The sequence below is a fragment of the Pantherophis guttatus genome, chromosome 1 (assembly GCF_059756535.1).
Source record: "Pantherophis guttatus breed Tessera chromosome 1, ASM5975653v1, whole genome shotgun sequence".
In the NCBI taxonomy this organism is placed as follows: domain Eukaryota; kingdom Metazoa; phylum Chordata; class Lepidosauria; order Squamata; family Colubridae; genus Pantherophis; species Pantherophis guttatus.
In genome coordinates, this window is record NC_142063.1 from 318,329,468 (window position 1) to 318,617,825 (window position 288,358).

At 38.9% G+C, this 288,358-nt stretch overlaps 4 protein-coding genes, 7 long non-coding RNA genes and 1 other non-coding gene across 19 annotated transcripts; 5 read left to right on the forward strand and 7 right to left on the reverse strand.

Moving 5' to 3' along the window:
• Positions 1-2,102: 2,102 nt before the first annotated feature.
• Positions 2,103-77,071, reverse strand: GATA4 (GATA binding protein 4). Of its 2 annotated transcripts, none has more exons than XM_060693082.2 (7): positions 76,910-77,071; positions 50,062-50,850; positions 14,401-14,567; positions 13,784-13,909; positions 8,394-8,481; positions 6,863-7,011; positions 2,103-3,334 (listed from the first exon to the last, which is right to left on the reverse strand). In XM_060693082.2, exons 2-7 carry the CDS (start codon positions 50,585-50,587, stop codon positions 3,152-3,154), a joined length of 1,239 nt encoding a protein of 412 aa, XP_060549065.2. In that variant the 5' UTR covers positions 50,588-50,850; positions 76,910-77,071; the 3' UTR covers positions 2,103-3,151. The 2 variants fall into 2 exon arrangements, with proteins under 2 accessions (XP_060549065.2, XP_034277218.2); XM_034421327.3 differs by lacking the exon at positions 76,910-77,071 and adding an exon at positions 56,411-56,575.
• LOC117667725 (uncharacterized) lies at positions 42,164-54,480 on the forward strand. Its single transcript, XR_004592113.3, has 3 exons — positions 42,164-42,225; positions 48,655-48,880; positions 54,056-54,480. It is a non-coding gene; the product is annotated as an uncharacterized LOC117667725 (long non-coding RNA).
• LOC148116955 (uncharacterized) lies at positions 61,319-63,141 on the forward strand. Its single transcript, XR_015731592.1, has 2 exons — positions 61,319-61,436; positions 62,728-63,141. It is a non-coding gene; the product is annotated as an uncharacterized LOC148116955 (long non-coding RNA).
• On the forward strand, positions 72,055-124,330 carry LOC117667723 (uncharacterized). 2 transcript variants are annotated; one of them, XR_015731591.1, is made up of 5 exons: positions 72,055-72,194; positions 111,063-111,233; positions 112,867-113,029; positions 115,987-116,126; positions 122,940-124,330. It is a non-coding gene; the product is annotated as an uncharacterized LOC117667723 (long non-coding RNA). The 2 variants fall into 2 exon arrangements; XR_004592112.3 differs by lacking the exons at positions 115,987-116,126; positions 122,940-124,330 and adding an exon at positions 113,596-113,917.
• Positions 124,331-135,185: 10,855 nt separating this feature from the next.
• Positions 135,186-160,117, reverse strand: BLK (BLK proto-oncogene, Src family tyrosine kinase). Its single transcript, XM_034421326.3, has 12 exons — positions 159,430-160,117; positions 157,934-157,976; positions 154,911-155,004; positions 154,046-154,144; positions 152,493-152,596; positions 149,211-149,357; positions 147,830-147,982; positions 145,172-145,351; positions 143,216-143,292; positions 141,113-141,263; positions 138,579-138,710; positions 135,186-137,538 (listed from the first exon to the last, which is right to left on the reverse strand). Exons 1-12 carry the CDS (start codon positions 159,583-159,585, stop codon positions 137,327-137,329), a joined length of 1,548 nt encoding a protein of 515 aa, XP_034277217.2. The 5' UTR covers positions 159,586-160,117; the 3' UTR covers positions 135,186-137,326.
• LOC117667790 (U5 spliceosomal RNA) lies at positions 154,648-154,758 on the reverse strand. The gene has a single exon (XR_004592144.1). It is a non-coding gene; the product is annotated as a U5 spliceosomal RNA (small nuclear RNA).
• Positions 160,118-165,292: 5,175 nt separating the features above from the next.
• On the forward strand, positions 165,293-194,903 carry FAM167A (family with sequence similarity 167 member A). 4 transcript variants are annotated; one of them, XM_034421321.3, is made up of 4 exons: positions 169,566-169,828; positions 176,046-176,158; positions 183,900-184,433; positions 191,557-194,903. In XM_034421321.3, the coding sequence occupies exons 3-4, from the start codon at positions 184,056-184,058 to the stop codon at positions 191,818-191,820; spliced, it is 642 nt and encodes a 213-aa protein (XP_034277212.1). In that variant the 5' UTR covers positions 169,566-169,828; positions 176,046-176,158; positions 183,900-184,055; the 3' UTR covers positions 191,821-194,903. The 4 variants fall into 4 exon arrangements, with proteins under 4 accessions (XP_034277216.1, XP_034277212.1, XP_034277208.1 ...); XM_034421325.3 differs by lacking the exons at positions 169,566-169,828; positions 176,046-176,158 and adding an exon at positions 165,293-165,361; XM_034421317.3 differs by lacking the exon at positions 176,046-176,158.
• LOC117667721 (uncharacterized) lies at positions 176,195-188,621 on the reverse strand. Its single transcript, XR_004592110.3, has 2 exons — positions 188,258-188,621; positions 176,195-186,888 (listed from the first exon to the last, which is right to left on the reverse strand). It is a non-coding gene; the product is annotated as an uncharacterized LOC117667721 (long non-coding RNA).
• A 50,555-nt stretch (positions 194,904-245,458) lies between the features above and the next one.
• LOC148116956 (uncharacterized) lies at positions 245,459-252,224 on the reverse strand. 3 transcript variants are annotated; one of them, XR_015731595.1, is made up of 5 exons: positions 252,152-252,224; positions 248,880-248,938; positions 246,417-246,444; positions 245,961-246,014; positions 245,459-245,624 (listed from the first exon to the last, which is right to left on the reverse strand). It is a non-coding gene; the product is annotated as an uncharacterized LOC148116956 (long non-coding RNA). The 3 variants fall into 3 exon arrangements; XR_015731594.1 differs by having other exon boundaries at positions 252,108-252,218; XR_015731596.1 differs by lacking the exons at positions 245,459-245,624; positions 245,961-246,014 and adding an exon at positions 246,042-246,124 and having other exon boundaries at positions 252,108-252,218.
• On the reverse strand, positions 247,555-248,285 carry LOC148116957 (uncharacterized). Its single transcript, XR_015731597.1, has 2 exons — positions 248,225-248,285; positions 247,555-247,614 (listed from the first exon to the last, which is right to left on the reverse strand). It is a non-coding gene; the product is annotated as an uncharacterized LOC148116957 (long non-coding RNA).
• Positions 252,225-256,092: 3,868 nt separating the features above from the next.
• LOC117667717 (L-threonine 3-dehydrogenase, mitochondrial-like) lies at positions 256,093-279,637 on the reverse strand. Its single transcript, XM_034421314.3, has 9 exons — positions 279,305-279,637; positions 265,903-266,098; positions 265,025-265,067; positions 264,565-264,635; positions 263,113-263,262; positions 262,821-262,993; positions 261,482-261,572; positions 260,017-260,286; positions 256,093-259,348 (listed from the first exon to the last, which is right to left on the reverse strand). Exons 2-9 carry the CDS (start codon positions 266,084-266,086, stop codon positions 259,200-259,202), a joined length of 1,131 nt encoding a protein of 376 aa, XP_034277205.2. The 5' UTR covers positions 266,087-266,098; positions 279,305-279,637; the 3' UTR covers positions 256,093-259,199.
• On the forward strand, positions 279,529-283,128 carry LOC117667719 (uncharacterized). Its single transcript, XR_004592109.3, has 3 exons — positions 279,529-279,667; positions 280,219-280,333; positions 282,446-283,128. It is a non-coding gene; the product is annotated as an uncharacterized LOC117667719 (long non-coding RNA).
• The last annotated feature ends 5,230 nt before the right edge of the window (positions 283,129-288,358 follow it).

Genomic DNA, 288,358 nt, shown 5'->3' on the forward strand with positions numbered 1-288,358 from the left:
TTTCAAATGGGTTTCACATGAGTGAAGTGTCTGCATTTCCTGCAAATCAGATTCTCTCTTTAGACTAGTCCCTGAATGAACTAGGATTCTATATTTGTTCATGCTCAGATTTATAAGAGGCATGTACGACATTCTAGACAAGTTTTGGTATACAAGCAATGCAATCTGAACAAAATAAAATGAATACCCAAAATCTAAATCAAGCCAGGGCTTCCATATCTAGGCTTAAGGATTTAAACATCTAACAGATAGTAGCAAACAGATTTTCAAGAAAATCTCAGAACTGAAGAAGCTTCTTGGATGAGAAGCAAAATGTCTTCAAGGAAAAACAAAGTCCAGTTACCTTTTGAAAAAGCACTTTTGGCACAACCATTATCTGGATGATTGAGAATCTCCATAGATATTCAAGAAAGGTTTTAGCAAACCCCTATCCATAATTTTTCCCTCATCCCCTTATCTTCTAAACTTGAAATATTTGGAATAAAATCAGGGACCTTCTACATGTAATTTGATTGCTTCTTGTTCTAAACACTTTGAAACTATCGCAAATGTTCTGAGGGTGAATATTACCATTTTACTGATGATTACACACAAAGCTTTGTTTCTGTTAAATCAGAACAAAAGCTTCAGAATTCTGTATTTTGCAATGGTTTGATTTATTTCATCACAGGAGATAATGTCTTTCAACACCAATATTTACTAAAGAAAATCTAAATGTCAAAAAACATGGATTATGTTACATATTGGTTCTGTTAATAGCGGCCTCTAGTGGCCGGGCTGGTTGCCGTGTTAATTGCTGATTGGTTGAAGCGATGACAGCTCAGGGTATAAAAGGAGCTGTCAAGCGCGGGAGTTGTTGCTATGCATGTTTCAAGTAATAAATACAGGGTTCTTGTTACTGACGCCTCGCCTCAGTTCTGTCGGTGATCTCAGAACATATCAATGGCGACGAAGGTGGGATGTCCGATGGTGGTCATCTGTCAGGAACAGTAAGAGTGCGAGTTGCTGGATCGTTGTGAGGCAACAGGTTGAGTGAAGCACTGATTGCCAGTGAGGGGGAGAGTGGGAAATGGCTTCCTCACAGAACTTCGCCCCGTTCAACCCAGTGACAGAGTCCTGGGAGGCATTTGTGGCCAGATTCAATTGTTTTTTAATAGCTAACGACTATCGGGAGTTGTCTAGCGAACGGAAGAGGGTGTATTTTTTAAGTTTCTGTGGCCCTGAAATGTTCGAGACTGCGATGACCCTTATGGCCCCACAGTCCATTCATGTGGGGACATGGGAAGACTTCATGCTCAAATTAAAAAGGCTGGTTGCCGTGTTAATTGCTGATTGGTTGAAGCGATGACAGCTCAGGGTATAAAAGGAGCTGTCAAGCGCGGGAGTTGTTGCTATGCATGTTTCAAGTAATAAATACAGGGTTCATGTTACTGACGCCTCGCCTCAGTTCTGTCGGTGATCTCAGAACATATCAGATTACTACTCTTTTTTTCCCTTTGCATTGGGGTGGAGTCGAGGCGACTGAATGGAGCTTAGCATTACTGGCCAGATGCCCTTCCTGACACACACAAGTTTGCACCAGATATTTGCACCAGATATTTGCACCAGAGAGAGAAATATTTGCGGCTACCTAGGATCGAACTCACAGCCTTCTGATTGTGAGGCAAGATTACCACCTCTAAGCCACCACATGTACCTTAATAGTGCTTTTATCTATCATTTTTTCCAGGCATTGTGAAGATGAGCATTAGCAGCATCTGGATTCAAAGCAGCTATTAAAAGTAAAAATGACTATTAAAAGAATGAGATTGAATGAAAACAAGTGTCAATCCTGCCACTGGGTCATGTTCACCTTGATCATAAGTATAAAATATATTAAGTTTTATTTAGTACTGGCACCATGCTTAATATTAGAGAAAAAGCAGACCTTCAATTCAAATTATTTGCATACCCACTATCCCTGCCATATTCTGAAATGGGTGCCTGCTAGTCTACAGTCACTCATTCTAGCTGTGGCTGACCTTTATCTGTAAGATTGTATATAAATCATAGAGAATCCTTCTTGTACCTGGAAAACACATAGGTAAGACACTATGAGTTGATTGCTTTGAAAGGAAAAATAGATTTATTAATAGCAAAGGAAGAGTTAATCAAGTTGACAGAAAAGCAATTAAATTAACACCAGTGCTCTGCTGGCAGTCATAAAATTGCTGGATCCACAAAATTCCTGCTGGAATCCACCAGTCATAGTGGATTGCAGCTATGTTTGAAGACAAAACTGTTGCTTCTGTTCCACACTTTCAAAAAAAACCCCATGAATCTTCAGTTCACCATTGATTGCAGAATTTGCCAACCACAGCACTTCCATTTCCTTCTGGATTCTTGTGGGCCACCGTCCTTGAACATTCATTTGAGTTTCTTACTATCAAAGATAATGAATTTTGGTCTGCAGTCTCTTTGGGGAAGAATAATTTTTATAAATCAAAATGGGAAATAGAGAACCAAAACCCAAGCCTATGCTCGCAACTAGCCTGTTTTTCATTCTTCTCTGCATATGCTGCTAGTTCTTCTCTTTAGCCTTTGAATTAGCAACGGGATGGATAATTATCATGTCCCAGATCAGGAAATCAGATCTTTCATAAAGGTCATTAGCCACTGATCTCCATAATAAAAAGTTTGGGGATATTGCTGGCTCATACACTGTTTTTTGTTTTATCTTTTCTTAACCTCCATTCTATTTTTATGGGCTGGATTATACATTCCTTCGTTTTTCAAAAGATGACTGAAGACTGAACATGTGGAAAGCTGCAGTTACAAATTTCCATTCTAGGTCATACATACCCCTCACATGTACACACACATATATAAACATACCACTTGATATTACATTTCCGTATATCAGTTATGTATAAACATGTAATATTGGTGTCCAAGTTATCTGGAGGATTTTTTTAAAAATAGAACTTGGCAGTTTTGATTCAACAGACCAAAGCCATTTGGAATGGTTCTTCTAAGACCAGAACTAGACAAAAACAAAAGGATGGGAGGGAGAAACAAGAAAAAAAAAATAGTATTGCTTGACAGTTGCCCATCGCCTTTGAGTCCCAAGCTTGGTAACTCCCTTAGAAGGAGGTGAGGAAGCAGAAGATTGTTAAGCTGTGATGATGTCTCCATGTGTTTCCCCTAAGACTAGGCTGTTCCAGGAATCTTGCTTGGAGCTAGGTTGGGGAGATTGGTTGATGGCTGCTTGGTAAGCCTGTGGGGAAAGTTTGAGAGTAGACATAGTGGAGTGAAGAGCAGGTCCGTGCCCAGACATTGCCGCAACAGAGAATGCCTAGTGGGGAGAGGAAAAAGAGGGGGGGGGGGAAATGTAAATAATGGGGAAGGAAAAGAGAAAATAATGCCATATCATTTGCCTGCAGCAGTCTCTTAAAAACTGAACCATGTGATGGGTGGCAAATACATTCTATAAAACAAATAAATAAAAAAATGGTATCTTCCAGAATGTATTGTGGCTACAATTTTACTGCATCGGAGAACTAAATTAAAAAACAACACTCCAGAAATTGGTGATTACTTTGCTTCAAAATCTCTGAAATGTTGAGTAAGATACACAGCTGAAGTATGGAGCAAATAGCAAACCAAATTTCTTAGTAGGGATAGCTGGGCTGTTCCAGGTCGATAGCATGGAATAAGTGGCAGAGTTGCTCTTCAATCCATTCTCTGAGTGAGGATTATTGGATGGACTAGAACGTAGGTCCCCAATCCCCTCAAAACCAGGCCACGCAAGTGGCAGGCGAGCGTGCGTGTGCAGGCCTACTTGTATGAGCAGTGGACGCTCACGTGCAAAGCTCCATTTGGGCAAGTGGGCGGAATGTCTGCCTCTTGTGCAAATGGAGATGCTCATGCACTCATCTGCCATTTGCATAGAACCATCCCCTCTTATCACCACCCCTTCCTGGTCCACCAAGCCGGAAAGGTTGAGGACTGCTGGACTAGAGCAAATGCTTTTTAGAGTGATGGGTACCACTCACTTTTGTACAGGTGGACTGGGTGGATAAATGGTCTGGGTTTAGTGAGATACTGAGGTGACTGGAGTTTGGTTTTTAAAATTATAAATAAATTATAAATAGTTTCCTCCCCTATTTTGTTTGTTAGTTTGATTTTTTTAATGTGGCTCTGTTTCTCCCGTTTCCCTTCACAATGGTCAGAATATAAGCCTTAGGACCAAACTACCACATACACCTATACAGTTTGCCCTAAATTATTAAATTATCAAAAGAGCATCTTACGATATTTCATTGCAGGTGTGTTTGTGATCTATGGTTAATTCTGCCTTCTTCATAGCAGACTCTGCTGCTAAAAAAATTGCCACTGGAACTGAAGCTTTATAATTTAAGAGGCTGAAGTATACTTGTTTATTGAGGCCTATTAACAATTTCAACTGTCACACTTCTTTTACCTGTTGCAAAATGTGATAATATTTTATCTAAAGTAAATCTAAAATAATGATACTTTTATATTTATCTTAATTATATTTCTATTGTTGCAGCTACATTTTTGTAACAGTCTTGAGCCGTCAGCAGCACATAAATAGTTTAAATAAAATGAAAATTCAGTAAACTTTCAAAATTCCCAGCCACACTGCCATTCAGTTGGAGATAGCTGTTCTACAATCTGTTTTTTTCTACTCCACTCAGCTTACCAACTATGACAGAGTGGAACCTCCCCCAGCCCAGCAACCTATGGATTCCTGTGCTGGATGCACATAATAGGAACGATGATCTGCCACATATGGAAGACAGACAGTTGGGAATGGAAAAGGCTGCCATAGTGGTTACCTGAATTCCCTTAAGCTTCAGAAGCAGAATAACGGAGTCGGAAGGGATGTTGGAGGTTCTCTGGCCAACAATCTGATGAAGCAGAAGACTCTATACTATTTCAGACTATCTATACTATTTCAGACGAATAGTTGTCTATGTCCAATCTCTTCTTAAAAGACTCCAGTGTTGGAGCACCTGTTGTGGTCCGCCAGCAACCTGTGGAGCTAGCAGCGGAGTCGGACAGCGATGAGGCTGAGGAATAACATGGGCCAGTCCTGGAGGCTGGGGAAGGCCTGGATGAGGGCCCTGCGTCGGAGGTAGAGATGGGGCCGGGGCCATCGGGGAGTGATGTGCGGACTTCGGAGCCTCCAGAGGCTGACAGTAGAGAGGCAGAGGAACAGGAGAAGCCTGTTCCTAGTGCACATATGAGAAGAGCTGCCAGAAAGCAGGAGCAGATAAAGCAGAGAGGACGACACAGGAGTAGGGCCAAGAGATGATTGGCCCCTCCCATAAGGCTTAAAAGACCAGCAACGGCTCTTGGCCTTTTTGCCGGAAAATAACATTGAGAGAATTGCTTCTTGTTTCACTGTATTCATTTCTTGTCGGCGTCTTCTGCTTCTGAACTTTTGCCAAGAAAAGCCTTTGGCAGTTTGCCTAATTATCCCAAGGTCAGTGATAAACTGAAGAATGGTGTTTTGAAGAATTTGCTTTCATTTAGTTTGGACTACGCTGAGAATGAGTTAATTTTCAGCTGTTCTAATAAAATCAGTTTGTTATCAAACTGTTTGTATTTAATACTAACTACTTGGGCCTGGGTCACAACAGTACCCACAACTTCTGGAGGCAAGTTGTTTCATTGATTAATTATTCTAATTGTCAGGAAATTTCTCCTTAGTTCTAGGGTGATTCTATCCTTGATTAGTTTCCATCCATTGCTTCTTGTTCTGCCTTTAGGTGCTTTGGAGAATAGGCTGACTTATGGTGGCAGCCCCTTAGATATTGGAACACTGCTGTGATGTCACCCAAGCTTACTAGAATTCCACCATAGATGGACTCTATATGGTTGTCTGCTGCCTTCTCTTTTCCACCTTCTGTATTCAGATCTGGAATGCTGGTTTTTTGCAATGTGGGGGGAGTGTTAGATGAGGGAAATGGATCAAGGTGGGAAAAAATACAAATATGTTTTTTTTCCTTTCCATCAGGAAATCAAAAGTTATACAGCATATCAGATCCAGTATATGGCAGAGTATTTAAGGTATTGGACTGGGGTGCCCCAGGTTCAAGTTCAAGTGCAGGTAAAGGTAAAGGTTCCCCTCGCACGTATGTGCTAGTCGTTCCTGATTCTAGGGGGCGGTGCTCATCTCTGTTTCAAAGCCAAAGAGCCAGCGCTGTCCGAAGACATCTCTGTGGTCATGTGGCTGGCATGACTAAATGCCAAAGACGCACGGAACGTTGTTACCTTCCTACCAAAGGTGGTCCCTATTTTTCTACTTGCATTTTTTACATGCTTTCGAACTGCTAGGTTGGCAGAAGCTGGGGCAAGTAACTGGAGCTCACCTCGTTACGCGGCACACTGAACTGGAATCGCTGAACTGCTGACCTTTCGATCAACAAGCTCAGCATCTTAGCCACTGAACCACCGCATCCCTGTTGTAACTTTGAACAGTCACTAAGTGCACTGTTGTAAGTCGAGGACTACCTGTATATAAATCATATGGTCACAGTCTTCTCCATTAGAGAGAAATGTCTTACATCTGGAGAGATCCAGAATATGAAACCTTATTTTGCAACCTTTACTTTACAAGCTTAAGGTATGCAGGTGGGTGCAGGAATTTTATTAACAAGCTTGTCATGGAATGCTGAAGCTTTAACTCAGCTCTGTTCTGTTAAATTCAATACAGGATTGTTAAGAAATTAAAATACAGAGAAAGCCGTCTGTGTCTGAATTTGAACTGCTTGACAGAAAGGCAGAATACAAATGCAGAGTCAATAAGCAATGAGAAGATATGACTATTCTTTTGCATAATAAAGAGCTTCACCTGAGGAATAGGGCTCGGGTGTCCATAATGAGATGAGATCCCTGGTTCTGTCTTGATGGGGCGCATTTCTTCAGCAGTAGTGGTGGTGGTTGTGCTGGTGCAGGGGGCTGAGCTAATGGCAGTGGGGAGGCTTTCATTGGTGGCTGATCCTAGGGTGGGAGGTGGAAAAAGGAGAGATAAATTGTTAAACCAGATCTGCCCTGAGACTTTAGCCAAAAATTAAAGTATTGGCTACTGTTGCTGCTGTAATAAGAATAATTGAATTGTTTCAACTCCTACCCACAAAACGACACTGCACACAAAGACAACTAGATACAAGAACAGTTTTTTCCTGAATGCCATCACTCTGCTAAACAAATAATTCCCTCAACACTGTCAAACTATTCACATTAGGCTGCATTACTATTGCTATTGGTCTTCTCATTGTTCCTGTTGCCCATCTCCTCCCACTCGTGACTGCATGACTGTAACTTTGTTGCTTGTATCCTTGTGATTTATATTGATATTATTTCCTAGTATGATTTGATTGCTTATTGTACCATATGACTGTCACAGCGTGTTGTGCCTTGTGATTCTTGACGAGTGTATCTTGTCTTTTTATGTACACTGAGAGCATATGCACCAAAGATAAATTCCTTGTGTGTCCAATCACACTTAGCCAATAAAGAATTCTGTTGTATTCTGTTGTGTTCTGTTCTGTTCTATTCTATTCTATTCTATTCTATTCTATTCTATTCTATTCTATTCTATTCTATTCTATTCTATTCTATTCTATAAATGTTTAATAAAAAAAAGGCCAAATGGATCTTCATCAGGAAGGCTTTCAGAAAAAAATCACAAGAATCTTGCTATAGCATGCCAGAATGTATTGACATTCAGCTCCTAGGTAATTACATGAGTTGATGCCCAAATATCTGCAAGATCCCCTTCTCCTATCTGAACTGGCCCATCCAACATGCCCATCTTAATGGCAGCAGCTTTGGTCAAACTCCACCAATGACATGGAGGGAAAGGAGGTGCTGTCTGCTCAGCCTTGGGGAATACCTTCACCTTAAAATGCAGGCTAGGTTCTTTCTAAGGTTCTTACAAGATGAAATTATTCCAAAGAACACTTGATGAAATACTTGGTTCTCACCAAATTTATTTCACTTTGGATTACTTATTTTTTTCTATGTAGAAGGTTTTGTTGATTGTTTTATAAACTGTCACAAAGTCTATTTTGAATTGGTGGTACCCAAGGAGAATGCATGGATGAATGGATGGATGGATGGAAGGAAGGAAGGAAGGAAGGAAGGAAGGAAGGAAGGAAGGAAGGAAGAAAGAAAGAAAGAAAGAAAGAAAGAAAGAAAGAAAGAAAGAAAGAAAGAAAGAAAGAAAGAAAGAAAGAAAGATGATGTGTTTTATTTGAAGGACCATAGAATGCCCATGTTTGATTTTGGTGTACTTTTTCCAGCTTTGGCAGATGTTAAGCTTAAATTGTAATTACCACTGAGTCATATTAGATAAGATAGTTTTTTCTAACTCTACTCACCTGCTGATGTCTTGGATTTGCTCAAGTTCTTTGGTTTACGCTTCCTGGTTTGGATCCCTTCTTTTCTCATAGCTAAAGGCCTTGGAACCTATGAAGATGCATTAGAGATCAACATTAATCCCCTAGAAAAATCTGCAGTTTTTGAATGTACAAAATCGTGCGAGTAGCTCATTGTTTTCTTAACTGTGATTTGTGTTGTGCTTCCACATGTTGACACAACAAATGCAAGAAGGCTGTGTGCTGCCCAAGAGATTTTCTTGGAGGCAATTTACAAAAAGACAAGAAATTGGCAAACTGTATTTTTATTACCTTTTGACAGGCAAGTCAGATTCATAATGTGAGGTGTGCAATGCACTCGGGTATTAGGAAGAAGCCTCTTTCAGGCTATAAATAGAAGTATATTTTTGGTTACTGTTGTTCATGGGCTGTTTGTTATAGCTTTTGATTCTTAATGGGCTCACTGAGGCCATTGTGCTGCCAAAGCTTATAGTCTCCCTTGACTGATTCAAATACAAATTTAAAACATTTTTTTAAAGAATTATTTCTTTTGGAAATTGTTCTGCAGGTTGGAAAATACATAGTGTTTAGCATATTCTATTTCTTCACCCATTTTTGCAGCAGTAAGGCAAAAGCTGTTTTCACATCTGCCAACCCACTTTGGACCAGCTTGGCAGTTTATGTTCTCTTCCTTCCACATGCCAATACAAAAATGGCCCTCATTCCCCAGAGGCTCTAGGGCAGTGATGGCTAACCTTTTTGCCATCTTGTGCCAGGAGTTGGGTCGGGGGGTGGGGTCGCGCACACACATACCCACACCCATAATTCTATGCACCCCACACATACGTGCATGCTCCCCCCATGCTCCCCACGCTCCTGGCATGTGATGGCCTGGTAGGCTCATTTCTCTCTCTCACCTGGCTCCAGAGCCTTTCTAGGAGTCTAGGGAGGGTGAAAACCACCTTCCCCACCCACCCCCAGAGGCCAGAAACAGCCTGTTTGCCAACTTCCGGTGGGACTGGAAGGCCCATTTTTTCTCTCACCTGGCTCCAGAGCCTCTCTAGGAGTCTGGGGAGAGCGAAAACGGCCTTCCCCATCCCCCCAGAGGCCTTCCAGAGGCCAAAAATAGTCCTTTTGCCAACTTCCAGTGGGACCTGAGCTGAGCTCATGTGCCCACTGATATGGCTACGCATGCCACCTGTAGCATGCCTGCCATAGGTTCGCTATCATGGCTCTAGGGCAACTACTCATGGCAGTGGCAACTACCTGCTAAGAATCACTGGGTTAAATCAGGCTGACTTTGGACATAGGAATGGTCAACATTAGAACAATGAAAACAGGTTTTTGACCAGAAGAATTGCTGATTGAACTTAACAATATGCATTGAGATATCTTTGGATTATGTGAAATACAACAAAAAGGCAAAAATTTAGTTGAACTTGATAAGACTGGGCATTTACTCTATGCTAAAGGTACAGAAGATGGATGATGTGACATGGAGTTGGTTTTCTAATCAACCAAAAGCTGAAAGACTTTGTAGTAAAATTTGAAAGTATATCAGACAGAGTAGCCCAATGCATCATTCAATTGAACAAACAAGCTTCAAATCATTCAAGTTTACACTTTAACAATAGGCTATATAGTGATGATAAGGTCGAAAAGTTTTACAATGTTGTGGCCCACCTTCAAGACAAAGAAAAAAGCTGATACAAAACACTAATGGGTGACTTTAATGCAAGAATAGGAAGAACAATGACTGGAGAAAAAACAACTGATCCGTATAGAAGTGGTGAACAAGATTATTATCTTGTTCTATTGAGGTGACAGACTAGTAGATTTTGCTGAAGGACAGGAACTTTACATCATGAACTCATTTTACAATAAAAAAGCTAGCAGAAAATGGACATGGAAGTGTCCATCTGGTCCACCAGTAAAATTGACTACATCATATCAAATGATAAAACCATATTCCGCAATTGTACTGTCATCAATTGTTTTAATGTTGGAAGTGATCATAGAATGGTATGAGCTAAAGTGAAGATAGACTGTTGAAAAAGGCATATGAAAATGATAAAGACATCATGAAAAACAAAAAGTGATTAGGTGTTAGAGGAGACTAGCAATTTTGAAATTAATCGGTCAAATCGCTTTGCTCTATTGCAAGATTTGGAAGAGATGAACATTACAGATCAAAATGAACAAATACATCAAAAACATCCTTGAATCTGCTACATTTATAGCACTGCTGGGAAAACACTTGGTGCAGTCAAAAATCTCTGATGAAACTATTGATTTAACAATGGACAATGGACAATGAAGAATACCAGAAGTTTCACTAATAAACTGGAGTACACTGAACTTTGCAAGACCATAAGAAAATGTATCCAAAAAGAAACGTGTCAGTTTAACATGAAACTTGTGAAAAAGGCAATTGAAGTAAACAAAGGGATTAATAGAGCAAAATGCAAACATATATATACAAGAAAGAAGATTTTTGCATTCAAACATGAAGATGGTTTCTGTATAGAACAAGATAGGAAATGTTAGAAATAATTGGAAAATTCCAGCAGCAACACTCATGAAAGAGAAAATGCCAGATATCCTAGTTGTATCAAGTGCCATAAAATCAATGAAAAATGGCAAAGTTTCAGGAAATGACTGTTATAGATGAAATGTTGAAAGCTGGTATTCACAGTTTATACAGGATACTAGCAAACTATACTCGAGATGCCTCAGAGAAGAACTAATACCTGATGCATGGAAAAATGCTGATTCTTATATACAAGATGATTTAAAGAACTGTCACCCAATAATCTTTGTTTCTATCATCTACAAGGTTTTCACCAAGATAATAGCAAAAAGACTATCAAGAATGTTAAATGATGATGACAGCCAAAGGAGCAGGCATGGTTCAGAAGTGGCTACAGCACAATGGATCACATCCAGGTTGTTCAGCAAGGCACGAGTACACCATACCTCTGTGCATGGCTTTCATTGACTACAAAAAGGTGTTTGCAGTGGTGGGTTCCTTCTGGTTCAGCCCGGTTCCGCTGAGCCGGTAGCGGTGACGATATGATGTCACCGAACCAGTTCTGGCCCTCCCGCCCCACCCTGTCCCACCCACCCACCCCCATGTTATTCTTACCTTTTATTTGGTCCCACCCCCAATCTATTGCTGCCTCCTGAGTCCCAGCTGATGGCTAGAGGGAAAAAAACTGTTTAAACTCTTGCCGCGGGGCTTCAAAGGGCCGCCCTACACCTGATCAGTATTAAAAGAAAACAAATGAGTAGACCAGTGCCTGCAAAAATAAATGGGTAGATCGGTACAGCCTGGTAGACCAGTACCTCTGCTAAATCCTAAATAATTGTCACATGACCATCAAGCCACGCCCACAAAATAAGCCACACCCACAGAACAAGTAGTAAAAAAAATTAGAACCCACCCCTGGGTGTTTGATTCAGTATTCTAGCAAGCAATAATGAATGCATTGCTCAACCAAGGTATAGACACTGCTTACATAAACTTACTACAATCAATATATGAAAAAAGAATGGTGACAATTTGCCTTAAGGATCTTAAAGTGGAAATCAACATACAGTAGAATGAGGTGTATGACAAGGTAATACAATATCACCTATCCTTTTCTCAGTCTGCCTTGGAAGAAGTATTTTGCAAACTAGACTGGGCAAAAGATGGAATAAAAATCAATGGCGCCTATTTAAATCACTTAAGATTACAGATGATGTTGTTCTCTTCTCATAAAATCTGGAACAGCTACAAAGACACATATAAGAACTGCACAAAGCAGGAGAACCATTTGGCTTAAAAATAAATCTAAAAAAGAGCCAGATTATGTTTAATAAATTCACCAAAGAAAGAATTTTTTTTTATATATCTGGAGAAGAACTAGACATAGTAGACCACTACATATACCTTGGCCAATGGATCTCAATGGAAGGTGATACAATAAAGGAAATTGAATGGTTTGTTAAGTGTGGTTGGCAGGTTAAGCGTAATTTTCAAGAACAACCTCTCCCTATGCCTGAAGAAAAACGTTTTCGGTCAATGTGTGCTACCTGTTCTAACATATGCCAGTGAAACATGGACACTAACCTCACAATCGATACAAAATCTACGAGTGGTGCAAAGAGCCATGGAAAGATGCATACTTGGCATCACAAGACAAGATAGAAAGACCCATACAGTAGAACCTCTGGTCACAACCATAATTCGTTCCATAACTTTGGTCGCAACCCAATTTGGTTGTGACCCGAATTAATGGAGCGGTCACACATCGGTCACTGTTGTTTGTAAACAAACAACAGGAAATTTGGCGCTTACAAAAAAAAATGGCGCAGAAATGGAAATCGGCCACGGCGGTGTTTGATCACCAGCCGAGTATGTGTTCGTGACCAGATTCAAAAATTTTGTGAATTTTTTGGTCGGAACCCTATTTGGTTGTAGTCAGAAGTGTTCGTGACCAGAAGTTCTACTGTACATGGATTAGAGAACAAACTGAAAGTATATGATATTATCAAGGGAGTAAAAGAATTGAAATGGAAATGGGCTGGTCACATAGCAAGAAGAATTAATGGCAGGTGGACCAAGGCAATCATCGAATGGATCCCACTTGATAAAGCTCAAGACTGTATTGGTTAGAAACATGCGGAAGAGGCCTTCATCCTGCAGTGGATAAACAATGGCTAAAATGACGATGACAATGCTGGCAAAAGCTTTGTTCAGTTCCCATTGTTTCCCATAGCAGAATTTAATGTTCTTGTTCTTTTGAAAATGAGTTGTTGTTTCAGCAACCAAATCAAAACTCTCTGGTTGAAGAGTCTTAGAAGGACATCTCTACTACTTATGTACACTGAGAGCATATGCACCAAGACAAGTTCCTTGTGTGTCCAATCACACTTGGCCAATAAATATTCTATTCTATTCTATTCTATTCTATTCTATTCTATTCTATTCTATTCTATTCTATTCTATTCTATTCTATTCTATTCTATTCTATTCTATTCTATTCTATTCTATTCTATTGACCAAATCCAGCCCTCCCCCCAAAACACCCTCCAGATTTATGAGAGCAACACTATAAACCTCCAGCCAGGATGATTGGATTTTTTTCACCATTTTGCTCCTCTGCCCTCCCATCTTTGGCTTCAAAGTAATGCCCAGAAGGGGAAGTTTCTCTGCACTCTTTATTAATAGGAAGCCATACACAGGGACAAATGTCCTGATGCCACCTTCTTGATCTGTTTCTTACAAAACCGCCTTCCCAAACTGGTGCCCTCCAGATGTTTTTGCATTCTCAGACTTCCCATCCAGCATGACTTTCAAACTGGGGGAAACTGCCATAGATAGGTTATGCTTTGTTTTCTCCTCTCACCCCGTGGAGCTTCATGTATAAACCACAAGCATTGCAGACTGGCTCTCCTTCGGCGTTCCGGCGCCACAGTGTGGTTGTAGATGTATGGCAGTTTGCACATGACAATCCAATCCGACGGGAGGCTGACTGTGAGGACAAGAGTTCAAAGCAAGAACAACATTAATTCACTAAGATTGATCTTACCTAACAATCTTTTTGACTAATTATCATAATTTGCTATAAAATATGCCAAAACAACTAGACACAAAAACAGTTTTTCCCCCATGCCATCACTTTGCTAAATACCTAATTCCCACAGCACTGTCTTATACCTAAGGACATTTACCCATGTAAGTAGGGCTGTATTACTATTATCCTTCTCATCTCTCCTATTACCTTCTCCTATGGTATCTTATTTATCATTTTGTTGTTCGTATGTACATTGCGAGCTTATGCACCTGAGGCAAATTCCTTGTGTGACAGAGCAGGAGAACTAAGCTTCAGAGCCATATCGAAACTGTATTATAATATACAACCTTATAAATGGTGTAAATCTAATTTGCTTTTTACAGGTCAAGGTTAATCCTGGACAGGTAGAAATTCTCACAGCCTGTGAGGGTTTGCATCACATTCCTTACCAGCCTCCTCTGGGGCTTGATCAGTGGCCGGTTAATGCCATTCATCTTGTGGTAGAGTCCACATGCATTACAAAGATAGTGGCCAGTGCCATCTCTTCGCCACAGTGGGGTGGACATAGCACCACAGTTGACACATTCTCGACCTTCGGAGTAATCATCAAAAAACTCTGTAGGCAACAAGACGGCAAAATGAAGTAAGTCATTGAAGTATTTTTTTTCATGTAGCCATTTCACAAGTCTTTAGTATAAACTCTTGAGCGGCTTGAATACCCTTCCTTAGTATACCAGGCTGATGCAAAAAGCTAAAGGTTGTTATCTCCACTTTTTTATTTCAAGTGTTTTTGCTTTGTCTTTCAAAGGATAAAGTCTTTCTACCACATTTCACATAAAAAGACAATGCATGTCAATTTCATGAATTATTTCTATCAGGAACCTGCAAGTGGCCTACACAGAGAATAGCTTTGCACAGTTTTGTACATTCGTATGTGTTGGATTACAACTATGATTTCCAGCTAGCCCAAGCAGTGGCCATGTTGACTATGACATTAAGAGTGTTTAAATCCAGCACATAACAGAAACCATCAGCTTGGGGAAAGCACAAAGCAAAGCCTCCCTATTACTGTAGTTCCTAAAACTGAACAGTAGAGGGAGCTCTTATTTCAATATGTGCCAGAACAAATGGCAGACCTATATTAAGATGTCAATGAATTTATCAAATATTTAAAGACCTGTTGTACTTAGAATGTGTACCAGACAGACTGCTCTGCTTCTGTCTCCTTATTCAAGTCTGAAAGCTGGTCAAGGGATTTACACACAACACATTAAACCTGCTAAAAAACACAATTGCAGGACTCCTAGAATTAAACTATCCCCAAACCAAAATAATAATAAAAACATATTGCTAAACATAATAATTGGATTCAGACAACCTATTAGGACAGTGATGGCGAACCTTTTTGCCATTGCATGCCAAAAGCGGGGGGAGCACAGTGAGGTTGCGCGCGTGTGTGTCCACACCCATAATTCTATGCACCCCACCCCCCTCGCGCTCCACCCACTTTTGGCACGCAATGGCATCGTGGGCTCATTTTTCACCCTCCCCAGGCTCCAGAGGCTTTAGGTCCCACCAGAAGTTGGCAAACAGGCCGTTTCTGGCCTCCAGAGGGCCTTCCGGGGGTGAGAAAAGCAGTTTTCACCCTCCCCAGGCTCCTAGAAAGGCTCTGGAGCCTGGAGAGAGAGAAAAATGGGCCTTCCAGTCCCACCAGAAGTCGACACAGGCCGTTTCCGGCCTCTGGAGGGCCTCGGGGGGTGGGGGTGGGGAAGGCCATTTTCATTCTACCCAAGCTCTTAGAAAGGCTCTGGAGCCTGGGGAGAGTGAAAAACGGGCCTCCCCCCCCAAGGTCCTTCGGAGGCAGGAAATAGCCTGTGTCCCTACTTCTGGTGGGTCCAGAAGGCCTGAAAATCAGCTGGCTGGCATGCACATGTGCGCTGGAGCTGAGCTCGCGTGCTCACCGATATGGCTCCACGTGCCATCTTAGGTTCGCCATCACAGTATTAGGACAATGGCTGAAATTTCCATAAGAAATGCTAAATGCCCAACCTTGTTTTTTTGTTTAGATGCTAATATATTGTGTGAATCCAGATACTAGGTGGTCGTAGGCTAGTTAACTCTTTCTTCACATAACCTATCTTCTTAGCTTATTGCAAAGATAAAATAGAAAACTCATTCAATTTTATTCTCTCTTATTTTGTTAATCTAACCTGCCTCTCGCCTAGATAATCTTGGCCCATGATGAAAATATATGCAAGGTAGAATTTTATCATCTTCCTAAGAAACACCCTGAAAACTTCCAAGGGCTGAGACATTAAAAAAAATCCTGGAGAAATAATGAAAGACATTACTGAATTGTCATAAAATTAATGGATATTTTTCCAAAATGTCACAAGAGTTGAACTGGTCCAAGAAAAGCTCTTGGGCTGATATGGCATTAGCTCTTTTATATTTCTGGGGAAGTTTTCACTCAGACAAAACGTGGCTCAGTTGCATTTGGAAAGGGTTGCAGGATCAATTCACTGTTTTCTTCTTCTCTCACCTATACCCAGACCTGTTTAATCATTTTAATGGCGGGATTTGGATGGCAGAAGTGAGAAAACTCCTAAAGAGATGCATAAATAAAGACAGCTTGGTCTTGTTCTTTGTTATTTTAACTCAGCAAAAAAATTTAAGAAAAAGGATATTTTTTAAAAAAAATTCAGCATTATTGCTAGTCCAGCATTATATATATACACCAGAGGTGAGATTCAAAAATTTTTTACTACTGGTTCTGTGGGCATGGCTTGGTGGGAGTGGCATGGCTTGGTGGGCATGGCTTGATGGGCGTGACATGGCTTGGTGGGCATGGCTTGGTGGGTGTGGCAGGGGAAGGATATTGTAAAATCTCCATTCCCTCCCCACTCCAGGGGAAGATTACTGCAAAATCCCCATTTCCTCCCGATCAACTGCAGAGGAAGCAGTTGGGAAGCAGAGAATAGATGGAGGCGGGGCCAGTCAGAAGTGATATTTACCGGTTTTCTGAACTACTCAAAATTTCAGCTACTGGTTCTCCAGAACTGGTCAGAACCTGCTGATTACCACCTCTGATATACACATTTGTGCACATCACAATCCCATCTGGTGAAATAATTGTAGCTGAATGCAGATTTGACTCCAGTGTTCCTCCTTGTCTCATTTATGTAAAAAATTGTCCTTGTCTATGCATGTAAAAAATGCAAGTAGAAAAATAGGGACCACCTTTGGTGGGAAGGTAACAGCGTTCTGTGTGCCTTTGGCATTTAGTCATGCCAGCCACATGACCATGGAGACGTCTTTGGACAGCGCTGGCTCTTCGGCTTTGAAACAGAGATGAGCACTGCCCCCTAGAGTTGGGAACGACTAGCACATATGTACGAGGGGAACCTTTACTTTTACCTTTATGCACATGTTTCCTCCCAAATCCTGGGAGTTAGCACAGCTCATTTCCATCAGCATAGCTATTTCAGTGCTGATGTTAGAATCTGCCTGTATTTTATCTAAAAAGGATATAATCAGAAAATTGACTGAGAAACTTGATTCAACTAGAGTATGATGGTTGGTCGTGATTTACTGAATTAACCACAGTGGCTGAATTCAGATTGTTATATACCAAATGAGCACTTGTAAATGTCCCACCAATAGGCATTGACTGTGTGTTTGAGGGGAAGGGAGTCAGTACTGTCATGGGTGCATGACATTAAAAAGACATGTTGCTAAAGGAAGAGGAAGATAATTTTCCTTTGGCATTAGCTGATGTTGTGAAGCAAACCCCCTTTTAAAAATATCATTTTGTAGCATCCGCACTAATTATGTTTAGAAGACCTTGAGCTCTTAGAAGCAAGAATTTGTATACTGAGGAAAATGAATCTTCCACAGATGTCAGAGTGATGTGCCTTGGACAAAGCTATTAACCTTGCGAAGAGCAAAAAGACACAATATAAACGTGTGAGTTCATAGACTCAGAAGGTCTAACAGAAGTTGGGAGGATGATTTCAGAAAAACTCACACATATCCATACAAACCCACCATCCCCCAGGGCACTGTTGCTCTGATCAAAAGTGCCAGCCCTGATATCTCCCAAGCAGCTGTTTCTAAGTTAAGAACAATGTTGGGAAAATAATTCAGAGTACCATCTGTTATAGTTGTGGGGTTTTGTTCCAAAGGAGGGAGAACCGTAGGAGATACAGTAGCTCTTTACCTCCAAATATAGCTTGTATTAATTGTAAACAAAGCAAATACTGTGAAGATGTAATCCTCCTCCAAATGAAACTTGGAAATGTGGAACGTCTTGCTGCTAAGAAGGACAAAATATAACAAGCAAACAAAATAACTGCACTTTAAATAATACCGACTGAAATTGGTTCAGATTCTCATTCCCCTCTCTCTCTCTCTCTCTCTCTCTCTCTCTCTCTCCCTCCCTCCCTCCCTCCTTCCCTCCCTCTCTCCCTCCTGCCTTCTCTCTCTCTCTCTCTCTCCCTCCCTCCCTCCCTCCTTCCCTCCCTCTCTCCCTCCTGCCTTCTCTCTCTCTCTCTCTCTCTCTCTCTCTCTCTCTCTCTCTCTCTCTCTCTCTCACACACACACACACACACACACACACACACACGGAGAGGGGAGAGGGAGATTACACACCGAGTACATAAGTCGTCTTCTATTTAGGAGCAGAGATTATAAAACACAAATAATGTATATATGAAATAGTGGAAAAGAAGTATCCCAAATGAAAATTGGAGGAGGTCAGAGAAGAACAAGAGCAGGAAGAAAGGCGTCCTTGCAGTCTGCATTGTCCTGAATTTATATGTGGTACACACTGAAGCTGCCTGGGATTTATCATGTAGGAACAAAGGGCTATTTGTGCCGAATGTTGGAATATTGAGACAGAATATACATAACGTCCAGGCCTGGGTAGATAAGCAATGTATTTTTTTGGAAGACATTCAACCTTGGCTGTGCCAGACAGAAGCTGGAAAGCTTAGAAAAACTGCCTGGAAGGTTTTTGAAAAACATCATTTGGTTTGGAGAGTCTCTAATAAATTATAAATTTTTACCTTTTGAATGTGATGGAATAAGCTAATTTTGCACTCTTCTGTAATGATTTGGAAGAATGCCTTTGGACCTTGAAAGAGTACCTCATCTCTTTAATATTTACTAAACAATCACATTGTTTTTGGCATGCATCAGGTTAAAGATGCAGCTGCTTTAAAAAGTCAACTTATTAAAATAATTTATAAAATAGCTTTGTCTTTTTTCATCTTAATCAGTTTTAATCAATAGTAGGAGGATGTTTTGTTTGCATAATGTTTAAGGGTTTCTAAAGCATACTGAAAACCTGCACAACTGTGCTGGACACAGGTTGTATTATAATTGTTGATTTTCTATTAGTTTTACATACTGAAGATTTTTAGCAGTTTTACTTTTGAGTGTGCACGCATTGTCAGACTTCATGAAAACCTGTACTTGAAGGTGTTGGAGGAGGCACACCCCAAACAATGATCTCAGCCAAGAAAAATGAGATTAAATTTGATTTAATTTACATTTAATTAATATTATTTTCAGCACATTGCATATGGTCATTTCACAAGATTCTAATCATTTCCCATATATCTCACGTTAAAAATGGCAATTTAGAGGAAATTTTTGGAAGAGTTCTTAGAACCATTCCCAACCCTTTGTGGGAGACAGATTATACTTTTTGGCAGTACTGTGACAATGCACTTTTATTGTGCTTTGTACTTTCACAAAGAAGTGCTGTATAAAAATCATAGTAAATGGAGAATCAGTTATGACTGGTACAGTAGCAGTTATCAAATATTATCAGCTTCTACAGCTCATACCTGAGAATTGTACTGTAAGTGGCTGATGCTATTATGATGTGAGAACATTTTGTAGAAGCTTTATATAAACATGTAGGCATGGAAAAGAAAAGTGTAAATTATAGTCTTGTCATCGTATCAAATAATTCTTGAGTCCAATTAAGAATAGTTCTGTAATAGGAATGTGCACCAATTCTAGAAAAAGATACTATAGGTGAGCCATAATAGGGATATTTGCAGACCGTATGTTATATACTCCCGCTGTAGATTTCCTAACTCTATCTGAAATAGTTAGAAACTGTTGGGACACCTCTCTTCATGCATATTTATGACTCTTGTTAAAATTTACAGTAAAGCTTTAGTCGCATTTTCATTTTAATAAAATTTAGCAGTAGCAGAAACAGGCCTGAACAATATGTTAAAATGGTCCTCTCACAACCTGATGCTCTTCAACCCTTAGCAGTGAATTGCAATCCAAGAGAATGAGATGGAAGAAGATGGATAAGTGTAGACAGCTATGGAGATGGGGCTTTGAAAAGAATACCCAGAAGCCAGTTACAGGAACAAGGGCATTCTTTAAAGCCCCAGAAAGAAGATAATGTTAGGAAAAGGCTCAAACTGGTTCCTCCCTGAGTCAGAGTAAGGATAAGTAATACAGAAACAAACTTGCAAGATACTGTTACTGTAGCCCAGGGCTGTTAAACTGGTGGCCCGCAGGCCAGATGTATCACGTGCAGGCCACATCCGCCCTAGCTCCATGAAGGGGAAAAACATCATGATACGTCATGTGATGGCAATGAGATGCTGCAAGTTTGACAATGTGACACCGCGAATTTGACACCTGTGCTGTAGTCTCAATGAAGTATATAGTTCCAGTCTTCCTTTGGAGTCATCTTCATGATCTGGCCTATGTTTTGAGCTGACATATACATTAATACATACTGTAAATACAAACATATAATAAAATTCCAGATTAAAGTAACAAGAAAACAGGTTGTAAAACTTCTGTATCATAAAAATCATGATGTATCATATCTTTAGTCTGGAAAAGATATCTGCCTAATTCACTAGAGCAGGGGTGCCAAACTCAAGGCCCACGGGCTGGATCTGGCCCATGGGGTGCTTAGATCTGGCCTGCGGGGCCGCCCTGGAAACAACGAAGGACCAGCCTGCGGTGCCTCTGTCAGCAAAAATGGAGCTCTGTTTTCGCTGGCAGAGCGCTCGGGCCACCCGAGGCGCCACCGACACAAGTAACATTGAGCTGGCCACACATACTCTGGCCACAGACACTGGCCCCCTGAGGTCAAACACAACCCTGATGCAGCCCTCAATAAAAACAAGTTTGACACTCCTGCCCTAGAGTATGTCAGGGTTCCAAGTAACACCCCCAACTATAGAAGACTTTGAGGCTAGCAATTCTTCAAAGATCCATTTTATTAGAGATGTCATATTGGCACATCTGGGAAGACCCGAATGTGAAAGTTTCCAGGTTTTCCCCACCCAAAAGAAAATCCCACCCCCTGCACCCACGTGTCTGTCACATGATCCAATCAATCCACTGTCTGAACTGGAGACAGCCCCCAGTCACTCCTACCCAGGTGCAGGCTGAACATCCTTGACTCCCAGAGAAAAGAATGTTGTTATGGCTATATATCTTCACCAACTCCTTGCAAATCCCCCGTCCTGTTTTCCCAGGCACTAAATGTGGCAGCCCTGAAGTTCCAAAGAAAAGATGGCCTCCAGGGCTGACAGAGTATTAATGTCATTTGGAATAGATTATTTGGTCTGCATGGGCTGTTAATTTAGTTCACTATAACAGTGTTCCCTCTTTCTCCTCTCTCATCCACCATCATTTTAAAGTAAACCTACTAATTTTGCACGAAGGACTTCTCTATTCTACCTGATTCAACATACCTGAAGAGCTCTGAGATAGAAACATTTTTCATTTCAAGAGCTGCCCACCTTATCAGTTTTGTATCACCACTTTTCTCTAGATGTTCAAGATAGTTTACATGGGAACCTCCCTTTTATTCTCGTAAGTCTGTAACATCGGTTGGGTGACAGACTGTCTCAAAGTCATCTCAGGAATTTCCAAGACAGATGGTGGACCATTCAGTACAACACCTTAACCTCTTTGTTATATTGGCTTTTACCAGTGAGTAGGACCCCATCACATTAAAATATAATATCTGCTAATACTACCAGGCTCACATGCTATGAGATACTTCTTGCATAAAGTGGATTCATCCCAACAGCGTCTCCAACATTTTTTTTAACAGTTTGCCTGTCACTTCTCCCTTTTGGAATAGTTAGTAGACAGTAAAGTGTTGCAGCACACAACACTGAATGCAAATTGTTTAATTCAGGCAGCAGCTGCGGTGGTTAAAACATCAGACTTGGGCCAAGATCCAAGCCATATTTGATTATGAAGTATTCTGGGGCACTTGAGGACATTCATTCTGGCTCAGCAAGAACATAAAAGGAGAGACCAAGGGATAAAATGAAAGAAGACCTTCATGAATGCTGCTTTGAGCTCTTAGTAAATGGAATACAAATGTGATTAATAAATAATAAAACTATTAAAGGAATAGATGTTGAGAAGTTGCTAAGCTATTGCCCATCTTACTGTGGACCACAACTGCCGAAAGCATCTTGATTTACAGCTTTCTGCCTCCAGCAGCAGCTGCTCTATATTCTGCCATTATGGGGCCTTTTGACACCAATTCTTTCCTGTGGGCATCCCAGCAATTTGGAAAGGAAATAGTTATTGAGGCAGCAAAAGGCCTCAGCGGCTCCTGCCTGGAGTCAGAACAATAGGTCAGCAAGCCACCACATCCCATTCAGGAAGGATTTATGTATTTCTGATAATGCTTTTGAAAAATTCCTTTTGTCCACTTCAAGGGATATTTATATTCACTCAAAACATATATGGTAGTTTAGACTGTCAATCTTGTTTGACATAGGATGTTGCCTTATATGAAATCTGGCCCTTAGAACATCAAGGTCGGATCTGTTGGAGCTAACTGACTATAGTCGTACAATAGGAGTGTGCAACTTCTGTTGACTGAACAACCACACTAGATTTTAAATAAAGTAGACCAAGGACTAATTACACTGCTACTCTCAGGATTCCCCAGTCCTGTCTGAAATAGTTAGAGACTTAACTCAAGAATACTTCTGGGTGCATAGTTATGCTTCTTCCAGAAAATCACGTTCTGAAAATTATCAGAAAAACTTCAGACATGATTTCATTTTAAGTTTAAATAGAAACAGTACTGAACCTTCTGAATATAAACAAGTTCTTTCTACAATACAATGCCCTTGAACCCTCAGCCTAAGATTTGCAATCCAAAAGACTGAGGACAATGAATGTGCAGTAAAGCACACAATAAAATCACAGATTAAAGTAACAAGAAATCAAAAATCCTGCACCACAAAAAGTAAATCCAGTAATATGCATCCATTAATTAATTGTCATTGACTGAACGAGCAGCCATAGAAAATGAATGAATGGATAGATGGATGGATGGATGGATGGATGGATGGATGGATAGATAGATGGATGGATGGATGAAAGAAACAAACAAATTAAAATGTCTAGGTATAGTTGCTGATTTTGTATATTGATGGGCATCCCCATCACAAGGGTTAGAAGAATTTGCTTTTCAAAATAAACTATATTTATCAAAATCTGAAATGTGCTAGCAATTTTACCATAACTGCTGAAAGGAATACACACAGACAAAAATGTACATTTCTGGAAAAATTTGAAAAGAAAAATTAGGGTCCCCTTCCCCACCATCATGGCTATAAACCTGATGTAACACATTGTGTTCACTTACAGTAACTCAATTATTGTAGTCCAGCCTACCTCTCAGGATTATTTGGTAAAATGAGAAGTGATTCCAAGTATTGGGAGCACCAGCACAGTAAAGAGAAATGTAAGAAACTGGATTTAGTTTGTATTGTTCTTTGAGTGTTTTCATGATGTAGTGGTTCAATTCTGCACTTTTTGAAAATTTATTAGATTATAAATCATTATAGTAGTAGTTTGTAGCATTTTGTAGGTAGTCTTTTAAGCAGCCGCTGCTTCTCACTTATCTAGGGTAACTCCAAATATATTCAGTCAACTTTACACCCTAGATAGAAATACCTACCATGTTTTCCCGAAAATAAGACCCTGTCTTATATTTTTCTGAACCCTGAAATAAGCGCTTGGCCTTGTTGCATGCACTCTAAAGCCCGACTGGGCTTATTATCAGGGCGTGTCTTATTTTGGGGAAAACAGGGTAGCTTTGCATTGTTAAAACAGAAGGCTCCTTTGGGTTGCAATTTTGAAGTCAATTCTATCCAGTTCATTGAGGCTTATTCCTTTATGTCCATGGCTTGGAGATCTAAGCATGTTCATATAAATACAACAATAATACCCAAATGCCGGTATTGTGGCAAAATCATCATACAAATTCTCATTAAGATAGCTTAAAGCAGGGGTGGGCAAATGTGGCCCTTTTACAACCTGTGGACTTCAATTCCCAGAATTCCTGAGACAGCTTGGCTGTCTCAGGAATTCTGGGAGTTGAAGTCCACAGGTTTTGATTAGAGGGTTCCCTGTTGTGGAGAAATGGAATTCTTGAGGGTGGAATAGAATCGACTGTTCATCTCACAAAAAAAGAGAGTCACAATTAGTTTGTCAGCCTGGAAACCTGATCCTGAGCAGGCCATACTATTACAGCATTTTCTAGTACATCCAGGTATTGCTGTTGATATTGCTCATTATTATTTCTTAAGTGAGGGGGGGGGATCTCTTTCATGTACCAAGTAAAACCAAAGTATATTTGTAAATAGAACTCCACTGGCCAGCCACCAAAGTAGGATAAGAAGCTGCCCTCTGCTACCCAGTCAAGACATGTTTGGCATAACCTGCCAGTTCCATCAGCTTTCCATCTTGCTTTCCTTTTATCATCCCAGCTCCTTTCATCTTCATTCTCCAGCTTGCCAGATGGCAATGGGTTCTCAGTCATCCTGTCCTAGTGCTCTGTTTACAGGCAGGAGGGAAATTTAATATCAACATTCCTAGAGTTTGCAAAGCAGCTTGTCAGATGGCCGAAGCACCTCCGCAAAGGCAAATCTGTGCGCTGGGCAAGCACTTAGAGGCTCTAAACAAAAGTCAAGAGAAAGCCTCTTCGTCCCTCTCCCCTCCACCTGCTGAGCAGAGGTTTCCTGAAACAATTTGTTACGATAAGAGACGGCTTTGATAAATCAGTGTAGCACACTGAAATTGATCATGTGAAATTCTACAAAGATGAACAAGGAGCATCTTCCATGGGAAAAGAAAAGGAAACACTATTAATGCAAGGAGGACATCTGAGTCATTCAATGTTGCCACACCTAAAGTTTCTTTCCCTCTTGCTCCTCCTGCAGCCATAAAGGCAATTATTAAGTGTCTTTTAATAATGGCAATTATTAATTGTAAACACATCTACAATTTAACATGTATGCATCCTCTTCATGATCTGTTTTCCTTGTTATCTTCACGAGGAAGTATCTGAAGCAGAACATCTAGATTCAGTCACAGCTTTGTTCCATATAGTTATCCTATATGTTAACCTTGTGGACTCTCGTGTGTGGTGTGTGTGTGTATGTGTATTATGTATGTGTATGGGTAGATGTAGTAGTAGTAGTAGTAGTAGTAGTAGTAGTAGTAGTACTTTATTGTCATTGCACCTCATACAATGAACTCAAATGCCATCTTCAGTGTACATTATACATAAGAAAAACTATTAAAATAAAACAAAAACACACATCCTTCACTTTCTATACAATTAAATTGAAAACCCCTGATACTGCATTAATATTGCATTATACAGTAGAATTCAATAGAGTTACTGCTCTGGGATAGAAGCTGTTTTTCAGGCTATTTGTCCTTGTTTTTATTATCCTGTAGCGTCTGCCAGATGGTTAAAGTTCAATAAAAAGGTGCCCAGGATGAGTTGGATTTTTAAAGAATGTTTTGAACTTTCTTAAGGCAGCGGGAGCTATAAAGCTCTTCCATGGAGGGGAGAGGGCAACCAATGATCCTCTGGGCAATGACGTTAACCCTCTGGAGTGCTGTCCTATCTGCGACTGTAGAATTGGCAAACCATACACAGGTGCAGTAAATTAAAATACTCTCTATGTTGCAGCGGTAGAAAGTCACCAGCAGTTTTTCATTCAGCTGTTGTTTTCTAAGAAGTCTCAGGTAGTATAATCTCTACTGGGATTATGCCCTTTTGACCAGTGCTGCAATGTGAGCACCCCAGATCAGGTCCTCTTTTATGATAACACTCAGAAACTTAAAACTTGCTACTTGCTCCACTTGGATGTCCAAGGGCTGGATGTCTGATCTATTCCTTCTGTAGTCCACTATAAACTCCTTGGTCTTATTGATGTTGAGGACCAAATTATTATCTCCACACCATGAAAGCAACTGGTCCACCTCATCTTGATAGGCAGATTCATCCCCCCACCCCACCCCCGGAGATGAGTCCCATCACTGTTGTATCATTTGTAAATTTAATAATAGTATTACCGGCGTGCGTGGGATTGCACTCATGTAGATAAAGAGTATAGAGTAAAGGACTCAACATGCAACCCTATGGTGTACCAGTATTAAGAATAAGGGCTGAGGAGATATCTGACCCTCTGAAAGCAGCCAGACAGGAAATCCATAATCCAAAGGCAGATTGAATAAGAAAACTTATATACTTTCTTTTGAGAGCAGACAACAGAATTTCATTTTTAATATGTGCCAGTGTGCTCACAGTAAAAAATGACAATGAAAGTTATTTTAATAACTTTTAATCTCTTAATCTTAAATATATTAATAGTAAATTATCCTAATTTCTGTATAAAAGTATGAAATAACAATTACATAAAGGAAAGCAACCATATCTCAGCTTACATCTATGAACTGTACTATTTCTTGCAGATAAGCAGGAAAGGTTAATGCTATTGAACACTTGTACTGTGTGTTAAAAGGGATTCTTAAAATTTTGCTGCAAGGATAAATGGGAACTCTGGCTCAACTAATTTTAACATGCTGGATAACGTTGGGGAAAATCCACCTACTTTTCAGCATTGTTATGAAGATAAAAACAGAGCAGGGGACTTGTATAAACTCCATAGATGTAAGATTATATATGTAAATAATAATAATGCTAAGGCAAATTAGAATAATAATAATGGAAATAGAGTCTGGGGCAAAATCCTGACATTTAAATTGTTTATTTCAACTCTTCCTATTTATCTTTTTTTTTTTGTCTATGTTTCTGCTTTGAATTTTTATTTTCATAGAATCATAGAGCTGAATATAATCCAACTTCCTTGCTCAACACAGAATTTATTTTTATTTCTTTCACTTATGTGGCACTTTTCCTTTAACAAACTTAAAGGGGCATATATGGATAATTTTTATCCTGACAACAAAACAATCATAAAATAACTGGACTGAGATTAGCCCCAAAATTGTCCCCTACACTTCATGACTTGAATCTGAATGTCCGCAATCCCACTTCAGCATTTTAGCCAGAATTACACACTGATTTTCACAAGTCAAGGATATGTATAGTTTTCTAGCCATTGTAGCAAACACGATTCTACTATTTCTCAAATCAGAGATGATAATTTTGCTTAACCTTAACCCAGGAAGAATGGTTGGAATCTGCTACTACCACAAAATGCAGAGCCAGCTAATGTGCTTGATGGTGTGTACTTTGCTAATTATATTTTGCTAGTTAAATACCAAACACTCTGTGTTTTAAGGTTTAAGAAAAGGAGCTTGGAAATACACATGAACACAAACATAGCATCACATTAGAAGCAGCTACAACTTCCACACATGAGCCTAAACCTAAAACACCTGGCTGGCTTACTGAGATGCTATAACCATTTTTTTTTTAATTTTTTTTTTGAGCTTGGGCAAATCTATTGTTTTCCAGCAAAGACAACTCAAGGTGCTCGGTCATATTAAATGATTAGGGGAGGAAATATCTGCCTTCTCATAAATAAGTAAATTGTTTTGGAGACCCTATGTCTACACTATGTCATAGTGTAGATTGTGGGGTGGGGGGGGGGAGACGTGGGAATGACTTTTATCTGGAGCAGCACCCAGATTTTGCAACTTCCTCCTATAGCAATTGATCAAATTTCTCCTCTTGTTTAACAGTGCAGCATTTAAATTGAAAAATATCACCCTTAAAAACAGAATATAAGAGTTGTGTAAATTCTACAGCATTTTTTTTAAAGTTCAATATGCTTCTATTTGAATGTCACACTGGGGAAAATTATAGAGATTAAATGTTAAATGCTTTTTAAAATGCAAAAAGGCTTTTTAGTTGCAATATTGTTCAGTCTTAAATCTCCTTTCCTATCTTTTAGTATATAAATTGCAGTATAGTCCTGGGTAGAAAAATGGGTTTTCGGGTGTAGACTACATATGTATATAAATTTAGCCTTCCATCCTTCCGAGGTCAGTAAAATGAGGACCCAGATTATTGGGGGCAATATGCTGACTCTTTAACTGCTTAGAGAGGGCTGTAAAGCACTGTGAAGTGGTATATAAGTCTAAGTCAGGGGTGAAATGCAGCAGGTTCTAACAGGTTCTGGAGAACCGGTAGCGGAAATTTTGAGTACTTCGGAGAACCGGCAAAAACCATCTCTGGCTGGTCCCAGAGTGGGGTGGGAATGGAGATTTTGCAATATCCTTCCCCCAGGAGTGGGGAGGGAATGAGGATTTTGCAGTATCCTTCCCCTGAAGTGGGGTGGGAATGGAGATTTTGCAGTATCCTTCCCCTGCCATGCCCACCAAGCCACACTCACAGAACTGGTAGTAAAAAAATTTGGATTTCACCACTGGTCTAAGTGCTATTGCTATTATTGGAGGTAGCTCCAAAACAGTGGATTTTTGCTGCACTGTTGTATTATATTTGGATTGAACTTCTACAACCTGTACTGAGGATTGCCTGAGAATTGTGGGGACTGAAAACCGAAACATCTGGAGAGCATTTGGTAAAGAAAACTGAATGACAATTTAAGGTAACCAGATTCTTAAATTATGTAATAGCAGTGACTAAGACCTTGAATGGCAACCTTGGCATAAGCAACAATATGTCAACTTTTGTATGATTTATTTATGAAATGTTGTTTATGATAATATATTTACATCAATTTAACTACTTCTTTATCTATTATAGCCTTCCCCGCCCCAGGTTTATGTATCAGATGTCCTTTCTGGGTGCCTTCAACTTAAAATGTTAGTAGATTATGAGTAACATGAAGGTTGCTTAGAAGCAGAGAAAAGTTGAATAGAAAGAAGTTTCTTCCTTTTGCTAATAAAATTAGAACTCAGGGTTATTCGTTAAATGGAAATGCAAGGGGATTGAAACTATAACCATTTCTTAACACATCATATAGCTGAACTTCAGCATTTGCTGCTGCTTTAAGTGATATTTACCAATTTAAAAGACAAATTCACTGAAGAGAGGCTTATCAATACCTTCTAGACTGGATGGAAGTATTTAAATCTAGAATATATATATATATATATATGTGTGTATAGTTAATATTTCGGGTTTCTTCCCGTGTAATTGTGGATATATCCCTAAAAGGGTAGAAGCGAACATGGACCAAAGTGGAACATGGACCAAACATTGCACAAAAAAATCCCAACCAAATCATATTCAAACCAGCCACAAAGATAAAGCCCTGCCACCTAGTGGAGAAAAACCGACCATACACCCGAAGCCAAGCCAATAAACACATACTGGGACTCCCAACCAATCAGAATGAAAAGGTGGAGCCATCCCAGAATACCAGCACCAGATTTGAAATTCCAACGTCAGTTAGTGCAAAATGACTACTGGCATAAGCCTGATGATGGCAGATGGGATTCTGCCGAAACGTCGCTTCTACCCTTTTAGGGATATATCCACAATTACACGGGAAGAAACCCGAAATATTAACTATACACACATACATACCCGTGAAAACTTACATAAACATATATATATATATATATATATATATATATATATATATATTTGCAAACATTTATATGCTACTTATTCGCTTTAAGTACCCACTGCTAAGGAGCAACAATGAAACAAAATATTGTTTCATGCTAGAACTTCCAGAATGCATTATTATTAAACAAAGAATTGGGACAAGCGGCCATTGGCCTGTTCCATCAGGTTTATGTTTTGAAAATATCTAAAGATTCTTAACACAAATGATGAAGTAATACGAATCTAATCTATCTATCTATCTATCTATCTATCTATCTATCTATCTATCTATCTATCTATCTATCTATCTATCTCTATTTATCTATCTATTTAACTGTCTGTCTGTCTGTCTGTCTGTCTGCCTAAATAGCTCAAAAGGGTGAACTTGCCTAATATTCCTTTCACCTCTTATTTTCCCTTTATTGGAAAAAAATAAAATAAAATCGAATGGTTCCCACTGTGCAACAAAATAAAAGGAAACAAATTCCAAGTTCGATCATTAACCAAGAGAGAAAGAACTATTTTTCTGTTATTAGATAGTACTGCTGAGATTTTTTTTTATTTATTTGTATCCCACCTTTATTACTTGAATAAATAATTCAAGGCAGTGAACATATCTAACAGAACATTGTTTTTTGCAATCCAGTGGTTTTACAGTAGCACCAAAAGCCATTGAGGCAAGATCCTGCCTTTGCTTGTTGGCAATATGGCCATTTGTAAGCATTGCTATCATTTTCAATGCAACTCTTACAAAATCTTGCAAATGTGGAGGGAGGAACTAAATGTAAATTTTATTTCACATATCCTTATTGTGTTCTGCTTTGGAAATAGATTAAAAATTCAAAGGCGGCATATGCGTTTAAAGCAAGGAAGCTGAAGCAAAGAAATAAAAAATAAAATAAAATAAATAAAGTTTTAAAAAGTTATTTGGATGGCTTTAAAGTATAAAAATGAGACATACATATTTGAAAGCATTAATCAAGTTGATATTGTGACAGAAATAATAAGACATCTAGAAAATAATTTTGTAGATGTTTCACTTATTGAAAACAATAATCCCATTACTGTTCTAAGTATAACACAATTATAGCCTGAGGATACTGTTTTCAATATAAAAAATGAAAATAAATGAAATAAATGAAAAAATGAAATAAACCTATTTGAATACATTGGAAATCACCAAAATGATTTAAAATTTCATGTTCACTGGATAAATTCATACTTTCTTTGCTCTGGAATCTTCATAATCTTTTTTAAAAGGTCCTGGTTCATCTGCAACGCATATCAACTAACATTTTGAGAATCTCATTTGTTTTGGCTCTAATTGAGAGCACCTATATTTAACTCATCTCACAGAGGCCAGCAGCACATATCAATTATCCATTAATTTCCAACATGGGTATTCCACAAGTCTCCAGCCTGGCTTTCAAATCATTAGTTTTTTAAATTTATTTAAAGAATGCTTTTAAGTTTCTAAGTCAATAGGTTTTAAGCCATCCTTTAAGCTTTGTTCTTCGACTGCACTGAGTGGAAAAAAGAGATAGATGAAAGCAACAATGCAATCATGTAATCACGGGACTTTGGCTGGGGGTGGGTTGAGTAAGAGACTAGCATCTGAAAAGTCTGTAGGACAGCATTTCAAGCAAGGAGCCCTTGATCCAAATCAACTGCTTATGCAAAGCTCCTTGGCCAGATTCCTACCAGTCAATTGGGCAGGGTCCAAGGGAATAGCAGGGGCTGAGAGCTCAGACTATGGTTTGGAGGCTGCAGCAGTTGAAATTTAACTAGGAGCAACAAATGTGATTCCCTCCATAAGCCAAAGCCCATCAAAGTCCCTGGCTCAGGAGCAATAAGAGAGAAGCTGGCTCCATGCGAGAGCTCTTTGATAGCAACAGTTCTGGAAAGCTCTTCAGCCTTTGTATATAAAGCAAATATAATTATTTTCAGCAGGTTCTGTCTCTGGCTATCTTATCAGGAATAGTTCACATATTTACTTCTAGTATGCACTGCCCACTCATAAAGATATATGAGATGCTCAACCATTAAAACCTAGAATTTCAGTTTGAAAAGTTTTTTGAGGTCATCTAATCCAATCTTCATTCAGGCAAGAATCTTCAAATGACTGTCTAGCCGCTGTTTAATTATCTCTAGCAAAGAAGAGCCCAGTATTTTCTTGAGGCCACTCTGCATATATCTTGCAATCATATGATACTTCTCATTCCCTACTCCTCCTCCCTGCCTCTCTCTGTATTTGAAGGTCTCAATGGATGACAGTAGTTAGATCCGTTGAGTCCAGCTCCATGTTTAACAAGAATTTATGAATTTTCTCCATTTTATAATTAAATTGTTCAAACAATTCAGAAAATCTTAATGAGCATGGTTCACAGCAGTTATTCTGAAGCTAAAACCACTATAGGTGTTTACTTATAGTGAATGAGCTAAAGTCAGTGTAATAAGGAAATATCTAAGATAAAAAGCAAAATGATTGTGGGGTTAGCATTTGCCATTTGTAATATTTAGATTTGCATTGCATTTATTATTTTTAAATATGCAGCTAGAATAATAGAATGTACCTTTTGAGTTCATTAAGATAATCTGAGATTTAATATAGTTTGAAGAAAGCAGTGGAATTTACTCTCCACTGAGTTTGCCCGAGGTTGGTGCTGAACATTTTATGTAAATTAATGTTTATTTAGAAGTGTAATTGATAGAGCGATGGTATCTCATGCTTCAGACAGCAATCCTCCTTTTGAAAGGTTGACTGACTGAAATATGGTTTAAAGATAAAGAACTATAACAGAAAGGAGAGATTTTGAAGCCACCCACCCACAGTTAAGAAATGAGAATCGCAAAAGGTTAAGCCAGTTCATCCCCACTATTCTACAATGTACTGAATTTCAATCAAATTTAAATACTTGCATATATACCATGTTTCCCCGAAAATAAGACCCTGTCTTATATTTTTTTGAACCCTGAAATAAGTGCTTGGCCTTATTGCCATGTGCTCAAAAGCCCGATTGGGCTTATTATCAGGAGTTGTCTTATTTTGGGGGAAAACAGGGTATTAGTGTTGAAGTATTGAAGACTTGAACAAATCTGTGTCCCCTTTTTTGGGTAATGAGTATCTGGCTGTCTTGACTATACATTAATACAGGTCAATGGCATCATGATTGCAAAAATCTCCATCTTTTACAAAATGGTGGACAACAGCAAAATACAAATATATGCAAAAATTTTCCTATAATGCACAGTCAAGGAACTAGGTCTTACAGATCAAGGCAAAAGACATATCCTGTTGACTTCCTGTAATGGGAGGAAAAAACATTTTTAAGGAAATTCCTTTTGTGCCTGCCCATGAACTCTGACAGCCTTCTGGAGCATTTCCTGTGTAAGATTTGGAATAAATACTAAAATAAGTTTTATACCTCAGAATATAGACAAGGCTTGCAGAAAAAGTGGAAACACAATACTACAGTGGAATTCAATTTGCCTAGTCCCAACATTTTAAATTGCTTTCTTACTATTTTCATATAGTTGCTTGAGTAATGTATCTAAATAAGACTGAAAAAAATTGTAACTAGGTGCTTCAAGGTAGATAAAGTGGCATGTCCATCTCCCATGGGGCATCTTTTGTGTCTTCCAGTCTTTTGCTTAATCTTGTTGACGTGGTCAATACTTTGATTCCCACAATAACATTTGAAAGCAATAATTCTTTGCTGCCATTGCCAATGATTTGTTTCTTTTGAGATTTTCCTTCTTGTGGAGATTTCACTAGGGCTTCATATATTATGAACTTTCCTCAAATGCTTCTAATCCTTTTTTGTAGACACAGAGGCACTAGCAATCACCCCATGGTTTTCCAACAGATGTCAACAGAATTGGTACAGAAGGCCAAGCAGTTAATGAACACAGGTATTCCTCAACTTAAAACCATTCATTTAGTGACCATCCAACAGGATTCAAAAAAATGACTTATGAGCATTTTTCACACTTACAACCATAGTACAACATGATCAAAATTACAAAATTACAAGAGCCATGGTGGTGCAGTGGTTAGAATGCAGTACTGCAGGGCTAACTCACTGCTCTCTCCAGGAGTTCGATCCTGAGTGGCTCAAGGTTGACTCAGCCTTCCATCCTTCCGAGGTGGAAGACCCAGATTGTTGGGTGCAATATGCTGACTTTGTAAACTGCTTAGAGAGGGCTGTAAAGCACTATAAAGTGGTATATAAATCTAAGTGCTACTGCTATTCCCACAGTCACATAATCAAAATTCAGCTGCTTGGCAATGGGCTCCTATTTATGACAGTTGCAGTGTCCTAGGATCATGTGATTATCTTTTGCAACCTTCTAACAAGCAAAGTCCATGAGGAAGCCAGATTCACTTAACAACCGCTATTGCTAACATAACAATTGCAGTGGTTCACTCAACAACTTTGGCAAGAAAGGTTGTAAAATGGCGCAGAATTTACTTAACAACTGTCTTGCTTAGCAATGGAAATTTTGGACTCCGTTGTGGTTGTACCTGAAAGACCACTTGTAGTTTATTTCCAAGTCGTTTGAAAGGGAGAAACCACTACTGTGTTATTTGAGAGCAAGGACTGTACAAAAACTTTGAAATTGTTTTCTATCCCTGGAGTCCATGTATTTTTCTAAAATTCTTACTCTCTGTGAGGCAGACTTTATGGCTTTTCCATTTGTGTAGTGCTTTTGCTTCCTTTACATAGCAATGAATGAGTCGTGCCCTAAATCACATGAAATATCATAAGTCACAATACGGTTAACACACTTGTTGAGCTTGCATAAATGATCTCTAAGTAAAATACAGTTGTGTTTTATCAAAAGATCTCATGCATATATATATACACATATAATCTCATTTCTGTTGCCTATTTGGAGCTGAAAATCTAAAACTGGATGTTGCAGAAACTATTACATAAGTCACAGTTCATGGAGAAAGCATTACTACAACCATCACTACCATGAGCAGAGATTTTTTAACAGCCTTTGATAAAAGTATCTGCAGAGGTCACTTCCAAAACTCTACAGAGTCACACAAAAACCCTGACCTATCTGATAAAACAGCAGGGAGCAAAGTTATCAGAGAGGAATAGAACTTGCCTGGTTTCTAAATCAATTGATTGGGCTCTTTTTATCTAAAATAACAGACATTATAAGATAGGCAAAAAAGATCCAGATAAGGAAGAGAACTGAAGCAGTCTTGAATCCAGATCAGATTGGTGAGAGGAGAGAGGCCAGGTTCAAACTCCTGCTCTGCTTCCACAACAATCAATGAAAGCCTCTGACGTGGTCCCAGGATGGGGGGGGAGGGGTTGAAGCTAGATGAACTTTGAAACCTCAGAGTTTATTTTGTGATTATCATTAACTTTGTAAGCCAGTGTCTATTGATCAAGGCTCAGATTGGAAGTGACAAAGTTTGAATAGTTTAGAGGAAAGAAAAACAGCTGAGATGGAGAGGGGGTGGAGGAAGAGAGAGAGGGAGGGGGGGAGAAAAGATGATGGAAAGGGGTGAGAAACATGGGGTTGATCCCTTCAAATCTCGTTGTAATAAATGGCCTTCATTGATAGCTGTCTCATTGCTATGACAATCAGAAGACTGATGCAGAAATGATATGGAAAGGAAAAGATGTATAAATGAACACACATAGAAGATAAACCTGAATCTCAAGTGATCCCTCTATACTTTGTTCAATGGAAGCTAAGGGACCAAGGAACTACAGTTTGGAAGAAGAAACTGAACAGAGATATGATAAGAAAAGGCTAAAAGCAATAGCTTAGGAGGAGAAAGATAACTGCCTGGGAGAGAAAATGACAAGAAATAGAATTGACTAATTTTAGAAAATGCACAATAAAAAGGTCGTATTTTGAAGAAGGTAGGCCTTTGGCTGAAGATCTCAAGAAGTATCTGTACTTGTATCACCTTTTATATTTGAAAAATGTTTCATATTGTGCTTTCTTTTTCAACAACAAAGGCTATCAAAAAGCCAAAGAAAGGATGTTTAGCTTCCTTAAGATCACACACAGTGTACAATAGAACCCAACCTTTCCAGATCATCCTTGCTGTATAGTGGCTACAAGGAATTTCAGGATTTCTCAGAAACTGATCAATGATTTTTGATTCTTCATAAGACAACTTGATTATCTCCTCTGTGAATGGTTTCACAGGCACACACACACATTCTTGCATATGTATGGGGGGGTAGAGCAGAAATTCAATTTTTTTTACTACCGGTTCTGTGGGCGTGGTTTGGTGGCTTGGTGGGCATAGCAGGGGAAGGATACTGCAAAATCTCCCTTCCCTCCCCACTTCTGGGGGAAGGATACTGCCAAATCCCCATTCCCACCTCACTCTGGGGCTAGCCAGAGGTGGTATTTGCCGATTCAACGAACTACTCAAAATTTCTGCTACCGGTTCTCCAGAACCTGTCAGAACCTGCTGGATTTCACCCCTGGGATAGAGGTTACAGACAGACAGACAGACAGACACACAAACATATACTTTCTTGCATATATAGAGAGAGGAGGGTAGAGGTTTAAAAGCACAACTTTTAAAAATTCCCATCATGTCCCTACCCACTATCAAAATATCCCTGAGTCTTTACATAGCAACACCATCAGATATTCTGGGAAGAAACACTCAGTTAGCTAAGGTTATTTTCTCTCAATGCTGTTCTGCACATTTTAAAAGCCATTTTAGTATAATTCTTAGCCATGTATAAACTGGCATGCCAATACCTCGCTTACTGAAAGAGGAAACCAATCACCTTAACAAAGGCAGTGAATATGCCAGACAGATTTCCCTACAGCTTCCATTCCAGAAGCTGGGGTGGGGTGGGGTGGAGGAGGGCAATGCTGCATGGAAGGCAGCATAAATATAGTGACGGCAAGAGAAACAACAACTTTGGGGTCCACAAGAACTGGTAATGCCACTAGACTCACCCTTACCACTGAGCTTTGAAAAAAACCTGTTTCTGTAGGTTAGCATTAGAGGTCCCCCCTGCCCCACCCCTTTTTTTTTTCCAATTGTGTCTGATTCTCGGAGAATCTGGAGAATTTGCTGCAGTTTTCCTGGCAAGGTTTTTCAGAAGAGGTTTGCCATTGCCTCTTTCCTAGAAAGTGACTGGTCCAAAGTCATCCAGTGGCTTTGTGCCTAAGATGGGGCTAAAACTCAAGGTTTCCTGGTTTCTAGGTGTTATATACTTATTCCATAGGGCTATGCTATCTGGTCTGCAAAAATCCAGACAAGCGCTGGATTGAGGTGTTCCATCTCTTTGCTACATGGTCATTAGTTATCCACATTTTTGCAACCCAGACTTTGTAGACCAAGCACAGAACCCCAATAGGAGACAACAGCAACATAAATGGACTAAGGGAGGTAAAAGCCACTGCTCTCAATTGAACCATGCCTAACTCAGTGGCAGTGGAATGCAAAACAAGTAAGAGACTCTTGGCCTGTGCATAGTTGATAGCATTCAGTTTAAGGGCTGGAACTTCGAATTTACTCCTCCCCACATATTCTTTAAATTCTTTGATAATGTTTTCTAAAATGGGTCATTCTCTTAATGTACCTTTGACGTCATTTCAAAGGCTCCCACACCCACTTCAGCTAGGATGCTGTTTTAAAACATTTAAAGAGAATTTCTAAAAAGAAAGTATGGGAAAGGCAGTTCTTTCAATAAAGGATGGGAGAATAGAGGTTAGAGAAACTAAAAAAGCTGAGGAAAGACTACCAAAAGCTTAGCCGGGAGGTGTAAATTCTGAAGCTCCCTTTAACTATGGAGATTAAGAGTTTCCATTTGCAAGTAAGAGTCTGTTTTCTTGAAGAACAGGGGGGAAAAACCCTTCTGGATCTAGACAGGATCTATCAAAACATTCCAAGAAGATCACAAAAGAAGGCATGAAGGGAGAGCTATTCCCTGTTGGTTCCAAGCCTTTCCTACCCAAAAACATATTATCCCTGAACAAGAACATTATATTCAGCAATCATAGCTAAAAATAGGATGGTTTTTATCATGATCATTTTTCATGTATCCAAAAAAAAAAAAAAATGCAAGGGAATATAGGAACATAAGTTATTCCTATCCTCCACCATTCATTGTCAAACAGCCAGCACACTTCTCAGCTATCTGCCTATTTACCGGATGTCCACATCCATGTATAGAATAAAATATCTCCATGTAAGAAATGACAAGATTTTTGCAGTTACCAATCTTACATAGTCATATATCACTGTGGGTGAAGTATTTTTTCCCTGTTATCCTAAGAGAAATATACATTTTTTTCACCGAGCAGCAGTGAGCATTGCTCATTTGACCTGAGAGCCCCCTCCCATTTTTTTTTCATCACGGATGAATGTACTGGATCACAGCATGGGTCCATACACCAGGTTTAGTTTCCTGTTACCAATTTCCAACATTTAGTTTGAGCTACAGCCTAGTAGGATGTATCCGCTCTCAAATCTACTTTCAATGTCAAGGTTTAACTCTTGAAACTGAAAAGTCAGTGTAAATAAAACTAAAAGTGTCACAGTATGGACACCTTTCACCAATAAGCCATTTATTCAAGCAACGTATGAAACCAAAGGAAGAATAGATGTCCCAGCACCCTCTCCTTTTATAGATGGAGACTTACTGTGTACTCATTAGCAGTTTACTTTTAAGCCTCCTAGGTGAAAGGATGCTAATGAAGCAGGACTTGGAACAGTTGGCAACCAAGTATTAAATCTGGCTGGCACCTTGATCTCAAACGTCCACACTTGGTTCCATAAAGGTTAAGGTTCAACTGGTCATTAACACTGGAGGAACCAAGCCCCACTATTAGCACAGTGTTAAAATCCCTCCCATTGTCTTCTGGTTTATGGCAAAAGGCTGAAGCCATATAAATGTCACAATCCATGGAAATACAAGCTACAGGAGCCACTGCTCCCCTGCTGCTCGTAGAATGGCTGTAGGAGTTCACCAACAGTGAAAAAAAAAGAGAGCAGAAACCTGCAGGGAAATGCAGAGGGAAGACTCCGCTTAACAAACAGGAGAAATGTGGTTTTAAAAAAAATATTCAAGCCCCTGAAAAGAAGGTCATCACTTGTCTAGCTTTCCAATCTATCCCATTTAAATTGTTTTGGTAGCATGAAACTTACCATGAAAGCTACACATTTGACAACTTTGTATGCCATAATACTCTATCTGTGATGATTGGGAACAGAGGATAAAACACACAGAAACACACACACACGGCATTGGAAGAAAGCAATGGCAAACTACTTTAGTATTATTCCCAAAGCGGTTGATTCATTAGGAATCACTCTCAACTCAAAGGAGATTTTTCCCTGTAAAATATTAATGTAATATTAACTCCCGCAAAACATGTGGATTTCATTGTTAATGTTATCTCTGTAGGGTTACTGCTTAGGAATGACTATGTTGTATGGTTTTAAACTATGATTTTGAAATGTCTGGTAATCTGGGGAGTACGTTTGCCTCTTGAATAGCAACAGAACATGAATGAATGAAAAGAGGGTAACTAAAAAGCTCTTGAATGTTTCTGAAAGTCAGTTGGTGTATTTAATCGTGTATTGGAATAGGAATAGGGAGAATTAGAGATTCTTCCTGGATAATTTATCAGACAAGTCCACTTTTTTCCAGACCAAACCATCTCAAAAACTTGACATTGCTGAAATAAAACTGAATAAGGAAATTCTATAAAGGAAGATGGGTCAAAAAACTAATGTGACTAAACTCAGCTGGTGCTGTCAAGTGCCTGAACCAGATAAACAGCAATTCCTTATTTCTTATGAGACACTGTTCTTGTCTAACATTCAGATTAATGTTCTTCCTTGAAAGTTATAGTTCTCAGGATCCTGACTCCTGATGTCAATTGATACAAACTACTAACTTTTTCCAAACTTTAGCCACCTACCAGAAGGTCAGGTTATCTGAATCGCCTCTATACCATATACATATCAATGTAACCCGTTTAAAATGGGTTATGTTTGATTAACATATCACTGGTTTCTTACAGTCCTTCATCTCACAGCCTTACAATAATTCTAGGCATCTAATTATTTAGTTATCTAAAACAATGATTCTAGGCATGCTGTTGGGCTAATTTATTTAATGGAGTGTTATGAGGGATAAATAAGCCAGGGGATATGACATGCTGTTTACATTATAAAAATGAAATTATGAATTAGAAACTTTTGAATCTTTTGACAAATAATAAATTCAGCAAACTCAAAAGTGCAGATTAGAAGTAAATAAATTAGTTTATCCAACATGTTTGGTGTTAGATTTGTCAACCTTATATACTGTTGCCCTTCCAATATAATGAAAAAATGCCCCCAATCTAAACCAACTCTGTCTTCCCAATCTCCCAATCATCCTCCCAATTCAGTCAGAACTGAAGAAGCTTCTTGGATGAGAAGCAAAATGTCTTCAAAGAAAAACAAGTTGTGCTTTGAAAGAGCCCCTTTGGGACAACCATGACCTGGATGACTAAAAATCTCTAAAGACACTCCCAATATGAAGTTTTTTTTAAAAAAAATATATTTTTTTAAAAAAAATGTTACATTACAACTGCTGTTGGAGGATGATAGGAGTATAGTCCAACCCATCCAAAAAGCAACAGACTGATTAAAAGGAAAAATGCAAAAAAGAAAAAGTCAGGGAGGGAAAAGAATAAGCAAATTACATCATTACATTACAGAAAAGAGTTGTGCTTATGGTAGAGGGGGAAATTTTTCTTTGGGATAATTAATCTTATATGTACAGAAAGAGATTCCATGCATAGTGATTCTTTTCCAACTTTTCTATTCATTTGCAATCAGGCTTCAAGGCCCCTTTATATGTAACTACAAAATTTATCTGTTGAACTGGCAAATTAATGTATATTTTCATCATGATGCCTTAAGACAATTTTGGGGAAAAATAAACCAACATGTTAAATGAAAGTATTTTTCTCCACATATTTCCTGCACCGGACTTTCTGAAATCTTAGGAGAAGTGCTTTGCGTCTTTCATTCAGCATAGCTGCTATATTCCTTCATTTTTCCTGTCTTCTTTGTTGACATGCTCCGTGCGATATCTTGTAGAAGGCTTTAGTAACTGAAAAATATAGTGATGCTTATAGCAGTTCAAGGAGAATGAAACTGTGATTGTTTTTGTAATTCTGGTCTACCTGGAGTCACCAAAAAGTCCAAGATGTTTTTTTTTTTTAAATATACTGTTCAATAAAGTATCTTTTAAATCAGATGAATATATCTTGTCTTCACTCTAGCTATTACTTTTTGGAAAGCATGTTCTTCACCTGGAAAAAAAATGTTACCCTGTTCTAAGGTAATTCTTAATTTGGAAATCATAACATTTAAAATAGCACATTTTCCCAGTGATAGGTGGACAGGTAGCAATTTGCACAATATACAGTCCACACTTTTCATGTACTTAAAATACCAACACTCTGGTACTATTTTCACATTAAGAATCTTTGCTTTATTCACTGCTGCAGTCATTGCTACTACAATTAAAATACTAAAAGATCATTTCTACTTCCTTTACACTGCATGACTCTAGTACAATGTTAAATTATATCCTTTCCTTCAGCAGATGCACTGGATTAAGAAACTATTTAGCTAATTATGCCATTATTTGTAGTGGCTTAAATGCAGTCAAAACACACAAACCATACACTGATACATGTTAACAATACAAGAAAACAATTGATACATCGATTTTTAAAAAGCGCATCAAAGCAAAATTGGCAATATAGAAGCCCTCTCTGGCACTCGCTCAACAGCTGTCTAACAACTTTGACATCAATACACAGTGGAAAGCCAAATGGGCTGCTGAATGCCCAGATACAGGCAGTTACATAGATGACCCTACACCAAGGGTGCCAGGTTTTGACCTTCCTTACTAGCATTGGTCAACTCTGAACAGGATCCATACCCAACATGGTGTCTGCCAGGACTCATTGTTTAAGTGGGGTCTTGTCTCCACCCCTCAGTGTGACTGTGGGGCTCCTCGACAAAATATCCATCACATTGTGTCCGAATGTCCATCAAGAGCTTGCATCGGCCCAATGTCTGATTTTTTTCAACATGGACCACCCTGTCCTTGGATGGCTGAAGTGGCGAAATTCACTTACCTTCCCTACCGGTTCGCCAATGTGTGCACGCACGCACGCTCTGCTCGCACGTGCCATAGTCTGCGCATGCGCAAAGCCTTCTGCGCAGAGGCTTAAAATGTTACAAAAAAGTGACATCATAATGTCCACATGGGTGGGCGGAGCCTCCTGCAGCCGCTGCTACTGGTTCGCCCGAGCCAGATAGAACCAGCTGAATTTCATCACTGGATGGCTGGGTGGACTGTACATCAACATTTGAACTACTGTAAGTCCATGTACTTGCCATATGCTAAATATATAAATAAATGGCAATATGCACACATAAACCAAAAGACATTCAAAAACTATTGTTTGACAATATTTTTGAATAGCGCCCATTTACTGCCTAATTTGAAACCATACATTTCACAAGGTAAAAAAGAATATTTCCTTCGTGCACAATTGTAATTCTGAAGATGAGGATTTTGAAAAATCACTGACAAATTCTGACTATATGGAATGTTCCAATGGGACCAGCCTTATTTAAATGTATGAATTTAACATTTAAATAACATCTTGTATCTGTAGCGATTCTCAGTCATTCAGGTCATGGTTGTCTCAAAGGTGCTTTTTTTTCTGGAGGAAACTGGATTTTTAGTTTTTTTTCCTTTGAAGACTTTTAGCTGTGCAATTTGGGATGAACAGCACTCGAACAATTTGGGAGTATGAATAGATTTCCAGAAAAAATGCAGACTACAGGAACCATTAGCACTACTGTCGATCAGAAAGGTCGGCGGTTCGGCAGTTCGAATCCCTAGTACAGGTGTCCTGCGTGAGCAGGGGGTTGGACTAGATGACCTCCAAAGTTCCTTCCAACTCTGTTACTGTTACTGTTACTGTTGCTCAGGTGACCCTGAGGATGCAAATAAACATCTAAGTGGCCTCAACTACTCTCTAAAAGGATGCAAATGATCAGCTGTCTGCAAGGACTATAAACCCTTCCATTCCCCACCATCCAGTCAGAAGTGAAGAAGCTTCTTGGACAAGAAGCGAAATGTCTTCAAAAGAAAAAACAAGAAAGTCCAGTTGCCTCCTGAAAAAAAAAAAGCACCTTTGGTCTTGTATCTTCCTTGATTTGCTTTGTATTGTTTGCTTCTGGTGCAGTTTTGCTTTCACTTATTAGGTTTTAAAAAGTTGGACAACTGCAAAAAAAGGGGGGGGGAGGAACATTTGCAGCAGAAAGCAATTGAGCTTGGTTTACATTATCTGCAAGGCTGGACATTCCTAAAAGAAACAATTTCCAACCAGTAACCAAGTAATACAGTAATACAGAAAACCACTTGTTTGCAAACAAGCAAAAATAGAGCTGGGCGTGTAGTGCTAAGGATCTATGGATATATAAAACAGAAGTATAAACAGTTGGAATCTCTGAGGGATATTGTATGTGGGACAATTCATTTATTTTCTGTATTGTATTTATTTGCTTGTTTTTATGGGTTGCTCAATTTCTAAACAACTCTGGACAGTTTACAATATATATAAAATATCTGTATGATAAATCACTTTTTTAAAAATCTAAAATTCAAATCAAAAGGCACATGTATTAACATTAAAAATTAATTTTTGAACCACATGTTTTTGTAAGATACACTTCTCTATATGTTGAATGTTATTCCCTACAATTGGAAATAAATTCATACATTGATCTAAAGTAGGCTATATGCAGGTAGTAGTCCTCAACTTACAGGAGTTCACTTAGTGACTGTTTGAAGTTACAACAGCACTGAAAATGTGAGTTACGACCATTCTTCATGCTTATGACCGTTTCAGCATCCCCATGGTTACATTTGGATGCTTGACAACTGACTCAGCTGACATTGATGACTGTTGCAGTGTCCTAGGATCATGTGATCCCCTTTTGGGACCTTCTTCCAAGCAAAGTCAATGGGGAAACCAGATTCACTTAACAACCATGTTACTAATTTAACAACTGCAGTGATTCACTTAACAAACATGGCAAGAAAGGTTGCAAAATGTAAAATGGGGCAAATTTCTTAACAAATTTCTCTTAACAAATTTCTCATTCAGCAACATAAATTTTGGACTCAATTGTGGTCGTAAATTGAGGACTACCTATATACATGATCTGAACTGGGCCTGTTTTACCCTACTTTGGAATGCTAGGAAAAGAGGACTAAAATGAGGCAGCACCTCTAGCAGATACAAAATGCATTCTTTAGTCACTGAATGACTCAGAAGCCCCAAATAGCTGGGATTAATAATTAGATCTCCAAGAAAAAGGATAACACCATGAAGCAAATTCAAAACCTTATCGAATACTTTTCATGTTAAGGATTTTTTAAACCTTCTCTTTGTTTTTTTCCTTTTAATAAAGTACCTGGGGGAGGGGGGGCTGATGTCAGAGAGAAACATCTGTATAAACTGAGCAGTACCTGAGAACAAGTCATGTCCAAGTTCATGAAGCCATTGCTCCAGCATCAAGGGATCATGTGAGATGGACCGAGTCCTCCATGGTCATTCAGCAAGATTTAGATCAGGGTGAGAAATTAGTTTTCCCAAAGGGCCATATGAGAAACTGGGACTGTTGTGGAGGATTGCTGCCGCATCCCACCCACCCACTGCCCCTCCCCCTCCCCCACCATCTCAGGCTGGACAGAGACAGCCAAAGGGTTAGAAATGACCCACTGATCCTAAAATGCTCAGATCTGATTTAGATTGTGGTGCTAATAGATACTGAAGCTGAACATTCTGGTTCATTATATATATATATAAAAATCTGAGGAAGATAATCTCAAATTTAATCTGACCTAACAATGCAGTCTTCAAGGAACAGACAGACCAAATTCTATCCCGAATGAAATTCTCATTATCATCGATAAATCTCTTAAAATGGAAATACTTCATAAAATTGCAAAATAGTATCAGTCCTATCTAAATAAAATTCCATTTAAATCTTCCCATAAAAACAAATCCCTAATCTTTCTTCTCTTCTCCTTAAATCCTTACTGAAGAAAAACCTATGATCTTATTTACAAGTAACACCTCTGCCTGGCTGCCCAGGGGCTCCTAGTGTTTCATTTAAATATGTATAAGTGAGGAAGAAAGGGAGGCTTTTCCATAGAAATTTCCCTATTCTTCTCAGCTTGCAAAAGCAAACACACCGTGTGTAACTTTTGCAAAGCTCAGCCTCATTTGCAGACCAACATAGTGCCCCCGTCACAACAAAAGACAATTTGCCAGTATAGATGTGATACAGGTCTCTGTGCTGGGTGTGAATGGAAAATTTGACCCACTAATTACATCACACAGCAGAGTACAAAGTCACATATATTGCCTGCTGTTTAGAGACAGACCAAGTAATAAGATGAGAAGGAATAAAACCTTCAAATGAAGTTCAATTCCTGGTGATTTTGTAGAAAACAGCTATGTAGTTTACTTGGTAGCAAAATAGAAATGATTTGTCTTCAGAGACTGTTTTTCATTTTCAAACTTAGCCTACAATTGTAGTATTCCTTGAAAATCTTCCGTTGAAAAACCAGATTGATTCTTCCTATTGCATTTGTTTCAGAACCCAAATCTCATCAGAGCTGAATTTCATTGTGCTAAACGCAGCTCTTAATTTCTACATCTAAGTCTCCAACACTATCAGCAACTTTGGGCAAGAATTGCTCAACACAAAGAACAGCATATTAGATCAAATCAAAGGCTTATCTAAACCAGCATCCTGTCCTGGGGATAACCAACCAGATGTTTCTTAAGTAGGAAATGAACTAATTATATCTCCCCACCACCCCCAATGTTTATGTTCCCCACTACCTAGTATTGTGCTGCTCTGATCTCTAAAAGACCAGCCACCTATAACACTGGCCTGACTAAAAGCTGAAATTGTAGTTTAGTGTCACTCAGACTACTGTAAAGTTCTCCAATCCACTATCTAAAAATTTAATTGAGAGAGAAGATTCAAAGAAAAGCTGGCCCAGACACACACACCCTTCATCCCAATTTACAGCATGTGTATTTTCAAAGGGTTCACCTTAAGAGGCCAACTGTGATTTCCATTTGGCACCTATCAACATTATCTTTTCTTGCCTCGGTAGGCATGCCAGATTTAAGCAACTTCAGTATGGTTTAATTCCTGACAATGTACGCTTCTTTATACTGGGTTTTACTAAGCTGCCAGATTGTTTCTGCCTTTATTTCAAAATTATGATTTTATATTGACCTATTCTGTAAATCATTCTAATTCCTGCTCCTACTGACAAATAAAATAAAAACATTTAGGAACATTAATTTAATTAAATGAATCAAATATTTTTTTAAAAAAATAAGATAAATGTAACAGAAGTTTAGTGCAATTGGTTTATTGATGTAAAAACAGACTTATGTAAAGATCAAAAGGGTCACAAGGAAAATGAGAGCTGGATTTTTCACTATTCCACCCTTTAGAATTATTGCCTCCAATCAATAATCATTTTGTCTCAATTTTAGGTTCTTAATTTTGTTCCATTTCTAGAGGAGGGCATGGAGAGAAAAAAAAAATCCCTCAGCTAAATTGATTTGGACATATATAAAACTAACACTCAAAGGATGGCTCAACTGAACTCACATCAAATGCCAGTGTGGTCTAGTGGTCAGAATAACTGGCCAATTTCGGGAAACTAAGATTCAACTTTTCACCTTCTGATGAAAAACTTTGGTTAAACCTGAACCACCCTTAGCCATTTCTGTTTCAATCTAACCAACCCTTTAGGGTTATTGTAATGTTTTTAACAAGCAGGAAGGCAGTTAATTATCTTGTCTCCTGACCTTAAAAGAGGAGCAGAAGAAAAGCAAACTAATAGGAAAGCTGACTGCATCATCACAAGAAAGTATTTCTAGAAGCCTATCCCATTCTGCTGGCCGCAGGTTGGAAAAGGATTATGGGACTCAAAGTCCAATATATCTGAAAGGCTGGGAAATACTACCTTATATAGGATGGTAACTTAATCAAACCAATGATGTTAAAATCCTAACTTCCTTTTTCTTTCTCCTCACTTCCTTCTCTCCTTCTCTATGAATGGGAGCAGAAACATTACTAAATACTTGAACCACGGAAGAGAGGAAGAGGGGGAGGAGGGAGGGGAGAGAAGGAAGGAGGGAGGAAGAAAGAGAGAGAGAGAGAGAGAGGTGAAAAGGCATGGTGATTGGTTCATTTTTTGGCCTTAGTGATAATAAATTGCAAGTCTATAAAGTGAAAGTCCAGGAGGATTTCAGTGTTTTATGCAATAACCGTACTGCACTAGTAAAGCAAAAGTGTTAAAAATGCTACTCATATTAATTAAATACGACAAAGATAAAGTATGCTACAAATTTGCTATGTAGTGTTATGAGGTTTTCAAACTTGCTTAGGCTATGGATCCTGTTAATTAAAAAATAAAATTCCTGAAATTCTGATCAAGGGGCAAACCTCTAGTGATAGAAAATGGGCAATAAAATGAAATTTATTTATTAATCGAATTAATCAAAAATCAAATTTATCAATCAAACTTGTGCTCATTCTAATCAAGGTATGCATATTTATACACTGAAGTTATCTGAATCGTACAGATTCACCCCAAAACTTCCATTTCATCTTTTTCAGGGGAGTGGGGCAAGGAGGCAGAGCCGGGACAGGTTGACTTTGCAGAAGGCAGGATACGCATTCACCCGAAGACGGCCATAGCTGTATGGCTAAGGCATTTTCCAAGGGGAAAATTGTGGCAATCATTTTCACCCTGCCACTGCCTATCTTTCAGGCTCATCCAGAGTGATGTCACATCCTGAGCCACTAAAACTGTGAGAGTGAAGCTTTTGAATGTCAGATGACAAGTCCCACTATACCTTGACCATCCTTGGCTGCATCTGAGTGAACTATCCTTTTCTCCCTTACTCTTTCATGGAACGCTAGGATTCTGCAGAACATAGTTTGAAAACCCTGTTGTAATTTGTGTATACTTCCTGGTCCTTGTAGACCGTGGGCTAATTTAAACTTCACTAATTTACATTTACTCCCTCTGTTCTAGAATTGTGTTTAATCAGCAAGCGAATCTTGATAAGTCTGAACTGAAACCACAGTAAAATAACTCAACTCATAACTAAAGAATGTTGGAATTAGATTACAACAAGATTTCACAGGTATCATGTGTATGTGTGTGTGTGAAATCTATATATATATATTGAATTTTGTTTTCTTTTCTTTTCGTAGGTCTTTATGTATATTTCTCTTTAGCCAGGTTCTTCCTACGTAAACCAAGATTTTTATGCAGCTCTAGTTCAGTGAAATCCCAAGACTAAGTCTCCCAATGGGCAGCAGGCAGCTTGCTGGCTGCTGGAAAAAAAAAGCCTAGAAACTAGTGGATTGGGATTTCACTGAACTAGGGCTGCATAAAAATCTTGGTTTACGTAGGAAGAACCTGGCTAAAAAGAAATACATATTGAATTATATATATATATATATAAATATTTTATATTTTATATATATATATATATATATATATATATATATATATATATATATATATATATATATATATATATATATATATATATATATATATATATATATATATATATATAATGTTCTTGCAAAATACTAGGAGGTACACGCCCTTACAAAATACTAAGCACATCATACCAAGTAATGGATTGCTTAAAATCCTCATTTTATTTTTTCCAGAGAACCTATACCTGTGGCCTGCTTCTTCTAAGAAGCTTCTTATACACACCCTATTCAGTTTTTCAAACATCAATAGAATGAACTTCTACAGAAAAACATACCATTGTGTATCGACATTATATATGGTCAAAAGACAGGTAAAGAAACATACAGAACATGGCTGACTGGGAGATTAGAATGGCAGCGCTTCCAACAGTCCATAGGTTACCAATTTATCACTGAATGTGTAAGTATAATAATTTCAAATTTATTTTTTTAAAGGATTCCTTGGCAAATATACATGAAGCACTTTAACTCCTTTACAGCTGAACAGGCAGGAATAATTTTGCTCACAAGAGACAGTAGTACCCTTCTGCATATCTTCCAAAGCATGGTTTCTCAGCCTTGATTAGCTGAGGCATTCTGGGATTTGAAGTCTATACCTCTTAAAGTTGCCAAGGTTGAGAAACTCTGTCCCAAAGGATATGCCTTTCTCAAAACAACCTGCAACATTTGTAGAGCTAACAAAGTATATTGTACAGGTTAGTACTTTGAGCCTTAATTGTTTAATCCATATGAACTAAAGCTTTTAAGTTACGATTTTTATGCAATACACTTTTAATAGTAGATTAAAAATTGCTTAATGTTGCAAAGACCTCAAAGGTTAGCCAACGCCCTCCTTCTGCATCAAATGATACGAAGTAATAAATATAGCCATGACTCTTTTGTTGCTTGTACCCTAAACTAAGCATATAGTAGGTCTTTTTCAGTTCAGAATTATAGGATGGAGGAAGATCATGGGGACAACAAGGCATAACCAGAAACAATTCCCAATGTATTCATAAGGACTTCCTCCCAGACCCAGTGGAACAGGACTGCAATTGTGATGGAATGAAGCTAATAGGAAGCAGTTCACCAATGCAGAAAATTATAAATAGAGTTAAAAACAAGAACTACGTGGAATTGGAAGTTACAGAATTTCCCTGACTTTAATTTCAGGTGCACTTTTTAAAATGCACCTGAGATCACCATACTGTTGATTCTTGGCTTCCGTTAAAAGACCCATTTAATATTTATGTTATTGGGACCAATATTACTGGCTTCTAAAGCTGATGAAGAAGAAATTGTAAATACTATCTCCCTGAGTTCTTTGGTTTATGATAGCTGCTAAATGAATTCCCATTCAAGGAAGTACGAGAATTGTCACATGACATTTCTGGAAAAAGGATCCTCAAAAGACTACCTCACTGACAAAATGCGAAAAATGCATTTTGTTGATAATCCATGTATGCTAAATTGCTAAATTCACTGATGAGCTGCCTAGTATTTCTTATCTTTTAAAATTTTATCAATGTCATGCAAACCATCCCAGATTGAAAATAATACGACCTTTCTCGGTGTGATAAAGTTTAGAAGATTCATTCTTACCTATGTTGGTGTGCCTTGAAGCTCCTGGAGTACTCCGATTCTGAAGGTTGTGGAGCATGGGGCTATCAAAGGGAGATGAAGTCCAGCTGGTACCCAATTCTGGGGTCATATAACTTGCTGGATATGGACTGGAATAGGAGCCACTGAAACTCCGAGCATACTGGTCCCTGCTGTTGGCCGAGATACTAAGAGAGCTGCTATAAGCAGATGCTTCTCTGGAAGTAGTTGCTGGGATGGGGGTGCTGGTAGCAAAGGAGAACCTTGGGGATACTGATGGATGAGAAGATCCAGGGTTGTAAGCAACACTCTCAGCTCCAGGCTGAGTCCAAATGGAGTGGCTGGAGACTGGGCTGCCTTGCTGGGATGAACCACTTCCTTGGAGGTAAGGCAGGCTGGGGATCATGGTAGTGACCCTTGTGGTGGGTATGTAGACAGGAGAAGCAGCAGCTGTGGTGTGCATAAAACTGCTGGTCCCTTCATATGCTGGTGGGCCATGGTTGGCTGCCATTGCTAAACTCTGGTACATGTCTGAAGGTGCAGACTGGGCCTTGATTTGCAACCCAACCACACAGACAAGTTATCTCCAGAGATCCAAGTCTGAAGGCAAGTATGAAGTCACCTTCCTCCACAAAGGGCAAGATGGACCGTGCAGTTCCAACTCAGATCCAGCGAAGATGGTTTCCAATCCAGGAAAAATCCCTAACAGAACTGCCTAGATTCCACTTTAGATCTTTCCTGTCTAACCTGAGCCATCAGGACTGGCAGAATCTTCAGATCTTCAGTTCACACCTACAACAGAGGCAAAATTAAAATGAGATTGTATACGGAATGAAAAAGAGAAAAAGAAAGCAGAAAGGCCTCCCCATTAAAAGTCTTTTAAGTAAGGTTGGGGAAGAGGTTAGAGATAGATACATGTAGTCCTCAATTTACGACCACAATTGAGCCCAAACTTTCAGTTGTTAAGTGAGACATTTGTTAAGTGACTTTACAACCTTCCTTGCCCCGGTTTTTAAATGAGTCACTGCAATTGTCAAGTTAGTGACAAGGTTGTTACGTGAATCTGCCTTCCCCATTGACTCTGCTTGTTAGAAGGTCACAAAAGGTGATCATATGACCCTGGGGTGCTGCAATCGTCATAAATATGAGTCAGTTGCCAAGCTGCAACAGTCGTAAGTCACTTTTTTCAGTGCTGTTGTAACTCTGAACAGTCACTAAATGAACTGTTGTAAGCTGAGGACTACCTGTACTCCTTAACTAAATGCTTCTTCTGAAATCAATCCTTTTCCTTCAGATAACTTACTCCTTTTGTTTAAGTTAAACCCAAGGCTATTATTTGATCAAATCACATTAAGGAGATTCAAAATCTGGATTTGAATGAGGAAATGTGAAGTGGAATTTTGAAGGAGCTGAGATCCTAGGAACTACACATTAATCATGCAGTTAATCAGCTCCAATCCTTATTAGCTTCTAAACTAAGGTCAATTTTTCTGCCTGCTAAGCAGAGAGGAAGGGAAAATCGAAAGACAGGAGTGATAGTAAAATCTTATTCATGCAGGAAAATGAAAAATGTTGGGCATAAGGATGAGTAATGGTGAAGTCAGTTGTATACTACTGTTGGGTTTTTCCCCCATTTGGTGCCTTCCAGATATGTTGGACTACAACTCCCAGAAATCCTAGGTTACGTGAATAAATAAACCTCAGAAGAAGTTCAATGTTTTCTGGAAGTTAGAATAATGGAAATAAATTCTACAAATGATTGATCAGTAGCGCTTTCTTCTTCAAAAAATATTTTTAGTTCCAAATTTGAAAATATCTCAGAGATTCAAAATACAGGAATTTACACCATAAATATAGGTTCCAGTGGTCTAAGACTGTGACCATGATCTGGATTACTGCAAAACCATATTCAGGAATAATTTACAGGATTAATTATTGCATGAAAATGCTTGCAACATATACACACAGCAGCATTAATTTTCACACACACACATATCAATGTAAGTTCCCACCAAATGAATTCATAAACAGCTAAAAATATCAGAATAGGAAAAAATGTTTGTGCCTGCAAAAACCAAAGGAAATGCAGCCTTTCAACACAGCCTTTTCCCATTTGAAACTTGCTAGATGTATTGGACTTCAACTAAAAAAAATATTCAGTTAATAATATTCCTATCTAGAGAGCAGCAGGTTGGGGAAGGCTGTTCTGACTCTGTTGATTCAGGAACAAAGTGAGCTTATTCATTTCCAGATGAGAACAAGACTTGCCCTTCCAGTTGTCTTGATAAATTATTAGAAAACTTTTATGTCTCAATGTAAATTGAGGCTGGCCCAGGTTAACAAAACGCAAAAATGTTTTGCTAATTATACATTCAGTTGCACATCCCCCAAATTTTAGCATTTAGCATTTGGGCAAGAACACTCCTGACATACAATCTATATGACCATGATGGTTGACTATGCTGTTGCCTAGCACTTAATGGTCTGTGGCTACTTTAAGTAAATGATGAAGAACAGAAAGAATTGAGTGTTGTTTACAAGCATCAGTTAACTTTGCATGTAAAGATACATTGCAAAGATACACACACATACGCCCCCACCCCATTGTCACCAAGTGGAATTTTCTAAATAAGACAAAAAATGGCAACACTTCACTTCCATCAGAGCTGCCATTACAGGGATATTAAAAATCTGTCCCTAATCTTAGTGAGTACACAACTATTAGATCTCAGGTCTATTCTTAACTTAAATCCTACACACACACACCAAATTTATGCCCTCTGGAGATACTGAAGTGCAATTCTCATCATCCTGATCTATCCTGGCCACTCAGCCATAAAAGTCTATTTGTGATCTGTTTTCTAATCACTCTTGTGTGTGACGGTTTTATATAAAAGAATGGTTAAAATAGCCATAGCCAGTTTAATCATTTAAAAATACTACTTTAAAGCAAATCAGTTGTTGCTTATGGACTGCATTCACACAATATACAGGGTAACAAAACAAAATGTATGCACTCACATACATACTATGCGAAAGCAAATATTTGCATAACATAATTGCCTGTTTTATATAACCATGCTAAAACAACAGCTGAGTTCTGACAACACAACTGCATCATAAAATGCTTAATCCTGCTTTAGTATAGTCTTGAGCGAATCCACATATAATATGGTTTTGAGATCAAACCCGAGAGAGAAAAAATGCAAGAGAAAACTCAAATGTACATTGAGCAGTATGTCTACCTGGTGACCTATAAATCAAATGTGTACAGGCAGACTTTGGCCATTCTGTGCCAAAGAGTCTCAGAAATTTCTCTTCTGTTCCTTACTTCCTTTTTACAAGACAAACTCATGGCTTTACAAAAGGACCTATGATCAAGAAACTGACTGAGCTGTGCATACATTGCGGATTTGGACAAAATTCCTACTCACCCAACAACAGAAGCTAGAGTGAGTGAGATTCAGGGTCTACCAGCCTCCTTACATGCACCAATGCACGTTCCAGCTAAACTACTAAAACCTCTGCTTCTGGAGACCCCAGGTTGCATCACGTTCAATCGGTGCCTATTGTCATCCTTCTCCAGATCTTTCCTTTCCCCATCGTCTTCTAGACCCCAGCAGATCCAGATCAGTTTAAGCAACCTGGGCTGGCAAGACTAGAAGGTGAAGCAAAGAGCAGAGATTAAAGTTAAGAAGAGGCTGGGAAACCTCTTTCACCATTGCATTTGTGTGCAGGAAGGGGTGCTCTCCATCAAGGATTGCAGAGGAGATCTAGGATTACATGGCTCTACAAAGAATTGTCCAAGAATTGTTTTCCGTTCATAGAGCCATCCTGTGCTGGCCTCGTCTGAGGGTGATCCTGCTGCATTTAATGAGTCTTACACTTCGGGAAGTAGGCCTAGGCCTTCAGGACTCACTAGTTTTTCCATGGAAAGGGATCTGTTTTGACGAACAGGCTTACTAACCTCTCACTTTTTCTCTTGGCTACGCACTAGGACATCAGCGCTTTTTCTAAAAGTGAAATGTGGATGGATGGAGTTGCCCACAGAACTTTATTCCAGTTGTGGATTTTTAAGTGTGAATTTGGATTGCCGCCTCCTCTCCCCCTCCCGTCTCTTTCCATCGCATCCCACTCTTCAATGCCTCAAGCGAAACCATATTCATCAGTCTCTGAGAGAGGGAGGGAGAGAGAGAGAGAGAGAGAGAGAAAGAAAGAAAAAGAAAGAAAGAAAGAAAGAAAGAAAGAAAGAAAGAAAGAAAGAAAGAAAGAAAGAAATAAATAAATTCAAAAAATGAAATTAAGGAAAGAAGTGCGAAAGAAAACTGTTGAAAGAAATCTCGGAAGAACTAGAAAAAGCTCGTGTCCCCTCCCCCGCAGTTTCTAATTTATTTCCAGTGAAATAAAAATCACTTAACCCAACTGCCTAAAAATCATTTTAATATCAATTACTAACATATTACTATCACTATATTTTTTTCAAAGTTATTTGAGAAAATATGTCTATTGTTATATTCAAGTGAAATCATTTGATAACAAGCAAGCAAATCTTAAATGGCATAGGGGATACATATAAAGCAATTGTTCAAGAGAAGTTGGAAAAACATATGAAAAATATTATCTATAAAACAAAATAGTTGTTTTTAGGCAGTATTTGCACTGCCTAAATACTTTCATACATTTCTACAAAATAGTCACATATGGGCACAATTCACTGACACAGTTTACCTACTTCCTACCTAATATGTATTAATTTTCCATCAAAATCAATGGACTTGAAAGTGATTTCTACTAGATAATGGAATTCAATTAATTCAAAATATAGATCTAAAGAATGCAAATATGAACCTTTAACACTAATTTCATTATCTCTTTGTTATAATAGGGAAAAAGAATTAATATCTTTAAAGTAAAATCGAAGTAGCATAAAGATACCAGAATTACACCAAAAGGCATTATTTCCACCCATCATTTTCTAGAAATATTTACATGAAGATGCGCAATCATTTTATTGATATACTTTCAAAGCAGATTTGAAGAGAAATAAGAGTGTGTTAATATTTGAAACTATTGCAAATAGAAATAACCAATTGTAATAAATAGTTGAAACAGATCCACTGTTTCTGTCTGGCCATTTTTACCTGCTCAGGTTAAAATAATATATTCCTTCCCTATACTGTTTTAAAATAATCACAACAGAAGAAAGGACGCGGTAGAATAATAAGAATAAGAATGCGGCATAGTACATTCACCCATTCTGAAAGGGGCAATATAAAAAAAAAACACTGGAGGCCTATATTTGTAATCTCTCCTCCTGTTTTTTAACGTTTCTAATCTTTTCTCAACTCCTTTTGAAAACCTGAATTCTGTTGTTTTTGAACCAAAGAATATACTACGGGCCTGCAGATTTTCTCTGAAAAAAACCCCCCGCCATTCTCTTAGGAAAAAAACAAACGGAGTGGGTTTCAGTAGATGAGTCCCCTTTTAATTGGGATAAACGGGAAAGAAAAGTAATTTTTATCCCCAAATACCTTGCAGGCTTGAAGTAATCAATGCCAGAAAAGGAACAAGAGTAATAACTCTACCCAAAGAAAGTTCGGCGCTCTTTCTTCTTGCCAATTTAGCGCAAACAGAAATCGAATTCAGATCGGTGAAATTTAAAAAAACCTCTTTGCCTTGCTTTGACTTCTGTGAACGCTGCTTCAAAAACAACCCACGCTGTTAATTAAAACAAAATGATTTCTACCCCTAAAATCCGGAATACACAATATAGGATTCCCGCCAGGAAGATTTACCAAAACTATCGGGAAAGTCATATTTCGTGCGTTATTAATTACAGTCTTGTTTTTCACGTTCGATAAATAAAGGGATGTTGAACGCTACGCTCAATCCTTTTTTTTTTTTTTCGCCTTCTAAAACTACATTCGTTACGGTTTCTTATGCTGGTAGAGAAAGGGTTTGTTTTCGAGATGTCTGTACCCAGAAACTGTACCCACCACCAATGAAGGAAGGAGCGATGCCAGAGGAACGAGAGAGAGAGAGAGGAAAACTCGGGCGAGCACATCTGCGTGGCTCGCTCCAAATCGGGGCTCCCTTCACTCCAGCGGAATGAAACAAGGAAAAAGAAGAAAACCCACTCGCGATCTGGGGGGAGGAAAAAAAAAAGTCGCCTTGGGACGTTTCTCCCGGGGAACGGTCGCTCGGACAAGAACTTCGGACAAACTTCGGAAAGAAAGAATAAAGCGAGGAAAAAAAAGGGGGCTGCCAAAGGCGCCTTGGAGTCCCGGGATTAGAAAGGAACCGAGAGAATCAACTTCAAGTTTTTTTTCCCCGCAGAGCCAAACCGACCGACCTGCTTTCAAAAACGCCTCCGCTCGCCGCTGCGCGATTTGCTGGCTCGGCCGTGAGCCCGATCGAAGCCTTGGAAAGGGGCGCCTGTCAGAAAGCAGGGAGCGGCGCAAGTTACGGTGGGAGGAATCGGCCGGTTGGTCTTGCGCGTCCGCCCGCCCGCCGCCACCTCTTAGGCCACACGGAGACGCCGGGAGCGAAAGCGGCCCCGCCCGTCCAGGCCGGGCCTCCTGGGTGCCCCGGGGCGAGGAGCCGAGTCCGCCTTTGCCTCCTTCCTCTGCAAAGCCTGCCTTGGACGGCCGGGGAGCGGGCACGATGAGGCGGGTGAGCTGCCTGGCCCGCCTCGCTCCCGGTGACGCCGCCGCCGCCGCCGCCGCCGCTCTGACTCTGGGCAGCCACGGATGGGGACGCTTTGCTTTCCCTCCCCGGCTTTTCTCTTTCTCTCACCCTCCCCACCCCCCACCCCGCTTGGTCCCTCTTTCCCTGCACTCTTCCTTTCTTGTCTCCACCCTGGTGACTGGCTTCTCCACACCACGTGGCGAGGGACGGGATGAGCTGGGGGCGTGGGGGTGGGGGAGGACGAGGGTATCTGTTGCACCATCAGCCGGCGCCAAGCTTCATTCCTGTGGGGGGGATATATATACATATGCACATATACATACACGCACACACGGATAGACGGACACAGCACGTCGAGGGAGAAAGAGAGAGAGAGAGAAAGAGAGAGAGAGAGGGAAAGAGAGAGAAAGAGAGAGAACATAGGTACGCAGGCTCGTGGGTCACCGGGGGCAGCTGTGAGCTCAGGGTGGGAGAAACCCACTTTCCACTTGTGCCCCCAAACAACATGAATAGGGCTTTAACTACTTCTCCCTCATCCTCCCTTCCTGGTTTGGTACCCTCCAGATGTGTTTCTCAACTGCCATCATCACTGCCACCGTATCCCCAGCCAGTGGTCTCGTAGTCCGTTTCATCTGGTAGCCCCCCCCCCTTTTTTTAGCTTTTTAAATTGTCAATGGGTTTTAGTTTGAATGTTTTAAATTTTGGGCCAAAGTCATGTAATTCTTTTAAAAATTTTAAATTTTGTATTGGTATGTGTTTTAGTTCTGGCTGAGTCCACTAGGAGAAGGGCGGTATACAAATTGAATAAAATAAAATAAATAAATAAATAGGCTCCATGTCAAGAGAGGGACGCAGCAGGAGCCCTTACAGAAAGAGAGGTCCTTCCCTTAATTATCCTGTGCATACCTTTTATTGCTTCCACGTCAGGGAGTGCAGTTCCCTATCTTTAGCAGTGAGTTCTGCCGCTATGTAGATTTCCCTCTGGAATCCCTTTCTGATTCATTTTACTGGAGGAGGATAAAAGAACAACAACAAAAACAACAACCCTCCACCCCATGCAGGAACGTCCACTACTAAAAGACTGACAGCTGCAGGCTCTACAAAACGGGACTGCACTTAGGGGCAATTCAAATCACCGTGTAGGTTTTGGTCAGGTGATTTACTGTTGCGGAGAAGAAACTCACCCCATGTGATCAAATGATCAAGTGGGTAGAAGTGCATGGGAGCGAGAACTCGCATTTTGGACGTATAGAACTGCCGGATTTAAAGGAAGGAAGGAAGGAAAGGAAATTTGGGTGAAGTGTTCTGAGAACAGGAGTTTCGTAATGGCACCAGTTTAACGAGGCAATGGTCAATTCTCCCTTGCTGGAGTTTTGACATTGGCAGGACCGCAGCTTTTGGAAATGCTGCATTAAAGAGGAGGAGTGAGATTGGATGACATAACATACAGGGCTCCCTTTAAGTTAGTGACTTTTCTTCTATATATGCCTCAGGCTTTACTTTAAAGCTCTGAAGGCACCTTATCCACAACTTTCTTCTCATTTAATTTCTTCTGCAACCCTATGAGGCTGGTCCTGGACTTCCTTTGTACAGCCTCTTCAATCTCCAACTGCCTAAACCAGCTTCCCACTATTCTGAGGTCGGAAACATTTAAAAACCAGTGCATATGGTGTAAAATAGGGTTAATGGATACACACATTCAACAAAACAAAAATTCCCTTCTCCTCCCCTCCCAAAAAAACTTAGGAAAATGAGAAAATCATGATCCAGCCAAGAGTGTGATATGCTCCCATCCACTTTGTAGTATTGCTTTGGTGGCTGCAGTTCCTACCTTCCCCCAAAATAATATTCACTGCCAAGAGAAATGATTACCTCGCCTTAGCTGAGAATCAACTAGTGAGCTTCAAGGCTAGGTGGGAGGATTTTTAACAGATTTAACAGATTAACAGAGTTGGAAGGGACCTTATAGGTCATCTAATCCAACCCCTCCTCAAGCAGGAGACCCTACACCATTTCTGACAAATGGCAGTCCAATCTATTCTTGAAAGTCTCAAGTGATGAAGCTCCCACAACTTCCGAAGGCAACTTCTGTTCCATTGGTTGATTGTTCTCACTGTCAGAAAGTTCCTCCTCATTTCTAGATTGAATCACTCCTTGGTCAATTTCCATCCATTATTCCTTGTCTGGCCTTCGGGTGCCTTGGAAAAGAGCTTTACCTGCTCCTCTCTGTGGCAGCCCCTCAAGTATTGGAAGATGGCTATCATTTCTCCCCTGGTCCTTCTCTTCACTAGACTAGCCATGCCCAGTTCATGTAACTGTTCTTCATATGTTTTAGTCTCCACTCCCCTAATCATCCTGGTTGCTCTCCTCTGCACTTTTTCTAGAGTCTCAACAACTTTTTTATAGTGTGGTGATCAAAACTGGATGCAGTACTCTAGGTGTGGTCTTACTAGGGCTTTATAGAGTATTAGTATTAGTACCTCACTTGATCTTGATTGTATCCCTCTGTTAATGCAATTTAGGATTGTGTTGGCTTTTTTTTAGCTGCTGCTGCACACTGCTAGCTCATATTTAGCTGATTGTCCACTAAGACTCCAAGATCCCTCTCACAGTTAACTGCTATTAAGCCTGTTTTCCCCCAGTTTATATGTGTGCTTTTGGTTTTTCTTACCTAAGTGTAAGACTTTACTTTTCTCTACATTGAATTTTATTTTGTTAGATAGGGCCAAGTGTTCAAGTCTGTCAAGATCCATCTGGATCTTGAGCCTATCTTCTAGGGTGTTAGCTATTCCTGCCAGCTTAGTATCATCTGCAAATTTGGTGAGTTTCCCTTCTATTCCCTCATCCAAGTTGTTTATGAAGATATTGAAGAGTACTGGGTCTAAGACGGAACCTTGTGGCACCCCACTGCTTACTTCGCTCCATGTAGACTCAGACCCATTAAGGACTACTCGTTGAGTAGGGTTTGTCAGCCAGTTGCGAATCCATCTGGTGGTGAAGCTATCTATCCCACTTTTTTTTAGCTTACGAAGAAGTAGGTTGTTGTCAACTTTGTTGAATGCCTTGCTGAAGTTAAAAACAAATCATGCCAAACCAATCTTATTTCAGGTAGGTATATTATGTATTTCGCTGGTTGACTAATTTAGTCACTATGTTGAAGAATGAAATAAGATTGGTTTGGCATGATTTGTTTTTAACAAACAAATTTGAAGATGCACCTTCTCAACTGCAGTCAACATTCTGAATTCTGCTTCATGCAGTTTAGCCCCCTTTGGTAACTGCTTTCCTTATGTCAGAAAATATGAAAACATTCTTTCCCCTCATCCCCCCCCACCCCCATCTCTGCTTTCTCTCCATTTGCATTCCCCCATTTGTGAATGGGAAGGTGAATTTAAGAAGGAAGGAAACTCTTGGAAACTCTGGTGGCTGGGATTCACTCACTAATTGCATTCATACAATGTGCCACACTGGGCTGAAATGGAATGGGCATATTCTGAGAAATGAACTAGGCTAATTTCATTACAAAATCGTAAATACATAGTATGTAAACTGTGGCATGTATGTGGCATACAATATGTGGGCATATTTGATTAATTTGGATTTACAGGATATTACACTGTGAGAATTCAATCACTAAGTTACATGACTGAGAGAGATTGAACATAGAACTCCCAAAGTCAGCTCAATTTAGTTTCTCTATGCTGCAATGCTACCTACACTTGAAGAACAGACCTTGATCCCTCTTCCTTGAGTCAATCAGGTAAGTCTGGTTGGTATGGTTTATCTCTGCTTCTGGATGGAGGCCACCTCTAGAAGGGCAGCTTGGTTAGAGAGCTTCTAATTCTTCTCCAACCTGTTGCCTTCCATTTTTAATTATGATTCCCATCAGCCCAGCTATCATGACCAAGGATCAAGGATAATGGAAAATATACTATAGTCCAAAACATCTGATGAACATCAAATTGGAACCTCACTTTATTCATTAACATGAATAGCATAAAGATAGAGATTTTAATTGGGAGATAACGAGGAGGAATTACATCTGCTTCGATAAAGAGAAAGCTGCAAGCAGTGAGTCAATTTTTATTTTTATTTTTTTGCTTTAATTTATATGCCACCCTTCTCTGGAGACTCAGGGGGCTTACAATGCGTTAAGCAATAGCCTTCATACTTTTGTATATTTATACAAAGTCAGTTTATTGCCCCCACAATCTGGGTCCTCATTTCACCTACCTTTGAAAGGATGGAAGGCTGAGTCAACCTTGAGCCTGGTGAGATTTGAACTTGCAGTAATGGCAAGCAGCAGATGTTAATAACAGTGTTTTATTCCACTGTACTACAGGCTCTTCCAGTACAAATTTAACTTGTACTGACTCACAATAAATGTTATACATTGCATGTTAGGTAAACACCATTTTTTAAAACTAACCAAACGTAGTATTCTGTATGAGAACTGGTAGTGTTTTTGTTTCTTTTGTTTCACACTGTTCTGTGAACATAACCTGGTTCCTCATTGATTGTCCTGCAAAATGTAAATGCTCAAAATTTATTTAATAAATTAATCAGCCAACTGAAGCATGTTATGCAAACTCTGTTTATTAAACAGAATTACTATAAAATTTGGATCCAAGCTATAAACAATTTCTGGAACTCACTGCCACAAACCAGGAGGTAACAGGCAAAATGTGAAGGTGAGATTTAGATGATATTCAGAAATGAGTTGATGTGTTAGACTATTCTGAGCCAAAAGATGTCTTTAAAATGTTGGGAAATTGTCAAAAGCTTCTCAAAAAATGGCTGCCATGAGCAGGTTTGCCTATTGACTGTGGAGTGCCAGCTGCAAGAAAGCCAATTTCAAGGATGCAAAAGTCCCATATCTGTATCAAAGACAACTCCAAAATAATCTGATGAGATACATTCCCAGGCAGACACAACATTAAAAATCACCAGGTAAAAGATACCCATCCTTGCAGGCAAAACAGACCCTTATCACTAACTGGCCTTCTGGTATCACCTTTTTCTTTTTCTCTGGATAGTTGGACACGCTCCTGTCTGACTTACTGAGTGGCATCCACCTACTATTGTTTTGAATGCCTCCAGGGTTCATATGAGCCCAATGAAATTCTCAGATAAATAAGGCACTGGTGCCTATTTCTTTGTTTAGCTTTAGCAACATGCCAGATGGTCAGTTTGGGGCAAGGAAGAAGAAGATTTAAAAATGTGAAGGAGAAAAAAATAAGGTAATAATAAATATTAGGGGGACAATAAACCTAGTGGCTATAATAGGTACCACCTGACCAGAATAGAATAGAATAGATTAACTAAACCATGACTTACTGAAGCTGACTTTGTGGGTTAGCACAATGAACTAAATCACAAATTAGCCTAGACTGTATGCAAACCCAACCAGAGAGGGGAGTGGTAGCAGAGAAAAGGAGAACTTGAGAAAGAAATGACAATAGGCCTGGGAGAAAGAGAGAGGGAGAGAGAAGGAAAGGGGAGGGGTAGTCTCATTAATTCATTGTCATGGTGTCATTGGATACCATGACACTTCTAGTAGCAGATTATTTTCAAGGGCTAGAATATGTAGCCTTTGAACAGCATGAACATTTTGGTCCAAAAAGTAGGTGTGGGCAGAAGAAAAACTAACTTGAATATAATTTAATTAGTTACACTTAATTCTAAAAATAGGTGTGCTTCCTCTGTACAACTAAGTTGAGTATTCCATATGCATTTATTAATGTTTTATATCTGCCACATTAATTAATGACATTTCTGGAGTTGCCTTGAGAGTCCCAACCAAATTTGGAGCCACTTGTGGCTTTGTTTGACATTCTTCTCAAGAGGATGCAAGCTGTGGATTTCCAAAAAAAGTTTATTTCTGTGGTATGGAAAAAATAAAGACATATATGACAATGTATTTGTATTACTTCATTCCATGCAGGTAGTTGTATACAATGATTTTTTTTTCTTTTAAATTAGGTTATGGAATATGTCTGGTCAGAAAGAACATTAAGGAGATGTGATCATCAATGATGGAATCCAGGATGGAACACAATCTCTCTGTGTACTGTAGATCACTCAGTGCTTCTAAAGATCTTTATTTCATTGCTTTTGTTAGGGGAAAAATGCATCATTAGAATAGACTAGCTTTCTGACACTTGATGTCATTGGTCATGCTGGTTGAAGGAGATGGAATTTGTAGTCCAACATTGCTCAAGAAATCTACTTGAGGAATTCTGAAATAGCCACATCTTTCAACTTTTGAAGCTCATCTAATTGTTTCCTTGCAGGTCTTCCATTTTATTGTTTTGTCTCAATTACAACTCCACCAAATGTGAAAACTATTTTCCCTAAGGTGTGGACTTATAAATATGGACCCCCATTAATCATAAAGCTGTACTTCATCTTTTCAAGTTGGCCCTGGTTTAGCAAGGGAGAGGAATCAACTGGCAATTAGCAGTTTTGCAATGAGCAGCATGGGCTGCTGTAAGAAAACAAGTAATAGTTAATTGGTCAAAATGGTTTCTGAGCATCTAGTCTGAACACTTGAGATGGCCTGCTAAGGTTCCTCTCTTCAAACACAGTACATCAGATTTGGGTCAGGCATCAGCCTTCCTAAAAGTGCCCCCCACCCAGCCTGAAGATACATTACGCAAAGTATTTAACATATTGTTTTCTATTGTGCCTTTGGTCCTAGTTGATCCATTGTGTGTCTTCCATCAAGATATGCATATCTCTGTCTTGTTTTCTTTAATTTGTTCTTTGCCTTTTTTTTCTTCTTTGTTGTACACAGCCCAGAGTCTCAGTCTACTAGGACATTCTACAAATGCAGTAAATGGATAAATACATTAAAACAAAATGGCCATTTTGTGTGACAGAAATGCTTGGAAAGATCTCCAAATCCATATCTGAAATAATTTACATGCACTCATGCAGAAGAATGCAGAATCTCCACATTTTTTCCACTGACAATGCTTACTTATTGTTCCAATAGGCCTTCAAACTGGTAAGCAAACCTATTTCTACCAACCACACACACACATTTGATATGTGTCGATGGTTCATTGACTAGGGCTTCTAGGAGGGTAAGAACTGGGCTGTAAAATTCCAAATGGCCAATAGATGATTGCATAGAGATTTTTTTGACCTCTTTGCTGCCATCTAAGGTTATCTGGATTTTTGCAACCCAGATCCGATAGCCCTAACAGTTCCCTACCTAGGAGCATTTCATTTGCAACATTAATCTCATCTCCCAATTTAACATAACCAAACGACTAATTATGTTTTGTGATTAGGGTTATATGTAAAAGCAAAGGTTTTCAGTAAAAAACTAGACCACCGGACTTGGAATGTATCATGCTTAGGGGAGGGGGGTTAGCTTTTGCTTTCAATTTTCTGTTCAGTGGCCCACACCAACATGTTTGGGGTTTTTTTTGTGGTTGTAGAGATTGGCATTATTACTCTTTTTCTTTCCTTTTAAAATTATCTTTATGAAGCACAAGACATGCAAAACTGGTGCCCTATCACCAGAAGTGTGCATGCAACTAATCAGGCACACATCAAAGTTGTGCAAGGGATGATAAATGAAATTAAATAAACAAGTTATACAAACACCGAACAAATGGAGAGGGAACTACCAAAGACCCTTTGTATTGGGGCGCCATTTGGTCTAGGGCTGGCCTTGGCCATGATGATTGGTTTAAACATAAAGTCTGCTTAGTCAATGAGTACATCAGAGTCAGTATCCAGTCATGCTAGTCATGAATTTAATGAATTTGGAACTTCCAAGCAAGAGAGAATCCAGAGGGACTGGATTCTCTCCAGGCAGAATGAGGCAGATGAGCCTTATGAGAAACAGACTTTCCAACCAAAATACTCAGGCTGAAGATACATCAGAACCAAGTACTCGTGTAGCAACAATGTCCCAGGACTATGTCTTTGTTCCACGTGTTTTGTTATTTCCACATCCCTCAAAATTCCTGTTTCCTCTTTATTCCTAATTTATTTTGCCAGGACTTTTAGAGCAATTTGGTTTTTAATTCATGAAATCCAAATGCTATGGTAATCCATCCCAAAAGGCAGCTTGGAACAATCAATCATATTCGTGAGCTAGCCTATTAAAACCCCTCCCATGATCCTCCATGGCATTCTCCCTCCCTTCTGTTGACTCTGAGGTCCAAGGGTCAGCTAGCAATCCACACCTTCCTGCTCAGTTTGCCCTGGATTGCCTTGCTTTGGGGATTCCACTCAACTGGCTGATGTTGGTTTCTAATTTTAAAAACATTAACAACATATTTTATGGGACTTCTCTGTATATTACCCTGTTTTCCCCAAAATAAGACATCCCCTGATAATAAGCCCAATTGGACTTTTGAGTGCATGGCAATAAGGCCAAGCGCTTATTTCAGGGTTCAAAAAAATATAAGACATGGTCTTATTTTTGGAAAAACACGGTAGATCTCCAGAATCCTCACAATTTCTGAATATTTTGTTTTAGAAATGTTTTAACCATTCTTCAATAGCCTTGCTTGGAACTGAGCGTGTGAAGAGATGTCATTGTAGCAGGAAGTTTTGACATTAAGAAAACTAACATCATGGCATCCGGCCCGCTCAATTTCTGGCAAATAGATGGGGAAGAAATGGAGGTAGATTTTATTTTCCTGGGCTCCAAGACCACCGCAGATGGGGACTGAGCCAAGAAATTAAAAGACGCTTGCTCCTGGGAGGAAAGCTATGGCAAATTTAGACAGCATTCTAAAAAGCAGAGACCTCACCCTGCCAACAAAAGTGTGTATAGTCAAGGCTATGGTTTTCCCAATTGCAATGTATGGCTGTGAAAGTTGGACCATAAGAAAGGCTGAGCACCAAAGAATTGAGGCCTTTGAACTATGGTGCTGGAGAAGACTCCAGCGAGTTCCTTGGACTGCAAGGTGATCAAATCGGTCAGTCCTAGAGGAGATCAACTCTGACTGCTTTTTAGAAGGCCAGATCCTGAAGATGAAACTCAAATACTTTGGCCACCTAATGAGAAGGAAGGACTCACTGGAGAAGAGCCTAATGCTGGGAAAGATTGAGGGCAAAGGAAGAATGGGACGACAGAGAATGAGGTGGCTGGACGGAGTCACTGAAGCAGTCGGCGTGAGCTTAAATGGACTCCAGGTAGAGGACAGGAAGGCCTGGAGGAACGCTGTCTATGGGGTTGTGATGGGACTTCACAACCAACAACAATAAAGGCAGTAAGAGAACACTATCACTATATTAAAAATTATAATAGCCCATCACCATGTAGCCTTTAACGCTGATAATAGGCAAGCAACCCAGATCTTGGGTCCCCAAGAACTACGGTATATTCTAATGTTCTATAACTGGTTCCATTTCAGTTGACAAAATGATCTACAGAAGCAAGTGTGGGAAACTAAAATAATAAACAATGAACCATGTAGCCCTGATATACATTTCCACAATAACATGCCCTACAGAGTTCAGTAGAATTTTATTAGGAGAGATGTGTAAAATGGCAGCTTAAACCCAAATTGCTTTTTAAAAAAAACATGTATACGGAGGGAGAGGTTCAAAATATGTAGTTACAATTGATAACAGAGCTTAATTCAACATCCTATAAAACTATCTGCAATCATGTGGGCATAAACCATCAATTGAAAACTTTAGCAGAGGACCATTTTTCCTTTCTTTCTCTAAAGTCTAATTAATTGGGTCTATGATGCAAAGGACTTTTTCTGCAGCACTGTCCACATCCTGGAATTCCCTCCCTTGACTTCTTCCATCTCCTTGCCTGATCAAATGATGGCCATTTTTAAAAAAATCTCTGGTGGTGATGGTGGTTCATCAGTAAATATTGTCTATTTACTGCCTTGAGATGTGTTTATTTAATAGCAATAGCAATAGCAATAGCAATAGCACTTAGACTTATTTACCACTTCATAGTGCTTTACAGTCCTCTCTAAATGGTTTACAGAGTCAGCATATTGCCCCCAATGATCTGAGTCCTCATTTTACCCACCTCTGAAGGATGGAAGGCTGAGTCAACCTTGAGCTGGTGAGATTCAATCTGCCAAATTGCAGGCAGCCAGCAGTCAGCAGAAGTAGCCTGCAGTACTGCATTCTAACCACTGTGCCATTGTGGCTCTAACATTGCTTTAGTATATTTTTTGTCCCTTTTATCATTATATTTCATTTTGCATATTTAATTTATGAGTCTTGGGGGCATTTTTTGTGCAAAAGGCAACATTAAAAGTAACTGTCATTTTTAAGCATAGCTGCTTGAAGAACATGTTTCACCTAATGAAAAACAGGGATGATCATTGGGCTCTCTTGAGTATTTTGTTAAAAGGCTGAAGAACTGAGAATGTTGCTTCCTCACTCAAATGGACAGCTTCTTTCCATAATAGAAAGGTGTCCATCTCTTTGGATTCTCATATGTAGAAAATATAAATTCTTGTCCCAGATTTTAAAAGGATGCAGTTTGTTTGTGATGAGAACTAGAAAAATTGGTTTAATAACATCGACTGGGCATAGTAATTTTCATTTATTTTACTTTATCTCATTATTACATTTATATCCTGGCTGAAAGTAAAGTGCAGACTCACAGCCTCAACACTGTTGATTTAGATTCCCTATTAAAAAAATAATAGTGAAGATGGCTCATATTCTTGCAATAAATTAGTTCATTTAAAGAAAGCCTTTGGGATTAACACATTAGAATCTGTAGAGCAAGCGTAAAAGTAAGATAAAGTGACATTTCAGCTACTTTAATCAAAATAGAAAGGAGCAACATTTTAGTGGCAGAGATGCAAAGTGGGATGGACTATGGTGCACACGTGAGCTTTGAATGACCTACTCCTGCATTAAAACTTACAAGGAAGAAAAAAGTAACATCTATCACGACTGTTTCAAGATAATAATGCCTGACCCAAAGTCACCCAATGGATTTCTTGGCAATCCTATACCAACATTCTGCACAGTCCCGAATTTCCTTTTTTCTTTAGCCCAGAATCTACCATGGATGGATGGATGGCCAGACAGACAGACAGACAGACAGACAATTACAAGTACCATTTCATTTTCTGAAAAAGTTATAATCTGTGGAAGGAATTATGCATAGTAAAGTGATAACAATTTTCCAGTGGTGGGCTGCTGCTGGTTTGAACTGGTTCGGATGAACTGGTAGTTGCAACCTGCCGGTGGCCCTGCCCACAGGTGAAATCTACTTACCTTTTCTACTGGTTCAGAAGTGTACATGCCGCACATGCGTGCTCACTCTGCATGCGCGCATGGACCCTCTGCACATGCGGAAACCCTTCTGTGCATGCGCAGAAGGTAAAAAACAGGTTACTTCCTGGTTAAAACCAGGAAGTAACGATGACCGAGCCGGTGGGCGGAGACTTGCGCTGCCGTTGCTACCACCCACCACCATTGCTACCGGTTCGGTTGAACCGGTCCGAACCAGTAGCATTTCACCCCTGGCCCTGCCCACCCACCCAGGTTCAATCCCGTCTTATATCGCTGTGTTTTGTGACACTGCATGCATGTGCGGATGGTGTGAGCAAAGCGAGCGTGCGCGTGCATGCGCTCACATTTCCGCTGCTGGGTGAACCGGTTGTTACGGTATGTGATGCCCACCTCTGAAATTTGCCTATATCTGCCTGATCCGCTGCTAATATTCAGATACTGCTTAGAGTTCATATACTATATAGTCAAGAAATGTAGCTATTTCTCCCAGTCCTTGGGGTATGGCAGATTTCTCACCCACCCCCTTAGATGAGTCTTTGTACATGGAATGTATTGTTTGGATGGATGCTATCTTGTTTATTTATAATGTATTGTGTTTTTTATCTTGTTTGTTTGATATTGTCAACTGCTCAGAGTCATTCTGGAGTCAGACAGAACCTCCATCTAAATAAATGATTAAAGCAAACAAACTTGACAGCCCTGTCTAGTTCACAAGTACCAGAACAGTACTTTTTCCTGACCCAAAGAGCTTACAATCTAAAATTTGACACAACCAAAGCAACAGAGAAAAGAGGAGGAAATAAAGGCAGCAGGAATTAAGGATTTATGTGGGAAGAGTATAATCTATTTATGACAATGACATGTTCTCTGCTGTACTGAGTGATCAATGAACATTGTATAATTGTCCTTTGCAAAGGTTGGCACCAGATAAGGACACGTTTTACATAATGTACATCTCAAGGAAAGAAGAAAGAAAATGAACCTATAGAGAATAAAACATCTGTATGTTTTATTGATCTCTAATGCAGCCTTCACTAAACATGACCCATTACATCACACTAACATGGAATTAGGGAATAGGAGAAGGTCAGCCCCATACCGAAGGTCATCCTAGGTGAATTTAATTTCTATATGAAACAAAACGCAGTCTTTGTAATATAAAATATATGCAACTGGAACAACTGATGTACAAATGCACAAAAGCAGTGTCTGAGGCTACACAATGCACTAAGCATTTATCCCAGTTAACAAAAATAATTGCTGTGGTGTCATACTTGCTAATATAAACAAATAAATCTGAATAAGACATAACACAATGTCCTGGTTCCCACAAAATGTTAAGATAATAGTTGGACTCCTACAACAAATCTCAAATCATCTCTTCATTTTAGCCTTTTGTGACTGTTACATGAACACAATCAGTGAGTGAATCTTTGCCATTTTTCCATCCTGTTCAACGGTGAACCCCAAATATTTCATTTCTGACACAATGTGCAATCGCCAATTTCTGAAGCTAAGATTTGAGGACCTCAAATAATGTCTCCTGCCAATCAAGAATCGTTCTGGGCCAGTCATAGACTTTGTTCATACAGCACAAAAAAATCTTGAACCTGGATTATTAGAACACAATTGCTGCATTCTGCTATTAATATTCAGATGATAGAGAATATTCAAATAACCATATTGTGATTTCTGGTTCACTTGACATGCTGAGACAATGATTAGGTTTTCACAACCTACTTAATCCACCCACTACAAGGTTAAGCATTGATTTGGAAACAAACAAAAATAATTGCAAAAGCCATGTGACCCCTTGCAATCTACTAAAACATCTTTTTTGCTTCTGAATCTTAATCACTACACAGTTGTAATGAACTACCCAAACCCATTTTATTTTAATCTAGCATGTTGTTGAAATTTAGCCTGTATTTCTCAAGCTAGCCTATCCCACAATGTTGTTGTACAGATAAAAAAATGTGGGGGTGAGAGAGGTATCAGCTCGCACAAAACCTTGGAAAAAGAGATCAGATATAGTTAACAATACAGTCTAACATTCAGCTGTCAGTAATGAATCCTTGATCAGTGGCCATGTAAAATCATGAACCAAAATACTTTACATTTTATTACCGTAATTCTTTTTAATCATAATGTTCTACATACTTCTTTTTATTTGCATTAACAAAGCTGTTCTTAACAGATCCTCCATCCACATAAATGTCTTTCTGGTCTGAAATTTGAATATGTCTGTTTAAAAGTTCATATCTTAAAATAATGTGTTTTTTAAAAATATTTGCCTTAGTGCCTTTGATTGATGCACGTTTATTTAAATAAAAACTTACATGAAAAGTGAAATGAAACAGAAAGATTAGCTGTTTAAGTTGCTCTTGGTTGTAAGACATTTTTTGCTGTTCCTAGATAACCTTTCTCAAACCACCCTTGAGTTTAATGGGGCTTCCTCTCAAGCTGTTGTAGAAGACTGGAAAAGTTGTGCAAATGTCTGGTCTCTGATTTGCCTCTGCTGTGGACCAGAGAGGTGGTCTTGGGCAAGGCACCCCCAGTTTCACAGCCCCCCCTTCCACTGCAACATGACTTCTCCTGAGGATGATTCAACTGATGCATACGAGTGCTTGAAACCCTTATAAAACATGATAGAACTGCCAAGTATTATTAGGTATGTTTACGTAAGGAGAACAGTATCTGGACTTTACTTAATGTGGCCAGAGGCTCTTATCTAAATGGAGATGTATTTAAGAGCAGAGTTGCAGTCTGCAATGTCTTTGCATACTGTATTGGGTACAGAGACCCAGACATACTTCTAAATAAATAAATGCATACAACACCGAACTGCACATTAAGCAGGATTCTCTCTCTATGTGTCAGTATCATTCATTTACGGATGCTGTGTGTTGATCAATTCATTTTTCTCAGCATCAGGAGTCTAAATAAAAGACTGTAATTTGATTCATTTAAATGGGAGCACATAGGTGGTCTAGACGGCTTTTAATTCTCCTTTGAAGTTGAAGGTTCTTAAAAGTGCATAACTTAGGTTGTATGGCATGATTTGCATTTGGACTAAACTAATCTGTTCATTGTATATATACAGTATCATTATCTTCCTACCCAAAAAGTAAGTTCTCTCTGAAACAAATCAAATTGACTTGCAAGAGATAGATTTAGGACTGGGACCCAGAAATTCATCAAATTAAAATTAAATATAAATGATATATTGTACACAAACATTCCAAACATGATCCATATGGCTTACAACTTATTTGTTTTATTTTAGATTTTTTAAATCCCACCTTTATTATTTTTATAAATAACTCAAGGTGGTGAGCATAGCTAATATTCCTTCCTTCTCCTATTTTATTAATATATTTCCATAAATTTCTTTTTTATATTAGTTTTACTTCTTCAAACAAAAATCAGACTAGTTTATTTATATGTGCACACACACAAACACAAGGATTTGTTTGCAGTGGATGAAAATCTTAAACAATTCCAAGGAAAAGACAACAATAAGGTGAATCCAGTTACTCTACTAGGGTCTCAGTTCTGAGTTCAAATATGAGACTATCCAGGGTTTGACTAGTCATTCTTAGCCTTAATTTACCAGCCTGTAAAATGGAAATAATTAAGAATGTCTATTTCTGATTTTAAAACACATTTCTTTTGTAATTTCTGCCTTTACTATGACCCTATGGAAATCGTGTTTATGTTTACAGCTGTCATTTGGGAATTTATTACCGACAACACAGGGTGCTATTTTATTTATTTATTTAGGAAATTGCAATTGGAAAGAAGAATTAACCCGCGGTCCTTTACTGTAACAATATCAGGGCACACAGAATATTTTTAAAAGCTTTTAATAGGTGGGAAAACGCGTTTGGTAATGGGGTGGTCAGTGCCTGCTATTTATGAAGTTAACATGTGTAGAAAAAAAAACCCCGCGTTACAATCTTTTTGAGATAAACAGGCAGAGAGAGAGAGAGAGAGTGAGAAAGAGAGAGAGAGAGAGTCCGCCGAGATACTGAGGGAGACTTTTGTTAGCAGTCACGAAGAATGGAAAGAACCTCGGATTTATTCGACGTGCTGCTTTCCACATTCGAGGGGGATTTTCTTTTTCTTTGCAGGAGGGTCTTGGCCGAGCGAAGTGTCGAAACCGTGACTGAATCTCAGCGTCGCAATTGATCAAGGTAACTGAGCAGGGCTTCTAACACCCGGGAAATGGGTGGATTTCCTCTCAGTTATAAAATTGCCTAAACACCCGGGAAATGGGTGGATTTCTTCTCAGTTATAAGTTTGCTTAAACTGTGTCAAGAAGTGATAATTGTTTTTCTCAGGTTCTTCTTTAAATTAAAAGGCGAGGTTGTCGTAGAAGTATGGAATAGTCATACACGTGTACACCCGGAATGCATGATAGGCATTTCTAAAAGTATATAATTGTGGGGTTGTTTGTTTTTAAACCCACTTTCCCCATTTGCCCATTATAGTTGCAAGTTAATTCCACTGAGCAAATGAAAGATTTTGCCGTGGAAATGCAGAGGAGACTGCAGCCTGCAAAGCTATTTCCACTACAGAAATAAATTTATTGTTGTTAAGCATTCATTATTAACTATCATCCACTTCCCACCTAGTAATTGATTTTATGCTTCATATCACTGAACAATGTTATTAATTTGGCTCTGTTTTCTCATAGAGATGCATAGCCTAATCATCATTATGTACCGTGTTGTTGTTTTTTTTATTTCTGATACATGTCAAAAGTAAAATTATTGAATTCAATGGGACTCATTCCCAGGGACTTAAGAGCTTGGAACCACGATGTGTGTTTTACTTTTGTAAGAATATACATTTTCTGATAAGGAACAATTTATTATTAGCTGTCACTCGATAAACAAAAAATAAGCGGTTTCCTGTGAAATATAATGCACCTTCTTACATATAGATATGCCTTTCATTCAAGTAAAAGATACTTGGTAGTTTCTAGGGACACATATAAAACATTTATGCTATGTTTTATATGTCAGTGTAATAATAGTAAGAAATCAAGACAAAATCCTTTTGTCCTTCCCCAATGCAAAACTTTACAATTTCCATTTTAAAAATTATATTTTCTAGCACACCTTTTCTTCTTTTTAACAATAGGATTTTTTTTAAAAAAAATGCATCAGGAAAGAAATAATGTTGTACATCTGGTCCATGATGGCTGTGTGTTTTAAAAAGGTCTGGTAATAAACGGAGAGAAGAATTGCATGCTTTTACGAAAAAGATGTGGAAACGTGTCTCTCTCACCCCCACCGGCATTCGAAAGGACTGAAATTCTGATGGGAAAAAGAATTAAACGAAGGAAGGAGAGAAAGAGAAAGAGAGAAAGAGAGAGAAAGGGAGAAAGGGAGAGAGAGAGAAAAGAGAGAGAGAGAGAGAGAAAGGAAGAAAGAAAAAGAAAGAAAGAAAAGAAAAGAAAGAAAGAAAGAAAAAAAAAGAAAGAAAAAGAAAAGAAAAGAAAAGAAAGTCCTCATTTGGTGGGTGTCTACTAGAGTTCTCTGGGTCTGCCTTCCAAGGAAACAGAGGAGGCTGTTAAGGACGCGGGAAAGGCCGCTTGCACGGTTTCTTTGGGAAGCCGGACCGGCTGGAAACAGCCGCGGGAACTCGGTTTCTTCCCAAGGCAAGACGCGGGCAATCTTAAAAGCGAATTGATGTCCCTCCCTTCGGCATCAACGGGGAGAAGATTTAGTACGGGGGCGGGGCGGGATTTCTGTTAGGAAAAAAAAAGGATGCAATGTATACAATTAAAGACTACGTTTCATCCCTTTTCCTTTATATATAATAAAATACATTCTATATAAATATGAAAAGGCAGGACGGCCCCGCCATTCAAATCCAGGATTGCTTTAGGCCTCTTCCGCTGCTCCGGATTCTCTCCGCTCCCGGCTTGTTGACACGATTTAACCGACATTAACGTTTCGGATGCTTGAACGAGTCTTGTTGCCTTCAAACAGGCAACAAGCAGAAGACCGATATCAATGTTCTTCCGCGCACAAGAGGAACTGGGCAAGACAGTTTTTTTTTTTAAATTTGATTTATATGCCGCCCTTCTCCGAAGACTCAGGGCGGCTTACAATGTGCTCAGCAATAGCCTTCATCCTTTTGTATATTTATACAAAGTCAGCTTATTGCCCCCACAAACTGGGTCCTCAATTTACCTACCTTAGAAAGGATGGAAGGCTGAGTCAACCTTGAGCCTTGGCGAGATTCGAACCCTGCAGTAATTGCAGGCAGCTGGTCTTAATAACCAGCTTAATAACAGGGTGCCTTAAACCCCTGTACTACCAAGGCTCTTGACGTTGCAAATCACCAACATATTTACTCGAGAAGGAGAAAGAGAAGTAAAGTCCATCAAAAACCCCTTTCGGAGCGAAACCGATTTCCTGTTCGAAGGGTAAGGAAAAGAGAGTTGGGAGACTTCCGATCAGGTGATATTGAAAGCCACGCAGCTTCCAAAAAGCGCCCCGATCTTCTTCCCGCTCAGTCATAAAGGGAAATATTCTGTTACTCCTTTCCAAAATCTAAAGCCCGAGACAAGGCTCGCTCAGCCGGATATCGCCTTGGCTCCTTCTCCTCGCTCTCCCTGACATTTTTTTTTTCCTGCCTCAAGGCTTGCTATTATCTAATAAGCAAGTATAGGATCGGGCTCGGAAGTTGGTCGGTGGTTTCTGCCTCTCTTCACACAGAGCCGCCCTGCTTCCTTTGAATAGCTGCCCATCCACGGGACTTAATTGCAAGTCAGAATTAGGTGGTGAATTCCTAGTGGTCCCCAGACTACATCAAAGGTCGCGGATGGGCCTCAAGGTGGGCTTATGGGTGAAGACGCGAAGGCTTTACTAGTCAGAGTAAGCCAGACTTCACTAGTCACTAGTAAAGTCAGAGGCTTTACTCTAAATTAGTGGTTCCCAAACTTTTTTTGGCCATGCCCCACCTAAGCATCTCTAAAATCCTGATTCTCCCCCCCCATATAATTCTTACTATTCAGAAAGTGTGACTCCTACTCATGCGGAGGAAGCCTAAAAGGCAATTAACTTGGTTTAAACAAGGTTCCAATTGCCCCCATTAAAAATCAAATTGCCCCTCTGTGGGACGTGGGCCCCAGGTTGGGAACCATTGCTCTAAATCCTCCAGGGGATCTGATCTGGAGAAGGTTTAGGATTGAGTTGCGTGGAGTAATGCTTAAATAGTGCAACCAAGCCTCCAGCCATCGTGCACTTGTACAGTTCGCTGCAGTGCCATTTACAGTCAGTCGGAATGAGCTGCACCTGACTATAAGAAGAGAGTCAATGGAGATCCCGCAGCAATCTCCCCTGACTTCCACTGCGTTGATTTAGCTTTATTAATCATCCTTTCCATGATCAAAAAGTTCCCTTCCGTGATGAAAAACTTAGCATGGGGTGTAAAAAAGTGTTGTCTTTAGCTATAATAAATAAAAATAAAAGAGGTGTTTTCTGAACTAGTTGTTGTAGAAACTGTTGCACGTTTGACTATCTCTCCCCCACCCTATTTTTTTCTGTTGGTGAGTTTCAACTACCACCACCTTATAAAGAAAGGGAGAGGTTGAGATTGATGCCTTTCTTCCCTGGAGCTTCTCTTCACTGGTTTCAAGTTAACAAGGACCAAACTTAAAGCTCCATCACCTCCATAGTTATCTAACAACAAACCCCATTAAAGACAATGCCTGACCAATTTTAGGGCACAGAAGATAAAGCTGTACTGTTTTGCCAATATTTTCTTAACCCAAAAGACCAAGTAGGCATTGCGATCTATTCTCCTTGTTGGTCTTCTTTTATTAGTTTCTATTTCTTCACTGGGTTTATACACGTCTTTCAAACAGAAGTCCTTTACAAAGACAACATTTCAATAATAAAACAACTAAAACCCTCGTTCATCATACTGGTGAATAGCTTACAGCTTTGCTGAATAGCACAACCCATTAATTTTCATGTAAATTATAGCTCTTTATTAGCTGGCTGTAGCAGTAAATGTGTTGCTATGGATGCAAGACATTTTAGGTTAATAGCGAGATCTATTTACTCCCAAGAGAGGAATTTAGGATGCTACTAGTCAGAAATCCTACTAAGCACTGGGACACTTACTCCCAGGTAAGCATATAAGATAGCAACCTGAACTTGCAGTCTGCCCTGACATGGGGAGGGGGGAGGGAAATCAGTATCAAATGATGAAAAGTTTAAATTCAAAGCCTCTAAAAATGTAAATTAAATGTTCAAATGCACTTGTGCTAAGCATGCTGTTGAGCTGCAATATGTCTGCTGATTGCAGTGAGGTATTGCAGAAAAATCTAAACAGCAGGAAGAATGAAATGGGTCATTTCTTCAGCCATCTCTTTATTCTAAATGGATCCTTATGTTCACTGTTTTGGATTAGCCAAGTTCATCAGAAACTAGATCGGGTTCATCCCCCAAAGTATCCCTAAACTCCAGTCATGAACAAATGAATACAACTTTTGAATCATGTTTTGCTGAAGAACAATCATATTTGAGTCAATGGAGCCACATTCAAAACTGCTTAGCTTAGTAGAAAAACAGATGGATGATATTTTCTCCCGATATATTGAAAAAACGAAAGCCTCGACCATCTGCGGGGGTCGCCCGGGATTCAACTTCATCCAAGTCTGTATTGATGGAGTCAAGCCAGACTCATATGCAACTCCTTCTGCACCGTTCATTTAGAATAGTTAAAAAAAAACCTCTAATCCTGCTTAGTTTCTTTTTCTTCCGCATTATATAGGTGGCTTCATTTCATTTATAGTTCTCCCAGTGCTCAGTACAGGAAATATATATCCCTAAACTCATTCTGCCCGTCTTCTCTTTCAATGCACATTGGTGATATAGTTTCCTACCTTTTCTTTCATTTTTCTTTCTCTGGCTTTTCTTCCATCTTTCTTCCCACTTCTATTTTCTTCCTCTCCTTCTGCTGTGCTTGCCTTTTCTTTTCTGAAAAATCTAACCCCGCTGTTGCTAAGAGCAGGAGAGATCATTTCAAGGACATTTGTGTGTGGAATTGTATCTTCCAGCTCTTTCCAGGACTGCCAGAACTTCTTAGTTCAAGGCTGAGAAACATTTCCAGGCTAGCCATAAAAATAAAGGCAATTGATTCGAATAGTTTGGGAGTCTGAATTCAAATGGGTGTGGGGGGAAATGCCTCTTCTCATATAACAGGGAGCCTAGACCATTTCTTAGAATGGAGCCAGCCAGCTTCACATACCTGACCATATGGATCCACTGATATGGCAGAGGAAATTACAGAAATGATACTGGTAGGCTTTGAGCTTGCTTAAAATATGACAGGAAGGGATGAAGATGAGCCTCCAGAACAATCTTGATGTCCTCCAGATGTGTTGGAAAATGAACGCTGTCATCTCTAGCCATGCTGATCGGAGTGATGAAATTTGTGATCCACCTCTTGAGGAAGTCAGTTACCCCATTGCGAAAATTAAATTACAGAAGAGCTAAAGAAAGATTTTTATTTTTACAGTTAATTATACTGGAGCAAAATCAGTGCATTTTCATGGAACATTTTCAGTTCGGTGTGAAGAACAGAAAATGACTTTCAAGAATTACACAAATTCACCTCACTGAATCATAAATTGTAAAGTGGGGAAGAAGCTATCTCAGTTTGCCGCAAAGTCGCTGGAGGAAAAATAAGATTCTGTATTATTGTAATTAATCAATATTGTCTGATTCATTCTGAACTAGTTCCTCTGTTAAGTTTCTATTTCTCATTGCGGAACAAAGTTTGCAAACGTAAGCTAGGTTTTCCACACTCCAGGCATTTATTAAGTTTGAGAAAACTATTGTAAGAGCACATCAAGAATGGGCAGTAGGTAAATTTATCTTCAAAACTGAGTACAGTAGGATACGGAACTTTTTACTTAATTCATAACAATAGAAGGCTTGGTCAAATGACCAATTAGATCAAGAAAAAATATATGCAAAAGACCCACTAATCCCCAGACTTATTGAATAACTCTATGAAATTTGAAAGTTTATTATGTCCTTGCATATAATCAGAGTCCATTGTAACATCCAGATTCCCCAGTCTGGGTCTGGCACATTCTTTCTAAAGAGTATAGGGAATGTAGTTGAATGTATCTGGAGGGCTCCAGCTTTGGAAAGCTGTGCTAATCTTTCAAGGCTTCGGAACATCTGATATATGTTTTACTCAGATATTTAATTCTGGCCAACCAACAGAGCCCCTGACCTCAGTGAAGAAATATTTAAGTGAGTTTAGCATGGCCTCGGCATTTGAACGCTGGGACTATTCAAGCCATCTGTATTCTAAATGTGTTCCTTTGATCCTTTCCTCTCCAGAAAACATAATCCCCCCCCCCAAAAAGAAAAACACATCTTTCTGGAGAGAAGATCAAAGGCACGCCCTTAGGATTCAGATAGCTTTGCTACAATCAATTAATACTGCTAATGGGTCTTCCTAGCAAGTCTGAGTAGGCATTTTCTAAACAAAGATAAATCCACATCCAAATTTTGCATAAAGAAGCAAGGGGTCCTAGAATATAGGCAGGTCACTTTAGGGTGCTGGTAGCTTCAAGTAATAGTTGAAATAGATTATTATTAAACCTGCCCTTGCTGCATTTTCTAGAGAACAGTTTCAACTTCAGATCTTACATGTGACCTGGCTCCTACATTCCTGCATGCAAGGAGGAGAAAATAATTGTCATCTTTGAAAAAGGAATGTCTACTTAATAGGATCATAATCATTTAGGCAGAGCAAAAAAGGAAAAAAAGAACCGGGAAGGAAGATGAAAGTAAACATTGGATACTAGCTCTGTTGTTATAACCACTGAATTCTTTCTACCTTGACTTATCTTATTTCAAGGGGAGGGGAGGGGCGGAGTACAGTCTTCCAAAGACAATACTTTCCTTTGCAAATAGATGGGAGAGCAAGTGTTTTTCTTCAGTAACTCCTGTGCAACAGAATTAATATTGTTAGTAGAAGAAAAGAGAGCTAAGTCCTTTTGATCAGATCAGATTTTAGGTGTGTGGGCACTGCTTCATTTCAAGCGTTGGCTCTCCTCCTCTGTGCTTTCCTGTTTTTCAGTTAATCATGGGGAATTGGGGAGTCATTGGTACAGATGAGAAAGAGAATAAACAAACTAGCAATATGTAGTAATGTAAGTCTTGGAAGCCGGGTTTCCAAGTTTCATTTCTCCCCACTGTATTGTCCTTGCTCTTGGAGAAGGCTGAGGGAAAGAAACAGGAAGTGAGCATCAGCTGAGGAGGAAGCAGGAAGTGGCCATTGCACTACAGGTATTTAGAAATGGGGGTGGGAGGTGGGGAGCAGGGGTTCTACAAGCAAGTTGGAAGTTGGGTGTGTGTGTTGTTTTAATGCTTTCTATTTTTGACTCCCTTGTATATGAGATCTGATGGTAGAATCCTATGTTCTCTGCAGTGTTTGCTAATGGCTATGCACGTATTGAGCACCAAATAAATAGGAACAAAAATATCTTTGTACCTTGATTTTGTTCTCAAATGTTTGCTTATAGGCCAGCTGTCGTTCTCCTACCACTCACCCCAATATCACTTTTCAAGCTTACTATGGGTATGAGAAATAAAATCTGTGTTGAGAGTATTATGAGCAAAAAATAAAATATGATTAGCTCGTTGGTCTACTTAGTGCCCATAGCTATTCATACTCAGCAAATTATTTTGCATGGTGGGCAAATTTTACCTTAAGATCTTGTATATATGTGCATACATCTGTAAATCATGACTGATTATAGTAATTCACCTTCTTTCCCCAACTCTGATCAAAAATACTCTGTGTTCAACCAGTATAAAATGACGTCCATACATTTGGCGGTGCTTGGTGTCTTAAGTGGTTTCTGATGAAGGGAGCCTGGAGGTGGACAATGACTCATGTTTGTCTTATTTTGGCTTTGCTCACATGTCATGCAATCACTCAGCATTAAGTTATTTTCTGAAAGCAACACAAGTTGTTCCACTTTTAGTCCATATTGATTGAAAATTCATGAGGACTATGATAACGTGTACGCACCTTTTATGAATTCCATAATCTTTAAAATCAAACCAACGTGATTATTAGAGGGTGGTTGATATTTCGTTTTATTTTTATCGTTCTGTATGCATGCATTTCTGTAATTTATTTACCTCACTCCAGACAGCTTTTGGCAACCTACAACATACCAATTCCCTTCGCATTATTATTATTATTTTATCTCAATGATTATGCCTAGTTTAGCTTTGGCGGACTGAACCTCTTCGCGCCGCCCTTTTCCACTGACAACTGCTTCCAATCCACGGTGCGGAGCGGTCGTACAGATTCCAGATCCCCTTTCCCACTGAAGCCGACCCCGATGCTCTTTCGCCGCCTGTTTACTGGCTTCAACGTCCTTCCGCCCCGTGTAAACGGCGCCTCGCTGCGCCGATTCCCCTGCTGCGCCGGAGCGTTGCGCCTCCCGGGATATTAATGAGGTGTCCGCTGATAGGGAGCTCTGCAGGGTCGCCGCCGGCCTGTCTCTGCTGCTCGGGCGTAGACTCCCCGGCGCTGGGTAAGGGCAGAACCCGGCGGACCCCGATCGCTCCGTGCGAGCCCTTGTTTCTCTGCAGATTACAGCAGCGGGGGAAGGAAGGAGCAGGGAAAGGAAACGGGCACGGCTTGATCGGATCTGCTCCTTTCTTGACGGGCAGAGCAGATGGGCCTGAAATCCCCACACGAGCCCGTCCAACAGACACCCCTGTCGGGAACGTTGTCAGTTGAGAATGAAACCCTGAACATGGTGCCTTTCCAAGCCCTTCGGCCGCCCTTCTCTTGCAATCCCCAACTAACAAGGGGATTTGGGGAGAAAGGAACCAATGTCTAACAGTGTTGAGGGCGTCAGGTTGGGAAAGGAAAGAACGCCGCGCTTCTGCGCTTCTCAAGGCCACGGGTGAATCCAACCAGTTGGTTGGAAGTTGTAGGCAGGGGAACAAATTGGCACATACCTATCTAGACCCCTTTATTTTACCTTCCCAAATACAAACAAAAGGCTCTGCGAGGAAAGACAATGCAGAGCAAAGAAAGCATCGTGACGGGGGTCTTTTCTTTTCAACCTTCTGCCGGTGATCTCAGCTTTTCAGGAATTTGGAATATGCGAAAGTATGGAGATTGCACAGTCCTTCTATTCCCAGTAGTGTTCCTGGCTGCTGCCGGTAGGAATCCTTGTTTGGGCTCAGGGCTGGTGTAGGGTGGGACCCCAGGCGCCTTACAAAGGATTGAGCAAGGCTTCCTTTGTGCATATAGAAAGACAGGCCGCATAATCCCATCACAGGGCAGCATGACCATGAAATAGAAGGTAAGGAAGGTGAAGTATTTGGATTGGAGCACCATAGAATTGCATTAGCTCTGCTGGTGAATTTGTTGTGTTGCAATTCATCTGCAAGGAAGGCTTCTTGCCTGCGCTGTACACACAACCCCCTTAATCAGCTTAGCTGAAGAGCTAAGGCATTTGCACAACATATTAAGCTTGGTTAGCGTTAACCTTGGTTGCTTAACATGCTCTACATACATTTATCCAATGCTGAGGAGTTTTTCAAACAGAGGCTGTGAATAGTCATTTGTGTGGAATGATGTGAATCATGCAGTATGCAGGGGGTTGAAATTGATGACCTCTTTAGTTCTTTCTATTTGTTCAGCTCTATGAGCTTCCATACTAATAGGCCATGGGCTACCTAGAATTCTGATGTTTTGCCAGGAAGGCTCTGTTTGTGATGAGCTGCCAAGAACTGCACTACAGAGCAAATTGCTGTACCTTTGAATATACCTGGTACAGATGCTGGTTTAACATTGAAACACACATCACAACCTATTACGGTAGAATGGAAGATCATAGAACTGAACTTTTGGAGATAAAAGCCTTTGTGCATTTGTCACTTCATTTAGTTAGTTTATAGTTCAGATCTAGTAATAATAAAAGTAATAAAGTCTTGTGCGAATCCAGAAAATGGATTCATTCAAAAGCTAGTTTTAAGTGTATTTCATGAATGCAGACTTTTGCTTCTCCTTCCAAGCACCAGGATGTTTTTCAAGCAACTTTTTCTAGGCTGGATTTAGAGGTGGGTGGCCAGTTATCGGACCATATTTGGGAAATGCAAATTCAACTGAAGCTACCATTCAATAAATACGTCTGCTTTTTGCAAAGAACATTTTTTACTTCAATGTGGCTCCTGATTTGCAAGAGGATTTACAAGATGATGCAAACTGATCTTGGCATACAATGGATATATATTTTATTGAAAAATGGATTACAAATGCAGTGAAAGCCTCTTGGTATTTTACAGCTAAAATGAATGATGAAGGAAAGGGTGCCAAAATTGTTATGTACCACTTGGTGTACATGTTTCTGTAATATAAGGTGCCTGGAGTCACCTATGTATGAGTTGGGCAGCTATATAAATTTATTTAATAAATAATAAATACAAAAACCAACATGCAAACACACTTTTGTATTCTGAAGCACTATATTACATTCAGGATTTTAAAGATAACTCTTGATTCCTAAATGAAATCCTAAATGATTACAACTTCTTCCATTTTATTTTAAGCTGAAAATATGCAACCTCCCTCCCCAAATTACCATATATCAAGGAGTAGGGTATCAGTGGCATTTTAGATGTTGCTGAACTAAAACTCCCAGTAACACCAATCAGTGATGAAGAATGCTGGGAGTTGTAGCCTAGTAAGATTTAGAGGGCCATAAATTTCCTTTCCATGGCTTATAATAGCCTAAATACGCTTTGCAACCTAGCCTATGGAAACATATTCAGATTCATAATTCTACTGGCTATCTTTGAAAGGAAAACAACCAGTGACATTTGATTGTAGCTAGCTCAGTTAGATGCCAGTTCTCAGTTCTACCTAACATGTAAAAAAAAAAATCACTATTGTAATCACTTACTTTTTCTAAAAAGAAATTGCAGCAGCTTTCGTAAGTTTTCACTGTACATTATTTGCATAAATGATTGTATTTTCCTTTTAGATAGACATAGTTTCACCCAATCCTTCTGAAGCCGGAAAGAGGCAATAGGCCTGGATTTTGGCTATTCTGACACTGATATCATCATAGCCTACAGCAGGGGTGAAATCCAGCAGGTTCTGACAGGTTCTGGAGAACCGGTCGCAGAAATTTTGAGTAGTTCGGAGAACCAGCAAAATACCACTTCTGGCTGGCCCGAGGTGGAGGTTTTGCAATATCCTTCCCCCAGGAGTGGGGAGGGAATGGGGATTTTGCAGTATCCTTCCCTTGGAGTGGGGTGGGAATGGAGATTTTGCAGTATCCTTCCCCTGCCACGCCCACCAAGCCACACTGCCCACCAAGCCACGCCCACAGAACTGATAGTAAAAAAAAAAGGATTTTACCACTGGCCTGCAGTAGTTATAGAAAAGACCATGGCAGCATGGTCTGGTAGGTCTCGTGAAACAAACCAATTCTTCTTACAGCTGCTCTATGCCCCCCTTTGGTTGTTCGTTCATCTTTATTCAACCCCAATATTTGTCTCCCTCAGGAGACCTTGAGCTGCATGGCCTTGGAAAGAGCAAGTCCAATAGCTCTGCTTTTCAGCCAGATTTGTCTTATTATTTTCCCCCTCTGCAGTGGTCTCTTTGTCTAGACAGGACAATTTGCACATTCTATAGTGACGGGTTGCAACATTTTTTAATTAAATGCAAATCCTCAGTCCAGGGGGAGGGTGGAACCCACCCTATCATCTGTAACCCTTTGCTTGTTCAGACAGGCCAAACAAAGGATAAACAATTGATTACAAGAAACCCCACCCATGGTCAATAGCCATCCAGAGATATCTCTATCGGTGGTTAGTGATTGGTGCCCTCCTAGAAGCTTAAGAACAAAAAAAGAGAAGAAAGTCCAGAGTTGTCTAATTGATTGTTAGGGTTGTACAGATTAGATAGCAAGAAAGTAGCAGAGGGAGTTATCAGAAACTTCAAGATGACTGAACAACCATGGCAAGCTCCTGGAATAAGCTAGATGAGATCTGTGTGAATTACCAGGAGGTAATGAATGGAAGGATAATGTGCTGTTCCAGTGCCAATCTTCTGCCCAGGATATATTGGCCTTTTTCCCTTCTCCTTTCCTTCCCATTGGTCCTGAACTTGGCTTCCTCAGCCTGTTATCTTCCAGATGCATTGAAACAATAAACCTTAAAATTCAGTCAATGTAGACTCTGCAGTTTCAATACATACCTCAGAAGGATTCTTCTACACTGCCCTCCCCCAACCCATTAATTTCTATATGCGTAAACTTCAACTCCCATCATTCTCAACAGTGGTTATTTTGGAGCCTGTCTCCTTGTTCTGCTCTTAACAATGCAAAGAGCTCAATTCTTTCATGTCTGGATTGCAGCACCATTCCGTCAGGTCCAATTTCATTTACAACATGGCTCCAGGAAGTGCTCTTTCCTCATCTCTATTACCAACTGCAGATATATACCAACTTTTTCATTTTAGTAAGCATATCTAGCAGCTACAAATTTGTTGAATAATTTTCCAAGATAGTAATTCTTATTTCAATGAAATGTCACATATGTTACGGTCTTTGGAAATCGGTATATAAATCTTACTTATAAAGGCTCCACTGAGTATCCCAACATTTCAGAGGCCTTTTGTATATACAGAATGGGAAGATGCAATGTTGGACTGAACAAAAGCTTTCCCTATCCTTTTTTGAAGAATAATAAAAATAATAATAAGTTGCTGGATTGGTGAGCAACACTCCATCAAAAATGTTTTCTTACATGCACCTATTTGAAACACACAAGGATGGCAATTCTGGATTGTCAGATATGTTGAAGAATAGAAACATATATTTGTGTCTATTGGGTTATGATGGGGCCATTATAAAGTTGGCAGCATCCCTGGAGTTTCTCCAAAATTTTCTATCAAACTCTAATTTTTAATGTAAAAGAGAGAGAAATTATTTCAAGCATAGAAAGTATTTTATTTGTTTATTTGCTTATTTAAATGTATTGGTGAGTAAATTTATGAAATAAATTGTATTACCATGTTTCCCGAAAATAAGACCCTGTCTTATATTTTTTTGAACCCTGAAATAAGCCTTATTGCCGTGAGCTCAAAAGCCCGATTGGGCTTATTATCAGGGGATGTCTTATTTTGGGGAAAACAGGGTATTAAATAATTATAACTAAATTGATTAATAAATTATTTTGTGCATGTAAGATTGTTAACTATTAAATTAAAATATAAAATATATTTGTCCTGGTTCCACCTATTTGTGATCCTGTGATCCCGTATACTACTTTCTGAGTAATGATGCCCCCCACAAAGCCATGCCCCTGGTGTAGACAACAACAACAACGGCATCTTCGTCAGCTATATTTTGAAAAGTATGTGGTACTCCCTTTCTGTGCTGATATTATTTAATATTTGCTCTTTGCTCTTCTCCAGTTCTACTAACCTAAGTTTTTATTTGCCTGAAATAAACCTAGGCATCTTATGTATGCAACCCAGTCATTCCATCATGGGTCTGTCTCTGTACGGACAAATCTCAGGGAAGAGAACACGTAACTTTTACAAGACATACGATTCTCTTTATCTGTAAATTGTTGGCACCCTGGATTATAAAAGCTGAAATAAAAATTGTAAGACTCTAATAAAAATGCTGCAGAGAGGACAGGATGCCATTGACTTTTTGCAAATCAGTTTGAGTCTCTTAGCTTAATTATAGATCAGGGTCTGGTCATTTTCATTTTTAACTTCTCTTGCCCTAGGAAAGAAAGAAATGCAATGATGTCTGGGCTGCAAGTATTTTGCAGCAGAGATAATGTATTTGGATGACTTCCACAAAAAAGGAGCTGTGGTAGAACCCAACGCCTTAATTATCCTTAGCATTTTGGCTTAAATAACTCATGCATCACAATGAAAGGATGGAGTCCTAAGGTGATAAAATGAACTGAAATTGACTATAGATGGGAAACTTTTTTACTATTTTTTTTTTAGTCTACCCCATGTAAAATTAAACAATAACTCCTTGGAAGTAGAAAAATTATATAGCCCAACACAGGAAAGGCTGGAGAAGAAACTTCCACTGATTTTAAAAATATAGGTTTTTTTAAAAAATTAATTTATAAGGGCTGGGTTTATAGTGGAATGTACCACTTAATAGAGAAGTTTATAGCTGCACTTTTAAGAATAAATATACAAAAGAAAGCAAGAACACAAAATTAAAACAACAGCAGCAGTCCATGGAGGGGATCAGTTATTAAAGCTTTTTGAATTTAAATGTTTACGGTTTCATTATAAAAGTAGAGAATGTGTCTGTAGTCCTAAGAATGGTTTGGCATAAGAATACTTTCCATTTTTCATACAAGAGATATCATGAGTTTGATCTTTTTCCATCTTCCAATGTTTCGATTAGATTAACAGCGTTGGAAGGGACTTTGTAGGTCATCTAGTCCAACCCCCCGCCCAAGCAGGAGACCCTACACCATTTCCGACAAATGGCAGTCCAATCTATTCCTGAAAGCCTCCAGTAATGATGCTCCCACAACTTTTAAAGGCAAGCTGTTCCATTGGTTCATTGTCCTCACTGTCAGATAATTTCTCCTTATTTCTAGGTTGAATCTCTCCTTGGTCAGTTTTCCTCCTTGTCTGGCCTACAGGTGCTTTAGAAAATAGCTTGACCCTTCCTCTCTGTGGCAGCCCCTCAAATATTGGAACACTGCTATCATGTCTCCTCTGGTCCTTCTCTTCACTAGACTAGCCATGCCCAGTTCTTGCAACTGTTTATCGTATGTTTTAGCTTCCAGTCCCCTAATCATCTTGGTTGCTCTCCTCTGCACTTTTTCTAGAGTCTCAACATCTTTTTTATAGTGTGGTGACCAAAACTGGATGCAGTATTCTAGGTGTGATCTTACTAGGGCTTTATAGAGTGGTATTGGTACCTCACTTGATCTTGATTGTATCCCTCTGTTAATGCAGCTGAATGAAGTTCTCAGGATGGCTGCAACATTTACCCTGTAGATGGGAAACATTTGGGATGGGTAGCCCTTTAAATGACTCCATAGAATCCTTCAGTGGCACAGAAGTGGGAAAAATTGTTAGGCAAGTTAAGCTGCGCACATTTTCTCCCTATCTCTCACATAATGTTATTTTCTCTGTAGAGACTGGGAGCATAATGGAGTGGGGAGAGAGAGTCTTTTCTCTGACAATCAGAATTCATCTTTTCTTAGTACCAAGAATGCTTAGTAGCATTCCACCTCCTCTGCAGGAACAGATCACCCAGCCTAGGTTGAAGTGAGGATCTGTACATTACCGCTTTTCTGCCTGCCAATCTTGATGTGAAAGTTCCTTGGCAATATCAGAGAACATTACCTCTTGGCAGGGCAAAGACCTAATCATAATAGAGGTCTCTTGTCCAAGGTGTTACCAGTTCACCCTTTTTAAAGAACTCTCTTTAGCCATTTCAATATAATTTGAACATAATGATGGAGGATATCATCATCATCATCATCATCATCATCATCATCATCATTTCTTTTATTCATTAAACATGAAACTCAGTCAACTGAACATTTAAAGATGTGTCATAAATACCATTGACTGGTGCTAATGGTTGATACGGGTTGCTGCCAGTGTCCTAGGTATCAACCAAGTATCTTCTTAAAATATATGATGTTCCAAGTAGCACAGTTTTTTGCAGTTCCGCTGGTGTTATTGCAGGAAGCTGCAATTTCTTGATGTGTTTTGTAAAATTCTTGGACATGACATGGTACCAAGTGCCCCAATGACAATGGGTATCACGGTTACTTGTTTCTTCCATAGCCTTGTAGTTTTGATAGCCAGGTCGCGATATTTTGTTATTTTTTTCCAGTTCTTTTTCTTCGTCTCTGGCATCTCCTGGTACAGCGATATCAATAAACTGTACGCTTCGGCCCTCGACAACCATGATGTCTGGTGTGTTGACTTCCAAATGGTGATCCGTCTGTATTCAATAGTCCCACAAGATCTTTATCTTCTCATTTTCAGTAACTTTTTCCACTTTGTGCTCCCATGACTTTTTGGATACAGGTAAATCATATTTTGTACATAATGACCAGTGGATTAATTTAGCAACTTGGTCGTGTCTAGCTTTGTAATCAGTTTAAAATAATAATAATAATAATAATAATAATAATAATAATAATAATAATAATAATAATAATAATAATAATAATAATAATAATAATAATAATAGCTAGTTTGGCATAGTGGGAGACTGAGTTCTAGTCCCTCCCTAGCTATAAAAGCCACCTGGCTGTCCTTGGACCAGTCACTTTCTCTAAGCCCAAATCACCTCAGAGGATTGTTGTGGGGAAAATAGGAGGATGAGGTGTGTTGGATACATTCACTGCCTTGAGTTATTTGTAAAAATAAAGGCAGGACATACATACATACATAAAAAGATCATTAGACTACTGACATACTGTGGAATACGCAGGGAATAAAGATCTGCAGATGCTTTGCACTTCAGTCTTAGCAGCATTGTTAGTGGTAAACGAATAGTTACTCCAAAATCTGAAGTGTACTAGTATGCAGGATTTGAATCATTGGGTTAGGCTATCTAGTGTTTTCCTCCCATTCCTGATTGTGATTCAAGTACCTAGAAATCAATAGGCATTGATCTAGGGGCTACCTCTAGCATCACCTTTTATGTTCAAATATTCTTTTTATAGCTGAAACAAATAGTTAAACTGTTGACAAATTATTGAATATGTAAATAGATTTACAGAGCCAGATGTGAACACTTACTATCATACCCTACCCAGAGTCATTGAGTTGGACAGCTCATACATTCAGATGAATATTATAATGCAGGAACCAAACTGGGTCAGTCACCCAAACCAGAGATATAGTCTTCTGAGCTTTTGGACTCATGGTGGTGCCCATCCTCAGGGAACTTCTCCCCCATCAGAATGTGTGACAGAAGTTCCCCAAGGATGGGTTCCAGCACAAATCCAGCCTAACCTCTGGTCCCAGTGACTGACCCACATTGGATCCTGCAACATTATCCTGGGACGTATATATTCGCCTTCATTCATAATAATAAATAACAACAACAACAACTGTTGTTAAGTGAATCATTGCAGTTGTTAAGTGCAATCAGGCTTCCCCATTGACTTTGCTTGCCTGAAGTTGGCAAAAGGTGATCACATGACCCTGGGACACTGCAACCGTCATAAATATGAGTCAGTTGCCAGGCGTCTGAATTTTGATCGTGTGACCATGGGGATGCTTCAGATTTATGATTCCAAAACAGTCATAAGTCACTTTTTCAGTGGTATTGTAACTTTGAATGGTTACTAAAGAACAGTTGTAAGTCAAAGACTACTGGTATTTGTCATTATTATTATTTCTTTTATTCATTAAACATGAAACTCAATAAAAGATAATTTTAAAAGATAATCAGACAAGCAAAGTCAATGGGGAAGCCTGATTGCCCTTAACAACTGCAATGATTCACTTAACAACTGTGGCAAGAAAAGGGTGTAAAATGGGGCAAACAACTATCTTGCTTAGCAACACAAATTTTGGGCTCAATTGTCATAAGTCAAGGACTACTTGTACCTGAATGGCTCTTAAGTAATAGGCAATTTTTCTCTCTCACTACTGTCCTACAGAGCAACTCTAAATCAAACAGATTTAAGGTCCAAGAAATCCAACTTTAGGATACACCTCCTAAGAATAAGAGCAGTTGACAAGCTTTCTCCCAATGGGAGGGTTTGTATATAGTCTTCTTGAAGAGGCTTGAATTCTGAAACATTTTTGCATTGAGTCCCTGAGTCAACTGGATGGCCTTAAAAGGCCTCCTTTAACTTTGGGATTCCATAAATCTATAAGAGCCATCCCCAGTTGGCCCCTGGGAATGCCACTCTGAGAATTCCAGGAAATGCCTGAGGCACGGAATGCTGTATGAAGACTGCCAAGTGCCCTTTACAGGGAGCTGGAATGGTACACAGGTTGCAAAGCTTTTCAACCCTAGCAAGGGTGAAGCTGAAGTTCAACAGAGCCAGTGAAATGATCCTGAGATAACAGCCCAGAATATCTAAACAGGTAACACCCAATTACAGCCACAACTCTGTTGACTTACACTTTTCCTTATCACCAGGCATCAGCGTATTCATGTAAATTGCAAAAAGCATTTTGATGGATGCCAACTCACCCAAGGCCTCTAAGCTATGAAAGAGGGAGTGCAGTGCAATCCAATGTATGCTTTCCTTATCAGGAAGCTGTGACTATTGCTATGAAATTAAAACTATAAAAGGCAGGGCCTTATCAGTGACTTCTAATTCCCTGAGTGTTCATTAGGGGCTGCTCCATTCCTGGAATCAGCCTCCCAGGACCATTTTGGGGGGTTTAAGTTGGAAAGGGGGGGGGGAGAATAGTGTTATCACAAGTTGTCTTGGCAATTAAGCAGTCTCTTTCTTAAGATGTCTGTTTAGACTAGGCTTGAAGGAGGGAAACAAGCAGGATTAAAAGGCACTTCCATTCCAGTAGCGACCAGGAGTACATTCTGTGTTCCTAATGTGGTCCCAGAGGGAGATGGACCTGTACATTTAGAAAGTCCACCTTGCAAAGTGCTTTGTAAATTTGGAAATGGTTGTAGCCATAAAAGGGGAGGGTGATAGCAGTATTTAGAAATATGTGGAACTGTTCTGAGCAGCTTGTAACTCAACATAGCAGGCCAGGTAGCCAGGTAGATACACCCATATATTGTTTTTATGAAGTTTGGTTTGTGAGCCATTTAGTGTTGGTTTCTTAAGGTGGGCAGCCATAAATAAATAAATATGTGCATCCATGTATGTACATGCAGAGACGTACACACTTAGCTCTAACAATATGAATTGTACTTATATACAAGAGACATACAAGAGGAGCAATGATGGACCACTCTTCAGATCCATCTTACTTCTCAACAACAGCCCACCAAAGTACATTAGAAGACAGTGAAGCAACAGTCCTCTTTGACCACTGAGCCTAAAATTGCTATTCAGGAATATATTGTCTCTGAGCTGGAGAACTTCAGTTTACTATCTACTTTTAGAGTTATTGGAGTACAGGCCTTATCTCCAGCATATATTCTTTATTTATTTGTTAGATTTATGTCCCACCATGTGTTCAGAAACTCAAGGCAGCGTACATATCACTTGCTCCTCCTGTTTTCCCACTATCACAGTATTCTTACATTGCATCGAGAGAGATTAACTGGCCCAATGTCATCTAATGAACTTCCATGATCAAGGTTTGAAGATCAAGCAATGGAAGAGTCCATTGGAATCGGGCAGCTAGTAAACTCAAATCAATCAATCAATGAAGTTTGTATGGATTTGGAGCAAACAATGTATTCTTCATACATAAAACAATTGTTCAAGATTGTTTGCCATCAAAAATCGTTACAATTATTTTGTTTTGAGCAAAGTATTATTGCTCTGCAACCAATCTCTGTGCAGCACCATTAGTTTTTCCCCTCTGGAAAAAAAGCAAAAATACTATGCAATAATGCCAGTGGTCTCCTTTTTTTTTCATTTGATGGAATGATGAGGTAGTCTCTGAACTTACCTATCCTTGAATGCTTTACAGATCTACTATTCTTTCCATTCTAATACTTGCATTACTGGCACAGAGAATTGTTAGCGCTGATGCTGTTTTGGAAGGGATCTTTCCAATCCTATGACATTGGATACTAAATGAGGTTAATAAGCAGAGAAAATAAGCTAAAAGCTAAAGGTTCATAATATAAACTTTCATATCAAGGGGTACAGGATAGTTGACAGTAGCTAACAAATAGTTAATTCTGCTGGATTTTTTTGGTGAGTGCTGGCATTTAGCAGGTGAGCAAATACAGGGCAAAAAGGGGCAGATATCGCCATCTCTTAGCAACACAAAAAGCAAGAATCGACCATTTTTATCTCATGACCTTTTGCTCTGGACAAAAGCATTCAACAACTGGAATCTAAAATCCATGACCTTTCTCTGCCCACACCTGGGTTAGGTGTAAGTGAAAGAGTCTACCAAGGATTTCTGGTGATGAATATGGATTGCATCCTGCCATTTTTTTCACAGACCCACCTCATTCTTTCTTACCAGAGTTCTTGGTTAGAAGAAAACAAATCAATTCAGAAAACAGGCAGGAAGGCATGGTCTAATCCACAGCAGCTGGTGGGGTTCACACATAATATAATTTGTTTGGTTTCTTCCTAATATGTTCTGTTAAACTAGCCAATTATGACTTATTCTGTAAAATTTGGCCATGCAAATAATGTTTGCATTGTGCCACACCAAAAACCATGGTTGATAAAACTTAGTGGCTGATTCTTACATTGCACCATGCTACAAACAAACCACATTATGATTTTAAGCATAATATCTGAGTCTATCCAAATTTTTAAAAGAGAACATTTGGCTCATATTCTCAATAAATTTGAAAACAATTTGACACTTTCAAACTTTTTGTGAAACAACATGCCTCAGAGAAAAGCATTAAATGAGCGACCATGTCTTCCAAATTATCCAATGATATGCAAAATGAACAACAAAGCAGCAATAAAAAACAACAGGATAGTTTGCTTGGCTAAAACCTAGGACCCACATGACAATTAATTGGGTTACTAGATATTATTGCCACAGGAAAAATCTTGTTCTGAGATCTCCATTAATAAATGGAGTGAAATAAAATTCATTACCTTATCTTTCTAAATAATGAAACAGCAATTTTTTTATTTCCATGATAGTTCAATCCCTTTGTTTTTTTAAAGTAATTTCAAACTTGGGCCAGTCTCTTCTCTCTCAGCCCAACCCACCTCAATTGTTGGGAAAATTGGAGGAAGACGTGTTGGATATATTCACTGTCTTATTTGTAAAAATAAAGAGTAGAATAGAATAGAATTCTTTATTGGCCAAGTGTGATTGGACACACAAGGAATTTGTCTTGGTGCATACGCTCTCAGTGTACATAAAAGAAAAGATACTTTCATCAAGAATCATAAGGTACAACACTTAATGAAATAAAAATAAAAATAAATAAATAAATAAATTTCTCTAGTGTCATTGCTGTTCCTTCCTTCTTCTACATTCTGGGTTGCAGAGACATTTTATGAATACTATGCAAGTGAGCCCAGCACTTGCATTGATAAATTTCCAAATAACCAAGACTATGGAAAAAACTTGGAACTCAACTCAAGAAATGTTTATTTTTTTAAAGAAAAAGGAGAAAATTCCAAAATTACTGAAAAACCCTGCTCCTAAAATTCTAAATGTATAATAGTGACTTATGGACTGGAGGCTCTCCACTTCTCAAACTTCCCACTCTCCAATGTCACAGCAAAAAATCAGGCATTATAATCATATATTTTCTAGCACACATCAGCTATTTTCAAATGGCTTTGTTTAAAAATAAGTCTTAATCGCTCATGCTTCAATAAATGCAGCCAAGTAGGTGGGATTTTCTCCAAGCTTCCAGTTGGCAAACTATCTCTTGATATGCTTTCCAAGACAGGAACTGGCTGAATGAAATACCCAGAGCAAGGCTCTTGTAAAGCTTTTCCAAAAACTACTGTAACTACAGTAAGTCTGCCAGCCTAAATTTCTTTTTTAAATACAAAACATTTATATCTCACTTATCTTTTAGAATTAAATGGCAGGTCTTTCCTAGAAGAGCTTCCCTATATCTATTCATACATTGATTTTGGTTCCCAATGATATGCATCACACTTTTCTTCTCTTTTTTGCTTTCTTCACAAATTATAAAAGAATCTGACTATATGAATTTTGGAGGAGGGCAGGAAGGGAATGTCATTTAATTCAATGCAGCCTATTCTGATAAAATTATACCATATATTCTATACTTAAGCAAGCCAAAAATATGGCCAAACTATAAGTGTCTGAAAATTCTTCAGCTATAGGTCTTCTGTTAAATTTTAAAACAATGTTTTGTCACAAAAGAAAAACCAGTGGTATTAGGGTACCCTTGTGAGGAAGCCACAATGGATGTCGGTGGGCTAGCATAAAAGTGAACTGAACTGAATTGCTGTTGATCTGATAAGTATCAAGTAATTATGTTGGCAACAAGATGGAACTGATTCGTCATTGTCTTCCATCTTCCTCAGGCAACTGATTTGCAGAAGTTTTAGTCTGTGGCTTCCTTCATCTCTAGACAGGGGACTGCAGTTCAACATGTTTGGAGCTGGGGTGAAATGCTCCTGGTTCGGACCGGATCGCCCGATCTGGTAGCAATGTCGGCGGGTGGTTCGGAGAACCGATAGCAAAAATCCCTGTCCCCCCCCCCATGCCCAGCTCAACCATGCGATCATCAGAGGCTTTTTTTTTTTTTTACTTTTAAAAGCATTTTTTCTACAACCTCTTCGGCCGAAAAAATGCTTTTAAAAGTAAAAAAAAAAAGCCTCTGATGATCGCGTGGCTCAGCTGGGATCATCAGAGACTTTTAAAAGCATTTTTTTCTGCAACCTCTGAAGGTTGTAGAAAAAATGCTTTTAAAAGTAAAAAAAAAAAAGTTGGCGACGCCCATCCAGTCACATTACCCACCCACCCCACCAAGCCACGCCCACAGAACCGGTAGTAACAAATTTTACATTTCACCACTGGTTTGGAGGCATCAGGCTGTAGAAAACTGCCTTAAAAGCAGAGACACCTTTATCTAATTTCTGTTAAGTAGGGATTGCCAATCTTTTCTTATTGCTTTAAGAAAATTGTATAGAGCATTAGAGAGGTTAACATCTATTTCAACCTGACTAGGAAAGTTCTTTTTTTTTTCTTCAGCAGTTGCTTTTCTTCTTTCTGCATTTAAACCAGGTGGCTAGAGAGTGTAATCACCCTTCAAAGCCATATACTGGATGTTTTCCAACAGTTGTTATATTTTGGATTAAAAGCAAGAAAAATGATAGAATTGCCCAAAGATAAAGCCTCTGGCTTTTCTGGGGGAAAATAGCTTGAAGGTCATTGGAAAAAGTAGTTTTACGCAGGCTTCTTTATACTTAAAATCCTATTTATTTTAAAAAATGTCTACAAATGTTCTGACTTTTAAAATTATTACTATTAAATATAGGATTTCACATACGTTTTAAAAGTGCTTTATTTGACAAAGAAGATGATTAGCACAGAAAGAATAAGCAGAGCAGAAATAATAGGTGGGGGAGAATAACACAAAATAGATGTATTAAACTGATTAATGAAGATTGAACAATCAATTCATATTGCAAGGAGGCAGCAATAGTGAATGAATGGACCCAGTTTTCACATTTCTGCTATAAAATGTAAGAAAGAATACTGTGCATCTAAAAATATGAATCTGACTTTTGATATGTCAAATTGCTGGGTTGCAAAATTATGGATCCAATAAACTGGGTTGCCAGATTATGGATCCAATATTATGTATAATTATGAGATCTGAGCTGCCACAGATCTACAGAAATTGCAAATTCTTTATGGCCTTCTAGTGGTCATCCATAGTACTGCAGTTCAAATCAGAAAGACTAATAATAAAATAATAATAATAATAATAATAATAATAATAATTATTATTAATAATAATAATAATAATAATAATAATAATAATAATAATAAAAACATAATTTCTTTAATCTTTCAAAACTATTAGCAAGATCAGTATGCATCTGATGAAGTGAACTGCAGCCCTATGAAAGCATGTGTCTTTTAATATAATGTTTCAAAAGTTACTAAGATACTCTTTATAATGTGGGTATCAGTCAGAAACCTTCATAGAGTTCTCCTTCTCCTTCTCCTTCTCCTTCTCCTTCTTCTCCTTCTCCTTCTCCTTCTCGGAAAATAGGAAGAGGAAGGAGTGTTTAGATATGAGTTATTTGTAAAAATAATGAAGATGGGATTTAAATAAATAAATATAAATATCAAGAATGTGGCAGATATATGATTGCCATTGGAGGAATACTGATCTGGAATGAAGGTCATACTTTGAGAAATACTTATTTTTATTATTTTAAATCATGAGAAGAATTATTCTGCAATTTAAGTTTAAGTGTGGCTTAACTTTTTCTTTACTATTCCTTTTCTAAGGAAAAGACTGTCTATTTTTTTTTGTACAGATTGTACTGTCTAGCCTTCAAAATAATCGCATGTTTGTTCAGCTGCATTTGTATGAGAATTAAATAAAAGAAGGGAACAAGAAAAAACAACAACAACTATCAGATTTTGAAATATAGTTATGTGCCATTTGAGGAATAAAGTGGTTTGTAGGTGCTGAGCTAAAGTAATGGTAAGGAGAAGAATCTCTGATTTGTATGTACTTTCAAATAATCTTTGCTTACACAGAGATTGTGCAGCATCAACATTTAAAGATAAAAGATAGTCCAAATCTGTGGGAAAAAGTCAAGAATATGCATTAACTACTAAAGAACTGGAAAGTAATTTTAAAATCTCAACATACAGTTTAACAATAAGGGAAGTCACAGCAACTAAAAACTAGCAAATCGAAAAGAAAATTTATGCAAATATTCACCCTGGATTTTCCACTTCTGCCAAACATACTTGTTAAATCAAAGGTGTTTGATTTAAAGAAACAAAGGCTAAAAATAGATTTAACTATCTTTCAGAATATTTGCAGAAAAGATGGTTTGCCAAATTAAAACCCTTGATATATAACAAGCCAGACATATGGTTGATTTGCAAACCACGGACTAATTGGGCCTTTGGATAATTTGTAAGTATCATTTTCCAGATCCTTTGAAAGGAAGATTGGATTAGGTGAGCCCTCGCCAAAGTGGTATTCTTCAGATAGTGTAAATTGTACCAATAGTATCAAACCCCCTGGAAAGCAATATGCGAGAATGATTGACTTAGAAAAATGTTTGGAAGCACTTCTTGTTTTTATGACAGTTTTGATAGTCAGGATCATTTTATCTGAATAACATTACTACCAGAGTTCTGTGGTATCCTGACCTGTATATAGGTTTCTCATTAGGACAATGAGTCTGTGATTCTTATTTGTCTGAGTATTTTCCACATGATTGATACAATCACGATCAACAGAATTGATAGCCTTTCTATAATCAATGAAGCACATAGTGCCTTCTTTTTGGTATTCTTTCAATTTCTCAATTATCCAGTGTGTATCAACAATAAGGACTTGTTTTTCTTGGCCTTCTAAAGCCAGCTTGAACATCTGGGATCTCTTTTTCCATATAGGACTTTAATTGATGTTTGAAAATCCTAGACATTAGAACATAGAACATAGAATAACAGAATTGCAAGGAACCTTGGAGGTCATCTGGTAATTTCAATATCCTTAATTTAATTTAATTAAGGATCAAATTAAATTTTATTAAATCAAATCAAATTAAATTAAGCATCAATATTGATTACAGCATAACATATCGTATGTGTGGTCAGAACCCCAGTATTACATATAATATTGCCTTTTATCTGAATAAAACAATACAATTCAGAACTGCGCATGTAGCCGTGATGAAGTTTAAATTATAGGAATGATACAGAAATATGAGCTGTATTTATTTTGAGTTTGTATTTTGCTCTAATGTGTTATGTAGTCTTTATATTGTCTTGTATTTTGTATTCTGATATGGCCGCATGATTAGTCCATAATTGATGATGATAATGTGAATGTTGATGAGGATGGAGGAGAAAGAGGAGATTATATTATTATTTATTCATTTAAAATGTGTACAATAGGTTACAGTTGTTTCATTATTATCCCAATACTCTTGAAGTTTTGAAAGGGTGATTTTCTTAAAGTTACTTATTGCTTTCATGGAAGATTTGACAGATGGAGGGGATATCTTGATTTGCAACTCATTCCCTGCTACATCAAGTCCCTGTCTGGTACGATTCCTACTGTTACTAATGTTACTAATGTGGTACAATTCTTCTTCTCATTTCTGAATTTCTGGTTCTGCTGGGACCCATCAAACTACCAGTATGGGATCTATTTTTGCTTCAGAATTTGGTAAAAGTTTAAAGCAGTGTTTTTCAAACAAGCGACTTTCAGATGTGTGGCCTTCATGATGGCTGGGGAATTCTGGGAGTTATTTATTTATTTATTATTTATTTTATTTTGTTGCATTTCTATGCAGCCCCACTCCCAAGGGACTCTGGGCAGCTTACAACAGAGAATAAAACAATGCAACAATATCCTATACAAAAGTTAAAAGAAGACATTAAAACATTAAAATGTTAAAACACGTACACTCCAATTTGTGGCCAGGTCTCGCAAGATCACTATAACGAGATCAACGGCCCCAGGTCTGCCAGAAGAGCCAGGTCTTCACCGCTTTGCGGAAGGCCAATAGAGTGGGGGCGGTCCGGACTTCAGGAGGTAATTGGTTCCAGAGAGCCAGAGCAGCCACAGAGAAGGCCCTCCCCCACGGGCCCACCAGCCAACATTGTTTAGCTGACGGGACCTGGAGGAGACCGACTCTGTGGGATCTTACCGGTCGCTGGGACCTATGTGGTAGAAGGCGGTCTCGAAGATAGCCTGGCCCTGAGCCATGTAGGGCTTTAAAGGTAATAACCAACACCTTGAATTGCGCCCGGAGACTGATAGGGAGCCAGTGCAGCTTGCGGAGAATTGGTGTAATGTGGGTTTATCTAGGTGCACCCACTATAACTTGCGCGGCTGCATTCTGGAGCAACAGTAGTCTCCGAACACTTTTCAAGGGTAGCCCCATGTAGAGCGTGTTGCAATAGTCCAACCGTGAGGTGACAAGGGCATGAGTGACTGTGAGGAGAGCCTCCTGATCCAAGTAGGGTCGCAATTGGTGCACCAGACGAACCTGTGCAAAGGTCCCTCTAGCTACGGCTGTCAGATGTTGTTCCAATCTCAGCTGTGAGTCTAGAAGGACACCCAAATTGCGAGCCCATTCTGGTTGGAGAGAAAGTGCACTTTCTCTCCCCCCAGAACCAAGGATGGACAATTAATATAGTCTTTAGGGGGCAATACCCAGAGCCATTGGGTCTTGTCTGGGTTAAGTCTGAGCCTGTTGACTCCCATCTAGATCCTCACAGCTTCCAGGCACTGGCACATCACATCTACCGCCTCACTGAACTGACGAGGCGTGGAGATATACAGCTGGGTATCATCAGCATATTGCTGATATTCCACCCCGTGTCGTCGGATGATTTCACCCAGTGGTTTCATGTAGATGTTAAATAGCAGTTGAAATCTACACTGCTTAAAGTTGTCAAGTTTGTAAAATATTGCTTTAAAGCAAATTACTGCTGATGAATCTTAGGGTTCTAAAGGGGTTTTGGTGGCACTCCAGATCTATGTTATCCAAAACTACATTTGCCAGGATCCCAATCACATTATGTCAAAAACAGGCAAAAGTGGCACAAAAAACACTACTGTAGATTTCAGAATGCTTTCCTTATTTTCCAGTGAATTTTGTGTAATCTTTATTCACTTTACTGTTACGATTAACAAATGAACAGTGATTTGAGCTGAAGAGGAAAAGATCACCTTTTTTCCAGTGGCCTCCTTTTAATGGAAAACACCCTCTCTCCAGGAAAAGAAAAAAAAAAAGCAAAAACTAGAATTCAAACAACTTCCAATATCCTGTTTTTATCTTTGGAGGCTATTTCCAGTACCTCTCTCTTTGAACTGGATGGAAAAGCCTGAGTAAAATTTGAACGGCTTTGCATTTGGTTTGAACTTCAAGGTTTTGGTAAGAAAGCCCCCCCCCCCACCCCTCACTAAAACCCTCAAGATGCTGCCCAGCAGCCTGGCAAAGGATGGTAATTAATGAGGGGAGAGATGCAACATGGCTTCCATCTACAGGGCTTGTCCTTAGCAACAGAGACATTGCCTCTTGACAGCAAAGCCACAGACACCTGTGTTTTTCCACCCACAAACCTGGGGTTGTGTGTGACCTTCTTTTCTCTTCTTAAAGAGTGGGAGGCGGAAGGGGGAAAGCCAGCCCATTGCTTTTCTCATCCTAGGCAGCCTTGAAGAGTTTGCCAGTTAATATCCTGCCATCTCTGATTGTGCTTTGAGAGGTGTGACGTTTGATAAGCTCCATTTAACTTGCTTGTTCGACATTGTTTAAATAATTCAAATACAGATTGGCCCTTTAGAAGGATTTCTGCTCTATTGACCTTTGTTGGTCGCATGTTACAAGGAAATTAGGGAGGGGCCCTGTCAAGAGGCCTGTTCCAAACAGGCAGCTGAAAAAGAATCAGTTCCAGCTTTTAACTCAGCCCAGGGCATCCATTATTTATGGCCCATTGAAAATGCTGAGGCTGTTAATCTTTCTCCACAAGATTAGGGTTCTTACTATTAGATTTGGGCTGCAAATATCTATAGAGCCACTAGAGGCTGGCAAAAAATGCAACCTGCTCTATACTGCCATCTAGTGATTGATTGGATTTCTGCATATAAGGAATTGGATTTCCCATATTAGCTCTGTATGGGAAATACAGCACTAAATGAAACAATTTAAAGTAAACAAAATGCTATTTTGCTTTCATTGATATATATTGCTTCATGAGAAATGTCCTCAGTATTGGTTTATTACGTTTAATTATACACAAATAGCTTCTGCTAAAAGAACCCTCAGGGGATGTATCTACTGACGATCAAGGTTAGGCAAAATACCTGGAAAGGCTGTAACATGCCTCTTCCAAAAGGGATGCTGCTACTCCCTACTCCTCCACTCAACCCATTGATTATCTAATAATGAGAGCATGGATCTATTGGGCAGATCATATCATCCATATGCTGGATAAGCACATCTTCAAACAGCTTCTTTTTGAGGAACTTTCTGCTGGAAAATGGAGGGCAAAAGAAATGCTTCCAAGATCCTGAAATTGCTTGACATAGACGTGAGCACCTGGAAAACATTGGCATAAACTTGCTGTTCCTGGTATGGCCTCATCCCTAACGGCTGTCAAGTTTATGAAGTAAGGTGAACTATGGAAGCTCAGCATGTTTGCCCAACATATGTCAGAACAGTCCATGCCCAAATTGGCCTGACCAGTCATCTTTGGACTTGTCACATTAAGTTTCAATGTTACGAATAGTGTTGAAGTCTTCATCAAAACACCTGGGCATATGTCCATGAAAATCCACTTGCAGGAAAGAAAGATATTGGCTGTTGCATTCCAGGAACAGAAAGTTGGGTGAGCAGAGCAGCAAGAGAATTGTCTAGTGGAGGGACATGTAGCTTGAATGCTCTGCAAATCTTCAGTCTGTACAGGATTTTCTTAGAGCTGATTTGAATCATTCCAGCATATGCAACAGACAGAAGCAGTTTTAACTGTAAGTGTAGATACACTGTATTCCAAATCCCAAAAACATACTTAGGGCTAGATAACTTTTAAATAAATGAATATTGCTTAATTTGTTCTATCAGTCAATAACAATTGTGACCACTGCAACAGAAATGATTAATGCAGTAATATATTGTCACCCTTTTAAGGTGATTCCAACATGGGAATAGTAATATTTTTATTAAACATTTGAATTGTCAACAATTTTAAAATACAATCCATTTAAAAAGTGCTGTAACAGTCATTTATGAAATGTATCTTTGGCGGTGCTGGGATTCATCTGTCAAAAAAATCAAAATGGTGGCTGCAACCTTGTGATTGAAGACTCACCTCTTTTTTACATGCATAATGCAAACAACACATAGACAAAGTGACAGGCTTTGATTGAGGAATTGTGGTTATCACCTTCATTTTTGACTCTCCCCTCATGTGTGCCCCTGTATACCATTATTGTTCTTAAGGTGCCAGAGGTTCACGATTACTTGAATTGTCCCAAACCCTCAGACACAGTTTTTTAATACTGTATTACATGATCTGTATTTTTATTGTGTTCACAGAAAAAGACTAAAAAAACCCCCCAAATTAACCAAGTATAATCAAACTGTTATCTTTAGTTTCACTTCTGATATGTCTTTCAAAGGCCAACACCTCATCCTCAAACAGTTATTCCCCTAACATTAGAGATTTTCAGTGTCATATTTTCAACCTAAGTTTTTCATATTATTTAAAAAACTAAGCCTTGTCTTGTTTTTGGGGGTGTGGCTTCAGCATGTTGGGCAAAACTTATTTTAATTCAGCTAAGAGTCGTCGTACGGGGAATTTTGATGACCATAGCATAAGATGGGGAAAAATACCATAGTTGTGCCCTGCAAATTTATCCCCTGCTCTGATTTTGGTAATTTAAGCTAAACTGTATTTTACCTTTGCCTTGAGACCCCTGAGAAAAGGACAACCCTCTGTGCCATCAGAGTAACACCTGTCTGACAAATGTGCAATGTAAGTTTTCTTCCCAAAGTTTCTAGATTCAGTTCCTGAAAACTCTTGGCTAAGAAAACATCTGTTTTAAATTCCTGAAAACTATTGCTGGTCAGCATTGTGATTAGAAATCCAGTCCTGGTCTGGCCCAATTAAAAAAACAGCTTCGTTTCAGCAGCAAAGATGCAGCCTTTCTAGTACATTCTATGTGAACACTAAACCCTGTTTACCTCACTTGCCCCACAAAAGGGTTAAAGGATGGTAGCACTGTTTGATTAATTGACAGCACTGTGAGCCTGACCATTTGCATTCCTGGGTCTTTTGGTTTTCCCTCCATGATAAGAGAAGGCCAAAGTCCTCTTGCTCTGGACCAAGAGGACAAACAGAGCCTCCCAATGGAGTAGTTATTAATATAAAGCCTTCAGGTTTTCCAAACTGTTGCTCAGCAACTTGTGTTCTTTCACACACTAATCAATAATACTTTTTTTTTAATTAGATGACTGAAAGGCCTCTAACTCCACCTGGAAATTGTTGTTGAAACGTAAGCCTTCCAAAAGCTATTATTTAATGTTCTCACTAAGGACACACTACTTAATATGCATTAAAGCTTTAATGCTGCAAATGATGAACAATTCTAAAAAAATATTTTCTTAAAAGTTGCAGTTGAAGACTATCATTGTATTAGATGAAACCAATCCAACAGAGTTCTTTATTTCCTATTATCAGTAGAAAACAAGTAGTATTGTTTTCTATGTATTATTACTTATAGGGTGTAAACTTATAGGAACTAGGTTTGCAGAATTATGTTTATGGAAAAAGTTCTAAAATTTAGGAATGAAAGTGCAAAAGGAGACTGAGGACTGAAAATATTCAATGTCCATGTAATCATTTGACTGATGGAGATCCCCCCCACCCCAAAAGCATAAAACTAGGAGTGGAGATGGTTTGCTACAACTTTCAAAAGGTTATGACTGGCTGGCATCTGAACAGAAAACTGCCAACAGAAATTAACTGCCAACAGTTTATTTCTGGTCCCAAATGTGTTCTTACATTTTAAGGAAAAGTGTTGTTCATTCATAATCTTCCTATGGAGGAGATTCTCATCAACTTCTGCTGAACTCAAGATTTGAAAAATACGGCTTTAACCCTAGGACTAGTCCAAGGTAACTTGGTTTCCCTCAACAGAAGATTTAAATGTCTCCCTTTACCTCACTCCTATGGGTCATGGTCTGCTGGGAAGCATGTGGAGAAGACTTTCCTTGTGGTTAAGGCCCTCTGGTTTTAAATCATACTCCTCTTTTAATAGCAGCAGAGTTTCATTTTGCTTCATCATGAGACTAGAATAAAAGACAGTTTTGCTTGGATGTGGAATTCATAATGTTCTTTTGCCTATGCCGGAATAAGATACCTTGATAGAAAATCCTGCATCTTTAGTCTATTAATTTATGTGAAAGTATTTTTGTTTTGCCAAAAAAGGGGAAAAATCTGTTAAATGGGTTGCCCAAGATCAATAAAGTTCAAGCACATGGATTCTTTCAAAGAGAAACTTAAATGCAGTTTTGACCTTTGGGCTGGAAACAGTTGTCTGAAAGATGCAACCTCCTGGGGCTAGTGATAAATAATCCTCCTGCTTCTTTCTCCTCCCAAGTAAAATGGAACTGTCCTGGTGGAAGAGCAACTTCCAAGCCCAGAGTATTACATCATCACTGTAGCTGATAACAGGGAAGCACAATGGAGTGTTAGACTAATAGAAAAACATTGCCTGGATAAGAGAGGCTCCTGACAGCCTGGGATGAGGTAAAAAACCATTGTCTCTCTTGCTGTCAGCTGAATCACTGAGCGATAGGGAATTCCAGAAGCAACAGGCAATGGAAGGGTCAAAACCTGTGTGGGAAGGGAACCTCTACTGGCTACATTTGAGATGGAGACACGGATGGGTTGGTTGATTGATTGATTCACAGGAAGAAGACCCAACTGAAAGACATTTCCAGACCAGTATTCTGGATCAATAAGTCCCAGACTGTGTGTCCATTGAGCCACTGGATGATGTAGCATTCTGGCAAATTCAGCTGGATGAGCAGAATTTTTTGTCCTTAGACGAGACAGTCTGCCAGCTTTCCATATCAGAACCTGACCTGGGCTTTCCTCTCTATAGTCAGAAGTCATACCTGATTAATGACTACTAAGGCTGAATCTGTGCCTAAAGAAGAAAAACAAAAACTAGAACTGATAATCGTACTTCAGACTGCAGTAAGAAGTTTAAGTGTTTTTCTTCTTCAACAGTCCTGTATCTGAAACCTATATTGAAAGCATCATTTATCTCAGGGACAAAGGCAACAATTCTGGACAAAGGCAACAATTATTTTTTTAATGTGATGTCACAGGACAAAATTCAAAAAACTAGTAAATGGTGCAGGAGAAAAACAAAATTTGGTTTCATTTCATTGGCATATAAAGTTAATTAAATTAATTTTTAGATAACACAATATCTTTTCAGTAATTTTCCTCTTCTTTCCTCTTAAAAATTACTAATACAATTTTTGGAGATTTTTGAGAACCATAGTCAAAGATTTTGGAAGCCATATTCAGCACCGAGCTTGCAGGTTTCCATCTGACGGATGGGTGGAAAGCATTCCTTTATTTTGAAGCTATTTAACCTAGTCTCTTATTTAAGAAATGTTGATCAACAACTCATGTCTAAGTAGCATATTTCGACTTTTTTTCTGATCACACTTCCAAAGAAAGCATCAGAGTGTAGCCACCCATATTTTCATTTTCCTCTACTGCCTGTCGAGTCTGCCTAGGGCCAGAAGCATTTTGGAAAATAAAAAGGTTAGAAGAGGCTGGTGCTTTGCTTTGCAAGCTTCCAGCTTCCACTGTAGCCAGTCCAGTCTAGTCCAATCCAGTCCAGTCTGTTTAGGTAACTGTAGACATAGTACAGACACAAAAGTACCAGCTTCTGTGCCCAGTTAAAAAGTGTTTTTGGTGTTGTCTGAACTTGGTTGTTTGTATGCAGATCAGTGGTGGGTTGCCCCCAGTTCTGACCGGTTCACAAGAACCAGTAGTAAAACCAGCGGGAGGCTCCGCCCACTGACCCGGACATCATCATAGGCGATCTGCACATGCGCAAAAGAGTGCGCGGCCGCAATGCGAACTGGTAGTAAAGGTAAGTAGAACCCACCCCTAATGCAGATGTTTCATTACCCAAATAGGTAACATCAATGGAAATCAGTATGGAACTAAAGTGCAGCAAGCCTCACACTCACTTACATCGATGATGTTATCACCTTGAATAATAAAACATCTGCAAATAAACAATGTTAGACAGCACAAGGAATTTTACAGTTCAATCCAGAGCTACTTACTTTTACTAGATTCACTTCTACTGGATTATTAAACACATTCTGTATTTCAATATTGTTATATTTTTCTTTATTACTGTATATTATTGAATGACCTGGGAAATTTTGTTACTGCTGTGAGGTATTGTGCTATTCACACTTACAGTTCACCAAGATTCCAGTATCACTGAGTCCTGCTACTCACAGGTTGTGCCGTGACACTCAAATTTATTGGAATAATTGCATAGGCTCCTAGTTCCACAGAGTGTGCACAACTGTCCTTATAGATATAAGGTATAGGACAATATCCGAGAACAAGTATCAAAAATTGACAGCTTCTCAGCAAAGCAGACATTGGAACGCATATTAGAAACCTTCCTATTTTAATATCTTTGTTAAACAAGTAGAAAAAATGAAATTGGCTAGGAACTTGTCACATAAATCAAACCATATGTTAAGCCATACCGTTAAGGCATCCCAGGTTATATGAACATAGCAATTGGTGTTTTATTAATCAGAGTTTAGGTTTTATCATATTTTGGGAAGACAGCTCCTGTTCCTGCCTAGCATCTTATTCCAGGCTCACGACAGAGTGCTCCAGGAATGAAATGCTCCCAATTCGGACTGGATCGGGCGATCCGGTAGCGATCATGGCTGGTGGTTCGGAGAACTGGTAGCGATGGTGGAGCAAAGCTCCGCCCACCTGCCCAGGTGTCATTACTTCATAGTTTTAACCAGGAAGTAATGTGTTTTTTTACCTTCTGCGCATGCGCAGAAGATTTTGCGCATGCGCATGTCTGCGCACACATTGACATGCACGTGTGCAAGTGAAGCGCGCGTGCATGCATGGCGTGTGCACTTCTGAACAGTAAGGAAGGTAAATATATTTCACCCCTAGAGTGCTCCCCATACCCTACCTTGGTAAACAACAGCAATCTCATTCTTTCACGAACCTTTCTGTGCTACAAGTGATATTACAGACTTGGAGTTTCCAATCCCATTTTGCTAAATAAGTTGAACTTGTGGAAAATATTTGGATGAAGGAATGGAAGGAGCGAGGTAAAGATGCCCTCAAATAAATTTTGATATGAACATATAAGATTTACGCGGACTTTTCCATGTTGGTGCATTTTTCTCAACAACACAAAAATATTTAGCTATTGCCTTGCCTTTTGTGGGAAGGTCTCCAGCTACATACAGTATGAACCATTTCTGACACTGTTTGGCTTCATTGCCCAGCTAGGTGCTCAGACATTAAACCCCTAACCTGGCTTTTACTTCATCATCTCTTCTCAGAGTTTCATTTCTTTTTTTCTTCAGAACTTTAATTCATTCCCACAAGTCACATAGAGAAAGATAGGGGGTCTGGGAAGTATAGGCTTTACCTAGGAGATGAAATAATAAGCTATGCAGTTTTTGGAAAAGAACGTACACATATACAAAATAAATGGAATGCCTGAATGGAGCTATTTGATTCCCCCCCCTCGCTATTAATTTATCCCAAAGCAACTCTCTGTCAATGGGATGGATTTGTTTTTGTCTTTGGTCATCATTTCTATTGTTATTTGTTCTTTCTTGGGCACTTTCCGAGCTGGACCAGGAAGGAGTCTTCCTTCTCCCTCTTCTTCAATAGATCCTCATCTTCTTCCTCCATCAATGAGACAAAAGCCAAACAGCATTTAACAAATTGGACATTTCCCTTTCCCTTTTGCTCTCATTTCCCTTTGTCTGGGTGTGTGTTTTTGTCTCCAAAGTCCAGCTTTTCTTACACAGATCCTCCTTTTGAGACAGCTGCAAAGCTATCTCAAGACATGTGAGTATTTGACCTAAGGAACGACCATATTTCAGCTGGAAACAACAAAACTATTTAGGATAGATCACCCCATTTGTTGTCTTCACTATAAGAGAGATATAATTAGAAGGAAGAAAAGAGGGTGGAGAGTAGTGGGGCCAGATCCAATCCATTCCACCTTCCCCATAAGCTGACTTGTGTTAAATGTTTAAAAAGCAGTTTTCACCAATTTAGTGCTCACCAATTATGTTAAGCTGCAGTTCCATTGACCAAATTTAGCTAGAATGGTCAGCTAGAAGAATCCAAGTTGGGAAAGCTTCTGTAATGCCTGGTGTGGGCAACAGAAGCTTAAGTCTCAGAGGGAGTGGATAGGAGAAGGAGTGGACTCTTTGTTCCTCAAGCATTTCTCCCTCAAATTTCTTCACTCCAATTACTTTTATCTTTATGAGAATTTACTTGTGGTCATGATACACTATTAGGAATGAAACCTGGGAAGGAAAGGAATAAATTGGTGAAACAGAAAGCACACTCTCTTGCCACATCCCTTTTAATTATGGATTGTGGATTGTCCCTATCCCCGTTTAATAAGATAAAGGCTTGTCATTCTTATGTCTCATTGACATTTAGTCAATCTGTTAGAATTGATCTACAGGCTTTTCAGTCAATCTGGGAATAAATTGTTTGGATTAAAAAAATAGACTTTGCAGAAGAATATGTATTGGAAAAGCAGGAATCACATGCCTGAAATAATAATTGATTCAGCTGGAATTCCTAATACCGTAGTCCTTTGATCCCCAATTTCTGATCTGTTCCCCATGCCTCAAGAAAGACAAATGTTGGACCAATAACCTCAACACTAGTATAGATGCACATTTGGATGTCAAGTGGCACAATGATCCTCTAAACTCAGCTGAAGATGTTACCTAGCCTGATAACAAAACATTTAGAAACCAACCCAAAAGCTCAGAAAATCCATCACCCTGATCCCACACCTGAGCTACAGATATTTGCCACTATAGCAAAAGACACTTTCTTTCAAGAGCAAGCCATCCAATGAGATCCAGTTGTATATACATTAGTGATCCAGCAGATCCCCATGAAGAGGAGGTATCTTTTCCTTTCTTTTATCACTGCTTGGAAATAACATCTCCATGAATTTCAGTCCAGAGCTCAACAGCCTGAGATCCAACATAATGCAAGTTATTTGTGACCATGCTGAGACTTCCAGGACTACAGTAATTTTCATTCTAATTGAAAGGAACAGTTAAGAAGTTAATAACAGGAAAGTTCTTAGATATTTTCCTTCATACCTCTGAATCATTTGGGAAAGATAACAGCATTCAATTAACCATTGAACCTCTTTTGACTTGTTTGAGCCTGATGGCTTATCAGGAGGAATATTTTGATCCCACATTGATCTGCACCCACCTCATCTCAGAGCAATCACTCTTCTTCAAGGACACGTCACCTCATCAGTTTAGGGAAAGATTTTTGCAAGGGCTGGAATTCAGACTTAACTTGTCTTTTTGAACACTGGTCTTTCAAGTCCATAAAACTTCCAACCAGCTGTTTAAATGAAGGGCTTCTGGTATCCTTAAGCAGAAATTCCTTGTGACACAGCCGCCAAACCTCAGGGAACAAGAAAGGGGTCGCTTAAAATTCGGATTATTTAGTGGGACACATGTTTATTCAAGTATTATACCAGGACTGAAAAAACTGCAAAGCTAACTTTTTGCTTAGAGAAATAGAATAGAATAGAATAGAATAGAATAGAATAGAATAGAATAGAATAGAATAGAATAGAATAGAATAGAATAGAATAGAATAGATTTTTTTATTGGCCAAGTGTGATTGGACACACAAGGAATTTGTCTTGGTGCAACTAGATTGAAGCTTTTGATTATTATTATTTATTTATTAAACTATGCAATAACTTTACAGCTTGTTCTCCCTTCAGGAACTTAAAACACCAAGAAATCCCCATTTCTCCCGATAGACACAATTCGGTGAGGTTGATTGGATTAAGACACAATTACTGTCCCAAAGTCATCAAGTTGATGGGAAGGGTATAGCAATAGCACTTAGACTTATGTTCCACTTCACAGTGCTTTTACAGCCCTCTCTAAGAGGTTTACAGAGTTAGCATATTGTCCCCAACAATCTGGGTCCTCGTTTTACCCACCTCAGAAGGATGGAAGGCTGAGTCAACCTTGAGCCTGGTGAGATTTGAACTGCCAAATTGCAGACAGCCAGCAGTCAGCAGATGTAGCCTGCAGTATAAGCCTCAATCTCTTATTCTTAGTCCAACAGTTTGACACATATAAGATAATAAACCAACGTTTTGATGAACAGCTTTCTGTGATGCAGATTTGGCTAAATGTCTAACATCAGAGTCAGAAGTCCTGTCATTTGTTCCTTGATAAGTAAAATGAGAGAATATCAGGCATTTAAAATCCCCCTTGTCTTTGCACAAGATATCACTTCTTTCGGTCTTATAAGCTTCAAATGTCTGAGTAAACTATTTCAAATTCTCTGAATCCATAATATCCACTATTGGACATGATACTTGAGATACGGTCTGACTATTGTGGAATATATTAGAAATTGTATTTCCTGAGATTTAGGAATTACATTTTGATTGAAATATAATATTGTTTTGCAGTCATATCACACTGTTCCTTAACCACTTAATAATCATAGTATATGTACTGGTGATGATATGCAGAAAAAGGCAATGCTTATGATATTTTGTTCAGAACTTTATAAATCTTCCCAATTCCAATAATGGTAGTCCTCACTAATCATTTATTTAGTGACTATTTGAAGTTACAATGGCACTGAAAAAAGTTACTTTGTGACCAGTTTTCACACTTACAACTGTTGTACCATCTTCATTTTGGTATTGTGAACTGGCATGCATTTATGACAGTTGCTATATCCTGGGGTCATTGATACCATTTATAACTTTCCCAGCTGGCTTCCAACAATTACTTACTTGTAGATAACTGTGATGAAACCAATTATGTAGAAAGATAATAGGCTGCCCTTCATTGGGAGTCTTTCAAGCAAAGGCAGCTGCCTTTTGAGATACTTTGATGCTGATTTAATTACTTTACAAACACATTTCTAGCAAAGATGAGTGTGATTCTAAGCCACCTTTTAACCATTGCATACCAAAGATAGTAAATACATCAACTATTTCCAGATTGCCGAGTTATCATCGTCACACTAAGAAACAAATATGGTCTTCCTATTCATGAAGCAGAATAAACTATATTGCTTTTTTTTAATGATTTGGAGAAGACCTCAAGGGGTTTTTTTTGTATGACGAGCTACTGAATAGCAAATGAAGTACACACACGTGAGGTTATCATCTTCAGACCTTTTTCTAAGAGTCATCAGTTGCTCTGTTAAAACCAGGATTCTGGATTAGTCTAGCAGACTTCTTGCCTGCTTAATTAAAATTAACCTTATGAATTAGCTTCATAGGGCAGCATCGTTAGTGGCTTTCCATCAAAGAGTATGAAGTATATAATATGTGGGGTGCCTTCTTCTTATAGTACCTCAGTTTTCCCTTCTATTTGCAGGTCCTCAGCTTTACTATTATTTTGACTTGATGCAGCCATATGACATTTGATGCACACAAGAACAGATTTCTATCCATCACAGACCTTGAAGAAGTTCAGAGAGGCCCAGCAACTCAGAATAAGAAACATTCCTTCCCAAGAACTCCTCTGGAGTGGAAAGGGGAGAAGGAGGTAGAGATAAGGACACTGCTAATTTGTCTTTTTTAATTGGCTCGGAATACTTGAATGAAAGCTGTTTTGTTATCCTTGGCTGAGCCTTGGCTGGCTTCCAACAGCTCGAGCTGTGCCAGAGGCTTCTGAAGTGTGAGCCTCTGATAAATACTCTATTATGATTGACTCCATTTTATGTCATTTGGAGTGGAGTCTAGGGGAAACTGCAGGATTTATTATTACCATATTTTTATTTGGGGATTGGAGTTGGGTTTGTGATAGCCAATGCAAATGAAAGCTACTGAAAGATTTTTGTTTCATTTGTAAGAAAGACCAGTAGTTGTTTTTTTGGTATTCTAGCTTCACTGGCTGAATGATTCTCTTCACATGTAAAATATTCCCTATAGAACAGATCCAAATTTGGCTTATATACATATTTTAAATAAATAAAATCAATCAATCAAAGGAATGTAAGAAGTTGTATCAATGAGAGCATAAGATAGATCTTGCTTCTCCAATCTCATGGTTCTATATAGAGTTTGGAAGCTGCAACTCTCCTTGTATACTTGTATACTTTTCCAGTAACTCTGATTAAGTAGGAAGACTATTTCCAACACTGAGGATCCAGTTAATTGTCAAAGTTACAGTATAGTCTCATTCTTGAATATTGTCTTGTATTTATTTTTAAAACAACCTTTCCTAATTTTATGTCCTAATACACTGAGCTCTGATTTCTATCTTCCCAAACCAGTGTCCCAAAAAGTGGCAATACATTTCACAAGTATACTCTGTGTTCTAGGGAGGTACAGTGCTTTTAGTAGAATTACAAAATTGCTACTGCTTGACCATTGCTATTTAGATATAGAGCTATCCATAATTATAGTAAAAGATTTTGGTTGCAAGGCCATCCTGATTCAGCCTTCAGAGTGGCTACATAAACGCTGACGACAAAATATGAGTTATGATGCTTAAAAAGAAAAATAAGCCAACAAAATAAGCAGTGATGCAAGCTACATTGCTTGTAAAAAATAACTTCTTTAATTTCCTTTGGTCCTCTTTAGTAGCTAGAGTTTTTAGAAAGCTTTACATTCCTTACAGTAAAATAAGGCAATAAGGAAACAATATGGATATTCTTTAAAGGACAATTAAGTCAGCACATATGCATTATGTTAGTGAAAACAAGAGAAATCTTTTCTGCCTTTTTTTTTTTTTTTTGCTTTAATTTATATGCCGCCCTTCTCCGGAGACTCGGGGCGGCTTACAATGCATTAAGCAATAACCTTTTCCCTCTAATTCTGGCAACCAGAGGAGATAACAGGGAATGCTCTTTCTAGGTGTATAAAACTTGAGGCACTTGATCCCCTGTGATATCAAAATCTATGCTAGAATGCTTCATTGACAGTATCTATGCCCCATCCTCAGGTTGTATGTCTGTACAATGATATTCCCCTTCTCTTGACAGTCACCCAAATCTTTGTTTGAACATCTTTCAGAAGTCCCATTACATTTTCTATGTAAGCTGAATGGGATGCAGTCATAATCAATCTGACTTAAATTTCTGAGATTTAATGTGATACATATATAGCTGTTTCTTGCTATGTTTTAATTTAAATTTAATTTCATTTGGGGATTTGAAATCTATTGTTTCTCCTAGTTCATTTCTACCAGATTACAGAGCCTAGAAAAAGTTTCTGGCAAATATTATGAGAAGATGACAAAGAAGAAAAATAAGGTGTAAGAGTATGTTACTATTGCCAAATAAGGAAACTGCATCTCAGGAAGCCAAGCAGAGCCATAATTCACTTTTTCTAGAAAATGTAAGTTTTGATTCAGAACTGGAAACCAAATCAATTCTTTTCTAGAAGTCATGAACATGTTTTTTAAAAAACTTAATTTGATATGAAAAGTTGTATTGTGACTTGCATTTTTTAATGAACTGGAATGAAAAACATTTTTTGTGTTAGAGTGTGATAAAATGTTATGTGTGTTACCTCCTATGTAAGCAGTTTTTTTAACTATGTGGTCCATATTTTTTGTCTGATCGTTGGAATACCATGTCCGCCCCAAACTCCTGCCTATAGAATGATCTTTATTAATCTAGATGTAGATCTAGACTTAAATCCGTCCGTCTATCTATCTATCTATCTATCTATCTATCTATCTATCTATCTATCTATCTATCTATCTATCTATCTATCATTTTATTGTCATAGTCTGGAATTTACTGTGCATTAGTGTAGTCATATTTAGCAATAGTAGGAAGTTATAAGTGATACACTACACCAACCCCCCCTCCCAACACATGCCTGTACATTTGGCTGTCTATCATAACTGATGAGAAGTACTGGGGACTGAGTGCCAATGGCAAGTCTGTATTTTCTAGGAAACCTATTTGCCATCTAAAGTAAATTTCCAGGAAGCTAGTGAAAGAAACCCCTTTCCATCTATTCTTCAAAATCCTAAAAAGACATCTATTCTAATGTCCTGCAACATGTGCATGTTTTTCATGGATTAATCGAGGAACAAATTAAAAGGTAGGCATTTAATCCATTTTGCTTTCCTTTTTTAAAAGTGATTTGACAGCCATAGTCATTTTCTAGGAGAATCTGAAATGTTTACATGCTGTTTGAACTGATCTCCAGACTTTCCATCCTAAACCTAGCAGGATGTTTGATCTTGCTTTTTGTAAAAACATGAAGCTTACAGCAAAAAAAAAAAAAAATCCTGTCTCTCTGAAAGACAAAAAAGAGAAGGAGTCTGAAATTTGCTGTTCGCTGGGGTACTTTGCTACAGTAGATAAGGATAAAGATGTGTTGAAGACCCCAAGCCAGGTATTAATGATAGTAATTTTTTTCCCTTAACGTTATCTGGACCAAAATGGTTAAAGGGTATTGGTTGCTAATGCAGCTCCTGTCATTATTCTGGAATATTGTTTATATTTCAGAGATGTGGATAAAGACTTCTGTCACTTCTGGCACCACTATACCTCCTGGGAGATTATAGGGAACTGTGGCTGACACTGGCCAAGTTAGCTTTGATGGACATCGTACTGAGGCATGGTTCCTGTCAAGAAAAGGGTCATGTGGGGAAGAGAGAAGAGGGAAGATCTCAAAAGGGAATTTAGGGTATTTTTAGAAAACTTCTAGAGGGAATTTTCAGCTCTGCAACAGCTTTGCAAGAGGGATTCTTAAGGCCGAGTCCTTCAAACTGCAATGGCAAGTCAGAACAATATAACATGATACACAGAAAATGAAATCTATATCATTATGTTTCTGGGTTTATTTTTCCTTAGTCATTTACAAATGGTCATTTCCTGGCAATAGTTCAGATAAGCTACAAAAGAAGGGAAAAAAGACATATTCATACCAGGTATAATTAAGTTGTAACCAAGTTATAGTGATCATAGCAACAAATTTGTTTGTGAGTAATCATTCCATCCAATCATTCCATCATATGTATTTATGTACATATGTGCAAACTGTTTTTCACTATGATTCCAAAGAAGAAGTTCAAAATAGGGCAGCACTGTTAAAACCATAATATTGCAACATTGATCTTAAGATCAAGATAACAAAAACAGACAACAGGAGAACCAGCAGCATACATCTAGTTGGATCAACAATTAAATTTCCAGCAGGCGCTAAAGTTTATAAGACTTGGCATCATTTACCAATTGGACTAGGAAGGGAATTCCCTTTTCAGGATGTTAAGGGTTAAAAAAAACCCCAACAACTTTCTTTTAGCTTGCCACAGACCACTGTGGCACAGAGCACTGGCCAAGTTTCAGTGGCGCCATCAAGACTGCAACTACATTTTAATGATGGGTCTGATATTCAAGGTAGAAAATTATTCAGATTAATTAGGTAGCCAAGTTCTAAACTCCAGAGGGCTTTATTATATGTCAATAGAAGTACTTTGAACATAGATCAGTAACACATTAGTGGCAGAGACAGCTACTTATGCCCTCAGAAATTAGATAGAGCCTCCAGATATTACAGAAGCATATCAGGCTGTATACTGGAAGCTTTTAACACCATCATTTTCAGAAAGAAAAATAATGCTGATTTTATTACAGGGAGGATAGTAATCTTTGAAGGTGTTGGAGTAGATCAGTGCTTTCCAACCTTGGCAAGTTTTAAGATTATGGACTTCAACTCCCAGAATTCCCCATCTAGAATTGAAGTTGAATTCTGGAAGTTAAAATCCAAAATCTTAAATTTGCCAAGGTTGGAAAAAAAAAACCCCTAGAATAAATGCTTTCCTAAGAGGTCACTGACTATACTGAATGATTTTAATGAACACTGTAGTCCAGCATTTTTATAAATTGAAAACTGGCTGCAGCCTGTGTTAATACAAAGCAGATGTATATCAGATCATATAATCTAATATCATTTAGAACTTGTTTCTATTTTGCTTTCAGATTCCAGCTGTTTACAGTCTCTGGTGCTATTAATCATCACAGATAGTGAGCAGTGCTGTCCCTGCATAATGCAATATTTAAGCCTTTTGTTCTTAAATATTGTCTTCTTACATATGGACAGGTCTTCACACTCAATTCTTGGTTCCGTTTCATTTGTTTTTTTAATGTGGGGGGAAAACAAACTTGAGATGAGCCCAACTGCAGTCTGAAATGATAGAACTTTGCAAAGGCAGCATCTTGCCAGCCATGTGATAGGCTGTGAGAGATCATGCAGGCTCAATAATGGAAATTACTTTATGCAGGTTCAATAATGGAAATGATTTTAATATTGTCAAACTCTTAAACTGCTTACAGGGTTGGTGTATTTCAATCATGATGTTTAAATCAAACATACAAAAAGAGAAGAAACTGTCATAAACCAAGAGCTACGAAAGATTCAGGACAAGCATCTAAACCAGGGATGTCAAACTCGATTTCATTGAGGGCCGCATCAGGTTTGTGGTTGACCTTGGTGGGGGGGGGGGCTGGCTGGGGTGGGTGTGGCCAGATCAACATCACTCGTGGCCAGGAGCACCTGTGGTGGTGTGGCGGGAGCTGGGGGGATCCATTGTCTCCAGCAGAGGAAGGTGAGACCAGGGCGAGTTCCAAACCTTGTCTACCAGAGAAGCCTTGCCATCCCTTTCAGGCCTCACGGAGGCCCATCAGGTGCAGACAGAATGACACAGCTGCCAGAGGCTCAGGGCAGAGGCTTCCCATTTTGACCCCTCCCCCATCGTTCCCTCTGCGCCTGATGGGCCTCTACCTCACTTCTCCCAGACCCGCACGCGTGTTTGTGTGTGTGCGCACACACTGGGGATCTGCCCCCTGTTTCCAGGGCAGTCCCGCAGGCCAGATCTAACCACCTTGCGGGCCAGATGGGGCCCGTGGGCCTTGAGTTTGACACCCCTGATCTAAACAGTCCAATCCAAACCACTTTGTTTCTGATTTCTTGTTCTACATCAACACCCTGCCTGTTTCTGTGGATTTTTCTTTCACATTGCTGATGTCCTTGTTGCAATATTTTCAGGATCAGACTCAATAAAGATAATAGGAGTTAGAGCTTTAAATATATTTCTTTTTAATTATGATAGGCATTCTATATTCACTGAATATTCAAGGTAGAAGCAGCGAGAATGGTGAGGGTGGCTCCTTATATATACAAGGGGTGGAGCTAGGAATGGGAGTGGTAAGTTATGAATACATTAAAGTCCAAAGAATAAGTTAACCTCTGATGTTCCATATATACATTATTTACACATTGGAGAATAAGGCATTTACATCTGACAAATCCCCCTCTAAATGCCGGTTCGTTACACAACACCAATTACATTCTGATTCAGGACAATATAATACATATAATTTAGAAGTTAAATATTTGTGTTGTTTAGAAGGTAAGGGTTTTGTTAATATGTCAGCTAATTGTTCAGAAGTATCGCAATGTATTGCTTTAATGAATCCGTCTTGAGACAGTTGTCTCACATGCTTAAACTTTATATCAATATGCCTGGACCTTTGTCCAATTGCATCGGATCTGGATATTTCAATGGCTGCTTTATTGTCTTCATGCATAATAAATGGTAAAGTGGGTTTCTTCCAAACATCAGTGATCAGATCATTGAACCATACAAGGTTATTTGCAGCCTTGGACAAACAAACATATTCCGCTTCTGTAGTAGAAGTGGCTACTAGTTCTTGTTTACCAGTATACCAGTAAACTGGACAATCATTCAATAGAAAAACATAACCAGAAGTACTCTTTCTGCATGATGTATCACCAGCCCAATCTGCATCAGCATAACAAGTAATTTTTGGTTCTCTGTCATTATTGGGTTCCAACATTAAACAAAAATCTAATGTACCCTTCAGATATCTTAGAATTCTTTTGACAGCTTCCCAATGATACAAGGTTGGTTTACTAACATATCTTGACAATAGATTGAGAGGTAATGCAATATCTGGCCTAGTCCAATTAGATATATAGAGGAGTGAACCTATAACTGATCTGTAAAATGTGTTGTCTTTAAACTCAGGGGAAGATTCATCAGTGTTTCTAAGAAAATCAGTTTGCATAGGGGTGTCACAGGTTTTGGCATTATTTAAGTTACATTTGTTTAGGAGTTCGATGATTTTATCTTTCTGTGTAAGTTTGAATCCCCTTTTAGTTTTGTTAATTTGCACACCAAGGTATTTATTCACTTTACCCAGGGATTTCAGTGAGAAGTGTTCATTTAACTTATTTACAAAGATTTCCCTGCTCTCTTTATGCTTTCCAATGTATAAAATATCGTCCACGTAAATTAATACAAATTCAATATGATCATTACTCTTTTTTACAAAGAAACAGTTATCAGCAGTGGTGGCGTTGAAATCCATGGTCTTAAGTACTTTTACCAAGCAATCGTACCATCTTTTGCCGGATTGCTTTAATCCGTACAGACTCTTATTTAATAACCAAATTTCGTTCTTATTAGTGTATTGACTGTGTGGTGCTCTTACATATATTTCCTTATCTAATTTTGCATGTAAGTATGCGGTCTGTATGTCATATTGGAATACGTCCAGATTGAGTGCAGAAGCTACTACAAGGGCTGTTTTGACACTCTCTGTTCTCACTGTGGGTGAATATGTATCAGTATAGTCTTCTGGATATTTTTGTGCATAGCCTTGTGCAACTAGTCTAGCCTTGTATAAGGTATTGCCTCCTTCTAAGTTCTTAATTTTATAAATCCACCTGGTACCTATAATTGTTTTATCTTTAGGTGCGATCGCAGGTGTGAATACATTTAATCCTTGTAAACTTTCCATCTCTTTTTCCATAGCTAGTTCCCATTTTTCTCTTTCTTCATGTGGAAGTTTCAATACTTCTTCATATGTATTAGGTGTTATTTGTTCTCCATTCATATGCATTATGTAATCTTTGTATTTATTTGGTATTTGGTTTCTATTGTTTCTAATAGTTCTTTCAGGCTTGCTATGGTTATCATGCAAATATCTAGCTTCCTTTTTTGTTAATGTGTCTGTCTTTATTTTATGCTGACTATTAGTCCAAGTTTTGGTTTTGTTCTTACTTTTGTTAATATTTTGATTTTCTGTTGTTCCTTCCTCGCAAGATATCGTATCTTTACATTTATTAGGAAATATTTCATTAAGGTGCAATTTTGACCAATTGGCCTGTTCATGGAACACAGCTGTTCTGGATACTATAAATTTGTTATTACTATCAATAAATCTGTACCCTTTGGTTCCAGTTTCGTATCCCATGAATCTTAATCTCCTGGATACGTTTTCTCCCTTTCTCCTCAATTGTTTAGGTATGTGTACGTCTGCAGTGACTCCAAATATGTGCATGTGTGATAATTTGGGTTTTCTATTGTACATCACCTCATATGGTGTCTTATTCACAATACTGGACCAGGTTCTATTTTGAGTGTAATTTGAATAATGTAATGCTTCTGACCAAAATTGTTTGCCTAAACCAGCATCCTCTAATGTGCACCTAATCATGGTTTGTAGTGTGGAATTTTTCCTCTCTGCAACTCCATTTTGAAATGCAGAAAAAGGATTGGACGTGAAATGTAACATTCCTCTATCCTTTAACCATTGGGAGAATTCTTTAGACATGAACTCACATCCCCTATCTGTCATAATTTGCTTTATTCTGATATTATGTTGTGTTTCTATACGTTTGTAGAATTCCTTAAATTTCTGAAATGTTTCATCCTTGTGCTTTAATGTGTAAACAAAACCATATCGGCTGTAGTCATCCACTATTGTTAGGAAGTAACGTTTTCTATAGGTAATTGAGGGACTTAATGGACCAACTAAGTCCATATGTACCAAATCAAAAATATTGTTAGTTGATCTGTTAGATTTTTTTGGTCTGGGACTGGTTTTTAGTTTGGTGGATTTACATACTGAGCATTCCAAATAATTTTCACAATTTTTTATTTTGACACCTTCTGCGTGTTCAGTCATTTTTTGTACTACAGGAAAGCTTGCATGTCCTAACTTCCTGTGTAAGATGTGAGCACACTCATCATGAATTGGTTTACCTATTTTTGGTTTCTTTTCCTTGTATGTATTTTTGTAATCATGAGTTATTCTACACTCATCATTGTCACTGTTACTGACATTTTCATCATCTGCTTCAATACAATCTTCCATATTTGAATCAATGTTATGTAAACATCTTTCTTTAGTTATCAGATAGGGTAGACCTCCTTTTATCATTACAGTACCTACATTTGTTTTGTTCTTTTCTATAGTTGCTTTCCCCTTTGAGAAAACTATATTGATATCAGATTCTCTGCTTAATTTTATGGCACTTAGTATGTTGTGAGGTATTTCTGGGATTAATAATACCCCCTCTATTTTCCCTAGACCAGGCAAGGTCACATTTCCTTTGCCTAGTACTTGAACCTTTTCTTGATTAGCTACCTTTATCACAAACTTATCTTCTATAAATGAAGATAATATACTTTTGTTGTTGGTGGTGTGATTTGTTGCACCAGAATCAATAAGCCAATTGTTATTCTCATCCTGCTGTGTTCTGGTGCTGTCTTGTTTATTTAGCCCATTCAGTGACCCAGATTTCCTCTCTTTTGAATTTTCTCTACCCCCTCTACCTTCTTTGTAATTTGGTGGACTTCTATATTTGTGTCTATCTGTGGAAGATTGTCTGTAATTATATTTGCTCTTATATTCTGGCCTATGTCTCTCTCTTGAGACTTTGGGGCAGTCTCTTCTACTATGTTCCCTGGATCCACAATTGTAGCATCTAAAGGCCTCATTATGTTTATCTTGAAAGACTACTTTCCTAAAAGGTTTGTGGTTTGTTTGGTTACTGGATCGATTTTTTCTTGAATTGTCTTCTGCTATCAATTTGTTAGATAGGCTTTCTATGGATAAATATCCCAAATTAATGGTATCTAAGTGTGACATAAAGCTATCCCATGATGGATCAAGTGAATTGATAATAACACTTTTCATTGTTTGATCTGAAATCACTTCCCCCCTCAATTGTAGCTCAGCTCTTATTTTGTTTAGATTTATCAAATGCTCACTTATAGAAACCCCTGGTTTTACTCTAGAGGAAAAGAAATCCTTAGACATTCTTGTGGTTGTAGCTACGCTATCGCTGTGAAATAGATTAAACATGCATTGAATTATTTCTGATACTGTTAGGTTTGGTTTGATGCTATGATACATTGCAGGAGACACGCTAGATATTATTATGAAAAATGCTCTATGATGTAAACAATCTATTTTTAAGGTCCAAGGTCTTCTTGGAGGGCTAGTTATAAAGAATAGTAAATTTTCTTTCATGAAAATAACCTGAAGCTGTTGATACCACTCTTGTAAATTAATGCCATCAATTCTAAGTTTTGGGAAGTCACTGGGTAAGTTACCTACATTATTCTGTCCATTACTTACAACCTGGGGCAGTCCGTGATCTCTCAAGTGCAGGAAATTACAGAACGGCATTGGGATGCTTGCAATGAGTCTGCGCGGTTCTCTGGCCAGTTCAAGTCCTTCTGGGTCGTCTACGTAGTTTCGCACATGCGCGTTGCTCATTTCTTCTTTGGTGGCGTCGTGGAAGGTTCTCTCCCTTTCAGCTCTCTCGATCCGCTCCTCCTCAGATGAGTCGGTCTCTGGCTCGGTTTTTGGGGTTCTGGTGGTGGCGACGGTTCTTTTCTTCTTTTTGTGTGCGTTGGCATTCGATCTTGTCTGTGGTGTAGGGCGAAATCGGCATGGCTCTCTGGGCTCGGGCGTCGTCGCTTTCGAAGTCAGGATGGGAGCGTGCAGGTCTTGAGTCGCCGGCTTGATTTCTTGCTTCTTCGTAGATGTCTTGGTAATTTTCAGTCTTGGCCCAAAAGCAGCAAAAAGCGTTTTCATTGCTGATTTTACTTGAGATTTTGTTAAATCGTCTTCACTTTCTGATTTTGAATCATCTGAAGAGTTTGAGACTTCTTTCTCACTTTCTTCGTCTGATAGTGTTTTTCGCGCCAGAAATTTTGAACTGAGCGTTTTGATTGGCTCTGCTCCATTCTCTTTTGAAGTTCGTTGAAACCAAGATGGCTGCCATTCAAAATTTCGCGCGGGATCACATCTTTTCTTTTTAACAACTATTTTCTCAGTAGTCATCTCACTTACGGTTTTTTGATCTTTGGGTTTTTCTTTAATGACGTTTTTCTCTCTCGCTGCTCCGCTGTTCTTCAGCATCTCCTGGAGGTCCGCGATGAGATTTTCATCATTCTTTTGGCTTTTTAGTATCTTTAATATTTCTGACCTGAGTTCGTTATTTTCTATTTCGATTTCTTTCTGGTCATTATTTTCACTCATTAGTTCTTCTTCTTCAGTGGTGTATTCTTCGGATTCTCTCGAAATCGCATTGGTGGATTCGTTGGTCATCTCTTGATCAGTTTCTATTTCTTTGCTGTAGGCCCTGGTGTTGGGCCTATCTTTCTTGGACATTTTTAATTACTTATTGAGTCAATTAACCATCCTCTGCTACCAGTTTGTTGCAATATTTTCAGGATCAGACTCAATAAAGATAATAGGAGTTAGAGCTTTAAATATATTTCTTTTTAATTATGATAGGCATTCTATATTCACTGAATATTCAAGGTAGAAGCAGCGAGAATGGTGAGGGTGGCTCCTTATATATACAAGGGGTGGAGCTAGGAATGGGAGTGGTAAGTTATGAATACATTAAAGTCCAAAGAATAAGTTAACCTCTGATGTTCCATATATACATTATTTACACATTGGAGAATAAGGCATTTACATCTGACAGTCCTACTTCTTGGGTTGTTTAACTCTGCCAGTTCACTCCCCTTCCTGTGATCAGATGTGAATCATAACTTATTCTTCCAGTGGCTGATGCTTCTCAGAATTTGTAAAATTGAATTTTCTAATCACATACATCTAAGTTTAACATTTTGGAAGATTTTTATGCCATTTTCCAGCAAACTTTAAATAAATAAATAAATAAAGGTTAAATAAAAGTAAAGTCACCATTGATTCAAGCTTAATTCCTGGTGATACATGGACACATCCATAGCAACACATTTATTTATTTTTAAGATTAATTAACTGTCTCAAAAAACTCTCTGCTGTAAACAAAATAATCGCACTGCTATATTTTATTACTTTTTTATTTATTGTTATATATGAAGGTGGTTTGGCATCACCAGCTCCTGGAATGTTTTCTGGACTCCCCAGTCTAGCTTACAATTTTAAGATTTCCTGATGGTCTCTCATTCTAGGACTAAGTCTGAACTGGCTTAGTGTTTATTGAGATCAACCAAGTTTGGCCAGATGCTGCCACCTGTTGGAACTGCAGATTAAATGCAAACCTCAAGATACAACCCACAGCACATAAGTTTTTCACCAATGGGCCTGACTGTAAGTGAAAGGTGGGGCAGGTATGTGTTGAAATCTTTTCAATGTCAGGCAAAGATTTTTTGAAAAAAAAATTCCATGGATCTGTCCATTTTAAAAAATATGTAAGTCCTTCTAATTTTTTTTACTGTGAATTTTAAGCTTGTTTTCCATTTCCTAGTTACATATTTTTTTATAGCGGATGGTTTGCAATGCTTCCTGGATGCTACCTAGGTAATCTTTGGTTAATGTTCGATGCTTTTTAAAAAGCATGCAAATACATTTTAAAAAAATCTCCGTCTACTCTAGCATGAGAAAAAAGTCATGGAAGGCTTTCACTCAATTTTTTTAAAAATGCCACCTCCCCATGAAGTGCTGCTTCTGTCACCAGCAAGACAAATTGTAACCTACCTCTTCATGGATCAGAAACAAATGGCCACACTCTTGACAGGATGTTGTAATAAGGATATTAATTCACCTCATGAGAGGCTTCTGAGGGGAAATCCTTAACTCAATTGGAGGAAACCCATAGCCAGCAAAATTCTGCCTACTTTTCTTCTGCTTCAGCCAAGCTCAGCGTTTTTTTGTCTAACAGACACAAACATTATTTTTCCCCCAGTTATTTCCAAATATCTATTATTCGGGCAGAGAAATTTATTTTTCTTGGAATTAAATTAAAGGTGAATCTGCCATCACTTTTCTCCACTCTTGCCACTTCTGCCAACTTGCTTACCATTTATGTGGTAACAGATGACTTGGTGTTGCACGTATTCCCTACCTTTTATAGTCATTCATTCGCATTAATAGATTCCTCTGAGTTGTTCATTTTATCAGGTACTTATTTTTATGTGGTATATGTGTTCATTATGTACGCTTCCTGCGAGGTTTGATTTGTAGGTTTTTCTGTAGTTCATCAAAACCTGCAAAAGATAGAAGATTGATGGTAGCAAGCCATACAACATTTTCTTCATTTGCATTTTCTACAATGGGTGCAGGCCACAGAAATATGTATTAAGTGTTATCTTAGTGTGCCATTTCACTTGTATAAGTCACTTCACCTTTAAATAAAACTGTCACAAGATGTGTTGACAATTACCAGTTTAAAAGTTAAAAACGCACAATATTGGAAGAAGGAAACACTACCAACAGAAGAGGATTTAATTAAAAAAATTCTAGAATGTCCAGAATTAGATAAATTAACTAAAGAAATTAAGGAGAAAGAAGAATCAAAGTATTATAAGGTTTGGAGTAGATGGTATGAATGGTTGAAACATAAGGAAATAAGTTAAATAAATGAAGAAAGGAGGGGGAAAATGTGTATGATCTTTTGTTAGTAAAGAAGAAATAATATAAAGTAGAAAATGAACGTCTAATAAGTAAATACTTAAATATTTGTAAATATTGATGTATAGAAAGAGCAGACCGCTGTGTATAGCTGAAAGAAAAGTGATATTTTTCTTTTTTGTGTTACTTTTTGTTGTATGTATATGTTTGATTTTTAATGTGTTTTTAATGTGTTTAAAATAAAAAAACTTTTTAAAATTAAAAAAAAAGTTAAAGACAAATTCCTTGTGTGTCCAATCACACTTGGCCAATAAAGTATTCTATTATGTTCTGTTCTGTTCTGTTCTGTTCTATTCTATTCTACAATATATTAGGCTGTGGACTTGGGTCCACGTGGGTAACATACATCTGAATATATTTGCCACATCATTGTTTATGTGTCCAGCTTCTGGGCTTTTGGGGGACATTACTTGGCCACTGAAGAAAAGAAGATTCAGGACTAGATAAATTTTTGTCTTAATCCAGCTGAGCTCTTAGAAAACTTTGATGTTTAATGAGTTGCTGCTGCTCCCTACTAGCAATGGAGACAGTGTGCAATGAGGCAATTAATTATTGTTTAGATTTTAGCACTCTCTGTTCTAGGTAAGGAGTATAAGTACATCCAGATTTATAGAGTTGGGAAAGAACGTGAAGCTCCTCTATTCCCCCCTCCTCCCATGGATGTAGAAGGCAGTTCATAAATGAACCTTAATAACTAGCTGGCATTTGCCAGAAATGGTGTAGCTACTATAATTAAAGATCACATGGTTGATTTTTGCATAGCATTAAGCACTAAAATGTTTAATAATGTATAACCTACAACATCCAATCATTGGTTCTTGTTCTGCCCTCTTGAGATACCAAGAACACCTCTGTTCCATCTTCTGCAAGACAGTCCTTCAGCAGCATAAATCCAGGCAGCTGTTTCACATGCTCCTCATCTGTGTTGGTTTCCAGGCAATAACTCAGTGATTGAGTACATGCTATAGGGACAAAAGAGCACAGGTTCAGTCCCTCCTGTAGAAATCCAGGCAGCGTCTGCCAGTCTGTTTCAGTAATCCTGGCCTAGAATATTCTAACTCAGTACAAAGTGGTAAATCTGTCACCAACTGTCAGTTGATTCGATTAGAGTCCTAAGACATAGCTAGCTATTGATTTTGTTCATCAGTGGACTGAGGTTCATTCACCAATGGCATCAGTATGGATTTAATTTCCCAGAGCTTCTATTTGTCTTTGTAATCAAGATTTGTAGCATGCCCTTCATTGACCACAAGACTCAATCGCCTCCCCCTCTCCCATGCAAGGAGTCAAGGCTTCTTAGCTGGGGCTGATTGACGCAGGTTGTTGCTCTCCCTTCCTTATTTCAACATTCCTCCCCTGGGCTGCTGGGTACAGGACATTCCCGCTAGAAGAGGAGGGTAGACATGGGAATTGGGTGCAGCTGTTCTTTGTTGTTACCTTGAGCTTCAGAGAGCCCTTTTTCTTTTTCATGATTTGGATGTGCTCAGCTTGTTTTCTCCCCAAAGCACACGGGAGTTGTCCAAGAACTGGAGGAGGATCGCTGAAGGGAGGAGGCTTCTGATGCACACAGATGGCCAGATCCCATGGCCTTCACCTTGTCTTGCAGCTGAAAAGGCAGCCTTCGAGATTTAGTTGGGCCTATCCAGGTTATAAAACAAAAACAACCTGCTTAGCTTCTGCTGACGTTAATCAGCTTGGCAACCTTGTAAAAGACAACTTTGCACAGCTGCCTGCCTTCTCTAAACTTACAAACAGAGAGAGTTGTATAGCTGCAATGGAGGTCCAGCTTTGTTATTCTGCTCCACACTTCCTCATGCCCTCCAGATGTGCTGGAGTTGGCAGCTAGCCTGGTCAGGCTGACTAGGAATTCTGGGAATTGAATCTCTGAAAGATCCAGAGGGCCCCAGCATGGGAAAGGCCCTTCTCTACATGTTCCAGAGGAAGTAACAAATTGCCAGCCTCTCCACAGACCCTTCATTTCTTCTCTATTCTGGAGGCAAACAATGTGCAACAGTGACTAAGATCAAAAGAATATTAAATATTTGCAATTATGTTTGGCATGGGAGGGAATGAACAAAGTTCCACTGCAGATCTTAATACAAAAGCTATAAATTCTACTAGGTTCATGGGATGTAGGCCTCTTAGAGAAAATTACCTCCCTGTTTGAATACAACATATTTTGAATTGCTGGGGGGTAACCCACCAGAAAGTTTCTTCATAGAAACTTTTTTGGGTTCTCCTAGAAAAAATTCCGATTGGGAAACATGATGATGAATACTGTAAATGGGTCTATACTATGGAGAGCATGCCGAACATATCTCCAGATTTTTCTTCATCCACTTGCCCTGCCCAACACTGATAATCCTGCAGGATTTTAATATGGAGAATTCTTATAAACAATAATTTTTCTATTCAATTGATGACAACTGTATGGGATATTCTGGATGCAAAAAGTATGACTCCCAATAATCTTTTTGCTATTTTCCCAAATGATTGAAGCCGCATATTTCCTTTTGGGGGTGGGGTGGATATAGGAGATTTGTAGGGGGAAGGGTTATAGGACAAAAAAGTTGCCTTATGTTCTGCAGAAATATAAGGCACCATTTTATCTCAAAGAATGCTAAAAAACTTTTTAAAAATGTGATCCTTGGCCCACTCTTGTTTAGATTGTAGCCCTTGGCATGTCTTGCAGGGATAAGCTTTAAACTGCTGGAGGTTGCATATTGCCTTACACTTTTCAGTTTATGCAGAATCTGAGCCACAAAGCCTAATATTGCTATTAGTTAGATTCTCTGTTAGAAGGTTGATGAAGCTAGATGCAGTGAAGACCCAAAAGAAAGAAAAGAAGTGCAGAATATTGGTGGTGTTGGTGGGTGGGAAGTAATCAATTACAAGGTGAAATCCCAGTCACATCAAGGAGAGGGAAGTTTATACCAACTGCCACCAGGTTATGAAAGATCAGAGCGTAACTGGCCTTGGATGTTGCTTCTCCTGAAGTCCATTGTCTCCAGAGATGGGTAATACATATCCAGGGTTTGACCTCCAAGTGACCTCTTCATCCCCTGCTTTATCAAAAGGGAAGCTAATCCTGTGATGGCCCTGAGGACCACCTAGCATGCTGTATGAAGGACACAAGGAAGAGAAATGAATGTAAAATATTAGTTGGTTATGGGGGTTCAAAAGGTAGAAACTTAAGGGAATATGACAATGGGGGGAGGGGACAGTAGAAAATATGGTACTTTTCACATCTTGGAGGCAACTGTTTTCTTGAGTTCTAAATAAAGGATACAGTGAGAAGGTCCTGTATAATTTTTCATATTGAAAATATCTAGAAGGTATTAGGTTGCATTTCTTGTAACCACGTTTCTTATAAAACCATCAGCCTCGGTGGCGCAGTGGTTAGACTGCAGTACTGCAGTTACTTCTGCTGCCTGCCGGCTGCCTGGAATTTGGCAGTTCAAATCTCACTAGGCTCAAGGTTGACTCAGCCTTCCATCCTTCCGAGGTCGGTAAAATGAAGATCCAGATTGTAGGGGACAATATGTTGACTCTGTAAACCGCTTAGAGAGGGCTGTAAAGCATTGTGAAGTGGTATATAAATTTAAGTGCTACTGCTATTGCTACTAGGCACTTACTTGTTCCTGGGAGGAGATATGAAAATACTAAGGTCATTATTGAAATTCTAGGGCAGTGATGGCTAATCTTTTTTGGACCGAGTGCCCAAAGCGCCTGTGCCCAAGTCCCCAAAATGCAATGTGCACGTGGCCCCTGCACATGAGTGTTTGGGCCCCCCACATGTGCTCCATCCCCCGTGCATGCACGGCAGAGACCCGACCACCAGCTGGCCAGTGGGAGGCGCACACGCATGCATGGTGGAGCTGAACTGGGGCAATGGCTAGTGTGCTCACAGAGAGAACACTGCGTGCCACCTGTGACACACATGCCATAGGTTCACCATCACAGTTCTAGGGCATGTGTGATGAACTTTTGGGCCTTCATTTCCCAGTACATTTCCCAGTAGTCTCAGCCAATGTGAATAAGGATGAGCTATGCTTGGAATTCAGCATTATCTAGAATCATACAGTCCAAGCTCCTATCGCAGACTTTGTAATGTGATATTGTCATAGCCAAATACAATCAAATTATTAAACAATTCTGAAATTATACAAGTCTCTCTTTCAAAGTGAGGAGTTCATCAATGCACTCCACCAATACTTAAGCCAATTTGCTTAAGATATAAGAGTGGAAGTCGTCATATACACAAGGAAGTCGACATATACACCAAGGAGCCTTGGTGGCGCAGCAGACTAAAGTGCTGTTAAGTAGCACTTAGCTGCCAGCTGCCTGCAATTACTGCGAGTTCAAATCTCACCAGGCTCAAGGCTGACTCAGCCTTCCATCCTTCCGAGGTAGGTAAAATGAGGACCCGGATTGTGGGGGCAATAAGCTGACTTTGTATAAAAAAGAACACCGCTTGGGGGGGGGCAAAAGCTCTACTAAGCAGGTATATACAAAAGTATGAAGGCTATTGCTTAACGCATTGTAAGCCGCCCTGAGTCTCTGGAGGAGGGCGGCATATAAATCGAACCAATAAATAAATAAATAAATATACCCATGCCAGGTCTGTGTGACAATGTGATTGGTTCAAAAGTGTGGCTGAAGAGCTTCGTAATTTTATCTCCAAAATTCAGGGTTCATTATATAATACATTATATAATAAATGGAGAAGCCAGATTCACTTAACAACGTGTGACTGATTTAACAACTGCAGTGATTCCCTTAACAAATGTGGCAAGAAAGGTTGTAAAAATGGAGCAAGACTCACTTAACAAATTTCTCACTTAGCAACATAAATTTTGGGCTCAATTGTGGTTGTAAGTCGAGGACTACCTGTAGTTCATGTGTTGAACTGATGAACACTCCCACCTAGGTTTTAATAGTTAAGAGGGTCATTTTCAAAATTGAAGAAGTAATGCATATTTTAAAAATTCTTAAGCATTTAATGCATTACTGTAAAGAATAGCCTTTTGGAGGAGACCTGAAAATCTTTTGCACAAAGTCTTGCACAACTATTCATGTTGTAAAAAATCCTCAGCATTGGTTTCATCTTTTAGCATTCACTGAGAGAAGGGAGACACCAAGTGGTCAACTAGAAGAACAGCACATTAATATCATTTTCCCCTCTTGTCTCTTACAAGTATGGCGACAGGAAAATACATAAGAAGATTTGTGAGTTTGAATCAGTTTAATCCGAAACTGAATCCCCTGAATCCATCTTTGTTGGATTGACTGATACTACTATCATAGTTCTGGTACCCATGTGTATCCTCCTGTCAGGGTGACTGCAGGGTCCCACCCCACGTCAATCTGTGTATCATATAGTGACTGGCTGTAAATTGAGAGCATATACTGGTCCAGGATCTGATTTTAAAAAAATATGAATGATGCTGCGCTTCAGTGGTAAGATGGACTAGACGTTGGTATCGAACATAGATCTTTTTACATTGTTTTATTGTAGTTTTATTAATCTAAGTGAAATGTTAATATATGTATTGCTAGTCCATGTATGATATACCATATGCTAAATAAATAACATGTACCTTTATTGACTGAACAAAATGTTTCCATTTCAGCCAATTCTGTAATGCCTCATCAACATCCACAGCAGGAAAAGATGCAGGGAAATGGCTTTTCAACTTACTCGTGAGAAAGAACATTTGGCTGCAGCTGCCGGTTGCCCAGGGCAGCAAAACTATAGTTTGTGCAGGTGTGTGAATGTAATGCCAAGGGAGCCACTTATCACTTCAAATAGCTTAAATAAATTACCCGTGTTTTCCCAAAAATAAGATCCAGTCTTATTTTCTTTTGGGCTCCAAAATAAGTACTAGGGCTTATTTTCAGAGGATGTCTTATTTTTTCTCCATGTATGGGAGGGCCATGTCTTCTGCTTGCTTGCAGCCAGGCAGGGGGCCACGTGGCATGCGAGTGCTGCCGCTGTGAGGTGGGGGGTGGGGCTGTCCCACACTCCCCTCACCGGCTTACCTCAGGGCCCCCACAGCCAGGCCCCCCAGGCCCAGGCCCCGACACCTGCCTCACCTTGCGGCAGTGGCTTCAGCAACCCTGTCCAGCAGGACTCCACATGGCTGCCGATCCCCTTCTGCTTGCTCATGGCCACAAAGGAGCAGGAGGCCGAGTAATGTGCTGGTGCCATGGGCCTCAAGGCCGTTTTTGTTTAAGGCGTGGATGGCCTGGCTGTGGGGGGCCCTGAGGTAAGCCAGTGGAGTGTGCGTGGGCAGCTCCACACCCTCCTCGCCTCACCTCATGTTGGTGGCACCGTGAGCAACCAGATGGAATGGGTAGCCAGCCAATCGGCCGCATAAGTGCTTAAGTAGGGCTTATTTTGGGGTAGGCCTTATATTAGGCACATGCTAGGTCTTATTTTCAGGATAGGTCTTATTTTTATGGAAACAGGAGTAGTAATCCTGTTAAGATCAGGCAACGACAATTGTTGGAACCTGCTTCTCTTTTCTCTCTGTGTGTGTGCATGTATGTGTCACAAACATTAGAAACTAATTTTGCAGCAAGGCTTTCTTTGTCCTTTAGCCACTTAATAAATACAGATAATCAGTAATAAATGATGATGATGATTACGACAATACTGTTCTTGTATATTTGGGGTCTATTTATTTGTTGTCTTTCCAAATATTGAAGGGAAATTAAGAAGATCCAAACTTTGAAATAATCCTTTAGTCATGGAATTTCATCAGCCAATATGTGCAAACTGAGGCTACTGCATCTCAAGGCACTGGCCGATCCTTGGATTTTTGGAGTAGAGTGAGTTATTCCACCTTAGTGACTCAAATTGCAATATCCAAATGGGCTGATGTGATCCAAATGGCTCCAAATGGTCAATCTGTTAGAAATGGGCCTCTTAGAAATCGCTTTTGATCTTGTTCTAAGTTCTTACATGTTGAACTACTAGCAAATCCATTTCCTCTCAGGCTAATGTGTTGTACAATCTTGTCTTAATCTAATTCCCAACCCATGAGTGAGTCATCCTAAAGCATCTCGTTGTATTGATGTTAATGTGGTATTTTGCCCCATATTCTGACTGTCCAAGGCCAGGAAGTATATCTTCTATTAGTCTCTGCCACACATTATCTTGGAGGGATATCAGGGGGTTTCCAATGATTGGGAAACACAGATGGGAGAGGGACCAGCAATGGGGAAAGCCAATTCCATGTCAATATCATTTTACACCAGCTGAAAGATGGGAGGAGCACACTTCCACTTAGCAATAGGATGAGGACATAAAACAGGTAGTCCTTGACTTACGACAGTTCATTTGTGACCGTTCAAAATTACAACAGCACTAAAAAAAGTGACTTGTGACCTTTTCACGCTTACAATCTTTGCAGCATCCCTATAGTCACGTGATCAAAATTTGGATGCTTAGCAACTGGTTCATAATTATGACGGTTGCTGCGTCCCAGGGTCATGTGATCCCATTTTGCGACCTTCTGACAAGCAAATGGGGAAGCAGATTCACTTAACAAGTGTTACTGTGTCACTAATTTAACAACTGCAGTGATTCACTTAACAAATGTGGCAAGAAAAGTTGTAAAATGGCACAAAACTCACTTAACAAATTTCTCACTTAGCAATTCTCACTTAAATTCTGGATTCAATTGGGGTCGTAAGTTGAGGACTACCTGTAGTCTTACCCAAGACCCATCTAATTCTACATTTAATTTTCTTGATCATCTGTAACTGCCCATACATAATTTAATTTTATTCATAATTTTACTCATCATTCGTATTGTAATAATTCACTATTATGGTGTTTTACATTTCAATAAATGTTTTATATGCTGTTTTTGTGAATTTTGTGTATTAATGCTGTATTCTGCTACCTAATACAAAATAAATAAAACCAGTGCTACATCTAACCTTTCATCAACAACATATTATTGATACATGCTTTGTGCATATTTGATGCCTGCATTATGTATAATTATAATTAGTATAATAATTATAATTATTTAAAGGAATAGTTTAAATGCTTAAGGTAAATGCATTCACTAGTTATCGCAATTGTATCTTGAGCCAATATTTTGTGCCCAATAACCTGTGAGACAGCTTAGCCTTGGAGATGACAACTATATAGCACATACTGCTTCTTATTGGATTACTCAATTTCTGTAGCTGCCCACCCCAGCCATTTTGTGACTGTGTGATATGCTGTGAGCTACATGTGATTGTAATTGTCACCATATGCACTTGGTTTGAAAGACGCTTGCTAGCCTGTGGGCGAGACACTCAGCTACCCCCATTAAACATGTTCTTTCCCAGGTCACAATTTCACGCCATGGTGCATGAGTGACTACACGGGTGTACTTCCTCCTTAGCTACATCCCACGCAGATTGTACTGAACTGGGCATTGGCAGCTGTTCGCCCACCCACTTGCAAACACAGCTCTTTGAATTTGCATGATAATCTTAACACCAACTCAGCCAGTTAACCAGCTGCCAGAAGGTGCAGGAGCAGCAAATCTGTCCTGGAAGCTGCCAGATGGAGACTACCCTTGGAGAGAACTTTCTTCATTTATGAAACTACTGGTTGGATTCCTTAACAGGGGTTTCCCAGCTGTGGAGGAAAAAAGCAGCTCAGTGAAAGATCAATGAATTATATGCACGGCTCAGGTTCTACCTTTAACATTTCTATTTTCTTTAAAAAATAATTTTATTGAAGATAAATTGAAGATATTATATATGGGGATAAAACTAATGCAAACTATAAAAAAAAGTGCAAGAAAAAAGAAAAATGAAAAACAAGATGTTTAAAAGGAGAAAGAAAAAACTAACTTCCACTTTCTTCCCAGCAAGTATAAGCAATTTTAACAATTTATTAACATCTCTTAAAATACAACTGTCTTTTTTATGTCTCACCCAATTCTTTATAAATGTGTCTTTAAAGCTTCACGTTCCATCCTAATCAGTAAATGTTCTTGAAGGCTTACCAGAAATAAACTTGATCTAATAAATCCATTTGAATTCCTTCCACTTGCTCCCAATAATCTTTAGTTCTTTAGAGTCCAAACTCCTGGTTTCTTTTCATTTTCTCTTTGTCTTTCTCACAAAATCACTGACAACCTTAACAAATCCATTTTGTAAATCAAATACAAAAAGGTTATCCATAACCATTCTGATCTTTAACAAGTCCCTGTTGAAAATCCCATATAGAAAGGTTATCCAAATCATTTTTCTGGCCTATTATTTGTATGTCTTTTTTAGTTATTAGAACTTCAGTTGATTTCATTTGTATATTCAATACAGGTAGTCCTCGATTAAAGCAGTTCATTTAATGACTGTCTGAAGTTACAACAGTTCATTTAATAATCGTTTGAAGTTGAAAAAAGTGACAGATGACCATTTTTCACACTGATGACCATTGCAGCATCCTCATGGTCACATGACCAACATTCAGATGCTTGGCAACTGGTTCATATTTATGATGGTTGCAGTGTCTCAGGGTCATGTGATCCCTCTTTGCGACCTTCTGACAATCAAAGTCAATGGGGAAGCCAGATTTGGTTAACAGCCATTTTACTTTGTTACTACAGGAGTGGCCAAAATTGTGGAAACCTTTTGGGAAAAGTGTATTTTCTAAAAGTAGCAAATAACACCAGTTTTTTGGGGAGTAGTACCATAAAATTATATATCAATGAAAAGATAATTTAATCAAGAATGTAATGCAATAACTTCTATGAAGGATTTGCTATTAGAATAGCAGTTACTGTATAAAGAAGAAAAGTGAAACACGTAGAAAAAACGAGATATACAAATATCACCATGTCAGTTAATACTTAGTTGGGTAACCTTTAGTATGAATTATGGACTTATAATGTCTTCCCATGGAGTGAACCAAGTCTTTTAGTTCTGCAGCTGTTATAATGTGAAACCAAGATTGAATGATTGCTTCTATTAACTGGGTTTTATTGCTTGGTCACTTCTGACTAACAAGTTTTTTTAGTTGGCTCCATAGATTTTCAATTGGGTTAAGGTCTGGGCTATCCCCAGGCCATTCCAGCAGTGGAATATGATTATCTTGAAACTCCAAAAAAAAAAAAAAAGTGGTGTTATTAGCCATCAAACCTCAAAAATACACTTTTCCCAAAAGGTTTCCACAATTTTTGCCACTACTGTAACAACTGCAATTATTCAGTTAACAACTGTGGTGAGAAAGATTGTAAAATGGGGCAAAATTTACTTAACTGTCACACTCAGCAACATAAATGTTTGGCTCAATTGTGGTCACAAGTTGGGAACTACCTGTATTTTGGCATTTTCCATACCCTTTTTTTAGTTTATCACTTTTAAGTACATATTAATTTCAGTTGTGTTCAGCAAAACTTCTTCCACTTCCACAGCATGATCTAGTCTATCAATAATGTCAGTGATCCTTAAAACTAATTTCTTAATTAATTGTTCTCAATATTTCTCAATGTATCCTTTCTGGTGCCCTAGAATGTCCAGTCTTCAAAGCCTCATCATGTTTTTTTCTTCCAAATGCAAAAACAGGAATAGTTTCCCCAGGAAGGATGCTTATAATCATTTTCCTAAATTTTATTAAATCATTCTGAACTCTTGGTCCATTATAACTTTTGAAAATCAACACTCTAATCACCTATTTGCTGTTAATTCTAAAAACAAATACATCCTTAAATATATCATTATAAGTTCTTTCATACTGGATTGAAGGAAACTCAGCCAATGAAGTCCATAAATGTCCTTATATTTTTAATTTTAAAAAGCAATAAAAATTAATTCCAAAGTGATTAAGAAATGAGAAAGGAGTGAATTTTGCATCCTTAAAGGCTACATTATGACTATGAGCTTTGATGTAATCCCTCAACTCCTAGCCACGTGACGCACAAGCTGACTGCAAAAATGTCGGTTCCTGCAGTTTACTTAGGAGGAACACCTTTCTGGAGTTCATGTGAGCGATCTCACAATGTCTCTATTTTCCAGAGAGATTTTGTCTGTCTGTATCTGGCCACAGATTTCAGCCATTATGTCATCCATAATGTTTTTTCAGGCATGTCTTCAGCTTACCATATTCTCACCAGAAGTCAGGATTTTTAACATTTCCAGATGCTATCACATTTAATATTTCCAGATCCTAGCAACCAATGTCCATTTCTCTCTGACACTCCCCCACAAAAGAAAATTGGCCAGCATGTAGTGTAGATTAGATGAATCAAAGTTCTGACTTAATAAGAAACAATTATCTATTCTTCATTCCTGAACTCTCTTCCCTGAAATAGTTGGCATCCATAGATGGAGGACAAGAAGAAGAGGAAAAAAGAGCTTTCCATTCATTCTCCAAGGCATCACAGTCACAGATAAATGGGTTTCCATACCATGTTACACTTATATTCCATAAGCATTTGAACCTTCAATGGCATATAACAGTGAAAATCACATAGCAAAATAACAATTTGAATAAAATCCAACAAAACAAATGAAAGAAGAATAAATCTCACTGTACTTAGATGTAGTTGCTTAGACCCACTTATGGAATGAAACAATTCACCATGGCCAACTCACTGAAGCCAATTCGCCATGGCCAAGCTGCTGCGGGACAACTCACCACAGGATTCACTTAGTTCCTTTTATTTTTATTGACCACGTTTTCGTCAAAATTACTTTATCTCTTGTATCAAAGGAAGTCATTTCTTCCAGGTGCGATTCAAGGTGTTGGTTACCACCTTTAAAGCGCTCCATGGCTTAGGACCAGGATATATACGAGACTGCCTTCTGCCATCGACAGCCTCCCACCAACCAATTTGCTCCCACAGAGAGGGGCTCCTCAGAGTGCCGTCAGCCAAACAATGTCGACTGGCGATGCCCATGGGGAGAGCCTTCTCTGTGGGGGCACCAGCCCTCTGGAATCAGCTGCCCCTAGATGTGTGTATGATTCCCGACCTGCGCACCTTTCGCCGTGCCCTGAAGACCCTCTTGTTTCAACAAGCCGGGCTAGCCTAACATGAATATGAATTTTAATGGGTGCATGTTAGTTTTTAATTTGTGGGCCAAATTTTGGTATATTTGATTTTAAGGGTTTTTAAATTTTGTAAATTTTATGTGTTTTAATATGGCTGTACACCACCCTGAGTCCTCAGGAGAAGGGCGGTATAGAAGTCTAATAAAAGTAAAGTAAAAGTAAAGTAAAGTAAAGACTACCAGCTTTTGTAATGCTTTGATGACTAATAAAAGGAACTAATTCCACGTTGAGGTATCCCATGGCAATTTGGCTGTGGCAAGTTGGCTGTGGTGAATTGGCTGCTGTGAGTTGTCCTAGATGCCATCCCAATTTAAATTGTACATCTCTCTCTCCCTCTCCCTCTCCCCCCTCTCATTTATGTACTATCCATCTCATCAGAGACTATTCTGTTTAGCTACTTCATGCATTCAATGAAGTGAGCCACAACACTGAAGTGAGTAAGTTTGATTTACCAGAGTGATTTTAATGGTCACATCTGATTCCAGAAGCAATCTGAATGGAAACATTGATTTTAACTGAACTGAACTTACTCCATACTTTGTATTCTTTCTCATAGTGCAGAAGGTACCATTTCAGAGCAATTGACGTGGACATGCATTCGGGAAGCATGAGTGAAAGAATGAGACCCTACTTTTGTCACATGTTCTTTCTTCTCCAAATCCAGTCTTGATGGTTTACATTATTTTTCATTGGGTGATGAAACCAAAGCCAGGCAAGGACATGCAGTAAATAGAGCTTCAGAGATGGATATGTCTTTACTTCTATGATTGGGAACAACTTTGCAAAGTGTAGCTAAGAAGAAATTCTCCCCAATTATTCCATGCTATGATTTAAAAAAACTATAGCTTTGATGAACAAAGGTCAGGATTTTTTGGGTTCTGATTCATACTGTTTTTCTGTGGTTGTATAAAAGTCTTCAAGGGTAGACTGAAGGTATTCAAATGTCGGTCGTTCTTCTGGGTTGTCCTTCCAACATTTTAACATAATTGCGTAGAGATTAGAGGGGCACGATTCTGGACAAGGTATCCGGTAGCCCTGTTCTATATGCATGATAACATCATGATTCATCATATCTATTGGGAAGAAAAGGAAAGATAAACTATGTAATGCACAGGTAGCTCTTGATTTACAATGGACCAAAATTATATATTATTCATACATGCATTTGGAATTCTGAAACAACTGTTTTGAGTTCTTGGTGGCTCAAGTCTTTAATCTTGCACAATGTGTTTTCCAAATGTGTTCAAAAGTAAGATTTTCTAAGCAGGAAGCATTAACGTTTAAGTGTGTTTGTGTGTTGATGGTGATAGTTACAGTTATTTATTAAGTTCTCCTATTCCTGTTTTCCTTTCAGCTTTGCAAATGCATGCATATCCCACCTGTTTCATGAAAAAAAAGTGCCAATGAATCCCTTAAAAATAAAGACTAAGAACCTGATGAAATCAAACGCAATCACATTTGAATTAGTAAACAAGCCATTTGAAGTGCACCTGAAGCAGAGGAGGGTTTCAGCAGGTTCTGACCAGTTCTGGAGAACCGGTAGTGGAAATTTTGAGTAGTTCATAGAACCGGTAGTAAAAATTCTGACTGGCCCCGCCCCCATCTATTCTCTGCCTCCCAAGTCTCAGCTGATTGGGAGGAAATGGGGATTTTGCAGTAACCTTCCTCTGGATTGGGGTGGGAATGGAGATTTTACAGTATCCTTCCCCTGCCATGCCCACCAAGCCACGTCCACCAAGCCATGCCATGCCCACCAAGCCATAGAACCAATAGTAAAAAATTTTGAAACCCACCACTGATCTGAAGGCAATTGAAGTATATTTTAAGCCAGTGGTTAAGGCATCAGGCTAGAAAGCTGAAGACTATTGATTCTAGTCCCACCTTAGTCATGAAAGCCAGCTGGAGACCTTGGACTAGTTACTCTCTTCTAGTCCAACTCACCTTATAGGTTTACAAATAAATAAATAAAATATACAATGATGAAAAGCTGTCTAGTACTGGGCTGAACAATTAACCTAACAATAACCCTTTTCAGCTTTTACCCATAGTGGAGGAATCAGAGAGAAGCATCGGTTCAAAGCAGTGAAGGGTGTTAGATTGCCGCCTGCCTTACCTGGATAGGGAGTCTGCCCATAGGTAACAATTTCAGTGAGAAGAATTCCAAAGGACCAGACATCAGATTTGATTGTGAAAAGTCCATAGTTAATTGCTTCTGGTGCTGTCCATTTGATAGGAAATTTGGCACCTGCCATTAAAGAAGTCATTTAAAATGAAAACCTCATAGCATAATTTGGTTCTGAATATCTATTTTGAGTTTCTTTGCTTAAACTGGATAAGATATTCTAAGGTGTGGGAGTATGAACAAGAACATAAATATACCAGATCAGGAACACTTGACCAGCTCACTGATACTGATTACTACAGTACACTGAAAAGAAAAGATGTGAAGAAGTTCAGCACTGAAAGCGAGTCTAGTACAATTTATTTATGCATTGGGCAATTTAGTGCAGCCAATATATCAGAGCCAGTTCAGTGCATTGGTTAAGGCATCAGGCTAGAAACCAGAAGAGTGTGAGTTCTAGTCCTGCGTTAGACACAAAGCCAATCCCTCTCTCTCAGACCTAGGAAGGACACAATGACAAATCACCATACCAGATAAAATTTAGGCGTTAAGGCTATGTTTTGAGCTTACACGCACTAGATTTTGCATATCTCAATTCTAGCCAAAAATCACTTCTCAAGTAATATTTTAGGTCTACAAGAAGGAAAGTAGGTACAGTGTGTCAGATAAAGGAGGATATGTTCTCTTTTCAAGGTCAGCTATTTCAAATCCTATGCATAGGAGAATCGTCAGGCTAGGCAATATCTGATTTTATTTATTATTTTATACAGTGTATTTGACTATTACTTCTCATGTACTAGATATCTAAGCAGTATATAATTTATTTATTTATTTATTGGTTCAATTTATATGCCGCCCTTTTCTGGAGACTCAGGGCGGCTTACAATGCGTTAAGCAATAGCCTTCATACTTTTGTATATACCTGCTTAGTAGGGCTTTCGGGGGGCCCCCAAGCGGTGTTATTTTTTATACAAAGTCAGCTTATTGCCCCCAAATCTGGGTCCTCATTTTACCTACCTTGGAAGGATGGAAGGCTGAGTCAACTTTGAGCCTGGTGAGATTTGAACTCGCATTAATTGCAGGCAGCTGGCAGCTAAGTGCTACTTAACAGCACTTTAGTCCACTGCTCCACCAAGGCTCTTATATTTAATTTAATTTAATTTAATTTCCAATTTATATACCGCCCTTCTCCCTGAGGACTCAGGGCGGTGTACAGCCAAGATAAAAAACATAGAATACAAATATTAAAACATTTAAAAATATATATAAATTTTGGCCCGAAAGTTAAGAATCACAAACTAATTAAAAGAATTTAAAAATTTCTTCTAAGCCAACCCGGCTTGCTGAAAAAGATAGGTTTTCAGGGAACGACGGAAGGCATTGAGGTCATGGATTCTTCTTATCTCCGGGGGCAACTGATTCCAGAGGGTGGGAGCCCCCACAGAGAAGGCCCTCCCCCTGGGGGCCACCAGCCTACATTGTTTGGCTGATGGCACCCTGAGGAGGCCCTCTCTGTGGGAGCGCACGGGTCGATGGGAGGTCGTCGGTAGCAGCAGGCGGTCTCGGAGATAGCTAGGCCCTATGCCATGGAGCGCTATATAATAATGATGATGGCTAGGCTAGGTTGGTTGTTGTTAGTTGAGAAGTCATGTCTGACCCATCGCAACCCCATGGACAAAGTTCCTCCAGGCTTTCCTGTCCTCTGCCATCCAGCCACTTCATTCTCCGTCATCCCTTTCTTCTTTTGCCCTCAATCTTTCCCAGCATTAGACTCTTCTCCAGTGAGTCCTTCCTTCTTATTAGATGGCCAAAGTATTTGAGTTTCATCTTCAGGATCTGGCCTTCTAAAGAGCAGTCAGAGTTGATCTCCTCTAGGACTGACCGGTTTGATCACCTTGCAGTCCAAGGGACTCAGAGGAGTCTTCTCCAGCACCATAGTTCAAAGGCCTCAATTCTTTGATGCTCAGCCTTTCTTATGGTCAACTTTCACAGCCATACATTGCAACTGGGAAAACCATAGTGTTGACTATACACACTTTTGTTGGCAGGGTGATGTCTCTGCTTTTTAGTAAGCTATCTAGATTTATCATGTGATCCAAGCTGGAATACAGACTTAATACAAAACCAGGCCTTGTGGCTCAGCTTAAGATAAAGGGAGAGAACTGAAGGACATATAGGAGATAATGAGAAGTACAAGAAAATTAGCTGTGCGTGAGTTTGTATATTAGAAAGTTCCAGAATGAATGAATGGATGAATTTGGGGACTAGAATAAAATAGTCCTTTATTTATGCGTATGTGTGTGTTTATTTATTTACGATTGCAACAGACAGCATTCTTTTGTAGACTGTTTAAAGTGGCATAAACGTCAGTTACATTGCTAAGGGCACAGAGCGTAGATTACGGAAATACCACTCAGGTAATAATCCTTGTGCAGAAAAAAAGCAAATCTTTTACCTCCAGACTTTTCTTGTTCAGTGGAATATGACCTGCAATTCTATCTCTTTTACCACAAAGTTTCACTAACCTTCCTGTGCAAGGTATTCATTCTCTATGAGTCTAGCCAGACCAAAATCAGCAACTTTGCAACAAAGGGAGTCTGAGACCAGAATGTTGGCTGCCCTGAGGTCTCTGTGGATGAAGTTCATTCTTTCAATATATGCCATCCCTTCAGCAATCTAGGAAAAATAAAGTCAACAGTGAACATATCTGGTGTTGAAATGATTCAAAGGTTGTCTTGCTCAATGAGCAAGAGAAGAGTTTCTGGGTTTGGTGAGGGTTTCTCACTAACGTGCATTTTTGACTGCCATTTTCCTTAACAGATCCATTTGGGAAAAACACTTTAAACAATGGAAAATTGAATAAGAGTGAATTCCAAAACAGAAAAAGCCTTTTGGCTTTGCTTGCTGCTTCTGGAAATGAAATCCTGGTCATTTTTTTGCTCTTGCTAAGCCAGGCATCTTATTGAAAGATGCAATCCCAGATCTTCTGCCAGCAAACAGAGCTGTATAGCCCTGATGTTCTACTCACCCTTATGGCTTTTTATTTTTATTTTTTTAACTAAAGGGACACTACATTTTTTATTCCATACAGATTTGTTAAAGGTTTTTTTTCACACGGTTTCAAAAAGGATATGAAAACATATTTTCCACAACTATGTCATATGCTTAAGTTGATTTGCTTTTCGTTCAAATGCTGCTCACCTCAGTGGAAAATGGAGCGCCCAGAAGAGTGCTATTTCCTGTCCTGATCTCAATGTGATAAAGGTTGCAGTCTGGTTTCCTCTCAATGTACTAGTGAGGCTGACCACAGGACCAAGTGCACATTGATAGCCTTCTAATTTTAACTTTTGCGTAGAAATAAGGAGTGATCGCTGGGTGTGCCTGGGGCCTATTTACACAAATAACACTGTTGTGATGACATTCGCTATTAGACATACATTTGGTGGTCAGTTGCTGCTGTGTTCATTATGCAGGTAAACAATTTGAAATAAATATTTCAATCCATATGTGCTTTATATTCACAGAAAGAACTCAAAAAAGTATTTTACAGGCTTCTTCTGCATTCAGTCTTTACTACAACATTGTCAGGAATGTCCGGCTTTGAAACAGTGATCTCTCCATGACCATTTGATGAGTGTCATGGTAGGGTAGGCAGAGTCACCTTATCGAGGAGATGGGAGGCATGTAAATTTAATATATAAAATTGAGCCTGAATCTTCAAATATGATGTAATAGCCAGGAAACCTCTTTTTTGGGCTCACAGTCATTTTCCCTCAGAGATTATCTGCTGGAATTTACATCTCAGGATCAGGAAAATAGCTTCTCTGTGTCTCTTTTTATTATTTCTGCTTTTTCTTTCGTCTCTCAGGTGTATCCCTTCAACACATTTTTTTCCCCTTTGTCCTCCACTACTCCTTCACATTCTCTCATTTTAACTCTCTTGGTAACACCTTCCATTTCTTTTTCTCTACCATCTAATCTATATGTCAATCACTTCTGCTTTGGACTATTCCCCATTTGCATCTAATCATATCAGAAACATCCCATGGCATCATCTTTGCTTTTTCATGTCCTCAAGATGTTGCATTCAACTTCAGCTCTTCCATGAGATGCCCTTAAATTCTTCCTAATTGTATCAGTGTTTTCTCCTTAAGCCAAGAGCAACATGTGGTGGTTTCAAGTTATGTCAAATCTGATATGCTTTGCTGCCCATCATGTTGACAGTATAGGGGATCGATCTAGTGTCTTGTACCATTTCATATCTGTGCTCACCTGCTTCCTTCCCTTCAGTTCCTAAGCACTTCCCTTAAGCAACTGAGCTCTCCTCTCCTCACCTCTCCTCTCCTCTCCTCTCCTCTCCTCTCCTCTCCTCTCCTCCCCTCCCCTCCCCTCCCCTCCCCTCCCTTCCCTTCCCTTCCCTTCCCCTCCCCTCCCCTCCCCTTCTTTCCTCTCTGTCTGCAGCCTTTATGCATCTCTGTGTTACTTTTTTCCCCTGTTCTCCCACACATATCTTTTTATTTTCTTTTGAAAAAAGTTAGATTGACAGTGATTGGGGATTCTATTGTTATATAATTGCTAGGTTGAGAAAATACCAAGACTTTGTACCATTAGAGTATTAAATAATTTACCTGAGCGGAGAAATCTATCAGTTTTGCAAGAGACAGATTCTTCCCTTGATTGGTGCTCAAGAAATCAAGCAGGCTTCCTGTCCAAAAATAAAAACAACAATAAAAATATAAGGACATTTTTGGTTGAAATAAATATTCATAAAGGTGGATGTGATAATACTGTATTAGTCAGTTTTCAGTTGGTATTTGGGTTCAGCTTTAGGCTGTGATTCTTGACAAGGGATGAGACTCATACCACTTAATTAGTGATTTTTTTTAAAAAAATCAGATTTTAAGTGATTTTGTAATGGTTGCATTATCATATCATTAGATTTGGAATTGACCTCTTAGAATACTTTTCAATTTGTTGATTCTTCAATAAAATTTTGTGTATATATGCAAATAGATTTACTATCAGTGTAGCCTGCCTATGGCTACATAGGATTGGATTAGCTAATTATATTGTCAACATTACTCAATGTTGGGATTACTCAATCCCTACTTGAGAAATGGCTGGAACTTTAAATGCATTAAAAGAAGAAAGAATAATTCAAATTTGGTTTCAGTATGGTCAGTTGCAAGCTAGATGGAAAGAAGATCAGAGAATTGGTATCATGCAGAATGAGGAAAATTTGGTAAAACAAATTAGAGACCAAGGTCAAATGCATATAAAAAGATTATCTAATGTATTGATAGAAATAGATTCAGAAACGGAATTAGTTAAGGATTGTATGATAAAATGGGCACAAAACATTCAGGAACCAATAATGATGGAAACTTGGGAAAAAATATGGGTTAGAAATGTAAAATTTACGCAAGCACAAAATTTAAGAGAAAATTTTTATAAAATGTTCTATAGATGGCATTTAGATCCTAAAAAGTTGGCTTGTATGTATCCAAATTTACAATCTAAGTGTTGGAGATGTGATTGTGAAGATGCCACTTATTATCATATATAGTGGACTTGTAAAAAAGTTAAAGCATTTTGGATTGAAATATGGTGGATTATCCAAAATATTCTTAAAAAGAAGATAAAGTTTACTCCACAATTGTTTTTGCTGGGTATAATTACAGATTGTACGGTTATAGAGACTAAATTGATTTTAAATTTAATAACTGCAGCTAGACTTTTGGTGGCGCAATATTGGAAGAAGGAAGATTTGCCTACCATTGAAGAATGGACATTAAAAGTAGCGAATCTGGCAGAAATGGCGAAGATTTCAGCATTTTTGAAAGATCACTCACAAGAAAGATATATATCGGAATGGAGAAGATGGATTGATTATATTCAAAACAAATATCGGACTAAAAAGTATCAAATAGCTTATGAATGAATAGAAAAATTAGGAGTATTTATATCTAGTTAAGTAAAAGGGGAGTTAAAGTGTGAAGGGGGGATAGGAATCCTTAGTTAATTAGCTTAGTTTAGCATATAATTGTTAATTGTTATACCCTGTATTTTGTTCTGGGAAGTTCAGGGGGAGTGGGGGGGGGGTAAGGAAGGGATGGGGGGGATGGGGAAATACTTGTAAAAAAAGTATTTTTTCTTCTTTTTGTAAAACTCTGTAATAAAAAAAAAGAGAGAGAGAAATGGCTGGAGGAAGAAAAAAAAAGACAAAAAAAAAAAAAAAAGACTAAATGCTTCCCCCAAAATGGGGCTCTATTAACAACAGAGTCCCTGTACCCAAAATATGAACAAAGGTAAGGATGGAAGAATTACAGCCATGTTGTCTTCATGGCAATTTCCACTTTGCAACAATAGCATACAGACTTACTTCGATAGTTGCTTGTACTGTGAACCTGTGAACCTGTGTTGAAAGAGCAGGGAAAATAGACTGCTCCAAATATTTGAGGCTCATTAAGCAAATCACAAACACTTGGGAAAAAATGCCCCTTAATCAGATTTGGCCTGCTTAGTTCATAACTATAGCACTGATATAGTTAGAATGATCCATTAGAATGATTAACAAGACTTACCGTTGGCCATATATTCTGTTACAATATAAATTGGCTGCTGGGTCACCACAGCATGCAATCGAACCAACTTGTTATGCTGAAGTCTCTTCATCAAGTTGGCTTCAGCCAAAAAGGCATCGGGGGCCATGCTTCCTTCTTTTAACGTCTTGACTGCAACCTTCACATTGTTCTTGTAATAACCTGCAAAAGGGGTGGATGGAAATTAATAATAATAATAATAATAATAATAATAATAATAATAATAATAATAATAATAATAATAATAATTTTATTTCTATACCGCCCTTCTCCCGAAGGACTCAGGGCGGTGTACAGCCTATTTAAAAACAGAATCAACATCAATTTAAAATAATTTAAAAATATTAAATAAATTTGGCTTAATTTAAAACCCCAAAAATTTAAAACATCCAATTTAAAATTATGTTGCTGACCCAGCCTGGCAGAACAACAGGGTCTTGAGTGCGCAGCGAAATACCCGGAGGTCAGAAATCTTACGAATTTCCAGGGGCAGTTCATTCCACAGGGCTGGGGCTCCCACAGAGAAGGCCGTCTCCCTGGGTGTCGCCAGCCGACATGACTTGGCCGATGGCACCCTGAGGAGACCCTCTCTGTGGGAGCGGACTGGTCGGTGGGAGGCTATCGGTGGCAGAAGACGGTCTCGAAGGTACCCGGGTCCTGTGCCATGGAACGCTTTAAAGGTGGTGACCAACACCTTGAATTGCACCCGGAAGACCACTGGGAGCCAGTGCAGCTCGCGCAGGAGGGGTGTCACGTGGGCGCAACGGGTTGCACCCATAACCACCCATGTGGCCGCATTCTGGACCAGTTAGAGCCTCTGAGTGCTCTTCAAGGGGAGCCCCATGTAGAGAGCATTACAATAGTGCAACCGGGAGGTAACAAGGGGGTGAGTGACTGTGCGCAGGGCGTCCCGGTCCAGAAAGGGCTGCAACTGGCGAATCAGGCGAACCTGATAAAAGGCCCCACTTGCCACAGCTGTCATATGCTCTTCTAAAGACAGCCGTGCGTCCAGGAGGACACCCAGATTGCGAGCCTGTGGGGGGCAAAGATTCACCCCCAATAGTCAGCGATGGCACCTGCTGACTATATCGGGACGCCGGAAGCCACAACCACTCGGTCTTGGAAGGATTGAGTCTGAGCCTGTTCCTCCCCATCCAGACCCGCACGGCCTCCAGGCAGCGAGACATCACATCAAGGGCATCGTTGGGGTGGTCTGGGGTGGAGATGTACAGCTGAGTGTCGTCAGCGTACAGATGACACTTCACCCCAAAACCACGGATGATCTCACCCAGCGGCTTCACATAAATGTTGAACAGGAGGGGTGAGAGGACCGACCCTTGCGGCACTCCCCATGCAAGATGCCTCGAGGTCGACCTCTGTCCCCCTGCCAACACAAACTGCGAGCGGTAGGAGAGGAAGAAGGAGAACCACCGCAGAATGGTGCCCCCCATTCCTAACCCCTTCAACCGCTGCAGCATGATACCATGGTCGATGGTATCAAAAGCCGCTGAGAGATCTAATAGGACTAGGACAGAGGAGCAACCCCTGTCCCGAGCCCTCCAGAGATCATCCACCAACGCGACCAATGCCATTTCTGTGCTGCACCCCTGCCTGAAGCCCGACTGGCATGGATAGAATGACTATCAGGTAATATTCTATAAAACATAATTAGGTTTGTGGGCAAATGGTGGCTCTCAGACCTAAAATCAGCAGCCCCCAGAACATTCCAAGTCTGCCCAGCCACCTTTTGGGAGCAAACCACTGAATAAGAGCATCAAAATTTCCATCACGTTTTCATAGGAAACAAAAGAAAAACGGGAGAAGAGAAAGGTCTTTTTAAACCATGGAATCATAAACTCCCCCATACAAGAGGAGACCCTGTTGACCACATTTTCCTCATTAAGAACTTTTCTTTTCAATGTACTGTATGGCAAGAATTTGGAAGCAAGGATGTGACCATTTATCAGGCCAGACTGCTTATTATTTTAGCATAGCTATATCTATCATGACTGGCTGTGGCTGATCAGGATTTTACCCACCAACCGCTGTCTGATTGTTTTTTCTTTAACTAAAAATACCAAGGATTGAAACTAGATCCTTAATTTTATTTGCTTGTTAGATTTAGATCAAGAAATTGAGGATGTTTTATTTAAGAAACACAACTCTGGCTGGCTCAGAACAGTTGTATGAAACAAAGCAACATAAAAACAATACAATCAAAAAGCAATTCAAGCAAAAATAGAAATAATTCTTTGCTACAAGCTCCAACCTCAGCTTCTCTCAGTGTTGGTGGAATATCTGGAAGGCCTGATCTGGTAGCATTATTTTAACGTTCTTAAATGGATTGCATTTAAATATCATAATTTTGCCATTTTTGTAAGCACTTTATAAAGTTGAAACCAAATGGAAACCTAAGATTTCCATACAGTACATTACTTCCTCTTCACATTGCCAGAGCCTTCAACTGAAAGGCAAGAGCTCATACTGTATATGGAGTGGGCAGTACCAAACTTTTTTCTTTCTCTTTTAGTTAGATATTTTTGAGAAAGAGTAGAAGTAAAAGGAGGAGGAACAAAATATCAATGAGTAAATAAAGGATTTCATAAAGTCATGGAGGTTACAGTATCAGTCTTAACTTACCCATCCACACCTCACCAAACTGGCCTGCTCCCAGTTTCTTGATGAGTTTTATGGTGTCTCGTGGGATTTCCCATTCATCAGCAGCCCAGGGTATTTCTGGAGTCAGAGACTTGCATGGATATCTTAGCCTCTGACACAAACCATTATCATTATCTGTGCAGGATGACACAAAGAGGAAGCAGGACAAACCAAAGGTAAATTTCAGAGAATGAGATAACAAAAAGCAGTTGGACAGTTCCCTATAGTTTTGAGGTTGGAAAAATCATCTCTGTCCCCAAATTAAGGAAGAAGAGAACTTTCAGGTCTCTTTCCTGAAGGTAGGGAAAGAATTGAGACAAGCAGAGATTTTCACATTTTGCTTCATCACTTAGCCCTCTAAAACTTTTGATCCTTTTATAACATTAATAGTAGAACCGTGATACCCAAACACTATGCAATGGGAGGAAATGCATCAAATGCATGAAATCATCATCATCATCATCATCATCATCATCATCATCATCATCATCATCATGAGAGTTCACTTGCTCTGTGCTGCATATCAAGGGAATAGGAATTATTCAAATCTGCTGTTCTATGGTGACCTTACTCATGCAGGTAGGATGTGTAGGTGAAAAATACTAATGCAAACTAGTAGTCCTCTCGGTTTTGTCCTCACTGCAGTCTTTGAAATTAACAAACAATATGTTTGGGACAGCACTGATGGATTTCCATTTCCTCCACCTTTGAGAGAAGTGGCAGGGGTAAATTTTGGGAGCACAAGATAAAGTAAAAAATAATCTGGTATCTGGAAAAACAAATCTAAGGCAGAATTCAGTACAAGATGACAACTGCAGTATTCTTGGACTATAATTCTATACATGGGCTTTTACTGCATATAAAGTTTGGGTTTCTCTTAAAATAAGAAGTTAACATTTAAGTCTGGGTTTGATTTGCTAATCAAGGATAGATTTCTTAGGTTAGGCAAAATTACTGCAATTTCCTGTTCTGAGTTATAGTTCATATTATATTTATGACTTAATTAGGTAGATCTAAACTACAGTCAGCTTTTTAAACTGAATTTTATTTAATTTAATGTTCCATTTATCTTTTTTCTATTTTATTTCCTTGATTGTACTTTTAAATATCTAATCAAAATCAATTTAAAAAATAATAACATTGATACTTTTTTTTTCTCATATGCTTACATTGGCCATCTCAACTCTTGGATCTTCATTGACTTTGGACAATCTGAACTGACTTGTGTTGCAAACTGTTCTGCTTTCTTCATATGTTACAAAGAACCCACAGAACTTAAGCTAAATTGTTCTGCTCCTATGGAACATTCTCTGCTTTATGTCTTATTAAATATGAATCTGACAGATGTCAGAAGTATTCTTACCGGAATAATGCTTGACAAGCTTTTGCAAAGAAGAAAATGTAATCCAGGGGCAGATGTAGTATCCACCTTGGTCCATAGTGAAGATTTTATAATGCTTAACAATATCTCCTTGACAGATGATGTCTCTAACAGAAAGTGAAAATGCACCTGGAAAAAGAAAAAAAGGAGGGATTATTTATTAGTGATTAAATTGTGCCATCAGAAGGAACAGTCTATCATAGATAAGGGAGCTATTCCATCCAACATGTACCTTCCAGGGCAGCAAATCTCAGAATTCCCAGTACTTGCAGCATTCTGGGAAGTGAAGTGTCAACTTGTCTGAAGGGTGCCAGACTGGAGGAAAGTACTTTTGAACTTTTAGCAACATGGATCTGATTTCATGTGACTAGGGACAAAGCACTGAACAATGAAAAGGAGACCAGATAACTGTTAAATTCTTCTGAACCCTGATTCCTCTGTACAATCCAAAGGTATATCCTTCTTTGTATCATTTAATGTGAATATTCAGTTAATCACTGCTAGTCTGAGATGGATAGAGGCAGAGAATCCCTCTACTCCTGACCATTTCCATTTTGTCTCTCTTTGCAAAGCAACATATTCTATGGTCAATCAATCAATATATCAATTGATCAGAATAGAGCTGGAATGAACCTTGGAGGTCTTCTAGTCCAACCCCCTGCTCAAGCAGGAGACCCTATACCATTTCAGACAAGTGACTATCCAGTCTTTCCTTTAAAATCTTCAGTGATGAAGCACCTACAACTTCTAATGGCAAGATGTTCCACTGGTTAATTGTCCCCACTATTAGGAAGTTTCTCCTTAGTTCTAAGTTGCTTCTCTCCTTGATTAGTTTCTATCCATTGTTTCTTGTCCTACCCTCTGATGCTTTGGAAAATAAGTTGACCCTCTCTTTTTTGTGGCAGCCCCTCAAATATTGGAATACTGCTATCATGTGTCATCCCCCCCCCCCAGTCCTTCTTTTCTCTAGACTAGCTAAACCCAAATCCTGCAAGTGAGCTCTCCTCCCCTTGAAGTTGTGGGAAGAGATTAACTGACCATTTCTCCGCGTTTCCAGCGAGGGCGGCTGACTTGGGATGAAATGCGGAGAAACGCTTGGCGAAGCAACTGCCTTTTCCTCTCTGACTTCTGTTGGCAGAGAAAAGGAAGAGGCAGAGGTGGTGGCGGCAGCAGAAGGCAAGGGGCCAATTGCAGCCGGTGTGGTTACCCAGTGGGGTCCCTTCGCGTGGCTCACTTCAGCGCCGCCAAACACACACACACCTTCGAAGCCTTCGAGAGGCTTCAGAGGCCAAGGTTTTTTTTTTCTTTTCCCCCTCCTGCAGCTGCTTCGAGGGCTTTGCGGCGTGGAGGATGCCCTCCTGCAGCTGCTTCAAGGGCTTTGCACCGCCTCCCAAGGTTTGGGGACAGAAGCAGGGCACGTTAAAGAAAGGTGAAAGGGAAGCAGGGTGGGGGTGGATAGCAAGCTGGCCATGGGGACACTGGGAAGGCAGCGTGGAAGGCAGGCAAGCATGGCAGGGCTTCGGGGAAGTAATTAAGCTGCTAGCTCACTTCCCCACAGCCGGGTGGCCCTGCCATGCTTGCCTGCCTTCCCAGCGGTCCCCGTGGCCAGGCCCACTTGCCTGCCTTCACAAGCTGGTCTCAGAGACACTGGGAAGGCCACGTGGAAGGCAGGGAAGCATGGCAGGGCTACGGGCTGCGGGGAAGGGAGTAGGGGAGGCAGGCTGGGATGGTGGGGGGGGCAGGGGCAGCTAGGTAGGCCACGACTCGCAGGCTTACCTGGCAGGCACAGTGCTTCAGGCGCAGTACTTCAGGCAGGCAAGCTGCAAGCGAGGACCCACACAGTATAAGTGAGGAGTGACTGGGTGGAGGGGGCGGGGTGAGCGAGCATTGGGCAGCTGGGGTGAGCGAGCGTACCAGTTCGGGGGCATGGCCAGGCAGCAATTACTAACGGTTCTCTGAACCAGCCCAAATTACCGCTACCGGTCCTCGCGAACCGGGGAGAACCAATAGCAACCCACCACTGTATAGTACCCACATCAAGAGTTTTGGGGCAGATCTCTCTCCCTCCCCCTAAGGCTCCCCCACACATGCATGTTAGTCATTTCCAGCTCTAGCGGCAGTGCTCATCACTGTTTCTAAGCCGAAGAGATAGTGCTTTCCAAAGACATCTCCGTAGTCATGTGGCCGGCATGACTAAATGCTAAAGGCGCATGGAACACTGTTACTTTCCCACCAAAAGTGGTATCTATTTTTCTACTTGCATTTTTATATGCTTTCGAACTGCTAGGTTGGCAGAAGCTGGGACAAGTAATGGTTCACTCTGTTATGTGGTGCTAGGGATTCGAATCACTGAACTACCAACCTTCTGATCGACAAGCTCAGCATCTTAGCCACTAAGCCACCATGTCCCTTCTTCCTCCCCCTACCATCCCGCTAATACTGCCTGGAAGAAAAGAGGAGAACCACTATAGCAGAATGTCCATCATTCCTAATCCTTATAGATGGTCCTGAATGACATTATGATAGAATGCATCAAAACCACTAAGAAATCAGAGAAAGCTAAGACAGTCGCATCATCCCTGATCTGGTCTACCAGAAATCACCAACAAGCTTGATCAATGATGTTTCTGTATTATTTTCCTGTATGAAACTGAACTAAAAAGGATTTAGATAATTTTCTCCAGAGCCATTTGGACCCACCACCAAACCTTCTTCTCAACAACCTTTCCTAGAAAGAAAAGATTGGAGATTGGATGAAAATTATTTAGAACTCTTGGGTTCAGTGACAACATTTTGAGGAGGGACGTACCATCACCTTCAAAAAAGGCGGGACCACTGACTCTGTCCTATTACTGTATATACCCAATCAAATGTCATCTGCTGGCTTGTGGGAGAAGCAAAATTGAATAAACAGTTGCTTGGGTTTCTGTGTCAAAATCTTCAAGAATGACAGATTCAAACTTAACCCAGCTAATTACAGAAGGCCTTGGTTCAGTTATCTCAATAGGAGGTTCGCATGATCCCCGACCTACATACCTTTTGCCGTGCCCTTAAGACTCTTTTGTTCCAACAGGCTGGGCTGGCTTAGAAAATGAATTTTAAATTGAGTGTTTGTAGCTTTTAACATAAGGGCCAAATTTATATATTTATTTTGTTTTTTTAAATTTTGTGAGTATATGTTTGTTTTAATATGGCTGTACATCGCCCTGAGTCCTTCGGGAGAAGGGCAGTATAGAAGTTTAATAAACTATAACTATAACTTACCTGCAACACTTTCGCTTTCCCTTATCAAAAATGAGCCTATATTGTTGCCAGGCATCATTAATAAACGTTCAGCATCTTTTCTGTTAAGGCCTTTAAAAAACCATCTGAAAAAGAAAGAACAAGTTTTTAATACAATGATTCCAACTAAAACAGTTTTTTTCAGACTTGGCAACTTCAAATTGGCTGGGGAATTTTGAGAATTGACATTCACACATCTTAAAAATGTCAAGTGTGAAAAACACTGATATTGATCAATGATTTTTTTTTTTTTAAAGCCTGGAAATTCAGAAAATTGCAAATTATAATTGTTTTCCCCTAGCTTTTCACTAAGTTTTATAGTGAATTCAGAAGTTCAAAGGTGTTATTTAATGCTATGTAATTTTAACAATTTATTTTTATATGTTTTGTATTGAAATGTTTAAACTTAACAAACAATTGCACTGATTTGTTCAGAGGAATATATTAAATGATTCCTCAACATTTTTTTAATTAACAGCTTCCTCTTTGCTTTCATTTTTATTTCACTTTTGCTTCCCTGTGTTTGTCCTTTAAATTTGTAGTTGTATAGCTCACACACATTTTTCTGGCATAAACTGTATTAAGCTAAGTGAAGATGCATACAGTAAATATGCATATGATTGCTTTTGTTAATTGGTCCCTGTCCCTTATAGGGTCAACTACATTCCTGAATCAGCCATTAAGAATGCAGAACTTGTGGGTGAAAGTTTATTTTCTTCCTTGCCAACAGACCAGTTCATCTTATCATTTTCTACTGCTAGTTTTTTGTGATGTCAACTGTATACTTTGGGGAAAAACTCAAATGAAACCAATGAGCATAACAATATTCATTGTCCTCATTGCAAGGAAACAAACCAGTATGAAGCTACTAAGTAAGGGAACAAAAAAAAAAAGAAATATTAGGTTATATTCATTAATTAAAAAATAATTATACGTGTCTTATTAAAAGAAGACTTGAATAATAATTATTTCATTTTTTTGCCCAACAATTTAGCTAACTCCATAGGAAGCTGTCCAGGAAATGGACCAGCCTGATGGTGGAGGCCTACCAGCTGACCTCAGTCCAACCTGGTGGGTCTCCTGCCAACAATATGGCTTCTTGCCTTGATCAGTCCTTCTTTCTTAGCACCTCCATCCACCCACTCCTGCTCTCCATGGTGGGCACTGCTTCCGACATACCCTTAGCATTCATGGGAGCAGTAAAAAGGTCAATATCTTTGGGGGGGGGGCTGGGACTTCCTGAGAAAGTGAAGGAGGATGGGACTGGGTCTAGGTCTGGATACCTCATCAGAAGGACCTTTGCTGGCCAAGGAATGGGAAAAAGAGTGAACAGAGGAAGCATACACACAAACATATATGCATATAAACATGCACACATGGACATGATAATTGCTTGTATAAAGATCATGATGGCAAGAAACAGGCTTAAATATCACCTAGAATTTCCACAAGATATCAGAGATAAATTCTTTGCATGCATCACAAAATTATAAAGAGCTCTCTATCTCTCAGCTTCCCAGCTTTCTCAGACTTACTCTTCTTCTTCCAGGCTGTTGATGTAGACAACGAAATTGCTAGGAATGTAGCCCTGCTTTCCAGTAGTAAGGGATTTTGCTACCCACCACTCCCCTTCACTGTGAACAAAATACAAAAATAGTAAACAAACAAACAAACAAACAAACAAAATAGATTGAATAAAGAATTAAGTTCTTTTAATCCACTTTAAATAGGATAGCAATAGCACTTAAACTTATATACCACTTCACAGTGCTTTACAGCCCTCTCTAAATGGTTTATAGAGTCATCATATTACCACCCAACAATCTGGGCCCTCATTTTATTGACCTCAGAAGGATGGAAGTCTAAGTCTAAGAAATTTTAAATTTTAAACTGATTTTAAATTGGAATTGTTTTAATTACGGCCAAAATATTTAATTATTTTAAACAGTTTTTAGATTTTGTATGTCTTGTTTTTACTTTGGCTGTTCACCGCCCTGAGTCCTATATTGGAGAAGGGCGGTATAGAAATTTAAACAAATAAATAAAATAAATAAATAAGTCAACCTTGAGCCAGTGGGAATTGAACTGCTGGCAGTCAGCAGAATTAGCAGCAATACTGCTTTTTAACCACTGTGCCACCATGGCTCTTGCTTCAAGAAATTAGTAAAAGACTCATAAATGTTCCTCTCCAAGGAAATCGTTAGTAAAAGGTGAAAGATTTATACAATCTGACAAGAAACAAGAGTATGTTCCAGGTCAGATGCAGATGAACAAAGCAAGCATAATACAGGAGTTTTCTTTCTGTTCTGAGAAGTATTTGAGAAGTATTTTTCTGCAACTGATGACAAAAGAAATATTGGGGCATGATGAAATCAGTCAAAAACTGATAAGTGTACCTACCTGCAGAAGACTTCAAACTTCTCTCCTACAGTCAAAGGCAGATCTCGATCACTCATAGAGACGAAATCATATTGTGCTATTACATATTTCTTCCCTATAGCATGAGACAAACAGAAACACTGATTGGGTCTAGAGTAAAATATAAATAAGAACTGGGTGAATGGCTCAAAGTGTCAGTTAAATCAGGAGGGCTTTCACCTATTCCTTATTAGACAAAGCCAGAGTATAGTCTTTTAATAATAGTTTTCACTTGGCTATAACATTCCGGAAACCAGTCCTTATATAGCTAGTTCCAAGGAAATCCAGTAGTGGTTTAGTTCCTGTTTGCTTCCAGAGCAATTTACTGTCATAAATTTTAAAAGCAATCAAAATTATTTAAAAGAAAAATAATAATAAAAGGAGTAATTACCCTACAGTGTTTCTTTGCTGGGACCAGCAACAGCTATGAAATATTAATTCTAGACAAGCTAATAAGATATTACCAGTCAGCAATCTTATAAAGAGGCATGATTGAGAGCATTTTAACAAACTGCATCACTGTTTGGTTTGGTGGCTGTAGTGCCTCAAAGAGAAAGTCCATGCAGAGAGTGGTAAGGACAGCAGAGAATATTATAGGAAGCCTGTTTCCTGTTATTCAGGATACTGCTTAGAAAAGCTATGTGCTTAGAGCTCAAAGCATTATTAGAGACTCAACACATCCACTTTACGGTCTGTTTCTGTTGCTCCCCTCTGGGAGGAGGTTTCAAAGTATTTCTAGCAGGACTACCAGGCGCGTGTACTTCCGAACCGATAAGGAAGGTAAGTAGATTTCACCCCTGAGGAGGAATCCCTAGTCAGTAATTTCAGAATATTTGGATTTAGTTAGATCAGGGCAGGAATGGGTATCCTATGACCTTCCAAACAAAAACTTCAACTTTGCCATAATTGACTTTACTTGCTGGGACTGCTGGGTGTTGGAGGGAGTGGTGGGATTCAGCCAGTTCGCACCACTTCAGGAGAACCGGTTGTTAACTTTCTGAGCAGTTTGGCAAACTGGTTGTTGGAAGAAATCATTAGGGCAGAGAACCGGTTGTCAAATTACTTGAATCCCACCACTGGTTGGAGGCCTACAGGCTACCAATCTCTATAGTAAGATACAAAAACACTGAGAAACAATTAAGATGTGAGAGAGATTCCAATCATATGGGACAGCTACAAGTAAAGGCCTGAAGGATTCTGGGCAAATGATCATAATCTGAGATGCAGTATACCAGGTTATAAAAGGTACAATGGAATCAGTTTAATGCATGCTAAAGTGGCTTCTCTCCATGCTTTTGCCTTCCTCAACCAAATGTTCTCTATGTTGGGGATTATTATGTTCTGCTTTCTATTGTCATATTCGTTGTCTTTATATTTATTAAGAATTTAACATAAAGTAAGAGACAAATAGAAAAAAAGAAAGAAAAAAGAAAGAAAGAAAGAAAGAGAAACTAAATGTATGAAATATAATGACTTTTGATCTTCTCTTCTTTTCAACATATAATTGCAGTTTTCTAATCCTTCCTCCTCTTGAATTTATTTATTTATTTATTTATTTATTTATTTATTTATTTATTTATTTATTTATTTTATTTTATTTTATTTTATTTTATTTCTATACCGCCCTTCTCCCAAAGGACTCAGGGCGGTGTACAGCCTAATTAAAAATACAAAGACAGACAATATTTAAAAATAATTGAAATTATTATATAGTAGGCCCAATTTATAAAACCCCGAATTTAAAAACCCAATTTAAAACCAATTAAAATCTTTATATTGATAGCCCAGCCTGGCGGAACAACATGGTTTTGAGGGCACAGCGAAATACACGGAGATCAGAGATTTTGCGAATTTCTGGGGCAGGGGCTCATTCCAAAGGGCAGGGGCTCCCACAGAGAAGGCCCTCCCCCTGGGTGTTGCCAGCCAACATAATTTGGCTGATGACACCCTGAGGAGACCCTCTCTGTGGGAGCGGACTGGCCGGTGGGAGGCTACTGGTAGCAGAAGACGGTCTCAAAGGTACCCCGAATTAGTGAGTTATATTCTTAAGTATGACCCGACATGAGATGAGACAGTGACAGCCACATCGTCATAAGCATAAATTCTGTCTTTTTAGTTGTAATTGTTCAATATAGACTTGATCCCATTAAACTTGATTTCCCTCCTACTCCTGCTCCACAATAAAGGAGAAAAAAATGGTTTTATAGTTTGAGCACTTGCTGGTTAATTAATGGATGGTGAACAAGTTATTTTTCTAAATATAGGCACTCATGAGACAGATACTTCTAAATCTCACTTTGTCTGACCTTTTCAAATAAAAACCCTTGCAAGCTTCTCCTTTTCAATGCAAAGTCACATGTCTCTGGAACAATATATACGTAGCTCTGTGAGAACAGAGCTGGGTATTTCTTGTTTTGGATTTAGGGACAGAATCAGGTCATTTTGCAAGCCAAAATATTAAATAGGGGAAGGAGGAAACTTTGATGTTAAGCTCACCATCATTTTGCAAACAAAAGTAGAAGTATTCACATATTTCCCTATGAGAAGTTCACTTTTCCTTCCCTTAACCCATAGTACATGTTGCTAATGATATTTTTAACTTGTCTGTCGGTTGTATATTCAGTTTCTCTAGAAAACCATTTATTAAACTTTTCCATTTTTCAAAAATATATTTCATAAGAAGCCAAATTCTGGAATTATTTTCATATTGGAGCAAATACCCATAACTCAAAGGCATTGTTCTTAACTTTGTTCCTAACTCTGATTTACCTTTTTTATTTATTTATTTTTATATTTTATTGTAAACCACCCAGAGTCATTTAAGTGAGATGGGAAATGTAGAAGGGTATAGATATATTAATAAGTAAAATTGTTCTTATTTCTCTTTTTTATTTAAATGTTATTATGTGTTATTTTATTTGTGCAATTGTTGTTGACATCATTAAGCATCATCTGGCAAGAATCCACAATAAATATTCAGAAACAAAGACATAAATCCTTTTTACCTTTACCAAGTTGGTCAGCAGAAGTGATGGATAAATTCTTGCCCTTTGGAAGAAATTAAAAAGAGAAGCCAAGCATTACTTAATTGCATTGAAATTGGATGTCAAGGATACATTTGTATATAATTCTATTACCAAATGTTGTCCTGGGAGCAAAATTCAGCCTGCTGAGAATTTGCTCATTTCAGTTAATAGGAGAAGCCATCTGTTTATCTGGAGAGAGCAAACTGGGCCCCTTTGGAGTTGACTGAATTACAGCTTCCAGCATTCCTCACTTCTGACCAGGTTAGAAGGAGCTGATGGAAGTTGATGTTTAATAACAACTGGAAGATTACCATTTCTTCCCTCTTGAAATATTACATGTATGCTGAAATTTAGCCAGGATCAGCAAACAACCATTTCAAACAGAAACTTTTACATTACTTACCAGTAATGTAAGGATGGGAAGATACCAGTAGAACTCAATTTACAACCAAAATTGGGGCCCACATTTCTAAGCATTAATTAAGTAACATTTCCAACACTTGCTAAATGAATCACTGCAGGTGCTGAATTAGTAACATGGTTCTTAAGTGAATCTGGCTTCCCCATTGACTTTGCTTGTCAGAAAGGTGATCACATGATCCCAGGATACTGTAACTGCCATAAATATGAGTCAGCTTCCAAGCATCTGAATTTTGATCAAGGGAGCATGTTGTATACAACATGCAACAGTTGTAAATGTGAAAAATAGTCATAAGTCATATTTTTCAGTTCTGTTGTAACTTAGAATGGCCACTAAATAAACTGTTATAAGTTGAGGACTACCAGCATTATTAAAATTAATTCATTAGCCTTAGCTGTCTAGCCAGTGGTAAAGGGAAGATAGGTATATCTGGACATCTGGTCATATTATCTTTGCATTTCAGATTTCCTGGCTACAATTTCCTTTAATTCCAGGGATGTTCAGAAATAACAGACATTTTAATCAACTTTCTGGACTCACATTTTTACCATCATAGTATGACACCGATATCCTGATTTTTGCGTACTATGTTGAAACTGTGAGTCCAGTTACCGTATTTTGGATACCAACTGAAGCTGAAGGAATAGTAATAAAAAATTGATCGGATTAAAATTTTGGCTGCTTCTGAATACCATTTGACAGAGGCTAATTTCTTTCCTGCCTCTAGGGCATCCTGGAGGCACCTGTTTGATTAATATGATCAAACTGCTGGATTAGATGGAACTTTGATCAAGCCCAGCAGGGACTATACCTGAAATGAATGCTAAATGTTAGCTGAATAATTGAGAAGTATAATGAGAAATCTTTCTAGAGGAAATGAGGTGAAATTCATAGCTGATGGATGGAGATTAAGGTTGATAGCCAGATGGAGAATTTTTTTATTTTTGGAAACTGGACTCAGCTTCTCAAACATATCCATCTGATTGCTAGAATGCTTTGCCTGGGTGCAGAATTTTAGTTCTTAAATTACTCTTTCTTGAAGATCAAAACTTACCGGTGGTGCAGGTGGTGGAACTTTCCTTTTCATGGCTGTCTGAGGTTTGTGTCTATATAGAGAATTATTCCTTTCTTTCCTGCTTCTCAGGTTTCTGCTTTCACATAGTCCCATTCTGTCTCTGAAATAAATGCAAGCAGGACTGGCTTTAAACATTTAAACATGTGATTTCATGTCAATTCAAATGGGATCATTTTATGAATGCCTTTGGTTATGCTTATGGTATGAGTATTTTTCAGGATTGGAATGTCCCCCAATATTTTAAACATGGGTTAGATGATAAGACACTATTAATTTAGTAATACTATTTTAGTCCTGCATAAAAGCAGCACCAAATAACCCTGTTGAGTTTGCAGCTCTTTAGCTAAGTTTGAGGAATGACTGGAAGATGTTCATGTATCAGTTTTCTTTGGACAGTCTAGTTAAAGGTTATGAACTTAGATGAGCTGTGGTATAATGACAGCAACAATATGACAATAGCCATTCATAACCTGCTTTTTAATATAAATATTGTCAGACTGATTCATATCACAAATCTGATGAAATAAAAAGGTTAATGAGTACCACTTGTTTTAAAGGTGCTGAGTTTGTCAGCTGGAGAGCTGACAGCCTGGGTTGGAGACCCAGAACTCCATGCAAAGGGGTGAGCTCCCGTTACTTGCCCCAGCTCCTGCCCAGCTAGCAGTTAGAAAACATGAAAATGCAAGTAGATAAATAGGTACCACTTCGGTGGGAAGGTAATGGTGTTCCGTGCATCTTTGAGATATGGCCATGCTGGCCACATGACACGGAAATTGTCTTCAGACAATGCTGGCTTCCTCAGTCAAGAAACAGATGAGCAACGTGTGTTAGACCTGGATACAACTGACAGGGAAATCTTTACCTTCTTTTAAAACTTGTTTTAGTCACTGAACACATGCTTATTTGTTTGTATTCAAATGTGTTCTTTTTCAGCTGAAAGAAAAGATTCTAAAATGTCAGAGTTTTAGATTTAAACACAGTGAATGTTCCAATCTTGCTCTTTTTCCCCCTTTTCTTCTGCTGCTAATTATCAAATGTAGAGAAATGGGACTGAGCTCATTACGTATTACCTACTAACATCCAGATATCGTTCATGTTCATTATATAAATTTTAAATGATTAATTCAATTTAATAACCGAAATTAATAATTTAATGATTTATATGAATAAAACTAACTAATTAAAACAATTTACTATATATATATTGTGTTTAATAACTAAACATGGATCAGAAATAAAGAAATACCAATTAATTTAGAATATAGCTCTTCTTCCATTCTGTGCTTTTTATGATATGTTGACAACAAGTTCAAATATTGAAAATTCCATTATGTGCCACTCATTGTGAAGCATCAATTGATCCATACTGCAATTAGATGTTCAAGTCAAGTATTAAGAATAATAAGCCAATATTATTGAGAGCCAATATTATCCAACTGAGAGTAGTCAATATTCGTTTACTTAAAGGAAAATTACTGTGAAATCAACAGAGGCTGTAAACTGTCTGAAGATCTGTGATTTATTGCTGACTCCTGCTCAGGTAAGTTTGTTATCGGCCATATCCTTTTAAAACAGAGAAACACAACTCCATGTAAGTTTTATCCATAATAATAAAAAATTGTTGGGATAAAAAGGAAAGTACTACTTTATGTTATAATTGTCAAAGGATAAGTTTTCTCTGTGATGGCTGAGAATGATCTGAAGGCAAAACTAGTCATATCAGAATGATTACTAAGGCATTTTTCACATCATTGTTAGGGGACATGAAGAAGAACTCTAAGAAAAGCTTGCAGGCAAAAAGGTAACACACCCAAACACACACACACACAACCAGACAAAACCAGTAACATTTTCTTAAGGTAAAGAAAATTAGAGATTCAGGATTTTGAGCTTGGCTGTACCAGACAGATACAAAAAGAAATAATTTTAAAGAAAAAAAAAGCTAACAAAAGGGCAAAATTGATGGAGGGGACAATTTACACTATACCTTTTGCCCCAGGAAAGGTTCGCTCATGAGATTAATTTCTTACATCTGAAATATTAACAGATTTTAAGATTATTTTATTATTTTCATCACATGATCTTTATCATGAATATAAACATTGAAATTTTCTCTATTTTGAGATAAATGGCTTTATGTGTCTTCCATGCTAGTTTATATGGTAATTGTTATAAACTTTCATTTCTTTCACATCTTTATCATTTTATAAATAATTGAAAATATTACGAACGCTTTATAATCTTTTATTTATTTATTTATTTATTTATTAGTTCGATTTATATGCCGCCCTTCTCCGGAGACTCAGGGCGGCTTACAATGCGTTAAGCAATAGCCTTCATACTTTTGTATATACCTGCTTAGTAGGGCTTTCGGCCCCCCCTAAGCAGTGTTCTTTTTTATACAAAGTCAGTTTATTGTCCCCACAAACTGGATCCTCATTTTACCTACCTCGGAAGGATGGAAGGCTGAGTCAATCTTGAGCCTGGTGAGATTTGAACTTGCAGTAATTGTAGGCAGCTGGCAACTAAGTGCTATTTTAACAGCACTTAGGCCACTGCGCCACCAAGGCTCTTTTAATGTTTTGATAAAGCAAAACATGAAATGACAAAAAAAAAAAATGATATTTTTTCCATATTATTTCGTTTCTTTCTGGGCCTGCAAAACTATATCCTTTATGATATCTCTATGGTCTCATTTTAACCACCATAAATTATCTGGATGTAAGGTTCCTCTCACTGCTTATAAACTCAAAAATCAATGGGGAGTTTATATTATTTTATGTATATTTCTCCTAGTCCACTAAATTGGATATGCAGTTTTGAACAGCATGCATATTTCTGCTATAATTTCTTCTCAGATAAATGCACTGTTTTGTGCTACTTTCCTAGTAATTCATAAAACTGTGTGTAGATTTTGTCTAAGAACCATTATTTGGAACCATCTCAGAGCTGAAGTCCAATTTTCAAAAAAAGTTGCCAAGATTTGATTCATGAACTGATCTGAGAGTGGGAAAGTAGTTTTTGTGGAGATATGAATTTAGCAAATTCATTTTCTTTTCCTAACCAGCAGCATTACCTCAGGACTGAGTCCAAGAGCATTCAGTATGATTCCTCCCCTTAGCTGGTCTGGCACTACCCTATCACAGCCACTGCTGGCTATCAACAGCTGTTGATATTCTATTCAATTGTTATCTCCACTTTGGATTGACCCATCACTGTTCAGAAAATTTATAAAGGAAAATGGATGCATCTATTATTTATCCTTCAAGCAAAAACAAAAAAGCATCTTGTGCAAACTCAACAGACCTAAAAGATCAACAATAAATGCCTCACAAATGTAATCAAGCCCAATCCATTCATAGGGACTTAATTATGGATAAATACTTAGATAGGATCATCACTTTGGTGCTGATATTTATTTTAGCAATTTTCAAGGATCTGGAAAAAGGGAAATGATGTGGTCCAACGCTCAGGTGAATTGAGAAAGGTGAATGTCTGAAAATTTCTCTAGTCCACCCAGGAATAAAAATTAACCAGCCACAGCCCTCCTACAGAAATGGACTAAATTCTGCTCTTAATTCTGTAGCCCTTCTCTCCCTGTATTTTTAAGACATCCAATGAACAAAAGAGTATCATTTCTTCAGCATTCAGTGCAAAATGTCTGCAACTTCAGTAATTTTTTTTGATAACAGATTAATGGAGTTCTCAATACAAGAACAATAAAAATGGTAAATGTTATTCAGTATATTGTCTGTCATATCATATCATCATAGCAAGCATCCCATAAAGTTTAATATTGACAAATTTAACCCCAAGACTTTAAAATATCACAAATTACCCACAAATAAAATTCAGATAAGTATATTTTAAACTTAAATGTTTAAATCACCAATGAAAATTTAAATATGTCATTAATTTCATTTTTGTTAGGCAAGTTTAAGTACTACAGAACCATCCACTATATGTAGTCTTTTCATTTCATTTTGTTCTGCTGTGAATAATGCAATATTGAATTTAATAAAGATCAAGGAAAATATCCAAAATTTGATGAATTTTTGGATTCAGACCAAAATGCCAGAGAAATTTTACATTTAAAGAAAAACTTGTGAGGGTGCGCCTTTGTATATAAAATGCATATAAGCAGTTGCTGGCAATCATATTTGTGTGACCATTTTCAAATTTATTTATTTACTTATTTATTAAATTTATATGCCACCTTTCTCACTCTGCAAAGCAGCAAATTTAAAATAAGTGGCTGGGATTCATGATAATCACCAAATCTGCCTGTGACTGCCAACAATTTTGAGGAATAATCATTCATCCGTTATTACATGGAGACTATATATTATTCAACATTATATACACATTTATCCTGAATATTTTCATAAAATTAGCAGTCTCTAATATACATTTAAGACAATCTTTCACATGACCGCATACTTACAAAATACCAAAAGAAAGAGAAAATGGATGAAAATTGAGAATGCTAAATCATGTTCAACAAGAAGAGCAGTGAATATAAATTTGGATAAATTGGCTGTTCAAAATTATATTTTCTCTTAGTTATAGTTAACATCTGTTAAAACTATTCCCACTTTACAGATGGGAAATTAAGTTTAAGTGAATGGCTTATGCTTAGCCCCTGGGCAGCTTTCTGAACACTAAATCAAGAGCTGCAATGACTCTTCTGTTCAGTTCTATGGATTACATTCAATGCCCTCAATACAGTTCCAATTGGTTAATATTTAATTCGGTTTCTCACCTTAGAATTCCTTGTGTGTGGCTCAAAACATTTCTCATGAAATTCCAGAAATCCTCCAGAATTGCTAAAAGCAAAAACAAACCAGGTCTTTTTTTAATGGTCTGCTTGATAAGAATGCACGCAAGTAGAGAAATGCTCTAATAACGTAACTCCGCTTTGTCAGTTGACTTCTGTTAGTGGTTTCCTGCCAACACCATCAGAATAACAAAGTGGGACAGGGTTGTTGCTGTCTAAAGCCTTAAGACCAGCAAATCAACTAAATAACATATTTTGAGCTAATCTTAGACTTGTGGCTACTTCAATGGAAAATAAAATGTCCTCAGGAAGAAACCCGAGAGGACTAGAATGAGCTGTTTTTATGTTTACAGGCCAAATTCTATTTTTTTAAAAAAATCTATTTATTTACCTTTTTGTTCAGTTCCCCTAATAGCAATTAATTTTTTCTTCAGGGATAGCATCCAAGAAATCATTTTTATCTGAGTCCTTGCCTTTATGAAATAAATTACATTGTGGTAAAATATAATAAATAGACAAACAAAAGAAGCTTCACCCATAAGGAATGTATACTTTGCCCTCAAAAAATGAGAGAAGTAAATTCCATTTTGTAATAAAATGTCTAACAAAGTCTTAACGGTTGGATATTCCAACTGAACATTATGCCCCAATCTTTTTATATCAACCTTGCCCCATTGCTCTCATCCTGATATGCTAGACTACAACTCTTCTTTTTCTTGGACACTCCCAGGAAATGTTAGGGGATGGAGTCAAAAAATTTTGAAAGTTACCACAATTAGGTAAGTAGGGCGGACTTACAGAATGAGAATGGATATAGACTGAATAACAAGGGAGTCATGTGTTCTAAATAAATCCATCTGTCAACAGCATGACAATAACTTTTTGAAGCAGCAGCTGTTATTTTCAAATAGTTTTCAAAAGCAGCTCCATATAAAAGGAATCAGACTAAGTGTGCCTGCAGAAGGAAAGGAATACAATTGGAAAAATGCCCATACTACTTCTCCATTTCAAAGAAAATTTTATTTTATTGTCTTCTAGGGCACCACTTCTTTTTGTCCTTGTTCTCGGTTCTGCTGCCCTAACCATGTACACTCGGATGATGATGACATGGAACATCAATGGAAAAGCATCCAGGTAACCTGAGAAAGTGCTGGAGAGAGGGATGTGTGAGAAAAGGGAGCACACAGGAAGGACTGCGAGGAAAGGCTGCAGGAAAGCAGCATGGATAAAAGAAGGGATGCACAGAAAAGAATTGAAGGAGGAAAAAGGGATAACTGTAACAGCCCAACAATCCCTGATTCCCAGCTGTGGAAACCCAGCAATGTCAGAAGTCAAATAAGTCCAGTAACACTGGCAATGAAGAGGAACGTACCAGTCCCTTGCTTGCACACTCCAACCTTTGGAAGCAGGGAGGAAAGCAATTCTTTCCTTCTCTGCCCTAATCCCAGGTGCTTCCAAACCAACCTTTCTTTTTCCTTCCTGCTGGGCTGTTCTGAGCGTTTCTGTTTCTACAGGGCTCCTTTCTGTCACCGTCACTGCTGGCTTGATAATGATACTGCAGAAACTGTAAGCCTTGGTTGGTACAGTTGGCTGCTGCTGAGTTGAGATTATTGTACTGCTCTGGTCTTTTTGGCCAGGTTGGGGTTGGGTGGGTGGGTGGGGATTGGCACTGCTGAACTGGTTCTGTCCTTTTTTCTGTTGGGTTTATCAGGCTATCCCTGGTCAGGTTGGCTACATTGTTTGTGGCTGCCATTGGTTAGAGGAATGAAATGCTGATCATTGTTCTTTTCTTCCCCTTCCTCATCTAAGACCCAAGAGTTAAATTAATTACCCATTCAAGTGTTTTTTTAAACCACTATGTTAACAGAAAACAGGATGGCATGCAAAGGGAGAAACACCGTAAGGTATGTGACAAGTGCAAGGCATAAAAACATAAACAACATCTACTGTAATAAAAACAGTAGATCACACTACAGCAATGTTTCTCAACCTTGGTAGCGTGAAATGTGTGCGCTTCAGCTCTCAGAATTTTCCAGTCAAGATATGTGGACTTCAAATCCCAGAATTTCCTAACAAGTACAGTATGCTGGAATCCACATAGCGAAAAGCCCTCAACTTAAAGCCATACTTTCTTAGCAAACCAATAAAGAATGGAGGAATTTAGTACTCCATGAAAGATTTATCTGGAATATGGGTTTGTATCTTCTTAATCAAATCAATATAGAGTGAAGTCTAACTCAACCTTCGCAACACAGGTCAATTTTTCTTCTGTGAATAGTCCACCACTCACTTCTTTTCCAGGACAGGGGGTGAGTGGGTGTTTATTTCTTTGGATTATATCCTGCTTTTCTTTTTTGTTGAAAAATCTCAATCATAACACAAAATTAGCAAGCAAACAAAAAGTCCACAAAAGTCATCAACAAGAACAATGAACAATAAAAATGAAATCAGAGATCAGTGTCATGGTTTAAACTATAATTCTCAATCTCAGCAATTTTAGATGTGTGAATTCCCAGAATCCCCCAGCTAACATGATGGTTGGAAATTCTAAGATCTGAAGTCCACATATCTTCAAATTGCTAAAGTTGATAACCTAGCCTGGCTAGGTGGCTCAGTGGCTAAGATGCTGAGCTTGACGATCAGAAAGGTTGGCAGTTTGGCAGTTCGAATCCCTCCTACTCATGCAGGAGACCTATACTACCCTAGTATAGGTCTCCTGCATGAGTAGAGGGTTGGACTAGATGACCTCCAAGGTCCCTTCCAACTTTGTTATTGTTATTATTGAGCTATAGTAATATCAGCACCAGCTGAGAATGTTCTTAAGTAGGATGTCACCTTTCTCTTCCTTCTATATTTCTAGCAAAGGAACTCCCACTGATGATTTTCAGGCACAAAGTAAGTCAGAGGGTTGATTTGAAGTGAATTCACTCAGCCTCTGGGTGAATACTTACCTACAGCTGGGTTGCTAATAGTTCCTATCTCACATGCTTTTACCTGGTTCTTTGCCAACTGAGTCTGCCAGGAGGCTACTTTATTTTGTGGCACACAGCAAAAGGCTATCTTGAGAGTTTTGTACATTGTGAGGGTATATCATATCAGTAGAAGAACAGGCATCTCCTGATATTATCCTCCAGGCCCCAAAGTCACAGATGAAGCAGTAAACATCTACACTTGTCCAGTGGAAGGCAGTCATGCTCTCCACTAGAGAACATGCTTGCTTGCCCCCTTTTCAAGGAGCGTGAGAAACTCAGTTGGCGTTCTTAAATTCCAATCCTTCAACCTCCTACTTTACTTGCTTTTTAAAAGTTGTCTAACCGGAGCAACCTAAAGGTCAGAAATGGAACATCCTGACAGATTGAAATGCTTTTTACCCATTAAATTCCCATGTTAAATGCCATCCAATCATGTCAAGTCACTCCTAAATAAATTGCTGAAGAGCATCTTTTATGTTTCATGAATGTTATGCTCTCACAAAAATATAGCATCAAAATAGAAGAAATCCCTCCCATGTATCAGCAAAGTATGCAAATTAAATAGACCCACCTTATTTCCTGCAATTTGTTTAGACTGTTTGACATGCAAAAGATTTATTGTCAACATAGCCCAAAGACCATGAACTGATTCCCGATTCAGGAAGATTTACAAAACTAGTCAGTCTGTCATAGCTCAGCTAGATTCAAAAATGGGTTCATCCAGATAGTCTTGGTTTTCATACGAGGTAACTCTGTAAAAACTTAGACAACAAAAAAAGGCAGAGGTGGAAGTCCCCCCCACCCTCCTTCTCCCTCTTCTCCTTCCCATTTCACTGAGGCTGTTCCTTCCTTCCTTTCCCCTCTAGCTGATTTGTTGGGCCCTAACTATCTCAGGTGTCGAAAAACCTAGGTCAAAACCTCCTTCTGTGTATGGGCTGCGGCAAAGTGCCTGGGAGGAAGTGGCCATGGCCGTTGTGCTGTGGCAAAAGACTGGCAGAGGGCCAGCCAAGGAGAAAAGTTTGTGGCTAATAACCCAGAGGCGAAAACCTTGAGGCGAAACAGGCAAGAATTCAAGCTGAAAAGTCCCATTCCGCTCTTGGTGGTGTCAGTTTTTTGTCAGTATCTGCTACCTGGAGATGCTAAGGGATAGGCATATGGGTTCTGTTGACATAGACCATGTGGTTTAATGATTGTAGGAACTGATGGTGCCGGTTGTTATGAGAGTTACTTTTAAATATTCAGTTATAGACATTATAGATTCCAGGAATAATAATTACCTCCCTTGGTAAATTACTTGGTAAATTTTGGTAAATTACTCTCTCTAATTTCCCCCATTTTGTCTTTTTGATAAAGCATTGCTTTAGTAGCATCTTTTGGGTTACATTACTAGGTTTCAGCCCAAACAAGAGAAGATTAACAAGAACATTACAAAAGGACTCTCATGCAGGGAACTTGTTCTATGATGTTCTAGAAAGAAGACTAAGAAATAAAAATCTCAAAGCAGGCGCCACCATGCCTGCTGGGCTTGCTTTCTTGACTGTTAGACTGTTGATCAATCTTCTCCACTCAATCTGTCAGGGCCTGACTTCACACACTGAGACCTCACCACAGATGAAAGACCCATCAGCTACCTACCTGGTTTAGCCCATCTGCCGAGATGATTTACTGGGTTGTGGCTGCTGTACATGTTACAGTTATTTGGAGCTACAGGTGATTGCTGAGTGCCAGGTGAGGATGAAAAGCAAACAAACAGCCCTTAAAAGGGCACTGCAGGCCCTAAACCAGAGGTGCTACCTCATCTGAAATACTCCATACATTAAATGCCAGTTAGTGAACTGCCTATCCTTTCATGCAAAATGTGACTGATAACCTATATGTTAGCTTGTTGGGAACATTTGCACATATTTTTTAAGCATATCTCTAACCCAAAGTGCAAATACTATCCCAGGTTTAACACTGTTAAAAAATCAGCTGTGGTATTGCAGATTAAATGAATGTAACTATAGCATCCAGAAACCAAATAACTCTTGCATATGGCTGGGGAAGAGCTGAACTACACTTTGACGTGGAAATTCAAATGTGACAAAGTCTACTGTATTTATTCAAATAGTGTTGGAGTATGCAGACTGTCCAGGGAGAACTTTCTCTGCCTTTGATACTTTAAAGTTCATTTGTGGGAAGCAAAATGAAATCTGGCAGGGTTTAGGACCCAGCCTTGCTCGAAGCATCTTCTTTTTCAGGTCTTTTCAGGGTGATGTCTTAGTGGGAGGTAGCATCCAGGGCTAACTGACTGGCATGAATGAGAGAAGAGACAGACAGTAATTCTAGAGTGAAAAGCCTGAAACTGGAATAGTACTGTGGTATCTAAGCAACCAGCTTGACGCAATCACATATACACACATGAAGGGGGAGAGAGAAGTCCCTTTGAAAAAAAAAATGCACACACATTTTTCAAAGCTGAGGCAGACACAGATTGTGAAGGTGGAGAGGAAGACAAGGAGGTAAAATAGGACCACAGCTGCAGCTGGGCAGAGATTCATGTTGGAAAAAGAACAAGATGCAGACCAAGATATGAAGACATGGCTCTCAGATTTTAATGGGGAAAACCCTCCCTGCCCCAGAAAACCTGGTGAGTTCCCTTTATTTTTATCCCATTCACCCACTCACAAAGAAAGTGGCAAATCAAGAGCTTTCTATGAAAGCTGCTAGCATTGAGTCCAAGAGTATTCATACACACAGTCATGGATACTCCCAGTTCTTCTTTCCAGGTGGTGATTTTGGCATTTCTGCATCATGTTGAGGTGGGCAAATCACCATGTTTTATTATAGCAAAGCTGTAATTTTAAGGAAAGCTCTAAAAGTTCCATTCAATAGCACACATTGCATTTCCACAAATTAGGGTGGAGAGCTCTCTATCTTAGACAGGGTTTCTTTTCTCCTGTCTGTATCTATCTTTGTGTTATATTATTAGTTTTCCAGTAAATAACATATTAGTTTTCATATTATTAGTTTTCCAGTAAATAACATTCTTTGGAAAGTGTGAAACCAAAAATAAAAATATATGAGCAACAATAATAAATTGCTGAAAATGGAATGCAAACAATATTAAAGGGAGAAAATGCTGAAAACACCTTTTATTAAATAGAAACATTCATCATTGCCCAGAGAATAAGGTAGGGGCAAAGGATATTTGTGAGAAGCACAATAGCTTGAGTCCCCCCAAAAGCTTTAAAAAGTGTATGGTGAACTAAGATTTTTTCTTAGATTGAAAACTGAGTGCTATTATAAAGATGGTAAGTTACATTAAAAGGACAATGGAAAATGAGATAAGATGAAATACAATTCAGTTCTAGGGTATTTGAATTGAGGAGTGTCCTTTGGGAAAAAGAGATGCTTTTAATCGGGTGTCAGACTGATTTCACTGGGGACAGGGGGTGGGGTGGGCTCTTCATTCCTTGAGCCACAAATGTTATTATGTGAGAGACTCATAGTTCGACTTACTGAAGTATCTTTCATAGGTATCTCTATGGATGGCTCTGTAGCTCTTCTCTGTCTGTCTTTCTCTCTCCCTTTCTTTGCATTTATACCCCACCTTTATTTCAAGAGTCCAAGATGGCGTGAATGGGGACTCTTCCTTCACTTTATTTCTACAATTGCTCTGTGAAGTACATTGTTGGTGTGTGTGTGCAAATCAAAATTGAAAGGAGATGGTGAAAAACATAAGAGGAATCTCCAACAGAAATGTTTATTGTGAAACGGCAAATAAAAGCATCTCCTGAAAGCTTCTCGAGTCTATGCTCCTATCATGAAATCCAGGAACAACTCTGGAATAACAAACCTGTAGCTGCAGGTGTGTGACAAGTGATTATTATTAAGACAGTGAGGGCTTTGATATACATTATGCATATTAAATGGTTGAATGGGATAGTAAGAAACATTTAAGGACAGTTCCATCCCTGGTGTAAACTCACCATTTTATTAGATAGATTTCACCTCATTTTGTAAAGGCTTTTCTTGAAATATTTAAGTTCTCATCCCTTTGCATTTTTTTTATTACATGGGAGAAGGACTCCCCAGCTATCTCCACTTGTTTGCATTTACTTCCTGTTTAAAAAAAACAAAACAAGAATAGCTCATGAAAGGAACTTCAATAGCAACAGATGATTGTAATCTCAGCATAATAGAAAATTGGACTGATTTTAAACCTCCCTCCTCTTGTCCTCCCCTGATGGACAAGAAAGAAAACAGAAAAATGAAATGAAGTGAATCAGAGGTTTTCTGGTAACACCTATATGACGTAAACTAGCCCAATGGCAATATGATCAGATTTTGCTTGCTTTGTCTCTATTGTACTTCTTTTTAAAAATGTGTTGCACGATTAATCAAAGTTAGTCAATTATAAAAATAATAATTGGTTGACTACAGTATTTGGATAGCAGTACTAAATCAAAGCTTTTTTTTTTGTTGATGAGGATGGTGCAAACATCTTGTCTTTAATACACGTGTACACACATGCACTTGTATGCATTCATAAAAGTAAAGATTCTCTAGCTAAATGATATTTTGAAAAGGGAGAGTTACTCTGTTTTTTCACAATATGGTCTGTGTCCACTGTGGATGTGAGAGAACCTTGTTGCCTATTCTCAATCATCCCGTTCCTGTATCCAAATGGTGAGCTGAAAACATGAATAAGTTTTATGACAAGATGTAGTAGTACAAACAACAAAATTGAGTCTGTATTCTAATGGCAGCCCCTGATCTCTTTTATAGGATGCTAGTTGTTCTCCCTGTGAAGAATCTTTCATTCTTAGATTTGTTTACTATTCAGCCATGCATACTTGCAAAAACTTTTGAAGAATGTTTCAAGGCTCTCTTTTTGTGCTCACCTGTGTCTTGGAACTTAGACATTCTTATAATTCTAACATAACTGAAGGGCACCAGTGTTGAGGAGGCAATCCTAGAGTGAGTACTAAGCCATCTAAGGTCTCATCAATCCATGGTATCTTAAAAGTATCAAATAATCACTAATTGGAAACACCACTGGAGAACCCTGCTAACTGAAGTAAATGCAAAGGTACTAGATGAACCAACAATTTGAGTCACCATAAAGTACTTTCAAAACTATTCATTATCAAAAATATTCATAGATAAGCCAAGAATTTTAGGTTCCAAAATAAATCCCCAAAATTGGGTTCAGGTTACCTGTGGATACGCTTATCCATAAGTATATACAGTAGGAAGGGCTTTATATGTCCTCTATTATCCTTCCCCACCTCCTCCTCAATATTTTTTATTGGATGAATTGATGATACAGCTATTGCTTTGTCCAAAGAAGATTGTCTATTTCAGTATCTGTAATCAAAAATTATACTTCTTGGAAAGGTTTCTGGCTGGGATACTGGTAAGTCACAATATACAACAGGGAATACTGAGCAATGGTCTCACTCAGTGCAAGGCAGCTTCATGTGTTCTTCATGACCCAATATTTCTCTGGGACAAGCAGGGAGCATCACTAAAGACAGAATCTTTCAAAGTAGTTAAGGTTTTATTGGGGGTTTCTGAGAAACTTTCCAAGAATTTCATGTTTCCTTGGAAAATACAGCTAAATGGAACATTCTGGGTATAAGAAGACTGGATGAAATAAAGGAAACAGTTCTGTGCCCGTCATAATGGCCCATGGCTGTGTTTGGATGATGTCCTGAAGCCATAAAACCAAATCTCAGTGTAATATGTTGTGTAATCATATCCCCCTCCCTCAAACAGTTCTCAGATGGTGAGGTATGTTTGCCTTTTTACACTAAAAACAACAAAATCTGTTTGCATTTTTAAAGTTAACAAATTTCTAACTGTATACCCTTTTGGTAGCCTATGATGCACTACTTATATATTCATTTCCCATATTTATTATTTTCAGAAATAACTCAAGATGGCAAACATACCTAATATGTTTCTTCCTCCTATTTTCTCCACAACAGCAATCTTGAGAGGTGGTTAGGCTGAGAGAGTGTGACTGGCCCTAAAGTCACCCATCCAGTTTTCATGCCTCAGGTGGAACTAGAACTCATAGTCTCCTGGCTTCTATCCTGCTGCCTTAACCAGTAGACCAAACTTATGAATAGTTTTGAGTTATGAATAGTAATAGCAGCAGTGTTTGTATTTGTAGCCCATCTTTCCTTTAACACAGTTAAGAGACAGTTCCAGTGTTTACCGCACTCATTGCCCCCCCCCAAGAGGTGGTATTCAGCAGCTTCTGGCCAGTTCTGGAGAACCAGTAGCAGAAATTTTGAGTAGTTCAGAAAACCAGTAAATACCACCTCTGACTGGCCCTGCCCCCATTCTCTGCCTCCCGAGTCCCAGCTGATCGGAAAGAAATGGGGATTTTGCAGTAACCTTTCCCTGGAGTGGGGTGGGAATGGAGATTTTACAGTATCCTTCCCCCGCCACCGCCACCAAGCCATGCCACACCCACAAAGCCACACCCACAGAACTGGTAATAAAAAAATTTGAAACCCCCCACAACCCCTCACTGTTTCCTCAGAACAACCACATCTTCCTGAACCAGAGTGAGAGACGGACACTGTCACTTCATTGTCCCTCAATAAGCTATGTGACAGTGAAGAGTTGGATGTGAATTTAATTAGCTTCAGTGATTTCCCCACCATAAAAGTTGTGTGGTTTCAGGGGAGGGGGGAATAGCAATTTTGGACCACAAACTATGCATGTATGAGTAACTTTAAAAATCAGTGACTGCCTGCAGATCAAAAAAAGTAAAAGCCAGATTAGATTTCCCCACAGCAAGCGTAGTTAAAGTGTGCAGACATTTACTATTTATTGGAATAAGTTTCTATATTTATGTACTCCTTTGTGAGCTTTTGTCCACATATCCATTTCTGTGAGAAGGAGTTTATAGATGTTTCAGTACAAAGCTTTGGGCAGAAAAAAGCCAATCATCAATTTTTCAGCTATTATCCGTAAAGTGCAGAAACTCTACTATTTGGCCTTGACTTCATTGTAATGAAATGAATTTCTCCTTCTCCCATTGATAGCTTTGTTGCAAATATTCAGCACAAATAGTCTGACTATTCACCAAATAGCGGGGATATTTTTTATTTCAAGTTTGATTTGTAGCAATAGATAATTGATTCATACAGCTGTGCTTAGAATCTGTATGGCGATGTGAAACGCTCTCAGATATCGTATTACCATAAAAAAAGCTGGATGGATGGCATATCCCTGTAGGATATTTCATCATATCTCTTACGGTTAATGTGTTGGTCTGGAAACCAGGAGGCTATGAGATGTAGTTCCTCCTGAGGCATGAAAGCTGCATGGCTGACCTTGGGCCAATCACTCTTTCTCAACCCAACCAACTTTGCAGGGTTGCTGTTATGGGGAAATAGGAGGAGGAAGGCATATATTAGGTACAGTATGTTTGCCATATTGAATTATTTCTGAAAATAATAAAGGTGCGAAATAAATATATAAATAGTGCAAGTTACCAGCAAAAATTTTTTTTTTTGAAATTTGTACTAAAACATTTTGTTATTTGTAAGTGTAAAAGGCACACCTCACCATCTGGGAACTCTTTGGGGGAGGGGGAGTACCTTTACACAACATACTACGCTGAGATTTGGTTTTATGGCTTTAGGACATCATCCAAACACAATTGTGGGGTATGTGACATGCAAACATTGTTTTAACAGAATCAAAACAATATGCAATATTAACTTTAAAATGAAATTTCATATTAAAAACTGGATGTTACCTTTGAAATATTGCATTTAAGGTACCTAACAAGTAAACTAGCTAGCAATTTTGCTGCAAGCAATGGCTGATTTGTCCTTTTAAATAAAAGTGTGTGTGAGTGTGTGTGTGCGCATGTGTGTGTGTGTGGAGAGAGAGATTTGATATCAATGCATGCAAGCCACTCTTGTCCCAATCTTTGCATCTATGTATTTACTTCCTTTTGTAGGGTAGAGAAAGTGGTACTGGACCGCAATTGGAGCACCTTCCAGGATACTTACATACCTCTCCCTGCTACTTCAAACATCTCCTCAAAATTCCAGTATTTGGGAGGCATTTGACTTACCCCCTTAAGACCTCCTTCCCTATAGAAACTCATTGATGTGAGCAAACAAACTGCATTCTTCTTTTCTCTTGGTGTACTTTTGCTCCACCTTCCTTATCTTGCTTTATAATTTTCGCCTTGGATAAACTTTGAATTGAAGATTTAAGAGAGGAATCTTTGTCTTCACTGTTGCTCTATAAAACATTTCTACACCAAGAATACTTTGTGCATACAAAAATGAATATATGAAGAATGTGTGTGTTTTGATTGACTTAAAATTGGCAGCTAAGCAGTAGAGAAAAAAAGCTGTTCCTTCTAACATCACTTGTAGACTTGCTGCATGTGGTCTCAGCTTTCTTTTTCTCAAAAGAGGTTTTTTTTCTAATAGTCCTCTTCCAGCAGCAAAGAAATCAGGAGCTCCTGAGATAGCCAAACTCCCTTAACAACTGAGTTATTAATTTAACAACAGCAGTGATTCACTTAACAACGGTGGCAAGAAAGTTCATAAAATAGAGCAAAATTTATTTAACAACTGTCTCGCTTAGCAACAGAAATGTTGAACTCAATTGTGGTCGTAATTTGAGGGCTATCTGTACTCAAAAGATCTAGAAGAAATGCAAACGCATTCCATATGTCAATGCTTGGGGCTTATAGCGTGGCTATACTTCAGAAATTTTAATCAACTCCCTTAAGGGGGAAGATTTCTCTAGGGTGGGGAAAGAAATTATCGCCATGGAGCTTGGAACTATGCCAGACACTATTTTTTCTCCTTTTTTAGCCAGAGAACATTGCGAGATCTGCCAAACTGAGATCTGCCAACAAGAAATTCCATTATGTACTTCTAATCAACAACTGAGACAACCACACCTTGTAAATGTCTGCCCTTTATAGGTATATTTCTCTTAATGTTTCCTGGTTAGTAGATGCTTTTTCTTTTTAACTTTGTGTAGATAGCTCATGATGTAAGAAGAGATCCTTCAAGATATAAAGGAATGCTTCTTGCTTAAGTACGTACCCAAGCGCCTCTCTAGGGTAATTTTATAACCAAAATCAACAGATTGTCTGGGAAATGTTACATGGAACAAAGCCATTAAAATCTCAGGTGATCTCAGGCTTCTATAAAAAGACAATTAAGAATTGTATCCGCATAATTTACATATAATATTACCCTTCACTCTACTTAGTACAAGAGGGTGGAAGGTAGGTTGCATTTTTTACATCCTGCTTAGCCGCATGTTTATTTATTTACATCATTTATATACCCTGAATCAACAGACCTTATGAGTCTTGTAGCAAATTAAATCTAAAAAACAGGGCACAGGAATAAAATGGCTCAGGCTTTAATTACCTGTCATTAAAAGATTATTACAAATATTCCACACCACAGAAACCTCAAGTCCAAAATACATGATAAAAAAGTACCAAAACCTTCACTCATTTTAAAAATAATAAAGGGGTGCTTCTTAATTGTTCACATTTCAGCATCTCCTATGTTTCTCATGCAGTGTTATGGTACAAGTCTAAGTTTCATTTTCAGAAATGCTAACTTTAATTGTGACTGAAATCAGGGGCAACCTGGCTCTGAATAGGCTCTGAACATGAACATGGTTTTTATGCTTGGCTTGAGAGTTTTAGTAGAGCATCTCTGTGGAAAACACAGTAAGGAAGCTTTTGGGGCCAAAATATGAGCCAACAGTGTGCAGCAGTGGCAGCCAAAAAAGCCAATGTAATCCTAAATTGTATTAACAGAGGGATACAATCAAGATCAAGTGAGGTACCACTCTGCAAAGCCTTAGTAAGACCACACCTAGAATACTGCATCCAGTTTTGGTCACCATATTATAAAAAAGATGTTGAGACTCTAGGAAGAGTGCAGAGAAGAGCAACCAAGATGATTAGGGGACTGGACTGGAGGCTAAAACATACAATGAACAGTTGCAGGAACTGGGGATGGCTAATCTAGTGAAGAGAAGGACCAGGGGAGACATGATAGCAGTGTTCCAATATTTGAGGGGCTGCCACAGAGAGGAAGGATCAAGCTATTTTCCAAAGCACCTGAAGGCTAGACAAGGAATAATGGATGGAAACTGAACAAGGAGAGATTCAATCTAGAAATAAGAAGTAATTTTCTGACAGTGAGAGCTATCAACCAATGGGACAGCTTGCCTTCAGAAGTTGTGGGAGCTTCATCACTGGAAGCTTTCAAGAGGAGACTGAACTGCCATCTACCAAAAATGTCTCCTTGGGCGGGGGGGGGGGGGGGGGGTTGGCCTCGATGACCTATAAGGTCCCTTCCAGCTCTGTTAATCTATATCTGTATCTTTGAAATCAGAGGTAACCTGGCTCTGATTAGGTTCTGAACATGAGCATGGCTTTTATCCTTAGTAGAGCACTTTTCTGGAAAACAGTGTAAAAAAACTTTTAGGGTCATCCAACAGAACTCTTTTTATGCTTTTCTGAAAAAAAAATTAAAGCTAGAAATAGTTTCTTCCACTAACACTGACATATAATACTCAGATTCAGACCACATTAGAAATGTATTCATTCAATAAAGTCAAACGATAAAATCCTTTTTATAGGCGGGCAGGTAGAGTGATGGTCTTTAGACACAAAACTTCCTTTCACGTAGGAAGCTGTTAGCAAAAAGTATTGTAGTTTTAACTTTCTCCATGCACAACCAGTAGTCCTTGTTTAATGACTGCCCTGTTTAATAACAGCCCTGAAAAAGTAACTTTATGACTGATCCTCACATTTTTCAATCATTGCAGTCCTTGCGACCACAAGGTAATTATTTGCATGTTTTATAACCGGCTTCTGGTAAACAGAGTCAATGGAGAAGCGGGCAGTAAAATTGCAAAATTGTGGTCACCTGACCTGTGGTCTCGCTTAACAATCACACCAAAAGTGAGGTTGTAAGTCTGTCATGGTCATATGACATTTTTCTTAATGGCCACATCACTTAGGAATGGAGTTGCCAGTCCCAATTGCAGTCATTAAGCGAGGACTGCCTGTACTGCATCTATAAGTGAGTGTTTAAATGAGAGAAACATTGAAAACTTTATAATGAAATGATCAGTCTCAGAATCTATCACATTATCCTTTTGAACTCTAGTAGCCCTTGGACTTAAAGCTACCAGATATCAGAACAGGTAAACAACAATTAGAAAGGAGGATAAATGGTGGGGGCTGGAAAGGGGGACATTAATTGTTTAACTTTCTGCAACAAAAATGCCAGGGAAACCCTGCAGAAGAAGAATATATTGACGTCTATATAAATGTACAATTACTTTTTCCAGCATCAGAAAGACTGGTTTTTCAATTGCAGGAATGTGCTAGAGCCAGTTAGGAGGCAAAGGCCTTCAGTGTGTAACTGAGTAAGGCTTTGTCAGGAGGGCTCTAATCAGCTAATTAAGGTCACAGAATGAAGCTTGTTAACTTTCAGTTAGCACATTAGGAAAGCACTGCACCAGGGAGAAAAGCTGCATAGTAAGAGATACTTGAAAAGACTGACAGCGTTTGATTTTAAGACTATGCCTGCTGGACAGAGGACATGAGAACAAAAAGGAGGACATGTCCTCCTTTTGCCAAATGTCTGGTAAATTTATAACGTATAATTATTTTGTTACATTCCCAAATACAGATTGAAAATGCCACACTAAAGCAAATAGGAGATCGTATGATTTTAACAAACGCTTTAGCCAAAGCAGTTTAATTTCCACAAATCAGCATGTCAGGTGCCCTCAAACTGTCAACCAATTAGCTTACCCTGTAATGCCCGCAGCATCTTTTTCTTGGTGCTTGCAAGATTCCTTACCCTGCTAGGCATTATTTTTTTAAGGTTCCTTAATTACCAAATAAATGACTAAATAAGAAGCAGGCGTTCTGCAAAGCCAAGCTTCTAGTATCATCCTGATTTATGGAAATACCTCTGGGCCCCACAGGCATTCTTTGAAAAGAAACATGGCAAGTCTTTCTTTAGAAATATGTCAACCTACCTCCCCAAAGGAGGATTAGGGAGCATTTTTAGAATCACCATCATCAGCAACCACCACTTGGAGAACTGGAAGGCGTAGCAGGGAGTGACTTCACCAGTTTCTCATGAATTAATTTCCAGAGTAGAAACATTCTGTGAATGGGCAATCTTCTACCAACATTTTGTGAAAGACTCACAAAATACTCTAAATTTCACACTTTTCATATCTGGCGATACTCAAAAATATTGCCTGTCCCTTCCTTGGCTGATTGCTTGGTATGCAAGTAGGCAAACCCTCTTGTAGCTGGTGAACCTTCTGAGTCTGGTTGCTATCTGTCTGGATTTCTTGAAGAGAATTCCAGCTGTCTTCATACTTTCCTAAACAAAAATCAGCACAAGGCTGGATAGGTCTCATTTACCACTATTTCAGAGAATCAATGAAGGAGAATGAGAGAAACATTTCCTCATTCTGCATGAACAACCATTTTTATTAGTAAAGCTGGTTGATTCATTCCCCTAGATTAAACAATCTTCCTAATGTAAGGACAAAAGGGTCATTGTAACCATGGAGACAGATATCCTTCGGTCAAGGCTTGACATCAAGCACTATTGTGGGGTTTTAAATTTTTTTTTATCTTGCCTTTATTATTTTGAAAAATAACTCAAAGAAACAAACATATCTAATATTCCTTCCTCTTCCTCTTTTCCGCACAACAACAACCCTGTGAAGTTTTGGATGGAACGAGTGGCCTAAATCTTTATTAAGGGGAAGTTTCAGAGATTTCCTGTTCATTTGCACTGAGGGTGGGTTACAAATATCTAAAAGGACAAAGAAATATTTGTTCTTCTAGGAATCACAACAGCATAACTGAAAGGATCTGGAAACATGTTCATGCATGGAGAAAAGATTCTGGAAAACCATTGTGGAGAAGAAAGTTTAGACAGGTTACATTTCTATGTGTATATTTATAATAATTAAATTGTGCCAGCTCTTACTTGCATTTTAAATGCTACAACCTCACCCTGTGGCTGGGTTTGCCCAAATCACTAGATTAAGTTAAAATGGTTGAGTACTTTGCTGTTTAACATGTGGTAACTAGGCCATTGTCTTAAACAACAATAAGCTTTATTTCTTTTGGCAGAGCTTGTGAAGTGAAAATAGCAGTTGTATTTTTTCCCCTTCTGTTCAATCATGTTCAATTCTCAGAGACTGCCTGGGCAAGTCCCTGAAGTTTTCCTGGCAAGATCTTTAATAAGTGGTTTGCCATTGCCTCCTTCCTAGGGCTAAGAGAAAATGATTGACTCAAAGTCACCCAACTGGCTTTGTGTCTAAAGTGATACTAGAATTCACAGACTCTGTTTCCAGCCTGATCTCTTAACCACTAAACCAAACTGTCTCTCTCTATTTTGTTAATTCAGGTTTAAAGGTTGTGTGAACCTAGCTAGTTCTGACAACCAGATTTCTACCTACAGTATATGCTTTTCTATTCTCAGGAGAAATGAAACTCAGTTGTACAAAAATTTGTTCAGGATTGCATGAACCCCAATGACCAAGAGAGGAACTCTAATGCCAGAGCGAAGGTTACATCAAGCTTCACATCTGTTTCTAGGTGATAGTATTGTCTGATATTTTAGAATAAATAAATCCATATGCTAAATCACCCTTGTATTATCTCTTAGCCAAACTACCTGACACAGAATAATACTATGGAGAACATTAAGTGTGCTGCTTTGAGCTTCTCAGGAGGCAACATAATCTATAAATCGGGGTAAAATCCAGCAGGTTCTGACAGGTTCTGGAGAACCAGTACGGAAATTTTGAGTAGTTTGGAGAACCAGCAAATACCATCTATGGCTGGCCCCAGAGTGGGGAGGGAATGGGAATTTTGCAGTATCCTTCCCCTGGAGTGGGGTAGGAATGGAGATTTTGCACTATCCTTCCCCTGCCACCCCCACAAAGCCACACCACACCCACAAAGTCACGCCCACAGAACCGGTAGTAAAAAAAATTGGATTTTACCACTGCTATAAATGCAAGAAGAAAGGAAAAGATGGAACAGATCCTCATGATTTAGGGCTTTTTCCCACTCTTAAAATGAGATCATTCTTGTGTCGGCAAAAAATAAATAAATGAATAATGAAATTTACTATATTTTTCCTGCATTTATCTCAGTCATGGCCTCAGGATGAGATGAAGACTTAAAAGGGACTTTGCAGGAAAAAAAAGATGTTGCCAGGGCATGTAGGTCCCATGCTTAGCGGAAAGTGGGGAAATACCATAAACTAGCTTTTTCAAGACAATCTGGAAAAAGATAATTGAATTGAATTTCCATCAGTTTATGGAGTTTATAGGTGTAAATTCCTCTAGCCATTTTCTAGTAATCCAGATTACTAGATTTGGGATGCAAAATTTTGGATAACCAATAGATAATAAACAATATAGTTTTCTGTATCTCTTTACTATCATGTTGTGATCTTTTGCAGCCAGATCAGATAACCCCTGGCCTCTATTTATTCTTTGCCTAGTCACTGCCGGTTTCCTTCAAAAAAAATGGGTGACAATTCCTGAGAGAATTTTATACATTTTGCAATTGCTCTTGGCTGGTACTAGAATGAAGAGGAAAACATTAAAATCAGTCTGGCTAAGGACAACTTATAGTTTATATAGAATAACAGAGTTGGAAGCGACTTTGGAGGTCTTCTAGTCCAACCCTCTGCTTAGGCAGGAATCCCTACAGCACTTCAGACAAATGGTTATCCGACATTTTCTTAAAAACTTCCAGTGTTGGAGCATTCACAACTTCTGCAGGCAAGTTGTTCCACTGATTAATTGTTCTAACTGTCAGGAAATTTCTCCTTATTTCTAGGTTGCTTCTCTCCTTGATTAGTTTACACCCATTGCTTCTTGTCCTGCCCTCAGGTGCTTTGGAGAATGGCTTGACTCCCTCTTCTTTGTAGCAGCCACTGAGATACTGGAACACAGCTATCATGTCTCCCCTAGTTATCTCAGTCATGGCCTGGAGATGAGATGCAGACTTCATGGGGACTTTGCAGAAAAGGAAGGTTGCTGGGACATGTGTGTCCTATGCTTAGGGAAAGTGGGGAAACATTTTTGGTTTTTTTCAATATAAATAAATTTGTCCCAATTTATGCATCATACAGGTATAAACCCCTCCAACCAGTTTGTGGTTTAAGGAAGCAAATATTTATTTCTGTGCTGGTGTAGTAAGATAACTCTACTTGTTGTGCTACCATACATAGTCATTTCTAAAAAATTAAAGTTAATTCATCTTGGTAGTGCTAAAACCAAAATTTGCAATAAAGAATTTTAATATTTCACTTAAGTCATCTGTCCAAATGTTGAAGAGGATGAAAAAGTGGATATGTATTCTTCATGGTGATTCTTTTTGTGAAAAGATTCCATTGGAATAATTATAGATTTGGTGTTTAAATTACGGGACGCCTAGGTAGCATTCAGCAAACAGAATGACCCAGTTATTCAGATTACTCGTTAATGTGCATGTACCTTGATGCCCAAGAATTCCTTTCTCTCCATGTTCTCAAGTGGACAAAGAGTTGGTTTCACTTTACATTGGACTTTAGAACAAGTGGCTTCAAGTACAGGACTGTGACTCTGTAATAAATAGGAGTTGCATGAACCATATTGCAGGTGAAATTTGAACACACCTCTACTAAAACTCACTTTGCTTATTCAGTTAGCAGTTTATCATTTATTGTGATCAAGTATGGTTGTTTGAAGAAGACTTGGAAGCTCACATCAACCACAATTGGGGTAATCCCAGGTAAATTTTAACACTTTTCTCTGGAGTGAAGACTGGAATGCTAAAGTATGAATATTTTAAAATATGAAAATAACTTCCAAATGTGTTTTTGTTATAACTAAAAAGCAGCCAGAGAAGATGCTGGGTCTGAGTGGAGAATTTGTGGGGAACAGTGGCAATATGTAACCCTTTCTTCATACCTCAAAAGTGAACCCCTCAACTATTATTCACTGTGACTGCCCAAAAAAGCAATACTGTGGATTCAAATGTGAGTGAAAATTCAGCTGTACATGAGCTATAAGTCCTTTCTCTGCAGGGTACTCTTTCACTGATGGTTACAACCTCCACATTTCCTCTTCAGTTTAAGATATGCTCAGACACTGATACATGCATTATTTGTATGATACCTAATTTGACTCTCCATAAAGGAAGCTCCTGAAGTAGGGCAGTTTTTCCATCCTTACTACCCTACCCTTTTCCTCTTGTATCGCAAAGAATAATGGTGAAAAGTTCAGAACATGTTAAAAGCACAATATAATTATCAGTTTATTAATTGTGTAACACCCCGTCATTGCATTTATTTTTAATGTCTGACTTCATCCTTAATAATCCACTTTATGGCCTGAAGCATAGTTCTTGACAGGTCTCATTGCAGCAAAATGTTTTTCTGCAAAGCTAAAAGCTTGTTTGCTCTTGCCCAGAACTTTGCCAGATAGCTGTGCAAAATCTCTTAGCTAGATGTTTTCTTAAGCCGAAATATTCAACTTCCATTTCTTCTCAAGTCAAGCCATAGAAGGAAGTTCTGATTGCATGTTTGTTTTTTTCTTTTAATGATTCCTGGCTGAATCAAACAATATGTCTTTGTTTTTCTGCTTAGATGGTTGGATGAAAGGAGTGTTTTGAATTGAGTGGGAAAAACTGCTGTGTGCCCAGGAAGTTCTGAAGATCAAATCTTTGTTTGAATGGTCCTGCCTGCATCTGGGACACCACTGCAAACCTTTCAGTGGATGTTTCTGATTTCCCAGCAGAAAGGATGGCATCCATGCCAGAAATCCAGATAGAAGAAATGCTAGATAGTGTGGATGATAAGGCTGAAGGTGGTCCCCCATTTGATGATCATCTGAGGAATCTGAAAGCCTTGACAGAGAAACTGAGGCTGGAGACTAGAAGGCCTTCATATTTGGAGTGGAAAGCTCAGCTGGAAGGACTGGCTTGGAAGACCCATCCCAAACCTCCTGACGAGGACATGGGAAAGCAAGAGAAGAAACCAACAGAGGAAAATATTTCTTTGAGAGAAGTGCAGGTTCATATCAATGGAAGCTCTTCCAGACAGCCAATTTTGTTTGTCCCGGAGAAAGTGTGTGGCTTTGGAAACATCGATGAAGCATTAAATTGGCTCCGGAAAGAGTTGGTAAGTAATGTCCTACTGTTTTTTAAAATTCTTTATCAGCAGAACCTCTAGGGATGTTTTAGGATTACAGCTGAAAAGACAAAAATGAGATTCCTGGCAATAATGATTTTTTTAAAAAACGTTTTGTTTTCTTTTCCTCTTTCCCCTAGTTCTGCTTCTTTTTCCAGTTCCTTCCCCAAAAGCACAAAGTACCTTGCTATATACTTTTATAAGGTTTCTGGAAGATTAATAGATCTTGACTTCAACAAGACATTCAGTGGGAGAGTCATAATTGTCAGGCAGTCATGGCAATATTAATATAGCTGCCCTTGATTGACTTTCAGACAGCTTGAACAAGGGATATACAGTATTTTAATGGACCACTGTGACTTACATGTGTTATCAGCTCGGTATTCACATTACAAAAAGCAAGAACAGGATAAACACATGCATATTCCTTGCTTCAGTTCTGTTTTGAGAAAATGTAAAAATGGGGAAAGATATTATTTGAACTCATTTGAAACAGTAAAGGAGAAACATAATTTTATTTTATTTTATTTTTTTCAAAGTTTTTTATTTTTATTTCTCATAAAACATATATAAATTTAGATGTGAGTTATATATGAGAAACATAACTTTATTAAGGCATATTTACTTTTTGTCTCATTATCTGAGTGGCTTTATTGATTTTAATCACTTGGTGAACAATATAGCAGCACGGTAAGGCATGTGATGCTTCAAACTGATGAATTAATAGATTGCATCCCACCATAACTGTCCTATCCTACATGGGAAGGAAAAATCTGTTCATATGACTTTAAGAAAACCACCCAATTCCAAGGGTGAGACCATTTCATCATGAGATTGAAAATAGAGGATGTGATTAAAATGCCACTTTCTTTAGATTTGATGGAAATGCTTGTAGGGCCATGAACTGAACTGAGGAAAAAAAGAGGAAGAATTAGCAAAATACTTATGAATTTCTACATAGAGCCTATATAATTGTTCCATGCAGCAAGATGAGAAATGATTCTGTAAAGCTAAAAGGAAGCACTGAGTCTGAGATTAAAAATTCCTAAACCTGGAATCAATGAGATAGAAAAAAAAAACAGAGCCACATCTGAGACTTATTTTTTAAAAATAGTTTCAAATGCCCTTTTCTTTTCTTTTTTAAAGTAGTGATTCCAATAAAGGAGAATATTTGTTGCTCAGGGTTGAAATGAGGGGTCCTTGGCTCTCTCTGAGCTTGCTTGTTTTCTTGCAGATGTTTCATTACCCAACTATGATGATGTTACCTAGTTTAGATAATGAAATGTCTACAAAAAAAAAAAAACCAACCAAACTTGGAGAGCACCAAAGATCCCTCAAAGTAGTGATTACTACCCAGATGGAGTGAAAAGTTATAATAGAGTCCTGTCAAATTACATAGACCCCAGTAAAATGAGAGAGAGGGGAAAAAGAAAGAACGAAAAGGAAAGAGGTATGTTTACTGCTTTTTTCTCTTCAAACATGGAACCACTCATAAAAATTAATGCAATTCTAACTACAGAAAAGAATTCTTACAGTACCGGTATATAAAGTGCCACGCAATCCTAAACTGCTTCTAGCAGTCCCCTGGTGAGCAGGGACTTATTCCTTACCAAGAGTATTTAACATTACACTGTTGTCTCAAAATGGGGATATGGTCATCAGATGGATAGCTTTAAAAGCTGGCTGGGGAAGTATTAATGGAAGGAAATTAATTTCTTTAAGTCATAGGAGTGAAGTAGAATTTAGAGTTCAAAAGAAGTGCATTTTTGAATACCAGATGCTGCAGGGAAAACCTAGGAAAAGGATTACTATCTTATTTTTTTTTTTTCTGATGGTCCTCCTAAAAACATTTGGGAATGTAATGTTGTGCTGCTGAATTGGAACTGGAGAGACCGAAGTTCAGATTTATCCTCAATCCTCTTAGTATAAAATTGCCCCAAAGAGTTGTGTGAAAAAGTTGGAAGAACATTATATGCCATGTGCAAAGCTCTTGGATGACAGACAAGCAAGCAATCTAGCAAATTAATGAATTAAATTAACTATACTGGCCAATCATTGTTTCAGTTTAGCAATACATTCTTCTTATTTAAAAGTGTTACAGTAACTGAGTGTTAAGGATAAAGAAAAAAAACATGATAAAGAAAAAACAATACAAAAATTCATTGAAGCTCATTCTTTTATTTTCATGCAATTTGGTTGGATAGAGTTTTGCATACTCTGTTTCTGGAAGGAGGAAAGCTTCTTCCATTCAATAGAATTTGTATTGGGGGGTGTCCAGACAACATAATTTTCAACATGAAATATTCCCATGCTTTTTCATCACTGCTTCCCTGCTTCTCTTACTAAAGAAAGATGGAATCACTTATACAATGGCTTTTGATTGAATGAATGCCAGGAACTGACTGTCAGAAGCACTCCAGGTCACACAAGCAGAGTATAAGTTGACCTGGGAAAAATGGTAGCAAGGAAAAAAGAACGAAAATGAGACTCGGAGATGCATTCATTCATTCTTCTTCTTACATCTCTTCATTGAAGGAATCTTTCTTAAAAAGCCAGAAGGAGATCAGAGAAGATTTTATGCTTTAGCAGACTTTAGAGATCAACACTGTATCCCTGTGGAGTTGAAACTATTATTTTTCTATCCCTGTATATTTTTATATTCCCAAATAATATTTTACTATGCAAGAAGCTTGCTAGTTATCCAAGCTACCAAAAACTAAACACAAGTACTGAACATGGGATGGGATCCAGCAGTGCCATCTTTCTCCTCATTGTCCATGTAATTCTTCTGTCAACCATCCCAAGCTTTCCCTTGTGCCCTTTATCAGCAAAATACCAGCGTCTTCCCTCCCACTTTCAACCTTTCTGTTTTTATTTTACTAGAGTACAAAAAAGTCTTCTCACTCTGAAGGCAGAAAATTCTTGATGGCAAGAATCTTTATCTCCCTGGGAAAAGTTTGATGCTATTGGACTGCAGCTGGTGAAAAGCCAATTCTTGTAAGAAAAAAAAGGGGGGGGGGAATCAGTACAGAAAAAAAAAATCTAAAAATAAAAACCATGTTGTAAAGCCACAAAGACACAGAATGGCCTGACAATAATGCATTAATTTTAATCTAATCTGACATTCTGCTTTTACCAGCAACCTCTTAGAAAGAAAACAAGGATAGCTACCAAACTAAGCATGTTTAGCATTTCATGAAAGACTGCCTTTGAAATGTGATCCTATGTAATCAGATTTAGTATTTGTTAAATCTCCAACCCGGTCATCAGACTCTTTTAGCAACCACCTAAATCTCAAAGTGATTCTTTTCAAGGAAGATTCTCACAAAGTTCTCCTTAGCAAGATTTACTAAAATGAATAGCTTGGGGTTAAAGTATTCCAGCAACTGAAATATTTTCAGTTAGAACCAATATATATATCTATGTACTGTATGTTAATATGGAGAGTTTCTAATTCCCTCCCCCCCAATAGTCTGTTTGTAATCTGCTATGTAATCAAGTCCCTTCACTGACAATGGGGAAGATTGCAACTGGCTATTTACAAAACAGAACCTTTATCAATCTGACACTCAACTGTCATATTGGTTTTATAACAAACTATATGGATACCAGTGCTTTGCTACTTATGACCATTTTTCACACTTAGGACCATTGTAGCATCCCCTTGGTCTTGACGGACTCTCATTGTCATCATCACCAACAAAGTATATCTGGAGAAATGAAGGTTGCTGCTGAGGCCTCGCCATGATATTCCCTATCCTGTGGTAGACCTGCCCCTGCACTTTGAATGTTGACATAAAATTTCCCTCCTTCACCTCTCTGGCTCCAAAAGACATCATTTTGAAGCATCTGTTGTACTTCCGGGCAGCAGAAAGACAGTCTTTTCCATTTAACTGGTGTTATAGTAGAAGGAACAGATTTGTCTGAACTGAGGAGGTCAGTGTAAGAAGTGAGTTGGGGCTGGGACACTATGCAGGAGAAATTTGGTTCACAATGTGTTGGCTCAGTGGTGGTTGGTGATTGAAACACATAAGGGAATATCTCTCCTGCCACCTTGAGCTCGGAAACAGTTCCATAGGTGGAAGGCATAGACATTTTGGTGAGATACCGACGTTTAGTACTGTAAGGAGCCCCAGACCATCCCTGAGTGAAGGAGTGAAATGTCTGCCACTTTGACCTGAGGTAACGGAATGTGAGGCAAGTGGCAGTTGGAACTTTTCAGGTGGGGAGGGGGAGTAGAATGTCTAACTTCTTAGCATCAGAGCATGCTAATATACTGTATATGAATATACTGTATATGACATACTAATAATCTGATGGTCATTTCAATAAATTCTTTCTTAGCGAGCACCTAGAAGCCAAGAGGAATGTATGTGCCAAATTTCAAGTTTGTAGGCTTTACAGTTCTGAAGATGATGCTCAGGGAAAATACAGGAGTAAAGTGAATTAAAGACCTTTTTCAGAAGTAAGGTTGGCAGATAACATCAACAAAGCCAATAAACCTGACCAAATGACACAAATAAATCATCTTTTCTCCAGATGAACAGGAACTACAATTCTTGAGAACTCTCAGCTAACATGTTAGTTCTGAGAGTTTTATTTCCAACATATGTGGAAGGTAGCAGCTGGGAAACATTAGATTAATCATAATCCACCACTTTCTAAGGCAAAAACCTGTCTGAATGACTTGCTGCCGTTTTGTGACTGGCAGAAGTTGATAGATTTTCTCTCTGTGAAGGGCCGTTTGAATATTGTTGACTACACAGAATCTCCTTGTGCAAACAAAACAGTCACTTTCTGTTGTGAACTGCAATAACTGTAATTTGTATTTTATTTATTGGTCAATTTGAGGTATCAAATTGACCAATTATCAAACTCACTTTGGACAGTATGCAGTTAACTTTTCTTCAAGTTTCACTTACTTTTTTTATCAGGAAAGGAGCACCCATTGTTTGATTTAAAGAAAAACAAAACAGGATGCATAATTTTACAGTTCCAGGGTACAAATGACCCTTCCCTGTCTTGAGAAGATCTCCAAATTTTTCTTCAATGGAATTTTTCATTAATAGAAAAGGAAAATTTATTTATTTTACCTTTATCCCACCTTTATTATTTTATATGTAACTCAAGTTGGCAAATATATGTAATACTCCTTCCTCTTCCTCCTGTTTTCTCCACAACAATCCTGTGAGATGGATTGAGGTGTAAGAAACTAACTGGTCCAAAGTCACCCAACTGGTTTTCATCCCTAAAGTAGGATTAGAACTCCTGGTTTATAGGCCAGCACTTTAACCACTATGCCAATAGTGGTTAAATATTAACCAATATATGGTTTTATATTGGTTAAATATGTAGATTTTAATTCTATTAACTGTATCAATTCACTGTTATTTAATTTTAATCAAATCAATACAATCAAATTTGTACTAGTCCCACCCCCCAAGCACTATTTGCATTTCTTGTTCGGAGACACTTGCATTCATTGTATCTTAATTGATTTTGGAGGGAAGATTTTTGGCATTTGTTCATGAGACACATTTTGTTTATCTCTGCCACCCTCTCACTTTGCCAACAGTTTCCCAGAAGAAGAGCAGGCAAAGGCAAAACATTAGAGAGTGATTCCCAGGCACCAGTAAACATTATTCTACTGCTGGCCTGACATGTTTTGAAAAATATATCCTTACTGTGGGAATTTAATGTGCATTGTTCAGATAATTTCAGGAACAGCCTTTGGGAAATGCATATAAACTGCCCTCAGTAAAGGAATATTTTGTAAAAGCTTCTCCAAAGTTTCAGTCATGGGGAAAAAGAGGGATTATGTAAATGAGGCAACAGGAACAGCAATTAAATTCAAAAGCTTTGGTGGCCACTAGGTGGCAGACGTCCAACAGAGGTAAATTGTACACTTGTGAATCGAATATTATGTGTAGGGCCGTATTGCAATCATCATTATCCAGAATTTTGTTAAGGTGTTTGGGTAGCATAGAACAATGTGAAAGGGTGAGGATTGGTTTTGTTATTAATTAAATCTAGCATTAAGACAGGGGTAGGATTCAGCCGGTTCGTACCGGTTCAGGTGAACCGTTAGTTGTGACCTGCTAGTTCTGAGAGTTTTATTTCTAACATATGTGGAGGGTAGCAGTTAGGGAAACACTAGATCATTCCTTTGTATGAGCATTTAACATAACACAAACAGGTAGTCCTCAACTTAAACTATTCATTTAATGACCATTCAAAATTACAACAGCACTGAAAAAAAGGGATTTATGACCAGTTTTCACACTTAAGACATTAGTTACGTGATAAAAATTCAGGCGCTTAGCAACTGGTACATATTTATGGCAGTTGCACTGTCCCAGGGTCATGTTTGTAACTTTCCCAACCAGCTTCTAACAAGCCTGGCTAGGTGGCTCAGTGGCTAAGATGTTGAGCTTGTCGATCAGAAAAGTCAGCAATTTGGCGGTTCAAACCCCTAGTATAGGTCTCCTGCATGAACAGGGGGTTGGACTAGATGACCTCCAAGGTCCCTTCCAACTCTGTTACTGTTACTGTAAACAAAGTCAAAGGGGAAAGCCAGATTCACTAAATGACTGCACAATTCACTTAACAACTGCAGTGATTCATTTAACCACTGTGGCAAAAAAGGAGAGTAACTCAATTAACAAGTGCCTTGCTTAACTATGAAATTTGGGGCTTAACTGTGGTCATAAGTTGAGGACTACCAGTACACAAAACAACATAGCTTTGGTCATGTTGCTGCAATTGCAATCTTAGTTTTGTTTTTGTTTTTTAAATCCCACCCCCCCCTCCCCTATCATGTAGAAATTGCTGTATAGGTAGTCCTCAACTTACAACCATAATGGAGCCTTCCCATTCCAATTGCAAGTTGTGGCAGGCATGAAGTAGGTCACAAAAAAAGAACTTGTCATGGGACAAAGGCTTTCCTAGACCCATACATCAGGAATTTTAACTATGGCAGCAGTGGTGATGAATATAAGCCATCTCATTTTCTGTCAAAAGTGGTACACGTTGCAATATCCCAAGTCTTTGCGTCTCCTCCTGATTTGATGATCCTCTGCCATCCTGTCATGCCCTTCCTGTTTTTGTGTTCCAGATGGAAATGCGTCTCCAGGACCAGCAGCTGGCTCGGCAGCTTATGCGCCTGCGCAGTGACATCAACAAACTCAAGATTGAGCAGACCTGCCATCTCCACCGGCGAATGCTGAATGATGCCACCTATGAGCTGGAAGAGAGGGATGAGCTCTCTGACCTCCTCTGCGATTGCCCCCTCATTTCTTCCTTTAGCCTCTCCACCCCACTCAAGCTCATTGGCGTGACAAAAATGAACATCAATTCCCGCCGCTTCTCGCTTTGTTAAAGTGGGAAGAATGGGCACCGGAAGTGCATGGGATGGGAGATACCTTCAAAACCTAGGAGAAGAAGCTCCCATTGTCTGGTTGGGAAATAGGCACAACAAAGGAGAAGAGAGTGTAAAGGGGCTCTTCCACTGATCTAATAGGAGTGGGCTGTGGTGCCAGTCAAGATAATGTCAAGAAGGATTTGCAGACAAGTGGAGAATAAGAACGATGAGGTTCCCAAAGGACAGGAACTAGACCACATCAAAATCTAACTCACACAGGCAGACGTATCCCCTCTTTTCAGTGATTAGAACAAACTTATCTTAAACCATGTGATGACCTGCAGGCTCCCTAACTGAGAACAATAGAGGAGAAATATAGTTGAAAACCATGAGTAAAGTCTTTTGGCCCCATTCAAATGAGAGAGATGAAGAATTCATGTTGCTGCAAGAAGAAAGACCACTCCACAATGCAGCTAGCCAGGATGTTGAAAACTAGCCAGAAAGTATTATGTATTATCTAAAAAAGGATTTGAGTTTAGTTTTTGTCAGTGGGATGCAGGTAATGTGTAGATACTGTTGTTTATAGAGATTCTCCAGAGTCATCCAGGTCATCATTGTCCCAAAGATGCTGTTCAAAAGACAACTAGACTTTCTTGGTTTTTTTCCTTGAAAATGTTTTGCTTCTTATCCAAGAAGCTTCTTCAGAATTGAAGAAGCTTCTTGGATGAGAAGTGATACATTTTCAAGGAAAAAGAAAACAAGAAAGTCCAGTTGCCTTGTGTAGATACAGTTGTTGGTTTGCTTCTATGACTAACTAAGGTCTTCTTGTTGTGAGATGTGGTTTCTAGATCAGGAGTCTCCAACCCTGGCAACTTTATGACTTGTGGTGCTGGCTGAGCAATTCTGGGAGTTGAAGTCTACAAGTCGTAAAGTTGCCAAGGTTGGAGATCCCTGCTGTGCTAACTTGGGACAATTCTGTATTGCAGTTTAGGTGGCTGGTGTCCCATGATGCTATTTCTCAGACCTTCAGTTTTCAGGAAATTAGTAATGGGGTTTTGCTGGTGCTCAGTCCAGACTGGCCATTGCAAGATTTGATCAGCTGTTCCTCTGTTTTTTGTTTTTCTCAAGTCTTATGGTCTAATCAGCTAGGTGAAAATTAGGCCTTAGTAGATGTCACCCTCCTAGAATTTGATGAAGCCAAGCTGCTGACTTTCGAGCATGTCAGTTAAAACTACTGTATCTATCAATAAGTGCATACATCAGGATATTCTAGAAAGAGTGGGATCAGAGAAAGCAAAAAAAAAAAAAAAAGAATTATATTTTTGCACAGTTTATTTCCATGACTTAGTACAGTTCATTACCACAGGATATGAGATGAGAAACAATAGCTCTCTGACCTTGAGAAATGGAACCATCTTTTCCAGGGTTCAAACACAAATGTGCAGGAACTGGGACAAATGGAAGGAATCACATCTGAGCCTTCTTTGCGCACTTCTGAGAAGTAGTTGATGGACCACTGTAAGAAGCCAAAAGTAGCATTTGGATCTGATGTAGCAGTTTAGTTATTTCATCTTATAAATGTATATTCTGCTCTGCTAGTTGTACCAAACAGGCTATATTGCTTCAGTTTTTCAATCATTTCTGATTCTTTGTGATCTGAAGGACATAATACTGCCAGGACTCACTGAAATGATAAAAATGAAAGGACATTTATTCATAGATCAACAGCAATAAGAATACTACAGAATAAAATGTCAGTTAAAGCAACAGCAAAAAGACATGGTTGGAAAAGGATTTTCAAAACCAGAAGGAATGCAGAAGTTCTTCAGCTATCACCAAAAATATATAAGATAACAATAATTTATACAAGATGGTTGTGTATTGCTCTCCAGACTGGTACTCTTTATATGTGTTGAATGTATCTCCCATTATTACAGCCAATATTGCCAAATTAGAGGGCCTCAAGATTGATTTTCTTTGTTCATGAAATGTAAAGAAAAAACATGGTGGCACAGTGGTTAGAATGCAGTATTGCAGGCTAATTTTGCTGACTGCCAGCTGTTTGATTCTGACAGGCTCAAGGTTGACTCAGCTTTCCATCCTTCTGAGATTGGTAAAATAAGGACCCAGATTGTTGGGGACAATACGCTGACTCTGTAAATTGCTTAGAGGGCTGTAAAGCACTATGAAACAGTATATAAATCTAAGTTTTACTGCTATTGATATAAATTAGCCATTTCCCACTTCCCCAGAAGGTCATACAGTCTTATGCCAGTGTATTGATTTGTTTTCACTCTACTCACGAAATTACGAAAAAGCCTGACACAAAAGTACAAAGAGTGGCATTTAAGCTACTTTTCCAGGTAGAGAATGTCAGAATCAGGGGATGCTACAAAGATCTCTTCCCAAGTTTTCTGACTTATATCTGATGACAGTTGGACTAAGGACAGTCCTGGACCACTAGGCTGCCTTCTTATTAAGGTTGCAGAACATAATTGGACTCCAACTAGGCTCAGATACATTCTAGTTCTTGTCCTACTATTATTTAGAAAGCTATATCTCAAAATCTTATATAAGCAGCCACTTAAAAAAAAATCAAAGACTTTGTACATGACTATACAAAGTCATGCACAGCTGTAGTCCAGCTTCTGAATAATTGCCTGCAGGCACCTCCTCACCATGAGTCCATGTTTAAAGCAGGAAAACAACATCTGTTTATCAAAAAGTAAGAAGGGTGATTCTGTTGGAGCTGGACTGAAAGAGAAAATTCATTCTGCTGATTCACACAGTTCCTAACATATCTGCACTCACAACAACTCTTTGGCTTAAGCAGAAATTGTGCAGGAATGGGAAACTCAGATCTTTTCATTCCTTCCTGAAGAAAACAACTATCCAGGCATATACATTTAATATTATGCATACTAATATTCACATGTGCTGCCTCAAATAGCTGATATCTATTTCCTCTTGAAACCTTTGGAAGTTGTTCTACCTCTGAGATATAAGGAGAATATTCTGTCCATTGGCATATTGATAGGATCCATTTTGTTTTAACGATACTATCCTTTTCTATTCAAATAAATGATTTGATTCTTTTGGTATTGATTGGAGGTGTTTATTTTTTGTTTTGTTTTAGGGAGGATTGGAAGAAAGGCAAAAAATTGAAGTGGAACATTCAATAAAGAGCTTAAACATATTTAATCTTCTTTTCTGCAAATTCAACATGCCAAGACATCCTAATATTGTGTCTATGACTGTTGTACAAGAAAAAAAACTTGTGTAGAAGTTGTTATCATAAACAGAAGTAGTTTAGAACTGCATGGCAGAAATTTTTGAGAAAGGTACAGAGTTTGTCTACATACATCTAATTATCTTAGGATCCTGTTCAGGAGATCCAGTATATCTAAATCCTCTTCCTCATCTTAATCTGTTCAAATCAGTTTCACAAAGTTCGAAAAAGTTCTGGCCTTTCTCTGATTTTATAAATATCAGGGTCCCATAAGTAAAATTATAGCAGTGCACCTTTGATAGGACTATCAGATCTAGGCTGCAGAATTCTATTTCTGTATCTCTTTGCCATCCCAATTACTGCAGTTTATGGAAAGTGCTGGTTGGGCATTATACAGGCAGGTGCCTTTGCTATATGACAGATATCTGGTCTCTTATACAAACAATTTATTGCCAAGCCAAAAGGGCCCTGAAAGGCAGTTCCTTCTGACTGGAGGGACACCATTTGCCTGCAGCAGCCTAAAATGGCCAGTAGGAGGTGGAGAACCCATCTCTGATCACACCAGCTGTCATTTCCAAGAACCCTGTTAGCAAATATCCACAGCCAAAATTGTGTCAGGAGAAGGAGGAAGACATTACTTTAAAACTGGAACAGCTAAGAAAGACATTACATTGCCTCACAAGTGAATTAGACAATGAGACAAAGGCAACATCACAAGGACACTATATAAAAAAACTGTTACTAAAACAAGCTCATGCTGTGGTTAGATATGAGAAAGAAGTTTAAAGAACACTGTTCTTGGCAAGTGACGATTTATTATTACTTAAAAAGGAAAACACAAATGTGATGGTCCAAAACTGGATAGGGATTTTATACAGGCAATAAACTCTTTAAATCCTTACCTCCCACCTCAATTAATTCAATCTGCTGTAACACCAGAGGAAAAGAAATCAAATGGGTGTAAATAATCTTATTCTCCAAGGAAATAAAGGGTAAGTGGCTTCACTGTATTTGGTGTCAGCAGAATGAGGTTTTCTTCATTTGTTCATTTCTGATTTGCAATTGCTTTAGATCAGCAAAACATTGCTCCAGCCTGGAAGTGCTTCCCATATTTGACAAACTAATTCTGTAGATTTCTGTTTAGACTTAGGTTGAAGTTCCAGAACTTGCTTCTAGGACAGTGGGAGGTATATAAAATGTGCAGCTACCTTGTATTTTTATTTTAACAATTGCCATGTTTACCAGAGAGAGAGAGAGAGAGAAAGTCAGAGGGTCCTGATGCTGTTTTTTTTTTTTTTTAAATAAAGCTTCTCAACGCTTATGACTGTCTTTGGAGAAGACTTCCTGCTGGGTAAAATGAAACAAGCAAGAACTTGGCATCCTCTACTTGTTATGTGATCAAATGAGTCAAAGGCATCTTTGGGATGTGCCGGTAGCAAAGCTCTACCTCCAGCAATTCCAAGATCCAGGCAGCAGGCAGATGATCAAAAAGGTTTCCAATGCTGGAGTTTAAAAGATTACTGCTTAGTAAGGGCTGTGCAAAGAAGCTGTTATGATGTATTCGCAAGTTTTAGCCAGGGGCCATTTTATTTCTATTGTCTGGAAATCTCTAGCTTGTCTTTCATTGCATTGGGAAACTGGAAGACTTTAGAACAGGGGTCTCCAACCTTGGCAACTTTAAGCCTGGTGGACTTCAACTCCCAGAATTCCCCAGCCAACAAAGCAAAGCTGGCTAGGGAATTCTGGGAGTTGAAGTCCTCCAGGCTTAAAGTTGCCAAGGTTGGAGACCCCTGCTTTAGAATACAAATGGCAACTGTCAGGATGAAGTCTCCTCCTCCCTCCCCCTTTTAATTTTAATATATAAAAGGTAAGCAGGGAGGTCAGGGAGGAGGATAAATGCTCTTTCAGATTAAACACACCTCTGAGAAGTATTCGGGTTAAGCCTCCTGCTAATCATATGATGCTGTGATGCTTTTCTTACCACACTGCCATTTCCTTGTATATCCCAATAGCATTCATGACTGATCTTCAACAGGAGGGCTCAAAGTAGAATTATCAACATGATTGCCCTGAGGTAGCGCAGATGGAACATTTTTACATACAGATTGAAGATACTCTTTTTAGATGACTCTAGGAACCAACCCATTTGGTGAATCTGACTCACTGATTGCTAATGAATAAAAAATACAGTAAATCTGCTTTACATGTCTTTGATCTATCCAGTAGAAAACCAAGGGTCTGTATTGCAGATGGGTATCCATTTAATATTAAGTTTGTCCAGAACCCAGAAAGATTTGCTTCAAGTGCTAAGCCGAACTTTTCATTTGATGCTACTGTAGTAACAAAACTGGACCAATTGGTTGGAAAGAAACAAAGCAGATATGGAGATTTTCCAATTTAGAGATGATTCAAAAGAGCAATATCATACAGGTGAAACTCGAAAAATTAGAATATCGTGCAAAAGTTCATTTATTTCAGTAATGCAACTTAAAAGGTGAAACTAATATATGAGATAGACTCATTACGTGCAAAGCGAGATAGTTCAAGCCTTGATTTATCATAATTTTGATGATTATGGTTTACAGCTCATGAAAACCCCAAATTCACAATCTCAGAAAATTAGAATATTACATGAAATCAATAAAACAAGGATTGTACATAGAACAATATCGGACCTCTGAAAAGTATAAGCATGCATATGTACTCAGTACTTGGTTTGGGCCCCTTTTGCATCAGTATTATTATTATTATTATTATTATTATTATTATTATTATTATTATTATTTATTTATTGGATTTATATGCCGCCCTCTCTCCAAAGGACTCAGGGCGGCTCACATCAAACAAAACAATCCCAATAAATACAAATTAAAACATTCTAAAACAGACTAAAAACCAATTTATTTATTTTATTTATTTTATTTCTATACCGCCCTTCTCCAACAGGACTCAGGGCGGTGAACAGCCGAGATAAAACATAACATATAAAATTTAAAAAACAGTTTAAAAGACATTAAATAATTTCGGCCCTCAATTTAAAACAATCCAGTTAAAAACAATTTCAAATTAAAACTGAAAGGATGGGATCAAGCCAGCCCGGCCAGATGAAACAGATGTGTTTTCAGGGCCCAATGAAAAGTCCGGAGGTCTGGTATCGTGCATATCTCTGGGGGTAGGTTGTTCCAGAGGGCAGGTGCTGCCACAGAGAAGGCTCTCCCCCTGGGGGTCGCCAGCCGACATTGTCTGTCCAATGGCACCCTGAGGAGGCCCTCTCTGTGCGAGCAAACTGGCCAGTGGGAGGCTATTGGCGGCAGAAGGCGGTCTCGTAGGTACCCCGGCCCTAAGCCATGGAGCGCTTTAAAGGTGGTCACCAACACCTTGAAGCGCACCCGGAAGACCACCGGAAGCCAGTGCAGCTCGCACAGGAGAGGTGTCACATGGGAGAGCCCCATCGCTCCCATAATCCCCCACGCAGCCGCATTCTGGACCAACTGGAGCCTCCGGGTGCACCCCAAGGGGAGCCCCATGTAGAGAGCATTGCAGGCGGGAAATGACGAGTGCCTGAGTGACCGTGCATAGGGAGTCCCAATCCAGAAAGGGACGCAACTGGCGTATCAGGCGGACCTGATAAAAAGCCCCCCTGGCCACAGCCATCATATGCTCTTCACAGCCGTGCATCCAGGAGGACGCCCAAGTTGTGAACCCTCTCTGTGGGGGCCAGAGATTTGCCCCCAATAGCCAGTGATGGCACCAGCTGACTATCTCGGGACGCCAGAAGCCACAGCAACTCGGTCTTGGAAGGGTTGAATCGGAGCCTGTTCCTCCCCATCCAGGCCCACACGGCCTCCAGGCACTGGGACATCACTTCAAGGGCATCATTGGGGTGGCCTCGGGTGGAGATGTACAGCTGGGTGTCATCAGCGTACTGATGGGACTCCACCCCAAAGCCATGGATGATCTCACCCAGCGGCTTTACATAAATGTTGAACAGAAGGGGCGAGAGGACCGACCTTTGTGGCACCCCACAAACAAGGCGCCTCGGGGTCGACCGCTGCCCCCCTGCCAACACAGATTGCGACCAGTCAGAGAGGTAGGAGGAGAACCACTACAAAACGGTGCCCCCCACCCCCAACCCCTCCAACCGGTGCAACATGATACCATGGTCGATGGTATCAAAAGCCGCTGAGAGATCTAACAGGACCAGGATAGAGGAACAACCCCTATCCCGAGCCCTCCAGAGATCATTCACCAATGCGACCAATGCCGTTTCTGTGCTGTGCCCAGGCCTGAAGCCGGACTGGAGCAGATCTAGATAGACAGCTTTATCCAGGTACTGTGGAAGCTGCCGTGCCACCATTTAAAATTTAAAACAGTAGACCCCATCAGTCCTGGCTAGGGCATTTAAACAGCCAGGTCTTAAGCTCACGGCGGAAGGTACGAAGGTTGGCAGCCAGCTGAAGATCCACGGGAAGTTGATTCCAAAGAGTGGGCGCGGCCACAGAGAAGGCTCTACCCCTGGGGGTCACCAGATGACATTGTCTAGCCAACGGCACCCTGAGTAGGCCCTCTCTGTGGCAATGCACCGGGCGATGGGAAGTCGATGCTGGTTGCAGGTGGTCCGACAGATATCCTGGGCCTAAGCCATGAAGGGCTTTATAGGTTAACACCAGCACCTTGAATCTCACCCGGAGGGCAACCGGCAACCAATGCAAGTCGCTCAGGAGATGTGTAACATGGGAGTATCAGGATCCTTCCATTACAACCCGCACGGCTGCATTCTGCACCAGCTGAAGCCTCTGAGTGGTCTTCAAGGGCTGCCCCAGGTAGAGAGCATTGCAGTAGTCAATCCGGGAGGTGACTAACACATGAGTGACTGTGCATAGGGCATCACGGTCCAAGTATGGGCGCAACTGGCGCACCAGGCGAACCTGGGAAAATGCTCCCCTGGTCACGGCTGTTATATGCTCCTCCAAACCCAGCCGTGACTCCAGAAGGACACCCAAGTTGGGCACCCTGCCTACAGGGGGCAACACCTCATCCCCTATAGTCAGAGATGGAACCTCTCGTTCGGTCTGCGATGCCGGTATCCACAATTACTGCCTCAATGCGGCGTGGCATGGATGCTATCATCCTGTGGCACTGCTGAGGTGTTATGGAAGACCAGGATGCTTCAATAGCGGCCTTCATCTCTTCTGCATTGTTCGGTTTCATGTGTCTCATCTTTCTCTTGGCAATGCCCCATAGATTCTCTATGGGGTTCAGGTCAGGTGAGTTTGCTGGCCAATCAAGCACAGTAATCCCATGGTCATTGAACCAGGTTTTGGTACTTTTGGCAGTGTGGGCAGGTGCCAAGTCCTGCTGGAAAATGAAGTTAGCATCCCCATAAAGCTCGTCTGCGGAAGGAAGCATGAAGTGCTCCAAAATCTCCTGGTAGATGGCTACATTGACCTGGACTTAATGAAGCACAGTGGACCAACACCAGCAGATGACATGGCTCCCCAAATCAACACAAACTGTGGAAACTTCACACTGGACTTCAATCCTCTCCAGGCTGCGGTCATCCCTGCTGCTTGTGCACCTTTTTCTTCCACACTTTTCCCTTCCACATAACTTTATATTAATGTGTTTTGATACAGCACTTTGGGAACATCCAACTTCTTTTGCAATTACCTTTTGAGGCTTTCCCTCCTTATGGAGGGTGTCAATGATGGTTTTCTGCACAACTGTCAGGTCAGCAGTCTTTCCCATGATTGTGATTCCTACTGAACCAGACTGAGAGACCATTTAAGGGCTCAGGAACCCTTTGCAGGTGTTATGGCTTAATTAGCTGATTAGAGTGGGACACTTTGAGCCTAGAATATTGAACGTTTTCACAATATTCTAATTTTCTGAGATTGTGAATTTGGGGTTTTCATGAGCTGTAAGCCATAATCATCAAAAGTATGACAAATCAAGGCTTGAACTATCTCACTTTGCATGTAATGAGTTTATCTCATATATTAATTTCACCTTTTAAGTTGCATTACTGAAATAAATGAACTTTTGCACAATATTCTAATTTTTCGAGTTTCACCTGTACAATCCCAGGAAAAGAAAGAGTTGGCTTAAAGAGTTCTAAACATTTCTGGACTTGTATGTTCTCTGAAATACCACCTGTGGAAGAAATCAAAAGGTTGCATAGCCCTAACATTTTATAAATGTAGCATTTTTCTAAAATGTTCATATCTGTGACAATTTAGCACTTTTGAAACATTTTGTATTTAAATTGTCATACAATTCTATTGGCTAGATAGCAGTATTTTATTAGTATGATAGCAAGGGATAATAATTTTAACTTTGTATCAGATATCTTGCTTGTATTGTAGCTCTCCATAAAATTTTATTATTGTTGTGTGCCACTTAGCTGAATTGCTATGCATAAACTAATTTATTTTAATTGGCAAAATCTGAGTGTAAAAAGTTTTATTCAATCTAACTGCTTTTTTGTCTAATTATTTATTCATTCATGAACATTTAGAGGCCACCCAGCTCCTTAGCAACAATAAAGCATAATACTTCCATAAATTGTTCCATAACTTGCAGGGATCCAGTTCAGGGAAGCTGTATAAAGAAGGGATTAAAGTTCATATCAAAGATGCACAATCTGAGACCCCACAAGAGTGCATGGGGTTTTCCCAAAAGATCTGCAATTTTTTTTAAAAAAAAGATTCAACTGAAAGGATGATTAAGTACATAACAAGTGATCATATTAACTGTATTTCATGAATTAAGCTGTAATTACATTGTAAAGTTCATACTGTACATTAAATATATTAAATTCAATCAAGTTTAACTTTTATCCTGGCCTAGTCTTTGTTGTCCTTCGACTTATTTGCTGACTCAGTAGGTCACCAAGAGGCCATGTACAGCCCTCAGTCCTCCACTCCCCAAAACAAACTATGCACCCTTTGATACCTGATGACTGAACTAAATCCTGCAGTTTTCTTGGCAAGGTTTTTTTCAAAGTGATTTGCTATTGTGTCCTTCCTAGGACTAAGAGATAGTGACTGGCCCAAGGTCACCCAGCTGGGTTTGTTCCTAAGGTGGAACTAGAACTCACATTCTCCTGATTTCTAGCCTGGTACCTTTAACCACTACACTACACTGGCTCTGAAGGTATGATTGCTGACATTTAGGCTGCTATTGGCCTTATGCTATCAAAACGTTATATAAATTTCAAGTTGTTCTGGCTGATTTGTTTTGGTAACCTTTCCTGTGTTTACAACAGCATATCTATTAAAAGTAGAATCTGAAGGCTGTAATCCAGGGGTGTCAAACTCAAGGCCCAGGGGTTGGATCGGGCCTGTGGGGTGCTTAGATCTGGCCTGCAGGGCCGCCCTGCAACAGCAAAGGACCGGCTCACTGTGCCTCTGTCAGCAAAAAATGAAGCTCTGAAGGGCCATGGGTGGACATTTTTGCTAGCAGAGGGTTGCATTAAGCCGCTGCAGCAAAACCAGAGCTCAGGAGCCCGTTTTCACTGGCAGAGCGCTCGGGCCACCACAGGTGCCCCTGACATGAGTGACATCGAGCTGGCCATGCCCACCCTGGCCACACTCACCCTGGCCCCCTGAGGTCATACATAACCCTGATGTGGCCCTCAATGAAGTCGAGTTTGACATCCCTGCTCTAATCCAATACACTTGTCCCAGTAAGAATCCATTTACTGGACTCAATAGGCTGTATTTTTCAAACATACATACCTGGGATTTCTGTTATTGCATTTTTTTTGTCACTTGAACTAAATTCTTCTTCTTTTCTCTAATATTATAGTCAACTATCTTTGGGCAAACTATGTTCTCTCAGTCTCCACTCTTCCTCACACCTGACATTCAGCTACCATGGATGGGAAAGATCCTTCTAGCAAAGTCGTGATATTTTAACTAAATTTAATGAAGGTGTGTTATTTTAGCTAGGGATAATTTGGGGGAAGGGCTTATAAACATTTATTATCAAGTCGCCTTAACTGTCAGCAAGAATGACCTTCACTGAATTACTAGGGATAAAGATGATTTTGCAAATCAGATAAGATTGTTTCTTTCTTTTTCCAAACTGCAACCATGCAAGTTTAAAATAAGCCAGTGTCATACTGCTTAGAATCATTTTGCAGTTTTCATAACAATGTTATTTCAAGACTTTCTCAACTATCTTGCTCCAACTATCAGTTTTGCATTTCTCAAAGCACCGCGAAGATTATTACTGCAAAAGCTAATCCTCACAACAGTTTAACTAGCAATTAAAATTTGCTTAATCAAGAAGGGATAAAATATACCTGCCAAGTTAATTTCTTTGAAAAGGTCACAACTCAATGCAGTGTTATTTACCTTGTCTGATCTGATTAACCAAAGCGGTCTTCCTTTTTTAAAACTTGTGTATCATCTGCCTGGTGAAGCAACTCAACTCAACTGCTGGCATTTTAATTAAAACACAGTAACAGAATCCAGCTGCAGTGTCAGGGGAACTACGCCTGTTACAAGCACAGTACACAGGACTCCAGAAAACAAGATAAAAATTCAATGAAAGAAATTATACCGGGCACTTTAATTACTCATCACTTTTATTTCTAGCTGTCCTTCCTCTCACAGAATGTATTGGAGGCTGTGTTCACATGACACAGTATCTTGCTTAGATAATACACTTCACTGGGTGAGGGAAGGTTAGTTTTTCACACAAAAAAACTCGCATCCCCTTCTTTATCCCTTATAGCAGGCCTGTCAAACTGGCAGCCCTTGGACCGGATACATCACCCGCTCACCCCAGCTCCGCAAAGGCAAAAAACATTGTGATATGTCACAATACATTATGTGATGCGATCAACTTTGACACCCCTGCCCTACAGGAATTAATTCTAACTGAAGGAATTATTTCTAACTCCAACCTACCTGAACCTGGTGGGAATGCGCTAAATCTTCCTGTTGAATTGCACTGTGCAAATGACTTAATAGCGAATAAAATGTCCACCCCTCCCCTTCCAAAACATGTAGCCCCAAAGAAGTGAGGAAATGACCAGAATGGCGTGGAATGGAGCAGCTCCCTCCAAATTTGCAGATTTCCCCTGGATTTTTGAGTTGATGTTACACAGGGAGAGCCACTAAGTAGTCAGTCACATTTTAGCCTAGTAGAGCAAGCAGTTCATCTGGCCTGTAGTAGTTTAATTTGCTGTGAAAAAATATTTATTTATTAGATTGGACAACCATTTGTCTGAAATGGCATAGGGCTTTGATGGTGAACTTATGGCACACATGCCACAGGTGGCACGCTGTCCATATTGGTGGGCATGCGAGCGTTGCCTTAGCTCAGCTCCAGCACTCATGCGCTTTGGGTCTTCTGGGCCCACCAAAAGTATTTCTGGCCTCCGGAGGGGTGAGGCCTGTTTTCGCCCTCCCCAGGCTCCTAGAAAACCTCTGGAGCCTGGGGAAGGCAAAAAACGGGCCTACCGGGCCCACCAGGCCATCACATGCCAAAAGCAGGGGGAGCATGGGGGGGGGGTTGTGCACGCATGCATGGGGGGGCAGGGCACATAGAATTATGGGTGCAGGCACCGCACCCGCGTGACCACCCCGCACCCCCCCCAGCTTTTGGCACGTGATGGCAAAAAGGTTAGCCATCACTGGCATAGGGTTTCCTGACTGAGCAGGGGGTTAGACTAGAAGACCTCCAAGGTCCCTTCCAACTCCATTATTCTGTTTGTTTGTTTGTTTGCTTGTTTATATCTCTTATCTGCTCATCTCCCTCATAGGTGCAGGAAATGAGATTGTGTAACTACTTTCAGTTAACTACTGGTAAGTATATTTTGTCACAAAAAGCTACTCAATTGATATTGAACTAGTAGAATGAATAACAACATGTTTGGAGTAGAGTGGGGGCAAGTGCCATTTCTGTTTGTCCACATTAATGCATTAAACACTCATTTGCAAATGAGGGAGAAATCCTGACTTAATTTTTTTTCTGTTTATTATGTTAATTGATAGCAGAATATGATTCACTACATTCAAACATTGGTGTCAGTTTATCATTCAGTACCATCTTGTGACACTGTAGACGTAATATAAAAGCCTGGATTTATATGATTTTATAGCCTGATTGATAAAAGAATTAAATTGCAACTAAAGTTAAAGTTCCTGCATGATCATATACTTACTTACCCATGTCATGTACAGTAAATATATACAAGATGTATGTATACAACATACTACAGATGGTTAATGATAACCTTGGCTAGGCTTTTTGTGTCTTATGTATGGTGCAAACCTAACTTACTTGATTAGATGTTCTGCAAACCCAGAAAATTCAGTACTGTAAGCAAGTTAAACATATTGTGTAAATCAGCTAATGTCTCCCAAATGTTAGTAAGAGTCCAGAAACTTAGGTGATCTTTGCAAATTATAGCTATTTGGTTTAGGAGATTTTACGAGTTAAACCTGAATTGTACTGACTTCATGCATGCATGAATACAGTTTGGTCTATAGTTTGGTCCTACGCACCAGGCTAGAAACAGGAGACTATGAGTTCTAGACCTGCCTTAGGTACAAAAGCCAATTGTATGACTTTGGGTCGGTCACGCTCTCTCAACACAACTCATCTCACAAGAGGGGAAAATAGGAAGAGGAATGAATATTATGGTATGTTAAACTCCTTGAGTTACTTATCAAAATAATACAGGCTAGATTAAAAAAAAATCTAAAGTGTAAACATCACAACAATTTATTGGGCAGCAATACTGAAGTGCTTTGTTACTGTGATTTTTTCTAAGAAGTTTTTCAACATTCCAGTTCAGCCTACAACTATATGACTCAATGTTCTCCCATCTAAGGAAAAGATAGTTGGACTGTGCTTATCAGTTAGGTGCTGCCTTTTGGCTGGGCAAATTATGGAGAGCTGCAAGAAAATTACAGCAACAAAGCAACCAAGTAATTCTTTGATTGCTCAGTTCCAGCCTGGATGATTTAAGCAATTTTCCCCACTCTCCCTGTCAAGATGTGCTGTAACCTCTTTTAAAAGCAAAGGAAGCCTGGGCGGAGCTATTTATCATGTATAAACAGGTGTGAGAGTTGCAATAATTAGATGGCATTTGACCCTGAAAAGAGGACAGCTGGGGTCTGAAAGTGCAGCTTCCATAAACCACTGTTTGTTTGTTTGTTTGTTTTCCTTTTGGGGGAAAGAGAGCAGCAGATAGGAGGGAATTTTTGGTATGGTCTGTTCCAAGAAGTTGTTCTTAATTCTTATAGTAAGTTGCTTCCATTTTGTTTCTCATTATAGAAAAGCAAAGAAACCAACTGGCCTATTTTCCCCATAGCACAGGGGTGTCAAACTCAAGGCCCGAGGACCAGATCCGGCCTGCAGGGTGCTTAGATCTAGCCCATGGATGTAACATCATTACATCCTCACTAACACCCACAGCAAAGAAGACCAAGCTACAAGTTACTACAATAAACTAAAATCACAGCTTTCAGTCTTTATGTTTCTCCATCAGCTTTTTTCCCCTTTTACTTCTACTTTTACTTCTACTTACTTTTACTTCTTTTCTTTTTATGTACACTGAGAGCATGTGCACCAAGACAAATTCCTTGTGTGTCCAATCACACTTGGCCAATAAAAAATTCTATTCTATTCTATTCTGTTCTATTCTATTCTATTCTATTCTATTCTATTCTGTTCTGTTCTGTTCTATTCTATTCTATTCTATTCTATTCTATTCTATTCTATTCTATTCTATTCTATTCTATTCTATTCTATTCTATTCTATTCTATTCTTCTGCTTCATTGATTACACTAAAACTTTGGTTGTATAGAGCTCAACAAACTGTGACAAGTTCTTAAAAAGATGGAAGTCCTGACCACCTTCCAGTCTCCTTAGAAACCTGTATGTGGTTCAAGAAGCAAGAGTTGAAGAGGACATGGAATAACTGATTGGTTGAAAATAGGGAAAGGAGTATGACAATGTATATTTTCAACATGCTTATTTAACTTATACGCAGAGCACATAATGTGATATGGGTGGTAATTATCTGGTATATAAAGTTATACATATAATAAAGTGTGTTCATTATTTTATCTTGGTTTACTCACCCTGGTTGGATGGAATTGATGAAAGTCTTAAAAAGAGGTCAAGGAAAAATGAGTGTAAAAAAGAAAAGAGAATGCATGATGTACTGTGTGGCCATGGTATAGTCAAACATGGTTTGTAGGGAATGTATAGCAAGTGTTTCCTATTGGTCATTTCTTATTCTTCATTTTGTGCTCTGGGGACATTGCTAATTCTGAATATTATGTTAAGTTTTTCGGTATGCTTTTGCATTGGTTTTGGATAATATCCAACAGATAACAGAATACTAAAAATAAAACCTAAGGAATAGAAAAAAAAACAATAAAAATATTTTGGGCACACAAATTTGAGGCATCAGTAGAACCTTCTGGCAATTTTTATTTTGAACTATTTGCAGTGTGTATTGTCAATCCACCTTCACAAATAAATATTGAAGAAAAGATAATAACCTCCAATATGTTTCACTTAAGAGTTCATATCCTTTGTGAATATTTATCTATACATCTTCTAGTAAGGTAGTTTTGTTCATTGGTTTCATCTGCAAATATATCTGCTAACAGGGTATGTTCATTTGTGGTTAGGAGATTTGTTTAATTTAATTTAATTTAATTTCCAATTTATATACCGCCCTTCTCCCTGAGGACTCAGGGCGGTGTACAGCCAAGATAAAAAACATAAGAGTACAAATATTAAAAAAACATTTAAAAATATATATAAATTTTGGCCCGAAAGTTAAGAAATCACAGACTGATTAAAAGAATTTAAAAATTTCTTCTTAAGCCAACCCGGCTTGCTGGAAAAGATGGGTTTTAAGGGAACAACGGAAGACATTGAGGTCATGGATTCTCCTTATCTCCAGGGGCAACTGATTCCAGAGGGTGGGAGCCCCCACCGAGAAGGCCCTCCCCTTGGGGGTCACCAGCCTACATTGTTTGGCTGATGGCTCCCTGAGGAGGCCCTCTCTGTGGGAGCGCACGGGTCGATGGGAGGTCGTCGGTAGCAGCAGGCGGTCTCGCAGATAGCTAGGCCCTATGCCATGGAGCGCTTTAAAGGTGATAACCAACACCTTGAAGCGCACCCGGAAGACCACCGGGAGCCAGTGCAGCTTGCGCAGGAGCGGTGTTACATGGGAGCACCATGTTGCTTCCATCACTACCCGCGCTGCTGCATTCTGGACCAGCTGGAGCCTCCGGGTGCTCTTCAAGGGGAGCCCCATGTAGAGAGCATTGCAGTAGTCAAGGCGAGAGGTGACGAGGGCGTGAGTGACTGTGCACAAGGAATCCCAATCGAGAAAGGGCCGCAACTGGCGAATCAGGTGAACCTGATAAAAGGTCCCCCTGGTAACAGCCGTCAGATGTTCCTCCAAAGACAGCTGCCTATCCAGGAGGACTCCCAGATTGCGAGCCCTTTCAGTGGGGGCCAACGACTCGCCCCCAATAGTCAGTGATGGAGTCAACTGACTATATCAGGATGCTGGGAGCCACAGCCACTCAGCCTTGGAAGGGTTGAGTTTGAGCCTGTTCCTCCCCATCCAGATTGTTTGATTGTTCAATATGTGTATGTATGTATGTATAGTGAATACAGATCTTTTATTTGTTTATTACAATTTACATATTTATTGTTATCTAATATGAATTGTTATATGTCTAATATGTGATTAACAGTTTGTTTGTTCTAACATGGGTAATAAAAAATTTAGCATTTTTCTCAACTCATTTCTCATACTTCACCACCTCCCACCACCACCAAAAACTTTAAAAAAATATTGGGAATTGCAACACATCTAACTAAATTGGAACGTATCTTCCTCTGTGACCCTTCTGTTGCTTCAAAAACAATCATTTGATTGGCAAATTGCAGAAAAAAATTTGCAGTGGCAATTGGTTCATTCTGCTTCAACTGGCATATATCACCGTTTCCCAAGAATGCTATAAATTGGGGACGGCAGCTTTTGCATTAAAACACTGAGAGACTATCTGTAGGTCCCTTGGAAGCCTTTCTAGATTCTGACTTTCTAACTGAAACCATGAAGATTTTTCATTTCTTTTCGATTGGTCTGTTTGTGCTGTTTCTGGTTTCTACAGGTAATGAATAAGATTGGGAGAGAACTACTGGGACTTATTCTTCAGCCATGCATAGGAACTCTCTTTTCTGCTCTGGCCCTTAAATGAAAGCATCTGGGCAGGGTCTCCAGCCTTTGCTGTATCATTGGCAACATCCTGGCTACCATCCATGCAAGCAAACATTAAGCAACATGGAAAAGAGGGAGCAAATATGGCAGGAAAATGGGGTCTTAGAACCCAGGCCTAGTTACTTTTATTGAAACTGGGATGGGGGTGGGGATGGGGTGGGGAAGATGATGGGGCGGGGATTTGGATCCTTTTAAACAGGGAAAATGGCTAAAGCTTGTGAGGATAGAGATTGTGACATCACAGTAGATGACAAGGTCTTTAACCTGATGCCTCCTCTCCTCTGGAATGAGGTCTCCACACATTCTGTTTTCCTAAAGAAACCTTAGATGCTTTGTTTATTCCTTGATAGAGAATATCCTTTTGCCTTTGAGGCTTAGCAAATCACAAAAGGAAAGTGAAATGTTCATTCACTAGCAACCCCTTGGCCACAAGCCAACTGATCCTCTTCTCCTAGGTTGATATTTATTACAATTCTCTTTCTGTCTAAATTACTGTATAAGAATTCTGTTTCTCTCTATTTTCATATCAGTGACTAGGAGAACTGTCCGGAAAATTATTTGTCTTCTTTTTGAGAGAGAGAGAGAGAGAGAGAGAGATTTCCTCTTTGACTGGTGGGAGGGAGTTGCTATGTGTAGTGGCCAGTCTGCCTTAGTCTGCATGGGGAATGTTTTTACAATGCTTCAAGAGAGCAGTTCCTGGCAATCCCAACAGACGGAACCAGGTGTCCAGGCAGCAAACTGCTTTTCCACCACAAAACTAACCACAACAGTCAGTTGCAAATTGCTGATTCTTAGTGGCAGACCACAGGTATCCATGATGAAGAAATGGTCACACATTGGAGACACACAAATTTTGTGGTTAGCAATAGCAATAGCACTTAGACTTATATACCACTTCCCAGTGCTTTTCAGCCCTCTCTAAGCAGTTTACAGAGTCAACATCTTGCCCCCAACATTCTGGGTCCTCATTTTATCAACCTTCAGCCACTCAGAATTGAACTCCTGGAGTGAGCAGTCAGTAAGCCTGCAGTACTGCACCATCACGGTTAAAAAAGATTTCCACACAAGTGAAGCTTCCATGTCACAACAGGCTAGGCTTTTTGGCTCCAATAACCTGAAATGAAAACTGGAGATGAAATGATTTATTTTTCCTCTTAAAATGAACCTATTTGCAACCACTCTCAGCCTGGAACTTTCAATCTTCATATTCCACATGTTAATTAATACCATAAACATGTACCTCTTAAACTTGGATTTTCTATACCTATCAACCCATCAAAATTATTTTATAAGGTGGTTCCAATAATTGTACGAAAATTAAACTTCCCCTTAGATCCTTGATTAAGATCAAAACACTTGGCCTAGTTGGGGCTGAAATGTATATGTCAGGGAAACTAACATTCAAATATACTGTACATTATTTTGGAGGAAAGTGTTTGCGTACATCTGATGTTTTAGCAAAGATCTCACAAAAAGTGCATAGTATGCATTCTATAAACATACGCAAAGAATGAAAGAATATAAAACTTGTGATTGGCACATCAATGGGAGCAGTAGTGGAATTGAAATTTTTTTACTACCAGTTCTGTGAGCATGGCTTGGTGGGTGTGGTGTTGCTTGGTGGGCGTGGCTTGGTAGGCGTGGCAGGGGAAGGATACTGCAAAATCTCCATTCCCTCCCCATTCCTGGGGGAAGGATATTGCAAAATCTCCATTCCCACCCCACTCGGGGGCCAGCCGGAGGTGGTATTTGCCGGTTCTCTGAACTACTCAAAATTTCTGCTACCTGTTCTCCAGAACCTGTCAGAACCTGCTGAATAGCACCCCTGAATGGGAGTAATAAATAAAGGTCTACAGTAGAACCTAATTTATCTCCTTTCACCTCCTGATTCTGAGGCATGGAATAGTTTTCCAAATTTTCTGGAGGTGTGGAACTCTTTGGAGAATGTCTTAAGGTAAACCAGGAAGACTGTTTTGAAAAGAGAAAAGCTGGTTTACTCTCATATTCCACAAATAGTGTGGAGAGGAATCAAAGCAGGCCTTCTGTTCATAGTTCAGTCTCAATCTCTGGATGTATTTTCCCCAGATAGGCTTTGTTGGACAATGGCTATGCTTCCGGAGATTGGACAGAGAGGTCCATTGAAATAAGCAGCATCTGTGTATTTGAGGACTAAAGAAAAAGAGTGTTCCTATTAGATATAGTTTTTTGCTCATCCCAATTTGAAAGTGTGGTCATCATTATACTAGAAAAGAAATGCTTGGACTTCAACCTTAAAGCATCTGAAGCTACTCTTAAAAATTAAATCATGTCACAAACATAATGCTCCTCTTGTTTGACTTTCAGCTAATTCTTTTAAGTTTATCCCTCAGTTCACAATTGCCAAGAGAAGATCCTATTGCAGCCAGTTCACCATCTATTTTTTGAAACATCTGAGAAGTCTTCTTGTTTGAGAGCCTGAATCCTGCCTTTTCCCTGCCTTGTCTCCAAACTGTCTTGGCCTGCAGTTAAAGGAAGACTGTCTGCTTTGCAAAAATTCCTGGGAGCTTTTACATTTAAAAACAAAATAAATAAATCATTCTCGCTATTTTCAGCATTCAAAATAAAACGTTGTGGCTAATATGTATTTATAAGTACAGCCCTGGAGGCAACAGAGTAGAACCAATTCCAAGAAGGGCAACCAGGATGATCCACTAAGTTGCACAAAAACTGATGGAAGGACCTGGACATGTTTAGCTTTGAGAAGGTGTGGTAAGGTGGGAGGTCTTTTCAAGGAACTGAAGGGGTGCCCACAAAAGAAAATCAAGCCATCTTTTGTCTTACCTCAGAGTGGAGGACATTGAGTAATACATTTCAGTTAAAGGAGGTAAATGTTGGTTGTCAATTAGGAAAAATTTCCTAACAAAAAGAGAAGTTCAACTGAATGGCAATGTGGAAAGAATTTCATAATTTAAAGATATTGATTCTTTTAAAAAATAAAAATAATAAAACTGTTCAGTATTTCTTCGGAAACAAAATTAGGAATGGAGGAAAAAGAAATGTATTTACATAAGAAATAATAGTTGTTGGTTTCCACCAGAAGGTGGCATCAAACATTTCTTTAGCTAGACACTATGAACACCATCCAATTTATCAAGTATTGTGTCTGCTTGTCAAAGCATCCAGCATATTGAAAGTGAAGTGGTTCGGGAATAAATAGAGGCACAAGCAGGCTAGTGACAACAGCTCTTTAATATACAGTGAGACTTCAGCAAAAACTCAGAGGCTGCAGCCCTCCTTATATACAATCCTGGAGGGACTGTCAGCCAATCAGAAACTTAAGCAGGTTTGAATCTCCCGCTGAAAAGTATCAATACATAACCCCTCCCTTCCCAGAAGGCACTAATACTCAAATATTTACATAAGTACACACAAAGTCTCTCAGGTGCCCTGGCCGAATTCTCGTTCTAGTTGACCTGTGCAGTTCAGTGTTTGGTGGGGCGTCGAGCTGGTCGGAGGGACTTTCTGTCTCTCCCGGCTCCGCCAATGGAACCTCCTGGATTTTGTCCGGGGCGTGGTTATCCCCGGTTGGGAGTGGCGACTCGCTGGGGCAGCGCTGGAACCAGGGCTTGTCAGCTAAGTATTCTCTCGAACCCGGGCTTGAGTTAACTGTTTTGGGAAAGTTGTTGTAGTTAGGTTCGGAGATGTCTAAATTGATATTTTCTTCGCCGACTATTCTTTTTCTAAGTTGGTCTATGTGGCGTTTCCAGAGTCTGTCCACCCCTATGTCTACCGTGTATGATTTTGGGCCTGTTATGCCCACTATGGTTCCTGCAACCCATAGAGGTCCGCTAGCATAATTGCGAGCGAACACCGGGGACCCCACCTGGAACTGTCTTAGTCCGGTGGTCTCTCCCTTGAAATTCTCATGTGTATAATTGGGGTGAAGCCTGTCTAACACGCACCGAAGCTTCCTGCCCATGAGGAGTTCGCTGGGCTTCTCCCTGTGGCCGTGCATGGTGTGGCATGCTGGACAGCTAGAAATAGATCTATCCTGGCCTGCCAGTCCCCGTTATCTAGTCTGGACAATGCTTCTTTGGCCGTTCTTACGAAACATTCAGCCAAACCATTAGAAGCCGGATGGAACGGGGCCGATAGGGCATGGCGGATGCCCAGTCCGGCCAGGTAGCCTTCAAACAGAGTCGCTGTGAATTGAGGGCCGTTGTCAGATACCAGAGTATCCGGTAGGCCATGGCTGGCAAATAGTTTGCGAAGGACTTTGATGACTGCCTCGGCTGTGGTTGAGGGCATTAGTATTATTTCAAGCCATTTTGAAAAGGCATCGACTACGATTAAAAATGTTTGCCCATGGAAGGGGCCGACAAAGTCAATATGGATCCTCCCCCATGGCCCTTTTGGTTTCTCCCACTCTCAGATGGGCACTATCGGGGGATCGGGCCGAGACTCCTGACAGGGTCTGCACTTCCCCACCCACTCGGATATGACTTGGTCCATGTTGGGCCACCAGACGTAACTGCGGGCTAAACTTTTCATTCGGACAATCCCTGGGTGCCCCTCGTACAGTAACTCCAAGACCCTCGTTCTTAGTCTCGTTGGTATTACCACCCTATCACCCCACAACAAACAACCCCCTTGCATAAACAATTTGTTACGTTTGTTGACATAACCCTGGTACTCTCCACCGACCGCCTTGACCGGCCACCCTTTAAGGACCCAACCCATTACAGTACGAATTACAGGGTCCCTAGCAGAGGCTTTCGCCACCTCGCAAAAGGAGATGGGTCCCAAAGTCATGGTGTCGATCAGTAGAACGGGGGTCTCCGGCGTGGGGTTGACCAGTAAGTCGGGGAGGGGGCAGCGGCTGAGGGCATCCGCGTGGCCCAAGGTCCGTCCGGGTCGATGGACAAGCTGGTATGAATAGGCCGACAGGAAAATGGCCCACCTGGTCAACCGTGGGGACAGGGCGGCGGGGGTGGGCTTGTCACCGGCCAAAGTCCAAGCAGGGGCCGGTGGTCAGTCACAAGTTTGAATTGGCGGCCATAGAGATATTCATGGAATTTTTGAACCCCCGCAATTGCAGCCAGAGCCTCTCTGTCCAATTGACTATAGTTCCGCTCTGCACTTGACAGGGTGTGAGAGTAAAATGCAATAGGCGCCTCTATGCCGTTTGGTAGTCTATGGCCTAGGACGGCACCAACTCCTACGGGGGAGGCATCACAAACCAATACAAGTGGTAGCACCGCGTTGTATTGTATTAAGAAGCTATCTTCGGATAGAAGTCTCTTAACAGCCTCGAAAGCGGTTGCTTGGGCTTTTCCCCAAACCCAAGGTACATTTTTACCTAAAAGTTTGTGTAAGGGATCTGCAACTGTGGCCTTGTCCTTCAAAAATATTGAATAAAAATTGAGCAGTCCAAGGAAGGCTTGGAGCTCTGCTTTGGTTTTGGGGGCTGGTGAGTTTTTGATTGCTCTCACTTTACTTTCGGTGGGGTGGATGCCTGTGCCATCCACCCTGTACCCTAAAAATTCGACGGAGGGGACAGCGATCATGCATTTATTTTTCTTTAATTTCAGTCCCGCTTCCCTAAATCTGGATAGGACATTCCTCACTCTGCCCCCTAGTTGACGTTCATCCTGAGCGCTGATTAAAACGTCATCAAAATAGGGCACCACCCCTGGGAACCCTTGCAAGAGGCGCTCCATGGTGCTTTGAAAAAGGCCGGGTGCGACGCTCACCCCAAACTGGAGCCTGGTGCATTTGAATGCACCCCTATGAGTTACAATTGTCTGTGCCTCTGCCGTGGTGTCATCAACTGGTAATTGTTGGTAGGCCTGAGCTAGGTCTAATTTCGCAAAAATTTTGCCGGGCCCCAGGGAGTGTAGTAGATGATGCACGATCGGCACCGGATAGGCGCTTGGCTGCAAAGCCTTGTTGATTGTGCACTTGTAGTCGGCGCAAATTCTGATTGAGCCGTCAGATTTAACTGGGGTCACTATGGGGGTCTCCCATTTCGCATGGTCAACGGGGACCAACACCCCTTGTTTAATTAATTTGTCCAGTTCCGCATCGATCTTTGGTTTCAATGCGAAGGGCACCCGTCTGGCTTTAAGTCTTATTTGGGCTACGTTGGGGTCTAGGTTTAGGGAGATAGGGGTCCCCACATACTTGCCCAACGTGTCCCTGAAGACGTCTTGGAACTCGTTCAGGAGGCTGTCCTTCAGTGACGGCTCGGACATTCGGTGGACGCCAGTGAAGCCCATGCCAAGGGCTCGGAACCACCCCATGCCTAGAAGACTGGGTAGCTGCTTTGACATGATGGTCAGTGGCAGGTCTTTTTCGTAGTCTCCGTAGGTGACTCTGAACGTGCCCACGCCTTCGAGGGGGACCCGGTTCCCCTGGTAGTCTAGGATGCGTAGTCTTTGCTTGGATAGCTGGTCCTTCCGGAACGACGGCAGGAGGGTCTTCAGGGTTGCCCACGACATTATGGAGAGAGCTGATCTGGTGTCGATCTCCATCGAGCATGGCTTGCCGTTGATTTCGACCACCGTGCTGACTTTGTCCTCGATCGCCGTGCTGGCCTGGTCTACGTGTACACTGCGGCCATCTCGCGGTTCAAATTTGCGCCGTTTCTTCACGCCGCCTTCTCTCATTGGATGCTTCTGACGCGTTGATTCTGGTTGGCTACGGCGCTCACGTGGTTGGTGTTTTCTGGGCAGAATGGCTCTACAGACTCGCGCCAAGTGCCCTTTTTTCTCGCAACGTCTGCAAATAGCCTCTCTGTATTTGCAGGACAGTCTATCATGGTGCCCGCCACAGCTGGGGTAGTTTCGCCGAGGGCTGCCTGCGTCTTTTCTCTGGTGCTCTGTTAGGAAGACGTCCTCATCTGACTCGGATTCCGAGCTGGATCCAGCATCTTCCCTGTGCACTGGTGCAGACTTAGGACTGTCTTTGCTGGTCAGCAGACGCTGCAGCATTTCTGCGGCTTTTGTGGATGCTTCATGAGCCCTGGCCTCGTCGAGGGCTCCAGCAAGCGTTAAGTCAGGCTTGGCGAGCAGGCGCCGTTGTAGCCTAATGTCCCGAACACCACAGATTAGTTGCTCAAGCAACACATCGTCCAAATCCCTGTAGTCGCAATGAATTGCGGCTTTACGGAGGCTCGCCATGTAAGCACTGACTGGTTCTCCCTCTCACTGTACGCGCTGTCTGAGTTGGTATCGTTGCACGAACTTGGAGGGCACGGGAGCATAGTGAGCCCGGAGAGTTGCCATCAGGGTGTCCCAGGAGACTGTCTGGACTGGCGTTGGCTCACAAAGTGACTCTGCCATCTCGAACACATCCGGTCCGCAGTGGCTTAGGAAGAGGGCTCTCTTCCGATTAGCGGAGAGTCCCTGCATGTCGCTGGCTTCAAGCGAGCATTCAAACCTCGTTAGGTACGAGACCCATTTTTCGCAGGTCGGATCAAAAGGCTTGGGCGGAACGTAGGCAGACATGTTCGGTATGCCTCCTGTAGTTCGCCTCGTCGCCTAGCTGAAGCTCGGGGTCTCACTGGTTCGCCTCTTGTGGCCTCAATCCCATCTTCGTCGCCAATGAAGTGGTTCGGGAATAAATAGAGGCACAAGCAGGCTAGTGACAACAGCTCTTTAATATACAGTGAGACTTCAGCAAAAACTCAGAGGCTGCAGCCCTCCTTATATACAATCCTGGAGGGACTGTCAGCCAATCAGAAACTTAAGCAAGTTTGAATCTCCCTCTGAAAAGTATCAATACATAACAGAAAGGATGCCAGCTCATGCAGGCCTGGTGAATATTATGTAAAACAATGCAAAAGTTGTTGTTGTTGTTGTTGTTGTTGTTGTTAGTTGCGAAGTCATGTTTGACCCATTGCAACCCCATGGACAACATTCCTCCAGGCCTTCCTGTCCTTTACCATCCTCTGGAGTCCATTTAAGTTCACGCCGGTACTTCATGGACTCCATCCAGCCACCTCATTCTTTCAACCCCTTCTTCTTTTGCCCTCAATCTGGGAAAGATTGAGGGCAAAAGAAAAATGGGATGACAAAGAACAAGGTGGCTGGATGGAGTCCCTGAAGCAGTAGGTGTGAGCTTAAATTGACTCCAGAGGATGGTAGAGGACAGGAAGGCCTGGAGGAACATTGTCCATGGGGTTGCAATGGGTCAGACACGACTTTGCAAATAACAACCAACCTAGCCTAGCCATCATCATTATATACTGCTTAGATATCTAGTACATAAAGTATTGCTGAGCACATTGTAAGCCGCCCTGAGTCTTCGGAGAAGGGCGGCATATAAATCAAATTAAAAAAGAAAAGTAATATTCAAATACACTGTATAAAATAATAAAGTCAAGTATTGCCTAACCCGACTATAACCCTATATCACACATCTAACTAAACCCTAAATGTATTTTTCCTTATTACGGATTTGTTGCTTTAAAAAGAATCGTTAGATTGGCAAATTGGATGAAGAATGTTATAATGACAATACATTACTCCCCTATTTTGCTTCAACTGTCACTGTGTCACAACTTCCCAAGAATGCTGTAAACTGGGGACTGCAACTTTCCTATGAAAACACTGCAAGAATATCCTGTCTTTGGGTCCATTGGAAAACTAACTGGTTGTCCCTCCTAACTCAACCATGAAGATCCTTCATTTCTTCCTGGCTGGACTCTCTGTGTTTCTTCTGATTTCTGCAGGTAAGGAATAAGAAGGCAGGGAGGGAGGGAGGGAGGGAGGGAGGGAGGGAGGGAGGGAGGGAGGGAAGGAAGGAAGGAAGGAAGGAAGGAAGGAAGGAAGGAAGGAAGGAAGGAAATCTCTATCTTTGAGGGCTGCCCAGTCAGATCAAAAGTCAAGAGACTGAAATGATATATGTACAATTAGCAACACCTTGACCGCAGACCAAGTGGGTGCAACCTTCTAATGGTCCTCTGCTAGGTTAATATTTATTTTATTTCTCTCTCTAAATTACTGTATAAGAATTCTGTTTTACTCTAAAACTATCTATCTTCACATCAGTGACTGGGAGCAAATTATTTGTCTTCTTTTGAGAGACAGATTTCCTCTTGAACTTGGGGAGGGGATCACTATGTGCAATGGCCATCCTGCCTTAGTCTGTATGGGGAACATTTTTACAAAGCTTCAAGCCAGCATTCCATTGCAATCCCAACGGAAGAAAGCAGCAGACCAGGCAGCAGACTGTTTTTCCACCACAAAACCAACCACAGTGGGAAGCAACCCTCAGTTGCAAATTGCTGATTCTTAGTGGCAGACCACAGACATCCATGCTGGAGGAAGGGCCGCACACTGGAGACTCACCAATTTTGGGACTACAAAAGGCTTTCACACAATTGAAGCTTCCATGGCACAACAAGCTTAGTGTTTTGTCTCCAATAACATGGAATGAAAACTGGAGTTGAAATTATTTCTTTTTCTTTTCAAGATGAACCTGTTTGCAATAACTCTCAACCTGGAATTTTCACCTTCCACATATTACTGTATTTGATACAGTAAACTTGTACCTCCTAAACTCAGCTTTTCAAAATATAACAGTCACCAAAATTATTTTATAGGGCCTAGTTCCAGTTCTACAAGAATTAAACTTTTCCTTAGATCCGTTATTAAGATCAAATTCTGCAAATTTGGGTCTGTGCTTCATTCAAACAGAGAATATCATGGTCTTAGCATAACAACACTTGAATATTTCAAATCATTCCTCTAAGTATAAGAGTCTTCTCTCCCAACTCTCACAAATATGAAGGCAAATAAGAAAATGTCATCCTCTCCCACTATGGATGAGGGAGGCTGTCAATGGCATGTGGGGAGTTGTATAACCCCTGTTAGAAGATATCAGAAAAGACTAAATCCCATCCTGGTGTCCTCAAGTTCATATAGGGTTGGGCCAACAATTCCTACCAAACCAAAAACCAAAAACATCAAACCAAACGGAATAAGAACTCTGGGAGTTCTCATAGTTTAACATATTTGAAGGACACCTAGCTTGGCTTGCTGATGAGTGCTTCAACAAATAAGGCTGTTTCCCAGAGAACACTGGAGTTGCTTTGTTTAACAAAAGAGTCATTAGACATTTCCCAGGGACACTCTACCTATGGATTTTCTGCATTAAGTAGAGGGTTGAACTAAGTAAATAGCTCTCCAAATCCCTTCTATTTTATTCCATAAAATCCTTTCTTTTACAGGATAACAGAGTTGGAAGGGACCTTGGAGCTCTTTTAGTCCAACCATGCTCAAGCAGGAGACCCTATACCATTTCAGAAAAATCTTTGCCCAATCTCTTCATAAAACTTCCAGTGTTGGAGCATCCACACATTTTGGATGCAAATTGTTCCACTAATTCATTGTTCTAACTGTCAGGAAATTCCTCCTTAGGTTGCTTCTCTCCTTGATTAGTTCCCATCCATTGCTTCTTGTCCTGCCTTCAGGTGAATAGGTTGACCCCCTCCCCCTCTTTGTGACACAAACAATGCCATCCTTAAAGAAAAGGCAGTTTGTCAGCTGACTTTGGCAATACTAACATTTGTGGATGGTTTAAAAAAATCTTCATTTCATCTCAAGAAAAGTGACCAGGCTTAATGACCACAAAATGCTGAATATTCATTTTGGGAAGTGGAAAGAAAATGGGGAAAGGGGGAGAAAGAGGAATAGCCTGAAGCATTTTGGTGGAGGGCAGGGTTCACTTTGTTTAAGTTCTGCCTCTTGCAACATTCTGTCTTTCAGTGTGTCTGTCCTGACCCCCCACTCAGTGGCTGCAGACCATAGGCACCTCCTCACATCCCTTTGGCAGCCTCTAAAACCCTCATTCATAACAGGAAGGAATGACATTTTTTTATTTGCCTTCTTATTTATGCAATTTGTCTACATCTTCCAACCTTCTGCAAGTGTCCTGTTGCAAGTCTCATTGGTGGCGCTTCAGATTCTAATGCATTTTAATTAAACAACAAAGATACTTTTTAAACATGTTTCTACATTTCTGTGCAGGATATGCCTCCAAGAAACCAAAAACTGAGAGTGAGTGCTACCAACGAAATGGTATTTGCAGAATCAGGTGCAGGTTTCCTCTCCGAATGTATGGGAAATGTGGCATTCAGCAGTGTTGCATCAAGTAATTTTGTTTCATTAATTGACAGATCCTACATGTTGCCAGGGAGTGCATTTTTTCTTCCTGACCCCCTTGAAGCAGTGATCATTTTCCTAAATTTAAGAGCCTTTCCTATATATATGTAAAACTTTGTTATATGGGAAATTTATCATCTTTAAATGTTAATGCACATTAAGCAGTTATGTTCTTTTCAATCAAAATACAGTTATGTTGTCTGGGATTTTCACTTTGTCATATTTTAAAAGTCTTTAATCCAGTAAAAAAAATGCAATATGGATGCATATATCTGGGAAAAATATTTTATTTATTAATCAAATTTAGATAGCCGCCAAACTCATGGAAAGTGACTCTGGGCAGCACACAACAATCCAACAAACAATAAATACAGAACTATCATTGCCTAAAAGCTTTATAGATTTTTTCTCTAGCAGAGGCACTATGGACTGAGTCAACCTTGAGCCTGGTGAGATTAAAACTGCCAAACTGCAGGCAGCCGGCAGTCAGTAGAAGTAGCCTGCAGTACTGCATTCTAACCACTGCATCACCGCAGCTCATAATGAAGGAATATGAAACCTCTCTGCATCACATGAATGGGAGTAATAGAAAAAGGTTTACCATAGAGCCCAATTTACTTTCTTTGGCTCCCAATTCTGAGGCAAGGCAAAGATTTCCAAATTTTCAGGAGTTTTAGAACTCTTATAGGATTCTTCCAAGATAAATCAGGATAGCTGCTTTGGAAAGAGAAAAGCTGGTTTACTCTCATATTCCATAGGCTGTGTGGAGAGGAATCAAGAATTTTTTTCTTTTAAATGCTATGATGATCCCAGAGCCTTTTGAAAACATTTTTTTACAACCTCTTAGCGGAAGAGGTTGTAGAAAAAAATGGTTTTAAAAGTAAAAAAAAAAATGGCCACGCCCACCCAGTCACATTACCCCCTCCCCCACTAAGCCACGCCCACAGAACTGGTAGTAACAAATTTTAGATTTCACCCCTGACCTCAACCTTCTGAAGGGCGGTCTTCAGGGTGGTCCAGGACATGATGGACAGGGACGATAAATTGGAACAAAATTTCCTCTGTGACCATTTTGTTGCTTCAACCAAATCGTTTGGCAGCTTGCAGGAGGAACTTTCCAATAGCAATAGCTTTCTATCCTCTTTTGCTTCAACTGCAACTCTCACAAAAGTTCCCAAGAATGTATAAATCGAGGACAGCAGCTGTCACGGGGAAGCCCTGGGAGTCCAGCATATTGGAAAGGTACCAGATCATGGTGGATATTATTTAAAAACAATGCAAAAGCCCATACTCACAAACTCACTCACCACACTATTCCCTTTCAGAGTAAGCAATGTCCCACAAAGCACAGAAAGAAAGCAGTAAGCCCAAGATAAAGAAGACAGGAAAAGAAGCACTATCTATATATTTCTGTCCCTAGAAACCATCATTGACTATAGCATAGCCACATGCCACATCATACATTCCCTCCTTCACCTCTCCCTTTAAGTTTTTCATCAGCTCCTGGATAGCTCAACAGACAGAGCACTGTAATTTAACACCAGCTGTCTGCAATTAAAGTAAGATCGAATCTCGCCAGGCTCAAGGTTGACTCAGCCTTCCATCCTTTCTAAGGTAGATAAATTGAGGACCCAGTTTGTGGGGGCAATAAGCTGACTCTGTATAAATATACAAAAGTATGAAGGCTATTGCTTAACGCACTGTAAGCCGCCCTGAGTCTCTGGAGAAGGGCGGCATATAAATCAAATTTAAAAAAAAAAAAAACCTCCATCCAACCAGAACTATCTTTGTTTTGCCCTTCCTCTCTGCCCATTCACTCTTCCCTCAGGTGCTTGCTCTGGGATTTGATCCTTATTCATTCTCCCCATAAGACCAAACCAATCATCAGTGGATGTCTCTTATTGATTGCTCATTTCCATATCCATATTCATCAGCACCCATTCAGTCTTGATTCTCTCCTATATTATTTTACCATATGCACTTCCTAAGCATCTCGGTTCTCCTGCATTCAATGTACTGTATGTTTATATTTCTTCTGACACCCAATTATCTCTTCTAGAAGCAAATCCATCTCTACTTCTCACAAAGGTTAATTTCTTGGAAGAGGCTACATTATACCAAGAGCTTTGTACCAACATTTGAACTCCTTGCCTTTTGTACAAACATTCTGAAATCTTTTTACCAAGCTCTGCAAAATCATCTATTTGCCTTAGTTTATTGATAAAATACATGATAAATCATTATCTCGTATCCTCCACCAAATATGACCACCTTGGCACAGAGAGAGAGAGAGAAATAGAGAGAGGGGGAATAATTTTATTGCAATCACTGACCAGCAAATTAAACAGCTACATGAAAGTATCAACAAGCAGAATGCGATGAGAATGATGGCATGAATAGGGAAAAGATACAGTATGTCTAGAGAGAACAACATGTCTATAATAGAAAAAGATGCTAAAATATCTAGATGATCATTTTACTATTAGGCAGTTAATACAGATATCAGAATACTAAAAATCAAACCTAAGGAATAGGGGGGGAAAAGTCTGCATTAATTAATTAATTTTGGCACAGAAATTTGAGGCGTCAGCAGAACACTCCGGCTATTTTTATTTTTGACCTTTTTGCAGTTTGTATTAAAAATCCATTTTCACAAATAAATATTGAAGAAAATGGCACAGTTTTCAATATGTTTCATGTAAAAGTTCATATTGTCTGAGAACCTTAATACTGAACATATTCTAGTGATACATTTTTGTTCATTGGTTTATCTGAGAGAAGATCTGCTAGTAGATCCTCTTCATTTGTGTTTATTGAGATTTTTTGGGGGGGGGTTATTGAAGTGGAAGAGACCACTCCCCAACAAATAATTTTTTTCTCTTAGATCTTGGAACCAACTTGCAGTTTCTTGAGGAAAACACTGATATGCAAAGGCTTAGGTGAAGAAATCTTGCAAACAAATCTGTAGGCCCTCAACCTCTTAGTACATATGTATATTGTGAATGGATTTTTTAATTTAAATGTGTATTGTTATCTATTATGTGGTCAAAAGCTTGTTTGTTCTCACATGTGTCATAAACAATCTAGCATTTTTATACAGATATTTCTCCCATCTCACGATTTCTGCCCCACTAAAATCTTTGTCCACACTAACAAAAATCTTAGGAATAGGAACACATCTAACTAAACTGAAATGTATTTTTCCTTTTAACCGTTTTGTTGCTTCCATAAGAAACGTTAGATTGGCAAACTGGAGGAAGAATTTTACAATGATAATAGGTTTCTACACCTATACACCTATGTGGCATTCAGCAGTGTTGCATCAAGTAATTTTGTTTCATTAATTGACAGATCCTACATGTTGTCAGGGAGTGCATTTTTTCTTCCTGACCCCCTTGAAGCAGTGATCATTTTCCTAAATTTAAGAGCCTTTCCTATATATATGTAAAACTTTGTTATATGGGAAATTTATCATCTTTAAATGTTAATGCACATTAAGCAGTTATGTTCTTTTCAATCAAAATACAGTTATGTTGTCTGGGATTTTCACTTTGTCATATTTTAAAAGTCTTTAATCCAGTAAAAAAAATGCAATATGGATGCATATATCTGGGAAAAATATTTTATTTATTAATCAAATTTAGATAGCCGCCAAACTCATGGAAAGTGACTCTGGGCAGCACACAACAATCCAACAAACAATAAATTCAGAACTATCATTGCCTAAAAGCTTTATAGATTTTTTCTCTAGCAGAGGCACTATGGACTGAGTCAACCTTGAGCCTGGTGAGATTAAAACTGCCAAACTGCAGGCAGCCGGCAGTCAGTAGAAGTAGCCTGCAGTACTGCATTCTAACCACTGCATCACCGCAGCTCATAATGAAGGAATACGAAACCTCTCTGCATCACATTAAATTAAATTAAATTAAATGAATGGGAGTAATAGAAAAAGGTTTACCATAGAGCCCAATTTACTTTCTTTGGCTCCCAATTCTGAGGCAAGGCAAAGATTTCCAAATTTTCAGGAGTTTTAGAACTCTTATAGGATTCTTCCAAGATAAATCAGGATAGCTGCTTTGGAAAGAGAAACACTGGTTTACTCTCATATTCCATAGGCTGTGTGGAGAGGAATCAAACCAGGCTTCCTGTTCATAGTTCAGTCTCAGTCTCTGGCTTGCCTTCCCCAGATAGGCACTTCCAAGTGCTCCCCACATTGCTGGCCTGGTGCAATAATGACTATAATTCTGGAGATTGGGCAGAGAGGTCAATTGAAATGGGCAGCACTTGTGGTGATAAAACAAAAGGAGGGTTCCCAATAGTTTTTTTGCTCAACCCAATTTGAAAATGTGGTCATCATCAAAGTAGCAAAGAAGTGCTCGGACCTCAACCTTAAAGCAACTGAAGCTCCTCTTAAAAGTTTGTTTGACTTTCAATTTATTGTTTTAATTTGCTTGAATCCCTCAGTTCACAAATCCCAAGAGAAAATCCTATTGCCGACAACCCACCGTTTAACTTTTGAAACATCTGAGAAGTCTTCTTGCTTGAGAGCCTGAATCCTGCCTTTTCCCTGCCAGCACAGAATACTGCCCTGTCTCCAAACTGCCTTGGCTGGCAGTGAAAGATTGCCTGCTTTGAAAGATTTTTCTGAGTTCTTGCATTTAAAATCAAAATAAATAATTCTTGCTATTTGCAGCATTCAAAATGAAATGTTGTCACTAATCTGTATTTATAAGCACCGCCCTGGAGCCAATAATCTAGAACCAATTCCAAGAAGGGCAATGAGATTGGTCAACTAAGTTGATCGTGAAAAGTGATAACACATGAAAACAAACTTACTATTTGACTATTTCCATTCAGAGAGAGCAATGATCCACAAAGCACAGAAAAGTAGTAAGTCCAAGAAGTGAAAAAAAAGGAAAGGAAACACACTCCACACGTTTCTGTCCCTATGAACCAACTTTGACTACACCATGTCCACCACCCCCGTGTCATAAGTATCTTTGTGTTTTTTTTACACTTTTTTCTCCTCTTTCTCCTTTTAAGGTTTTCATGAATTTCATCCAAGTAGAACTATTTTTTTCTTCCCCTTCTTCTCTGCCAATTCATTCTTCAATAAGTTACTTGCTTTGGGGTTTAATTCTCATTCGTTCATTCTCCCTATGTGACTAAACCAACCATCAGTAGCTAATTAATAAATAAAATATTTTCACACAAACTTTGGAGATGTTAGCAGGACATTTCCATTTTTTATTTTGGACTGATTGCATTACATATAATGCAATGAATATAATACACCAATAAAAATTGAAGAAAAAAGATACAGTTTTCAATATCTTTCATTAAAAGTTTGTATTCTCTGTGAACCTTTATCTATACATCTTCTAATGATGTATATTTGTTCATTTGTTTTATCTGTGGAGATATCTGCTAGCAGGTCATCTTCATTTGTAGATAGGAGATTTGTTTGATTGTTCAATATACTGTATACATATACATACCCACACCCATATACATATACAGATCATTTAATTGTTAATTACAATTTACACATTTAACTTCTGGTTTTTGCAGGTAAGGAATTATTGTTATCTAATATGGGGTCAAAAATTCTTTCCTCTAACCTAAGTAGTAAAAAGGCTAGCATTTTTATACAGACATTTTTCCTCCTCCACCACCACCACCTCACTAAAATGATATCCAAAAAGAGGAAAAAGATGTCACATCTGAGGTGACCAAATTGAACGTATCATGCTCCGTGACTGTTTTGTTACTTCAAAAGCAAAATCGTTAGATTGGCAAATTCCAGGAAGAATTTTACAACGACAACAGGTTTGTATCCTATTTTGCTTCAACTGCCACTGTGTCACAACTTCCCAAGAATGCTATAAATTGTGGATGGCGTCTTTCAGGTCAAACACTGAGAGACTTTCCTGTCTCTAGGTCTCTTGTAAACTCTCTTGGATTCTGACCTTCTAACAGAAACTATGAAGATCCCTCATTTCCTTTTGGCTGGTCTGTTTGTTCTCCTTCTGGTTTCTGGAGGTAAGGGATTAAAAAGAAAAGGAAGGAACAATGGAAGGCAATTTCTGGGTCTGATCTTCAGCCATGCATAAGAACTCCCTTTTCTGCCTTGGCCCTGGAATGAAAGCATCTTCCAGATCAGGGACAGGGTCTCCAGGCTTTGCTGTATCCTTGGGAAGATCCTGGCTGCCAACCATGCAGGCAAATGTTCAGCCACCTGGTAAAGGGGGAGCAATTCATGGCAGATGAATCGGTCTTAGAACACAGTCTTGGTCTCTTTTACTGAAGTTGGGGTGAACTGGGATGGGGGAGAAAATTTGTTTTTAAGCTCCTTTTAAACAAGGAAATGGCTAAGGTGTGTCAGGATAGAGAGACTGGGAGGTCACAAGGGATGACAGACCTTTTAATTGGATGCTTCCTCGCATGGCGCTCCCATACAACACCTCTCCTGGGTGAGCTGCACTGGCTCCCGGTGGTCTTCCGGGTGCGCTTCAAGGTGTTGGTTATCACCTTTAAAGCGCTCCATGGCATAGGACCTAGTTATCTTCGAGACTGCCTGATGCTACCGACAGCCTCCCATCGACCTGTGCACTCCCACAGAGAGGGGCTCCTTGGGGTGCCATCAGCCAAACAATGTAGGCTGGTGACCCCCAGGGGGAGGGCCTTCTCTGTGGGGGCACCTACCCTCTGGAATCAGCTGCCCCCAGAGATAAGGAGAATCAAAGACCTCGGTGCCTTCCGCCGTGCCCTTAAAACCTTCTTTTTCCAGCAAGCCGGGCTGGCCTAACACTTTTTAAAATGTTTTTAATTGTTTGTTATTGTTTTTAATCATGGGGCCAAATTTATATATATCTTTTTAATTGTATTTTAATGTTTGTAGTTTATGCTTTTACTTGGCTGTTCACCGCCCTGAGTCCTCAGGGAGAAGGGTGGTATACAAATTTAAAAATAAATAAATAAATAAAAGAAAATCAACAGGCTATTCTGAAACTGGGTTCCCACACATCCTATTTTCCTCAAGAAAACCCTGAACGCTTTGTGTACTGCTTGATAAAGAATATCCTTCTGCCTTTGAGGTCTGCCAAGTCAGATCAAAAGGAGAGTAAAATGGTCTATGTACGGCTAGCAACACCTTGGCCACAAACCAAGGGATTGTTACCTTCTCATGGTCCTTTGCTAGGCTGAGATTTATTACATTTCCCTTTCTATCTAAATTACTATATAAGAATTCTGTTTCATTCTAAACCTCTCTTATCTTCATATCAATGACGGGGCGAACTGTGTGGATAATTATTTGTTTTGCTTTGTTTCTTAGAGACCCATTTCCTGTTTGACAATTTGTGGTGGGCTGGGGTTGGGGGTTGATATGTGTAATGGCCAGCTTGCTTTAATCTGCACAGGAGTATTTTAGCAAAGTTTCAAGAGAGCAGTCCATAGCAATCCCAATAGAAGGAACCAGACAGGGCTGGCAGCAAACAGTTTTTTCACCACAAAACTAACCACTATGCTAAGCAAAACTCAGTTGTGGGTTGCTGATTCTTAGTGGCAGACCACAGGCATCCATGCTGGAGGAAGGACCAAACATTTGAAACACAGAAATGTTGTGGTTGCAACGCATTTCCACAAGAAGTGATGCTTTCATGGACAACAGGCTTGGCTTTTTGGCTCCAATAATCTGGAATGAAAATTGGAAATGAATTTTTCGTCTTAAGATCTCAGGAATTCTGGGTCTTCTAGTATAATGTATCTGAAGAGCATCCAGCTAGGTTTGCTGATGAGTGTTTCAACTATTAAAGCTGTTTCCCAGAATACAAGAGTTGTTGCATGATAATAATTTAAACAAAAAGATATTAGCCACCTCTTGAGGAGATTCTGGCTCTGTATTTCCTGCATTAAATAGAAGGTTGAACTCAGCAGGTTTTCACTGCCCTCCATTTTTATGCCATAAAAGAAGAGAAAAATCCTACCTTTGATCTACAGTAGTTGAATCAATGCCGTCCTTAAGGAAAAGAGAGTCTGTCAGCTGACTTTGGCAATACTAACATATATGGATAATTAAAAATTGTTAGGAACAAGATGCCATTTCAACTCAAGAAGAGGGAGCATGCTTAATGGCCACAAAATGCTGAGTATATTTTGGGAAGAGAAAATGGGGGAAAGGGAAAGAGAAATAGTATGAAGCATCTTGGGAGGGAAGGGTTCACTGAGTTTAAGTACTACATCTTGCAACATTCTGTCTTTCTGTCTGTTTTAAGTCTTTCCTAATTCTCCCTCAATGACTGTAGGCCATAGGCAGCTCCTCACAGGCCACTGGCAGCCTGATTCATAGTGGGAGAGAATGACATTTTCTTACTTGCCTCCCTATTTGTGAGATTTGCCTACATCTTCCAACATTCTGCAAACATTTTGTTGTCACCTCACTCATCATTCTTCTGATTCTTATCCATGTTAATAAATATTCTCCTTGCTTCTTATCTTTCCTTGACTTTTTATCAAGAGTGAATTCTTTTTAAATAAGTCTCTCCACTTCTGTGCAGGTTTTGCCTCCAATAAACCAAAAAGTAGGAGGGAATGCTACCTACAAAATGGTACTTGCAAATTGTGGTGCAGTTATCCCCTCAGAAGATATGGAAGATGTGGTTTTCTGCAAAAGTGTTGCATCAGGTATTCTTTTTTTCTAATTAATTGACAGATCCTATAAGTTGCCAGGGAATGAAAGGTTTCTTCCTAAACAACCTTGGGAACAGTGATCAAATTCCTAAGTATAAGAGATTATGAATGCATGAATGTTCAAAGACGAGAAGTTTCCCAGTTTCCCATAATTCAAAGATAGATAGATGATAGATTAGATAGATGACAGACTTTTGTACATATCTATCTATCTATCTCTATCTATCTCTATCTATCTCTATCCATCTATCTCTATCTATCTCTATCTCTCTATCTCTATCTCTCTACACACACACACACACACACACGTGTGTGTGTGTGTGTGTGTGTGTGTGTAGAGTGTAATTTATTTGCTGCCTATCTGATCATTTGTAGTAAAGATAGATAGATAGACATACAGATATAAATATAGATGTTGATAGATTAGATGATAGATTAAATGATAGATAGATAGATAGACAGACAGACAGACAGAAAGACAGACAGATGAAACTTCTCATCTTTGACTATTACCAGTTATGTATATTTTAAGTGCAGCTACATTGCCTGAGTTTTTCACTTTGTCAGATGTTATAATACTTTCCTGCAGTAAAATGATACTTTTGATACTTTCCTGCAATAAAAAAAGAAAATGGAAAAGGAATGCATATACCTAGGGAAATGTACAAAGCATGCATACTGTATGCCAGGGAAAGTAACATTCAAATATACAGTACATAATTGTTGGAGTTTACATCTATTTGATGTTTTAGGGATGATTTCACAAAAAGTGCATGATATATACAAACGGGTCCATAGATTGAAAGAACACGAGAGCTCTGTGTAGCACATCAGTGGGAGTAATAGGAAAAGGTCCACCATAGAACACAAATAACCTTCTATTGACTCTTGATTCCAAGGTATGGAACAATTTTTCAGATTTTCAGGAATTTGGGGAATTCGTATGGGAATTTTCTACAGTAAACCAGGATGGCTATTTTGGAAAGAGAAAAGGTGGTTTACTCTCGTATTCCACAGGCTGTGTGGGAAGGAGTCAAACCAGGGCTTCTATTCATAGTTCAATCTCAGTCTCTGCCTTCCCCAGGCATTTCCAAGGACTCCCCACATTTTTCGCCTGGTTGGGCAAAGGCTATGCTTCTGGAGAGTGGACAGAGAGGCCAATTGACATAAGACAGAATGGGTGGGGAGGCAGAAGCCTGGAGGAGAAGGAGGCTTGGCCAAGGGTAGGAGACTGAAGGTCCCATTCCAGAATGGGGATTTGGGGATTAAAGAAAAAGAGTATTTCTATGTCATGTAGCTTCTCTCTTCAATCCATTTTGAAAGAGTAGTCCTCATTCAAGTACTTGTAAAGCTTGGAACTTTATATTAAAGCATCTGAAGCTACTCTTAAATTTTAGGTTACGCTTGAAACATAAAGTGTGTCTTGTTTGGCGTTCAACTTATTGTTATAATTTGCTTGTTTCCCTCAGTCCACAATTTCCACAAGGAAATCGTATCACAGCCAGCTGACCGTCCATCTTTTGACACATCTGTCTTCTTGTTTAAGAGCCACTGAATCCTGCCTTTTCCCTGCCAGCATAGAATATTGCCCTGTTTCCAAAATGTCTTGGCCTGCAGTTAAAGGTTGCCTGCTTTGCAATGGTTTCTATGAGTTCTTGCATTTGAAACTAAAATAAATAAAACATTCTTGCTACTCCTGGCATTCAAAAGTAAAGGTTGTTGGTTTTATGTATTTATAGGCACAGCCCTGGAGGCAACAGAGTAGAACCGGTTCCTGGAAGGGCAATGGGGTGATCAACTAAGTTACATGAAGAGTTATAGAAGGACCTGGGCAGGTTTAACTTTTAGAAGGAGTGGAGGGGGAGAGGGAGGGAGATGTTTCTTCAGGGAACTGACCAAATGACACACACAGAGAGAAAATCAAGCCTTGTTTTGTCTCACCTCAGAATGAATGAATTTCAGTTACAGGAAGGGAAATCTTGCTTGTATGATAGTTCCTGACAAAAAGAGCAGTTTAACCAAAGGGCAATTTGGAAAGAATTAATAACTAAGAGATATTCTTTTTAAATAATAAAACAATAAAAATGGAAAGATTGGAAATGAAAGTATCAGTCAAGGGAGTCAAAGACAAAAGCTCTTTGACTCCACCCCCTCCCCGCCCCCCAAAAATAGATCTGGGTATGGAAAGAACAGCACTATCTTTATGTGCAAAATAATAGTTGTTCATTTTCTCCAGAAGATGGCACCAAATATTAGTTTTCCAAGGTTTGTGGCTTAACTTTATGAAATTGTGTGGAGGGTCAACATCCCAAGAATGCTATAAATTGGCCACTGCAGATTTGTGTGAAAACGTTGGCAGCCCATGGAATTGGAACAGTGCCAAGTTATGTAAATTTAATAGATATTATTAAAAAACCAAAGCAAAAGCACATACTGAAAAACCAACTCAACACACTATTCCTTTCAGAATGAGCAATGTCCCCAAAGTGCAGAAAAGAAGAAGAAGAAATGAAGGACAGAAAAGGAAGCACTTGCCATACATTCCCTACAAATCATTTTTGACTACATCATGTCTAGATACCACATCATCTATTCCCTTTTCTTTTTTTAATTCTTATTTCTCCTTTATCTCTTTTGAAGACTTTCATCAATTCCATGTAACTGGAATTATGTTTGTCTCCCCTTTTCCCTTCCTCTCTGCCTAGTCACTCTCCCATGAGAACTTGTTTTGGGATTTCATCCTCATTTGTTCATTTTCCATATGTGAACAAACCAACCACCCTAGATGTCTAAAGCTCCAGCCTAGAAAGTGGCAGCTAGTGAGTTCAAGTTCTGCCTCAGCCATGAAAGTCATCTGGGTGAGATTTTGTGCCTGTCATTCTCTCTCATCCCAACCCACCCCACAGGATCGTTATTGACTTGAAAAAAGGAAGAGGAAGGTGTGTTGGATATGGTCAGGGCCTTGCGTTATTTGTATAACCAATAAAGGCAGGATAAAAATAAATGAATAAATAAAAATAAATATTCCCATTCCTCAGCACCCATTCATTCTTGATTCTTTCCCTTCTTATTTTACCATACACACTTTTCAAGCATTTCTGTTTTGTTTATATTTCTCCTGACGTTCAATTCTCTCTTCCACAAGCATATTCTTATACCAAGCCATATCCCCTTCTCACGATGTTTAATGGCTGGAAACAAACTACATAATACCTAAAGTGAGAGTGATGGCATGAATACAGAAAAGATACAGCATGTCTAGAGAGAATGACATGCCTATAACCCCAAAAAATTGATGAAAAATATCAAGATGATATATTTTACTATTTTGCAGTGAATATAGATATCAGAATATTAAAAAAATAAAACCTAAGGAATAGGGGGGAAAAGCTCATTAACTAATAAAAATATTTTGGGCACATAAATTGGTACATATGTGTTTGTGTGTGTGTACACACAGACACACACACACACACACGGGATGGGGGGGGGCGGAGAGAGACAAATTTCCTGTTTGACTGGTTGAGCCAGGTTTCTATGTAGAGTGCCCAATCTGCCTTAGCCTACATGGCTAAAGCTTCAATAGAACAATCCTTTGCAAACTCAAAGGAATGAACCTGACTAGGGATTTAGCAAACTATATTTCCACCACAAAACTAACCATCATGCAAAGCAAATCTCTGCTGCCAGTGGCTAATTCTTAGCAGCAGATGACAAGTATCCATGCTAGAGAAGGGGCCACACTAGAGACACACATATTTTGGGGGTTACAAAGGATTTCCTGAAATGAAGCTTTTGATGGCACAACGGACTTGGCTTTTTGGCCCTAATAACCTGAAATGAAAACTGGAGAGAAAATGGTTTCTTTTTTCACTTAAGAGGAACCTGTTTGCAACCATTTTCTGCCTGGACTTTTCAATCTCCATCTTCCACGTGTTAATTGATGCTATAAATATCTATGATATCTCTTCCAGTCTGCTTTCCACCACACCAGAATATTTCATAGACTCCAATTCCCTGAGAATTCTCCTTCTCCTTTGCTGCATTCCTTCTGGAGCCATTATTCAGACCAAAAAACTTTATGAAGATGGGTTGTATGTCATTTGAACATAGAACATTATTGTCTTAATATTGCAAAATTTCATTTTTTAAAATCAGTTTCCCAGGTATAACAGTCTCCTCTTTCAAATTTATAAGGCAAATAACAAAAAAAATCATCCACTCCCACTATGGATGAGGGAGACTGGCAGTGGCATGTGAGAAGTTGCCTATGGCCTGTAACCACTGAGAGGGAGGCAGAAAGGGAATGTCCCGTCCTCAAAATCATATGGAGGTTGGATCCAACCAAGGACAGACTGGCCAGGAACTCTGGGTGTTGTAGTTCAATTAATTTTGAGTGTATTGGCTAGGAGGGGGGCTAATGAATACATCAACAATTAAATGTATTTTCTGGACAACACTGGAGTTCCTGCATGAGAACAGTTTAACAACAGAGACATTAGCCACCTCTTGGGGACATTAGCTCTGGATTTCCTGCATTTAGAGCAAATAAAATCTTTGCCAGATCAATTCTCGAATACAGCTTGTTTGCCTGGAATCCACACTGTATATCGCATATTAACACAATTGAGCAAGTCCAGAGCTACTTCACGAGAAGAGTACTTCACTACCCTGCTTACAACAGAATACCTTATGCCACCAGGCTCAAAATTTTGGGATTGGAAAACCTAGAACTACGCCGCCTACAATCTGACCTAAGTGTAGTACACAAAATTGTCTGCTACAACGTCTTATCTGTCAATATCTACTTCAGCTTCAACTGCAATAATCTAGTTATTTATTTATTTATTGTCATATTTATATGCCACCCTTCTCCCAAGGGACTTGGGGCGGCTCACAGAATAAAACAACCCAACAATAAATAGAATTAAAATGTTAAAATCCAATTTAAAAACCCCAAATCCCCCAAATTAAAATGCACGGCAGATCAGGGAATTTGCTGAAAGAGCCATGTCTTTAGGTTGGCGCGGAAGGTGCGGAGGTCGGGGGCCATCCGGAGCCCAGTGGGTAAACCATTCCAGAGGGTCGGTGCGACTACAGAGAATGCCCTCATCCTGGGGACCGCCAACCGACACTGTCTGGCCGATTGGACCCGGAGGAGGGCAGTCCTATGTGAGCGCACTGGGCGGTGGGAGGCCGGTAGGAGGTAGTCCTACAAGTATATGGGCAAACAATAGATACAAATGCAAAGTAAACCATTCCAAACTCAATTGCAGAAAAGATGACTTCAGCAACAGAGTGGTCAATGCCTGGAATGCTCTATCCTCAAACCCTCACAGGGTTGCTACATCCTCAAACCCTCACAGCTTCAACCTTAAACAGTCTACCATGGCCCTCACCGTACATTCCTAAGAGGTCCATAAAGGGGGGCGTGCATAAGTACACCACCGTGCCTACTGTCCCTGTCCTACTGTCCCTATTTACTTGTATTCATTCCTAGTTCATGTCCATGTTTATACTTATACCTGTTATCTTGTACATGTTCAACAAATTAAATAAATAAATAACAAATAAAATTAAGCAGAAGTTGAACTAAGTAATTGTTCTCCAGATCTCTCCAATTTTATGCCATAAAAGAAGAGTTTTTTTTTTTTTAATGTAGCAGAAACAATGCCATCTTTACAGGAAAGGGAGATTGCCAATGGACTTTGGCAATATTAACATTTGCAGATGATTAAAAAAACAAAACCAACCCATTTAGGAACAAGATTCCAAGGTGAACCCCTAGCCCCAATTCATCTCAAGAAGAGTATCAAGGCAAAATATACGAAAAACATTATGTCGTTTTGGTGGGAGGAGAAAATAATGGAGAAAAAGGAATAACATGAATCATTTTGGTGGAGGGCAGGGTTCATTGAGTCTAAGTAGTGCAAGTCTTATTAATGATTCATCTCATCCTTAAGTATGATAATAAATATCCTCCTTGCTTCTTACTTTTCCCTGACCTTCCATCAATTAAGCAACAAAGTCATCTTTTTAAATACATCTCACCATTTCTGTGAAGGATTTGCCCCCAAGAAACCAGGAACTAAGAAGCAATGGCATTTTCTTAATGGTATTTGCAGGCTCAGATGTATGTCACCCTTCAGACAGTATGGAAAATGTCATTTTCTGCAAGCTTGTTGCATCAGGTAATTTTGTCAAATCAATTGCCAGATCCTATCAGTTGCTGGGGAATGAATGTTTCTTCCTAATATCCTTGTCACCAATGTATCTTCATGTCCTTCAAGTAGGCATGTACTGTATATGGTCGCCATCCAAACATCCATTACAGGAGGATTTAATAATCTCTTAATGTTAATCTATATTTATTTATTTATTTATTTATTTATTTATTTATTTATTTATTTATTTATTTATTTATTTATTTATTATTTTATTCAATTTGTATACCGCCCTTCTCCTAGTGGACTCAGGGCGGTGCACAGCCAGAACTAAAACACATACCAATACAAAATTTAAAATTTTTAAAAGAATTTCATGACTTTGGCCCAAAATTTAAAACAAAATTTAAATATTTAAAAATATTTATCAGTTATATGCTTTTTTTACCCAAAGTGAAGGTACATTGTATGAAATTTTCTCTTTGTCAGATTTTATGAGGCTTTCATGCAGATATATGCATGATACACTGGGGAAATATACAAAATATGCATCTGTCAGGGAAGCCAACATTCAAATATATATTATTGTTAGAGAAAAGAGTTTGCATCCATTCGATGTTTTAGGAACGATCTCACAAAAAATGCATGGTATGTACAAATGTCCATAGAATAAAGAAATACAAAACATCTGTGCAGGACATCATTGGAAGTACAGGTAGTCCTTGACTTGCAACCATAATGGAGCCCAAAATTTCTGTTAAGCGAAACATTTGTGAAGTGAATTTTGCCCCATTTTACGACCTTTCTTGCCACAGCTGTTAAATGAATCACTGCAGTTGTTAAATCAGTAACAGGGTTGTTAATTAATTTGAACTTCCCCATTGGTTTGCCAGAGGGGATCACGTAAATATGAGTCAGTTGCCAAGTGGCCGAAATCTGATCACGTGACCATGGAGATGTTTCAACGGTTGCAGGTATGAAAAACAGTCATAAGTCATCTTTTTCACTGGCTTTGTAACTTTGAACGGTCACTAATGAACTGTTGTAAGTCGAGGACTATCTGTAATAGAAAAAGGTCTACCATAGAACCCAACTTGCCTTCTTTGGCTCCTGATTCTCAGGCAAGGCATAGTTTTCCAAATTTTCAGGAGTTTTGGAATTCATATGGGATTCTTCTAAGGCAGGGGTGTCAAACTCAATTTCATTGAGGGCCACATCAAGTTTGTGTTTGACCTTGGGGTCTGGGGTGGGTGTGGCCAGGGTAGCGTAACCAGCTTGACATCATTCGTGTCGGGGGCGCCTGTGGTGGCCCAAGTGCTTTGCCAGCAAAAATGGGCTCCCAAGCTCCATGTTCAACAGCCTCCTGCAACCCTCTGCCAGTGAAAATGGAGCTCAGGAGGGCTGTGTGTGGCCCTCATGAGTTCCATTTTCAGCTGCGATGGCCTCCTGCAACGCTCTGCCAGAGAAAACGGCTCCACTTTTGCTGGCAGAGACACTATGGGCCAGTCCTTCGCTGTTTCCGGGGCGGACCCCTGGGCCAGATCTAAGCACCCCACTGGCCGGACCCAGCCCACGGGCCTTGAGTTTGACACCCCTGTTCTAAGGTAAACCAGAATAGCTGCTTTGGAAAGAGAAAAGCTGGTTTATTCTCATATTTGACAGGCTGTGTGGAGGAGGAATCAATCCAGACTTTCTGCTCCTAGTTCAGTCTCAATCTCTAGCCTAGCCTTCCCGAGATAGGCATTTCTAAGCATTCCCCACATTCCCAGCCTGGGTGGACAATGGTTATGCTTCTGGGAATTGGACTCCAGGATAAATTGACCAAGGACAGTGGGTGTGTAATTGAGGATAAAAGGAATAAAGTATTTTCACTTGGTGTAGTTTTTCTGCTCAACTCATTTTCAAAGTGCCACCCTCATCAAAATAGAAAAGAATGCTTGGACCTTTACATTAAAGGATATGAAGCAACTCTTTAAAGTTAAGTCATGCTGAGAACATAAAGTGTCTCTTGTTTGACTTTCTGTTTATTGTTTTAATTTGTTTGCATCCCTTAGGTAACAATTTCAGAAAGGAAACCATACTGTAGCCAGCTCACCATCTCTCGTTTGAAAAATGGAAGATGTCTTTTTGTTTGAGAAACACTTCATCCTGCCTTTTTCCCTGCCACCAGAGAATACTGCCCTGTCTCCAAAGTGTCTTGGCCTGAAGTTAAACGTTGCCTTCTTTGCAATGGTATGAGTTCTTGCATTTGAAACCAAAATAAATAAACCATTCTTGCTACTTCTTGCATTCAAAAGTAAAGGTTGTTGGTTTTATGTATTTATAAGCCCAGCCCTGGCGGCAACAGAGTAGAACCGGTTCTTGGAAGGGCCATTAGGATGATCAACTAAGTTGCATGAAGAGTTATTGAAGGACCTGGGCAGGTTTAGCTTTTAGAAGGGGAGGGAGGGAGGGAGGGAGAAGGAGAGGGGGTGGAAGAGAAAGAGAGAGAGAGGGAGGGAGAGAGAAGGGTGATGTCTTTTCAGGAAACTGACCAAGTGATACACACACACACACACACATAAAATCAAGCCTTGTTTTTTCTTATTTCAAAGCAATGTATTTCAGTTACAGGAAAACAAAACATAGTTGTATATTAGGAAATAGTTCCCGACAAAAAGAGCAGTTTAAACAAAGGGCAATATGGAAAGAATTTCGTAACCAAGAGATTCTTTAAAGAATCAAACAAAAATGAAAGTATCAACCAAAGCTGTTTGACTTTCTTTTCTGAAATAAAACTGGGAATAGAAAGAACAATGCTCTCTTTACATGAGACCTACTAGTTGTCCATTTTCTTCAGAAGATGCATAAACATTATTTTTCCCTGGCACTGTGAGGACTACATTTGTAGGTTAACATCCTGAAATTATCTGGAGGGCTACAGTGGCAATTTGAATGACATTATTGTACCATTTAATCAACCAAGTATTGTGACTATTACTCAAAGCATTCTCTTTAAGTTTTAAACCTATCAACCATGGTATCTTTTTGAACAGTGGGAGCACTATTTTATACTGGTTCTCTTCCTTTATTTGGGGCCAGTTCCAGTCAGTGTTGGTTGGGGAGAAAAGATCACTGCTCCCCAGGCTCTTTGCTCTTTGGGGTGCCACAAATTTGTGCCCCTTCTTGCCTCCTTTTCATAATCTATATGAATCCACTGGGTGGAGTTAATCACTTATTTGAGGTTTGGTATCATCAGAAACCTGATATCCAGGGGTGGGCTGCTGGGGGTCCGGAGGGATTCGGGAGAACCTCTAGCTAAGATTCTGTGCAGTTTGGAGAACCCCCAAATCCCACTGCTGGCTAGCCCCACCCACTGTGGCCCACCCCTTCCAGGAGTCCCCACACGGCCCATTTTGGATGCAGGTAAGTGCAAGGCACACATGGAGGCTTGGAGAGGGTGAAAAATGAGTCTACTGGAAGTTTGGGAAGGCCAGAAACGGGCCTGTTTCTGGCCTCCAGAGGGCCTCCGAAGCCTGGGGAGGCCATATTTGCCCTCCCAGAGGCTCGAGAAAAGCCTCCGGAGCCTGGGGAGGGCAAAAACACCCCCCCCCCGCCATGGTGCAGGAGGCTGACTAGGCCATGCCCACAATGGCCACGCCCACCCAGCAACCGGGCAGAGAACTCCTTGTTAAAATTTGTGAAGCCCACCCCTGCTGATATCCAGTTATATCCTTCAACCCCAGACTAGCCAAGCAGGGCTGTTGACATTCTGTCCCAGTGCCTACATGCCGTGTGGTTCGGATGGGAAGGACCTGTCCCCAGCTCAGTCCAACCAAGACTTAGTGTTGCCTTTATTAATAGATCTTATATCAAAATCTTTAGCCACTCTTTAGCCATTTTCAAGTTAACCTCTGTCGCTGTCAGCTACTGTTCTGAACTGCTGCCCCAGCTTTGGCTTTGTAGCTTTTCAGCCTGTGCTGGTTTGGAAATGGGAATGGGAAGGAAGCTGCTTTATCAGCTGCTGGCTGGCTAGACACTCTTAGCATCAATGCTGGGGTGGTGAGGCTGATGAACTCTGCTTCCCCTTTCAGTTTGTCTCCTGTTGCTTTATTGAAGTCCAAGCCTGCGCCTCCTTCTTCATCAGTCCCATTAAGATAACAGTTGCTCCATTCCCTTTGCTGCAAAGTCCTCCTCTCTGCTCACCCACACAACCCAAATCTTCCTCCTACAACCCACACTTAGGTGTCATCAGTGTTTTCCTTTTATAAGGTGTGGTCTCATGCTTTTCAGACTGCATTAAAGTCCTAAGGGGAAAAAACAAAGGAACTGAAGAACTTATGCTGACTACTGCAGGCCTTTCTTTCCACAATGATGTAGAGCTAAATACTGTCTTCTAACTTTATCTGACAGCATTTTCCTATTTATTTACATATATTCTGGTTATCCCTATTTCTCCAGTACGAGCAAGGAGGAATACCTGTTATTTTGCTTACTTCTTCTTGTGCAATATTGTCTATATCAGGGGTCCCCAACCCCTGGCCGCAGCCCACTACCTGGCCGTGGCCCTTTAAGAACTAGGCGTAAGCAGAGGGTGAGTGGGCATGCAGGTGCAGCCTTACTTACACAAGTGGCAAGCACTGAGGCTTGCAGACCTGCTCACGTGATTGGGGGGCGCTAGCACATGCAGCCCCACTTGCATGAATGGTGGGCATGTGTGTCCTCCACTCATGCCAATTAAGATGTTCGTGTGTACATGCCTGCCTCTCACAGAAAACCATCCCCTCTTTCTCTCCCTAACCCCCACTTGCACTGGGCTGCCAACCCACAAAGGTTGGGGAATGCTGGTCTACAGGATCATTTTTCAAGGATACAGTTGCTGAGTGATTAAGATGGATAAGAAAAAGAATTGAGAATGCATGCAAGAGTATATTGTTATTGGCCATGGAGGCTCTGCTTTCAAAAAAGCCAATGGCAATTTGCCATTGAAAATATATTTTAACATCATAACTTGAGAGGTGAGGCTATGAAAGGGAGACAGATTATTTATATCTTATAATTTATAAAATTATAAATTATAAAACAATTTATAATTTTAGATATGGAAGGCTGTCAAATCCAAATCTCTGTTCTGACCTAGGCTTCCTGAGACAGTAAAAAGCACACAGTTAGTCCCAAAAACCCTCTTTATTTCAACAGCTGTGAATTTTGTTCATTCACAGCTTGTGATGAGTAACAAATAGTTTGTAAAGAGTCCAACAGAAGTCTGCCACAGTCCTTCGGGATAAGGCTGATAAGCACCCACCTTTATCTCCCTTGACACGCTGCCAAAGACTTAATTGGTAATTAGCTTTGCAAGGCCACACAGAGCACAGAGTCAAAACAGAGCTTCAGAATTTAAACCGACTAGCATGAACAAAGTTGCTTCCTGCAAAAGCTCATGTTCCTTTGCTCCTCCTTTATGTCTTATGGGAAGAGCCAATCATCTCCAAGCCTTACTCCTGAGTCGCTCCTTTTATCTTAACTGTTCTTGCCTTCTGGCAGCTTTGTGCATGCGCACACTGGAAACAGGCTCCCCCTGTTCCTCTGCCTCGCTGACGTCATACTCTGGAGGCTCTGGAGTCAGCACATAACTCCCAGATGGCCCTGGCCTCATCTCTGCCTCTGATGCAGAGCCCTTGTCCGAGCCTTCCCCAGACTCCAGGACTGGCCCATGTTTCTTCCCAGCCTCCTCATTGTCCGACTCTGCTGCCAACTCTGCAGGCTGCCGGCGCACCACAACAATCTCTGCTTAATGCAGAAACTTAATGCAAGTTGGACACATTATTCTTAAGTAGGCATGTGTCCCTGCTTTTCTGCACTCCTACATATGTATCCCCATTCACCTAGTATTTGTGTGTCAGAGAATTTGAGGAATTATAGTGATTATGAAGACATTGCTTCTTTTTATCTATCGCAGCTAAAGTCAATGATGGGTATTGTATAATGATGGTGTGTGGGTGAACCTGTTTATTCTGGCTTGAATGCCACCTACTTTCTGGACTTTTCCCAGCACCATCCATCCCTGTTTTTTTAGCTGAACACCTACCCAGAACGTTTATAAAATATCTCTCTGGAGCAATCAACTTTCTGTTGGTTAGTATCTTGTATCTGTATTCCTTAGGGTTATTTTTTCTCTTACTTTCCCCCTCCCTTCTTTTTCTGATGGAGCAATAACAAAAACAGGAAGAGTCTCCTACCCTGTCCAGTTAAAGATATCAATAGTGTTAGAGAGGAAGCAGTATCATGTACGTTCTTCTCACCCCCCAATGCACCCAGATTCTGGCCACCATATCTGAAATATTTGGCACCCAACTTCTCATCTTTGTACCCACTACAAGTTCATTCTGGTCTTGATGAGAGGAGTTGCAATGCCTTCCAAAAGACAATATTGCTAAACAGCAAATCAAGGTCATTTCTCAATCACTGGTCAAAAAGTAACTAAAGTGGTGAAATTCAATGGAGCCTGGAAACTTGTTATGTATTATTATGCAATATGGGTAATGAACAAAAAAAACGAAGCGCTGAAATAATGGACGAGAAATGGATTTTCAAATCATCCTACAAGTAGATTTTTATACTTTCCCTTTCAAAGACTCCAGAGTTCATCTAGCACAACAGAATCATTCTAGTCATCTAGGGAGGGATTGGCACTAGAAATCCCAGACCAGTGTTGTTTCCCAAGGAGGAAACTCTGAAGTAGTTCAAGTTCAGAGGGAGAGATGTTTCTCAACCTTGGCAGTTTGAGGCTGTGTGGATTTCAACTCCCAGAATTCCCTAGCCAGCCAGCATGTTTATATCTGTTTTCAGATATGGAAACCTATTGGACAACTTTGAGCCTATCACTGTTTTTCAGTCTAATCTACTCATAAGGTTATTGGGAATAAAAAAAAAATGAAGATGAGAGTGTTATTCATACTACTTTTAACTTTTAGAGGCAAATTAAAAGAGATGAATTAAAACTAACTAATTGAAAAGGTCACAGAGTAAATTTCCAAAATTGTTATAGATAGGTTTTTGCCTATCTCTCAACACGTAGGTAATGCTCCCTATGACGGAGTTACTGTATTTTTCAGAGAAAAAGATACACTTTTTTCCCTCCTAAAAGAGGCTGAAAATTTGGGTGCGTCTTATACTCCGAATGTAGCTTGAGGCTCTAGCGAGTGAAGTATCTGCTCCCTTCGACTCTCAGATGTGCTTTAGAAGCTTTTTTTCAGTGAAGCATCTTCCGTGCTTTGCCTGCTCCCTCCGACTCTCAGCTGTGAAGCTTTTTTTCAGCCCTAACAAGGTGCTAGCGAGTGAAGCGATCTCCGTGGTTTGCCTGCTTTTCTCATTGCTTCTCTCTCCAAAGATTAGTTGTGCTTTAAAAGCTGTTTTTTATCCCCAAGCAGGGGATAAAAACCAGCAAACTAATGTGCTGAAGCTGACCAGACTAAGGACGCTAGCCTGGTAGTCAGATTTTCTTTTTCCTATTTTCCTCCCCAAAAACTAAGCTGCGTCTTATACTCCAGTGCATCTTATACTCCGAAAAATACAGTACATTGACAGAACACCATGTCCCAAAATATAGTCTGTTGCCACTCATCTCATGTTGGGAATACCCCAGGAAAGCATTAGTCAGAAACCGTAGTTAAAAGATTCCTTCCTTCCTACCAATGTATGCCATATTTTATAGGAGAAACATTCACATTTGAAGGTGAAGTTCAAAAGTGGCCCCGATATCAATTCCAAAAAGTTTCATTAATGCACTGGGCAGGGAATTTATTTATTTATTTTATTTATTTATTTATTTTAATTTTTATTTGAAATTGAACAAACTTGAACAAAATGAATTGAACAAAACGCTCTGCAAGTCTTCCTCCAACTCCCAAGATTCGTTGCATATCAAAACAATGGATCTTCAGCAATGGTATGCGCCTGAAATCACATTTACAACATTATCTTCATGGCACAATCACCATAATATTCTGCGATGCATTAAAGACCTCTTAACCAATGCAAGTGCCAGGTTTTTTCTGGTATATACAGGTTAGTGTGTTTATAAAAGAGTGATTTGGAGCATTATGATGATGCACTGGACTTTTCACACAGGGACACTGTATTCCATTTCTTCTCTAGGCAGGCAAAAAACAATAATTGCTGAATAATGTGTATCCAGAGCAGAGGGAAGGGCCAGACATTGCTGAGAGAAGGATTTTCCAATGACTTATCTTTCTTATGAAAGGACATTGATTAAGATCAGCTAAAAGTGAAAGTCCTTCTTACAAAGAGGAAGCTAATGTTCTATACTGAACTTGCAGCTGTTCCCCTGGTTTCCATCTGGCTGACAGTTATCACATCCCTGTTCTGCCAGGAATGATGTAATCTGAGAGTCAGTCAGTCCTGCCAGTAAATCCAGCTGTCTGGGGGTGTGAGGCATTTCTGCATAATCATTGGTGGAAAGTAACACTCCTTCCCCGCAGCCGGGCAAAAAAAACTGAAGCCGAAACCAGTTGTGTACGAACAGAATTACCACAAGATCAGCTGAAAGAGAGGACTCCTCTCTTGTGCCTCTAAATCAAAAGGGAGAGGACACACACGTTAAAACAGAGACTTAGAAGGCCGGACAAGGCCATATTCACAGGCAAAAGGAATGGCTGCAAGGATATAAAGGGTAAAAAGGGAAAAAAAGAATGAAAAAAAAAATATCTCCATCATTTCTGTAGTGAAATATAACCTCTGTAAAGCAAGAGGTAGTTTGTTTTTTCTGAAGTTGTAGGTGCTTCATCACTGGAAATTTTCAAGACAAGACTGGACAGCCACTTGTCTGAAATGGTGTAGGGCAGTGGTGGGTTTCAAAATTTTTTACTACTGGTTCTGTGGTGTGTCTTAGTGGGAGTGGCATGGCTTAGTGGGCGTGGCTTGGTGGGCATGGCAGGGGAAGGATACTGTAAAATCTCCATTTCCACCCCACTCCAGGGGAAGGTTACTGCAAAATCCCCATTTCCTCCCGATCAGCTGGGACTTGGGAGGCAGGGCCAGTCAGAATTTTTACTACCGGTTCTCTGAACTATTCAAAAATTTCTGCTACCGGTTCTCCAGAACTGGTCAGAACCTGCTGAAATGCAGCTCTGGTATAGGGTCTCCTGCTTGAGCAGGGGGTTCGACTAGAAGACTTCCAATGTCCCTTCTAGCTCTATTCTGATTGGTACTGGCTGTATCACATGTATATCAATCCAGAATATTATCAGGGAAGGGTGATATGTTTTAGGATCCAATCTGGGTCAGTCACTGGGACAAGAGTTTTCTGAGCTTTTGGACTTGTGCTGGAGCCCATTCTCAGGGAACTTCTCTCTAACGGAACGAAAAAGGGTGAAATATTGTTTTGTTTTTTAAGAAAAAAAGAAAACACTTTAGGGTTTACCAACTATTTCAGGACTGCCTCCTGCCCCAGAGATGTGGAAATTGCATCTGTCATAGTCAAGAACATGGTCAAAGGGAGCAAATGGGTGGACAACACAAGAGGGCTTGGCACTTGAACGGCATCTGCTTCAAAAGTCCACTAGAAAGGGAAGTATATAACAAAATTAGGGAATTAAAGAAGTGGGGAATGTGTTGGCATAATGTGACAGGACACAACAATCTTCCTAAACCCTTGGATTTGGCCTATGGGTTTTTTTTTCTAATTTGTTCATTTAAAAAGGTTTCTTAAAAGTCATGATGTTAGCTGCATTTGCACAACTGAAGCTTCATCCCTTTTTAAATATGAATTGCATGTGTGATACAGTAAGTATTAAGGGGGGAGGGGTGCAGAGATTTGATTGTGTGAGTGCAGGTGCCATCTTGGCTTTTATTTATTTCCTATGTAAACACTTCTGTCTCTTTTTTTCAGCAGGGAAACCAGTAAAAGTTATGGGTCAGTTTAAGGAGAGCTTCAGTTCCTGCTTCTTACATTTTAAGACAGAGGTCTTCAAACTTGGCCACTTTAAGACTTGTGGACTTCAACTCCCAGAATTCTGGAAGTTGAAGTCCACATGTCTTAAAGCTACCAAGTTTGAAGACCTCTGTTTTAAGAGGTCAACATGTCCCATGATTATGACTCTTTGGTTTTCTGAGTAACAGAAGATTCCTAAGGAAAAGGCTTCATAGTTGAACTTAGAGGACAGCAACTTATTTTCAGTTACAATCTGCAGTATAGTTGAATACAGATTCATCATAATTACATTTTTTTTCAATCTTTTGCATGTCCACTTAGCAGTTGACTTTCTTTATTCTTGGTGTGTTCAGTAGCTTCTCCTTTACACCCAGGATCTTGTATGCTCTGAAAAATTCATCACAAGGCTTCTTTATACCAAAGAAAATATTGAATTTTAAGTCTTTCTTCATCTTAACTGACCATTCTTGTTCTCTCACCCTTCACTCAATGCCTCATTTTTTTAATAATTCCTTGTTAGTTGTACTTTCAGGGACTATGTGAAGTAGTTAATGGCTGATCTAAACCAGAGTTTCAATGCATTGGTCAAAGGGAGTACTGAACCCACCACCTTTTCACTGATTGGTGGAGGGTAAGATTTTTCCTGTTCCCATTCTATGTAGAAAAAGTCTGACTTTTGCTTCTGATGAAGAAACTCTTACAAAGTGAGACACACACACTCACCTGACAAGGTAGTCCGGTTTTTTCCATTGTTGCATGGTTGCATGCATCCAACAACTGGATTTTGTAGAGGGAGAACAACATTTTAGGGTCAACAATAGTTTTGCATCTCCAATTTTTGAACAAACTTTGTCAATAGGTGAAAAGCTGAAGGTAAAATTTGAAAGCTTTGGGGAGAAATACAATATAATGACCATTACTTTAAGATCAATAGAGACAAACTAACCAACATATAGGAGAAACCTAAAAATAAGAAGGTTCATTTGGGTTGGTTTTCCACTTGACTTGCACAGCTCACACATTTTAAATCCTGGCTATTTATTTTGGATCATTACTTAGTTTTTAATAAAGTTGTCTCTCTGTTTTCTCCCTTTCCCCTTCCAATGTTTGATAATAAACAATGCACAATGTATTAGGCACTCCTGAAACTATACCCTAAGAGAATTTTGTACCACTCACCACATGTTCTATCTTCTCAAACAGCAAACTAATCAAGAAAGAACAGCAATTGGTTAGAGAACAAGAGTAAAGGAATCATTTTCCAACAAAAGCATTTATTTCATAAAAGAACAATATCTAAACTTTCTCTTATGTTCTCCTAGCAATATCAACCTAAGACAAACATTGATATTTCTGGGAAGTGGGATGTAGCTAAATATCCAATAGAAATGGCTATGAATAAATAACTCCAGGTTTTCTCAAATGAATGCAAATAACTGACTGAAATAAACTCTCCTTCAAGTAAAGCTGGTGATTTCCTGGAAACATTTATATAGTTTTCTTAGCAACAATATGAAAGTAGTTTCACTATCATTTTCTAGGATTTAGTTTAATTTCCCAGTCCTGGACATAGTTGTGGAATTTCTTTGTGGCTTACCACCCAAGTACTAATTAAGTCTGACTTGTTTAACTCTTCATTCATTCATTCATTCATTCATTTATTAAATTTTTATACCGCCCCTCTCCCGAAGGACTTGGGCCAGTGAACAGCCAGGATTAAAAAACATACAATATAAACATTAAAATACTTTAAAACATAATTAAATCTATACTGGCTTCCCCCAATTTAAAACCCCTTACCCATAAAATTAACCAATTAAAAAATGTTAAGCCAACTCTTAAGAGTGCAACATTCTCATTTGCTTACAGTAAGTGCTATTTAGTTAGTTATTCATAACTGCCAAATAGCTGAAGCCTTCAGTTTACAATAAATGTACATATACATATACAAAATATATACAAACGGGGAAAGGGGCAAGGAAAAATGTTTTTTTTAAAAAATGAGTTAACACATCCAATAAAAATAAAATACTTTATCCCATTATTTTTGCTCAACCCATCAGATCATATGCATGTTCTGGCTCCCATCTATTAAACAATGACATTGTTTAATATTGCTGGCAGCCTACCTTTTCTGTGGGAGCATCAATTGTATCCAATAGCATGCCTCTACAGATACAGGTGGCCCTGGTGCTACTGCTTTTCATAAGGATGTGAAGACCTGTTGTTTTCCCAGCCTGGGAGTAAGGCTAACCCTGTAGTTGATGTGGGTTTTTTATGACTGGAAAATGTCACTTACCTGGGATTATTCTTTTAATGGTTTGGGTTTTAATGTTTGCATGTTGCCCTGAATCATTGTTGTCAGATGGGTTGTAATCTAATGTAGATGATAGATAGATAGATAGATAGATAGATAGATAGATAGATAGATAGATAGATAGATAGATAGATAGATAGATAGACAGACAGACAGACAGACACACAGACACACAGACAGACAGATAATAGATAGATAAAAGGTTCGCTTCGCACATATGTGCTAGTCATTCCCAACTCTAGGGGGCGGTGCTCATTTCCGTTTCAAAGCCAAAGAGCCAGCGCTATCAGAAGACGTCTCCGTGGTCATGTGGCCAGCATGACTAAATGCCAAAGGCGCACAGAACGCTGTTACCTTCCTACCAAAGGTGGTCCCTATTTCTCTACTTGCATTTTTTTACGTGCTTTCGAACTGCTAGGTTGGCAGAAGCTGGGACAAGTAATGGGAGCTCACCCCGTTACGCAGCACTAGGGATTCGAACTGCTGAACTGCCGAATTTTTGATCAACAAGTTCAGCACCTTAGCCACTGAGCCACCGCATCCATAGATAGATAGATAGATAGATAGATAGATAGATAGATAGATAGATAGATAGATAGATAGATAGATAGATAGATAGATAGATAGATAGAAATGTCTTTGAATATTAGTAGCTTGGATTGGTAGTTACATTGTTGGTTTGAGCTCTGAGCTTGAAATTTGTTTGCAAACGTTTTGTCCCCATTTGAGGAGACATCTTCAGTGCTCTTGAGATTGTGCTTGTCTGGGGGGAGCACTGGCCTTTAAATAACTTTCTGAGTCCTGGTCTGATTTCGGGTTGTGTGATTGGCTGGCTGTAGTTTTAAAACCAAGGACTATGACTTAGCAACTACAGCCAGCCAATCACACAATCCAAAATCAGACCAGGACTCAGAAAGGTATTTAAAGGCCAGTGCTCCCCCAGACAAGCACAATCCAAAGTGCACTGAAGATATCTCCTCGAATGGGACAAAACGGGAGGGAGGGAGGGGGGGAATGACACTACATACCAGGCAAAGAAAAGGCAGTCATCTAAAGCAACATTAATTCAATTATGATTAGAAAATGTCTAAAATATGATTGAAAGGCCTAGGAGAAGTCTTCTCCTGGCCCTGAAATAATGTTAATGTGGGCATTCATTAGGGAGGATATTCTATAAATGGGATGCTGCTGCAGTAAATTCAATTTTCTTTGTTAAGACCCATCTTCTCTCCACTAGTAAAAGTACCTGGAGGATTTAAAGCCTTCTAATACTATGCTACTAAATAAGATGAAGCCATTGCTAAACAGTGAGCAAGACTACTTACCAATCCCATTCCTTCTGCAACTGGGAAATAGTCTCAGATAAAAAGCTGTTTTCCATTGTCTTAACAACAATAACAATAAAAATTAAAAAGGTAGTCACTGAGTTTCTGTGATGTCTTTGTCTTTCTTTCAGTACCAGTTTTAAATTAACAAATTCTAATGAGGAAGAAGGCAGCCTTCAAGATTCTTTTTCATGAATTCCCTCTTATTATTTGCTAAATAATAGCAAATAATAAAACCAGTAGCAAAATCCCTGAATATTGGCAGTACGGCTTTCTGCCTTTTCAACCCTCAAACTTTGCCTCCTGCAAAGGCAAAAAACATCACAATACGTCGCGATACGTCACATGACGCGATCAAGTTTGACACCCATGCTCTATAATACCCATTTCCATAGTAAAATAGGGGCTGTCATACTGCTTGTCTTAACTGAAGTCCTGTCAGGAGCAAAAGATCAGAACCATATGTGAAGTTCCAATTAAACTGATTTATTATTAATTATGCCTATGCACAAGAGTTTACTCAACTAATGGTTAGAACTATCTTGGCATTAGTTAAAGGTCAATTAATTCAACAGCTGAACCCTTTGTGGCTATGTAGAGACTCTAGGCTGATTCCACTTTTGACTTTGCCTTCAGGTTCTGCCATTCCTCCTACAAGTCTCTTCCGTGCCACTGATTTAATGGGAGAAGAGCATGTCTGACATGTCTGAAACAGCAATTTAAATAATCATGGCAACTGAAATCCTGCTATTCTACCAAGCTAAGATGAAAATAGTTGCCTACATAAATATATTCCCCTTTCAAATTATCTTCTTACACTTGCTGACCCATTTAATTAATTCTAATTTAAGTGTATCTTTGAGAAATTGTTAGAAGTGACAAAAATATTATAGAGTGGTAAAAAATATTACCTGCAGAGCCTGATAGTTAATGGTTTGCCTAACTGACATATGAAGGAGAAAACCTGACAAGGAGCTTGGCCTAGTAAAATGGCTTCAGCATGTTAAAAACCATTGATCTAGTGCAAAGAAGTATAATTCTAGGAATAGCTTCAGTAGCTCCATAAACCAAAAGTGAAACCTTAAGCAACACCTATGAGAACAGAGCAGTTGACCCCGAATCACTCAATGTTTGATGGATTAGGGCTATTACACAAAAGGGAAATTCAGGTTACTAAATAGGGGTATTATGTTGCTGTGGGGCTGCTTTGACTCATGCAAACAGGATCATTACGTAACCTTTTGCCTTGCCCTTCTTGAACAAACAAAACCTTGCATTTCCCCCCTGTATTTACAAGAAACAAGACATTTTACAGTAAACTGGGCTCAATCCAGAGAGTTTGGTCAACATTCACTAAAAAGAAAGAAGTGGGTTTGTTTTCTCTCCCTTCAGATACAACAAAGAAATTTAGAAATTGGGTTGGTTTACAAAAATAATTTCAGTTGACTTAGTTTCAAATTTTAACCATTATATTATTTGAAATCCATAATTAACCCGAGTTTATGTCTTTTAAGAAAGAATGTACAGAAATCAATTTGCAGTCAAAATGGATCTCCACCAAGGCCTGTAGAGTTTTAATGATCAGAAGTCAAAAATATATGAGAGCTGAGCTTCTGGTGTGAATCATGGCTAAGTAAAGATGTCTCCTCAAACAAGCAAAGACAATGGTCACTGTGGAGAAAAAAACAGACCAGTGAGTTGAATGGTCCTTCAAATCGCTCAGGAGAGATTGCACCCACAAATACTCTGAATGACACTTCCTCAAAAGGAGACTGTAAAACTGTAGTCTCCCATGCATTTTAGTGCCAGGAACCACAGTAATCATCTTTGCCCTCTGCAGCAGTAGAGCCAGGGGTGAAATGCTACCAGTTCACACTGGTTCGGGCAAACCGGAAGTGATAAAAGCTGCCAGTTCGGGCAAACCGGTAGTCAAAAAAAGCTACTGGTTCATCTGAACTGGTATATTGGAAATCCTGCTTTTTAGTGAATCTAATTCACACGGCACAGCTGTTCTGCCCCTCGCTGTTCTACTTACCTTGTTAAGCCTCCTTTTTCCACGCGAAGCACGCATTTGGTATGTACCGTGTATGCACATGCAGCGTGCTTTTGGTATGCACTGCTTTGCACATGCACAGTGTGTGTTTGGCGTGCACTGCGCGGGCAGTGAACCAGTGGCAATCTGCGGAGGATTTTACCACTGAGTAGAGCCTTTCATAAGGACACTAAGCGTGTTGAAGTGACTTTCTAATCAGAATTGGAAATGTTCAATTTAACAATTTTATGGATATTAAAGACCTAAGGTGACCTTAATTTGACACATGGCAAGTTTTACTTTCTTTGGATTTAAAAATTTTTAAACTGAGACTTAAGAATTTAAAATAATGTAAAATTGGCAAAAGGATTTTTATTTAAGAAAGTTTTAAATAGATTGGGACACCAGAGAGGTTTAGAATATTTATTTTTGCTGTAAGGCTTGAAAAGCAAGTATGTAATATTTATAATCTAATTAAATATTTCTATGGGAAATGACTGAAATGGAAATAAGGCTTGATGAATGTCATGTGCAAGTTGCAAATAGACAAAAGGGGAAAATATAGGATCGGGCAGAAAAGAGTTAAAGAGGCTAAGTTAGCTAACTTTTGTATCTTAAAGAGGTTTTTTTTGACATATAGATTTAAATGCACATTTTAATGATGAGGAAAAAAATTAAAAACTTTCATTTGACATAGACATTATTGAGTTTGAAGGCATGAAAGACAATTAAATTGACACTACTGAAATGGAAACCAAAAAGATAAATCAAGAAAATGGTGTAGATTTGAACCAGTTGTGACAAGAAATTCTGGATGATGCCTCTTTAGCAGATTTGAAGACTCTTTTTAAATGCCAAAGAGTGATGAAGGATCAAATCTTGTAATGTCATAGGGTTTAAAGGTCGAGATTGTTCAGGGCAAAGCGAAGGAATATAAAGTTAATTTACTTCACCAGAGATAAACTGTTTGATGTATCTGGTAACTCCTAATGGACTTTTTGCTGAACTTGGATTTGAATTTGATTTGAAAAGATGATGATTTCTGGATCGTATATAGATAAGAGTTGGGCTATGTGAGAAGTTTATGTATATATTGCTTGACTGTTCTTTTTCCAGAGATAGCATGCTTTTGTTATTTCCTTCATTTTTTAAAATTTTTTTAAAAAAAGAACCCACACAATTGGGTCAATAGTTACCTTTCCCCACAACAGTTTTCAGTCCAGAAAATGCTGTAACTTACAGGAAAATTGTCGGTTCTCCCCAACCTCTACATATGGTGACCTGTTATATATCTCCAGCCCTTCTCTGAAAGTAACGATGCAATAGCAAGATTAGATTTCTGAGCAAATAACTCCTCCCACCCCGTTGCCAAGCAGCTGCTGGCAACAACAGCATTGTAACAGTAGCTTCCATTTCAAGGGAATCCATGTTGGATGGCTTCAGTACTGGCCCTTAAGGGTCGAGTAGATTTCTCTGGCATTACATATGAGGAAATATATGCATCTTTGTTATAGATGGTTGCATAGGTGTTGCATCCATACATTTGCAAATTTTAACATTCTAGCTAGGGGGCACTCAAACAGCAAAGTACAGGACAGGAAGCTGGATCAACCTATCAGCACACAGGACATGCACCTCCGCACAAGATGCAATTGGGATTTGGGAAGTGTTTGCATCAGCCTGTTTGTGGCCATCTGCAACCTATGCTTATCCATCAATTCCTTCGCAGTGTAGGTATGCAGCTAAACTACGGGAATTTCAGGCAACTCTAAATCAGCCTTCTTATATATAGATGCAAACTACATTTAATGTTAAGTTGAAAACAAACTGACTGGCCTGGTTGAATCTGAGCCCTAGGCAGAATTTTCTGGATCCTGTTTGTGCATTGGAGATCCTGCCAAAACTACCAAGAAGGAAAACATTATCCTTCCATGTAATGTTATATGATTAAGCTATTGTGCACAAAACACCACAGGTAGTCCTTGATTTATAACCAGTTAGTGACCATTCAAAGTTACACGGCTGTCAGACCTGGAATCCATCTTTCTACCTTTGTACCTTCAGGCTTCAGGCCTGCCACAAGTCCTACCGTGGGAAGTTGGGAGAGGGGATAGTATAGAGTGAAGAAGACATGTAGTCAAAATTCTTTATAGAGAATCAAGGCCAAGGTACCCTGCAGCTGTGCTGAGAAGAATGGGAAGATATCTTCTGTTCTGGACTGTACGTGATTGGATGTGTAGTGGACATGTGGGTGAGGGGGTGAGGGGCAAGGACTTGAACTTTCTTTTGAGTGAGGAAAACCCGGAAGCTCTCAGATTTGGGTTTTCCCAGATGTGCCAATATGACATCTCTAATAAAAGTGAGCTTTGAGAATTTCAAGCCTCGGAGTTTGATTTCGCTGGGGGTATTACTTGGAACCCTGACATTAACCTGAATCCCCTTTCAACCTAAAGCAGATTCCCCGAATTTCAGGGTGCTTGCACTTACGTCCTTTGCATCGTTCCCATAGGTATGTGATCAAAATTTGGGTGCTTGGCAACTAGCATTGATTTACCATGGCTGCAACATCCCAGGAGATATGTAATTTCCATTTGCAATCTTCCCAGCCGGCTTCCGATAAACGAAATCAATGAGGGAAGATGGATTTGCTTAATGACTGCATGATTTGCTTAACAACCATGACAAATCATGCACAATTCATTTAACAACCTCATTTACCAATAGAATTCTGGTCCCAGTTACGGTCATAAGCTAAGGATTACTTATATGCACACTTGAATCCTGCTATAGTGTTATTTTGTTTGCGAAGTATTTGTAAGATTTTATCTGAGCAAATAGTTCTTCAAATTTACGTTTAAGAATTGGAAAGAGCCATTTGGGTCATTAAATCCAACCCCTGGTCAATGTAGAAACACAAACTAAAGCATTTCCAGAAGCAGAGAATTGTTTAGTCTCTATCTGAACTCATCCAGTGAAGGAGATTCCACCATTTCACTGGGTAACTGATTTCACAGCAAACTCTTCTTACTGCTGGGAAGTTTTTCCAGTCTATTAGAGCCTGCCTTGAAATAACTAAAATCCATTATTTTGTACCCTACTGTTAGGAACAGTACAGAATATTAACCAACTGAGCGACAGCCTTTTAAATACTTGAAGAATATTATTCTGATCTACAATCTTCTCAAGGCTCAGTATAGTCAGCTCCTTCAATCTCTTTACAGGATTTTTAAAATTCCAAGCTCCCTCATTATCCCTACTGTCTTTCTATAAACCTTCAGGTTTATGGAATAATCCAACGTAATTAGAGTTAACCCACAGTCTTTTTAGCCATTCACATTTTTGTATCCCTTTGATGTTTAAATGTACCTGTATTTACATCACAAGCAGAACTTCCTAAAACAAGTAAATTATTAGTAGCTGCATAAATTTTAAATCCATGTAATTATACCAAGTTTCCTCTCAGTTACTAATAATTTAGTAATTATTAGTAATGATTTAGTAATTATTAGTAATTGCGAGGGATCTTGGAATGCTAGTGGACAGTCACTCAAATATGAGCCACTAGCATGCTGCAGCTGCCAAAAAAGCTAATGCAGTCCTAGTCAGATAGAATCAAGATTCATGTGAAGTGTTAATATCATTTTATAATGCCTTGGTAAGATCACATTTAGAATATTGCATCCAGTTTTGGTCGCCATGATATAAAAAATATGTTGAGAATCTAGAAAAAGTGCAGAAAAGAGCAACAAAGGTGATTAGGGGACTGGAGGCTAAAACTTAAAGAACAGTTGCTGGAATTGGGTATGTCTAGTTTAATAAAAAGTAGGATTAGGGGTGACATAATAGCAGTGTTCCAATATATCAGGGGGTGCCACAAAGAAGAGGAAGTCAAGCTATTCTCCAAAGCATCTGAGGACATGATAAGAAGCAATGGATGGAAACTAATGACAGAGAAGCAATCTAGAACTAAGGAGAAATTTCCTGACAGAGCAATTAAATCAGTGGAACAACTTGCCTCCAGAAGTTGTAAATGCTCCAAAACTGGACATTTTTAAGAGACTGAACAACCATTTATCTGAAATGGTACAGGGTGAGCAGGAGGTTGGACAAGAAGACCTTTAAGGTTCCTTTCATGTTGTTCTGTTATCATTTTCTTAAGTGCCTCTGAATGTTGCTATTTTTTATGTCAGATTTATATCTTTTTTAAAGGCATAAGATACAGGTAGTTCTCACCTTGTGCCCACAATTAAGCACATCTCCATTGCTAAACAAGACATTGTTGTTTTGCCCTTATGACCTTTCTTGCTAAAGTTAAGTCAATCCCTACCGTTGTTAGTATCGTTGTTAAGTGAATCTGGCTTTCCCATTGACTTTGCTTATAGGTCGTCACAAAAGGTGACCCTGGGATACTGCAACATCATAAACACATGCTAGTTGCAAAACATCCAAATGTTGATCACGTGACCATGGGGATGTTGCAATGGTTGTGTGAAAAAAAGTTCAGTGTTGTAACTTCAAATGATCACCAAGTGAATGATTGCAAGTCAACAAGAGCCTTGGTGGAGCAGCAGACTAAAGTGCTGTTAAATAGCACCAGCTGCCTGCAATTACTGCAAGTTCAAATCTCACCAGGCTCAAGGTTGACTCAGCCTTCCATCCTTTCGAGGTAGGTAAAAAACCCAGATTGTGGGGGCAATAAACTGACTTTGTATAAAAAAGAACACTGCTTAGGGGCCCCCGAAAGCCCTAAGCAGGTAAATCTCACCAGGCTCAAGGTTGATTCAGCCTTCCATCCTTTCTAAGGTAGGTAAAATGAGGACCCAGATAATGGGGGCAATAAGATGACTTTGTATAAATATACAAAAGTATGAAGGCTATTGCTTAACGCATTGTAAGCTGCCCTGAGTCTCCGGAGAAGGGCGGCATATCAATCAAATTAAATATATATATATATATATATATATATACACAAAAGTATGAAGGCTATTGCTTAACGCATTGTAAGCTGCCCTAAGTCTCCGGAGAAGGGCGGCATATAAATCGAACCAATAGATAAATAAATAAATAAATAAATAAAGACTACCTGCACCAGATATTTCTTTTTCTATAAAAGAGCAGCACTTTGTCAAGCAACTGCAATTGATACTCACATATAGCAAATAGACAAAAACAACACAGAACTATGTATTTAGAATTTTATTCAAATAGTACGAATAACTTTCAATGGAGTGGCAGAGAAAGAGAGAAAACTATTTTTTTTTTAATTCTTAATCTGGATACAAATATTCCTTCTTGTTAAAAGAAACTATGCAACTCAGAACTGATAAAATGTATGAATGCTAAATAAATGAATAAATTAATGAATAACCTTTCATTTGTGAACGCTAAATCACATTAAAGTCATTGGACATACAGAGTAATAATACAAAGGTTTGGCTATAATGTATTCCATAAGGGAAACACAATCTTTAAATATCTTGATAAAATAGTAACTAAAACTCACAGACCAAATCTTTGCCCAAATATGGGAATTTTGATTTTAATATCCCGATCTCACCAGAATAGCCACAGTCGTCTTCCAGCATTTTATAATAAATCAAACTGAACCAAAAAAAAAAAAAAAAAATCTTGCTTATGAATTATTTATTACAGAAAAAAAAGACAGTTATATAATTAACTCAGCACATTTGTATTAAATAAAGAAAATACTTGAGACTGTTTGTCAATATCAAAGTGATCTCTGTTTGAAAATTATTTTTAAATTCTTAACATTGTAAACTTATTTGATTAGGTTTTGCTCAGCAGACCCATTGGGCCAAAAGTGTAATCTGAACAACTATGACCAAAAGTCCAAATCCTCTTTCAGAGTTAGAATTACAAGCGAAATTCTAAATGTAGGCAATATGTCTACTGCAGAGTAAGCGCTTGAGGCGTGCACAGAAATGTAACAAACAATGAAATACATCTTCTGAGAATTCAAGGGGTAATAAGGCATGAAAGTTGACTGGGTAGCTTTGGGCCAGTCACTCTGTCTCAGCTTAGCTTAACTCACCTCACATTGGTTGTTGTTGTGAGGAAAACAGGAGGAGGAAGGAGTATTAGGTAGGTCCACCATTTTGAGTAACTTATAAAAATAATAAAAGTGGGATAAAAAACAGATCTAAAATCTGAAGAACCTATAAAAGACAACCATGCGTCATGCAGTACCCTTCACATGAAGATGTAGACCAGGAGTAGGCCGCTGAGTAGACTAAAATGTTCGTGTATTCCACTCCATTTTGTCCAAAGCATGCCTTCAGAAAGCCCACAACAGTGGTACAAAAACAATCCCCTATTCTTATCAGAGTGACCCTGAATCTGGATATTTGGAACAGTACCAACTTTTTCTGTTCAGGAAAGCTGCCAAACTAAGACTCTTTTTGGAAAGTCTTTGAGGACTGACGATGTGGCAGTCCCCTTCCTGCAATTGTGAACATTATTATCAGTACTATTTTCCTTGGTGTCAGTGGTGATTGTTATTAGGTTTTGTTATTTCCTTTTAATTATGGCTATTTTTGTATTATCTGTAAGGTTTTCAGAGCTTTTTGAAATTGTGGAGCATGTAATTCACAATATATAAATAAATTAAATATGTTTATATCTTGTCAAAGGAAACATTGCTGGTCTAGGGCTGTTCAATTGGAAACTGATTCAGGGTTACTAAAAAATGACCACTAACTTGAGGGACCCCACAAGTATTTCAGAAAAATTCCAAAGCCTTAGGAATGTTCAGAACAAAGGAGTACCTGAAGAGGAAATATCTGGATTCACATTTAATTCCCCTGTGCTCTAAAAGGAGGATACATTCTTGCCTAATTCAGGGCCAAGGTTTCTATGGACTGGTCCTACTTTTACATACAGTACAGAATAAAAAATACCCAAGGTTGACCAAACAGCATCTGTCTATAAATTAGTCTGGACTATGGAATGTTGAAGATATCAATATAAAACAAAGGCAAACAGAGAAGGGGAAAAAATCACTTTCATAGGCAACTGAACACATTTATAGTAGGCTGGGGAAAGAATTACACTGTATTTTTAAATCTTATATTTTCAGTGATGCCAAAATACCTAAAAACACAGACGCGTATCCCAAAATACCATAATTTATAAATAGGAAACAAACGACAGATTCACATATTTAATCTGATTTTTTAATATAATCTAGTTTGAATTTCCATAACATTATTCAGATCATAGATCTGAAATGATCAAAGCACAATTTTCCAGCTGCCCAGCTTGCAGCTATCGTTACTGCAAGTATCCCTCAGGTTTTTCCTGTCATTTGCTTCCTAGTGCTGCAGACTTGGGGGATATTTGCAACAATTCAGAAGTCTATTCTCTTAGAAACTATAGCACCCTGATACTAATTTCACTCCGTGAAACTATAGGGGGGCTCTAGTGGACAAAGAGAGCTTGCAAATAATAAAAACATAAGATCTAATATTTAATCCTTCCAGGGAACTGTATAGTTGTGTTCAGTTTTCTATGAATGTGGGAACAGGAAGTTCAGGAGAATTTGCACTTAAAGGTGGAACAAACTGTCAGAAAATCAACAGAGTTGAGAATATGTTTCCCTTTTGTGAAGTCCTCCTTAATGCTCCTCTCCTTCCCATGTCATCCACATTTTATAGCCCAGGAAATTCAAGGTAGGACATAATTTAGTTTTAGATGTAGTTTTTAAGGCTGTGCACACTTCAAATTGAATTGGAAAAGATGATTTGATCCTTAAACAAGCTCAGCACCTCTCTGCTCACTCATTATACTAGCCCATTTTTTTTAGCCTTCTACAGAAGCATTTTTGGTCAGGCTTGAATAGAATCCTAAAAAAAAGAAGCTTTAATGAATAGCAAAAGGATGATACGTTCATGTGAGTTCCAAAGTACTTCTTCCAAATCCTTACTGAAGCATGTATAGCCCCATAAAAGAACAAAACAACAAAAAGAGTATATTCTAAATAAATATTTAGAATTGGGAGAGTAATTGCAGCTAATGAACAAGTATTTCCTGAAGGTCCCTATAGGCAGACAGCTTTCAGAAGTGTATACAAACTTTTTCTCAGTATATGCATGTATGTGTATATATGTATGTGTGTATATCGTTAGCAAATATACTGTATATGCATGTATATTTCTTTAGCAAAAAGAAAAGCGAACTGAGAAATCAATAATCATGTTCAAATAGCAGGCTCTTCAAATTTTAGTAGATGAAGTTCTCTGAGACATCTGATGGCTGCATCATATAAAGACTTAGCTGACTTGAGCAACTCTGGAAACGGAACGGACAGAGCTAAGGAAGTTGAACATGGTGGTCACCAGGTCTGGAAGATCATAATCATGTTTCCATCCCCAATCTTGGCGGGCATTGTTGTCATCAAAAACCATTGGCCAACTGTCAGCTTCAACAAAAATAAAGAAAAACATATATATTAAATCAAAGGCAAAGGGCTTTGAAAGTCCAACCCAAGAATTTCCCACTTTTCCCACTTAGGAAGTTTAGAAAGCAGCAATTTTCAAACTAGAGAAAAGAGTTGGAAGAGAGGGGATGCCAAAACTCTCTTCTAATACACAGTGCAGAAAAAGCAGCTTCATATGATACTTCACAGATTTCTTTCTCACTAGAGATAAAATATATTCTTTAAGGTACTACATGCACATTTAAGAGCTTTTATTCATTACAATCCCATTTGAAAGTCATCGCCTTATCAGTTTAAAATTCAGTTTAAGGTTTCAATGCACACTTTGTCACAGATATTGAGTTTATATTTTATATGGATTCCTGAAAATGTATTAAAGGACAATCCTTAAAACAAAAGATAAAAGCTGAATTGTTGGAGCTTGGGACTCATTTTTTTAAATAAATGTGAGGTCCATCTACAGTATATAGCTGGTGCAATTAAGCAGCTTAAAGCCTTTGCTAGGTCTAACAATGAAATTCCAATCTTGTACACTTCATCAAAAAATAAAAAATAAATCTGTCAACCAGTTTGAAAGAACAAAATTGTCCCAGCCCATTGTCATATATAGCTTCATACAGCATTGTGAAAGGCTAAAGCCAGGTACTAACCAATGGCTTGTCTAACAGGATCTACATTGTAGGCAACTTCAAGTTCTGGAATATGCTTCTGGACCTCTTGAACCAGCTCCTCAGGTGAAAAACTCATGGCATTGATGTTGTAAGTCCTCATGCTCAACTGCTCAGCAGGTGCTTCCATGATCTCCAAAGAAGCTCTAAGACAGTCATCGATATACATCATTGGCAAGCGGGTGTCTGGTTTAAGATTACATTGGAATTTTCCAGTCTTGAGAGCATCATGGAAAATCTGGACTGCGTAATCTGGTAAAAAAAGAAAAGATGGCAGCATGCCTGGTTCAGGTGATATAACCCGATACAGTTGAAACTCCAGTTACATATAAAAAAGCAGATTATCAATATGTGGCAACAAAAGGTAAAATGAAAGGATGCTTAGAAGAGTAAATTAATACGAAACTCACAGAAAGTTTAACAGGAACTGTAATAATTAAAATAGAGGTGAATGTTTCAGTGTACCTTTTATAGCCCAGGGCCAAACTACATTTATTTATTTACATTATTCATGTAGCTAAAGTCTATAGAGATTCTCAGTCATCCAAGTCATGGTTGTCCCAAAGGTGCTTTTTCAAGAGGAAATTGGACTTCCTCAGGTTTTTTTTGAAGACGTTTCATTTCTCATCCAAGAAGCTTCTTCAGCTCTGACTGGATGCTGGGGAATAGAAGGATTTCAGTGAAGAGACACAGGGCACAGAAAACATCATGCAGAAAGCACAGCTCCACAACTCAGTCCTTTCAGCAGTTCCAAGAAAATTAATTACCCAAAAAGGACAAATGGTTGTGGAGCCTTCTTGTAACTGCAGAAAGGACTGCGTTGTGGAGCTGTGCTTTCTGCAGGATATTTTCTGCCCTGTGTCCCTTCACTGAAATCCTTCCATTCCCCACCTCTTCAGTCAGAGCTGAAGAAGCTACTTGGATGAGAAGTGAAACATCTTCAAAGAAAAACAAGAAAGTCCAGCTGCCTCTTGAAAAAGCACCTTTGGGATTATTCATGTAGATTTAAAAGAAAAATGCATAAATGTATGTTAAAGAAGAACTGTCATTTAGACTCTGATCTAGAATAGATTCCTTACCAAAATCTGAGCAGCCTGGTAAATTCTACTAGCAAGTTTTCATTTCCAGGAGTTCAGAAATGAAGAATAAAAGGTAGCTATCAGGTAGAGGGAGAAAAAGGGCAGGGCAAACTAAAAAAAATAATTGGGAAGCACCCAGTAGCTTTTCCTCAGTCTATGTTTTTTGCTTCCATCCCCCTCTAGTTTCTCTGATTGCCTCTCAGAGAGCTACGGAGCTTTTAGCAAGAGAATGGCTCTTGCATGAAAAATACACAAGTCGCAAGCATAAGCAGAACCTCTTTTCTTGTGGTTTTGCCTTCATATTTTATTGGCTAAATTACTTGCCAGCAATATAAAACTAAGAGATTGGACTGCATCAGCTTCCTTACCAGTTGTTCCTCCACCAGGCTGAGAATCTGCTGAGATAATGCCAGGATACCTTAGACACCGGAAATCAAGCCCATATCTGTAATGATAGTACTAACACACACACGCACACACAAAATTAAAAGGGGAAAAGAAAAAAAATGAGATGCACCATTAATTGTGATTCATGCCAAGACAGATCTAGTTACTTGTAGCAAATCGAAGCTTTATGTTCTATATTGGTAAGAATGATTGTTATTATAAAATAGTATGTTTCTAGAGACAAGATTCACTGTAAATAATAACGCAGCTCGTATTAAAATCTGACATGACGTGACTCTCTAGTACCCAAAATCACCAGAATAACTTGTTCTGCACTGATATTAATTTCTTTGGAGGCATTTGTGGTCATATACCATATTTTTTGGAGTATAAAATGCACTCCCCCACCCCAAAAGAGAGTAGAAATGTTGGTGCATCTTATACATTGAATACAGCCATTTTTGGCCTCCCGAAACCCTGCCCCACGCACCCCATTTTTGCCAAATACAGGCCTGTTCTTTGCAAAAACGGGGCACGCAGAGAGTTTGGGAGGCCTGCAGAGTGCTGCTGTGGAGGGCAAAAACGTGATGCATGGGGGGTTTGGGAAGCCAAAAACAGGCCCGTTTTACATATCTTCCTACAGTAATGCTGAAGCATATTATACCTGTGTTTATGTGTGCTGAAAATTTAATTCAGTTATTTAAGATGGCAAAAAAATTTCAAGTACCTGAAATGGATTTAGCTACCAACCTGCCTTTGGTCTACTGTAACAGAAGACTCGTAGTTTGAAACTTCAGTAGGCTATCATTGACATATATTTGCCAATCATTTATGGATTATATCCAGATGTAAGAAACCTATCTTATATAGTATGCTGGCTTCTTAGTCACTTGAATCTGGACACAATCCAATGGTCAAGAATCTTGGAAAAACAAATTGTTCTTCAGTATTTATCAGCTTTGCTCAACAGATTACATATGGTTTTGACATTGTAGTTACTAAAAGCATACTGCTTAGAAAGCCTACTAATTTTCAAGCGTGTGTTGCTATTTGATTTCTCTTGTAACTGAAACGTGACTGCAAAGGCTACAATTAGGAGAGTGTCAGTGCAAAAGCAATATAACAAGCTATAATAAATATTTAATATGTGTTTAATTCATAGTATTCGGCTAATACTTCAACTGTATAGGAAAACCCAAAAACCAGTTATAAGAATAAAAAGGAAAGGAAAATTCAGCTATAGGCTTTTATAGCATTTCCTATTTATATACCTTTATGTGAAAGAACAAGGCATTCTTATAACAAAATGCTTATCCTTACCTCTCCCATAAGTTCAGCATGAACCTTGGAAACGCCATAGATTGTCCTTGGCCTTTGGATGCAGAGATCAGGGGTTGGATTTCTAGGGGAAGTTGGTCCAAAGGCTCCAATTGTGCTAGGAACAAAGAGTCGCAAACCATGCTCGGCAGCTATATCAAGAATGTTGTGCAGCCCTAGGAATAGCAAATAAGGGTTTTAAAGCCCAAATCAGAAAGGAAAAAAAGAAATACAAAGACTTCTATAGTGTGGTAGGTATTCCTAAACAAACAACCATAAATATGTTAAGACATACCAGTAATATTCACAGATCTTGCCAAAGGGACATTAGCTTCTCCAACTGCACTGAGCAAAGCACTGTAATGAAATAGCCAAGTAATCCTGTTGTTCACCACTATCTCACGAAGATTCTTGTAATCCAAAATATCAGAGTAGATGAAAGGACCTAAGTGTAAAAAGGAGGTTTAAAATAATCCATGCTGTGCCGAAGATGTCAATAGCTTGTAAATATAGTCAATGACATTTTCAGTTAAAGAAGGAATTTGATGAATGCATTACAATTTCAAGAATTTCTAATTCCATGTTTTTTATGAATACTGCATTTGCAATGCAGTAGCATCTACAGATATGTACTGAAAGATATGTAAGTGCATGATGTGTGTGTCCATATACTATGGGTCACCCATACAAAGTCACTAAAAATGAACACATTTGAGTTGTAGGAGGACTTTGATATATTTGGAATGAATTTCATTTTATCTAGGACAAATGTTGTTTGAAGACCTATGAATTTCTGTCTTACCCAAGATCATAACAAGGCAGTTAGCATATACAATAAGAACAAGACTCTTTGAAAAAGCTATGCATTGAGACAGTGTGAGAATGAGTTTAGAACACAGATTTTACCTAATAAAAAAAAAAAGCTTGTTTCCAAAAACAGTTTTTAGTTTAATTCTTTGCTTCTTGGAGGGTAATACTATGACAGACCACTTATACTGTCTTTAAACAGAATTTCAGACATATATTTTAAAAAGCTGCACAGCACATCATTTTGTAGAGCATATAGCCCTTGGGGCAGAGAACTCATTTCAATGAGTATAGCAAAGGAGGCATCATGACCTGGGCAGAAACCATGTTGGTTGCCCAAAATTGAGGTTGACACAGCAATTGAAACACTGCTTTAAATATGTATTTCCTGCATGGACTATCACAACATTTTCTTTTACATATCCTCTGTCATATTTAAAACTCAGGCAATGAGTGGCAATAAACAAATTAACTTAGGTCAAATTAAATAATTTTCTTTGACATACACACTAATCTCCCATAAATTTCTGCAAGGTTTCTGAAGAACTGAAAGAACCCAGTGACAAAAGCAATATTACAATGATTCAATTGTGTCTCTTCAGGCTCTAATGCCTCCAAGCTATAAGAGTACTCTATCATATTGATTCTCTTCTGCACAAAGCCAATTAAACAATGCACATAACATTTTATTTGCTGTTCTCATTTCTTATGGCTGGATTATCACAAACATATCTTTCATTGTGGGCAACCTCACAGCCTGAAAAAGGGAGAAGAGCTGGAAAGAAATTTATAAGCTTGAGTCTTACACTTCAAGGGTAATTGTAAGGATTAATATCCAAAAACCCAAGGTTTAACTAAAAGAAAATGTCCTTGTAGAAAAATCTTTTAAGTCCTAGAAAATAATCACTAAATAGTTCTCTCCATTTAATATGGTACTTACCACTATAGAAGACACTATTGGGGGGCTTTCTAATATCTGACAAAATCACGTTGTTCTTTCCAAAGCGTTTTCTGGAAAGACACGATAATTAATGTTTCATTCTCATTTTAAACACAGCTTTTAGAGCAAAACTTACTCTGGCATTTGAGATGCACTTTTTAATCCATATTTTCTGCACTCCATAATACTGATGTTTCCAACCACCACACTATCTCTCTCCAAAATAAGCATAACCAACTAGAAACAGATTCACTTACTATTTTTTATACTAACCTATTGTATTATTTTCTTTTTCCACCACATCTCCCCCCGCCCCCCAAAATAGGGTCAAGATAAGAAAAGCAATGGCTAATCTATAGCTGCATATCATGGATGCAAGAAAAAATTAAAATACAGGAAGGTATATAACCTTAAAAAAAGATAACATTGTTAACAGAAGCAACAAAGATTATTATCTTACCGTAGCAGTTTAGCAAGTCCTACTCCAAGCTGGCCTAGTCCCCCTGAAAAGCAAGAGTATAATATATGTAAATTATAGTTGGAAATATATATTTTTTTAAAAAAATCATTTATAAGGACTATCCAAGCGCAGGAGATGTTGATGTTCCTAGAAAAGTTCACAGAAAAGTTTAATGGACTGGTTAAACCGTGGTACTTTTACCGATGTAAATTATTGAAAATGGCTGAATTGAATTACCTTTTTATGCATAAGATGCCTCTCAAGGTCATCTGTCTATACTATGTTCTTTAGTTCTATAGATATATACCCATCATATATTAGCTTGGCTGATGGAAACTGAAGTTCAAAATATTTGAAGGGCATCAGAATGGGGAAATAAGATGTAGGATTCCAGTAAATAGAACCCAGAATACGTCAAGTGTACTGAAATAGTTATGGAAAGGCAGCTTGAAGGAGATTATTTTGAACCTGTATGAAAGCCTTGCTACGGGGCTATAAATTGTGAGTGATAAGAGTAGTAACCACCTGATAAAAAACAAGCACCTTTATCTTCTAGGTCTCTGGCTCTTGGGGAAAATGATCTGCCTTGCAGATGGGAACTAGATTCTTTTTTTCCTAAAGCCCTACTGTTATCTAGAATTGCTTTGGGAGCAAATCTATTATTCTTTAATGATGGAATTGCTATAGCCTGGATTAAGAAGAGTTGAACCATTTTCTAACAAAGTTTGGGCTCCAACTTATTTAAGTGCCACACAAAACTTGTATTTAAATTGAAATCAAAGAGTATCAATTCACTTGATCAGATACAATTAGTAAAAAAATAAATTAAAACATCTCATATTAAACAATTTGAAAGTAGATTCTAAAATTTGGCTGACCTGTAATTAACACCCGTGGATGATCAGTTTCTGAAAAACATACTGAATGAAAGCTGGCATCTGATGGCACCTGCCGGGGTGAAATGCTAAGACATCTAGCTGGCACAAGAGCAACCTGACAGCCACAGCCAGGTTTGTTCAACAGATGTTTAACAGCACAGCTCAAATTTCTGATGGCTGGCATTTTTCAAGTGTGCTAGAAAAGAAAAGAAGAGAGTCATTGAGTAGTTGTTTCGTCACTGCAAAGTGACCAGATTGATTTCTGAAGTTCTGGCAAGTTACCAATAAAAGGGATAGAAACAGCAGCTCTGTCAGCTGCAACACATATGTTCTTCACCAATCTGTTTTGATACTAACCAAAGGCCCTGTAGCTCCTGATTTTTAAATATACAATAAAATACATGAGATGCTGGCATACTCCAAATATAAACCAGTATCTAAAAACCTACTTATTATCTGCAATGTCTTTAGGATTCACCAAGTTCTCAATAGGATAATATTTGAGCATATTTATTTTCCTAATAAATGGGAAGGTTGTATGTAACCATGACACTCTTGCTATTTTATGTGTGTCAACTTCACATTCCCCAAACTTCAGATGTGCCTTGCCACAAAAGATTGCCTACTTTTGGTATTAGATTAACTCTCCACAATTTGAACCTGTTTAAACACATGAACTAATAATTCCCATAATTTTTAATTAGACAGCCAATGTTGTGTTGGCTGGGGGTGGCGGGAATTGCCCTCACAACACATCTGAAAAACAACAGATTGGAAAGGCTATTGCAGATTAGAAATGAGCAATGTACAGACCTTGAGCCCCTTGATTATCAATCCCAGAGATCGTGCTGCTGAATTTCAGCAAAAGTACCTTTGGTGGCCAAAGCATATAATGGATTATCTGGGCATGACTGATTCAAAGCAGATAATACTTCCAGTTCCCAGCCATATATATAATTGTATTCTGATCATTTGTTAAAATCATCAGCAATGATAATTATTTCTATAGAGCAGCATTCAATATAAAACATATAGTATATATAAATGTAAAACAAACCCATTAAATTCATATAATCTCCAGTTCAGGAATTACCCTCCTTGAAATGGAGAGATGCTGCAAAAATACATAATCTTTCAGAAACCACAAACCAAAATTATATCCTGCTATTCAGCTCACAGCCAAACTACAACTTTAGCAGCTTGGTTTTTGTTTCACTGTGAATGAAGTCTAAAAACAGAATACTTCATTATTCACTGTTTTAGTGACTAACTGCCACATCATATCTCTTTAGAATCAATCAGTTAACAATATCCTAGCCATTTGTTGTACTGTCAAACTAACATAAATGTTAAGAAGTTAAGTTACAAACTCCAGCTATTGATGAAATTATAGAATTTTCTTCATTCTTTGCAAATGAACCAAAACCCTTCAAGGAATAACACTTCAAATATTAGAAAGGTTAATAATCATAACTATAATCTTTTAATTTAGACTCCTAACTCTATAGCAGTTCACAATATGACTTAATAGTTGATAGTAAAAACGGAAAAAAACCCTCTAAATTAAAAAACCCAAACCCAACCATCTTTAAACATGAAATTATAATTTTGATCAGAATTCATTAAGTTTAGAATATCCCCCAAAATGCACCAAGCACTTAGCTAACTTTAATATTAATACAGTGTCTTACAAATCAGTAAAATATTTTTTTTTCAGGAAAATGATCAAAACTCTACTAGACACATTTTCTTTCAGCCTGACTTCACATTATTAGAGATAGAAAAAAATCTGCTTTCAATTCAGTAAAAAAAAAAAAAAAAGGCTACAAACTTTCCCACTCCCTATGAAAAACAGATGATGCCAGATAACCAGCTTACCGTCTTTTCTGCAAGTGGTTTTGAAAAGCAAAAGAGGTATATTTATAGGGCACAGCCTCTCTGCTAAGCCAATCAGAATCCCTGAGGTACTGGGAGTTGTTCACTACATAGAAAAAGGGTGTGTTCTCTGCATGTGGTATCAGCGAAAAGTGAACACATCATGCTCCTCTTTTTCAATTTCAAAGGACATGACCTCAGACTAGGCAGAAAAATTTAAAGAAAACACATCACAGGGCTGCTAGGGATGTTTTGTGTGTGGGGGGGAGTTTGTGAGGGGTGGAAAGGAATACTGACTTGTATTTTCCTTTTCCTTCATCAGGATAGTTAAATTAACTCTGCACGATTATTATGAAAACTGCAATTACAGTACAATAATGAGGATAATGTGATTTCAAAGTGCAGTTTCAAATTCATATCCAAGAATTCATCTTGTATCCAAAAACATTTCAAAATTTCATTCGTTATGAAACTTGGTCTAATTTGCATAAGAAACTGAGCATCATTGGTAATGTGAGATACAAAGTTTCCTAGAGGAAAATAAAACATTAGAATATTTTTCCTTTTAGAAAATACTTTTTTGTATCACCAGCTATAATCAAGACATATGTTCAAACCATTTGGGATATTAGTGTAAATATCTTTTAAACTCAGTAGCATGATAAACACTCAGATACTACTGTTTTGTAGTTGTTTGGATAAAGCATCACCATGTCAAGAAATTAATGGTGCTAATGTAGCTGATATCAGTGGAAGAAGATCTTTTATTTGAAGTACTATTAGTACTACACTCAAAGAACACTAAATATCAGATCTGTAGTCAACAGACTTATGTAAGCCTGTGTTACTGGCAGCTAATAAATTAATATCATACCACCATGTGACAGATTACCAGCATGACAAAATAACCAGAAACACCTGTTCTGTAGGAGAACAATAAACATGTCTATATAAATTAGACCCTAGTACTTTTCAGTATCAATAGAACTATTTGTGGAAAGTTAATGTGAAAAAGAGATGATAAAAATCTTTATAGCTTTGAGGTTTCAGAACAGAAAATATGAGGCTGATCAAACACATTAAATAATATTTTTAAAAATGAAGACTAAAACGAATAAACTCTTTCAACATCATAGAATTGTTGCATTGTAAGCAGTTACTCAAAAGCAGACTTAGCTTTTTCTCACATTCTAAGAAAAATATTTAATAATGTTGCTGGACCATCATCTAGTTCCTCCTAAAAGCTGCCTCCTCCTTAGACAGAAGTTATAAAGATATTGTTTGCTGTAAGGGAAAACCATTTTTAACAGAAGGTTAATATAGAGCCCAGTTAGGAATATACAGGTAGTCCTCAACTTATGTCCACAATTGAGCCCAAACTTTCTGTTGCTAAGTGAGAAATTTAAGCGACTTTTGCCCCATTTTACGACTTTTCTTGCCACATTCGTTAAGTGAATCACTGCAGTTGTTAAGTTAGTAACACGGTTGTTAAGTGAATCCGGCTTCCCCATTGACTTTGCTTATCAGAAGGTCACAAAAGGGGGGGGGGTGTCACAGGACACGGCAACTATCTTAAATATGAGTTAGTTGTCAAGCATCCGAATATAAATCACGTGACCATGAAGATGTTGCAAAGGTCATAAGTGTGAAAATGGTCACTTTTTTCAGTGCCATAGTAACTTCAAAAGGTCACTAAGTGAACTGCTGTAAATCGAGGACTACAGGTACTGGCTTCTTTCAAAATCAAAATGGCAATAACAATGGCAATTGTAATTATTACATTTATAGGTATTATAGTTCCAAAACTTTATCAATGAAAGTAATGTGTGACCATAGTGAATTCAATGCAATTTTCATTTCCTGATCAATAAAATAATAAAAGTCAGATGGTATCATTTCTACTAATAACAGTTGTCCATATAAAGATTCTAAAATCCATTTTTGGGGCAATCCACAGGTCACAAAATAATAATCTGTATAATGTATTACCCTTACAAGGATTTCAACATTTTTAAAATACTAACAAGACTAGTTTAGATTCCTTCTATAGAAAAAAGCAAATTATTGCCAAATCTTAGGTTAGGTTCTCCAGATGTAACAAAATATTGTACCATGGAGAAGTCAGAATTGATAATTTGGTTAGTAGTGCCCTATTCAAGACTGTTTACTTATCTTAGCTGTAAGACAGCTCACCTCTGACTCCCTACTATCACACACACACACACACACACATATTCTAGTACAGGGATGTCAAACTCGTGGCCCACAGGCCAGATGTGTTACACGCTGGCCACGCCCATGCTTGGTTTAGCGAAGGGGGAAAAGGTTACGATATGTCATGTGATGACGCAGTGATGACATGAGTTTCACACCCCTGTTTTAGTATCTCCTTTGTGTGCCACTTTGGTTAGATGGGCTCCATACTCCAAAGTGAGTTTTTAGCTAGTATACGGAGATTTTATTTCTCATGGGACTGTTGTGAGAATGGTGAAAGTACATAATACAGGACGTAGCAGAATTATTACTATAAGTATAGTCATAATTAATGGGATTCTGGGTTTCCTTTCCTCTTTCAGTTCTGCCTTGACAGCCAGACAGGAAAGGCAAAGCACAGACACACCCTTACTGTAGTGGTTGCTGATTGCAAGCTCTTCTTGTGACAGCTGCTTGCATAATTGTTACTCTTCCAGTTTTGGAGCTTACTGTAAGCTTTAATTTTTATGCAAATTAAATAATACCACACAAACCATGTTATGTTCTGGCTGCTAAGCAAGAAGACAGACAATGGTCAGAATGAAAGAGAAACTGCTGTGATGAGGATTTCATTTCTCTCTCTTTTGGGCAGTCATATGAGCTCCCACTCACCAGGAGAGGGTGGGCATACTTTGGAAGCTGAATACAGCACATAATATTTGGTTTTTTGTTTTGCTTAAGTGATGGTCTCAATGGGCAGGAGAATGATACTGAGTAGATTGGACCATGATATTCAAAGAGGGGTTTAGGCCATTTTAATGTTTATATTAGAGCTGAACATGTCCCTCTTCAAAAACATAGGAAATTACAGCACTATTGTGGGTTTTTTTTAACCTAAAAGATAATTAAAAGACAATTAGAAGTGTGTTGGACATTTTGGAATATTTAAAGCAATATAATGAAAAACAAGAAGCATTAATTTTCTTATATCATATTCTCATACCTCAGAAAATATGAACTTTGGAGAGAACTTTATAAAATAGTTTAAGATTGATTTATACTTCATAGAAAGCACAAATAATTGTTAATGGAAATCTAATAAAGCCTTATAAGATACAGAAAGGAACAAGCAGAATGTCCACTGTCTTATCTCTTATTTTGACTCTTGAAATACAGAGTAGAGATATAAGACAGGATGGGACTATAATAGGAGTAAAGATTACAAAAGAAACATAAATTAGGGTTTTTTTTTAAGATGATGGGTGTTGATTTTGCAAGCTCCTTTAAAGGAAACTGAAACATGGGAAAACTAAAAGAATTTGGTGCATTAGGAGGTTTTAAGATCAATAGACAAAGATGTTAACAAAAACATGAAAATAAAAGATCAAACAGAATTGATAAATAAAACAGGTTTTAAGACTGAGAAGAAAGTAAAATACCTGGGTGTCACTATGACAAATGTGAATTATATGTTGTTCCAAAATAACTATGTTAAGATATAGAATGAAAAATGCATGGAAGATAGGAGAAACTACAATTATCATTGTTGGGGAGAATTTGTGTGATAAAAATGAATATTTTGCCTAGAATGTTTTATTTCAGACAGTTCCTATTTTAACAACTGATACCCCATTTAAACAATGGCAAAAAGTATATATCCAAATTTGTGCAGCAGGAGAAAAACTGAGTTACTTATAAAGTGTTACAAGAGGCAAAGGAAAGAGGAGAATTGAGGCTACCAGATTTGAAAACAAATCTTGCTGTCCGCTTTGGATTTAGAAGAGCATGACCTGATATTTGGATGGCATGGTAGCTGCGGTACATTAAAATCAAGTTTAATGTGGATTTTAAAAATCATTATGTTAGAGGTGCCATATTGCGAATATGGATTAGATACAAATCCAGGTTGTGCTCTGTGGCTCTCAATACAAGAACGATTTTGTAGATGAGAAATAATAGGCAAACACAAATTGCTAACTTATTGTGAGATACAAGAATTTTGTCAAGAGGAATACAAAATAAAATCAAAAGAACTGGGGTCAAAAGGATATAAATGCCAATGGTTCTTATCCAGTTATTAGAAAGATTTAAAATACACAAAAGAGCTTATGGCTATGAACACTGTAAGACTGAGATTGAAACAGAATTGTGTACAATGACAAACATATAATTGCTAAAATATATAAAATTTTATTAAAATTTTAAAAAGAAAAACAAGTCTGTATGATAAAGTAGACTGAAAATGTGATTATATTATAATTATATTATAATCAAAGTGGTGTAGGGTTTCCTGCCTGGGCAGGGGGTTGGACTGGAAGACCTCCAAGGTCCCTTCCAACTCTGTTATTCTATACTATTTTTACATTATGTTATCATTTTGAAAGACAATTTTTATAAGATGATGTATATTGCTGGTATATCACTAGAGGAGTTGTCTAGAATATATAAAGACGCTTTAAATTTATGGTGAAAACAAGAAGGTACATTTCATTATGCTTAGTGGACATGAAAAAAGCTAGAAAATTTTGGATTCAAATACATACATTACTTCTAAGGATTTTAAAGGTTAATATACAATTAAGATCAGAAGTTTTTATTTTAGAATTGATGGACAAACAGTTGGAAAAAAGATATGAAACTTTGTGGTTGCATATGACAATTGCAGTGAGATTATTGTACTCAAAAAGATGGAAAGATTTGGCAATCCTTACAATGAAGAAGTTGGTGAAGATGACGCATCTTGCTGAGATGGACAAATTGACTTGCTTACCGGTAATTAGAGAAAAAACAATGTCTATTTTATCACTGTCTGGAAACAAGTTATGGACGCTTTGTATAAAACAGAAAAAAATAAGTTTATGATTTCTGGTTTTGATGATTAGATAGGATAGATCACAGCAAGAAGAGTCATGATGTAACTAGAGAAAGGGGTAAACTTATCATTGTAATGATAACTGATATAAAGAAGTTTGGAAGCCATTTTTTGTATCTTTTTTTCTTTCTTTTCTATTATTATTTTTTCTTATTTTCTTGCATTTAAAAAGCTTTCTCTTTGATTCCCCCCCCTTTTTTCCTTTATATTATTTTGTATTAGTATATAAACAATTAGATCAGAAATAGAACTAGGGATCCACTAAAAAGGGATTTGAAATTATATGAGATTCTGGGACCTCAGCTCTGCTCCAGGACAAGGATGTTTTATTTCAATATGATTGAGAAATAAGAGTTGGAACAAAAACAAGAAAAAAGAAGTGCTTTTACCAGGAAATAGCAGGACTGCTTGTTGTCTTTGTAACATTAGCTGAATAATAAGATAACTCATTTTTAAAAAGGAAATCTCTCTCTCTCTCTCTCTCTCTCTCTCTCTCTCTCTCTCTCTCTCTCTGTGTGTGTGTGTGTGTGTGTGTGTGTGTGTGTGTGTGTGTGTGTGTGTGTATATATATATATATATATATATATATATATATATATATATATATATATATATATATATATATATATATATATATATATATAAAAGAGATGGGAAAGAGATGGGAAACGTTTGGATGCAGACTACATTTCTGCAAATGTTTACTTGTAATAATTGTCTTCAGTTTCTATTCCAATTTGTTGTCTTTAAATTGTTCTCGGAAATGGTTTGTTGTCTCTATTAGATCAATACTTCTACGTAAATGATTAAAGCATGTCTATTCAGACATCCCACTAACTTATGCCGAACTGTCCACATGATGCCTTGATCACTCTTATGAGTGATCAATATAATTTAACAAGTTTAACTGTACAAAGTATAGTTTTGTATACAGATATTCTATGTTTCAAGATGTTTTCATTTAAAGCCTATACCTCCAAACACATAATAGTCAAGAACTAACTAACTTAACCTGTGCCTTTCACACTGTCAACCCACCTGGCTAAATCAGAGGAAATATGACTAAGTGAACCAATCTACTTTGTTGTAAGGCTACATTAACAGAATCTTTCAAGTCTGAAAGTACAAACTTCCTGCCACTACCAGTACTTTTAATTGCCTGAACAATTAGGGTGGGTCCTTTCTAACTTTCCTCCTCTAATCTTTACTCTTTTGTTGGGCCCTACCCTTCTTGTCTGATTATTTCTTAGGCAGCATCTCTCTCCATAGAGCATCTACATATTCCATTACACATGTATAGGAACGTATAAAATTCTATATATAGTCTCTTTACATCCATAGATCCAGAACTAGTGAACAAATTCATGGTAGCAGTACTAGAGGGCACACCCAGCCTAGCCAAAGACACTAAGATCGAAATACACAAAATCATGCACCTCATTAAACTCTCCAGTACATTCAGTTTGACAAACAAATATACTAACAAATCTAAGGGACATGCATGGAATTCCCCATTTCAGAATTCATAGCAAAGACTGTAATGCATTATCGGGAAAATATAGCACTCCCACACATACAAACAAAGGGATGAATTGAGTATGTAAATGACACCTTCATAATAAAAAAGGAACAATTAGATAAATCATATGAAACAATAAACAACATTTTCAAAAGAATAACATTCACAAAGCAAGAAGAAAACAACTTCCTGGATATATCCCCTCAGTAGAGGAAAACAACAGTAAATTAGAAATGTAAGTCTATTGATAAACAATCCTTATTAACTGCCTTATACAACACTGTCCAATAAAATGGATCACCTTGCAACTTTATAAAAAAGTGCTTGACCACTCAACTCACAAAAGCACAACCAAGACAAGCTATAAAAAGGTAACACTATCATAAATCAAAAAACAACCAACAAAATAGTACCATGATGGCAAACCTATGGCACACGTGCCACAGGTGGCAAGCCTAGCCATATCAGTGGGCATGCAAGCTCAGGTCCGTCGTGCATGTGTGCACCGGCCAGCTGATTTTCGGGCCTTCTGGACCCACCAGAAGTAGGGAAACAGACTGTTTCCTGCCTCTGGAGGACCTTGGGGGGCTGGGGAAGGCCCGGTATTCTCTCTCCCCAGCCTCCAGAGCCTTTCTAGGAGTCTGGGGAGGGTGAAAACGGCCTTCCCCCCCGGGAGGCCCTCCAGGGGTTGGAAACAGCCCGTTTGCCAACTTCCGTTGGGATTGTTTCTGTTGGGAAACACAAGTACTATTTATTTATTTAATTAATTTATGTGCCACCCATCTCACTGTAGAAAACAGCCCTGGATGGCATATAAATTTTATGTAGGACAGATGGAGATACAACTAGCAGAGTGCATTCATGATCACCAAATAGCAGTCCTAAAAATCTTCATTTCAGAACACATGGACAGACTCCATCATAATTTCAACTGGGAAACTGTAAGGATCCTAGACCAAGATAAATTTAAAAATGCTAGGGAATTCCTGGAAGATTGGCATGCAGACAAATCAGTCATCAGTGAACACATAGAGAATAAACTACATTTACACACCATTCAAAAGAGACAATAAACAAGCTAAGTAGGAAACAAAAAGACGAGAACACATCATCTGCAACAGCTAATATGCAGGTAAGCAGCAATTAAATCAGCCAAACAAATCAAGCAGAAAACATTTTTTTTTCTTTTAATGGCCCTGTAATACATTGGGGGTGGAGTCGGGGCAACTGAATGGAGCTGAGTGTTTACTGGTTAAATGCCCTTCCTGATGCCTACATAGAGCTCAAAGCAGATATTTTCTCTTTGCGCCCAGAGAAAGAAATATCTGCCGCTACCTGGCATCAAACTCACAGCCTCCTGATTGTGAGGCGAGAGCTCCATCTCTAGGTTACCACACTGCTCATCAAGCAGAAAACAATACCACCTAATAAAGCAATTACCAAGGAGAAAACCACATCCCTACAATCATTGGCAGGGCAAGCTACTATATATAAGTGGGCAAACCTAACACTCACTTGCACTGATGGTGTTATCTAGTTGGGTAATGAAACATCTACAAGCAAACAACCAAAAGAGCACCAAAGACTCCATAGAATTCTTTATACATTCCTGATCCCAACCTTACACAATTTAAGCTGCTAGGTTTAAATTTGACAGACATTTTTCAGTTACACAACACAACAAAACAAAACAAGAATTTGTATGGTTGTTAAAAGAGACATGCCTAAAAAAAACCAAACGACAAGAGAAAAAGATAGAGACCTGATCTGTCAGTCGCTTTTACTGAGAATTGCATCCTATCGATTTTTCTTTTCTGCAAGTACACAGTCATCTGAGGGTCATCGCAGGTTATTCAAATTTAGGGAGGGTGCTGCCAAAGAACTAGCTTTGGCAGCAAAGTCAGTTGTTTGTTGGCAGGAGAAAAAAAAAGTCACCCCAACACCCAGCACACCATTTTCTGGAGAAATAGTATCAATGGTTTATTTTTTCATATTTAAAACAGAAGAATGTCATTCCTGAAGTGGTACTTTCCACCAAAAATATTAGTCATAAGAATTCATTTAATGAATAATATTTACTATATATTTTTAGAGTTTATAACACTTTTCTGCTATAAACTACAATAATAGGATGGGAAGCAAATGGTCTCTAGATACTGTTGGACTGCAATTCTCATTGCTTCTTACAATTGGCCATGCTGATCGGAAGGCCCTATTTCTGCTCTCTAAGAATTGAGGAATCCTGATCCTTTACAGGGATTCCAAGTTGGATCAAAGCATAACCTATAAAGGGGCAGTCATGGATCCTAGTAAAATGAATGGAAATTCATTTAATTATACAGCTTATTTTTCATAAAAAATTGTGCTTCAACCTTTTTTACTTCTAATTACTGATTACTTGCAAAATTTCACCATCTAAATGCAAAAGTAATCTCACTCATAATACTGATATCACAATAACAATGAATTTTTATATTAGAATTCTTCATAAAAACTTTTTTAAAACAAAAAATCCTCACACTTATTATCCATCGCTGTATGCCACCCAGTCACTTTCCATGAGATGGGCAGCCATATAAATTTAATTAATAAATGAAATAAATAAATAAATAAATAAAATACATACAATTTCTTTAAAATCATTCTACATTTCACCTGTAATTTATCCATATTCTAATAGTGCTTTAAGTATACATTCTTAAGAAGAACCTCAGTGGGGTGCAGGCTGCCTGCAATTTGGCAGTTCAAATCTCACCAGCTCAAGGTTGACTCAGCCTTCCATCCTTTCAAGGTGGGTAAAATGAGGGTCCAAATTGTTGGAGGCAATATGCTGACTCTGTAAACTGCTTAGACAGGGCTGTAAAGCACTGTGAAGCAGTATATAAGTCTAAGTGCTATTGTTACTTAATTTATAAAAGTATAAATTCAATATGAAGCAGAGCATACTCTGAAAACACCTGTGACAAACTACTTGATAGCTATAAATAAAATCTATCCTTTGTAATTGAGCCAAACAGCACTGTGGAGAGTAAGGATCATTTGTTTTTAGGGTATATAGATACTTTACAAGAGATATTATAAAGTGCTTCAGGTCATGCTGGTAAACGTCAATGCAGTAATTAGAAAGAATAAGGAAAGCATCCCAGTCCAGATTAGCAGAGAAACACTCTTAGAGAAGAATGCTGAAGAGTTTATTTTTATGGCTTAACCAAACCAAAGTAATGTTGAAGAAAATCAGCAGCTGATTCAGGAATGCACTGATAAGAATCAGCTTTTTTTTTTTTTTGATGAAGGAAAAAGAAGGTGATGTTGCAACACAGAAGCAGAAGAAATCAAGGCAAGGAAAACGTATAGTCAAGGAGTTTAGAATGAAGAGGTGATAAACTGGTAAAGAAAAGTGAGTAACAAATAAAAATATTAGAGTTTGGTTAAGAATATTAAATGGAGAACTGTGACAAAACAGGTGCATGAGAAGACATCAAGTTAGACTGGAAAGGATTTTTTCCAAAGCTCAATAGAACTTCTGTCAGTCAGCTTGCATAAACCTGACAAATGATTTCAGTTGGCATAAGGCTTTTTATATTCCTACATCCGTTAAAGATGTATGTATGTGATCCATAAAATGCAAAGACACAGAGATCTATTTTCAGAGACATATTCTTTTACACACAGCATGCAAAAAGGAAAGGATTTAAATTATATGATAAAGCAAGTATAAGAGGAGAACATGGAGCGAGCAGTATTATTAGGGAAGGCAATGAAAGAGGACATACATTTTAAATAGTTGTAGGCATTTAAAGGATTTTTTAATACTTCTAACAAAAGCTCATAATAATACCTCTTGCTTTCTTCAGACCCCACCCTATCTGCAAAGAAGGGACCATGCTCCTCATACTGAACACCCTAGACTCAATATTTTAACACTGTTTAGTAGTGAATTTCACAGGTAATGAACCAAAGGCAATATAGGACAAAGTAAAAAACAAAAGCTAAAACTTCAAAAATAGAAGTAAAATGAGTTTAAAAAATTAATGTAACGGTCAAGTAAATGAAATATTTTTAAAAAGATGACAGTAAATTATGAAATCTTGGATTGGGATGTAAATCTGGAATTTTGTGAATGAACTTAATTGTGGGCAAATTGCCAACCACACGTAGGAAAGCAAACCCCAGAAAAAAATCCAAATTATGCACACTCACTAAATCCTACTAAAATAAGGCACATATAGCCCTTTGGGTTTCTCTCTGTCTTTCTCTCCAGAACAGCTAGGTGCATATACTTCAAAAGAAAGCACTGGATGAGTTTCATTCATTCTGAAGAGAAATAAAATTGCTGTAGGGTGGAACCTCACTCTTAAGTTACTTGCATGGACGTATCTTTCAAAAATCATGGAAAATCTACAGTGTGTGGAATAATAAACCAGAAACATTGGAAGAAGAAATAAAAGTAAGAAATCCCTAAGCCAATTTTCCACAACACAAATGTGCTCCAAATGCCCCCCAACTCTGCCCGTTATTGGTTAAGACGGCTTTAAGAATGGGCATTTCATTGAGGAAAAGGTACCCCCATCAATCCTTTTAATAATATGACTATGACCAGTTTTGCAGCAATTTTGATTATTAGCCACCTCGGATTATTTATTAAAATATCGATGAAAAATTGGCGGAGCAGCAAAATCGACAGCAGAGCTTTAAAAAAAAACTTGAAAGTCAGCCAAAGACCTTTCTGAAAATATTCCAACTAATCTTCTCCCATAACCGACTTTCTACATATGTCACATTACTGGAGTAACTGGTTTTAACAGCCAAGGGCACTTCAAGCCATCACCATCTTCTGATTGAGAAAATGAAGAAATACATGTATAGATGAAATAACGAGGCACTAAACGGCAGGCGACGACTTTTTAAAATAGAGAAAGGCAGTACAGCCCTCGGTTGCTCACCTTCAGGTCTTTCTTCTCAGACGACCCTCGGGAACATCAGGCACTCACCGCAGAATCACACGCGACGCTCGCCTTCCCCGTTTTATACTTCGGCACCGGCTGCCGCTCGCAAATCCCTCCCCCTTTCGCTTCGACTCTGCCCTCTGATTGGTTTTTCTCGACGCACCCGGCCTCTGAGCGGAGGAAACCGCATTTCGCCATTGAACATTGCTGGTAAGGGGGCACCTGGCACCTACCCCGGTTACCATGGGAACATTTGGATTGGCTCGAGCGGCTCGCTCCGAAAAAGAACAGGCAGCGGAACGGCAGTGACGTGTAGAAAACGAAATCAATGACTCGATGTGACGTCACTTCTATTTATAGGTAAATGTGGCTTTGTCTTTTTTTTCTTCTTCCCCTCGTTAATTATTAAAGGAACAGTGCAGGTTGAATGGTGCCGGACTTTTCACAAAGGGGTAACAACATAAAATAAAAGTGTTCGTTTTAGTTGGTGGATTTGTTCAGCAGCTCTAAAGCAAGTGAGATTTAGATGGCAACCTCTCTAAATAATAGTCACTAACCACAGTTTGCTGAGAATATACAACAATATAGCCCTGACTTTAGTTACATTATTAATTGGCAAAAGTCTATAATTTTGGGATTTGAATTGTCAATAGTTTGTGCAAGAAGCAAGGATTACAATGTGTACTGATTCTAAAAGTCTTGGGTTCATGGTTTTTCTCAAACGATAGCACAATATGTTTAATTAAATACATCTTAAACGCATAGAATGCAATTTCAGTAGATGTAACACAATGCCTAAAATTTCTGTTACATCTTGGGGTGAGATTAATATAATTGAAATGCACTTTACATTGAGATTCTTGTATATTTAAGGATTCCAAGGTTAATTCCTATTTTCACCTTTATTATAGAGCCTGCATTTTAAGATCTCTCCCTATCTATCTATCCATCCATCCATCCATCCATCCATCCATCCATCCATCCATCCATCCTGAATATTCCTCTCTCTGGGCCTATTGACAGCAGGTGTGTAATCCCTCTGAAATTTTGGAAGTTTTATGCTCCAAGTATATTAAATAGGAATATTTATTTTTAGTCTTGAAAGCTTGTAGACATATTTGCTTATAAATAGATACGTGGCCACATTTTGATCCCAAATCACAGGATAAATTGACATTGTGGAGTAACCCTAATTTGAAAGTAACAGGAGTTATATTATACTAGAATGCTTGGTCCAAATAAGGGATAAATATCTTAAATCAATTGATTTATAATGGTTGTGTAAAAGTCTTGCATTATGAATATGGTTTATTTATAACCTCCATTTCATAATACACGCAACTGAAATATGCACTGAATAAGCTGTATGCCCGAGATGGTTTAACAGCCTGGAAGCTAACCTGCAATATTAGGAACTTTAAATGATGCAGTGCTTGAATTGAATCAAGACTCCCAATTTTATATGGCACTAAAAAGCAGAATGGAAGTTGACATAACTTTAGATATCTAATTATGGAATGAAGAATTGGAATATGCAATCTTATAAAATCAATGGATTAAAGTTTTTAGAGATGTAAATTTGTTTTATCATTTTAAGAATTAAAACTTTTAAGAATGAAATAAATTCATTTGAAAATATATTTATTTGATGTATATCCCCCCAATCTCATTAGAGCAACTGTGAGAGACTAATAATTTGAACCCCCTATCTATAGTATTCTCTCCAAAAGGAATTTAAAAATTCCCCTATCTATAGAATCTCTCCAAAAGGAATTTAAAAAGTTGGGTATTAGATTTCTATTGTGGGGGAATTGCAAGAAATTTGAGAGTTCTATTTAATATGATTTGATCTTGCCTAGCTCTATCTTTGTTTTGCTTTCAAATCATAGTGTATATTAATGGGAGTTTGCAAAGAAGTATAATAGGTAAAGACATAAAGATGATGCTCAACCATATTTCGAAAATATGGAATTTATCACTTCATGAAACACTTTGATTCTACTGAGCCTGGGACACATCAAAAGGATTTTAATTTTATATAAAGAAATTTAACCATCCTGATATTAAAAAATGGATTCATGTTTTGCCTATTTTTGAAGAAGTTTTATGTTCTAAAAATGAGATGAAGCAATATGTTCCCATAGGACACGGATGTCAAACTCAGGGCTCACAGGGCGCTTAGATCTGGCCCATGGGGCTGTCCTGAAAACAGCGAAGGACCAGCCCGCAGTACCTCTGCCAGCAAAAATGGAGCTCAGCAAGCCGTCACAACTGAAAACGGAGATTGGGAGAGAGTGTTTTCGCTGGCAGAGCCCGCGGATCACCCAGACACCCCCAAAACAATTGACATCAAGCTGGCCATGCCCATCCTGGCCACACCACCCCAGCCTCCCGAGGTCAAACACAACCCTGATGTGGCCCTCAATGAAATTGAGTTTGACACCCCTGCCGTTGGATCTAAATTTAGTGATTAAGTTAAGAATTCAAATTCTAAATTGATACTAAATCACTAAATTTTTCTTTTTTATAATTTATTTTTCTTGTTGCTTACATTTATTTTAATTAATATCATTAATTAAATGATATTGTTGTTAAATGTATCATTGCATATATTTAAGCTTTGCATAAAAGTAAATTGTTGGAAGTAGGAATTGTTAGAACCAATTAGCATGGCTACCTTTCTTGGAGTTGTTACAATTGAAAGAGTCATCAACAGTTAAATTAATTATTATAATAATAAAATATTCATAGAAAACTGGCTGTTTTGGGTGACAACTATTGAATTTGTAATCTACAGTCAAAAATGCTAAGCTTTACAATTTTATTCACAAAAAGCGCATCTAGACTAGATATATTAAATAAACAGTAGGCATGATGTGTATATTAGGGCAAGAATTACCAGTAATCAGCATTGGCCTATATCTAGGAGTATAACAAATCCAAGTCAAAATAAAAAACAAATGGGAATTTATTTATCTATTAAGGATTTTATTTTAACCAGATTGAAACTAATGCTACACAATCATCCCAGAAAACAAGTTTTTTTAAATTCTCGAGAGACTTTAAGCTTCTCACTTTACAGTTAAATTAGTTGTCTTATTTCAGACTAATGAAAGATGATTTCCTATTATGTTCCAGATATTGATGAATTACAGTTTCCCTTGGAATTACTATTAATCTTCTCATCATTCCTATCACCCATCTCCTCCCACTTATAATTATATGACTGTAACCTTGTTGCTGGTATCCTTAAGATTTATATTGACTGTTTCCCTATGACTAAGTGTTGTACTTTATGATTCTTGACGAATGTATCTTATTTTATGTACACCCAGAGCGTATGCACCAAGACAAATTGTGTGTCCAATCACACTTGGCCAATAAAAAATTCTATTCTATTCTATTCTATTCTATTCTATTCTATTCTATTCTATTCTATTCTATTCTATTCTATTCTATTCTATTCTATTCTATTCTATTGATGTCACTTGCTGGGAGTTGTAACTTGTTAACATTTGGAGTATTATAGAAGTCATGTTCTATCTGTACTAATTTTCTACTCAAAAGAAAATGTTGCCCAGCTATTTTTTTCTCAGTAAAAATATAAATACATCTAAAAATTATAAACAGAAGAACACTGACACTGACATCCCCTAAACTCCACTGAAGATGCTACCTAGACTGGTAACAAAATGTTCAGAAATCAACTCACAAGCTCAGAGAACGAACCTTCACCCTCATTCTAACAGCTGAGCTGCAAATATTCGACACTATTGCATAAATCTATATAAATAAAAATGTAAATGTTCGTTTGTTCAAAATCGTAAATTTCCGAAAGTTCTTCACCGATTGCTTTGAAATTTTGACACAACATTGCATTCAAATACGCACGTGTTTTTATATACCTATATTATATAGATGTCACACCTGTGACAGGTAAAAACATGAAAAACATTGAAAAATGGCATCATCTGCTGGACATAAAAGCAACACATGCTATACTAAATATTTTACGCTTCCATTTCAATGTTTCTGATTTACGATCCATTTACGATTTACAAATTTCCAATTTTACGATTCCATTTCAATGTTTCCGATTGCATTGTTAAATTGAATTTTCATAGATTTTGTTTTATTTTCATTTTGATGTAATTATTTCGTATGATATTGCATTGGAATTGAGCTGTGCCGTATCCCTCTGTAGCTCAGGTCACGCCTACTTTGCGTCAGTCCCACCAGTCTTTTCACTCAGTCGATTGGATTCAGACTTCAGTTGCCTTTCTCTACGTTTCTTTTTGGAGTTTAACATCGCAGCACCACAATGGCAGGCGCGACCCGGGTCTTTTCCCCTCTACATCTACATCACTTCTAGAAGCAAATACCATATCATAATAAAGGGGATTCTACATTACAAAAAAGTTAGTACTAAATATATTTCAGTAATTCAGTAAAACTGCTGCTACCACCAGTACCCATCGCTGATCTCAAGTACAATACATTTATCAGTTCAGCCTTCTGTCTCCAATTGCTCTCCCAACCTCTCCCCCCCCCCGCAAAAAAACAAAAACAAAACCCATCTAGCTTATACATATAATGAACTAGTTTTAAAGGAATAAGTCTGCAAGAATCTCTTACAGTGATCTCTGCACATTAGAGGAGTGGGTGTGAAAATGGTACATGTCATTCAATATGAGCAAGTGTAAAATGATACGCATTGATACCAAAAATCCTAAATATTCATACGAACTAGGGATCCGAGCTAGCATTTGACTGATAAGGAAAGGAATCTTGGAATAATGGTAGTGACACAGTATGCCTCTATTGTTGAAAAAAGACCAATACAGTACAATAAAGTATTTATAAAAAAGCCAGAAAGATCAACACAATGTGTAACTGAACGTTGGAATTTGAGAAAAGGCTGATGGACTAAATCAGTTGTGGGTTTCAAAATTTTTTACTACCAGTTCTGTAGGTGTGACTTGGTGGGCGTGGCATGGCTTGGTGGGCAGGGCAGGGGAAGGATACTGTAAAATCTCCATTCCCACCCCACTCCAGGAGGATACTGTAAAATCCCCATTCTCTCCCCAATCCAGGAGGATACTGCAAAATCCCCATTTCCTCCCAATCAGCTGGGACTTGGGAGGCAGAGAATAGATGGGGGTGGGGCCAGTCTGAATTTTTACTACCGGTTCTCCGAACTACTCAAAATTTCTGCTACCAGTTTTCCAGAACTGGTCAGAACCTGCTGAAACCCACCTCTGGACTAAATGGCCCAGGGATATGATCTAGCAAGGCACTGCTCTCCTTGTTTATTTATTTAACTTACATAGCCATCCATCTCACACAAGTGATTTTGGGTGTTTTACAAGATTAAAACAAACAACCCACTCAGACGACCACTTAAGAAAATCATGAACTTAACTCACTATCAACAACAGCAGAGCTTTTCTATCCACTGACCCAAATGCCTGGGGGAGGGACCAAGTCTTCAGTGCCTTACTGGGGTCACCTGAATTCCAGGGGTTATGTTGTTCCATAGCACAGGTGCTGCCACTGACAAGGCATGACTTCACGTTGCAACAAGACATGGTTTAATAGAACTGACCCAAAGCATGCTTTCTACTAGATCTTATGGGACAGGCAAAAACAATGGGACAGAGGTGGCCCCAGGAGGTATTCTGACTCTATGCCATGAAGGGCTTTATATGTAACAACCAGCACCTTGACAAGCCTACTGGGAGCCAGCACAGCTTGTGGAGCAGTGGTATTACATGGGTGTAATGAGGAATGCCAAAAATCAGTTCTAAATGCTTTTCAGAGGCAGCCCCATGTAAAGAATGTTGCAGGACCATAAATGGAAGGCAAGTGTGAGGCTTCTGTTTTCCCAAGGACTGGACATACCAGTGTAGCAAATCTGTGCACAATGCTTTATTGCAGCACACACCTTTCACCCAAAAAAGCTATTGCTTTTGGTCTACTCCACCTTATAGGCTTTACAAGGTCACTTTGTCACATAAATGTCTTTAATATGCAGGCCTTTATACTCAGGCTTTTAATACTTAGTTCAAACAAAAGTCTCCAAGTCTATAAAGTAGCACACACCCTTTGCCTTTTTTTGCAAACATTCTTGTCTTAGTTGGAATGAGATACTGTTTCAGTGTGGTTGTTTCACTTCTAGTTGCTACCGAACTCTCAGCAAAGCTTCAAGCAGGACTTCCACAAGGATGTGCTGCTCACCATAGCTACGATGCTGGTAATTGATAGCCCTTACGCTTGCTTGTAATAGCTTGTAATAGCTACCTATCTCCGGATGTCTTCTCCTCTTCCCTGTCCATATGCCAGTTTGTCACCTTTCCTCCTACTCCTCCGTCTTAGTGCTTGCTTTTGCAAGCTAAGGACGTGGGTGGCGTTAGGCTGCCTCTGGACATATCCTTGCAAATGCCAAGGTGTGGCTCAATTATCACAGCCAGCTGCAACACCAGCTTGGATGCTTCTGAATATTGTAAATAAATGTATGAATGCATGAAGGAAGTGAGGACGGGATGCGATTCAGTCTGTATGATGTGTAGATGACCTTGGGGGACAAAAGGAGATGAGATGCTGCCTAGGAAACAATCAGACAAGAGAGGCAGGAGCCCCAGTATTTTAACCATCAGAGAAAGAAATTTAGGAAGGACCCACCCTAATTGATCAAGCGGTTAAAAGCAGTGGCAGGAAGTGTATACCTTCAGATTTTTATTTTAATTTTTAATTTTTTTATTTGATTTATTTGCCGCCCTTTTCTGGAGACTCAGGGCATCTTACAATGTGTTAAGCAATAGCCTTCATACTTTTGTATATTTATACAAAGTCAGTTTATTGCCCCCATAATCTGGGTCCTCATTTTACCTACTTTAGAAAGGATGGAAGGCTGAGTCAACCTTGAGCCTGGGGAGATTTGAACTTGCAGTAATTGCAGGCAGCAGATGTAAGTGGATGTGCAAGATTTGCAAGATTCTGTTAACGTAGCCTTACCATAAAGTAGTGTTAGCTCATCAAGTCTTGTTTCCTATCTGGTTTACTTGGAAGGGCTTACAGTGTGGCTCTGCTGCTGGTTTTCCGAAGTGCAGACAGCAGCTCCAAATTCATTCTCTCATAGTGAGTCACATGAGAAATCGTCCTGGTACATGTTTTATGTGATGCAGAACATTCATTTCATTACTATAACAAAGAACTAGGAAACCTTAGACAAAAACCATCAAAATAACAAACTGGGCACACATGACAATACTGTAAATATAACCCATCTGCTTTATCATGATCCCCAGTCTAAAGTTCACATTCATCCAAACATTTCTTTCAATCATGAGCTTCATGAGAAATTACTTTGTGAGAGTTTTCCACAACTTCTACTTTCCACAGCATCTATTAGTTTTGGATTTTATTCTTTCATCTAGTTTTTTTCCAATCTTTGGTTCTCTATCCTTGTTTGAAGAAAAATTTCACTTATTCAGTACTCTGTGCATCTTGCCTTTCTTCATTACGGATGTCCAACAACCTAATGTCTCAGCTACAAAGATAAAGGAAACATTATCTTGTGGATACAATAAAAAGATAAGCTATGAAGACCTCCAAGTTAATAATTTTTCCATAATAGAACTGTAAAAAAATTGGGAACCTACCAACCAATCTTTTGAGGGGTCATTCTGTGATACAGAATCTGTATCTTCAGTAAGACTCTTGTCTCATGCTGTATTCAAGAAAGGAAATGCACTTGACATTGTGCTGACATATGAAACTACTGTTGATAGGATCTTCCTCTGTATTGCGTCTGTACATGTATGTCATGTGCATGACAAGTATGTGTCACTTTGGGATGTTCAAAATAAAGGCTAGATATATCAAATAAATAACAAATAAAATCTGTCTTTCAAATATGCACCTTATTTGCAACAGGCACCATGGAAAAGAAAAGGAAGTATGGTAAAACTAAAATATAACATAAAGGCATTATCATTTTTGGAGATGAATTAGATTCAGGGGTGAAATTCAGCAGGTTCTGACAGGTTCTGGAGAACTGGTAGCGGAAATTTTGAGTAGTTTGGAGAACTGGCAAATACCACCTCCGACTGGCCCCAGAGTGGGGTGGGAATGGAAATTTTGCAGTATCCTTCCCCTGCCACGTCCACCAAGCCACACCATGCCCACCAAGCCACACCCACAGAACCTGTAGTAAAAAAATTTGAACTTCACCACTGATTAGATTCATCCAGAATTTCCAATTCCAATAATTATAGGTAGTTAAATACTCAAATTTGAAATTTGAGATATTAATTTTATCTCCCAGAATGTTGTAAGAGACCTGTAAATTGCCATATTTCAACATAAAAGAATTCAGAAAGAAAATTATGTCAGAAAGTTAAATAGAAATTTCTTGCTAATTATGGTGCTGTCAGAATCAAGTTCATTTGAAAAAGAAGTGGTTTTCAATGGCCCTTTCTTAAGAATTCATACATAATTCATCTTTGCCACTTCCTTATCAAACAGGAACAGATCACATTCTTGGGGAGAATTTTACATTTTGTTACCATATACCTCTGCAATTAGCCTCCCAGGGGAGGCGGTTCCATAAAGTAGGGGCAGCCATGGAAAACACACTTCTGAGGTTCCATTAGGTACCAGATTTCAGGGAAGGGATCAGGAATGTGCTATCCTATTCAGAATTAAACTTTTAGTAATTACTTTATATATATCCTAAAGTGTTTGAACTTCTGATCTTGCACAAATCATTCAGGTGCCCACTGTTGGAAAACAGTTACTTTGGGACAAAAATATCCAAGAATCTTAACCTGAATTATTAGCACATTATTAGTGAAGAGGCACAAAATGGAAGAGATGTTCAACTTTATATTGTCTCATTAATTGCATTAATATTGTTGTAGAAGCCTAGCAGGACTATAGATTGGAACCAGTAAGAAATACACTTGGTGAATGTTTCATAAAGTTTTGGAATCTGAAATTTCCTTGGCTGATTGATTTCTGTCTTCAATTACTGAAAAAGGAATGCATAGA

Coding starts and splice junctions, on each gene's coding strand:
- BLK (XM_034421326.3), bottom strand. CDS start 159,585: ATGTTTAAAGCCAGTCCTGCTTGCATTTATTTCAGAGACAGAATGGGA. Junction 141,264..143,215: donor TGATAGATTTCTCCGCTCAG/GTAAATTATTTA, acceptor TATTTTTCCTAG/ATTGCTGAAGGGATGGCATA. Junction 137,539..138,578: donor TGGGCAGACTCCCTATCCAG/GTAAGGCAGGCG, acceptor TCTTCCCAATAG/ATATGATGAATCATGATGTT.
- FAM167A (XM_034421325.3), top strand. CDS start 184,056: ATGGCATCCATGCCAGAAATCCAGATAGAAGAAATGCTAGATAGTGTG. Junction 184,434..191,556: donor ATTGGCTCCGGAAAGAGTTG/GTAAGTAATGTC, acceptor TTTGTGTTCCAG/ATGGAAATGCGTCTCCAGGA.
- LOC117667717 (XM_034421314.3), bottom strand. CDS start 266,086: ATGCCAGCCATCAGAAATTTGAGCTGTGCTGTTAAACATCTGTTGAAC. Junction 260,287..261,481: donor GCCTGGTGGAGGAACAACTG/GTAAGGAAGCTG, acceptor TTTTTTTACCAG/ATTACGCAGTCCAGATTTTC. Junction 259,349..260,016: donor TCCTGTTAGACAAGCCATTG/GTTAGTACCTGG, acceptor TTTTTGTTGAAG/CTGACAGTTGGCCAATGGTT.
- GATA4 (XM_060693082.2), bottom strand. CDS start 50,587: ATGTACCAGAGTTTAGCAATGGCAGCCAACCATGGCCCACCAGCATAT. Junction 14,568..50,061: donor TTCAAGGCACACCAACATAG/GTAAGAATGAAT, acceptor TGTTGCCTACAG/AGTTTTTTGATGATTACTCC. Junction 13,910..14,400: donor TCAAGCCCCAGAGGAGGCTG/GTAAGGAATGTG, acceptor TTGTCCTCACAG/TCAGCCTCCCGTCGGATTGG.